The sequence below is a fragment of the Mesoplodon bidens genome, assembly GCF_964165515.1.
Source record: "Mesoplodon bidens genome assembly, chromosome: 15".
Lineage (NCBI taxonomy): Eukaryota > Metazoa > Chordata > Mammalia > Artiodactyla > Ziphiidae > Mesoplodon > Mesoplodon bidens.
In genome coordinates, this window is record NC_138171.1 from 23,738,273 (window position 1) to 23,982,840 (window position 244,568).

Genomic DNA, 244,568 nt, shown 5'->3' on the forward strand with positions numbered 1-244,568 from the left:
TAACTCAAAGAGGGACCCTTCACTTTGTTTCCAACATTTATAAACAATATTGCAGTAAACAATTCCCTTACTGACGATCATTCACAATGATGTTTCCAGTTGCTTACAGACAATGCTTCAATAAACAGCCTTGCACATTCAAAAAAGGAAAAAGAGAGGAAAATCTGGGGCTGTGTCTCGCTTAATGGAAATTGTGCACCAAGAAGCAAATGCGTGATTGAATGTATTAGTACAATTATGCGCATTTGAGGTTAAAAAAGGTGGGGGGGGTGAAGAACATTGATAATTGATGCTCTGCCCCTCACACCCCTCTGGACTCCTTGCCTGCTTATTGACTCACTAAGACCCAAAATCTCTCCCCTGCTTCTCAGTTGTTGCACATCTGTGAGTTTGGAATCTAACCTCCTTGACGTCACCCTACCCAACACAGCTCATAGTTTCCCTGGGCCTAAAAAAAGTCACTGAAGTCCAACCTAGGTTCCAAATTCCACGCTCTAAATAGTACCTCCAAAAAAGTCGTTGGATAACAATTATGGAAAAATGGGTAATCACAGGTACGCTCACACCTTATTCCACTTCCCTTGCTTTCCTTGCCTATATCACTGTCTTTTTTTTTCCTTGCTACTTCATAAGCACTTTTAAGGCCTTTATGCTTTTCAAACATTTACCCTACATGCTGAATCATCACCCTTCCTCTTCCCACTCCTACAATTGTAGGAAGTAAAATAGAGACAGAAACTTGGCTAAAGTAGAAGCTAAAGGTGCCATAAAACCCCAAATGTTGAAATCTTATGAATACATAGAGAGCTGGATCCTACACACTTTGAACTCTCCCCGCCCTAGAGAGCCTGTGTCTTCCCACCAGGGAAGACAGGGATAACACCTCTGACTTTTCAAAGGCCAGATGGAGGAATAAGTTATATTTATATTTCCTATAGAGTTTCCAAATTTTCTTTTTAGCCCTGCATACCACACTCACTTTTGCCTGTCTTCCCTTCCTATTCTACTTCAAATTTTTATCCCTTTTGGAAAAAAAAATAATGACAATATCTATTGAACATTCATTGTTTGCCAGGCACTGTACTAAGCCGTTTACATGAATTATTTCATTTAATATTGACAATAACCTATGAAGAGAGGTCCTATGTATTATCATCATTTTGCAGTTGAAGAAATGGAGGCCCAGAGAAATTAAGTTATTCATCTAAGGTCACATTGCTAAGAATAATTTAAACACAGACAGTTTAACTCCAGGTCTCATGCTTATTAATCCTGAACTCACCAAATTCTCAGTTGAGACTCCTCTAGTTCCCCTGTTCTCAAACTCTCTCCAATCTGGCCAATTCTACAAACTATTCAAGTTGCTATTCAAGAATATTCAATATTGAATATTCAATATTCAAACTATTCCATATTAGTATTATTCTAACATAATACTACTAATAAGCAAAGTGACCCTTTAAAAACATGTCAAATTATCCACTCCTCTGCACAAACGCTTATAATGTTGTCCCCTCTCTAAATGAAAGTAAATTCAAAATCTTTACCTACCAGCCATTCTTGATCCGCCTCTTGTGTTCCCCAGCTCTCTGACCTCAAATTCTGTTCTCTCTGCTTTGCTCACTCCAGTTGCACTAGCATTCTTGCTTTTTCTTGAACACACTAATCTCATGTCTCCCTGGGGTTTTATACTTGCTGTTCCCTCTGCCTGGAAAAATCTACCCCCAGATACCCATAAGACTGAGCACCTCATTTCCTTCTGATCTCTATTCAAGGGTCATTTTATCATAGAGGCTTTCCCTACCACCCTAAATAAAACAGTATCCTGTCTTTTTCTATCTCCCTTAATCTCATTTATTTTTCTTCAAAGCACTTATCACCACCCAGTATATTATATATTTATTTTTCTGTTAATAATCTGTTTCATATCTTTAGAAGTTGAAATTCTTGAGTGCAGGGACTTTGTCTTCTTTATTGCTATATCCCCAGCACATGGAATGCTACCCAGCATAAAACTGGTGCTTAATATTTTGCATGAATGATAATACTAAATAATATTTTTGGAGTGCTTCCATTACACCAGGCATTCTAAATACTTTACATATGTATTTTCTCATTTAATCTTTATAACAATCTTATGAGATTTAACAACCTTTTTAATGTGATGTCCAAAACTTTTCAGTGGCCTATGAACAACTAGCTCTCTGAGAAAAAAAGAAAAGGTTGATTTGTAACATTTGTGATATCTGTAGTATAAATACTCATACTGTGGCTGATTTAAGACTACTAATATGAGATCAACTGGCTCACAAAATTCCTGGACACTTATTACTCATAAGCTGGTATGAGTCTGCTGCAGCACACCACTGCTACTATTCTTAGCAGAGCTTGGAAAACTCTTCACAAATTAGCCCTTATCAATCTTTCCAATGGAATCTCCTCTGACTCTCCAACTTGCCCACACAGCCCACTTTCAAATCATGAAGAATCCCTGTCTGTGTAAGAACATGCCCTGCTTGTTCTATACTTAATTGTCATTGGGCAATGTACTTTATTTCTGAGAAGTTCTTTCATCCTTCCTCACTTTGGCTCTGTACTGATGCATCTTCAAAGCAACACCAACTAATTCAACAAACAGTAGTTATACAACCAGCACATTCCAGGCAGGATGTTAGGAGCTGGGGGGTAGAGATAAAGGAGAAGCAGTTGATATTCCCAGAGTAGCTCACAATCTGGTAGTGAAGGCAAATGCATAAGCAATGAAGTTGCATTACAGTCTAAGAGGAGCAATAGTGAGGGATTGATTGAGTCTAACAAGGGTGGGCAGGATCAAGACCAACTTCCTAAAGGAAATAAAACACAAACATCTTTACAGACAGACATTTTCAAGGCAGGGAGATACAGGCAATTTGAGAGCTCTAGAACAGATTGAGAAAGTGCTGTAGAATACACAGTTAGGCTTCCTGGACCCCTCTTTGCTCCCCAAACCCTCAGTGGGAAACTCTATTCCACTTCATTATAGGAGAATTGCCGATGGGCAAGTGGTAAAAATCAGTGAATAGTCACGAACATGGGGGAAATACAATAATAAGTCAATATCTTGAGAAATGTTTGCCAAAATCTTATACTTGTTGGTTATCAGCAAATCATAGCCAACAAACTAGGTGGCCATGGATCAAAGAATGCCATAGAACTTGATAGACCTGTTCAATCAGTTAGAAACATTGAAAAATATAGCAAAAAGCATTGTTGGTGGGATATGGAGAAAACTACACATAATAAATATATAATTAAAATAAAAATTATGAAATTAAACTATGTGTCAGCCACTGATTTATATGCTTTACTTGTATTAACTCATTTAATTTTGCCCCAGTTTTATAAAGCAGGTTCTATTATTATCCCACAGATATTTCACGGAGAAAACTGAGACTTAAGACAGGTTAAATAACCCACTCAATGTCACAGACATACAGCTGAATGCTGGAGCCAGCCTGTACTGGCTTGCAAGAGCTGATTATTAAATATACACTTGCTAGGTTAAAATAGGCCATAGTGGAAATAGTTACACTAGGAACATTGGCAAACTCTATACATCAGGCTTCTTTTTTAAAAAAGTTTATTTATTTATTTAATTTATTTATTTTTGGCTGCTTTGGGTCTCCATTGCTGCGCGGGGGCTCTCTCTAGTTGTGGCGAGTGGGGCTACTCTTCATTGCAGAGCACGGGCTTCTCACTGCGGTGGCTTCTCTTGCTGTGGAGCACGGGCTCTAGGTGCATGGGCTTCAGTAGTTGTGGCACGTGGTGGGCTCAGTAGTTGTGGCTCACAGGCTCTAGAGCACAGACTCAGTAGTTGTGGTGCACGGGCTTAGTTGCTCCGCAGCATGCGGGATCTTCCCAGTCCAGGGCTTGAACCCATGTCCCCTACATTGGCAGGCAGATTCTTAACCATGGCACCACCAGGGAAGTCCCTCTTTTTCTTTTTTTTCTAAGAGCAAATTTATCAGCACACCATTGGTAGTCTTAGGTACTATTGCAGGCCCTGGGGATATAATAATAAACAAAATAAACAAAAATCTCAGCCTTCATAAAGTTTGAATTACAATGAAATTCTAATTCAAATAGTCTAATGTAATTCAATAGTCTAATGGTGGGCGATAAACAATGAACAAATAAATAAATAAAATATATGGTATGTCAGATGATGACAAGTGCTATGGAGAAAAGTAAAAGGGGTAATAAGTATGGCACGCTATCATTTTATTTTTTATTATTTATTTATTTATTTATTTATTTTTAGCTGCACCGCTCAGCATGCAGGATCCCAGTTCCCCGACCAGGGATGGAACCTGCCACACCCCCTGCATTTGAAGCCTGGAGTCTTAACCACTGGACTGCCAGGGAAGTCCCCACGCTACCATTTTATTTTTTTTAATAAATTTATTTATTTTATTTTGGGCTGTGTTGGGTCTTCATTGCTGCACTCAGGCTTTCTCTAGTTGAGGCGAGCGGGGGCTGCTCTTTGTTGTGGTGCATGGGCTTCTCATTGCGGTGGCTTCTCTTGTTGCGGAGCACGGGCTCTAGGTGTGCCGGCTTCAGTAGTTGTGGCTCGCGGGCTCTAGAGCACAGGCTTAATAGTTGTGGCGCACAGGCTTAGTTGCTCTATGGCCTGTGGGATTTTCCTGGACCAGGGCTCGAACCCGTGTCCCCTGCATTGGCAGGTGGATTCTTAACCACTGTGCCACCAGGGAAGCCACTACCATTTTATTTTATTTTATTTTATTTTATTTTTTAATTTATTTTGGCTGCACCAGGTCTTAGTTGCAGCAAGCGGGATCTTCGTTGTGGCATGTGGGCTTCTTAGTTGCGCCATGCAAACTCTTAACTGCGGCATGCATGTGGGATCCAGTTCCCCCACCAGGGATCAAACCCAGGCCCCCTGCATTGGGAGCGCAGAGTGTTACCCACTGTACCACTAGGAAAGTCCCTCCACGCTACCATTTTAAATAGGATGGTCAGGGAAGGCCTCACTGAGAAGGTAACATCTGATTATGACCTTAAGGAAATAGGAAGGAGCAAGACCTGCATCTGTCTTGGAGGGGAGTGTCAAGGCTCTAAGAAGCACAGACCTACCTTAGGTACTTAAGGGACAGCAAAGAGGCTAGTTAACTGTAACAGACAGAGAAAGGGGGAATCTTCAAAGGAGAGTGTGATAACCGTAATTAGGCATTATTTTCTTTACTGAAAAAGAAGGTCTTGGTAGACATAGCTGGATAAATCATAAACTAATAGCAAAAATATAGCTCATGTTTATTGAATGTTTCCTGTGAGTCAGACACTGTGCTAAGTGCTCCACATACATTATCTTACTTAATCTTCCCCATAATATTTTACTTAATCCTCAGAGCAGTCTGTGAGGCTGGGGAAACAAACTTGACTGCGATTATAAGTAAATTGCACAGAATTTTATAATATGTAGGGGAACAGATGAGAGCCTGTGTCTGTTCCCACCTGCTCTATCACCTACCCTTTCCTATTAGAATTGGTAAGTGAATTTGTTCGATCCACAGGATTAATCTGAGTGAAGATGTTTCAGTGTAATTGTAGGGCCACAGAGGGGTGTTATTAGGCGTATGGGTGTGACTTGGCACATGATTATGAAAACAAAAACCTATAGACCTTAAGAAAGGCATTAAGAATGAACTGGGAAAACAATCAAACAAACAAACAAAGAATGAACTGGGGCTTCCCTGGTGGCGCAGTGGTTGAGAATCTGCCTGCCAATGCAGGGGACACGGGTTCGAGCCCTGGTCTGGGAAGATCCCACATGCCGCGGAGCAACTAGGCCCGTGAGCCACAACTGCTGAGCCTGCGAGTTTGGAGCTTGTGCTCCGCAACAAGAGAGGCTGCGACAGTGAGAGGCGCGCACACCACGATGAAGAGTGGCCCCCGCTTGCCACCACTAGAGAAAGCCCTCGCACAGAAACGAAGACCCAACACAGCCAAAAATAAATAAATTAATAAATTAATTAATTTAAAAAAAGAATTAACTGGAAGGATAATTTTAACTGAGGGTAATGGGAAAAGACACACAAAGAAGGTAGCACTTGAACTGGACCTTGAAGAGTAAATATCAGATGCTTATATATCAGTCAAGGTCATGTAGGGTGGTAGATACCACATGTTATTTGAAGAGAAACAATTTGATATAATGGGTTGTCAACCACAAAACTGAAGAAGTAAAAGGAGAAATCTGAGCTATCATGAAGGTAGTAATTGTAGGAACATCTACAACCCTTAGGGCTGAGGGAACAAAAGAAAGAGGTTGAAATTATTAAAACACATAAACTTCGAGGGTTGCCAAACAGAACTGAAACAGACCTCTGAAGAGGAGGCACAGCTTGGTGGGTGCTTGTGTTTCTGAACTCAGAGGGGCTGGGACCAAAGCCTGTGTGAAGGAGGCACTGGGCAGTCAGTGCTAACTATACTGATTCTGGAAGTGCTGGAAAAACTGCAAACTGATTCAGCTGTTGTAATGGGAGGCAACTGCCACTGCTGGAATTAAGACACTTTGCTGGGATGTAACTGATAGAAATAGGAAGTAAGTAAGAAGGAGGCTTCTATCTATCCTTCCTTCTCTAGCTTTGCGATATCACTCTGGTAGTCTCTATTGGAAGAGCATAACAGAGAGCCAGCATATAAAGGAGAAATATTGTTTGCAGAGTCTCAGCCCCGAAATCATAGAGCAGAAGGGTGAATTTGGAGCTGATACAATAGCTAATAACTGACTCACCTTACCTGGTTTAGAAGGCTTTGCATAGGAAAACCGGACAACCACATGTAAAAGAATCATACTGGACTACTCTCTCACACCATGTACAAAAATAAATTCAAATTTTTTAAATTGTTTATATTTAAAGACTTACATGTAAGACCTGAAACCATGAAACTTCTAGAAGAAAGCAAAGGCAGTGCACTCTCTGACATCGGTCGTAGTAATATTTTTTTGGATATGTCTCCTCAGGCAAGGGAAACAAAAGCAATACAAACAAATGAGACTATATCAAACTAAAAAGCTTTTGCACAGTGAAGGAAACCATCAACAAAATGAAAAGGCCACCTACTGAATGGGAAAAGATATTTGCAAATGATATATCCCATAAGGGGTTAAAAAACGAAGAACTCATACAACTCAACGTCAAAAAAAAAAAAAAAACAAAACCCGATTAAAAACTAGGTAGAGGATCTGAAAAGGCATTTTTTCAAAGAAGACATACAGATGGCCAACAGGCACATGAGAAGATGCTCAACATCATTAATCATCATGGAAATGTAAATCAAAACCACAATGAGATATCACCTCACATCTGTCAGAATGGCTATCATCAAAAAGACAACAGGGCTTCCCTGGTGGCACAGTGGTTGAGAGTCCGCCTGCCGATGCAGGGGACGCGGGTTCGTGCCCTGGTCCGGGAAGATCCCACATGCCGCGGAGCGGCTAGGCCCGTGAGCCATGGCTGCTGAGCCTGCGCGTCCGGAGCCTGTTGCTCCGCAACAGGAGAGGCCACAACAGTGAGAGGCCCGCGTACCGCAAAAAAAAAAAAAAAAAAAAAGACAAGTGGGACTTCCCTGATGACGCAGGGGACACGGGTTCAAGCCCTCGTCCAGGAAGATCCCATATGCCGTGGAGCAACTAAGCCCGTGTGCCAAAACTACTGAGCCTGCGCTCTATAGACCACAAGCCACAACTACTGAGCCCATGCGCCTAGAGCCCGTGCTTGGCAACAAGGGAAGCCACCGCAATGAGAAGCCCCTGCACCGCAACGAAGAGCAGCCCCCGCTCGCTGCAACTAGAGAAAGCCCGCACCCAGCAACAAAGACCCAACTCAGCTGAAAATAAATAAATAAATAAATAAAAAGACAAGTGTTGGCAAAGATGTAGAGAAAAGAGAACACTTGTTCACTGTTGGTGGGAATGTAAATTGGTCCACTACTATGGAAAACAGTGTGGAGATTCCTCAAAAAACTAAAAATAGAACTACCAGATCCAACAATTCCACTCCTGGGTACTTATACAAAGAAAAGAAAAATACTAATTCAAAAAGATACATGCAGACTTCCCTGGTGGCCCAGTGGTTAAGAATCCTCCTGCCAATGCAGGGGACACGGGTTCGAGCCCCGTTCTGGGAAGATCCCACATGCTGTGGAGCAACTAAGCCCACGTGCCACAACTACTGAAGCCCACGCGCCTAGAGCCCGTGTCCCACAACAAGAGAAGCCACCTCAGTGAGAAGCATGCGCACTGCAAGGAGGAGTAGTCCTCGCTCGCCGCAACTAGAGAAAGCCTGTGCACAGCAACAAAGACCCAAGGCAGCCAAAAATAAAAATAAAAATAAGATACATGCACCCCTATGTTCATTGCAGCATTATCTATAATAGCTAAGCTATATGGAAGCAACCAAAGTGCCCATCAACAGATTAATGGAGGGACTTCCCTGGTGGTCCAGTGGCTAAGACTCCACGCTCCCAATGCAGGGGGTCTGGGTTTGATCCCTGGTCGGGGAGCTAGATCCCACACGCATGCCGCGAGTAAGAGATCCCCCATGCTGCAATTAAGACCCGGTGCAAGGGAGACGCAGGAGGGAGGGGATGTGGGAACAGATGTAAATGTATGACTGATTCACTTTGTTGTAAAGCAGAGACTAAAAAAAAAAAAAAAAAAAAAGAAGACCCGGTGCAGCCTAAATAAATAAATATAAAAAAAAGATGGATAAAGAAGATGTGGTATATATATACAATGGAATATTAGCCACAAGAAAGAATGAACTCATATTATTTGCAACAACAAGGATGGACCTAGAAGATATTATGTTAAGTGAAATAATTCAGACAGAGAAAGACAAATCCTGTATGATTTCACTTATATGTGGAATCTAAAAAACAAATGAACAAACATAACAAAGTAGAAACAGAGTCATAGATTCTGAGAACAAACAGGAGGTTGCCAGAGGGGAGGGAGATCAGGGGTGGAGAGGAATAAGTGAAGGAGGTTGAGAGGTACAAACTTACAGTTGCAAAATAAATGTCATGGGTATGAAATATACAGTGTGGGGGATATAGTCAATAATTATGTAATATCTTTGTATGGTAACAAGTAATAACTAGACTTATCATGGTGAACATTTTGAAATTCATTGAAATATTGAATCATTATATTGTGTAACAGGAACTAACATAGTGTTGTAGGTCAGTTATGCATCAACAACAAGCAAGCAAACAAACATAGGAAATGAGAACAGATTTGTGGTTACCAGAGGTGAGGGGTTCCGGGGAAGGGGAATTGGATGAAAGCAGTCAAAAGGTACAAACCTCCAGTTAAAACATAAGTACTGGGGATGTAATGTATAACATGATAAATATAATTAACACTGTTGTGTGTTACATATGAAAGTTGTTAGGAGAGCAAATCCTAGGAGTTCCTCTCACAAGGAAAAAATGTTTTTTATTTCTTTAATTTTGTATCTATATGAGATGATAGGTGTTCACTCTATTGTGGTAATCATTTCATGATGTATGTAAGTCAAATCATTATGTTGTATACCTTAAACTTACACAGTGCTGTATGTCAGTTATATCTCAATACAACTGAAAGAAAAATAAAAAGGTGGCTTTGCATGGTCTGGATCTTCACAAGCTTCTTTGCTATAGCCACATGGCCTCTGGCAGGTCCTTAAAGACACCATACTCCCTGTTGCTACAAGGACTTCTGCAGATTTTATTCTTTGACTAGAATGTTCCACCTATTAAATGCTCTTTCTCACACTAAATATACTTTCATAACACCAGAAACCTCTCTTGTAGCACTTGTCACAGTTGTACATCTTCATTTACTGATACAGTCTTTTGATCAAAGCCTGCCTCCTCCAGCTAGATTGTAAGGTTCAGGAGGACAGGGACCATGACTGTTTTTGCACTCCATTGTTTGTTTTCCCAGTGCCTACTTCAGTGACTGCCACATAAAAGAAATTCAATATACATTTGTTTAAAATTATTTCAATATCCTGAAAATAGTGAAACATGAGATGTGTTCTAGAAAGCAGGGATTTGGGGGGCTTTTATCTCCCTGTAGCATCTTGTTCTAGATTCTGGAGGTCCTTAGAAGACCCCTCTCTTTCTTCTTTCCCTTCCTTCCTTCCTTCCTTCCTTCCCTCTCTTCTTTTTGAAACTGAGGTAAAATTCATATAACACAAAAGAAAATTAACAATTAGCCATGCTAACCTATCCAATTTTTGTCATTTCCTGCATTCACAATGTTGTGTAACCATCGCCACTAGCTAGTTTCAGAACATTTTCATTATCCCAAAAGGAAATCTCATACTCATTAAGTAGTCATTTCCCATTGCTCCCTCCCCCTAACCCCTGGAAACCACTAGTCTGCTTTCTGTCTCTATGGATTTATCTATTCTGAATGTTTCATATACATGGAATTATATGTGACATTTTGTGTCTGGCTTCTTTCATTTAGTATAATGCTTTTGAGGTTCATCTATTTTGTAGCATATATCAGTACTTCATTCTTTTTCCTGCTTGACTAATATTCTATTGTATGGATATACCACTTTCAGTTCATATATTTATCACTTGATGGACATTTGGGTTGTGTTCATTTTTGGCTATCATAAATAGTACTGCTATGAACATTTGTTTACAGATATTTGTTTGAAAATATATTTTCAATTCTTTTGTGTTTATACCTAGGAGTGGAATTGCTGGGTCGTATGGTTAATTCTATACTTAACTTTCTTTTTTTTTAATTTTTAATTTTATTTTTGGCTGTGTTGGGTCTTCGTTGCTCTCCGTGGGCTTTCTCTAGTTGCGGCGAGCAGGGGCTACTCTTCATTGTGGTGCAAGGGCTTCTCATTGCGGTGGCTTCTCTTGTTGCGGAGCACGGGCTCTAGGCGCATGGGCTTCAGTAGTTGTGGTGCATGGGCTCAGTAGTTGTGGCCGCAGGCTCTAGAGCACAGGCTCAGTAGTTGTGGCACATGGGCTTAGTTGCTCCGCGGCATGTGGGATCTTCCCGGACCAGGGCCCAAACCCGTGTCCCCTGCATTTTCAGGCAGATTCTTAACCACTGCACCACCAGGGAAGTCCCCATACTTAACTTTTTGAGGAACCGCCAAACTATTTTCCACAACAGTTTTACCATTTTACATTCCCACTAGCAATGTCTAAGGGTTCCACTTTCTCCATATTCTTACCAAAATCTCTTGCTTCTTTTTTTTTTTTTTTTGCTGTATGTGGGCCTCTCACTGTTGTGGCCTCTCCCATTGCGGACCACAGGCTCTGGACGCGCAGGCTCAGCAGCCATGGCTCATGGGCCCAGCCACTCCACGGCATGTGGGATCCTTCTGGACCGGGGCACGAACCCGTGTCCCCTGCATCGGCAGGTGGACTCTCAACCACTGCGCCACCAGGGAAGCCCTCTTGCTTCTTTTACAACCACTGCACGCAAGTCATGTTCATACTGCACATATTCCAACTCTGATGTTTCATTTCTATCTTGAGTTAGGACCTGGATATTTGGAGATGTTTGTGCAAGTCATGTCTCTTTGGGCCTCCTCCAGAAAATGATTGTTAAGGAACGTTTTTTCCTGCTCCCAAAAAAAAAAAAATTCTTTTTGAGTCTGTTAGAGGCACACTTTCAGAGATGCTGCCTTTCTGGGCTATTCATTTTCATTCACTCGTATCACAGAATCACATGCTTTTCATTCAAAATCACTGTGGGTTGATGCTTCTTTTGTTTTTCATCCATCATTTTCAAGGTATATCTTCATCCTGTGATGCCTTGTCAGCAGGATCTTCCTTTCCATTGCTAAATTTGCTTAAATTCGAAAACTTTTGCGATGTTATGTTTGATTACATTTCTTTTTGCTTCCGTTAGCAGATGTTTTAAAACAATACTCTGCCTCCTAATTTGCAATGTTTTATCCACGTCTCTGGTTGTCGAATCAGAGTATTTTGGAATAAAATAAATTGCTTCCTCTGGTCCTCTAAGCTTGCTTCTGCCATCCCTTCACTTTAAATAAAATTAATATTACCCAATTTGTATGCATTTGTCAAAACTCATATATTGGTAAAATTAAGATTTTTGCATTTCACTGTATGTAAAATTTATCTCATTAAAGAAAGAAAAGAATTGTGAACTACTAAACTCAGTTTAAAATATGCAATGCTGAAGAGTTTAAGGATGATGTGCACTGATGTCTGTAATTTTGAAAAGAATTAAAAAATTAAGCTGGATAGAAGAATGGAAAGAGGGATAGGTAGATAAATAGATACGTGGTAAAGCAAATATTGAAAAATGTTAAGTTTAAAGTAATTGGTAGGCATTCATTTTATTCTCTAAACCTCTCTTGTTTGGTAATTTTCATAGTAAAATGTAAAAAAAAAGCAAACCTCTTTAACTGCTCTGATGACCTATGTCAATCAGCTCTTTGCAGAAAATTCTGTGATCACCTCCACTATAGTCTGATCCCATCAATTTATTTCATCCAATTCAAGTAAACAAACAAAATTTAGAGGAATAAATGGGATAATGTATAAAAATGGTTTATACACTGTGAAGAGCTATATAAACATACTATTATTAGTTCTATGATGGTCAAGGCATTGAGCTCGCATAAAATCTTAATACAAAACACTATCTTGAACATAATTTTGTTCCTTCAAGAGTTCTCTAACTAACCTAGAAACTTTTGAAGGAAAGAGACTGTGTTTTTTATTTATTTGGTACTCACAAATTGTCCACTGAGTGCCAAAATTCAGAGGGTACTAAATAAACAGAGAATGAATCAGTAAATGGCACATTTCACAGATTGAACTCTAAAAGAAGAGGGGAGGGGCAAGATAGGAGTAGGGTCTTAAGAAGTACAAACTATTATGTATAAAATAAATAAGCTACAAGGATATATTGTATAGAACAGGAAATATAACCAACATTTTATAATAACTATAAATGGAGTATAATCTATAAAAATTTTGAATCAATATGTAGAACATGTGGAACTAATATAATATTATCAATCAACTATACCTCAATCCAAAAAAACCCCACAAACCTCTAAAAGAGTATTTTATTTATATATTTTTATTTTTATATTTTAAAAATATTTTCTAATTTTAATTATGCTTTATTATTTGACCTACATGCTATTTATGATTGTATTGATTAATTTTAAATTCTTTTTTTTTAAACCCCACATTTGTTTATTTATTTTTTTGGCTGTGTTGGGTCTTCGTTTCTGTGCAAGGGCTTTCTCTAGTTATGGCAAGCGGGGGCCACTCTTCATCGCGGTGCGTGGGCCTCTCATGTTGCGGAGCACAGGCTCCAGACCCACAGGCTCAGTAGTTGTGGCTCATGGGCCTAGTTGCTCCACGGCATGTGGGATCTTCCCAGACCAGGGCTCGAACCCGTGTCCCCTGCACTAGCAGGCAGATAAAACAGTATTTTAAATTTTAAGTTATATTTTATTGAATTTTTGTCATTTTTATTTTCAATCTAAAATAGTGTTTTGTGGGACTTCCCTGGTGGTGCAGTGGTTAAGAATCCACCTGCCAATGCAGGGGACATGGTTTGATCCCTGGTCCGGGAAGATTCCACATGTCGTGGAATAACTAAGCCCGTGCGCCACAACTACTGAGCCCGCGAGCCACAACTACTGAAGCCCGCACGCCTACAGCCCATGCTCCACAACAAGAGAAGCCACCGCAACAAGAAGTCCACACACCGCAACAAAGAGTAGCCCCTGCTCGCCACAACTAGAGAAAGCCCACGATCAGCAACAAAGACCCAATGCAGCCAAAAATAAATGAATAAATAAATAAACAAATAAATAAATAAATAAAATAGTGTTTTGCAGGAGTTCCCTGGTGGCCTAGTAGTTAGGATTCTGGGCTTTCACTGCCATGGCCCAGGTTCAGTCCCTGGTTGGGAGACTGTGATCCTGCAAGCCACATGGCACAGCCAAAAAATAAATTAAATAGTGTTTATTTATTTATTTTTGGCTGGGTTGCATCTTCGTTGCTACGTTACTTCTCTAGTTGCGGTGAGTGGGGACTACTCTTTTTTTTTTTTTTGCATTACACGGGCCTCTCACTGTTGCAGCCTCTCCCGTTGTGGAGCACAGGCTCCGGACACGCAGGCTCAGCGGCCATGGCTCACAGGCCCAGCCGCTCCGCGGCATCTGTGATCTTCCCAGACCAGGGCACGAACCCGTGTCCCCTGCATCGGCAGGCGGACTCTCAACCACTGTGCCACCAGGGAAGCCCAGGGCTACTCTTTATTATGGTGCACGGGCTTCTCGTTGTGGTGGCTTCTCTTGTTGCGGAGCACAGGCTCTAGGCGCGCGGGCTTCAGTGGTTGCGGCACACGCGCTGGTAGTTGTGGCTTGCAGGCTCTAGAGCACAGGCTCAGTAGTTGTGGCACACGGGCTTAGTTATTCCGCGGCATGTGGCATCTTCCCAGACCAGGGCTCAAACCCGTGTCCCCTGCATTGGCAGGCAGATTCTTAACCACTGAGCCACCAGGGAAGCCTCTTGCACAATGCTTCCGTTCATCGGATGGACAGGGGGACAAATAAGTGGCTGGTGATGTAACCCTGCAACAGCTCATCGTTTAATGACTAACCATTTACAAATTTATGCAAATTCCTTTTGGATATGTCACTACAATGCCACTGACATTATGGCCAGTAGACAGGCAAGTATTTGAAACAAATGCCAAATTCAATCTCTAAGTAGATTTATTAGAAAATCAAGTACAAAATGGGGGTGGGGGAAGGGCATGATTTGATCCACTCAAATCAGGCAAAAGTCATATGGGTGGCAAAATTACCTCCAACAGCATGAAATGGGATTGAGTTTCTCGTTGTTATGGAGACTTAAGGGTTGGCGGGGGAAAGCCCATTGTGCCCTCAGTGGCTCAAGAATTGCTGGAATCTGTCTGGGAAACCATGCTAACACAGTGTTTGGTCCAGATCAGAAACTCTGGCCCATCAGGGACCTTGGTCCGCTAAGATAATATCTGAATTCTCTCGGAATGTTAAACTGAAAAATAGTAAAACCCTTCTAAGTGTCCTTTTTATACAGGTAAGTTTAAAGTCTTAAAACTTTCATATTAAGGTTAAGAATAGTTTGTATGTATCTGTATTTAAATTGTAATGTTTAAGGAAACTTGGCACACTAGAAATTCAAATAAAAAATGTGTGATTGAGTAATTGACTTGAGATTTGTGATTTTAATTGGAAAGGTATGAGACTACATTAGAATACTTTAAGAAGTTTTGAAACTCACTCTATTTGTGATTTTTTTAGATTTAGAAGAATTGTTTACATACTTGGAAAGTTTTAAAATACTCAAAAATAATACATCATGTTAACTTGATAAAAGCATACTAAATTTGAAGAAACTTGTCTAACATAAATGGGACTGAGTTTTTGAAGGGAGTTTAGTCCATTCAATTGGAATTCAACTCAATATTAGCAGAAAAAGTGAAGATGGTTCTAAAATTTTAGTTAGTTAGATTCATAAATAAAACAAACAAATTTTCTAAGTCAGTCTTAAAGACTCAAGGAAAACTGGATAAAAATGCACTTACGGGCTTCCCTGGTGGCGTAGTGGTTGAGAGTCCGCCTGCCGATGCAGGGGACACGGGTTCATGCCCCGGTCCGGGAGGATCCCACATGCTGCGGAGCGGCTGGGCCCGTGAGCCATGGCCGTTGAGCCTGCGCGTCCGGAGCCTGTGCTCTGCAACGGGAGAGGCCACAACAGTGAGAGGCCTGCGTACAGAAAAAAAAAACCCAAAAAAGAAAAAAAACCTTACTATATAAGTTGAATATTAGTTCTTAAAATGCAAGTGTGAAAAATAGCATCCCCTGTCCATAAAAATCATACGTGGACATTAAAAAACTCACATTGGCAAAATATATTTAATTTTCAGCCAAATTCTCTAAGCGTAATATCTGTTACCTCCTTTATCCCTGGCGCTTAGTTATGCTGTGGTCTCCTCTTCATAATTTTTAAGATAGAATGATATTCTTGGTGCTGGTGATGATTTAACCCAATGACCTTCACTGCAAATGACTCGAGAACAAAATGATGAAAGGTAAATGAGTCCATGAGCCAGACAGAGCGAGAGAGGTTTTGCAAAGAGAATGAAAAGCATATTATGTTTTTAATAATTTCTTTTTTTTTTTGGGGGGGGATCTTCCCGGACCGGGGCACGAACCCATGTCCCCTGCATCGGCAGGTGGACTCTCAACCACTGCACCACCAGGGAAGCCCTTTAATATTTTCTTTTAAATATATAAAAATAGTTTTGTTTTAGAGACTGAGTTTTCCAGCAGATGTTTCTTGATTGTGTGCTCACTTGCCAGGTTCACTCTGATATTCCTGGAACAGAAAACAATTTAAGGGATATTCAATACTCAAGTAACTTAGAGTTTAAAACCTTTCTCTTCTCAAATAAGTCTAGAGGTTAAGGTCAAATACTGTCATGTTCCCAAACAAAGAAAAAAATTAAGAAGGGGCCACCACCTATGCTTTAATATTGGCACAATTAACGAGTCACAACACTTAAAGGGAAAAGAGAGGCAAAGGCTAGCTTGTCTTTTCTGTTATATTATGCGTCAATATAATGTGGTGATTTTCACCATTTAAAAAATGAAGGGGGCTTCCCTGGTGGCACAGTGGTTGAGAGTCCGCCTGCCGATGCAGGGGACACGGGTTCGTGCCCCGGTCTGGGAAGATCCCACATGCCGCGGAGCGGCTGGGCCCGTGAGCCATGGCTGCTGAGCCTGCGCGTCCGGAGCCTGTGCTCCGCAAGGGGAGAGGCCACAACAGTGAGAGGCCCACCTACCGCAAAAAAAAAAAAAAAAAAAAAAAATGAAGGGACTTTCCTGGTGGCGCAGTGGTTAAGAGTCTGTGCTCCCAATGCAGGGGGCCCGGGTTTGATCTCTGGCCCGGGAACTACATCCCACATGCATGCCGCAACTAGGGAGCCCACGTGCCTCAACTAAGAAGCCGGCAAGCTGCAACTAAGCAGCCCGCCTGCCGCAACTAAGACCCGATGCAACCAAATAAATAAATATTAAAAAAAATAAAATAAAAAATGAAAAGAAGATCTGAGTTTTCAGGAAAAGAAGTTAAGGGAATATTACTAATTATGCAAAATCTATTAATCCTCTAAAAGAAACACCTGAGTGGGAAGTTAATCCAAAATGGAAAGCCTCTCTATACTTTCCTCTAAATAATTTTGTTTAGAAATAACAGAAGTTAACTGTTTTGAGGACTAAATATTTGCCAGGCATTTTACAGCTATTATCTCATTCAATCCTCACTATACTTCTATTAGGCTTTCATTCATTCATTCATTCATTCATTTATTACGTGTCCACCTGGCTGGGTATGTGGCTAAGCGCTGAGAATTCACTAGTGAGTATTATCGGCCTATGTCAGGATCAAGAAGTTAAGTAATTATACCTATACTCTTCACAGGAGGAAAGGGAGGGTAGGCTCTGAGAGGTTAATTTACTTGTCCAAGGTCACACAGTGCTGAAGCAGTTACAAACTCATTTCAAATCTTTGCCCTCAATCATTAAGCTGTCAACAGACTTCAAGATTTTCTCCCTCAAGATTTTTTGCTTGTAAGTTATCTTTCCAAATTTTTTCAAGCATTTTTATCTTAGAGTTAAAAGTCTTATAGTCAATGTTCTCTCTGCCCTCCGCTCTTTTTCACCGTGTAGACCAAAGAACAAGCGGTGAATGTACACTCTAACTGCCAGGCATCTGGGAGACTTCAGGGGCGAGAAGCCAAGTTCCAGGGGGATGGGGGACATTTTTGAAGAAACAATAGCAACCCCGACACAAGGCCAGACTATAAATTCGAGGGTCACAAAGCTGGTCCACTGCCAAGAGCAGTGTTTTTTCACCTTCTCTTTGCCTTTTTCCACTACTTTCAAAGCTGTTTTGAAGCTCGACAGTCGCCGCAGTGCCTAGTCCACTGGTTCCACAAGGCCGAGAAATCTAATTTTTTATTCTACACCCTTAGCCCCCTACGCCTGTACGTCTCTTTTCGACTTCTCTCTCACATGCTTTTCACTCCATGTTCACCCCGGCGGATAATCTATACATGAGCGTTTTCGTTTTATTCTATCGCCATATGGACTAGGTTGCTTTATGGCGACCTTGACAGACATCTAGGTGGGAGGCTCCCGGGAGGGGGGGAAAGCCGTCAGCGCTGAGGGAGAAACCTCCTGATAGCCGATGGGAGGCGCCATGAGGGGGCGGTGACCACCATGCTCCACTCAACGGTGAGTTTTCTAGAAGATTGACAGAAAGCGTACCAATTGTCTTTGCGCTAGCAACTTGCGCGATCTCGCGAGATGTGAACGCCAATCTGGAGGGGGAGTCAAAAGCACCTCCCTGAGTGGGGGATGGGAATATCCGTGGCGCAATCATTGCGCGAGATTAGGCCACGGTCGCTGGGCCCTATGCCTAGATCTCGCGATATTTCCGCTGCTCCGGACTGAAACTAAGAGAAGCTTCTCGCGAGAGCCCGTGCTGAGGGCTCTGTGAGGCCCCGTGTGTTTGTGTGTGTGTATGTGTGTTGGTGAATGTTAGTACGGGGAAGCCGCGGCCGCCATTTCAGAGAGCTTGCCGACGCTGTCGCAGGGGTGGATCCTCCGCTGCCGAAGCCGCCGTCCTGAACTCCCGCGCGGGCTCCTCTAATCCCATTGTTTCTTTTAGATTCTCTTGGGCCTATCCGCCCTAGGAGCCCGAAATTTGGGCTGGGTGGTACTGCGGCCTGGGCCTAGCGGCTTAACAGTAGCAACAGCGGCGGCAGTAGCAACCCCCCTCTTTCCGAATACGAGCACCGCAGGGGCCCCGAAAGCCCGCACAGGTAAGGAGGCGTCGCGGACCCCCGTATTTGCAGGGCTTTTCTGAGGTGTGGTTCTTTTCTGGGTTGAGGGGCACTCCTTAGCCGATCTTAAGCGACGGGGTTGGGGGGGCAGGTTTTCGAGAAATGGGCTTCATTTCGAAGACCGCGCCCTTCTTTTCCGGTCGGGTGGATTTCAGGGTTTTCGGGTGGCATGGGCTCCAGAGAGGCCTCGGGCAGATGGCGACCGGTCCTTTCGAGGCCTGGGACGACCGCGACCTCCCAACATGGCGCCAGCCGAACGCTGCCTTGGCACCGAACTCCTCCCAACCGAGGGAGTTTCCCTTTGCCCGTAAAATGGCAGCGCGGGGTTTTGCGCGGAAAGAGGCGCTTTCGTTCGATGCTCTCGGGTTGTTTTTTGAGGCATTTCAGGCTTTTTAAAAATCGGATACTTAATCTGCTTTAGCGTGTTCGGTCTTGGGGACATTTCAGGTTTAATTGTCAAGCCTACTAAAGTGCGTTGTCCCACCTTAGTCGTTTTGTGGGGCGTCTCTGAAGTTTTGGAATATGTCCGGTAAGAAGGAAATTTAGCAAAATTTAAAATTGTTTACTCATTGAATTTTTCATTCTTATTCTTTACCTAGGCGTTCAGAGAAAATGGCAGACGATATTGATATTGAAGCAATGCTTGAGGCTCCTTACAAGAAGGTGAGAAAAAACAAGTCGGTGAGGTTTATCTATTCCTTAATTTAGCATTATTCACGAAACTACTGCTGAAATGTAAACTAACCTCCCCGGAGCCCTCTTGATTTATCTTATCAGAGATGCATTAAGTGTAACTTACAAAAGTAAATATATGCTATTGATGTAATAATATTGTGCAGTAGTTTCACTTCAGCGTGATGAATAAATGCCCATCTATCTCTCTTTGTAGACTTGCCTAACGATATCTCACCTCTACTCCCATGAATTCACCTTTGATTCCAGTGTGAACTGTCAATCATAAGGTAGTAATTGAGTGACTTATCGCTGTACCGTGGTCCCCTAGGTAAAATGACTCAACTAAGAATTACCAGCTCCAGTTTGGTATAGCAAAAAGGTGAATGTAGTGGTTTGGGAAAGCAGCAGGGGTCCAAGAATAACACAGCATAACCAGTCTGTGGCAAGCAAATCTTTAAATAAGACAAGTCTTACAAGAAGAAATGGGTGAGATTTAAAAATTTATCCTATACATAAGACTGGTAATAGTCAATATTAAAACAGGCAGGTGATGATCTGCTCAGTTAAAAATTACTAAAATTCTTGGATCCCTGAATAAAAAAAAATTCTTAAAGCAAAAGAGGCACTATCACAACTTGAGTCACTTGATGACTGTTTAACTGTTCTCCATATTGTTTTATTTTTAATTAGTCCCTGTCATAATATTTCACACAAAAAAACTACAAAGGAGTTATTTTGACTAATAATACAGTCTTTGACCCATTTCAGTATCACAGTAAAAGTGTCTTTTCATTCTTTCACCAGTTGGTGGTGAAAATAGCAGTATGCATGCGTTATCACTGATGTCACAAACTGTAAGCTTTGTAAGTTAGCACTTATACTCCTATAACTGATGTGATCAAACTTTAAAATAAACATTGCGCTAAACCTTTTAAAAATAATACATTTGTTTTGGAGTGTATAGCTCGACCATGTGGTACCAATTTGGATGAATTCTTTAAAGCTTTGAATAATGTATGTAGTTTTGTAATGCTTAGACTCTTGAAGCGCTACTTTCTATTTTAATGTTAAGATTCTGTCTTAGTTTAACATGGATGTAATTCCATGTAAACAGGTATGGAAGTAGGACTGGTCGATTATTAATTGACTTTCTTGGGTTCTTGGGAGTCAACATTACTAAAGCAGTGTGAATCCCTGTTTGCTTCAGGGCGAGATGTGTGACAGAGGTGGCATCAAGCTCTTACAGTCCCAACCCTCCAACGGAAATGGGCGAAGATCTCAGGAATGGCATCGGTCACAGGAAATCGATAGTGGCTGGCTGCTAGCATGGCCACATGGGGCTTAGGCAGAAATAGAGCCATGGTACTGACCAAAGGGGCCATAGCACATGGAATAAAACTCAAAACAGGACTTCATTCATGTTTTATAGAAATTCTATTTAACCACTTCAACACTGTAAATCTGGATAACTTACTATCTAACTATGTAAGAAAATAAAATTTAACGTGTTAATGTGCCTTTTTATTTTTGTATCTTGATGACTTAATTTGTAAGCAACAAAGTGGTTAAACACATATCCATCTAAATTTTTTTATAGCCTTCCATGTTAAACTATAAATAAGTAATTAGTTTTAAAAATTGTTTTGTATTTTCTTATTCCTATTCCCTTTACCCTTTGACAACTTGAAATGTTACCACTTCGTCCTCATGATGTTCTTCTATCAACCCTGCTTAGGATGAGAACAAGTTGAGCAGTGCCAACGGCCATGAAGAACGTAGCAAAAAGTAAGTTTTAAGAAGGGACCTGGGTTGGGGGGAGCTATATGTGGTTGAGATTTTAAGTTGTATTCCTGTGGCTAAAGCATCAAACCCAAGGTTCTCTCCTGAAGGGTTTCTTTGCCTTTTTTAGAAAAGTAGGTTCTTTACCTTCTGGGATGAGACACTATTTGAGGATGTAAAACTATGGACTCTCTCCTTAATTTCAGGAATTGGTGTCAGGGACTTTTTGGACACCTTCACCTCCAAGTCCATCCATGACAATCTGGATAAGAGTTCTAGTGTTAGAGCTTGTCTTTTGTCTTAAATTTGTTAACTTCGGCTTAATATTATTTTATCAGTGTTATCAATAAAACTACTATATACACTGAAGATGGTTAGAAAGAAGAAGGTAATAACCAGGCTATGGAGAAGTATTGTTTGCCATAAATTACTAAAGGAGTCAGAGCTGTGAATTATTTATGCTCCTAAAGGTTCTTTTTGTAGTAACGTTACAGCACACTTAAGTACTTCTTAATGTTCCTCTTACATGGCTTTCGTCCTCTTAAGCTTTTTAAACTCTGATAGACTTAATAGTGAGAATGGAGTTTCAAGAAACTATGAATATTTATGTGTGTCATTTAGGTTAAAGAAGTAACCCTTAATAGGAACTCTGATACAGACTAGTACAGAGTATAGTATATAAGAAGTCTAAATAGCTGCACTTTATAAAATTTGATCGTGTTCTTGGAGTTTTCCTTCAGCTCTAAAATCATTGAGTCTTAACATCACATGGTCTGTATTATAAGCATTAAGACATTTTTTTAGCCTTCGTGATGTCATATTCAAACGTTCTGTCATGTTCATGACCCCATAATACATAATGAAAAATGATGTAGAATAAGCCACTTATTTGGTTCTTTTTGGCGCTTCCTTCTAAGAGCTCTAAGTGCTTCATAATATACTACCTCAATATCCTCACAAGTTTGTAAGGTAGGTTAATATAATTTCATAAAATAGATGAGGACATAGACTGGATTGTCCAGGTTTTGCTACACCGATATTCTTACCCCTAGAATATTGTAGTAATGGATCAGAATGATACAATTTGAAGGACATGTCCTGTATTTTTTCTGTTTGGGTGGGAGTCTGTTATAGTTCCTCACTAATCACGTTAAGGGTATTGGGTTGGGTTTAGTCTTCAATTGTTATAATTTGAGGCAGTCAACCAATCTTTGCGTGGTATAATGTCCTTTGATTTTAGACCTTTTACCAAAGTAAGTTTCCTAATTAATCGTTGTGATTTGCAATTCTGTAATCAAAAGAAAACCCAGGAAGGGGTAACCATATAAATTGAAATTATCCAATCTCTAGATACCAGGCCAAGTGGATGGATAAAGATCTCACTCTAAGTGCCAAAAGAATGAGGACCTACACTATAGGGCACATGCCTTCTTTGTTGTACCATTCTTACATGTCATTCCTTGCTACTAATACCATCTTCAGTTTATATTTGTTAATCATCCTACAACTAAGCTCATTAAGACTACAAGTCTTTTACAAGGAAATTTAGCATCAAGCTCTCAATGACTGGTGCTTACTTAGTGGTGTTTATATATATAATGTAAAGGGTCCAATGGGACTAAATAGAAGAACGGACAATTTAATTGGCCATAGGATTCTTTGTTTAAGGGAAGAACCTTTTCAAAATTTCAGCTATCTAGTGTCTTTTTAAATGTACAAATTATTTCTCCGTCAGACTTCTCATTCTCCTCATTCTCAGTTAAAGCTGATTAAATAAATGACTCCCTTGGTCAGTCAGTAACTGTTAAGCCATTTTTTTCTCTGAAGGAAATTAATCTTTCAAATTAATTTGAAAGTTACCTAGAAAAAATTTTTTGTATTTAGGCATAAATTATAAAACAAGCAGAATGTTCTTGTGTATTAGTTTTTAGTATAAATTAGGTCTCTTAACCAAAGGAACGTGCCATGTGCATTTTTCATCCTAAAACTTCATTGTTTTTTAAAAGCCATTGAGTATTGGGATGTAGTTTTAAGGTAGTAAGAAAATGCACATTATGAGAAATTGAGAGTTGACTGACAAGTAAATGTTTTCTTTTAAAAAATAGTAATTCTCAGTACATACACTCAATTGATTTCAGGTAATAGTAAAAGGAACTAAGTTTAATATTAACGCAAATTGGTTGTCTTTTAGCCTTCTTTCTGAAAAGCTGTACCCCTGAGCTTGGCAAGACCTCAAAGTATGCCTTTTTAAGTACCTGAGCTTGCCTTCATGGGAGTATTATTTGTTAGTATAACCAGTTTTGCAAAGTCTCAACCAGCATCCATTCAGTTAAGCTCTTTTGGAATTTCTCAAAAAAGGATAAAAAACAATAAATGACACAGTTGAAATATATTGGCTACTGTGGTGTGGATTATCTATAAATTTTGGAATAAATGACTTTTCTATTTTTTTTCTTATTTTCCAGAGTACTTTGCATTTAAAATTTAGATCTTCTTACATGGAAGAGGTCAAATCCAGTTATAGCAAAACACCTTTACAGCAGAGGCCATATAACCAAAAAGTCCAAAGGCCCAGCCCAGTGGACCATTTACTTCAATGATGTTCAGTACAAAATTCCACTGCCACTAAAGACTTTGGAAAGTCCCTTTTAAGTTGTAACAGGATTTGACTATTAGTGTGGATTTTGATCACCCTTCTTTAGTTAACTTAATAAATGTTCTTTGAAGCTTCATCTTGTTATTGAGAAGTACACTGCTTTCTTGCACCCTTAAATTTTTGTCTGGGCTTTATAAAGAGGATTATATTTCTGAATGTCTTAGTATGTTGCTGTCTTTTTACCTGTCTGGGGTTGCCTTCAGATGTGGGTGGGGACTCATTTATAAAAAGTCCTAGAAAGACCTTAAGTTGAAATTAGCTCTCCAATTTTCGAGTCCTTTCCTTTGGCGCAATTAATTTTGGGCCTAAGAAGAGGTAATTTGGGAGGTTGGCTGCCTCTCTGCAATGGGCCATTTATGAGCAGAGCAAAACTTTATTTATCCTTTTTGTGGGGGATGGAGTCCTTACTTTGTCCCCTAATTGATAATATTTAGGATTTTTTATTACAGCTATCTGAGAGAATTTTTTAGTCTAACAGATAGTTTCAGGTTTTTAGGCAACAAAGTTGGAATGTTACCTGTTGCCCTTCTGGGCATTGCTTTGATGACGTCTGTATAAGTAATGAGTGTAGCCTAATTTTCTGTCATGTGCTACCTAGCATATACATTTCTGACAGTCAGGTGGATTATCTTGAAATTTTAGACAAAGTTTCTGCCTCCTTGGAAAGCTCTACATCTCCTTGTGATTGGAGTGTGGGTTTCAAGATTCCAGAAGGTGGGTGTCTTCATTTTCTATTTTCAATGCACTCTAAGATGACCTGCTTACAGGTTCTCTGAGGCAGACTTCAATTGCTCTTGTGCTAACTTTGCTTTGATAAGGACTAAACAGTTAATTCAATTTCCAAATGATGTAGTTGTCAAAATGTTTCATAATCTTTGAGCCACTACAAAATGACATTTAAGTGGATAAGTTTAATTTGAAATGTCTTTCAATTTATATTGAAATATCTGAAGGCACCTCTAAAATTTGGGTGATGACAGAGGTACGGATTATAAAAATTATGGAATGAGTGGGTGGTATGCTGTTAGGAATACAGAAATGAATAGGAAGATACACGACTGACGGGCTTTTTTACCTTTCAGAGCTTGAGAATTTATAAAGATTTATAAAGGTGTTGATTCTTCCTTTTGGTTGTACCCCACAGGCTTGTATAAACTGGAATAAAAATGGCATATTTTAATATCTGGTGTACCCACTGTAACTTGAAAAAGAAAGTGTCTGAAGTGGTCACATTGAAGTCTAGGAGTGTCAGATTGCATTTTACTGCATTAGTTTTATTGTCCTTTGTCATTTGTAATAATTTTGCCCATAAAAACCGAAATAGTGATGCCTCTATAGCCCTTTGAAAGTATATAATATTCATATGTGCAAATTGGGTCAAAATTGGCTTACTTAAGAGAAATTAGTGTATTTAATGGCAACTTTTTTATATGATCCAACACTAATACTTAAAGTATTCTATTGTAACTTTGATTCTATTACCGTATGTTTTGGATTACAGTTATACTTAGTTGGCCAGATACGATAGACTTTATTTAAAAGTTCACGGGACTTCCCTGGTACTCCAGTGGTTGGGACTCTGTGCTGCCACTGCAGGGGGCATGGGGTTCGATCCCTGGTCAGCGTAAGATATATCGTGCATGCTGTGCAGCATGACCAAAAAAAAAAAAAAAAACATTTAAAAGTTCAGGTTTTTATTTATACCTACCAATAAGTCCTCTCCTTGTTAAAGCCCTAGCTGACTCTCAAGAAAGATCATTATAGTCCCTCTCACTCAAATGATTCATTGTCAACTGGCTGCTGATTTTCAGTAGTAGAAGGTGAAGGTGGGGTGTTGTTTGCCTTACCTAGGAATTATTTTTCCATAAGTGATTATTATGTATCATTGTATGATAGTAAATATAGCAAAATATATCTGACCATAAAAGGAAGTATATTTTTGCAGATTCTTAAATCAGCAAGATAATGGTGAATTTTTTCTTCTCAGGAGGAAAAAAAGCAAGAGCAGAAGTCGTAGTCATGAACGAAAAAGAAGCAAAAGTAAGGAACGGAAGCGAAGTAGAGATAGAGAAAGGAAAAAGAGCAAAAGCCGTGAAAGGAAGCGAAGTAGAAGCAAAGAAAGGAGACGGAGCCGTTCAAGAAGTCGAGATCGCAGATTCAGAGGCCGCTACAGAAGTCCTTAGTATGTAACTATAATTATGATGATATTGGTTTGAGAGATTTTTCTTGGTATCCAGAGAGCAGCGTAACTGGAGTGACTTGAATTGTGGAATTTTATTTTTCAATATGATCAGTTAAAAAGTATTAAATAAGGATTTTGGCATTGAAAAGTCCAGTAGAAATGCAGTGTGTGGACAGATGCATAATGTTTGTTTTACTAGGCATGCAGAACATTTTCTGTTACTCCATCTAAAAATATTACTGTGTGCCAATTCAAACTAAAGCACTAAAATACTTTTTAAACAAAGATTTGATATTATAGTGCCAAATACGTGAAAGCTTAAAGGTTTGTGAGCTATCACAGTATCCTTTACTGAACATAAAGTTTTTAAAGCTCAGATGGATACAAATTGCAAATATGTACAGTCAGTCAAATACATAGTTAACAACCTTGTCTGTGTGGCTGTTTTCAGCTGAAATGACAGACCAGTTGTGAATTTAGTGCATGCTTCTTGATAATGATCGCACATCTTTGTATTTAAGGTGTTTTAATAGTAAGAACGCACTAAAACTGCTTTTGAAGGTTGAATCACTATGGAAATGCTGATGTGGTTAAACATGTTGGAAATGTTTCGTTAATAGTAATTTTTAAAAAGCTAAAATGTATTAATGACTGGAAAGAGCCTTCTTGCAACTCTTTAAGCAGTTCAGTCTAACAGTCCCTAGTGATTTATGATGTTCTTTCCTGTTAGTAAATATACTGTTGTAAACTGTGGGATATGTTAAAATTAACAGCTTTAACGTTAAAACTTGAATGGTTTAAGATTGAATTCAAAGACAACAGTCCTGAATCAGAGCCTTGGCTCTTTAAATTGGTTAAACACTGTAAGAAACATTCTTAAGCTTTAGTTTTCTCATCTTTTAAGAAGGAGGTAACCACTGACAGGCTATTAGAGTCTTGAATGAGAAGAGAATGTAAATGAGAGCACCCACAATACTGCTATTGATGAAATGTTTTGGTGTTATTTGAAGCCAATAAAGTTAGTAACACTTGGAGTTCTGATTCAGGTTTTTCAATAAAAAGGATTCCACTTCTTGTTCTCTAAGGTCCTCTTAGCTGATTATTTTATAAACTTTTTAACAGCTTAAAAAGGACCACAATGTTAAGTCTGAGTGCTTTATTAGAAAATACTTGCTTTTTGTCCAATTTATCAAAATTTACTGCATTCTTTTTTACCAGAATTAACTAAATAGGGGGGAAGGATTACTTTAATAAATTCTGAATATTATTATCTCTGATCAGTGATGAATACTTGAAGTCAGCCTGTGCTTCTGGTCTGACTTAAACTCACTTGGTTCTTATGTTTGGTTTCAGGTGATTTTTAACTACCAAGGCAGTAACTGAAACTTTTATAATTGAAGGGGAAAGAAAATAGCTTATAGACTCTTATTTATCCAGTAAATATATATTCTTAATGATCACTTTTAGTGTGCTTTGCAAAGGACCCATTTAATACAATTTTATTTGGAACTGCTTGGGTGTTATACGTGCATGTAGAGTCCATGAAAACAAATCCAAATGTGGATTGAAGACCACCATATATTTTCATTTTGCTACCCATCTGGTAAAGGATAGCAGGATGAGCACTAAGGGACATCTGATCTGACCTTTTAACTTAGTTTGGTCTTTCAAAATAAAAGGGCCATAAACTACTGGGCCTTTTTAGAATATTCTAGACTACAGAATAAAGCTTTTTAAAAAGTTAACTTTTGTGATCTTTTTCGAAAACACTCCTTTAATATGTCAAGTCCCGAAAAAAAAATTTTCGTGAGGGATTGATGAACTTCCTTCACATCTTTACTATGGACTATTTTGTCAAAAAGAACTGAAGTGTGTGACATGCTACGTATGCTTATATGCAGTCTTGGAGACTTACTGTTAAATGAAAAAGTTGGAGTTTCATGATTATGGAAAGAATTAGTTCCTTTATATTTTAAAAGAAACTCCTCAAGGGAATTCCCTGGTTAGGACTCTGCGCTTTCACTGCCTGGGGCCTGGGTTCGATCCCTGGTTGAGGAACTAAGATCCCACAAGCCACGCGGTGTGGCCTGAAAAAAAAAAAGTTCCTCAAACAAGAAGACATAACTGAATATATGTATATGTATGTATATATGAGCACATGTGTATTCCTTAGGAAGGATCTGCAAAGATGCACACCAAATTGTTAATTATAGTTAGTCCTGGTGTGAGGGAAGTTGAGGATAATTTTCACTTTGGGTCTTTTTTTTTTCCCCCTAAATCTCAGGAATGTATTCATAAATATGTAGTTAAAGAGAACTAGACTGAAAATTGAGCATTTTCAGAATATTAAAAAATTTGAGGCTGTAACCTTTGGTCTTGGCACCTCTCAGTGGTCCAGGATGGATAACTGTAAGAGCAGTTTGCCTGGGATAGAGTTAAGAGAACAAAAAGTCTCTTTATTTCCTCTTCATAATTGAGGTGGAAAACAAGCAGCCTAAACAATGTTAAGCTTGCTGGAGAGCGCATGAACGCGATCTTAGCAAGACCCTAACCCTGTAACTAGTGTAATTTTGTGTTTCCTTTTTAGCTCCGGACCAAAATTTAACAGTGCCATCCGAGGAAAGATTGGGTTGCCTCATAGCATCAAATTAAGGTTTTTAAACATACTTCTGAATTGTTTAAATTGTTTTTCAAGGAACTAATGTGGTGTACTTGTTTGGGTAACTTTTGAAACTTTTTAACTTTGCAGCAGACGACGCTCCCGAAGCAAAAGTCCATTCAGAAAAGACAAGAGCCCAGTGAGGTAACTGTTTTCCCTGTTTCCTTTGTTTTGTACTTTTAGCTTTTATAAAGTTTTTACAACTTATGCTACTGCTAAATTTAATGACATACAGTAATTTGGATCATATTAAATCTTGATTCGTTTTGCAGTTCTAGCATTATTAATTTTTAAAAGACTTAGTTAATTATTTTTAGCTGAGTTGGGTCTTCGTTGCTGCACCTGGGCTTTCTCTAGTCACAGCGAGCGGGGGCTACTCTTCGTTGTGGTGCACGGGCTTCTCATCACGGTGGCCTCTCGTTGCGGAGCACGGCCTCTAGGCGCGAGGGCTTCAGTAGTTGTGGCGCACGGGCTTAGTTGCTCTGTGGCATGTGGGATCTTCCCGGACCAGGGCTCGAACCCATGTCCCCCGCGTTGGCAGGCGGATTCTTAACCACTGCGCCACCAGGGATGTCCAATTCTAGTATTATTAATGTGAATTTCTAAGTTTTCAATAACTTGCATGTGAGAAGAACGGAACAGAAATTACCACTTTAATGTGTAGATGTTACATGTGCTTTTATTTCCCTTTTAGGATAGCTATATATTTTTTTAACATCTTTATTGGAGTATAATTGCTTTAGAATGGTGTGTTAGTTTCTGCTTTATAACAAAGTGAATCAGTTATACATATACATATGTTCCCATATCTCTTCCCTCTTGCGTCTCCCTCCCTCACACCCTCCCTATCCCACCCCTCTAGGTGGTCACAAAGCACCGAGCTGATCTCCCTGTGCCATGCAGCTAGCTATCTATTTTACATTTGGTAGTGTATATATGTCCATGTCACTTTCTCACTTTGTCACAGCTTACCCTTCCCCCTCCCCATATCCTCAAGTCCATTCTCTAGTAGGTCTGTGTCTTTATTCCCGTCTTACCCCTAGGTTCTTCATGACCTTTTTTTTTCCCCTTAGACTCCATATATATGTGTTAGCATACAGTATTTGTTTTTCTCTTTCTGACTTACTTCACTCTGTATGACAGACTCTAGGTCCATCCACCTCACTACAAATAACTCAGTTTCGTTTCTTTTTATGGCTGAGTAATATTCCATTGTATATATGCGCCACATCTTCTTTATCCATTCATCCGATGATGGACACTTAGGTTGCTTCCATCTCCTGGCTATTGTAAATAGAGCTGCATTGAACATGGTGGTACATGACTCTTTTTTTTTTTTTTTTTTAAGTTTATTTATTTATTTATTTAATTAGTTTCTGCTTTATAACAAAGTGAATCAGTCATACATATACATCTGTTCCCACATCCCTTCCCTCATGCATCTCCCTCCCTCCCACCCTCCCCATCCCACCCCTCCAGGCGGTCACAAAGCACCGAGCTGATCTCCCTGTGCTCTGCGGCTGCTTCCCACTATCTATCTACCTTACGTTTGGTAGTGTATACACGTCCATGCCTCTCTTTCGCCTTGTCACAGCCCACCCTTCCCCCTCCCCATATCCTCAAGTCCATTCTCAAGTAGGTCTGCGTCTTCATTCCCGTTTTGCCCCTAGGTTCTTCATGACATTTTTTTTTTTAAATTCCGTATATATGTGTTAGCATACGGTATTTGTCTTTCTCTTTCTGACTTACTTCACTCTGTATGACAGACTCTAGGTCCATCCACCTCACTACAAATAACTCAGTTTCGTTTCTTTTTATGGCTGAGTAATATTCCATTGTATATATGCGCCACATCTTCTTTATCCATTCATCCGATGATGGACACTTAGGTTGCTTCCATCTCCTGGCTATTGTAAATAGAGCTGCATTGAACATGGTGGTACATGACTCTTTTTGAATTATGGTTTTCTCAGGGTATATGCCCAGTAGTGGGATTGCTGGGTCATGGTAGTTCTATTTTTAGTTTTTTAAGGAACCTCCATACTGTTTTCCATAGTGGCTGTATCAATTTACATTCCCACCAGCAGTGCAAGAGTGTTCCCTTTTCTCCACGCCCTCTCGAGCATTTATTGTTTCTAGATTTTTTGATGATGGCCATTCTGACTGGTGTGAGATGATATCTCATTGTAGTTTTGATTTGCATTTCTCTAATGATTAATGATGTTGAGCATTCTTTCATGTGTTTGTTGGCAATCTAAAATTTTTTAATGGTAGCTGTAGAAAACTTTAGACTTGACTCACCTTTGGAGTTAATAAATTTTAAGTTATTGAAATAACTTCTTGTGGGAAAGTAGTTGAAATAGTCATGAGTTTTATCATTTGTCTCCCTTACTTGAGAAAAGTATTTAATTTCCAAAATTGTAACCGAGTTGACTTGTTTTCAAGTAGTAATACTATGTTTTTGAGTGTTTCTGCGAGGTATTTTCCTCTTAAAAAAAGATAAGAGTTATCTATCCAGTCTACCATTTTGGTTCAAGGAACGTTTTGTTAACATGATAACGTTGTTCTTTACTGATGTTCTGGCTTCCCTTAAAAGGTACCTTTTAACTTTTGAGTCTATCTTTGACGTATTCTAATCCTAGGATTTAGTGATAGCCTCAGTGTTCTTAAAGGCGCTCTTTGTAACAGATACTGAGTTTTTGTTTAATATTTAGTTTTCTTTCATGGGAAAACTCCCGTTTAGTTCTCATTCTTTGGATATAGTCAGCTTTGTACCTCTGTTTTATGGTAATAGGTTTAAAATTACTTGCAGATTTCTTAAGGGGATGTAACGTGAGTTTTGTAAAGTTCTTCTGGAGAATGTCCAGAACATGGTTAAGAATGAGCAGGGTTATGCTTACAATTTTAGGGATTTACTTAGAACCTTAATCTTAGTAGAATTATTTATAATAATGTCAGTAGACATTGTTATTTTTCCTTGACATTCATTAAGTTAAATTTATCTGTTGTGCTCTTTTACTTTCCTCACATATTTGGGCACTTATAGTTTCCTCTGTAAATTTAGAAGTGTACACCATTTATTTGTAAGCATGAGTAAATTAAATCCCACTATTGTTATTTGGCTAGATAATCTCTTGCTTTTCATTTTTGACTTGCTAATTGTTACTGTCTCTGTATTCTATAACCATCAAGTATTTTTTTGGGTACTGAATTTGTAGAGTCTTAGTAAGACTGATCTAATTCTGATAGACAGCTGCCTCAGTATTCCATGTATCTATCTCAGTTTGTGAAAAAAATTCTTAGAGTCAAATAGTCTTCATCACTTGGGGTTTTACTCTCAAGTTTGTCATTTGTGATTATGAAACTTAATTTTATTTTATGATTTCCTTTTGGGGAACCATCCTTTCTACTAATTTGGACCAGTCCAACATTAGTATGGACTCAGGGGTTATTACTTGTGACTATCATTAAACTCTCAGGCTTCTGATTGGCCCTTTATTATCCTGGAGAGAATACCATTTGTAAGACTGACAGGCCAGTGGACTTTGGTCCTGATAATGTAAGATACTATCAGAAGAGACATTTAGAAATTATCATCATATTGAAGGCATTGAGTCACATAGAATTATTTTATGGACATTTTATATACATCATAGTTAAAATGGGCTTGCGAGTAGTGACAGATTGGTTTCAGGAAAGTTTATTCTGTTTACTGAAAATGTACATTAAAAGTTATTTTAAAAGAATAAGTTATAAAGTTAATTCTATATTCTTTACCCCTGTTAGGGAGCCTATTGATAATCTGACTCCTGAGGAAAGAGATGCAAGGACCGTTTTCTGCATGCAGCTGGCAGCAAGAATTCGGCCAAGGGATTTGGAAGAGTTTTTCTCCACAGTAGGAAAGGTAATCTAAGCCTATTTTCAGAGCTAATTTAAGTAGAAACTGCAAACAACATTTTAGTAATTGTCAGTGTGACAGATTTTTTTTTTTTTTAATATTTATTTGTTTGGCTGCATCGGGTCTTAATTGCAGCATGCAAACTCTTAGTTGTGGCATGTGGGATCTAGTTCCCTGACCAGGGATCTAACCCAGCCCCCTGCATTGGGAGTGGAGAGTCTTAGCCACTGTATGAAGTCCAGGGAATTTATTTTTGTACCATTTCTTTTTGCCTCACTTGGAAGTTAATAGTGTTGGAATTGATGTATGTTGATAAATGAATTGGGCCTACAAATTTACCAATTAAAAAAAATCTTTTTAATGGCTTGCTTTGCAGTATCATTAATATGCCTCTTGTGTTTTGAAATTATTATACTTACTGTGAATGGTTGCACAAACAGAACCTAAAGTGTGTGTTTTCTTTTTAGGTTCGAGATGTGAGGATGATTTCTGATAGAAATTCAAGACGTTCCAAAGGAATTGCTTATGTGGAATTTGTCGATGTTAGCTCAGTGCCTCTAGCAATAGGATTAACTGGCCAGCGGGTTTTAGGAGTGCCAATCATAGTACAGGCATCACAGGTAACTTTTTTCTTGGTTAAGAATTTGATCATTGGTAGTGTTAGAAACCTGTTGCTTAGTGTTGTGTTGTAATGCCTTGAGCCTTACACAATCACCACTTCCTACCATAAGCCAGATGTTCTCAGGGTAGCTTTTTAAAAAAAAATTTGCCTTGATTTCTTTGATAATTGTGTATTCTTAATAACATCCTGTTCCATTTTAATGTAAGTTTTAAATACCTATTTCATGGAAAAGACTTGAGAACTTGTTCTAGAATTTTACTGATTTGTGATGACTTCTTATTTGGGGATAGAAGCATCTAAGAACATGTTTGCCCCTTCCTATCTTTTAAGTGGAATGGTTTTGACATTTTTAGTAAATTTAATATTTTCACTGTTTTAAAATACATACTTGTGAAAGATTTTATATAATGTTAAGAATAGTTTGAACAGCTAGCTATTCTAGCATTTCTTGAAAGTGAGATGTTTCAGACTAATTTGGAGAATGTTTTTTAAGATAATCCAAATTATGATTTAATTCCTCTTTACTGATGCTCCACAATAAATGAGTGTTGCCTTTGTAAAAATGAAATTAGTGTTAATATTTTAGTTCATTTAGATATGGAAAAATTGGGATATATCACTATTGAGTATATTAATGTGAAAGTATTTTTTTGATTTTTTTCATCAGTACCTTTTTGTACTAAGAAACAAGTTGATTTCTGTGACTACCTGATAACTTAGATTTTTAAAATGGAGAATATAGGATTTAAAGGAATTTTTTTGGCCTTCCCGAGCGGCTTGTGGGATCTTAGTTCCCCCACGAGGGGTTGAACCGGGCCATGGCAGTGGCAAAAGCGCCGAGTTCTAACCACTGGACTGCCAGAGAATTCCTAAGGATTTAAAGAATATTTTTTGAGCAATACAAAATAACAATAGTTATGTTCGTTCCTTTTCAAACCCCTGAAACAAATACTCCTCATAACTCCTGAAAACTCTGGTTACTCATCAAGCTTTTACATCATTTTGTAGTTAGGCACAAAATTTATAACCAGATCTTAAGTGAAATTCCAGTTTCACTGTTAAGCTGTAACTCTGGTCAGATTACTACCTTCTATCTCTAAAAGATGATGGTAGGTCCTACATAGTGTGTTTTAGCAGTATGTAATATTGGGTATTTATCATTTGATAATATGTCACAGTAAGAAAATAATTGTTAGGAAGCAGTCTGGGGGGAATCATTGCTCAATTCATTTCCCGTGATGGAGAACAAACCTAATAGTGTGTACGTTGGCCTGGCAAAGGGCTCAGAAGAATCACATTGATAAATGATATTTTGACTTCATTTAACTTAAACCTCCTATTATGCCCCAGTTAAAATAAAGGAGTTTGTGTTAGAATATAAATTGAGAACTATTTCCTTTGAGAAGTACTTGGTATGGGGAAAAAATGACTGCTGAACTGAATGGTTTACTTGGTTTGATTTATATTGACGTAAGTCCTTTTAAGATGGACAGCCAGTTGGTGTACTGTATGTTGAGTAACAGTGATATTGAGAGCACATGAATGATGAGTGTATTTAACACTTCCAGGAGATAATCTTACATTTCCACATTTGGCATATCTGTTACCAGGATGCTGCTTTAGATTGGCATAATATAGGGCTTTAAAAAAAATTTTTTTTTTTAATTTATTTTTTTTTTGTCTGCATTGGGTCTTTGTTGCTGTGTGCAGGCTTTCTCTAGTTGCAGTGAGCGGAGGCTACTCTTGGTTGTGGTGTGCGGGCTTCTCATTGCGATGGGTTCTCTTGTTGTGGAGCATGGGCTCTAGGTGCTCCGGCTTCAGTAGTTGTGGCACATGGGCTCAGTAGTTATGGTTCGCAGGCTCTAGAGCGCAGGCTCAGTAGTTGTGGTGCACTGGCTTAGTTGCTCCGCGGCATGTGGCATCTTCCCAGACCAGGGCTCAAACCCGTGTCGCCTGCATTGCCAGGCGGGTTCTCAACCACTGTGCCACCAGGGAAGTAATGTAGTGTTGATTGATCACATTTTATATATGAAATACCTTGCATAGTTGCATTATATGAGTTTTGTATATGCTCTTAAAAGTTAATCTAAAATTTTTTTATTGTGGTAAAATGTCATATAGTAAAATCTAAAATTTTTAAGAATTTGGCATTGTAACCATTTAAAGTGTACCGTTCAGTGCCAGTAATTAGTCACATAAGTGGAATAATACAATATTCTTTTTTTTAATATGTATGTATTTTAATTAATTAATTTTTATTTTTTTGACTGCGTTGGGTCTTCGTTGTGGTGCATGGGCTTCTCATTGCGGTAACTTCTCTTGTGGAGCACAGGCTCTAGGCACGCGGGCTTCAGCAGTTGTGGCTTGCGGGCTCTGGACACAGACTTAGTAGTTGTGGTGCACTGGCTTAGCTGCTCCCTGGCATGTGGGATCTTCCTGGACCAGGGCTCGAACCCATGTCCCCTGCATTGGCAGGCGTATTTTTAACCATTGTGCCACCGGGGAAGTCCCCTAATATTCTTTTATGTGTGACTTACACTTAGCATAATATGATATCAGTTGTCATTAAGCAAACCTAAGGTATGAGTGGGATTTACTACTCTGCTCAAAATGGTATTTATTCATTCTTAAATGGATGTGTGTGATGTGCCTTATGTGTTGTCTTAACTAACTTGTAGGCAGAAAAAAACAGAGCTGCAGCAATGGCAAACAATCTACAAAAGGGAAGTGCTGGACCTATGAGGCTCTATGTGGGCTCGTTACACTTTAACATAACTGAAGATATGCTTCGGGGGATCTTTGAGCCTTTTGGAAGGGTAAGTCCCAAGTTTTTTAGTGGATCCGAAATCTTGAAACAAATGTAACTGCACAATAATTTATTTGCTTTGTCATGTTTTTAATGTTAGGATTGGAGTGGTTCTATAAAGTTTTTTTTTTTTTTTTTTTTTTTTTTTTTTTTTGCGGTACTTGGGCCTCTCACTGTTGTGGCCTCTCCCGTTGCAGAGCACAGGCTCTGGACGCCCAGGCTCAGCCTCCATGGCTCACGGGCCTAGCCGCTCCACGGCATGTGGGATCTTCCCGGACCGGGGCACGAACCCGTGTCCCCTGCATTGGCAGGTGGACTCTCAACCACTGCGCCACCAGGGAAGCCCTCTATAAAGTTTTTGAGACAACTTAGATCAAGATAGTTTCCCTGAAGATAGCATTTGAAGACAGAATCTGTCAACCTTTGTAAGGCTACAGTGAAGTGCATAGTATTAGCTTCAATTATTAAAAAATCAACCTGGATGATAAAATGTACTGTGCATTGGAGCAAGAGATTTTTTTCTTGGTTTGTTTCTTGGGATAGTTTTTCTTACTGAAAATTTAAAGGTATATAAGCCTCTCTGTACTTAATATGTAAGGAATTAGACTGTTTATGCCCATTTAGTTCTCATTTTTTTCTTTTTTTATTGAGATAAAATTGACACAGCATTGTCTAAGCTTAAGGTGTACAACATAGTGATTAAACTTACATGCATCATGAAATTATTACAATAGGTTTAGTGAACATCTGTCATCTCATACAGATACAACATTAAAGAAATAGATAACAAATTTTTTTCCCTTGTGATGAGAACGTTTAGGATTTACTCTTGAGCCTTAATTTATGGTATACAGCAGTGTTAATAATACATTACATCCCTAGTACTGATTTATCTTATAACTGGAAGTTTGTACCTTTAGACTACTTTCATCTAACTCTTCGCTCCGCCCTCCACCCCCCACCCCTCACCCCTCTGGTAGCCACAAATCTGATCTTCTTTTCCATGAGCTTGTTTTTGAAGTACAGTTGAATTGCAACACTAACAGTTCCTGGTACACAACATAGTAATTTGATATTTTTATGCATTTTTTTTTCAAACGAATCCCCAGGGTAAGTCTAATTCTCCTCATTTTAGAAAAGATGGTTAGAATAAATGTTACTAGTAGTCTGTGCTCTGGTTTAAAAAATTCATTGTGTGGCCATGAATAAAAATCTTGCTTTCTGTCGTACCTTGTCCACTACTTAATCTTTATGGCTGTTGGATATACATTTCGTTGTTTTTTTTCACTACCCCACTCAACCCCTTCGTTAAACTGTTTTATGTGTCAATAATGATAAAGTTGGGGTGTTGAATTTTGTGAGTGCTTTATATTTATTGGAAATACACACATATTAATGGTGCACAAATCATAATTGTATGAGTTGGTCAGTCATTACAAAATGAATACGTTCCTGAAACAACCAGAACATGAAATATAATATGTGGGTGCTGTATTTTAATTTTTCATGCTTCCTTTGTATGGCCGAGTTTGTTGGGATATTGTGATGTAGTAAATACAGTTCCCTCAGTTAAGGTGAACAATCATTGCTTTGTAGCATATTCACAGTGTTGTGCAACCATCAACCACATCCAGTTGTTTGTTTTAGTTATTCCAACATTTCAGGCAATTTATTGTGTGTGGCATAATTGAGAATTAACATTTGGTGTATTTTAGCAAAGGGGAAGAAAAAAGGTTGATTTCGTTTTTAACATTGTATTCTGCAAAGGATTTCAGATTTTTAGTGGTTTTTGATGCAAAAGACTCCCCAGTGCATAACTTCCTGTTTAGGAAGTTCCTCGGCCTCTGGAAAGAAGATTTTTTGGGCATGAGGGATTGTGATATGTTTTCTATTATGTTTTAGGGGGGGGGAGCCATTTTAAAATCATGTTTCAAGGGGTAAAATACTTTTGCCCCCCCTCTTTCATTTATATAAATAATAATTGTGGTTTTCATTTGTAGATTGAAAGCATCCAGCTTATGATGGATAGTGAAACAGGTCGATCCAAGGGGTACGGATTTATTACGGTAAGCAGTTGACCATGATTAACGTGACTTAAAAGTTTTTGATTTGAGTAAAGTAGTGTTAAGCTTTGTTGGTTATTGATAGTGGGGAAGGAGGTAAGGTTAATATTTTCAAGTGGTTTAACTTATTTTGCTGTTAGTAGCCAATTCTTAGTAGCTAAAGGTGTCCACCAAATGTGAAACTTAAAGCAGTTTGTTATCATTCTGTTTATGGTCGGTTTGCTTAGCCAACTCTTCATGTAATTGAAGTCATTCACTCCTTTAGGACTTCTTCAGTCTCTTTTGTGACACAAGATGTTAGTTGCATAAAGGTCTCTTGGAATTCTCTTACTTTTTATATGGACACGTCGGACAACCATGACCAGGATTGCCTTATTAAAAGTGTTTGTAGCTGACCATTGAAGCCCAGTGCCTGAATAGGGTATGAAGTGGCAGCTTGGAATAATTGTGAATGGAGGTGCCCTTTTAAAAGTAAACTCTTTATATATTAATGTTCATGATGCAATCCAGTTACATGAGAACAGTTTTTCAAATTATTTTTTAACCTTGGAAAGTGCTGGAAACACATTTTTAGTTTAAAATGCAGTTGTTATGACTGCTGCCATTGTACACAAAAAATTTTAAAAATACAGAGATCCCAGATTTTATCAAGAAATTACAATTGTGTCTTATAACCAAATTTAAATAAAATTGAAACCTATTCTGTAGTGATAATACGTTCCACTGTTCAGTGGGATTTTATCTACCTCAGTGTGTGTTGGTGAAAAGAAAAAAGTTATAAAACACTAACATGCTATTTTGTTACTAGTAACATTAGCATGATCTCCCCCCCCCAAAAAAAAAGGTGTTTATGGGATTTTACATGAAACTTAGAAATATTTCATCCTACTATTATCTAAAGTATTTAGTATTCTATATGCTAGATTTAGTGCTTGAATATTTGCTCACTGGCCATATTTTCACTAGAACACTACTAAATGTCATGTAGGGCTTCCCTGGTGGCGCAGTGGTTGGGAGTCCGCCTGCCGATGCAGGGGACGCGGGTTCGTGCCCTGGTCCGGGAGGATCCCACGTGCCGCGGAGCGGCTGGGTCCGTGAGCCATGGCCGCTGGGCCTGCGCGTCCGGAGCCTGTGCTCCGCGATGGGAGGGGCCACAACAGTGAGAGGCCCACGTACAGCAAAAAAAAAAAAAAAAAAAAAAAAATGTCATGTAAACAAGACATTTTGCAGAGCATTTTAATTTTTTAACATAAATCAAGTATGAACTATTTCCTATGATTTACTGATCTGTATGCAAAGCTAGATTATATAGGGACTTTCCTGGTGGTCCAGTGGCTAAGACTCCAAGCTCCCAATGCAGGGGCCCCGGGGTTGGATCCCTGGTCAGGGAACTAGATCCCACATGCCACAGCTAAGGGTTTGCATTACCACAACGAAGCTCCTGCATGTGGCAATGAAGATCCCGCCTACCACAACTAAGGCTTGGTGCAGTCAAATAAATAAATATTTTTTTTAAAGCAAGATTATGTAAATCTACATGGTTCTGTTCTGTGTCTAAATGTTTTTATATTTTGTAACTACTATCTGTAATTGTTCCCATCTCAATAATGGGAAAAAATTACTTTTAAACAATTCAACATTCTGATGAAAGATGAAGCTGTGGAATTAGAATGTAGCCCATTCTTCCATTATATTAAAACCAAATTGTGTGAATTAAAGTTTTTTTGTGTCTGCATCCTGAAATTAAGACTAATGCTTACTTAACTGGCAATAAAACAGTGACCCAGAATTTTGTATTAAAAATTAAGTTTTGTATTAAAAACCTGAGTTGAACTTTTAATTTTCCTGAATAGTGTACTTCTATGAGAGAAAAGAAGCAACATTATTTATTCCAGCATATTAAAAAGGGTTTTGATATTTGAAAAACTACTTTTCACATTTTTTGCTGAGATTCTTTATTCCCAAAGACAGGTGTCATTACTTGATAATGTCTTGCCGTTTAAACCACCACATTAATAAATCTAATATGCGTAAACTTTGGTGGTCTGATAATTTAGGTTATATTACTTATAGCCTGAACTTGTTACTTTATCATCCTTGCAGATGTAATTATTGAATATACTAGCTTTAATAAGTAAGGGTTTCTTTACCTTTCATATATAAGTAATTATTGGACTTTTTATCCCCCTCTCAATTGTATAGTTTTCTGATTCAGAATGTGCCAAGAAAGCTTTGGAACAACTTAATGGATTTGAGCTAGCAGGAAGGCCAATGAAAGTTGGTCATGTTACTGAACGTACTGATGCTTCCAGTGCTAGCTCATTTTTGGACAGTGATGAACTAGAAAGGACTGGAATTGACTTGGGAACAACTGGTCGTCTCCAGTTAATGGCTAGACTCGCAGAGGGTAAGTTTATCCTAGTGCTGTGAATGATTTGTTGATACCGTAATGAGAAAGGTAACCATGTAGACAAATAAATGCAAAATTATTTTTTCTTATTTTGGGGTTGACTGTTATCCTTGGACGGCACATGTGGTTTCATAGGTGAAATTCATTGCCTTAATTATAATGGAATCTACTTTATGACGGTGCTTTTTGAGTACCACAGCATATGTTACAGGATTTCTTTTGCTTTCTATAATAATTAAATCCTCATACTTCAGAATAAATTTAGTTGCAGTGCTTAATACTGTGTCCTGCCTGTACAGTTGGCCTCCCATATCTGTGTGTTCTGCATCTGTGAGTACGGAGGGCAGACTGTATCACGCCACTTTATATGAGGGACTTGAGCATTTGTGGATTTTGATATCCGAGGAGATCCTGGAAATAATCTCACCTGCCCTGCTACCAAAGACCACTGTAATTTGTTTTAATGAAGTGACTTTGGTATTAAGCAACCAGAAAACTAGGATTTTCCCGCTCTTAGCAAAGCAAGGATGTTAAGACCTATTCTTTTACAGGTACGGGCTTGCAGATCCCACCAGCAGCACAGCAGGCTTTGCAAATGAGTGGCTCTCTGGCATTTGGTGCTGTGGCAGGTAGGAATTGAATCTTTTCTATTTGAAATCATTGTTTTTTCACCTAATTCGAAAATTTGCCAAATTTTTGCATTTAAAAGGACTTACTGAGAATTCAATTCATCAAGTACTTTTAACTTACAGATTTCAAGAGTTCATGTAAGGAAGTGGTGATACAGGACATAATTATCCACTCATAATAAACTGTCTCAGGGTATTTTTGAACCCTGCATACCAATTTTTAGTTGAAATTGCTGTTGTTTTTTGGGTTTGTTTTGATTGATTGATTGATTGATTGATTTTTGGCCAGGTCTTAGTTGTGACATACGGGATCTTTTGTTGCAGCTCGTGGGCTCCTCTCTAGTTGTGGCATGCGGGTTTTCTCTCTAGTTGTGGTGCGCAGGTATCAGGGTGTGTGGGCTCTGTAGCTTGCAGCACGTGAGCTCAGTAGTTGAGGCGCGTGGGCTTAGTTGCCACGTGGCATGTGGGATCTTAGTTCGCTGACTAGGGATTGAATCCGCGTCCCCTGCACTGTAAGGCGGATTCTTTTATCATTGGACCACCAGGGAAGTCCCTGTAAGTTGTTAAGTCTTTTAAAATGTATCACTTTTATTGAAGACCAAAAAGTTTATATTGTTTCAAAGGAAAAATGGTTTTTGTAATGTTTTTGGTTGGAAGGCTACCAGAGGCCTTTGAATCAAGCTTTATTTAAAATAATTACAGTATAAAGAGTGCAGAGAAAACTGCTTTCCTAATTAGAACATACTACAGTTGATCCTTGAACAACATGGGTTTGAACTGCAAGGGTTTACTTACACATGGATTTTTTTCAGTTGTAAATACCACACGATTCATGGTTCGTTAAATCCATGAATTTGGAAGGACTAAGGATATGGAGGGTCTACTATAAGTTACATATGGGTTTTCAACTGCTCAGATGGTTGGTGTCCCTAATCCCCCAGTTGTTCAAAGGTCAACTGTATTTTGAGATTTTGAGTTATAGAATGAAGTGCCTGGAGAGGTGAGGAAAAGAGGGAGAGAATTGATAGTTTCTTACAATTATGTAACAATGGGTTTAGTTTATGAATCACATTGTTTTCTTCTCTTTTATGGCTCACGCACTTGAAATTAACCCAAATCTATGAGCTAGGATAGTATTAAATTTTGAGATGTTGAAGCCTTGCTTTTAGAATATCTGAGAAGAACCGTTTGTAGTTTGTACTTTAGATGACAAGAAACACTAACCCAAGAAAATATGGCAATATAAGATCATGGTGCTGCATCTGAATATAAAGTTCTGTGTGGTTGCTTCATGATTTCCTTTTCAATTGAAAAGCCATTAATCAACAGAGAGGATCATTTCTGCATCTGCATTATTCTTTATAGGGGGCGCTTCTGTGTTTTCCTTTTTTTAGTGAATATTCGAAAGTTTGTGAGTACTTTTAGGGTCTTGTTCTTCCTTTCAAACTGTGATATATTTTGAAATCTGATAGGTAGTTCTTTAAAATTACTGACAATCATGTTAGTGTATTCATATGAGAAGAACAGTTATAACTATTAATGCATTTCTGTATTTATGAATCATTTAATGACTCTAGGTTTCTCTAAATTATTGTTTTGACTTTTTTTTTTTTTTTTTTTTTTTTTGCGGTATGTGGGCCTCTCACTGTTGTGGCCTCTCCCGTTGCGGAGCACAGGCTCCGGATGTGCAGGCTCAGCGGCCATGGCTCACGGGCCCAGCCGCTCCGCGGCATATGGGATCCTCCCGGACCGGGGCACGAACCCGTATCCCCTGCATCAGCAGGCGGACTCTCAACCACTGCGCCACCAGGGAGGCCCTATTGTTTTGACTTTTTAAACAAGTATTAGACATTTAATTTCTTTGCAGTGAACACGTAGTCATAGAATGTCACGTACTGTAATTGAAGATACTAAAGGAAAACCCATCATTTCAGAAATATATCCTAGTCTCTGGTTTGACAGTTAACTATTTTACCTGAAAACTGTATCGGTGTATTGTTTCCCATTGTTCAGGTCATTCTTTGAATAATTTAGAAAAATGCTAGAGTGTTTACCATATTCTAGGTATTTCACTAGAGGCTGGTGCCTTTTAGGGATTTAATACAAATACGTATGATTCATTTCTACACAATCTTCTGTTATATCCCGGCTGCTGTATCAAATATGTTGATTTGGTTTGTAAACAATATCTTCGCCTAATTATAGTTTTTCAGTGTTAGACATTATTACTTCCCTAAGCCATTATTTCTCTTACGATGAATGAAGAAGGACTATACTTCCCAGGGCACACTTAACTGGGTAGTTTGTGTTAAGGCTGAAAATTCTAAATGTCCATGTGGATTGCTTAAAATAGCCATTTAGTTAACTATTTGTTATATTCCCCCTTTGTAGTGTTGATAGATGATTTTAAAGTTTGGTTCTGTTTTCTTAAAACTTCCGGTAAATTGCTATTACTACTGAATTAATAATCAGCACTCTATTTTAAGGTACATATTTACATAACTGGGTATTTTTCTCCTGTCATTAAAACCTTACACATTCCTTGTTAAAATTAGATAAATCGCTGAGTGTTGATGTCAATATTAGAGGCCCTTGTTGCCGAAGTTCTTAAAAGTTTTTTGAAACCAAGAGTGGCCTATCACTATATCCACATGTCTTTATTCTGGAAGTTTAATGGGTCTTTTCTAAGATAAGTTAGTTCTTATCTTTGTGAAACCCATGCTTTGTTTCCTAACTTGTTACAAATGACCTGAAGAACCATTTTTGAAATTTTGATTTATATACACTTAATATAGCATGGATTTCTGATACCTATACATATTTTCCCACTTTAGGGAAAAAAGACAAATTGCTTTATAATTTAAAGTTCGTTGACAATGTTCCTATGGTCATATCTTCAAGTTCCTTCAGTATACACCAGTTACATTTCTTCAACTCCCTGGGATGCCAGTTTTGAGCACCTAGGACCCAGGTATTCTTATATCCCCATGTGACTTGGGCTGCAGATCCCTTTTCATTTTTGCCCATGTTTTATGATGGTAATAAAGTATTGCAGTTGAATCACGTGTTATTGAAAATTAGGTTACTGAACCCAAACAATTTCTGTGTTGTATATTTATATAGTTTTTAAACTTCAAGATACCTTTGGATACTGTGACATTTTCTTTACTTTTCACACTTGCTGCTGCTTTCACTTGATGGCAGCTTTCTCTTAATTGGCCTTCTCATGTAGAATTTTAATGATTAAATGAGAAAATATATTGGTAGAAATCACCATTCTGTTTATTTTTAATACAGACTAGAGGTTTAGATTTTTCTGGTACTACATATATTATAGTAAATCTGATTAGATTTCATTCCTGCCTCATTAAATTTCCAGAATAGGCCAGGAAATCAGACCTAATAAAACTACCACCTTCTGGGCTGGACATGACAACTTAAAACTTAAAAGAACTTAAATAATATATACATATGGTTAGAATGGGGTCTTTCACTACTTAATCGATAGATTATTGAAAGTGTTTGATGTGTACTGCTGCAGTATTTACTTTTTCACCATAAACTTCTAAAGTTTAAAATGCTTACTGACACTGATAGAACAATAAATAGTTATATCCCAAGTACTTGGAATTGAATTCTCAAGATCAGGGTTTTCATGCATTTTCTGACCGGTGTGCTTCCCTTTCCCCATTTCCCATTATTCCCATGTGAAGAGTAGTTTAGTGGAATGCCTTTGAGATGTGGAAGAGTTCTAGGAATAGGAATAGAGAGGCATAAGTTTCCTAGGATAGGAGGAAAGAAAAAGGCCCCACAGCCTTGTCAATGAGGAATGGGGAAGGAGGTTTGGCTGCCAGGTTTTACTATAAGTTCACTTTGATAAACCCTGCTACCATAGTCCTCTTTTATTAATGCTTTCCTGACATTTACCCTGTTAGTTGAGGCTCTTCATTGTTCCTGCACTGAGCTGTAGAATTCTCTTTTGTTATAGATTTGCAAACAAGACTTTCCCAACAGACTGAAGGTGAGTTGAGTTTTTTATTTGTTTTTGAAGTGGATGTTAATGTAGCAGGACATAGTTGTGTATATATATTTTATCATAATTACTACTGTAGTTTGTATTTTGGGCCGTTTTGTCCGAATGACATACAGTGTCATTAACAGTAAGCCAGAAGGCCTAATCCAAGTCATTACAATTACATGAATAAAGATGATAAATGTCCATGCTTTTTTTTGCTATAGCTTGCTTAGAATTATTTTCAACTTTGTATGCCTATCTTTGTGTTCTGATTGTACGTTCTATATAGATGTCAGAAGATGAAACTTGTCATTTTGGTAGACAAATCTTTTAGAACATGGAGTCTGTGAACTTAATATAAGGTTAGGAAAAAACTAACTCCAGTGATTTGTGTAAGCAGTACCAAGCAATGAGATTATCCAGAACTAAATTGCATGCAGATTTCAGAGATTGTGAAACAATTTATAAAATAGGCTATTGTTTTCTTAGTTTTCAATTATCAAGTAAATCTCTGCCATTTAATATAGCATTTTGTTGCGGTAATTTGGTATCTTACAGGATATACTTAAAGTCGTTTAGGTAAATGATTCTGTATGAAAAAGGTCTTTCCTTGTTCCTTGATAGTCAGGAATTAAATGTGTATCTTAATTTTTTCAGCAAACGAGACAATTGTACTCAACCTTTTTTTTCCTAACAGATTTTTAAAAGTAGAACTGGTGGATTTTCCTCTTAGTTAATATTTCTATGCTGAATTCATTGTGTTCTGCATTCATCTAGGTTGAGCTGCAATATTTCCATGATACATTTTCTAATATTTTTCAGTATTCATAGCATACAGTGACCTTCTAGTGTTTTTTCCAAGCATACTTCCTTCCATTTGTTTATGATAAAGGTACACAGTGGGCTTCGTTTTTTTATTGTAATATAAGCACACTTGCATCTTTAACTTTCTTCAATAGAATTTGACGTTAGTTATCTTAGCATTTTTATTTTCATACAAAGTTTTATGAAAGACAAATACTTGTTTATTGAAGTAAACTATAAAGAAGCAAAAAGCACTTGTTACTCTATCAGAAACTATCTTTTTATGATGTATTTCATGCACAGCCCTAGTTTTTATTCAGTGGAATGTTTCTTATACTTCCTCAGGTTATTGTTCATTTTAATTACCATAATTTCTAATGCACTGTTTTATCCATAGCTTTGTTTATTATTGTTATGTATTGGAATGAAATTTGGTCAAATATTATGATTACGGTGAGTTCTGTAACAGCTACTGGTAATGTTTTCTAAGTCACGTAAAAGCAATGGAGCAACTGTCTTGGAAAATGCACTTAAAACTTAAAACGAACATTGGTTTAAATTTGCTCCTAAGTATTAGTGTCCAGTAGTTTTTTATTTTTAACAATGACTATTATAGATACATATTAACTCTTTAGTGTTTCTCCTGCTAGAACAGACCCAATCATTTTTATAATATTAATTTGATGTTGTAGTAGGTTTTATAGTCCTAAGATGTTAAATCTTAAATACTTGGGATGGTTTTATGTATATTATTTTTAAAACTTCATCCTTTTATAATGTATATATATTTAAAAGAAAATATGTAACTATATATTCATGGGCAGAAACATAAGAAATAAAACATGGTATAGATTTAGTTGGCATTTTAATATTGTATTTGCATCATCCCCTGCTTCTCAGGGTATAAACTCCAGCAGTCCTGCGAAATCAGTCTTGTTTTTATTTTCTTGTTTGTATTACTGATATTTGTTTAATTGAATGAATTTTCACTACACTTAAAGTTTAACTTCCCTTCTAAAAACAAAAGTCCCAACTTAGGATCAGCTATCTCAAATACTAAGTTGCCTTAGCTTTCTGGCAGCTAAAATGGGGTATTATATACACTGATGTTTGATAGCATTTATTGAATATGGTGAATTAGTGAAGTGACTGACTACCCTAGTTTCACCCTGTGGGTCCAGTGGTTATATTGGGCTTTGTTTTATTCATAGGGATATTCTGATGCATTTTCCATGAAACTGATTTCTCCCTCTTTTTTTTTTTTTTTTTTTTTTAGCTTCAGCATTAGCTGCAGCTGCCTCTGTTCAACCTCTTGCAACACAGTGTTTCCAACTCTCTAACATGTTTAACCCTCAAACGTAAGTAATATACTTCAGTCAAGTTCAAAAGGGTATGCTGTGAAATCTTTAATGTTTAACTTGTCTAAGTTAACATTTAGCATGTTTTCAACATATTTCATAGTTCAAACTGCCACAATTTTGATCCTTTTAGTATAATTATTTTTCTGCACATTATGAATTGTTTCCCTTGAATGTGTTTGTAAGATTGGAATTCATTTGAAAGCTTTGTAGATTTTGTTTTCCATTTATATCTAGTAGTTTTCTGTGAAGTTTGTATCAGTATTTATTTGTATCACCAGTATACTCTTTTCGTAGTCCTATGAAATGGTGATAAACTTGGTATAAGTATCTTTGAAAGATGTCAGTTAACCACTTAAATGTTAAATGATTTTTTAAATAACACACTAAGATTTTTTATACAGATTGGAATATATATGTATCATTTTACAAGTTTGAGTAGTGTCTCATAGATTTAATACTTTGTTACAGAGAAGAAGAAGTTGGATGGGATACAGAGATTAAAGATGATGTGATTGAAGAATGTAATAAACATGGAGGAGTTATTCATATTTATGTTGACAAAAATTCAGCTCAGGTATTTTGATTGTTGCTTTCTTGTGTCTTAATTTTCACACACACTTGGGGCATATTATGATCACTGTTGTTCCTTAGAGCGTACGGTTTTTTGTTTTTTGCTGAGAGAAGCTTTAGCATGCTGACTAAATACACCCCCTACAAAATAAAGACACTTTTAAAATAGTTCAGGTCATCATGTAGCATTATTGTTGCTGGTTAGTGTTCAAAGTTTGCCATGAAATTCTGGCACCTTGATTTCATTCTTCAGCAGCTTTCATATCATAGAAGATACTAACAAGGCCAGTTTTGGGGATGATGAACTATTTTCAATAAATTTCTAGGTTATATATAATAGCTAGTGAAACAATTATGCAGTTATAGAGCAGTCTTTCTATAGGTAACTTGAGTAAACTATTGGAGTCCATGTTGTATATCACAACTTTAACCTTTTTTGTTGTATTTTAGGGCAATGTGTATGTGAAGTGCCCATCAATTGCTGCAGCCATTGCTGCTGTCAATGCATTGCATGGCAGGTGGTTTGCTGGTGAGTTTGACCTTTTTTTCTGAGTGATTGTTTTTAATGGTCTAATCTAAGTGAAGAAGCTAAACGACCATATGTGTTTCTTTCAACAGGTAAAATGATAACAGCAGCGTATGTACCTCTTCCAACTTACCACAACCTCTTTCCTGATTCCATGACAGCAACACAACTACTGGTTCCAAGTAGACGATGAAGGAAAACATAGTCCCTTATGTACATAGCTTTTTTTCTTTCTTGAGAATTCATCTTGAGTTATCTTTTATTTAGATAAAAATAAAGAGGCAAGGGTCTACTGTCATTTGTATACAGTTCCTGTTACCTTGAAAAAATAAAAATGTTAACAGGAATGCAGTGTGCTCATTCTCCCTAACTAGCAAATCCCACTGTATACAAAGCTGTTCTCTTGTTCTGCCTTTTAAATGTACATGTAGAAAATTACATTAAGGATCTATAGGAATAGCTCTAGGGGAACAAATGTGCTTAACATAAAAAGGCAGACAGGGATGTAATGATGTTTTTAATGTTTCAGAAGCCTAACTTTTTACACAGCAGTTACATTTCACTAATGTTGATATTTGGTTAATGGTTTAGCAGAGGTTTCTGGAATACATAGTTTATGGAAATTTAAGACAGCTAAAAGGGCTGTTTGATTAACATCTCATCTTGCCTTCTGATCAACTGGCAAGAAAAGGAGATTTCAAAATTAAATTTCTGGATGGTATCTTTTCAATTAATGTATCTGTAAAAGTTTCTTTGTAAATATTATGTGTTCGGGTGTGTCTAAGATTCCAAACAAAATGATCCCTGCATTTCCTCAGGATGTTTAGTGACAGTCTGGTAAGCAAAGCAGTCTGAGCAAGAAATAGGAAATGCAGAAATAGGTTTTGTCTGGTTGCATATAATCTTTGCTCTTTTTAAGCTCTGTGAGCTCTGAAATATATTTTTGGGTTACTTCAGTGTGTTTGACAAGACAGCTTGATATTTCTATCAAACAAATGACTTTCATATTGCAACAATCTTTGTAAGAACCACTCAAATAAAATTCTCTTAAAAAGGCCACAAGAAATCTTCATTTTTGAAATGTTTTAAAGTCACAGAAACTTGGAAATAGAATATTAGTTTCTTTGACTTTTAGTTGCCTCTTCGGGAAAATTCTTAGTGAAACTGTTGCCCTCAGCCCTCAAGTTGTCCCTCTACATTCCTCTGTATCAGTCTTACTACCGTACTACTTATTTAGGGTATTATATCAAAACTGAGGAATTTACAAAAAAGAAAACCAAACTGATTTGACCAGGCCTGAAACCTGGGCCTCCTTAAGTCTCTCCTACATTTTCTGGACATCTTTGTGGTGGAAAAAAATGCCTCGTTATTTAAAAGCAAATACTGGAGAAAATGGTGTAAGTTCAAACTGGTTTCCCAAATTGATTTAACTGCATTTTTGCGCTTTAACTTTATTTGGTCAGCAACCCTTCATGATTTATACTCTGAACTCTGCTTCAAGTTTTTGTGTCTAGGTTGCATCTTTTGAGTAGGGGATGTTGCTCCTAATTGCTCCTTCCAGTACTGATTTCCTCACCTGCCTGAATTTCTGTTACTACTGTATTGATTTGTTAGGGCTGAATCATAAGTATTACAGATTTATTCAGATATCAAGATAACTCAGTTTGAATTTGGAGGCATCACAGTTTTCTACCAACCCTTTTGAGGAATGTTTGTAATTCCCTTACTTGCTTCAGTTATTTAACCTGAAGAAAAATTTCAAGATTCAAGTTAACTTTATTTTTGAACACCAGGCAGCAGTGTTATTGGGTGGCAGAGACATACATAATGCCAACTTTTTTCTTTCCAAATTATCTCCTAGTAATTAAAAATTTATTCTTGGATCAAATACTATCAGGTTTGTTCTGTCATTCCTTTCTAGGGAACTGGGCCAGCAAAGGTGCCTTCAGGTGTGATTTAATCTCATCTGTTAAGAGGTGGCAAAAATTTGCCCACTACCGAAGAATGAAATTTGGGTTATAGGGCTTCCCTGGTGATGCAGTGGTTAAGAATCCGCCTGCCAATTCAGGGGACACAGGTTCGAGCCCTGGTCCAGGAAGATCCCACATGCAGCAGAGCAACTAAGCCCGTGTGCCACAACTACTGAAGCCTGTGCCCCAAGAGCCTGTGCTCCACCAGAGAAGCTACAACGAGAAGCCCATGCACCCCAAGAAGAGTAGCCCTTGCTCACCGCAACTAGAGAAAGCCCGTGCACAGCAACGAAGACCCAACACAGCCAAAGATAGATAAAAGAAATTTGGGTTGTAAATGATGTCCAAAGCAAATTTGTTAAAGAGTTCAGTCAAATAGAAAATAGCTCAAATGGCTATTCGGAGTGAGATCCTTTAATCAATTCCTGAGACAACATCCAATTTGGTTGTGAATTTTTTAGGTGCTGTGATTTCTGGGAGTGTCCTTGATTGCAGTTAGATCTGAGTGTCTTTATGCCCCCCAAATATTCCAGTGTAGTTTATTAATAACATTAACATCTTAATGATTGAGAAATATTTGAGGGGAACTCAGTTTAGAGCAATATCAAGGAATATGTTGCTTGTACAGGTGAGGGTGAGCTTACCTTAAGCTAATTAATAGAATGGGGGGGTCAGTTGGTAAAGTTTACATCTTCACTGATGGCTGGTTAGAAAATCATCTGGGATTCATGAAGCTGAGGCTATATTCAAGAGGCTATAAAGTTGGTTTGAATTTGTTCTTTTTGTGATCAAGTCATCTGAAGGACAATTTTTGGGTGAACAATGTAATAGCTAACCAGTGACCTTGAGGAAAATCTAGACTTAACATTTTAAAGGCGTAAAACTAATAGCATCAACCTTAAAGGGTTGAATAATAAGGATTTACTAGAATCTGAAAAATCCCAGGCATGCAGAATCATTCTAAACTTTTTTTTTTAAAGTACTTATTTGGCTGCGCTGGGTCTTCCTTGTGGCATGTGGGATCTAGTTCCCTGAGCAGGGATCAAACCCGGGTCCCCTGCATTGGGAGCACCTAGTCTTAGCCACTGGGCCACCAGGGAAGTCCCTCCAACTTTGGACTAACAGAGAAAGGTCTTGTGAAACAAGACACCAAACCTCATTAGCTCACCTGCAAAGATTAACCAAGCTGGGTAACAGGCTGAGAGAAAAAATGCTTCTAACAGAAACTCACAATACTCAGACTTGTTTTATTATAGTACATGGTCTGGGAATGATGGGAGGGGGTGGATGTTGTGGGCAACCACTGCCCTGATTAGCACCGGATGCCCATCCCAATGGCCATGAATGTGCCAAAGGTGCCGCCACTCTGCATCATGGTTTTCCCGATGCCGCCCATCAGCTCCCGACCCCGCATTCCGATCCTGAGAGGAGGAAACCAAGATGGGGCCAATTGGGAACAAAAATACAGGGAGGAACATTAACTGCCCTTTTCCAATTTGTGTTTATAATGGGCACTGCTGAAGTCTGGCAGGATGTTATCTCTTCCCATATGGGTTGTGTAATGCCAAGGAAAAGGGTCCATTAGGGTCTCTAGGTGGATTCTGATGAATGTATCAACTGACTTGTTTCTGGGAGGCAGCAGAAGCAGTATAAAGTACGTGGACAGGGAAACCATTTTTTTGTGCTGGTTTATGACCCAATAAGACATCTGCCTTTTAGACGGTTTCCTAGTGTTAAAACAACGATACGGATGTCAAACCTGGGTTCAAGAACTAAGAATGCAATTTACAGGCTGTGTCAAGTGTAAAATGAGGAGCACAGCATTCACAGCACTGCTGTGATAACAGGGCATTTAGCACCGTGACTGACAGTAAGTGCTCAGTAAATGATAATTTACAATCTGGGAAAATGGGAATAGTCTCTTTTACGTGTGAAAATGACAGGGTGTAGAGTTTATCTGCTTAATTTCTACATCCTGTTCCAGTAAATTTAATCAAGTTTGTTTCGCTACGCGCAATTGGAAATAAATATAACAGGAGGAAGACAGTAAGAATAGCCTTTTATTAAGCACTTAATATGTGCCAGATTGTGTGCTAAGTGTGGTCTGATTTGAGCCTTATAACTCTTATGATGTAGAGGTTACTGACCTCATTTTACACTTGAAACCCAGGCTCCAACTTGCCTAAGGTTACAAAATGAGTAAGGGGCCAGAGAGTGGTTTGAGTCAGAGCTCATATTCTCAACCATTTAGGCTTCCAACCTGTCCTCCCAGACTGAAGGTGGTTAGGAAATCAGTCTCGCTCGTTAGAGGGCAGCGAGGGAATTGTAAAGAAGCGGCAGGCCGAGTGGTATGGGGCGGGAAAGTCCGGTAGTCCCGCCCAGAGATCACGGCCCATGCCCCTCACCTGAGACAGGAAAAGGTGCCGAAGAGCGCCCCGGCGGCCATGCCCACGGCGCAACCCATCACAAAGCCCATCTTCACGCGGTCGAAGCAGCTTGGCTGTGACTGTCCATAGGGGCCCACGGCCACCGGCATCTGCGGGGTTCGAAGGTTTGGGGAGTGCGGGCCTAGCCGCCAGCCCGAGTCGGGCAGGGGGCGTAGGAGGTGGGGTAGGGAGCGGGCCCGGGGGTTCGGGGAAATCCGGGAAGGAAAAGAAGGGTGTAGCCCGGCTCCATCACCTTCTAAGCGTTCGAGTCCCCGCGCCGCGGTGCCCCCACCTTACCTTGCTCGCGGCCTCGGTCGCTCAGCTCTACGTCTCACACGGAACGCGAGGCGGAGCGCACTCGCGGCCAGAGGAACCGCTTCCGGGGCGCGGCGTAGTATTTCCGGGAGCCTGTAGCTGGGGACAGCAGCCATTTCGGGCGCAGGGCTGCCACCGAGATGATGTTACTGAGAACCTCTTGGAGGCTGGTGGCTGCGGCCGCCCCCGCCGCTCCGTGGCCGAGGGCGAAGGCACCCACTCGGGGGCTGCGCCTGTGCGGTACGATCCGCGGCCCGCTCGCTGCCACCTTCCCGGAGGCGAGGATCTTTCCCCTGGGCGCGGGGACGCACCTGCGTATTCAGGAGCCTCCCTCTTCCGCCCGCTACCCAGACCCTCTGATCCTTCCTCTTGGCTTCCCCCCTCACACTTTCTCATGCCGGCCCTCCGACCGGTTGACTTCGCCGCGCGTCCCCCTCCCGCACTTCAGATCCTTCCCTGCAGGCCCTCAGAGCCCTTGATGCTCGGCCTTCGGACCTCTCCTGGCCAAACTTTAGAGATGCCAGTCGTCCAGCCAGTAGCCTTTGAAGGAGATCTTACATACCGTCTCCACATTCCTTCTCAGTGGCTTTGCCCTTTCAGAGGTTTCCTCACTCCCAACGATGCAATTTGAATGTTGTCTTAGCACTCCCCTCCAAGAACCCTGTCTCTCTCCCTTACCTCTTTTTACAGTTGGCTCAAGTTTTCTGATGTTTTGTTTCCTTTTCCACTGAGATTCGACCTCAGCATCCCTTAAATTTATCTCACCTCCATCCAGCTTTTACCTTCTGCTGTCTTGGATGCCCTGTGTGCAGAGTTGCATACTCTCACGTGGCCACTCGGTTCTATTTGTTGTCAGTTGTAGACCATGCTCCCCAGTCTGCTGTTCCCTCAGATGCAGCCACTGCTCCGGAGGCGGAATCAGTGCTGCGACCTCTGTATATGGATGTGCAAGCTACAACTCCTCTGGTAAGGATCGAGGGGCAGCTTTCCCCAAGCTGTTTTTAGGAATTATATTGTAGAAGTGGTAATGCACAGAAATGGCTGAATCCCTGTAGAAGTAAGAGCCATTGAGAACTGTGTGTTGGGAAAAGCAATGAGCCAGGAGTCAGGAGGCTTAAGTTGTAATCCTCTAAAAATGGCTTTACTACTTACTAGCTATTGATCTTGGACACATCACTCAGTGCAGGCACTCTGGTAGTAGTTAAAAGCATAGGCTCTGGAATTAGCTGGATTGCTACTTACTACGTGAATTTGGGCAAGAATTAAATAGGTTAAAAGACATAAAGTAGCCCTTAGAACAGCGCCTGGCGCATGATAAACACTTGAATATTAATGCACGTTTTCATCAACATGTGGGCTCTGTCATGCCCTGTGCTCTCGTAGATCACATTTCTTGGCAGGAGTGGAAACACCTGCAGACACGGCTATCAGGACAGGGCAATGTTTGTAGATTATCTGAGCAGATGGTAGAATAATCTGATTTAAGATGGGTTGGTAGGGGAGTATATTAGGCTAACATTTGGTTAGTACCTGAGGGGATGGAAGAATGTTTGAGGCCTAATCTAGGCAGGGTCTGAAGGGTTGGGAGTGTGCTGAGGCAGGTTGGGCAGGTCTCAGGGGATGGAGTGGGGCCCGAGTTAACTATGGGCTCAAGGAGACTGATCTGTTCTGTTATACTCAGGACCCTCGGGTGCTTGATGCCATGCTCCCTTACCTAGTCAACTACTATGGGAACCCACATTCCCGGACACATGCTTATGGCTGGGAGAGTGAGGCAGCCATGGAACGTGCTCGCCAGGTTAGTACAGAGGACTCTAGGAGGTTCTGATGTCAGAGGGTCAGTGGCCTGTGGGAGGCATTTCTTTTTTTGTAGCTGTGGGTGGAGGTGAAAATGGCTTGGGGCTCTCTCAGGAAGAGATTCAAAGAACAGGCCTTTGGAGTCCGTCTGAAGGCATTTGATTAGTTCCCACATTTCCTAGCTAAATGACCTTTGGCCAGTTATCTGATTTCTCGAAGCCTCAGTTTCCTCACACTGAAAATGGAGATTGGGAAGGGCCTGGGTTCGATCCCTGGTTGGGGAACTAAGATCCTGCAATCCGCCCAACATGGCCAAAAAAAAAAAAGAAAGAAAGAAAAAGAAAATAGAGATTGTAGTAGTTCCTACTTCTTAGGGTTATTGGGTGGATTAAATCAGACAATTCTGGTGAGGTGTTTATATATTTATTTATTTATTTATTTATTTATGGCTGTGTTAGGTCTTCGTTTCTGTGCGAAGGCTTTCTCTAGTTGCGGCGAGCGGGGTCCACTCTTCATCGCAGTGCGCAGGCCTCTCACTGTTGCGGCCTCTCTTGTTGCGGAGCACAGGCTCCAGACGCGCAGGCTCAGTAGTTGTGGCTCACGGGCCTAGTTGCTCCGCGGCATGTGGGATCTTCCCAGACCAGGGCTTGAACCTGTGTCCCCTGCATTGGCAGGCAGATTCTCAACCACTGCACCACCAGAGAAGCCCTGGTGATGTGTTTATTAACATGATGCGTATACATACTAAGAGCTCAATAAGTGCTTTTTCAAAAACACCGAAGTTATTATTTTGTATTGGGCTGGAAAAGAGCCTGGGATCTGGGATGTAGCTGAATATATCCCCTTGTCTGATTCTAGTGGGTACAGAGCTGCTTCTTGAGCAGTTGATAGAATGCAGTGGAACTCTTCTTGCTCCAGACCTTTGTCTTAGTTGTCTCTGCAGCTGCAGTCCTGCCTAGGGAACTGATGCTACTTATTTTTGTTTCTTGGCTTGCAGCAAGTAGCATCTCTGATTGGGGCTGATCCTCGTGAGATTATCTTCACTAGTGGCGCTACTGAATCCAACAACATAGCAATTAAGGTAAGAGAAGGGAACCAAAGGGCATATCTGGGCTTTCCTGACCTGGGAGGTGGTGTCCTGCCATCATCTAGGCTCATATATATTTCCTAGGCACCCACTTTCACTCTATTGTGAAGAAAATACAGACACATACTCTTTCTGATTTGTTGCTTCCTTCAGCCCTTTGCAGTCTACTCTATTTTAAGTCTTTGCTCCTGTTGAACTGAGTTCAGTGAGGTAGTTGGATAGGAAAGGAGGTGGCTCTTGGACCATCAACCATGTGGTGTTTTGGACGGCAGCTACTTCAAAGAGTAAATAATGGTGACTCAACCCTTTTCCCCATCCTTTTGATCTAGTCACAGTGAAGTCCAGAATACACTTGTAATTGGATATATTTCTCTACTTCTTGTTACCAGCTTCACACTTATATCTGTGATTTCAGGGCTGCCTTCCTCTCAGCCTTCCCTTTCTTTCTGATGAGATCTGTTTGCAGCATGTTCCTCCTGTTTTCTTTAGATGTCCCTGTTTTGTACTGGTTGCTGTGGTGCCTTCTGCAGACATTCACTTGATCACCTATTCTGAGATTAGTCACTCTATCCTTAGGACCTACAGATCTTCGGTGCTAACAGAAGTAAAATTCCAGTCTCAGTAGTCACGTCGGTGTTTCACAGAACATAAACACGTCTGACTGGGTCTGGTTGCCAGGGTCACTTGTGTAAATACCAAGGCTCTGATAAATTGTGGGCTGCTGTAGGTTCAACTCTGGCTCCACCCCCTCTCACCACTGTCTCTCACCTGTGTTGCCAGTATGGCTTTTTCTGACCTTGGACTGAGTAAAGGAGGCCTAGACCTGGGCCAGGTTCCAGGGTCATCAGTACTCTGCCTGATCCCTTTAGAAGGAAGGTATCCTTCCTTGGGACTGCAGAGGCCACAGAGCCAGGGGTGTGGTCTCTCCAAAGATGAGGATGGTTTCTGGAATGGGGAGCATTTTCAGAACTTTGAAAATGTTTGCTTTGAAGGTTTCCGCAGATTCCCAAACCTAGAGGCCAAGGATTGCTAGAGTAGTTGCGACAGCTTTCCCCTAGTCTCCTAGACGGGTAGAATAAATATCTGTCTGCTATTAGAGGATTCAGCACTTTGGGTAAGTGAGATAGGAGGTGGGGAGGGAACTTCTAATGTTTTCATTTTTATGTTCCTTGTCCTCAAGAACATACAGGTTTTTTTGTTTTTTGTTTTCGTACAGTTTTTATGAAGTTATAATTTTGGCCTAATTAGCTTCATATTCCGCTTTTAAAGTAGTATTCTTATAAGCTCTGAGAGGGACTGGGTTGCACATTTTATTTATTTTAATTTTTTTAAAGGAATTCATGCATATGTGGTGAGATTTTTTTTTTTTAACTCTATGGAAAGGTTTAAAATAAAGTGTAGGTCTTCCACTTCTTCCTCCCCTATTCTGACCTCAAGTCTGTTTAGTATTGTTCTAGAAAACAAATTATACATACATATGAATTTGCTTTTAATATTTTCACATATTGTAGCATGCCACATTTATTCTTCTGTAACCATTAATAACATATCCTGTTTTTCCATTTCAAACTCCGTAGTTTTTAATATAACTATATTCTTTTTCATGGAGTTGTGTTATTGCAGTTTACTGTTCATTTCTCTGTTGTTGGATGTGTTTAATCTTTCTATGTTTTTAAGGATTGTAAATATAACTAAAGCATATTTTGTCTCTAAAGCTTCATCTATCCTTTGAAATATTTCCCTAAGGCAGGGGTCCCCAACCCCCGGGCCATGGACCGCTACCGGTCTATGAACCAGGCCACACAGCAGGAGGTGAGCAGCAGACAGGCGAGCGAGTGAAGCTTCATCTGCCGCTCCCCATAGCTCGCATTACTGCCTGAACCCCGCCCCCCCCCATCCATGGAAGAACTGTCTTCCATGAAACTGGTCCCTGGTGCCAAAAAGGTTGGGGACCACTGCCCTAAGGTAAATTCCCAAAAGAGGAATCACAGTAAAGAGTGTGAATTCAGCTTTTAATTAATTCATCTTTATAAATGATTTCTGAAGAGATTATAGTGTAAATAATGCCATCAGCAAGGAATGTGTCTATGAGTTTCACTTCTGCACTGCCAGCTTTGGGTATCACCATATTTGCATGTTTTGTATTTAAATAGAAATAAAAGAGAAAGACTTTTCCTGGGATGCAAGGATAGCAATGTTCCCCACTTTCCACCTATGGTACAATAAAAAATATATTTGTTCTTTGTCCTGTGTTCCTGGCACAGGGCTTCTAAAACCTTGCAGTTTCCTGAATGCTAGGAATGTGTTTTGTTATTCATAACAAGCCCCTTTGTACCATACCTGAGTTTCTGGTGATGAAGTGATTCATGGTGGGCCCTTAGATAGTTTCAAGGGACATGCTGGCCACTCCAGAAGGACCAAGAATGTGATTAGAGAGTTGTAACTTTCATCTGGGGAAGAGAGGGGGGCTGGAGATGGAGTCCAGTCATATGGCCAATGATTTAATCAGTTGTGCCTGTGTTATGAAACCCCCATAAAAACTCTGGAAAACAAAACTCAGAGGAGCTTCCAGGTTGACAAACTCATGGTTGTACTGGAAGGTGGCATTCTTAGATTTACAGGGAGAGGGCATGGAAACTCTGTGCCCCTCCCTGCCCCAGAACTTACCCTGTGCATCTCTTCCATTTGGCTGTTCCTGGGTTGTATCCTTTGTGACAAAGCTATGATAGTAATATAGTGTTTTCATTGAGTTCTGTGAATCATAGAGAATTATTGAACCTTAGGGGACTGTGGGAAGCCCTGTATTTGTAGCCAGCTGGGGAAGTATGGGTGGGTGACTTGTGACACCTAGGCCTTACGGCTGGCATCTGAAGTGGAGGCGGTCTTGTGGGACTGAGGCCCTTAATCTGTGGGATTTGTGCTAATTTGGGATAGTTAGTGTCAGAATTAAATTGAATTATAGGACATGCAATTGGTGTCAGAGAATTGATGTTGGAGCATACTGCCTTTGTCCACTTACTCCCTACCACTAGGATGGAAGTCATTGCTGTCTCTCTGAGTATATTCTTCTTCCTTTCACCACTACCAATTTCTAGGGGGTGGCCAGGTTCTACAGATCACGGAAAAAGCACTTGATCACCACACAGACAGAACACAAATGTGTCTTGGACTCCTGCCGTTCACTGGAAGCTGAGGGCTTTCAGGTCACCTACCTCCCAGTGAAGAAGAGTGGGATCATCGACCTGAAGGTAAGAGGGACAAAATAGGAGGAGCCTGGCTTCATCCTATAAATCTATCTCTTCAGCCTCAGCTGGAGCTTGAAGGACTAGATCTAATGGTGAGGGAGGGGTTTAGAGAAATAGGCCTTGCAGTGTGACTCAGAGTATGTTCCCCTTGAGTGTGTACCATCTTCCTTTTCTGTGGAAGATTTGTTTCTCAGCTTTGTTGGTGCTTCCTGGTCTGTGTGAGAGCCAGCATGGGAAAGGTCTGGCCTCCTTCTCCCTGCACTGATGTTTCTCATCCTTCAAAAGAGTAGGGGTCATTTTTGTGAATAATATTTCCCTTTTTGGCACATATCTTTATATGTCAACTTTGGGTCCAAGTATCTTCTCCACCAAATTTTGGATATCAGCATCCCTAGACAAATCCTAATATATAATTTGTGGACAGATCCCTGTGATGTACAAATAGAGATAATTTTACTATTTTTTTTTTTTTTTTAATAGTGTTTATTTTTACTTGTTGACAGTTTGCTTTATTTATTTATTTATTTTTGGCTGTGTTGGGTCTTCGTTTCTGTGCGAGGGCTTTCTCTAGTTGTGGAGAGCGGGGGCCACTCTTCATCGCGGTGCACGTGCCTCTCACTATCGCGGCCTCTCTTGTTGCGGAGCACAGGCTCCAGACGCGCAGGCTCAGTAATTTTGGCTCACGGGCCCAGTTGCTCCGCGGCATGTGGGATCTTCCCAGACCGGGGCACGAACCCGTGTCCCCTGCATCGGCAGGCAGACTCTCAACCACTGCGCCACCAGGGAAGCCCAAATTTTACTATTTTCTTTGCAACCTGGAGGGCTTTTATTTCTTTTTCTTGCCCAGTTGCCCAGGCAAGAACTTCTAGTACAAAGTTGAATAAAAGTGGTGGGAGCAGATACCCTTGTTTTCTTCCTGATCTTAGATGAAAGCTTTCACCATTAAGTAGGATGTTAGTCCCTGCCTTCAAGGAGCTTATATTCTAGTGAAGGGGACAGTTAACATGTAAACAAACACATAAATGAAATAATTATGAATTGGGATATATGCAATAAAGGAAGTAAACAAGAAGCTGAGAGAAACATAACTTTGAGAACCTACATCAGACCAGTGTCAGGGAAAGCATAATAGATGTTGGGAGGTTGATTACTAGTTTCTTTAAGATAAATATTTTAGTTAGGGCTTCCCTGGTGGCGCAGTGGTTGAGAGTCCGCCTGCCGATGCAGGGGACGTGGGTTCGTGCCCTGGTCCGGGAAGATCCCACATGCGGCGGAGCAGCTGGGCCCGTGAGCCATGGCCGCTGAGCCTGCGCGTCTGGAGCCTGTGCTCCGCAATGGGAGAGGCCACAGCAGTGAGAGGCCCGCGTACCACACACACACAAAAATTTAGTTAAATGTGGTCCCTACCTCAGTGTTGAAAATAGTAGCCTTTTTTTTTTACTACTTACTTTGTTCTTTGCTGCTTTTTACCCTGACAACCTTATGTAGGAAAGGCTCCCCCTCTTTTTTTTATTAAACTTTAAATTTTTAAATAATTATAGATTCTCATGCAGTTGTCAGAAGTAATACAGAGAGATCTCATGTACCCTCTGTCAGTTTCCCTTAATGATAACATCTTACAGAAGTATAATATTACAACCAGGATATTGATGTTGATAGAATCTATCCATCTTGCTCTGATTTCCCCAATTTTACTTGTACTCACTTGTGTGTATGTTTAGCTCTATGCAGTTTCATCACGTGTAGTTTCATGTAACTATCACCACAATGATGCTTCATGGTCTTTTTTTTTTTAAGATTAATTAATTAATTAATTAATTAATTAATTTTATTTTTGGCTGCATCAGGCCTTAGTTGTGGTACACAGGATCTTTGTTGAGGCATGCAGGATCTTTCGTTGCGGCGCGCAGGCTGTTCATTGTGGTGCGTGGGCTTCTCTCTAGTTGCGGCCTGCGGGTTTTCTCTTCTGTAGTTGTGGCATGCAGGCTCCAGGGCGCGCGAGCTCAGTAGTTGTGGTGCATGGGCTTAGTTGCCCCACGGCATGTGGGATCTTAGTTCCCTGACCACGATCAAACCCAGATCAGATCCGCCTGCATTGTAAGGTGGATTCTTTACCACTGGACCACCAGGGAAGTCCCATGGTCTTCTTTTAAAACCACTAATTTGATCTCCATTTCTTTAATTTTGTCTTTTCAATAACGTTATGTAAATGGAATAATATAGTACGTAACCTTTTGGGATTGGCTCTTTTAATTTAGCATAAGTCTTTGGCGAGTCATTTAAGTTGTTGCATGTCTCAGTAGTCTGTACCTTTTTATTGCTGAATAGTATTCCATGTAATGGAAGTACACAGTTTCTTTAACCATTTAACTGTTGAAGGACATCTGGGTTGTTTTTAGGTTTTGGCTATTATGAATAAAGCTACCATGAACATTTATGTATCGGTTTTCTGGTGTGAATTTAAGTTTACATTTCCCTGAGGTAATGCCCAAGAGTGCAATTACTGGGTCATATGGTAATTTCATGTTTAGTTTTATAAGAAACAAAAATTACCAAACTGTTTTTCAGTGTGGTTGTACCATTTTAGGTTCCCACCAGTAGTATATGAGTGATCCAGTTTCTTTGCATCCTTGCCAGCATTTTGTTGTGTTGTCACTATTTTAATTTTACCCACTCCGGTAGGTGTGTAGTGAAAGGCCCCTTTTCAAGACTAAGCTTGCATACATTCTGAGTTAGGGAGGACTTTGTTGGTACTATATAGTTTCCTTACTCCTGATATTCTTAGGAACTAGAGGCTGCCATCCAGCCGGATACCAGTCTGGTCTCAGTCATGACAGTGAACAATGAGATTGGAGTGAAGCAGCCCATTGCAGAAATAGGTGAGTATCATGGGTGGACCCTGACGCTTGCCCACCACTGGGATCCATCTGAGGAGAAGGACTGGACTAGGAGCTGTAACACTTTATAGAATGAGGTAAGGAAACTAAGAGAGAGAGAGCTTCAGTTCCTTGTTCAAGGACATATTGTAAATAGCATAGCTAGTATTTGAATCCAGGTGTAGTACCCTTTATGTTGTTTTCATTTTATTGCACTTGGTGCAGAAAACAAAACAAAAAAACTCCACCTTTTTTCTCTTCCTCTTTTACCTTTTTTGTTTTAGAACATCTCTTTACTATGCTCATAGAGCCAGAGGCACTCGCCCTGTAACCTCTTAGGTACATTAGCAAATAGATCTGTTAATCTTTGCTTCTTTTAAATCAAAAGGATCTAAAAGTTAATCCGATACAATGAAAGGCCAGTGTTAATGAGGTAGGAAGAGTCTTAAGAATCAGAATATCGGGGGTGTTTTGAATGGGTGTTTTGCACTTGCTCTTGTTTATTCTAGTCAAGGACACTAGAGCTGAGAATGAGAGAGAGACAGACAGAAAGAGAGAGAAGTGATTTACTATGTGGCTAGTGGCCAATGCCATGTATAATTTTGCCTTAGAACTCATGGTACATTGTGGGACCACTGCCAGGTTACTTCCTAACATTGTGCTCTGGTTCTTCCCCTTTGTTGTTTTCTCAGGGCACATTTGCAGTTCCAGAAAGGTGTATTTCCATACTGATGCAGCCCAGGCTGTTGGAAAAATCCCACTCGACGTCAACGACATGAAAATTGATCTCATGAGCATCAGTGGTCACAAAATCTATGGTCCAAAAGGTACTAGCCCCTCCTAGAGTTCCTGCTCTCTGGACCTCCCGGCAAACTCTTTGACAGGTGTTCCTGGGACTCATTTGGGACTATCACTGCTCTCAGAGGAAATTGTATATTCAGAGTGCCCTGCAGAATGCAAGTGTCATTTAGCAATAGCTAGGAACATGTGCTTATTGGTAGATTCTAGCAGTTACTATATAGCAGGCCATTCTTCACTGGTCTCTTTAGAAAATACTTTCATGTAGATGTTAATTTGGTTGAGGAACAAAGGTTTTGTCATATAAAATTAGCTGGATAAGTCCAGTTATCTTGTCTACCCCATTGTGATTTGCAGATCAATATTCTTTGAGTTCTTCATTCCCTCGTGTCTTGCTTTAGCCTTAGGGGAAGATTGTATGGGCTTTTATGTTTCTTGGTGTTTGTTCCTAGTTTTAGTAGTCTTTGCTCCTATCAATCTCTCAAGGATACTTGTCTGTTTCCTATGGTCCTATTGGCCTAGGAATGTTTTCTAGCTGGAATTCTGCCTCTGCACCCCAATCTTTGGGAAGAGACTATTGTCCTCTATTTTATGGAGGTAGCCATCCAAAATGAACAACTCCTCCTCTGTCTGTTGGGTGAGGGCCTGTGGTGGTTGGTTCTGCCAGTACGCTTGCTGTGTCTGCGGGGTGTGTCATCTGGATGTACGCCTTGTGGAAAAAGGTGTGATAACTCCTGGAAGTATATAAGAGGGGCTTCTTCTGAAGGCTCCCAGAGGTTGTAAAGAGTGTTTTTGTAAGCCCAACAGGTGTTCTATCTTTAACCAAAATTGGCTTATTGGCTTTTTTTGTAGATAAATCTGTTTTGATAAAATTAACTCATATTGAGCAGAAGCTCTGATCAGCACTTAAATGTGTACAGGTATCCCTCACTATCCAAACTCTTGCTTTTTGAACTCAGGATCTAAATAGATTTAGATAATATGGTATCCTTCACTATCCAGATGTAGTATCTGAGCACTGACTCTCTGAACCTGGGAACTGCAGAGATTCAGAAAGTGTAGGATACTTGAATTTGATTTTATTTTAATGGGGAAATGAAATATTTCTTAATAAATGCAGTTTGGCACATAAATTATTTTAAAACTAGGGTGCTTCAAAATAAATTTGGGAACCATTGCCTTACTTGCTATGGTACTTGTAGTCTCTGCCTCAATAGTCAGTAGTTGTTCTGTGAGGGAGAAGGTGACCTTTAGCAAGTGCTCACTCTATTCAAAACCCTTGGCTACTTAGTGAATATCTTTGTACATTCATGCTCATATTTTGGTATGAAATTCCCATAAACAGATTTGCTGAGTCACAAGTTGTATACATTTTTAAGTTTTGATAGATCCTAGGAGACTATGCTAATTTTTACTTCCATTCTGACTTCTCCCCTTTTTTTCCCTCAAGGTTTTAATTTTTTTAAAAATTAAAAATTTTTATTCTATTTAGACAAGGTAATATGGTTCAAAATTCAAAAGCTGCAAAAAAGTACACTGTGGCAAGTCTCTCACCTCTGTCTCTAAGCCATGCAGTTCCCCCTAGGGAGACAGTTTCTTGAGTATTTTTCTAGAACTATTTTATGCATTTATAATCACATATATGGGACTTCCCCGGTGGCACAGTGTTTAGGAATCTGCCTGCCAGTGCAGGGGACACGGGTTTGAGCCCTGGTCTGGGAAGATCCCACATGCTGCGGAGCAACTAAGCCCATGCACTGCAACTACTGAGCCTGCGCTCTAGAGCCCACGAGCCACAGCTGCTGAGCCTGCGTGCCACAACTACTGAAGCCCGCGCCGCCTAGAGCCCGTGCTCCGCAACAAGAGAAAGCCCATGCACGGCAACCAAGACCCAACATGGCCAAAAACAAACAAACAAACAAACAAACAAACAAACAAATTTATAATCACATATATACTTCCCCCCCTTCCCCCCCCCCTTTTTTTTTTTTTTTGGCGGTACATGGGCCTCTCACCGTTGTGGCCTCTCCCGTTGCAGAGCACAGGCTCCGGACGCGCAGGCTCAGCGGCCATGGCTCACGGGCCCAGCCGCTCCGCGGCATGTGGGATCTTCCTGGACCCGGGCACGAACCCATGTCCCCTGCATCGGCAGGCGGACTCTCAACCACTGCACCACCAGGGAAGCCCCCCTTCCCCTTTTTTACTCAAACAGTAGCATACTACACTCATTGCATCTTCCCCTAACAATGCATCTTTAATTTTTTTAAACTGAAGTACAGACATTATTCACATTTCACCAGTGTTCTAACAACGTACCTTGGAGATTTTATAGTGGTAGTACAGAAGGAGCTTCCTAATTCTTTTATACACCTCCTTTGAATTTCAGGCATGGATGTACCATAATTTATTTGCCCATTTTCCTGATTATGGACATCTAAGTTGTTTCCAATTTTTTGCTATTATGAATAATGCTGCGTTGCATGATGTCATTTTATACATGCATAGGGAGCTACTTTAAACCATTTTGGCTATCACTCCTTCTGGTATAAAATAATTTGGATAAATACTATGCTTTTGCTGCTGTTTCTTCTTTTCCCCCAATTTTTTTTTTGAAAAATGTCAAGCTTACAGAAAAGTTGAAAGAATATTTTGACCCCTTTGAAAAGTGATATTTTGTTTCATCTGCATTTTCCTTTTTCTCTTTTTTTGTAATAAACTTTGTTTCCCAGGGGTTGGTGCCATCTACATTCGCCGCCGGCCCCGTGTGCGTGTGGAGGCCCTGCAGAGTGGAGGGGGGCAGGAGCGGGGCATGCGGTCTGGGACAGTCCCCACACCCTTGGTGGTGGGGCTGGGGGCTGCGTGTGAGGTGGCACAGCAAGAGATGGAGGTATGCGGAGAGCAGTTCCCTCCCACAGATTCTTCCCCTGTGCTGGGTCTCCCGTGTTGAGGCTTCTGGGCATGACTGGGTCAGATCTTTGCCAGAAGAGGAGGTTTAAGAAAACCATCTTTGTCCCAGTGCTGCTGGCATCTTATTGAGGGAGGTGTTATGGGCTCCAAAATCCAGGCGCTTCAGTAGTTATCAGCTCATTTATTCTGGGTTATTGAAACCATCTGTCCAGTTATTGAGCACCTCTGTGCTCAGTCTTGGGGATACAGTGGTCTCCTTGAGCAACACAGGGCAAGAGGTGGGTTAGATGCACAGTCACTTCTGGGCACTGGGCAGGGCTCCTCGTCCTGTGTGTTTCTGAGCTGTTAATGGTCACTTATGCTTAGTCCTCCCTTGCCTGCTCCTCAGTATGACCACAAGCGGATCTCGAAGTTAGCAGAACGACTGACACGGAAGATAATGAAGAGCCTTCCAGACGTGGTGATGAATGGGGACCCTGAGCACCATTACCCAGGTACAGACGTGCCCATTCTCTCCCCATCTGGAAGAGCTGGAGACTCTGAGCCTTCTCTCATTCATAGTAATTCACTCTTCCAGGCTGTATCAACCTCTCCTTTGCGTATGTGGAAGGGGAGAGTCTGCTGATGGCACTCAAGGATGTTGCCTTATCCTCAGGGAGGTGAGTTGGACTGGATAGACAGGGACTGTGGCAGGACCAGTTAGTCTGGCTTTAAGTGTTAGGTTAATAAGCTTCCCATTGTGGAGACGACAGGCACAAGAGCTCTTAGTTGAGAGTAAAAGTCATTTTGTAAGCACCTATTTTTAGCTGGCTGGGCACAGGCTAAAGTTTGCCACCCTAGGAGGGCCTCCTGTGGTAGAGTTTTGTGCCTTTTGTGGTCCCAGGAGATGTATGTATCTGTTCTAGTGTTATTCTGGTAGTTCTGTTACAGGCCTCCAGAATTCAAGGATGCTTCAGAGGCCACCAAGGGCTTCGCTGCTGTCCAGGCCTGGACAGATAATGCATCCGGTTGTAGGGGAGTGAGCACCTGGTGCCTGCTGCCTCTTGGTGTGACACCTAGCTCACGTGCTATCATGCTCTGTCATGCTTTGGCAGTGTCCTCCTCAAGGTTATCCTCCACAGGGGCCAGGGCAGCTAGCAGCATCTGGCCCTTTCGCTGTGTCAGATTAGAATGTCTCTTTTGTCTCCATGGTATGACTTCAGGGGTCTGAGGGTGGGAGCAAGACTGGAGGTTTGTGGCCAAAAGCAGATTTATTGCTGAACTGAGCAAGGCTCTGTGTCTTTCTCCTCAGTGCCTGCACCTCTGCATCCCTGGAGCCCTCTTACGTCCTTCGAGCAATTGGCGCTGATGAGGATTTAGCTCACTCTTCTATCAGGTCGGTCATGTGAGCTGCAGCATTTATGAAAGGCATCCTCTTTTGTATTCTTCTTCTCCTGTTAGAGTCTTCCTCAATTTAGTTAAACTTATCCCTTCTTCATTCTTCGTGAAAGTTTCTCTAGCAGTGGTTCGCAGACCTCATCGACTGTCACCTGGGAAGTTTGTGAAAGATGAAGAGGTCTGAGTGCCACACTAGAGATTCTGATTCATTAGGTTTGGAGGAGCAGTAGGAAACTTCTAGAGTGATTCTCAGGTGGCGTACAGACCATGTTCGGAGAAACTCTGCCCCCTAGGGGAGGGACCATGTTCTCTCCATGTCTTTTGTGGAGTAGATCCTCATTGAGCATTTGCTGAATGAATTTACCCTGGTGCCACAGGTCTGATGCAGAGCTCCTCTCTGTGTCTTTTTCAGGTTTGGCATCGGCCGTTTCACTACAGAGGAGGAAGTAGACTACACAGTGGAGAAGTGCCTTTACCATGTGAAGCGTCTTCGAGAAATGAGGTATGCACTATTGTACCAGAGACCCTTTGGAAGAAACTGCTGTGCTGGCTCCTCTCTTATCCTTAGGCTGTGTATTCACACTGCCAGAAACCAAAGTTTGAGAATCCTTGAATTTTAGGATTTAGAGATACCACAAAGCAGGAAAGTGGATCCTCTTGGCTACTTGTTTTTAGAGCATGAAAAGGTGTCTTTAAAAACTAAAGAACTGGGGCTTCCCTGGTGGCGCAGTGGTTGAGAGTCCGCCTGCCGATGCAGGGGACATGGGTTCGTGCCCCGGTCCGGGAGGATCCCACATGCCGCAGAGTGGCTGGGCCCGTGAGCCATGGCCGCTGGGCCTGCACGTCCAGAGCCTGTGCTCCGCAATGGGAGAGGCCACAACGTGAGAGGCCCGTGTACCGCAAAAAAAAAAAAAAACTAAAGAACTGGACTTCCCTGGTGGCGCAGCGGTTAAGAATCCGCCTGCCAATGCAGGGGACGTGGGTTCGAGCCCTGGTCCGGGAAGATCCCACATGCCGCAGGGCAACTAAGCTTGTGTGCCACAACTACTGAGCCTGCGCTCTAGAGCCCATGAGCAACAATGACTGAAGCCCGCGTGCCACAACTACTGAAGCCCATGCACCTAGAGCCTGTGCTCCGCAACAAGAGAAGCCCCTGCTCGCCGCTGCTAGAGAAAGCCCACACGCAGCAAAGAAGACCCCACGCGGCCAAAAAACAAAAAAAACACCTAAAGAACTGAATAAATTCAGATGTTTTTCATTATTTAATTAAATTTTATTTATTTGGCTGCATGGCTTTTAGGATCTTAGTTCCCTGACCAGGGATTGAACCCGTGCCCCCTGCAGTGGAAGTGCGGAGTCTTTTTTTCTTTTTTTTTAAAACAGAGAACAGGAGTATTTATTTATTTATTTCAAAATTTATTTATTTATTTTTGGCTGTGTTGGGTCTTCGTTTTTGTGTGAGGCTTTCTCTAGTTGTGGCAAGCGGGGGCCACTCTTCATCGCGGTACACGGGCCTCTCACTATCGCGGCCTCTCTTGTTGCGGAGCACAGCCTTCAGACGCGCAAGCTCAGTAGTTGTGGCTCGCGGGCCTAGTTGCTCCACGGCATGTGGGATCTTCCCAGACCAGGGCTCGAACTCGTGCCCCCTGCATTAGCAGGCAGATTCTCAACCGCTGCGCCACCAGGGAAGTCCCGAAGTGCAGAGTCTTAACCACTGGACCGCCAGGGAATTCCCCGTTATTTTATTTAATTTATTTATTTAAAATTTTTTAAATTTATTTTTGTTTTTGGCTGTGTTGGGTCTTCGTTGCTGTGTGTGGGCTTTCTCTAGTTGTGGAGAGTGGGGCTCTGTTGTGGTGCGCGGGCTTCTCACTGCGGTGTCTTCTTTTGTTGCAGAGCACAGGCTCTAGGCGCTTAGGCTTCAGTAGTTGTGGCTCGCGGGCTCTAGAGCGCAGGCACAGTAGTTGTTGTGCACGGGCTTGGTTGCTCCGCGGCATGTGGGATCTTCCTGGACCAGGGCCCGAACCCGTGTCCCCTGCATTGGCAGGCGGATTCTTAACCACTGCGCCACCAGGGAAGCCCCCCCATTATTTTATTGATAGTATTAATAGTTGTCATTGCAGCAATATCAATACAAAATTCGTGATTTGTTGACTAAGTTTAGGAAAACTCTCTTTAAGATAGGGATTTTTGGGCTTCCCTGGTGGCGCAGTGGTTGGGGGTCCGCCTGCCGATGCGGGGGACACGGGTTCGTGTCCCGGTCCAGGAGGATCCCACATGCCGCGGAGCAGCTGGGTCCGTGAGCCATGGCCGCTGAGCCTGCGCGTCCGGAGCCTGTGCTTCGCAACGGGTGAGGCCGCAGCAGTGGGAGGCCCACATACAGCAAAAAAAAAAAAAAAAAAAAAAAAGATAGGGATTTTTAAGATAGGGAACTTAATTTGGGTTCTGTGGCTGGACTTCAGGAGGTACATGATAGCCCTGAAATTGTATGCTAAGTGTTTTACAGTTGTGCATTTTCTTTGGAAGACAGTCCATAGTTTTCATAAGATACTCAAAAGGTTAAGAACCATTATTCAGGACTTCCCTGGTGGCACAGTGGTTAAGAATCCGCCTGCCAGTGCAGGAGACACGGGTTCGAGCCCTGGTCTAGGAAGATTGCACATGCCGCAGAGCAACTAAGCCCGTGCGCCACAACTTCTGAGCCTGCGCTCTAGAGCCTGTGCTCCACAACAAGAGAAGCCACCGCAATGAGAAGCCCATGCACCGCAACAAAGAGAAGCCCCCACTTGGTGCAACTAGAGAAAAAGCCCGCACACAGCAACAGATCCAATGCAGCCAAAAAAATTAAAAATAAATAAATAAATTTATTTAAAAAAAAAAAGAACCATTACTCAGAGTTTTCTTTGTAAAGATGCTTATAAAGGTCAAGAGATGCTTTACCAGCCAGCTGCTACCAGGGGTTCCCCTAGTAGCCATAGAGCTCTGCTTCCTTATGGGAGCATCAGGGCCTCTGGACTTTTTCAGATCTCTGTTTTGGCTCAATTTGACTTTGAAGATTCTCTTGGTCTAGTTGGTGAGAATGAGAAAGTTCTGTGACTGTGCATCTGACCCACCTATTGCCCTGTGTTGCTCATGGAGATGCTTCCCTTTGTGAGCTCTCCCAGGCCTTTCTGGGCTCTGGATTTTCCTTTGCAGGGTCTAATTGTATTGCTTAAATATCTGTAGCTTGCTTAGATTCTTCCTTGGCTTGGCTTTCTGGTACTCTCTGGCACACTCAGAGCACATTTCTACTGACTGTGCTGCCAGGAAAGACTTATTCTTCCTATCTGTATGGTTTCAGCATTTTCACCCTATTCCTTCTGATCCTTTAGAAACTGAATTCAACCTGGTCTCATTACCCTCAGCCAGAGTTTTATTTTGTGAGCCTATGATATTAAGTGACCTTCCCTAAAAAGAAGGGACAGGAAGGAGATGGCTAACTTTAAGGAGACTTGGAAAATGTCAAATAGAAAGGTGTGCTGGGGGACTTCCCTGACGGTCCAGTGGTTAAGACTCTGTGCTTCCACTGCAGGGGGAACGGGTTCGATCCCTAGTCGGGGAACTAAGATCCCTGCATGCCATGGGGCATGGCCAAAAATAAATTAAAAAGAAAGAAAGAAAGGCATTCTGGGAATGCATAGTGTAGTGGAGAGAGATAAACCAAGAATAGAATGAAATTGGGTAGAAGAAAGTTAACTGGAGAAATCCAAACCAAAATCCCATGGTCATAACACATTGAAGTAATATCTGGTCTGGGAACATTATCTAAGGCATTCAAGCTGAAGGGGATCAGAGCTTAGCAGAGATATCCAGCAGCAGTTCCCGTATGAGATGGGATGCCCAGGTCTAAGATCCAAAAGATCCTTTTGAATGGAGCCAGGGATGTTGGAAGCATAGTGAACTCTGGGGAGATGAATCTGGTGAGAACTGGATAAGGGTGCTACATATTCAGGTGATTTAGGGCTAAGTTCTCTCTCTGAGAACTAGAGCAAAACCAAGAAACAAGGGGACTTGCCTGGTGGTCCAGTAGTTGAGACTCCGCTCTCCCAATGCAGGGGGCCCCGGTTTGATCCCTGGTCAGGGAACTAGGGTCCCGCATGCCACAACTAAAGATCCTGCACGCAGCAACGAAGATCCCACATGCCACAACTAAGACCCAGTGCAGCCAAATAAATAAATTTAAAAAAACCCTAAACAAACTGAGAAACAAGTGCTGAAAAGTCCATTTGTGTGTGGGGGGGGCGGTGGTTAGTAGAGAGGCTGAAACTCGCTGCTTACACACCTTCCAAAAGTCTTGATTCCCCCAGGGAAACTGTCCATAGCCTCTCATGACTGGGATGAGAGCTTCATGAATATAACCACACTTGACGCTGTTGGCTTGGCCCCATTGGAGCTGAGCCTGGGGTACCTAGTTATTAATGTTGGCAGCTGGGAAGAGGCTAGAGCTGACAAGCACTTACATATAGCTGAGAAAGACTTGATAACCTCTTGTGTTGGGGTCTATCAGGGCAAGGAGGTAGAGGAGAGACGAGCAGATGGAGGCAAGTCAAGGCTTACAGCCCAGGAGCCAGTGCTGGCTGCTTCCTAAGCCTTCACTCATCCAAATACCTCTTCTCTTTGGCAGCCCTCTCTGGGAGATGGTGCAGGATGGCATTGACCTCAAGAGCATCAAGTGGACCCAACACTAGAAGAGTGGGCCTCTGACTTTGTGCTGGCCTGGCTTCTCCTGCCTCATCAACCCATGCACAGCCAGGTACCTTGTTACCCGCAGTAGCTGTTCCATGTTCACACCAGAATTGGTATAGCGCAGTTGACTTCAGCATTGGCCTGCTTCCAAGACAGAAACATGAGAAAACAATCTTTCTCCAGCCTCAGCTCCTTTGGTGGGGAACACTACCCATTTCTCTCCAGGAGTCCTTCTGTGGTCTTATAGTGAGTGGATGTTCTCATCCTGAAACAGGAGGGACATTTGCTATGAATGATATTGCTACTGCTTGGGGAGCCTATACCCTTGGTGGGGGGAGCCCGAGGAACCAGAAGAAGGCTCTTTGTTCAGGGACCCTGATGCTCTGCTTGGACATTTGAGTTGTTGCTTACTGCTGCTCAGAGAGATTGACTCCTTTAGAATCAAGCATAATCATCTACGATTTCATCTTTTTTGTGGCTCCAAAGGCTACCTTTTCATATTGACTATAGACTGAACAGCAAGTTTCTTAGAAGGCTTGTCTCCTTTGTGTTCTTGTCCTTCTTTTCTTTTGACCTAATGGAGCCAGAAATATGTGTATGACTCTACCTATTATTGTACTAATTTATGTTTCTTTTTAAAAAATTGTTAATTTTCAAATTAGAGAAATAAAATCACCTTCCTCTATTTATTCTGTGACTTTATGAGAGGCTCAGGGAGAATTCCAAGCTGTACTTGGGAATCGTGGAGTAAGACTACCACTCCACTTGATTTCCATAGCTGAGTCTGCTTGCCTATCTCTTCAGTCAACAATTAGTTGCATGCCTCTCAGGTGCCTGACATTATTCTGGATAAACTGGTTAACAGGACCAAAAAGGACCCTCATTGAGCTTTCATTCTAGTAGACAGAAAGTAAGAATTAGGGCTTCCCTGGTGGTGCAGTGGTTGAGAGTCCACCTGCTGATGCAGGGGACACGGGTTCGTGCCCCGGTCTGGGAAGATCCCACATGCCGCGGAGCAGCTGGGCCCGTGAGCCACGGCCGCTGAGCCTGTGCATCCAGAGCCTGCGCTCCGCAACAGTGAGAGGCCCACGTACCGCAAAAAAAAAAAAAAAAAAAAAATTCAGAAGAAAGTAAGAATTAAACAAAAAGCCTATTATAGATTGTGATGAGTGCTATGGCAGAAATAGAGTGGAAAGGGGAAGTAATGGAGAAAACCTACCATGCTGGGTGTACTAGGAAAGTTTTGTTGATCAGTTGTTAATTAAGCAAAAACATGATTTCTAGCCATCGAAAGAGCTAGGGATGAGTGAGGAATAAGAAGGAACAGCAAGAGCAAAGGGCCTGAGGCATAAAAAAACATGGTGTGTTTTGAGAAACTGAGAGAAGGCCAAAATAGCCAGAGTAGAGTTTTTCCATTTGTGGGTCTGAAACCACAGGTGGGATGTTACCAGCACTAAAAAGGGTGAGAGAAAACGTGGCCAATGGAGAAAAGGGCACTATTCAAGTTCACGTCCCCTTGCCTATGCCTGACTTGTCACAAATCAAAACTAAATTGGGATCTTTTGGTCGGGACCCCACCAATTTTATTCGGGAATTCAGAGGAACTCAGGGTGGCTTTCGATCTGACCTGACCGGACATCTATGTCGTCTTGATCACCTGTTGTACCCTAGAGGAAAAGTCCCATATTTGGTCCCTAGGGTGGGCTTGGGCAGATGAAGCACATGCCTGCACCCCTGACAATGCCCATCCACCTGGGGCTGTCCCTGACACAAAAGGCATCCCTAGAGGGAAACAGGCCTCTGCCCTGTCCGCGAGGGACCTGAGGTTGCGCTCTAGACTGGGGCATCCCCCGAATAGAGGACCTCTTGAGGCGCCCTCTGTCTGACAGAGGCCTCCTGAGGCCCGGCCCATCACCCCAAGACCAGGAAGGGAAGCGGGTCTCGGGCCAACCCAGAGGGGGAAACTCACTGGTTTTGTGGCGACTCGTTTGAAGTACCTGGAGATGTTGGTGGATCAGGATGGACGGTCGTCAAGGGAGGATGGAAAGGGAAAGGGGATCTCACAGCGTGCCTGGATTCGCCCCAACGAGCTGCTGCTGCCGACTGCACCAGCCGTTGGAAGTGAGGAGTCCCAAGGCTAGGGCCAAAGGACACTGCCACCCCATCGGGCAGGAATGGTCGCTCAGTATGGGACCGGGTTTTAGGTCTTCGGAAGAGTCGCCTCGGCCAGGACGCTTTAATCCCCAGTCTCCAGGGACCTCAGACCACAGGCAGTGTTGAAGAGGCGAAAAGACCGTTTCCAGAACGTACCCCTTAGGTCGACAGCGAGTCGGAGTCCCGTCCCGCAGGCCTTCACCTCCCGCCGAGGAGTAGCCCAGGCCGGGGAACTTCAATTGCCTGGAGTCAGTAGGCTGATCGCTACGTGGTGGAAGACGGATCGGAAAGGGCAGAGAGAGCACCCTACCCGCCACCAAAATGCCGAGGAGTGTGTGGCGATGAGGATGGCAACGCGGGTGGTAAAAGAATTTACTGAGCCAGGGACTTCCCTGGCAGTCCAGTGGTTAGGACTCCGCGCTTCCACTGCAGGGGGCAGGTGTTCGATCCCTGGTGGGGGAACTAAGACCCTGCATGGCGTGGTGCGGCATAAAAAAAAGAAAGAAAAAAAAGGAATTTACTGAGCCAGAAGTGAGGGTGCAAGTAGTTGTGGCACACAGGCTTAGCTGCTCCTCAGCATGTGGGATCTTCCCGGACCAGGGATCGAACCCGTGTCCCCTGCATTGGCGGGCGGATTCTTAACCAATGCCCCACCAGGGAAGTCCTGGATTGAAATTTTTAAATGGGAAAAAAAAGAATCAGATTTTGGTTCTTCTGCCAGGGCATCATCAGTAGAACTGGGCACCATTTTGTGGTCCATTTAATCCTCAATACAATTCTGCGAGGTAGGCAGTATTTCCCTCCTTTCGCAGAGGCTCGAAGAAGTGAAGCAATTGCACGAAGCGCAACGCCAGATACTGTTCGGATTCCAACAAGCAGCTTCACTCCCTTAAGGCGGAGCCACCAAGCAAAAGTCGCCGAGCTCCTCTACCACAAACACGGGCAACTTCCGGGAGCTACCCGAGAACCTCCGCGCGCTTGCGCCGCCCCACCCCGCCCCGTGACGTCAACCATTCCATCCCGCCCTTTCTGGAACGCGGAGCTGCTGAGCGGGCCGGCGGCCATCTTGTGAAGCGGCGATAGAGGTGGTGGCTGCTCTGGGCTCCGGGAAGCCGTTCGGGCTGGGGCTACCGACCGCGGGGCGGAGGCACTCGCGCGGGGGGTAACTCGGGTCTGGGTTCGGGTGCCGCGCAGCTCTCCCCGGTAAGACTCCTGCAGCCCCGGAACGGGCGGGGCTGTGCGGGGCTCGAGCCGCCCCTTGGTGGCCCGGGGCGGGGCCTTCGGAGGCCTCGGAGCCCGCCGCAGCGAGCGCCCTACGCTGAAGGGTCGGGGCATGGCTGCGGGGGGCCTGGGGCGCCGCTTGTGCCTCTCGGTCCTGAGAGGTTGCAAGTAGGACACAAGAGAGGAGGAGCCTGCCTACCGAAGAGGGGACGAGGCCGTAGCGAGGACGCCCCCATGGTCTGAGAGGGAGGAGGCCAGAACTGGGTGGCCCAGCGGCCTGAGAACGAACGGGAACTGCAGTGAAAATACACTACATCCCGAATGAGCAAGATTCTCTGTGCCCCCACGTGGGGCAGAGGTTGTAACTGTGTCCCGAAGTGAGGATGATAATCGTAGTGAGGACACTCCCTCCACCGGAAGTGGAAAGGAGGCCCCGGTGGCCTACCAGAAAAAGGGGACTACAGTCTGGACACACCTGAGGGGAGGGAGCTGTAGTCGGTGCTCTCCCGTGAGTGTAGGAAGGAAGTCGGAATTGGCCGCCTTCTTTGGCTGAAGGTGGAGGCGGTTGCAGTGAAACCCTTCCAAGGCCCAGCGTTGGGGCGGGGCTTACCCTCCGGGGTGTTGTTAATTTGAGAAGCCGGCCCCGGTAGCGTGGGGTGAGTCCGCCTCCCGGGCCTCTTGGTCCCCGAGTAGGGAGGGGGCTGCTAAGAGCATCACCTTTACGCGTCCCTTGGGCTGGGTGATTTTGATGGAGAGTGAACTGAATTTCTTTTGAAGGCTGGAGGTGGTAGTTTGCGGCCACGTGAAGTGGGTGCGAGGGGCTTTGAGAATCTGCAGGTTAATGACGGGGATGGTCACTAGTGCAGGAGGCTTAGCTGCTAGATTGTAAGTGCATGGACTGTATGTGTGCTTCCAATGTGTGATTTATAGTGAAAAATTTGAGCTCCGATGAGGGTTACTCTCGGTTATTCAGCCCTGAACCTGCCGAGAGTTGTATACTGAAAATAGCAGGCTCCGTAAGAGAGGTTTCTGGACCCTAAAACCCTCCTTGACTCCGGATTCCCAGAGATGACCTAATGTAAATTGGGATAGTTGGCAGGAACCATTTTATATTATTTAAGACTAGGGTGATACCAGTCAATATAAACTACTAACAAAAAAATGTGATTGCAGCTGAAGGTTTTGTTGAAGGAGAGACTTGTGACGAGTATTTCTTTTAGAGCTTCTTGCTTGATTGGTTGTAAATGGTATAATTTTTGTAAAATGCAGTACTAGCAACATGAATTGCCTTGGACTTTGTTGTCTAGTTTACATTGTTAATGCATTTCAGAGCCTTTGCAGTTGAAAAAAAAATCCTAGAAGTCTGGACGTATAGACCGTTCCTGTTGGATTTTGTTTTTTAATTATAGAAATATAATACAAGACTGGTTGTATTTGTTTTTGAAATTTGGTAGTTTTGATAGCGTGGAGGATTCTGGATTTAGTGGAAGGAAATTGTGCTCAGGGATTTTCCAAGAGTATTAAAACAATTGGAAAGAACTGTTACAGGTGGTTGAAAAAATTTATGGTAATTAATATTTGAAGAAAATGTTTGGCGTGTTTATATAAAAGTTAAGGATGTGCTTAGTATTATTACTGGAAAAAATGACTTAGGGAATGCATTTTTATCATTTATATGCTTGATTATATATTGATTATTTTGTTTATGGATTGTGATGCATAATTTCAATTTTTCTTATGTTCATATCTGTTAGGTGAAAAATGTGAAGCTTTAGAAACCATTGTGGTAGTTACTTGGAACATACTGTTATGTGCTAATACCAGAAAACTTTAGGCTTCTTTCACTTTCTTTGACATACCAAATGACTTGATTTTTGCATGAGTTTGGGGGTTGTTGGTACAATTTGTAGATGTGAAACTTGATTTTGTGGGCCGGTGTGTTCCAGGTGCTGAAATCCACTGACAACGTTCATGCTGTTTTTATTCCATTTTGTAGATAGTCACTCCATCATTTCAGTTGAATATTTTCTTCTGTAGATGAGGTAGGAAGAACTTCTGTCAGTAACCGTTGCACAAAAGATGTTTTTAGATATCTCTCCCTAAAATGCAGGGACTGTCATCCATTTCTATAATCTTCTGCCTGGCCCATAAGTGCTTGATGAATATTTGTGAATAAGTGAATATTGTTAAGTGTTTTAGGTCAACTAAGAAAAATCACTCAATCTTTAGTTTTATCAGATTTTACTACCACCACACATATACATTTTGGTTTGCATAGAGTTTAGTTCATTAAGTTTAAAGCCTTAAAACCAGTAGTGAGGGTGAATGTGGTTGGCTAGGTTAGAAAAAATATTGTTTCTTTGAAGTTTAAAGCAAGTAAGATAACGAACATTTCTGTTGGCATTTGGGGGGATTGAAAAATAACTTAATATTGTAGTGTTTTTGGCAAGAAAATAAATATCTTATTTAGAAATGTCTTTTGATTTGCTGCCTTTGAGTACTGACTGGATGTTAATGGGAAAGTTGAGTAACATGCTATCAAAGGTTTATATCTCCCTCAGTGTCAGAAGAATTGTTTTATTAAGAATGGTCCCAGAACCTGAAATGTGTTCCATTTGGGGATGGGGACAAAAGTTGATGAAGCTGTGTTTTTTTCCATAATGCATACCATAATGTGATTATGCTGCTTGTAGCATTGTGCCCGTTATGATTGGTTCTCTGTTGCTCATCTCTGTGGTGAACATTTGAAGGGTGATTTTTGTTTCTTTTGAATCTGAAGAACTTAGGTCTGCTGTACCCTGGTTCTTGTTGATCAAAGACTTACTATTGAACAAAGTTAAAATTCACTTTTGGATGTTTATTACCAAATGAAGAGTGGAAATGGTCAAGTTCTGATTTTCGCCTTGGCTTCCTGGTAAAGAGGATTGTTGTCAGACATTTTATCCTGCAATTCCAAGTTTTTGGAATGGCTAGTATTTAAGAAAATCTGTCTTGTCATAATAATATGCTAAACTTTTGTAGTAGCTATTTGTAATTTTGCATATATCTAGAATTTGTAAGAAAGCCACTATGTGGCTTAATTCTCAAGATAAAGTGCAAAATATACTAAAGCTTCTTGTCTTAGATCTTCTGAAATACATCAATGGATTTAATGGCAAATCAAGCCCATTTTCTCTTTCCGTTATGCTCTCTGAATAGGTAAAACATGTATTTTCGGTGTTTTGTTGCTTAGAATTATTTCAGTCTTATCTTTCTAAAACTCACCAAAGTTTAAAGGTGACTGGAGTGAATTTTTCAAGGTCACTGGAGTGACTGGTATCCTATGTTCAGTTGCTAGCTGACATTTAGAACGCAGGAATAAGTAGGTTCCTGGAAAATAGTGATATTTCTGTTAAATTATTGTGCCCCTTTCAAAGTGAGGTGTTGAAAACAAGTATTTGAGTTCTCAATTTCTATTTGAAGGAAGAGCCATAACACCAAGAGTTGTGAAGTTCTGGCTGCTAGCCTGAGCTTTCTGTGTACTTTCCTTTGGCATGGGGTGAGATGTAGCTTCCCTTGTGCTGAAATAGAAAAGATTAACAAATTTATGACTAGATTGATTTTGTACTTTATTATTTTTTTTGCGGTACGCGGGCCTCTCACTGCTGTGGCCGCTCCCGCCGCGGAGCGCAGGCTCCGGACGCGCAGGCCCAGCGGGCCCAGCGGGCATGGCCCATGGGCCCAGCCGCTCCGCGGCCTGCGGGATCCTCCTGGACCGGGGCACGAACCCGTGTCCCCCTCATCGGCAGGCAGACCCTCAACCTCTGCGCCACCAGGGAAGCCCTGATTTTGTACTTTAAATTGAATGAGTTGAACTAGGGATTTGCTGAATTCAGCTGGGCCTTTCAGCTTTTCTCCTTGTTTAGTAATTTCTGGCAACCCTGTAAACATTTTAGGGAGTAGACCTAGAATGTTCTCTTTGGGCTTAACTGGCTGACCCCGAACTTGTTCCTCTCCAGTGGACATATGGTACCTTCTTGGATCTGGAAGGAAAGGGGCTGAGGAACCTGTTTCCCTTACCTTCAGGCCATGCGTCCTGGCCCCACACCAGACCTTTTGAATTGGAATCTTCAGTAGGAGTCATCACAAGTGTTTAACTAAAAAATTACCCTGATTCTGAGGCTCATAGAGCTAAACTTGTACATTTAGAAAAAAATATTGCAATAATTCATGCTCTTCCTTGTTGAGTGTAAACTTTATGTAAAATAAGCTTTTTTCTGTTTTACATTTCCCTTTGTGACCCGTTAGATAAACTACTAGATGTGGCTTGTTTTTAAATGAAGACTTAAAATTCTAGATTTAATTAGGATTGATCGTACAACATTTAAAAGATTAACACAATGCTCTGGGCTTCTGAAGGTGTTGTTTATGACACACAGCATAGCTTTTTGTGGCAAAACAATCTCACTGTTCTTTAGTAATTTGAGTGGTTGTCTAGGTGATGTTTAGCTTGTTCTTTAGAAGAAGTTTGGAGTAACGCTAAAACGTTTGAATATGTGTTTCTGGTGATGAATATTAAGCTCAATGGTGGTATCTTGATCTTGAAAGATAGTTAAAAATAAGCATCATCATTCTAAGTAGGTGTCTATGAGTAATCTTATACCTAACAGTGACAATTTTCTTTTTCTCTTTTGAATATAGTTGTCTAATCATTTGGTCATATAAATTGCTTGTGAGTTGTTCATAACTTCACTAGTTTGGGAGAAATTCCAGTGAAAGACGAGTGACCTGTTTTTACTTTGGAAGGACTCTTAATATGCCGGACTTTTTTTTTTTTTTTTTTTTTTTTTTTTATACAAGTTTCTTGGAACCATTTTGGTGTTAGAAGAAGAAAAAGCACTCTTCCTTAATATATTGAACTCTAGTGGTTTTAACCAGGAGTTAGTCCTTATAGGCCAGACCTTTCACTTCACTTATGTTTTTTTTGTTGTTCGACTGCTATTTTGGTGCAAAGGAAAATATGTTGAAAGAGTAATTGCAGTAATTTCCATGAATATCCTTGAATTGATGACTTAATTTGTCCAGGAACTGTTACTATGTGAACTTATGCTTTTTCATCAAAAATTTGGTGGGAACCTGAGGAAATAGGTCGCCGTTGGACTTGTGTTATGGAATTTTCTGGACTGGTTTAATCATCAAGTGATTAAAGCAGTTACCAGCTGTGAAGCTGATCTTTATGACTGTTTTAGTTTTCGATTGATTCTTTCTTGGGCTAATTTATGACACATTCTTGATGTATGTAAATATATAATGCTTTGAGAGAAAGCAATTTGAAAGCAATACCAAATAATAAACGTGTGGGATTTTGGTACATGTCTTTTTTTTTTTTTTTCCTAATACATTGTAATGATGTACTCCGGTGGTTTCAGACTCACCCTTTAATATACAGTTCAGTGTGGCCTGTGCGTGTTTTGTGTTTCCTGCATTGATTTTTGCCTCCATTTATTCTCTATTGCAGTCTAAAAGTTGGTTTTAATTGGTTGCCCACAGGATTGACTTGGCCTCTACTTCTTGTTAAGAAAATACATCTCTTGTTTTATCAGGTAAGAGATTTTGAATAGAGGGTTTATTTTTATACAAAATAAATCGAAATAGCTTATTAAATAACATGAAAATATGTGTAATAACTAAATTGTGGTTTTTTTGTTTGTAATAAGCTTATTTGAGGGATGGGAGAGGGGTGGACTGGGTGTCTTGAACAGTTGTTGCTTCCTTTGGGAGTCAGTTTTCTATGGATGCATTTCTCCTGCTGAATTCCTGATTATTAGGCAGTAAGTAGCTGTCTTTTTCCCTCAGTAGCATTCTAGACTACAAATATGGGTGCTTGTTATTGGTACGGTTTTTTAATATTCCTTTGCGGAATAGGTATAGAAAATGGGTCATGTTTTAGAGTACAAATTGACTTTAGGTGGAACCTTAGTGATTGGAATCTAACTTCTTGTTAAATAACTAAGGTAGGCTCAAGCAAGATAGGTTGAAATGACTCATCTGTCAAACAGGTACTTTGTAGCAGAATAGCATATCTTACTTCACGTTTTTCAGAACCTAAAAACTTTTCCTGTTTAGATGACTTTATGAATAAATCTTGTGCACTGCTTTGGTTTACTCGGCCCTTTTCTAGATGGTAATCTGGGCAGACTTTCAATATCATGTTTTCACATGTACCTTGTACAGACTTTCACTAAATCTCTTACCTCAGCTGCAGATGGTTTGAAGACTTAATTGTGTATGTCACTTTAGCCCTGTGCTTAATTTTGGGGACCATATCAAATTTCCATTTTATTGTCCTAATGCAAACTAACATCTCTCTCTCTCTTTCTCAAGTTTTGGGGATCTAGATTACCCATGATGTTTCCCCCAGTTAGTGATTAAGTGATTTTTGAAGTTGAACGGAATGCTATCTCGTCTTTGCGTACAGCCAATATTCTAGAGTTAGTAAGGAGTGAGATTTTGATTTAATGAATTGGAACCTTCTTGATGAACTTCTTAAAGACTGCTAAATAGTAAATAAGGGCAAAAGAATCTGTTGGTGTGACGTTTTTAGTATTAATTTTTCTTGTTGATGCTTGCAGACCAAAAATGGAAAGCTTCCCCCTGCCCCTTCCCAAATTTCTAATGTTTTATATGGTCTTATTTTCTGTTTGCCAGTCCATCTTTCTGGATTAAGTTTGAAGGTGGCTTTTATTTTTGTGTATGTGTGTGTGAGAAAAGTATAAAAGCCAAACAATATATTTCTCTTTTGTGTGCAGCAATTGTAATATTGAGATACAGTTGCAGATGTTGTTGCCTTAAATTAGTATTCATGTAATATTTGACATTGAAAAACTGCTTTCATGGAGTTACAGAATTCTTAGTGCTTGGAGCAGGAATCTTTGCTCTTCTAATGTTCTCATTTGAGAAGTGATGAAACCAAAGCTCAAATAATTTATAATTTTCCTAAGATCACAGAGCCAGTTTAATATAGGTTTATATTTAAAAGTTGATTTTAAAAATGGCTTGGACAACACACTTTGTTGTTGACCATATAAATTTCAAATTAATATTTTTTTCAGTCGCAAGAGTTTGTTTTGGATTACTTTATACATGGCTGCCCTTCCATTTACTCTTAGAAACCATATGAATTGAAATACTGAAATTTTATTTAAGTCTGGGAGAAACTTTTCTTTTTTGATTATATCAAAATGGACATTATCTACAGAGATTAATGAGTACCCAGAAATTCCACAGGAGTTATGTTGGGTCACAACCACTGAATAAAGTGCGTACACTAGTTCAAAAATAAAAAATCCCGGGGCTTCCCTGGTGGCGCAGTGGTTGAGAGTCCGCCTGCCGATGCAGGGGACACGGGTTCGTGCCCCGGTCTGGGAAGATCCCACATGCCGCGGAGCGGTTGGGCCCGTGAGCCATGGCCGTTGGGCCTGCGCGTCCGGGGCCTGTGCTCCGCAGCGGGAGGGGCCACAACAGTGAGGGGCCCGCATACAGCAGAAAAAAAGGAAAAAATAAAAAAATAAAATAAAAAATAAAAAATAAAAAATCCCTCTTTTTCATTATCAGCCCTCCCCTGTGGGATAAACAAGACTTTTTATTAAATGGAGGGCTTGAGAATGAATCTTTGGACCTGGGTTTTAATTAAAATAGCCATGGTGAATGGCACTGTAACCAGGTTCTACTTTTTCGATTGATGACTACAGGTAACTAATATTTTGGCTGTTTTACTCAGCATTTCTTCTGGATACTTAGTATGTATTAACCTTATATGTGATACGTAATTCCATATGTCATTTTCTTTAATAAATAAAGCTCTTCCTTTAATAAATAAAGTGGTTTCATCCTAGGATGAAATATGAAATCAGTTCTCATTTGAGACTTGAATCTGCTTTAGTGTTAAGTATTATTTGAAATTCATTATTATTCCCGCTTTGTTTCTGTTGTTTTGAGATTAAGCCATATAAAATGATACCAGTAATTCTACAAAGTTGTCAAAAGTTTATAAGGAAGATGCTGAGCCAGTTTTAAATATTAACTTTGATACGTCCTTTGTATCTTTTCCCCTGTAGATTGTTAAACTTTGTTTCCTGATTTGACTTACACATTTCTTTTAAATCTTATTGAATAATTAGTGGTCTGAATGATGATATAATGGTGATTTTCTTGTCCTGTGGTTGTTTTTTTCCTGAAATTTTTGAGTCTTGGGGCTGAACTTCTAAGTGTTTTCAGAATTAATGCCTTTTGGATGTTGAAATTGGGTTTTACATTGTAAATGGCATATAATATTCAGTTTTTAGAATATCCAAATTTAAAAAACGACATTGCTTGTGATAGTTTGAGGGAATACTTGAGGGCCTAATACGGTAGATGGTCATTCTTGTAGCTGAAAACTTGGTGTGATAAACAGGAGTCTGACCTGGCCGTTGCCTTTTCTCATCTGCAGGTGTGTGTGGTTTCAGCGCAGCATGGCTGTGGTCATCCGTTTGCAAGGTCTCCCAATTGTGGCGGGGACCATGGACATTCGCCACTTCTTCTCTGGATTGACCATCCCTGATGGGGGCGTGCATATTGTAGGGGGTGAACTGGGTGAGGCTTTCATCGTTTTTGCCACTGATGAAGATGCAAGGCTTGGTATGATGCGCACAGGTGGTACAATTAAAGGGTCAAAAGTAACACTATTGTTGAGTAGTAAAACGGAAATGCAGAATATGATTGAACTGAGTCGTAGGCGTTTTGAAACTGCCAACTTAGATCTACCACCAGCAAATGCTAGTAGATCAGGACCTCCACCTAGTTCAGGAATGAGTGGCAGGGTAAACTTGCCTACAACAGTACCCAACTTTAATAATCCCTCACCCAGTGTAGTTACTGCCGCCACTTCTGTTCATGAAAGCAACAAAAACGTACAGACATTTTCCACAGCCAGCATAGGAACGGCTCCTCCAAATATGGGGGCCTCCTTTGGAAGCCCAACGTTTAGCTCAACCATTCCGAGCACAGCCTCTCCAATGAACACAGTCCCACCTCCACCAATTCCTCCAATCCCAGCGATGCCATCTTTGCCGCCAATGCCGTCCATTCCTCCAATACCAGTTCCTCCCCCGGTACCTACATTGCCTCCTGTGCCTCCTGTGCCCCCAATACCCCCAGTCCCTTCTGTGCCACCCATGACCCCACTGCCACCCATGTCAGGCATGCCACCCTTGAATCCGCCACCTGTGGCACCTCTACCTGCTGGAATGAATGGCTCTGGAGCACCTATGAATCTGAACAATAACCTGAACCCTGTGTTTCTGGGTCCATTGAATCCTGTTAACCCTATCCAGATGAACTCTCAAAGCAGTGTGAAACCACTTCCCATCAACCCTGATGATCTGTATGTCAGTGTGCATGGAATGCCCTTTTCTGCAATGGAAAATGATGTCAGAGATTTTTTCCGTGGGCTCCGTGTTGATGCCGTGCATTTGTTGAAAGATCATGTAGGTCGAAATAATGGGAATGGATTGGTTAAGTTTCTCTCCCCTCAAGATACATTTGAAGCTTTGAAGCGAAACAGAATGCTGATGATTCAACGCTATGTGGAAGTTAGTCCTGCCACAGAGAGACAGTGGGTAGCTGCTGGAGGCCATATCACTTTTAAGCAAAGTATAGGACCTTCTGGACAAGCCCATCCCCCTCCTCAGGCACTTCCCAGGTCAAAATCGCCCAGTGGGCAGAAAAGGTCAAGGTCAAGATCACCACACGAGGCTGGTTTTTGTGTTTACTTGAAAGGGCTACCCTTTGAAGCAGAAAACAAACATGTCATTGATTTTTTTAAAAAGTTGGATATTGTGGAAGATAGTATTTATATTGCTTATGGACCCAATGGGAAAGCAACGGGTGAAGGCTTCGTAGAGTTCAGGAATGAGGCTGACTATAAGGCTGCTCTGTGTCGTCATAAACAATACATGGGCAATCGCTTTATTCAAGTTCATCCAATTACCAAGAAAGGTATGCTAGAAAAGATAGATATGATTCGAAAAAGATTGCAGAACTTCAGCTATGACCAGAGGGAAATGATGTTAAATCCGGAGGGGGATGTCACCTCTGCCAAAGTCTGTGCGCATATAACAAATATTCCCTTCAGCATTACCAAGATGGATGTTCTCCAATTCCTAGAAGGAATCCCAGTGGATGAAAATGCTGTACATGTTCTTGTTGATAACAATGGGCAAGGTCTAGGACAGGCATTGGTTCAGTTTAAAAATGAAGATGATGCACGTAAGTCTGAACGCTTACACCGTAAAAAACTTAATGGGAGAGAAGCTTTTGTTCATGTAGTTACTCTAGAAGATATGAGAGAGATTGAGAAAAATCCTCCTGCCCAAGGAAAAAAGGGGTTAAAGATGCCTGTGCCAGGTAATCCCGCAGTTCCAGGAATTCCCAGTGTGGGAATGCCCAGTGCGGGAATGCCCAATGCGGGAATGCCCAGTGCGGGAATGCCCAATGCGGGAATGCCCAATGCAGGAATGCCCGGTGCCGGAATGCCCGGTGTGGGAATGCCCGGTGCGGGAATGCCTAGTGCAGGAGGTGAAGAGCATGGCTTTTTGACTGTAGGATCTAAGGAGGCCAACAATGGGCCTCCATTTAACTTTCCTGGTAATTTTGGTGGGTCAAATGCCTTTGGACCACCACTCCCTCCTCCAGGATTAGGAGGGGCCTTTGGTGATGCTAGGCCTGGAATGCCTTCAGTTGGAAATAGTGGTTTGCCTGGTCTAGGACTGGATGTTCCAGGTTTTGGAGGTGGACCAAATAATTTAAGTGGACCAGGATTTGGAGGGGGCCCTCAGAATTTTGGAAATGGCCCTGGTAGCTTAGGTGGCCCCCCTGGCTTTGGAAGCGGCCCTCCTGGCCTTGGAAGTGCCCCTGGGCATTTGAGTGGGCCTCCAGCCTTTGGCCCTGGCCCTGGCCCAGGCCCAGGCCCAGTCCATGTTGGTGGTCCTCCTGGCTTTGGATCTAGTTCTGGAAAACCAGGACCAACAGTAATCAAAGTACAGAACATGCCCTTCACTGTGTCTATTGATGAGATTTTAGATTTCTTTTATGGCTATCAAGTGATCCCAGGCTCAGTGTGTTTAAAATACAATGAAAAAGGTATGCCCACAGGTGAAGCTATGGTGGCTTTCGAATCTCGGGATGAAGCCACAGCTGCTGTCATTGACTTAAATGACAGGCCTATTGGCTCTAGGAAAGTAAAACTCGTATTAGGGTAGCTGTTCACATCAGTTCTTCATAGGGTAGATATAGTCTTCATAGTGCTGTGATTAATGCATTCAGATTGTTTTTCTAGTGTTTCCAGGTTAGAGCCTGTGGATTGTTTCAATTGCATATAGATTGGTTTCCATAACATAGAGCATTGGTTGACTGTTTACAGAAGACTCACTACCAGGATAAACATTGCTGTATGTTACAGTAAAGCTGTCCGGAGAGAACACAAAAATGATTTTGGCATACTATTAGAGAAACCATTTGTAAAACTCAAATGACCACATAAAGCTTATCCAGGAGTCTAGATTGGTTTTGTTTTATACCATATGGGATGAAGAAAATAGAAATGTCAATAGAGCTCATTGAGGGTGCTCTTGCCAGCTGCTGAAAAATAGAAGCTGACTACTCTTGGAATTTGGTTTAAAGCTGGACAGATTTGCTTTGTTATAGGGTCAAAGCTTTGTCTAAAGTCCTCATTTTCTTTTAAAATTGAATAAAATCTCTGTATACAGATTCACTGTATGTACCTTTATTGCTTCTTGAGGGTTCTTGCTGTATAGACAGTCCTTCTGAAGTTGCTGCTTTATTTGCCTGATTGACTCATTTGTAAATGAGCAGAATTGTTTTGTTGATGTTCTTCTAATATAAAACTCCACACTTGGTTTGTGCTATAACCTTGAACTTTGATTTCTAATGTCAGTCACTCTTAAAACTGTGTGGAATAAGACGTTTGCCACAAAAATAAAATATGGAGTCCTCTACCTACCAGAGCCTTTTTGGTTTGACCGCCAAGTTTTAGTTTAGTCAGTTTAAAAATTGTTCATGTTGTTTGGATGGCATCGAAAACCAGAAATCACTTTTAATGGTCATTGTTTAAGATGCCTCATTTGAAGTCTTGCCCAAGATGGACTAATGTTCTGGCAATTTCCTTCTGTCCCAAATTTATGTGAAATTTTGGCCTGTAACTAAACCAAAAGGGTCCATTCATAAGAAAGCATTATTATATATAGGTCTTTAAAATTGTAGTTGAAATTGTTAGCTTTGTTAGCAGTAGTGTTAACAGAATAAAAGATCCATAAGCTGGTCCATAGATCAATATATATTTAATCCTGTTAATTGGAGGCTTTTTGGTCTAGTTGTTTGATCAGGAGCCTGGTTACAAAAATTCCTTATACAGAGTACAAGTGCAGCTGCCAGAGGGGAGAGAATTGAGGCTCCTTGCCCTTTCATACTCTGGCATTCAGGACTAAGGCAGGAGGACCACGTGGGTTCTGGTTGGTGAGTGTCCTTGTCACGAAAACATTTGCCTTACAACGTCCTGCTCACTGCCACAAAAGGCTCTACTTATGGTTACTTTTCTTCTTAGTTAAAATGCTCTAAAGACGTGTCACATTATATTATAAACATGGAATGGGAGATTGGTGAGATATCATGAAAAACAAATTTTGTCTTTTACATGGGCCTCTGTCTTGGTTTGAAACATCCCCAACATTTCCTACAAATCAATTTACTTACAAAGGGGTCAGCCTTTTAAAAGAAATATTTTCTATTTAAGAAAAATAGTGCCTTTTGGGTGTTGCAATTCAGTGGAACACTGAAATACAGCGTCGTGTAATTTAGAGTTAAGAGTGGCAACAGTTTCATTTGTGTGCTAAGATTTGGAAAGCTTTTTCATCACTACAATCTTAGAGGATTGACAGTACAGGATATTTTGTTTAGGGAAAGGATTATTTAGACTTTCAAAGAAGAAATGGCTGTGTTGTGGGTCTTTTGCTAATTCACGAATACAAATTTGCTTTGACAGATAACTAGATATTGCCTCCTCAACTAAAAAAGCAATATGATGTTTGTATATGCTGTTCAATTTAAGTTTTCTGTTAAGTAATCATTTCTCATTCCAAAGACAGAGTGCAAAAAACTTCAGCGCTGCTTGGGAGTCTTATTTCAACTGCAGATTATTTTCCCCATTGGAAAGCTGACTATTTTCATTTTAGAAAAATGGGTTGTTTGAAGATGAAAGTCTTTTTATCTTTTTTCACAGTTTATTTTGGTTATGTGTTCGTACGTTCTTATTAAATATTTCATATACTTTATTGCAACTCCTTTGTTATTTCTACGTTTTAGATTAATGCTGAAAAGGAAAACTTGATTTCATTGTTCATCAAATTAAATAAATTAAGAAAATAGTGATTTGTGTAGAAACTGGAGAGAATTGTGTTTCATATTTGGTTGAATCACAACAGTGCTTCTCTTGTTGTGAAATGTAATTAAATGCTTTGCCCTCTGGTACTTGATTTTTGTGTATCTGAGACTTATTAACATAGTGCTAACTGCTAAGCATACTGTTCATCTTGTTCTGGGCATTGGAGTTTGACTTTTTAAAAAATTCTTGAAAATATGTTCTGTGCAACTATTCATACCTCTCTTACCTGCACATTTTCTCGTAAGAACTAGGTTTGGGGTGAAAATTTACATTATTTTCTCATTTGCTTTGTATGGTATGAAGGATTTGTAAAGCTTCGCTCAAAGTGGTGTGTATTTGTAAACACTATCATGATATTTTCAATCTTATGTGTAAATTTTATTGCCTGTTTTTGGTGACTCTGACATTAATAGAAGAGAAACTTTTCCATTAGGTTTAAACCTTCCCCCCCCACCCCCATTTTTTTGTTTGCTTTTTTTTTTTTTTAGCTTAAAGGGTTAGAGAAATCTACAAAATGTATTTTATAAATAAGCAAACTTGTAAACTTTTCCTGAACTTTAGTGAAACAGTTGGTAAGCAAAATTTGGAGGTGTGTTCTGTGTTTCCACTGTAGTTTGGATGTATAATTATTAGTGGCTTTTTTTTTTTTAATGCAACACTGTTAAGTGAAATGTAGTTTCTAGCTTTGTGCTCCAAGTTGTCAAAGCATTGTTAGTGGAAATTCCATTAGGAAACTTAATTCAGAATTTCAGAGAGGTAACAGTGTAATTAGGTCAGTCTTAACCCACTGGATGAAAATCTAGGGCTGTGTATGGAAGTAAGCAAACATACATTTTGGGTGGAAATACCTTAGATAAAAATAAGGATGCACGAAAGCCTTAATCAAACTCAAAGTCCCTTTTATTGGATTCCGTCACTGTGTACAGGTGTGGGTCAAGGTTTAAAAATAAATCCACTCAGTTGAAGAACACTTTAAAAATTGTAAAGAAAATGTAAAATTGCTGCTAGTCAAGTCTTCTGGAAAGAATTTCTGGCAGTGATCACTTTTAAAAATTATTTCCCACTCTTGCAAACATTTAAATTGTTTTACTGGCAGTTCTGTAGTAGTCCAAACTTTAGAAACCAAACACAATAAAATAACGCATTGCCAATATGGCCACAACAGTGCCAGCAAATACTGCCTTGGCTTCATTCAGCAGAGATTTTTGTTTATATAGATGAAGTCTTGAATACTGTTCAATAAACTTGTCACGAAATAAAACAGGCTGATGCTTTTAATGCTTTAACTGTACACGAGTACTCTACTGAGCTATACCATCAGGTATTTGGTTTTTTTTAAAAAAACTCCTGAAAATCTTTTGTGCTTTTGGAAAGGTGGCTTTGGTGATCTTGGAGGTAACAATTGTTGCTTATCCTTGTCTGCTAATGCTGAAGTGTGGAAAGAAGAGGATACCTGGAACTGCAGGGAGGAATCTTGACTCTAGGTTAAATCTGTGGTATCCACCTTTTCAGACTTACATGAGTTTTGCTAGCAAATGTGGACTCAGAACTGAAAACCAGATGCTCCTTTTCACAAAAGGAGTTTTAAAGGGGGCTGTGAATTGTTTTTTAAGAACTGATTAGGAAATGGGAAGACAAATTTTCAGAATACACTGTCAGTTGCACATACCTCTAAAGCTTTGTTTTTCTTTTTTGTTTACTTGTTTTTGCATTAGTATGTGAGGTATTTGAGGTGGGGAAGAGGGGAGAGGAATCAAAAATATTGCTGCTGTCTGACATTGATGCTCTGGTTTTGTCCTTTCCACATTGGTTCAACTTCTACTGAAAAAATTAGCAAATAAAAAGTTTCCGTAAACTCCGCAGTCTCTTTAAAAAAAAAAAAATCTGGATTGGACTTGCAGAGAAATTAGTGGGCTGTTCCTTTTAACCAAAACTCTTGAAAAATGTTTGTAACTTTTATCTTTATCATGAAAGTTTTAGCCTGTATTTGAGTTTGAATACCCAACTTGTTTTAGAGAGGTTTAGACTAGACATAATTAATTCCAGGTAGTTGCTGATCTGTTTTTAAAATTACGACAGTTTGTCTAAGCATTTGAAAAATCACAGAGTGAAATCGGCTGCCTAAGGATATCCAGAATGGCGTTTCCCATCTTAAAGGGGTGGACTATGTGCTAATATGTCTCCGTTTCTCGCTCAGGAGCGATCACTCAACTTCTGTAATTCATTGTTGTCTGCTTTCCATTGTTCTACAGCAAGTAATAGTCTATCAGTTTTGTGCATCGCCACCGTTCTCCTTACCCCCCAAAAGTAGAGCTTTTACGGGATATGGTAGAATCCAAACTTACGGCTATCCTTTTTAATTAAAAAAATTGCTTGGTATCAGTTTTGTCTTTTTAGCATAAAATCTTTAGATCACACTGACTTACTGTAAAATGTTCTGGAAAGAGTACTCTTGTGGTGGCACAGTTCTCTGATGCTGTAGTGACTTCTTTGGGAAAACTGTTCAACAAATAAGCAAGCTCATCTCTTATTGGTGCCTGCTCATGTAAATCTTAATTCTTTACTGTGCTATTCCTTGGTGCCTTGAGCTATTTTGTGCCAGAGGATCTCACAATCATCCTAGAATATGGGTCCTTTTCTGGATCAACATAACTAGCAACAAGCAACTAAGGTGGCAACTGCTTTTCTACATATTACTCTACTACTGAAGGGGCAAAAAGCCACCTGATGCAAACATTCCAGCCCCAGGGACAGAGGGCAGCACTCTGAAACTCTGAGGACAGGGAAGTAGTGTAGTGCTCATTAACCATATTCCTTGAATTCTGTCAAGAGTCCCAGGAACCTCTCCCCAGCAAAAATGTTGACCATTAGGTCATAGAGACTAAGCAAACACCAGCTGTAGAGAAGTGGTTAAATAGCACAACAGGGCATTGGAGTTGGCACCCTAGCTGTTCCAGACATCTGGACTCTGATTTCAGTGACTTAATAGTTTCATGTCATTTTTCCTAGTCAGCTGATGGCCTGCCATTTCATGTTGAGAGGAGGAGGAGGTGACTATTTGGGGTAAATAGGGCTATGACTGGCAAGAGAACATAATTAAATATGGACAGAGTTAAAGATGTCGAATAAGCATAACACATCCCAGTATTACAGTATAGCAAGCTATGCTATGTTCAAACAGACTGCCCCTTGGTGTTTGATTCCCTCTCTTTTGATGCTCTCAGTTTTCCCCTTTTACCTGCTTGTATAGTAAGCCTGCTGGTAACCAGCACTATGAGTTTTACTTAGACTGAAGCCCCCTCACTGGTGTCTCTGTAGCCCTAACCTCCTAATTGGGGTGGGGTGTGGGTGTGAGTTCACTCACAGCTCTTGATTAGTGAAATAAGATTTGTCACTTATGCATTTGTGCTACACATCAAATGTAACAACCACATTGTACTGCAAATCACTTGTTAGTCCTCGAAGAGTGGGAAAGTCTTAAGAAGGGTAAAGAAGTTCAGCTACTTAAGGGGTCTTAAATCGTACTAACAGGTGCTGTTGCTAATTTCCTTATTTTTCTTTTGTTCCACACTTCCCCACATGTTGGGTTGCAGTACAGAAAGCGTCATGTCCTTTATATATAACTCCTTTCTGTAGTGTGGGCCCAGTAGGATCCCTTGGCTATAAATCTGGCTTAAGTGGTAGAAAGACAAATGCACCTCTTACTGAAGTAGATAATGCTAATTACCTTTGCATCTGTGACCACTGAATTGACAGGCTGGAATTGGAAACATCTGTTACCTCCAAACTTTTAAGACAATTTCACATGGATATACAGCTTAGCCATAGCTGTAACCCATGCTACTTAAATGTTTTGAGTGGTTTTGTGCACCTAGCACTTAACACATTGTGTTGGAAAAGGAAGTAAAAAAAAAAGCCTGTTTTTCAAGACTTTAAAGTCCTAAATGATACAAGTAAGTGCTCAGTTGTACTTATACATGTTCAGGGTATACTCATGACCCACAGGAGCTAGATAAAGGGTTTCCTGGCCAGCTGCTGAATGGTCAGACAGAAATAAGTGTAATGGAATCCTTAGGTGTAAGCTGAGGGAAGGTGCGATCTCTAACCTGGGTTCTTGGGGATACAATACTGTTAGTTTAGTAAAGTGAAATGATGGTGTGAGGGAGCACAGTAGCAGTATCAAAAATTGTGCCTGTCCTGAAAGCCCTTATGCTGTCCCATAACAGCATAGCTTGAGGTTCTGGCAGCCTAACTGATATGACTGAGCTGAATGGTCTACAGAGCAGGTAGGCAGGCAAGGCAAAGGTTGGTTCTAGGGATGTCCTGGCCTAGGAGAGGGGTAGAACCTTTTATCTTTTTAATAATCTTTTGACTAGCTGCCAGATAACAAATGCTCTAATACGTTCATAAACAACTCAGAATTAAGTGAATTTCCCCCATCAATTTAACCATATGCATAGTTGTCTACCTGAAATTCATTCCTTTGTGGTTTTAGATCAATTTGATACAGAGTTTTAGCTTTTCTGTATGAAATGTCCACCTTTTGGTTCTTGTTCTTCTAGGCCAACACTGTCCAATAGAATTTTCTCCAGTGGAGATGTTCTCATGTGCACTAATATGGTAATTAAATTTGAATAGCTATTGTGGCTAGTGGCTACTGTATTGAACAGCACAACTTTAGGTTCACAGTGCAGCAGCAGATTTTCTCTCCCAGGTCTGATCTTTGGAGATCTTGTTAGGCAGCACTATCCAAAAGAAGTAAGAATCACTTGACGTCATTTAAAATTTTCTAGTAGCCACATTTATAAAAGGTTAAAAGGAACAAGTGAAATTTAAGAATACACTTATTAATACAACATTGTAAAGCAACTACACTCCAATAAAAATTAAAATATATATATTTAACCCAGTAGATCTTAAATGTTACAGTTTCAGCTTATACTCAATATAAGATTATTGAGCTATTTTACATTTTTTTTTGTACTAAGTTTTCAAAATTCAGTGTATATTTTACAGCACATTGTGATTCGAACTAAGCATTATTTCAAGTGCTCAATAGGCTGCATGTGGTTAGGGGCTATCCTTTTGGACAGCACAGATTTAGAATATTAAGTTATTCCCTGCCATTCCTCTCCTAGTTCTGCTGCCTCTTTCAGTTGTTTCTTCACTTTTGGGTATTCACATTTTGTTGCGTTCCTCCCAACCTTTACCCCTCCTGTTGTGTTTGCAGGTTAGTTTTGTTTTGTTTTTGAGAACTTGCCTCAGTTACCTTCTTTATGGGCAACACTGGAGGTTAACTAGGTGACAGTTTTATATTGTAAAATTACTAATCCTGCACTAGAAGCAGCCACAGGACTAGAATCTCTCCCCTCCACTCTGTACCCCATCCACAATGGCAAGTGGGCAAATCATTGTGTGTCTGTAACGTAGCATCTTTATTTTTGAAATCCTCTCTCTTTAATTTCTCAACTTCCCTAACATAATGAATTCTGAAGATCAACCCATCTTAAGATCTCCCATGTATCCCAAGTAAATTTATTCCAGTGAGGGGGCTTGCATTATCAGCAGTAGGTTGGTTTCTTTTCCAGGGGCTCTGGTCTGCTGCTTTTGTTCATTAACTCAACACCTTTTGTGCCATTGGTCACACTGCACACTGGAGATGCACAAGTTCTTGTTGATGCCCTTGCCCTGGAGATGGTAAGGAAGGTGGTCCAGTACTGTTGTCTTAGACACTCTGCAGGCAATAGAGAGGCAGGTGTCTCATTTAAAGAACATAGATTAAATATATAGATTCCACCAGGGCAGGATGAGGGCAAAGGTGGCTGCCAAGTAGGTGTTCTTTGAAAATTTTGGTATAAGTCACATTTTCTACTTTATTTGCTGTATTCGTGCTTATTATTTGAAGTTTATTCCTTTGATTCCTTTGCCTTGGCAGACAAATAGGGAGAATGTGTGGTGGGTGCAGAATTATTTTTGATCTGTGTGCAAGATTAGTGTAGATCATGGGAAGAGGCCACATGAGCCTCACTGCTCTTTTAGTGGCCAAGTGGACTTCAGATTGAACTGGATTACAAGGTGTGAGCTGTTGGTAAAATGGATGGAAATCACATCCTTAGGGAAGCGAGTTGTTGTTCATCCAAGTTACTGTGTGTCCCAGGGCTGGTTATTTCCTTTCTCTGTCTTCAGTAGTAGTAATGGGATTAATTAACAAAATGGGGTTAAATTAGATACTCATTATATTCAGTTTTAAATTTCTGTGATTCTGTGAACCCAGCTATTTCATTTCTTTCTGGAACTCTAGTTAATTTGAACCTTAAACAAAAGAGAGGCCAATGGAACTGAAAGTTTTGGTCTGGCTACTGCTTGTGATAGCGGTTCCATACTTAAAGCTTGAGAATTTCATCAGGAGAGAAAAGAGGGAAGGGTCTTCATTTCCTTTTTTGGAGGCTGTTCCTTTCCTGCCATTTAGGTCCTCTGGAGCAGGTAGACCGAGGCATTCCTCCTGGGTGTCTCGTCAGCCAACAAGTAGATGATGATACCATACAGTAAAAGGATCCGTTTATGAGCACTGAAGAGAGGAGCAGTTAACACATGTAGGGCACTTATACTGGGTCAGGCAAGGGGCACTTTCCATGGCTAGCCCCATTTAATTCTCAAAATAACCCTCTAAAGTTGGCATTATTATTATCCCCACTTTACAGATGGAGAAATCCAGGCAAAGAGAAGCAAAATAACTTGCCCAAAGTCTCATTGATAAGGGGTGGACAGAGATTATTCAATCATCATCTGTCTGCATGACTCCAGAGGCAGAGCCCCTCCTTTCCTCAGTTGTTTCCTTCTCCCTGACTTTTGGGGGAGAGAGATGGGAGGCCAGTGGCAGCACTCTTTTGTCATGGGTCCTGAGCTGGCTGGGGAAGGGGCTCCAGCCTTGTGCCAATGCTCCAAATGCTTATTTTGAAGTAAGAAGGTGGCGGCTTTGTTTAAGCACATTCAAAGTCACGAGGGGAAAAATGTCCACTCAGATACAGTTCTATCTTGGTGGAAGGCCATGTGTTCCTTGGTTTGCTTCCTTTCCCATATCTAATTCTCTCCTCAAGCTAGCTTCCCTTTGGAGAGTTGCACACAGGTTGGATTTGTCCATTTTTGGATAAGTCTTTTGGGGACGTTGGAGTTGGATCAGTGGCTTCCAAACTTTTTTGACCATTGTAGAATACAGCGGGATGGGAAACCCTGGGACCATTTACTGTTATTTTCCCACTTTTCACTTTTTGTGTGAACATGCACATTTTAAGCTTTCTAATATTTCCAAATGCTGCATGGCAGCCAGACTTCGTAGTATTATATGGATCTAAATCAAATTATTGCTTAAGATTTTCGCTTATAAACACAATGTTAGTAGCTCTTAGTCAGATGTATGAATAAAGAATGTAATTTTGTAGGAAGGATTTGCATATTTGATTCCGTTCGTGACCTAAGAGGACTGTCCTTGAGGCTGTTGATTTAAATTTGGGGAATTCCTGAGTTATAGAGGGAGAGGCAGGGCTAGAAATACTTGGTCTGCCTTCATCATGTCCCTTGAGGCAGAGAGGGAAAAGAAGAGTGGTGGTGATGGGCGTAGTTGGTCTTTTTCAATCTTAGAAGAAGTGCGTACTCCATTGGGTGGTGTTCTGCTATTGGGAGCTTATGGAGAATTTCCTGATGGGTTTTCAAGATTTGATCCAGCATCTCTGCTGCTCCAGTGTGCCAGGGTAGGCAGCAGGAGTGAGAGCGTGGCTTTGGTTCGTGAGTGAGTGATCCTGCCGTACAGATGGGTGCTTTGTTCCTCCTCACAGCCTGGAAGTGGGGTGAAGTCTGGTGCCTTGCCTTGTTAGGCTTTTGGGAATGGAGGAAGGCAGTGTAACTCCTGAGCGTGAAGGACTGAAGAGTTTACGCTCAGTTGGCACTGAATTGGATCCAACTAGATCGGGAGGAAAGATCTGTTCTTGGATTTATGAAGGGCCAAGATAGAATCTCCCGAGGCAGGAGAGGGGAAGCCAAAGAAAATGAAGGGTGAGTTACTGCCTGTTGGCAGTGAGATTCCCTATCAACAGTGGTGTGCTAGTAAACTGGCTAGCTGGGCGAAGGGAAGCCCTGATTTTTAGCATTTGCCCAATTTCTGTGGTTTAAAACTTAACAAGGCTACCTGCTTACAAAATTCCTTGACTGTTCTCTCTTGCAAACTGTACAAGCCTGCTCCGGCACTCTGCTGCAAGCCTCCCTCAGGTGTTTTGAATTCCCATTATGTGCTCAGGTCTGTGCTGTGTGACATAGGAGATACGGAAGCAGCGTCTTTTCTGAAGAAGCTTGTTATTTCATTGACAGGAGCTGGAAACATTGACAGGGTACAGTTGTGGTGTGGCTTGAGTATAGCAGTCCAGAATGAGAAGTTGTTGAGTGCTGGAAAGATCATGAAAAGGGGAGCATATGAGAGCTAGGCTTGAAGGATAATAATAGCTAACACTTACTGGTGATAATAGTATCAGACTCTGTACTAAGCATCTTGCATACATTATTTATGTCAATCTTTAGAAATAGATAATATCCCCTACTTAACACCTGAGTAAAAATTTTGCCCAAATTACAGAGATAGGACATCATTCTGGTGGGTGTGTAATAGTATCTCATTGTGGCTAGAAAGGAGTAAAGCCAGTACTTGGAGCCTGGTTACTTCACTGCAGAACTCATACTCTTGCCCACTATATCAGATTGCTATTAAATATAAGAAGGGAGGTTCTTTCAGTAGAGAAGGGTGTTAACTACAGTCCAAAGTCTTAAGACTAGGTGGGAGTCAGAATAAGAGTTCTGGTCCTCATTTTACTTAACGATGTATGTTTCCTTAGCCAAATCACTTCTTCCCTCTCTGCCTTGAATTGAGGAACTTGGATAAGATGATCACTCAGTTCCTTTTAATTTCTGACATTTTGTGAATTTTAAGTTATAAAAATGAGAGTGTGTATCGCTTCTTTAAGGAATACTGGAGAAAGTGCCCTGCCAGGGTACGAGGCTTGGGAAGCACTAAGGTTGGCTGGCGATGGGGGTAAGCAGAGGAAAGCGGTCTACAAGGGCGAGTGGAGGGAATGAGACTCCAAGTGGTAGAAAGCAAAAGCAGGAAAGGTTGGTTCTTAATACTCAGTTGTTTCCATTTGCAGTTTCCCAGATGGAAAGGTGTGGATTGTGGGTGCAAACAGAGATAACAAGCTAGTCTTTTGTATTGAATGTTCCTGGAAAGCTCACTTCTCCCTTGATGGCTTCTGCAGCAGGCCAGGGCTAGATTTGGGTTATTTCTGAGAATCCTTGGATTATCACTCCTTTCTTTTAGCATTAATTCAGCAGTTATTTATAAAGCACCTGCTATGTATGAGTCACTGGAATGAAATAAGACAGATCTGGTGCGTCCCCTATTGAATTTATATAATCTGGTAGGGGAAATAGATAATAAGCAAGTAAGTTACACATTTTGATAGGTTTATGAGAAGCTGGGTTTTGTTGGTTTGGAGTCAGGGAAGATCTCTGACTTCAACATAGAAAAGAGATCGGAAGGGACTGAGAGTGGAAATGGGGAGACCAGAAGGAGACTATTACAGACATCCAGGCAAGATACGCTGACTCAGAAGAGAGTGCACAAAGACCTGGCGAGTATTAGCCAGATCTCTCTTACAAAAATAAATGAAAAAAATTTCTGAGACTCCTTTTATTGAGTCACTTAAATGTAATATTTAATAAACTTTTGTAAAGCTCCAGTCCTATAAAGGATGCTGAAAATCCCATGAGATTAATGACACTAGATGAAAGGTAAATGAGGCTGGTGTAAAGTATGTAGCTGTTAAAGGGATAGGGGACAGAAGAGTGACATGAGCTAGTTTTAATTACAGAAGATTTCCAAACAGGTAGGTTTGGAGGTAAATTTTAAAGGAGATAAATAGGATTTAGGAGATGCTAATAATCCCATGCATTAGATGATTTAAAGGGAATATGACTCAAATGATAGAAAACTGTACATTATAAAGATTTGCTTGTACGAGTCACTAATTCCAATGAGAAAGTAAAAGTCAGATTTGTGAAAAAACAAAACTGTAGTTATCCAGGAAGCTCTGACCTCTCAGAATGAAATCTAGCCCCATGTGCTCCTGAGGCATATGTGGGCCCACAGCATTCTTGTTGGGGTTTTAGTCTGGGCAGAGAAGAAACTGAAAAAAGAATAGGACCAGCTGTGGAGAAAGTGGTAGAAATGGTAACAGACTAGAAAAGAATAGTCTATCAGAAATAGAGGCCTAGCACATGAGGAAGCTCCTGACCCTCTGCATGTATTTGGCCCCCACCAAAAGCATCTCTTCCTGGGGTCTTTCAGAAGCTATGGAGTGAGGGGAAGGGCAGCAGCTCCAGTTGTTGCCTGTCATCTTACCACCACAGTTCATTACTGCTAATGCTCTCATAGTTCACAACTGTTTAATTTTTTTTGGCCATGCTGCGTGGTATGTGGGATCAGGGGTCAAACCTGTGACCCCTGCAGTGGAAGCTCGGAGTCTTAACCAATGGACCACCAGGGAATGCCCACAACAAAGTCTTTATCAGGGATAAACCTGTAGTCCTCCATTTAAATTTTTCCCTGACATTTTATTATGAAAACTTTCAACATACAGAAAAGTTGAAAAAATGATACAGTGAATTCCCATATATCCACCATTCAGATTCTACAGTTTATATTTTCCTATATTTGTTTTACCACATCTACCCATTCAGCAAACCATTTTAATTTTCAGTGCATTTCAAAGAAGTTGCAAGCATCAGCACACTTCACCCATAAGTATTTCAGTATGCCTTATCCTGAGCTGAATATTTGTTTATGGGTTTAGGGTAGGGGTTGATAAAATTTACATGCAGTAGGATGTATATACCTTAAGTGTACCATTGGATGAAAATGACAGATTCACCTGTGACTCACATTCCTACCTAGGTAAAGGACTTTCACATTCTCCCTAGAGTTCTCTTCTGCCTCTTCACAGTTAATACCTCCCCCTCCCCTGGGGGAGAGGGGAAGAACAACCACTGTTCTGAATTTTTCACCATAGATTAGTTTTGCCTGTCATAAAACTTTATAAAGTGTAACTATGCATTTTATGCTTCAGGTTCATCCATGTTGCAGATATTAATAGTTTGTTTCTTCTTTTGCTGAGTAGTTTTCTATTACATATACAAACATATTATGGTTTGTTTATCCATTCTCATATTGATGGACAACTGGGCTGTTTCAGATTTTTGGCTATTACGAATAAAGCTGCCATAAACATTCATGTACAAATCTTTTTGTGAACATAATGTTTTTATTTATTTTGGATAAAAATCTGGAGTGTAATTGCTCTCAGGCTAGATATACGTTTGGTTTTCTAATAAGCTGCCAGACCGTCAAAATGGTACATTTAGTGCCTTCACTAACAACGTATGAGAATTCCACATCCTTGCTAACATTTGGTGTTGTCAGTTTTTTACTTTTAGCCATTGTGATGGGTATGTAGTAGTACCTCATTGTGGTTTTAATTTGTATTTCATTGATAACTAGTGCTATTGATCACTTCCTTTGATTATTTCCAATTCATATGTTTTCCTTTATGAAGTATCAGATCAATTTTTTTGCCCATTTTTTAATTGACTATCATTTAGCATTGAATTCTAGGAGTCCTGCATTTAAATTTTAAAGCTTAGTTGTAGAAGAGTACAACTTCTGCATTACTGCCAGACATTAGTTCAAATGGAAAAGGCATGAAGGTTTGAGTTGAGCAGAAGCACATTTACCATTTATTCAGTAAATGGTTATGAGTACCAGCTAAGCACTAGTATACAGAAATAATACCTAGCCCTAGTTCCAAGGAGCCAAGATTATGAGGGTAGACAGACAAAAGTAAAAATTCTGTTGTAGTGGTTTCACCGTTAAGTCACTAAATATTTACTGAGTACCTACTATAGGATAGGTACTGTTGTAGGTATTGTACATATAGAGATAGGCGAACCAGACATAGTTCCTACTCTAATACAGCTTATTTGTTTTCTGGAGTGTATGTGGGGGAAGACAGTGCAGAGCCCCTGAGATGGGGAATGAGATTGATGTTGAGTGTATGTGGATCAGAAATGAAACCTGGCTGGAACGTACTTGCATGACTAGATGATTAGTTAGGTGATGGTCAGGTCTTGCAGGGCTTTGCAGACCATGGTAAGAACTTTGGATTTTATTTTGAGTGTTTTGGGAAGCCATTCCAGAGTTTTAAGCAGAGAAGCGACATGAGCTGGTTTCTGTTTGGCTAATAAATGCGCTCTGTGTGTGTGTGTGTGTGTCCGTGCACATGCATGTGCTTGTGCACACACACACATACAGAAAAACTGGTGAAGAAACCACTGCAGTCATCCAGCGGAGAGATAAATGCAACCTGGGGAAGGTGGGCAAGACTTCATATAAGAATAATGTCACAGCATAACCATGGATGACAAGGCATTTGCTAGGCAGAAAAGTCAGGTATCAGTGTGTGTTGTGTGTGTTTGAGAAACGAGAAATAGCTTTGGATGACTAGTTGGGTGGATGGTGGAACGGCAGGAGGTAGAACAGTCTAAGAAGGGCTTTGAAAGTTGAATTACAGATGCAGAGTCATCGTATTAGACAATTATTTAGTTCGGTATAGATGGGCCCTCTGGAGTTGTGCCACAAGGTGGCCATGCTAGGGAGTTAGGCTTTGAAACTAAGGGCCATGAGCAGCTATACAGGGCTTCTAATTAGACTAGAGCTTTTCTGGAAGCTGGGTCAGGGATGACTAGGTAAGGCACTGGTAAGGATGAAAAACCAGGGAGGAGGCAAGAAACAGTGGGGCCTGAAGTTAGGTAGAAGTTGTTGAAGTGAAGGTATAGAGACTTTGGGGTTAGAATGAATTGTCATGAGGACATGAGGTGTGGATTAGGGCAAAAAGCTAATGAGTCCCTTTAAAAAATACAAAACAAACAGTATAAAATATTGAAACAATACAGAAGTGTATAAGAGTGTGTAAAATTCTCACCTTTATTCCATTCCTCTGAGGTGTACCTAAAAGTTGCATTTATTTGGTGTGTCTTCCATTTTTTGTGTGTATTTATTTTGTATATGTATTTAAATCTATTGTATATACACATACAATTGAAGTTTAAAATGGGGTTATACTCTTCTTACCGTTTGTTTGCAACTTTATTTTTTCATATGATACCAGTATACTTCTGCCTTAATTGTTTATTTACCCACTACTTGGCATTCCATTGACTAAGTACCGTAATTTACTTAGTCACCACCTAATTGATAGACCTTTAAGTGGTTTCAGGTTTTTTACTGTTCTGAGCAGTGGTGAAATGATCATTCTTCTTTATTTGTCTCTGTACTGTGCAAACACTTGAGAGAATGTGTGAGGTGAGAAGCATGGAGTCAGATTATGATGGGGGAAGTTGTGGTTCTGTTCCCTCAGGAGTATGTATTGTGCTCTGGATCTGTCCTTGGGGAACCTCCAAAGCAGTGATCAGGCTGGTCAGAAGTCTAAAAGTCACATTCTAGTGGCAATATTCAAAAGAACTGGGGCTATTTCTCCAGATTTTACCTTGCAGTTCACTGCTTCCAGGTATCAGATGCTTCTCAGAGGGAGACGGAATAAGGCTTGCTTGTGGAATTTTAGACGGGAAGAAATAGGAATAATGTGTAGAAGTGAGAATTCAACAGACTTGGGTTAGTTTGGGTAGGACTTTATGGAGCAGGACTTTCTGATGATTGGATTATAAGAGTGGTGGGGTTTCCATCATTGGGTGCATTCAAGCAGAGACTGAGGTGCTATGGAGGGGACAGTATGTGAAGCAAGTTGAACTCTAAGAATCATTCCAATTTTGGTTGATAACAGCATTCAAGACAGAGACCATGAGGCACTAAGGTGGGAATAGCACTAACTGGGCCAGGTTGGGAGAGGGATTGACTGACTGAGGGTCAGTTTAGGGGAGGTTGAGGCTGGAGGCGTCCTGGGGTATAGTGCTGGGAAACCTGGAGTGCTGAATGAAGCTGGGTGAGAGATCTGACCTCGTCTGCACTCTTGGTACAGATGGTCTGCAGGCGTATCGGTCAGGGGGGACATAGGGTTAGTGAGGAGTCTGAGGATAACTTATGGTGACTTAGGAGGCGGGGTTTATATGGGAGTCATGGTGATCCACGCAAGAAGATAGTGCTTCTAGCAAAAGGAATGGATGAATTGGAGAACCTTGGTGCTGTTTGATTGCCAGTCAGTTTGGAGATGGGTAAGCTGGGTGCAGAGGCTGGAGATGGCCTTTTGGATTTCATGAAGCAAATATTTATTAGGTGCTTGAGACAGAACAGTGAATAGAACAGACAGATATCCCTTCCCTCATGGAGGTTACATTCTAGTGGGGAAGACAAATTACATAAATATATATAGTATATTAGACAGTGATAAATGCTAAAGAGAAAAAACAGGAAATGGGTATGTGATGTATCAGTGGTAGTAGGGTTGAAATTTTAGAGTGGCCAGAAAAGGAGAACCTTTTCCTTCAAACTGGAGAAGATGATTTTTTTTTTAATTTACTTATTTATTTTGGGCTGCGTTGGGTCTTCGTTGCTGTGCGCGGGCTTTCTCTCTAGTTGCGACGAGCGGGGGCTGCTCTTTGTTGCGGTGCGTGGGCTTCTCACTGCAGTGGCTTCTCTTGTTTCAGGGCACAGGCTCTAGACACACAGGCTTCAGTAGTTGTGGCTCACGGGCTCTGGAGTGCAGGCCCAGTAGTTGTGGCGCACGGGCTTAGTTGCTCCGCGGTATGTGGGATATTCCCAGATCAGGGCTCGAACCCGTGTCCCCTGCATTGGCAGGCAGATTCTTAACCACTGTGCCCCCAGGGAAGCCCAAGAAGATGATTTTGAATAGAGACCTAGAGAGAATGTGAGAGAACAGCAAGCCGTGTGGGTTATATGAGGGAAGAAAATTCTAGGCATTGAGGTAGAAACAAGCATATTTGAGGAATGACAAGCAGACCTGTGTTGCCAGAATGGAGTGAGCAAGAAGGTGTTAGGAGATCAAATTAGAGAGATCTAGATCTTTCAAAACCTTGTAGGCCAATGCAGAGTTTGGATTTTTTCTAAGCAGTGGGAAATCATTATTGGGTTTGGGTAGAGGTATGACATGACCTGTGTTTTAACAGGATCACCCTGGTTGCTGTATTGAGAGTAGCCTGTTGGGGTGAGGATGAGGGAGTAGAGGTGAGGATGGCGTAGGATAAGGGAGACCTGTTAAAAGGGGGTAATGCAATAAGCCTGGTGAGAGATGATGATGGCTTGGGCTAGGTAGTGCAAATAGTGAGGAGTTGGGGCTTCCCTGGTGGCGCAGTGGTTGAGAGTCCGCCTGCCGATGCAGGGGACACGGGTTCATGCCCTGGTCCGGGAAGATCCCACGTGCCACGGAGTGGCTGGGCCCGTGAGCCATGGCCGCTGAGCCTGCGCTCCGCAACGGGAGAGGCCACAACAGTGAGAGGCCCGCGTACCACAAAAAAAAAAAAAAAAAGTGAGGAGTTGGACCTGAACAGCTGATTATAGGCTAGGAGAATCAGTGCGGGGATCATAACTCTGCCTCAAGATGTAGGGCCCCAGGGTTAGTGGGAAATCATTGGAGGAAGAGACTTTGGGGAGCAGAATCTGGATCATGGCTGTATTTGGGGCAATATTGGGCTTGGAACTCGGATTAGGGTCTGGTCTGGGGCCAGTAAAGCCATCAGAGTGAGATTCATTGGTCTGTGAGAAGATCAGGGTTGGAGTCTGGGTCTGGGCAACATTATTAGGATTGGGACCAATTTTGGGCGGAGGACTAGTTTGGGGTCAAAGTTGTTGGTGGAGGCCAGTACACTTTTTCTGCATCTTCCCATCATATTCTTGGACCAGGGTTGGTTGTAACCACCATCTCCCATCCCATTGAGCTTACCCAGGGGGATTGGAGGAGTATGGAAGCTATAGGGCCTTCTCTTCCTTGGGTGTCATGGTGGTAGACACAGGCTCAGCCCTGCCTGGTTGAAGCCAGCTGACTTTACTACAAGTTGGGACCTACAGTCAGGGAAGGGTGAGGAAGGTGCTTGATTCGGGTCTTTTTCCCCCCAGATGGCCCACTGCGTGACCTTGGTTCAGCTGTCCATTTCATGTGACCACCTCATTGACAAGGACATCAGCTCCAAGTCTGACCCACTCTGCGTCCTTTTACAGGATGTGGGAGGGGGCAAATGGGCTGAGGTGAGAAGGACTTTGGGGGATAAAGTTGTGGAGGGAGGCTAGGACTGTTTTGGGTTGGAAGGTGCATGACTGTGATGCTTATTGGCTTCTGCCCACAGCTTGGCCGGACTGAGCGAGTACGGAACTGCTCGAGCCCTGAGTTCTCCAAGACTCTGCAGCTTGAGTACCACTTTGAAACAGTGCAAAAGCTCCGATTTGGCATCTATGACATAGACAACAAGACACCTGAGCTGGGGGATGATGACTTCCTAGGAGGGGCTGAGTGTTCCCTAGGACAGGTATGCAGAGCCAGGGATTAGAATCCTTCAGACACAGGTTAAGTAAGAGCGCTGTCAGATAAACCAGACTGCTTGGAACTTGGAGGTTGGGGTCAAACAGGACCTAGCCTTGTCTGAGACCTTGGTACCCCACCCACCCCTGCTCTGCCCCAGATTGTGTCCAGTCGGATACTAACTCTACCCTTGATGCTGAAGCCTGGAAAACCTGCTGGGCGAGGGACCATCACGGTAAGGAGGAACTCTGCTGAGGTTTGTGAGTGGTTGTGTACTTATATCCATGAGGAATTCATGAGATGATACAGTCTCCTGCTTCTTCCCCTACCTAGGTCTCAGCTCAGGAGCTGAAGGATAGTCGTGTAGTGACCATGGAGGTGGAGGCCAGAAACCTAGATAAGAAGGTGTGTGTGGAAGGAGGCCCTGGGAGTTCAAGAATTAAGTGGACAGGGGTGGTGTGTTGGAAGGGGAAGGGTGGGAAGGTCTTTCATAGTGGTTGTCAGGTGCCTGAGTCTTAACTGCGGTCTCTGTGATATTGACAGGACTTCCTGGGAAAATCGGATCCGTTCTTGGAGTTTTTCCATCAGGGTGATGGGAAATGGCACCTGGCGTACAGATCTGAGGTGTGAGACCCCTGGGATTGGGTATGATGGGTAGGAGAGAATCTCCTGGGGCTTGTGATTACCAGGGTTTGGAGCATAGGGCTAAAGAGTCTGCATACGGCTAGGAAGAATGGCAGCTCCCCACATGCCAACACAGAGCTCACTAGAGGCCTTGCCCTCCACCTTCAGGTCATCAAGAACAACCTGAACCCTACTTGGAAGCGCTTCTCTGTTCCCCTTCAACATTTCTGTGGGGGAGACCCCAGCACACCCATCCAGGTGAGCTTGCCTCCTGAGCGGACTGAGCAGGGGCAGAGAGCCTGGGGAGGGATTTATTCTCACCTGCCACCTGCCTCCTGGTCTTTATATACACACACACACCTTCCCTCCTAGGTGCGATGCTCAGATTATGACAGTGATGGTTCACATGACCTCATTGGTACCTTCCACACCAGCTTGGCCCAGCTGCAAGCAGTCCCAGTGAGTGCTGGCTCAGGGGTCCCAGTGAGTGCTGGCTCAGGGGTTGAGGTGGGCCTAGGGGCTGCAGCTCCAGGGAGAGAGGGGGAGGGCAGGGCAGCTCCAGTCCTGTCTAATGCTCTAGAAGTTTCCTACTCTAATTTTTCTTTCCTTATCAGGCTGAGTTTGAATGCATCCACCTTGAGAAACAGCAGAAAAAGAAAAGCTACAAGAACTCTGGAACTATCTGTGTCAAGATTTGTCAGGTGAGACAATAGCCCATGTGACCCAGTCTCTGACTTCTAAGCTACATGACCCCAACCCCTTCACTCCAGCTATGACCCTGGTTTCATCTACAGGTAGAAACAGAATATTCATTCTTGGACTATGTGATGGGAGGCTGTCAAATCAACTTCACTGTAAGTTGCTTCATCAGGGGCAAGAGAACAGATCTGGGGTGCAAGGTGGCCTTCAGCTCCCCTCCTCCCCTCCTCCCAGGTGGGCGTGGACTTCACGGGCTCCAATGGAGACCCTTCCTCACCTGATTCCCTGCACTACCTGAGCCCAACAGGAGTCAATGAGTACCTGACAGCACTGTGGAGTGTGGGCAGTGTGGTTCAGGACTATGATTCGTAAGTAACTTTGTCTCTTGCCCGTCCCCACTCCCTGCAGATGCTCTAGCCTCGGGCTCATGGTCCTCTCACTGCTTCTTCCCCCATTCACTGTCTTCCCACAGGGACAAGCTGTTCCCAGCATTTGGATTTGGGGCCCAGGTACCCCCTGACTGGCAGGTGAGTGTTTTCTTCCCCTCCCCTACTCCTGTTTTTAGTTTCAGGGTCCTGATTTTGGGGGATGTGGTAAACTTGCTGCTTGGCACCCAGCTTTATGAGGAGTTGCAGGGATGTATCCTTACAGGCATGTATATAACAAATGCTCAGGACTAAATACCTCCTGTATGTTGCTTGGTACATACCATAATGCCCTTTTTCTTAGCACAAAAGTGGTCATGGGGAAAGAACCTCATTTTTTTTCTTGCCCTCAGGTCTCCCATGAATTTGCCTTGAACTTCAACCCTAATAACCCCTACTGTGCAGGTAAGTCCCCAATCCTCCAGCGTAAGGTATATCTGTCCATATCTAGAGAGGCAAGGGAGAATGGGGGTGGGGAGATAGACAGCTGACTCCATTGGCCAGAGGAGTGGATTTTAGAGCTAGGCCTCTGGAGTCAAATCTTCATCTTGCCACTTGCTAATCATATGACTTGGGGCCAGTTGCTTAGCTTCTGTGTGCTTTGGCTTCATAATAAGACTAAATATTATAGGATATTGAATATTTAAGAAGATGCATATAAAGTTTGAAGCAGTAAGCCTGGCACATACTAAGTGTTCTCTAAACTATGATAGCTGTTATATTATTATTATCTTTGCCTAGAAGCTCACAGGGCATCAGTGGAAGCCTTGGTGCCTCCCTGCAGCTCTATTCAGGGTACTTTTTGCTCCACACTCTTTTGTCTAGAGAGGGCCAAACCCAGTGTTTCCCTATCACCCACACAAGAGCAACAAGCTGAAGTGGAAAACTTGACCTGATCTGACCTGGGTTTTTATTTTTGACTTGGGTTCAGACTTAGAGAAAAGTTGCAAGAATAGTTACAGGGATTCAGGTCACTGGGGATCAGGGGTCAGGGCCTGGGTCACAGGGGCTGTTGTTTACCTTCATCCAGATTCCTCAGACATGGACATTTTACCCCATTTGCTGTGTCATTCTCTCTCTCACTCAGATTTTCTCTCTTCCTCCTCTTTCTCTCTATATATATACACTTTTTTTCCAGAAATGTTTGAGAACTGTGGTGAATAATCCCTGCCCCAAGTTTGCCTCCATGGCCCCAACAACTTTGCACTCATCATCATCCGCATGGCCCTTTATCCCTGAATACTTCAGTGTTCCCTAAAATCAAAGACATTCTCTTACATAACCACAGTGCAATTCTCAAAATCAGGAAATTAACATCAATACAATACTATTACCCAATCTATAAAATTTATTCAAAATTTTCCAGTTGTCCTCTCTTTTATAGCAAAAGAAAATCTTGGATCACACGTTTCATTCAGTTGTCTTCCAGAGTTCTTCATGTCTTTCATGATATTGACATTTTTTAAGATTAAAGGCCAGATCATTTGTAGAATGTCCTTCAGTTTGGGTTTACCTGATATCTCCTCATAATTAGATTCAAATTATGCATTTTTGGCGGGAATACCACAGAAGCCATGCTGTGTGTTCAGGAGGCACATGATACTGATTTATCCTCTTACCAGTCATATTAACTTCGATCACTTGGTTAAGGTAGAGTCTACCAGGTTTCTCTACTATACAAGTACTGTTTTTTTCTTTATATGTAATTTTAAAAAATTCTTTTTATGAAGTATAGTTGATTTACAATGTTGTGTTAGTTTCCGGTGTACAGCAAAGTGATTCAGTTTATATATATATATAAATACAGTTTATATACACACACACACACACACACACACACATATATATCTTTCTCATATTCTTTTCCATTATGGTTTATTACAGGATATTGAATATAGTTCCCTGTGTTACACAGTAGGACCTTGTTGTTTATCTATTTTATGTATAGTAATTTGTATCTGCTAATCCCAAACTCCTAATTGATCCCTCCCGTATCCCCTTTCCCCTTTGTTAACCATAAATTTGTTTTCTATGTCTGAGTCTGTTTCTGTTTTGTACACAAGTTCATTTGTATCATATTTTAAAATATTTCACTTTTTATTTATTTATATGGTTGCGCTGGGTCTTAGTTGTGGCAGGTGGGCTCCTTAGTTGCAGCTCATGGGCTCCTTAATTGAGGCCACCAGGCTCCTTAGTTGTGGCATGCGAACTGTTAGTTGCAGCATGCATGTGGGATCTAGTTCCCTGACCAGGGATTGAACCCCGGGCCCCCTGCATTGGGAGCTCAGAGTCTTAACCACTGTGCCACCAGGGAAGTCCCTGTATCATATTTTAGATTCCACATGAGTGGTATTATATGGTATTTGTCTTTCTCTTTCTGACTGACTTCGTGTGATAATCTCTAGGTCCATCCATGTTGATGCAAATGGCAATATTTCACTCCTTTTTATGGCTGAGTAGTATTCCACTGTGTGTGCGTGTGTGTGTGTGTGTATCACGTCTTTTTTTAAATTCTAATTTTTAATCATTTTTAATTTATTTATTTATTTTTATTTTTTGGCGGTGCTGCATGGCATGCAGGATCTTAGTTCCCCGACCAAGGATCAAACCCATGCCCCCTGCAGTGGAAGCACAGAGTCCTAACCACTGGACCACCAGGGAATTTCGTGCATTTCTCTAATAATTAGCAACGTTGAGCATCTTTTCATGTGCCTATTGGCCATCTGTATGTCTTCTTCTTTTTTTTTTAATAAATGTATCTATTTTTATTTTTGGCTGCATTGGGTCTTCATTGCTGCATGTGGGCTTTCTCTAGTTGTGGCAAGCAGGGGCTACTCTTCGTTGTGATGCATGGGCTTCTCATTGCGGTGGCTTCTCTTGTTGTGGAGCACGGGCTCTAGGCATGCAGGCTTCAGTAGTTGTGGCTCGCGGGCTCTAGAGCACAGGCTCAGTAGTTGTGGTGCATGGGCTTAGTTGCTTCATGGCATGTGGGATCTTCCCGGACCAGGGCTTGAACCCGTGTACCCTGCATTGGTAGGTGGATTCTTCTTTTTTTTGTTGTTTTTTTGCGGTACGCAGGCCTCTCACTGTTGTGGCCTCTCTTGCTGCGGAGCACAGGCTCTGGACGCGCAGGCTCAGTGGCCATGACTCACGGGCCCAGCCGCTCCGCGGCATGTGGGATCCTCCCGGACCGGGGCACGAACCCGTGTCCCCTGCATCAGCAGGCGGACTCTCGACCACTGCGCCACCAGGGAAGCCCGGTAGGTGGATTCTTAACCACTGTGCCACCAGGGAAGTCCCTGTATGTCTTCTTTAAAGAAGTGTCTGTTTAGGTCTTTTGCCCATTTTTCGATTGGGTTGTTTTTTTTTTGTTATTGAGTTGTATGAGCTGTTTGTATATTTTAAAGATTAATCCCTTGTTGGTCGCATCATTTCCAAATATTTTCTCGCAGTCTGTAGGTTATCTTTTCGTTTTGTTTATGGTTTCCTTTGCTGTACAGAAGCTTGTACGTTTGATTAGGCCCCATTTGTTTATTTTTGCTTTTATTTCTATTTCCTTGGGAGACTGGCCTAAGAAAACACTGGTACAATTTATGTCAGAGAATGTTTTGCCTATGTTCTCTTTTAGGAGTTTTATGGTGTCATGTCTTATATTTAAGTCTTTAAGCCATTTTGAGTTTATTTTTGTGTATGGTGTGAGGGAGTGTTCTAACTTCATTGGTTTGCACGTGGCCGTCCAGCTTTCCCAACAGCACTTACTTTTCTCCATTGTATATTCTTGCCTCCTTTATCAAAGGTAATTGACCATAGGTGTGTGGGTCTGTTTTTTTTCCTTTTAATTAATAATAAGTATCCTTTGGGAGGGTATTTTGAGGCTGTATAAATATCCAGTCACTCATCAATTTTTACCCTCTAGTTTTAGAATCCATTGATGATCCTTGCCTGAATCAATTATCTCTGATTGTCAAATGATTCTATAATTTCTCCTTCTACGTTTATTAAGAACTTTTCCTTCTCTCCCATTATTTAATATCTCTGTGGATTCTTATGTTATTAAATGGGTTATAATTCATTATTTTATTAAGTGGGTTATAATCTGATGCTCTCAGCACTCCTAGATTTGTTCAGGGGATTCCCCCTTATCTGGGTTTTAATTCAAACTGTGATTTAGGGCATGTGCCTTTCCTCTCTTTGGCCTTAATTTTCTCATCTGTAGGAGAGGGTTAAGAACTGTGGGTTACAGGGGTGACTGAATGAAATGCACCCAGGTTCCTAAATCTCCTTGGCCAGTATAGAGTGATGTCAGGACTGGCTGAATGCTGAGAGGCCCAGTATTTTATGGTATTCTTTGCCTTTCTTCTCTAGGCATCCAGGGCATTGTGGACGCTTACCGCCAGGCCCTGCCCCAAGTTCGGCTCTATGGCCCCACCAACTTTGCACCCATCATCAACCATGTGGCTAGGTTTGCAGCCCAGGCTGCACATCAGAGGACGGCCTCGGTGAGGGTCATGGGAGGTAGTGGGTGGGGAGGGGGGACTTGGTCAGGGGCTCCCTTGAGGGCTGTGTAACAGGTGACTTCTTGTCAGTGTGGGATTATGTGGCTGGGATGTTTAGAGGGTCTGCCTCAGTATATGAATGGACTTGCCCTTAGCAATACTTCGTGCTGTTGCTGCTGACCGATGGTGCTGTGACAGATGTGGAGGCCACACGTGAGGCTGTGGTTCGTGCCTCCTACCTGCCCATGTCAGTGATCATCGTGGGTGTGGGTGGTGCTGACTTCGAGGCCATGGAGCAGCTGGATGCTGATGGTGGACCCCTGCGTGCACGCTCCGGGGAGGCAGCTGCTCGTGACATAGTGCAGTTTGTGCCCTACCGCCGCTTCCAGAATGTGAGTAGGGACAAGCTCGGGGACAGAATAGATCTGGGAGTTTAGCCTTCCACCTCTCCCTGATGTGAGTGGGGATACTTACCCTTTCATCTGAGCCTGGGGCAGGGTTGGGTGTTGGATTTTGTATCCTTTCTGGGGTATGAAATGTAGACCTGGGGAAGGGGTCATGGGTCATCACTGAACTTGCCCCTCTTCTCCTTGGCAGGCCCCTCGAGAGGCACTGGCGCAGACTGTACTTGCAGAAGTACCCACGCAACTCGTCTCCTACTTCAAGGCCCAAGGTTGGGCCCCATTCAAACCACTTCCACCTGCAGCCAAGGGCCCTGCACAGGTCCCTCAGGCCTAGATTCCTTTGGAGGGGTAGACTGTGGCCAGTCCTCAGCCCTGTGTTCCTAAGGTCCCCTAACCCTGAACACACATTCCCTAGTGCTAGCATTTTATGTTTTATACTTTTATGCTAACTTTTATTTATACTTGCTATAGCCACTCTTCATCTCACCTGCTTGTCCCTGGAGCCTCTCATTCAATAAAGATCAGTGAAGACCACACTTTGCTACCACTCTGTGTTTCTGGGTGGAAATCTGCTATTAGCCATGTTTACTTCTCCTCTCTGAGCTTATTTGTTGACCTTAGGGATTGTTGAGTGAAGGATTCATCTGATATAATAGCCCCACTCAAAGAAATTGGGTAATCCTGGCCACATATCTAGAGACACTGACTCTGTTTTTGAAAATGCAAAGGCTGAATGTAAGCCAAACACCTAGCCTGCCCTGCCTCAGAGCAGAGCTGAGCTGTGAACACAGACAAGGTGGAAAGTGCCAGGGGAGGGGTGAGTTTTAAGATGGAGCAGGGGCTATGCTAGACTTCCTGGAGGGATGGAGCAGTGGTGGTTCTAGTCCTAAAAATAGGCTATAAGCCTGAATTTTTTAATAACTAATGTTTTTTCTTACTAGAAAATAAATATGTATATTCATTATAGGAAAAAATAAATATCACCCAAACTCCCATGTCCCAATAAAATATTTGGTGCATATTTTTTAATACTTTATGCATATTTTTAGTGATACATGTTTTTTGTTTTACAAAATTGGGATCATACCATACATACTATTTCAGTATGCTTTAAATGTTTTTAGAATGTGTGCTAGTTAGTACAAAATTATTTCAAATATAAATACTGTATAAAATAGATTATGGAGCAGGGTGTATTTTCTAGGTCTGACAGATTTTTCCCTAAATAGATATTATACTGTTTGCACTTTGTTCTTATTATATTTTGGGTATTTTATCCGTTAGAACTTAACTGCTGACCTCATTTTTTCTAATGCTTATGTATTACTCTGTGTATGAGTGTTCTATAGCTTATTTAGCCAATCCCTAATTTATCAAGATTGGGTCCCTTCTAGTTCTCTTCTGTTATAACAAACAGTGCTGTAAGGAATATCCTTCTACATTTTTCTGTGCATTTACAGGAATGTTTCTGAAGGATTTATTCCTACAAGTGAAAATGCTCAATCAAAAGATAGGAATATTTAACATTTTAATAGATATTGTAAATTGCCTTTTATAACAATTTTTTACCCATTTTGTTAATCTGACAGGCAAAAAAAATCTCATTTTTAGTTTGAATTTATTTATGAAGGCTAGGTATCATTTTATATGTTTATTTGTCGATTGTATTTCTTCTGAACAGCCTTTTTATAGGTTGTCCTTATAGCCCTTATTCTGTTACAGTTATTCAGTTATTAATACATGTTGAAAATATTTCCTCCAAGGCTATTGTCTTTTCAGTTATAGTATTTTTTGGTCTATGTAACTCTTCTGATATGGAAATTAAAAATTCTTATGTATACCAACCTAGCTTGCTTTTTAAGAAATTATCCATATATCATTATTTACTTTTCATGACATTAAACATTCCCTTATATTACCATTTCTATTGTCTCCATATTATTTTTGTAGTGTACTTTATCTTCTTAGATACTATTTTCATTTTTTTCCTTCATAAACAACAGTATGGTGGACATCCTTAAAGTATTAACTTAGATTATATCTAGGTATCCTTTGGATCCATGCTTAGAAGTGGAATTGCAGTGATTAAAAAGTATAGGGCTTCCCTGGTGGCGCAGTGGTTGAGAGTCCGCCTGCCGATGCAGGGGACACGGGTTCGTGCCCCGGTCCGGGAAGATCCCACATGCCCTGGAGCGGCTGGGCCCGTGAGCCATGGCCGCTGAGCCTGCGCGTCCGGAGCCTGTGCTCCGCAACGGGAGAGGCCACAACAGGGAGAGGCCTGCATACCGCAAAAAAAAAAAAAAAGTATAATAAAAAAATGTAAGGCTTGGGGCTTCCCTGGTGGCACAGTGGTTGAGAGTCCGCCTGCCGATGCAGGGGACACGGGTTCGTGCCCTGCAGGGTCTGGGAAGATCCCACATGCCACGGAGCGGCTAGGCCCGTGAGCTATGGCCGCTGAGCCTGCGCATCCAGAGCCTGTGCTCCCCAACGGGAGAGGCCACAACAGTGAGAAGCCCTCGTACCGCCAAAAAAATAAATAAATAAATAAATAAAATTTAAGGCTTTTGGTACTTACTATGAAGTTGCCCTCTAGAAAAGCTGTATTAGTTCATTAGTTAGAAAACCTCAGGCTTTAAGAGTAATAACCCCAAAATTTAAACAGATGGATGCATGTTCCACTCCCCCCACATACTCATGCATTCCACTTTCCAGAGGTGTAACCACTGGTAATAGTCTATATATTCTTCCAAAACATGAACACACTACAAAGGATCCTAACAGTCAAGATGTTGCATGTTTCTTTGTTCACACTTGTTCCCCTTTTCTCCTCTTGGCCTGGGTAGAACTCATTAACCCTTTAATGTCTGTCTCCTCTTTTTCCCTCCAATTCTACTTTTGACCCTTAGAGTGAAGGGTTCTTGGATCAAGTCAATGAATTCTCCCATTTTGTGGAGCATCGTCTCTCCCCTATCAGGCTCCTTGAGGGCAGGGACTGGTAAATACTAGACTACCTGTACTGTGCCTAGCATAGTCGTGCACTCAGGTCCCAGTAAAGACAACCTGGGTAAAGGCGACCAGGCCTGCATCAACTCTGACTCAGATGCTTCCTAGAGGTTCTCAAGTCTCCCTAGTTTTTACCTGAAGGGGTAGTTCCTCCTCCACCTGCACCTAGCAAGAGTTGGGGTGAGAATTGAGGTGCACAAGCATGGCTTCATGCTGACTGGCGCTCTGCAAGAGGGTGGTAGGCTTGGGGTCCTGCTGTGTTTCAGCTCTTCGTTAGCTGTGTGACCTTGAGCAACTTTCCTGACCTGAATGGCTTCCGCCTCTGGTTGTGAAGATTAGTTAGGGTAAGGCATATAACGTCCAGAGTACTGTCTTGTGCACATGGTAAACACTCCATAAACATCATCTACTGCTGCTACTATATTGATCTGGACTTCTCAAAGAGGGCGTTTTGGTAGACCCCCCAACCATGTTTATATACCAAAGGCAACTAGAGCGCCGCACACCCCCCTTCCCACAAGAGACCTCCCAGCACTGATCCAGCTTCTTTCAGCATAGACCTCCACTCTACTCCAACAATCAGCATGTTTAATGGGCCCTCCCTGTGGCACTGTCCCCTGCCTCCCCTGAGGTTTGAATGCCATGGGCTCGGACTCGATACAAGCATGTGAAATGGGGGTGGCCCCAGTTGCTTAGAATCTGGATCTTCACCTTGGGAAAGGCAGCTGGGGGGTCATTCTGGGGAGACAAATGGATCATGCCAAGGCCCGGTCTCCCAAGGACTGCCTTCCTCCCCAATCTTCCTTCACTGTGAGACAAACATACCTCTAGGTGGAAAGTCTGAATCTCAGATTTCTCCACATCGAAGGTGAATTTCCCCAAGAAAACTTCAGTCTTATCATCAACCTGGAGGCCCTAGTAAGTGAAGAATGAGTGGAGGAACAGTGAGGCCCAGGTGGAGGAGGGAGAGAGTGACTCTGTTTAGCACCTACTCTGTGTTCAGCATCTGTATGCATACTCTCATTTATTTTTTGGTGTTAGTATAGTGTGGAATGTGGGCTCAAAGAAATCAAGTTGCAAATTTTAGTTCGGCCACTTGCACTTCATAGGTTGTTGTGTGGATGCAAGGATATATAATCCATGTAAAGTACTCCACACAGAGTAAGCACTCAATAAACCGTAACTAATATTTGAATATGGTTATAATTATTTATAACCTACAGCAGCCTTGAGAGGCAAGTGGTAGTATCTCCATTTTATGGATGAGCGAGCAAAGCCTCAGTAGTCTCAGTTTTCATGACTGCCTTGTGCTCTCTAGGCAAAAATCCCCCACCTCCTTGGCCTCAGCCCCACTTACATAGACTGCGAAGTCACGCGGGGCGCTCTTGGCTCCCCGGGTGTGTGCCACGCTGGGCGGTGGATGCTGCAGAGTGATGTCGCTCAGCTGCACACGACCCGGCAACTGGATCACCACCTGGCCCTGGTCGCCCTCAAAAGCCCAGCAATTCCCAGGGAACACATCTGGCTGCAGGCGGGCGGACAGACGCACAGCCCATCAGAACCACAGGACAGGTTGACCCCATCATGGGCCCCGTCCAGTCCTCCAACCAGTACCTAGCAGGGCCAGATCTCTCCAGTATCACGTTGTCCTCGTTGTCCTCGGCCTCACCCAGAGCCTCACCCCAGACAAGCCAGGCCCCGCCTCCAGGACTTCTGCCCAGCAGGGCCCACCTGGCGCCACGCCCTCAGTTCTGTCAGGTCCCACCCCAGGGGAGCTGCGGGGGTCCTTTTCCCAGAGTCCCGCCCCAGATCCCGTTCCGGGATCTAGGTTCCAGGCCCACCTCCAGGATAACCGTGGGCGGTCGCACATAGTTCCAGAAGCTGAAGCCATTCCAGAAGTAGGCAGTGTTCGCATCCTCGTAGTCGGGGGACGTCTTCTCTAAGTCGATGGAGGCTCCTGGAGCAGGGAGAAGCAACCACTCAGGGGCTCCTAGGCCTGACTGACAGCTGGGGCAGGGTCTGTCTGAGGTCGGTCTCCTGGAGCCGGTCATGTGCATAGTTCTGTCTGTGTCTCTGAGTCTCAGTCTCTCAGTGTCTCTGTGTCTTACCCACAGAGCTCAGCGCATAGTCGGGTTTCCGCACAAAGTCCTCACTCAGCCTCTGGAATACGAGTTTGGCCACTCTCTGAAAAGAGAGAGGGCGGGGCCTGGAGGGGTGGGGCTTGCAGGCAGCTTTTATAGTGGGGCAGAGTTCTCTGGGGATAGACTTTGTGGGCCCCGGGAGAAATTCCGAAGGCGGGGTTTTGGGCTGGGCCTTAAGGCTCAGGACCCAGGGAGTGGAGCTGCAAGGTGGGCCGGGACTGTGCAATGGGCGGAGCCACGGGGCCAGGCTCCTGGGGCCCGAGCTCCTGGACCCGGTTCTGAGAACAGGATGAGTCTGCGGGGCTCACCTCGCTGTTGGCTGCGCGAACGCTGGCCACCTCCTTGTGGAGTTTAACCAGCTCAGCCCGGAGCTGCTGCAGCTGCTGCTCCTGGGAGCGCACGCGCTCGCGGTATTCGCTGCAGGCAGAAGGTTGGCACGGTGCAGTTGGCTCCCCGTCCCCCTGGACACTTCAGCACCTTTGAGGCCCCCAACTCCCCACCCCAGGTGCCCTCTCTCACCTTAGAGTCAGCATCTCCTTAGGTTCCTGTTGGAGGGAGGAGGGAGGGACAAAATACAGTGCTGCTGAGCTCCCACCCACCTCTGTTCCCACCTCAGTGTGGGAGGCCAGACTCAAAAAGCCTTGCTTCTGAGGACTGCCAACCCCTGTCCCCCTGGCCTGTCCTTCCAGGACCTCTCAGAGACACACCCTCAAGCACCTTTGGGCACAATCCCTCAGAAATCTCCTGTTTATATCCAGCCATTCCTTAGGGTTATAGCTTCCAGCACTGCCCCGCTCCCAGCGGCCCAGGGGACTCCACACAACCTCCAGGTTCACAGCCTGCCAACCACCCACCCCCGGACAGTCTCCCCGACTCACATTCTCCAAAGGAGGGGCCAGGTACAGGAGCCCCCACCAGAGTGCTGGAGAAAGAGGGGGCTGGTCTCAGGGGAAGGAAAGGGAGAAGGTTTCCCTGGCATAAAGGGGACAGTGGGGAGACAAGAGGCTTGAAGGGGCTGAGTCTGAGGGGGGACTAGAAGGCTCTGAAGGGGACTGTGAGGAGCTGTGAGCCTCTGAAGAGACTGAGTGGGCTGAAGGGTACAGGAGAGAATGTACCAGGTTTGCCTCCAAAGCAGCCAGGGCTGGGGCCCTAGGGAATTCGCCGCCCTCTCACCTGCCAGAAAGAGGCTCAGCAGTGACACAGCCGTGAGCAGGAAGCGGATGGAACAGACCTCCCTGAAGAACCGGAGGCAGGCTGAGGTCCCGATACCCTAGCGAACCCCACGGACCCCACCCCAGTGTCCTAGACCCAGCTCCTGTGAGCACCGGTGTGAATCGGCTCAAGCCTCAGCCGGGTCTGGCCCTGCTCCCCACACCCTCAAGGAGCAGCTCCTGGGGCTCCCCTTTCCCTTCCTCTGACCTGTACACACTGACCAGCACACCTCCTACCAGGGATAACAACATGCTCAGCATCTGGAAGAGTGGGCCTGAGGAGAAAAGAGGGGGCTCAGAGAAGGGACTAGGCTTAGGGAGGGGGAGAGGTGAGGGGCTCACAGAGCGTGGTGTTCGAGGTTCAAGAAGGGGCTTAGGAAGGGGGCTCAGGGACAGGGGCTCAGGAACAGCGGTGTGGGCTAGGAGAATTAGATGCGGGCAAGGAGAATGAGTTGGATTCTCATTCTTAGGGAAGATGGATCGGGCTCAGAGAAAGGGCTGGAGAATCAGACACGGGCCGGGGGCTCAGAACTGAAAACAGGGCCCCAGAGGTGAGAAGTGGAATTCGGAGAGGGGGGCCAGAGGGTCAGAGGGGATCTGGGCTGGGCTGGCCTGGCCCGTACTCAGGAAGCTCCTGGACACTCGCGGGGGAGGTATCTCCTGCCTCAGATCCAGAGTCGAGAGGTCGAGCTGCTCCTCAGGGACACCGGGAGAGCCAGCCGATTCTGCGGGAGCCCAAGGGGCTCCATTGGGGCCTTGCGCACCGCAGGCCCGCTGTTTCCCCGGCATCTGGCCGCAGGTTCCCCAGCCCAGAAGCAGAGCAGCCTCAGAGGCTTTGGTCTCACTGGAGCCCCATCCCGGGTCTCTCGCAGCACTCTGAGGCCCTGCTCTCAGAAAGCTCAGTCTACCTGTGGTCCCACCTCCCAAACGGTGGCCCCGCCCCCAGCCTTAGGTCTTGATACGGCCCCATTTCCCTGGTAGCCAACTCATGCTAACACCGAGGCCGCTCCTCCTCAGTGGTACCCAATCACAGGACTTGCCCCGCCCCTCCCCAGGACCGTCCACCACACCGGGGCCCTCCCCTTGGGGCATCTTATCTAGTGCCTCCTCTTTTCACCCTACAGGTCCCGCCCCTTAGGAGGCACCCAGATAGTTTTATTCCGCTTCCGCGCCAAGTCCCACCCCTTAGGCCCCACCCACTCCCTCCTCTCACCCGGGTTCGACCCTGCCCGCACCCGAGGCCCCGCCCCTCACTGTTGCCGAGCCACAGGCGGCCGGCCCGTTGTGGCTCCGAGGCCGGCTTCAGCCGAGAGCTTTCAGCCCTTGTGGTTCTTCCGGGCACTCCAGCGCTCAAGGCGGGCTCACCGCAGCTAGAGCCCCGGGCTCTTCTGACCTCGGGCTCCCCGGGCTCCGGCTCAGCTGACCGGTGCCTGCAGCTGTCCCCCGAGATGACGCTCACAGAGCTGTTGCTGTTGTTGCTGTAGAAGTTGGGCGTGTGCTTGTGCGGGAGCGCGGCAGAGCCCGGGCGGCGGCTTCGCCGCATCCTGACCCTGGGCTGCCCCCCTCACGGACGCCAAAGTCACCGCCTGAGCCGCCAAGGCCCTCGGCCCTCCCTCAGCAGGTGCGTGCCGCCGGGACCCCAAGGACTCTGCGTGCAGCCGGCGTGCCCCGCGGCCTGACCCAACCAACCCTCTCCCCTCTATCTGGGCCTGGCTGCTGACTTCATAGAGGAGACCAGGGTCTCCGCCGAACGCTCTGGTGTGGCGTCACAGAGCTAGTCGTGACGTCACTGGGGAGCCCTGGCAGTCTCTCTTATTCTTTCCCAGGTTAAAGCAAGCAATGACATCACAGCACTTCCCAGAACACCCCGTCCAAAGCTACACTCTGTGTAAAAGAATTTCTATCCCCCTTCCTGCTTTGTTTTTCTCCTTAGCACTTATTACTGACATGCTATGTGTTTTCTTTTTCTTTCTTTTTCTTTTTTCTTTCTTTCTTTCTTTCTTTCTTTCTTTCTTTCTTTCTTTCTTTCTTTCTTTCTTTCTTTCTTTCTTTTCTTTCTTTCTTCTTTCTCTCTTTCTTTCTTTCTTCATAACCTGTTACTCCCAGTACAGCAGTAAACTTTATGAAGGCAGGGATTTTTGTTTTGTTCACTACTGTATCCTCCAGCGCCTAGATAGGCCTAGCATGTGGTAGGTGCTCAAATATCTGTGAACGAATAAATGTTAAGGAGCAAGCGATCACCCACAGCACTTCTCAATAAAGTCTTTTTAGTTTCTTAGTCTCTTTTGCTCTACAACCCTTCAGGCCCCTCCTCTCATCCTAGTCATTAGGCCAGAGAACTCTGACCTCAGGGATCTGTGGGTTCCTCTCCCAGACCCATATTCATCAGGGGTCTGTGGGGTGAGAATTCAGTACCCACCAATCTCCATACCCACACTCAGACCATCTGAGTCACCTAGAAGGGAATGAGGAATCACACATGATCACAGCCAAGAGACCAGATGTTCCCAAACTCCTGCTTTGCAATAGGATAGAACCAGTGCAGCTTATAGAAATTCAGGTTCCCAGGCACACCTTGAGATATTACTTTAGCGTTTCTAGAGTGGGCGCAGGAATGTTCATATATATTTTTTTAAGATTTATTTATTATTTATATACTTTATTTATTTTTGGATGTGTCAGGTCTCAGTTGTGGCACGCAGGCTCTTCCTTGCGGTGCACGGGCTCCCCTCTAGTTGTGGCACGAGGGTTTTCTCTTCTCTAGTTGAGGCGCTCGAGCTCAGTAGTTGTGGCACGCGGGCTTAATTGCCCGGAGGCATATGGGATCTTAGTTCCCTGACCAGGCATCGAATCCACATCCCCTGCATTGTAAGGTGGATCCTTTACTACTGGATCACCAGGGAAGTCCCAGAATGTGTATTTAAAAAAAAATTAATTAATAATTAATTAATTAATTTTTGGCTGCGTTGGGTCTTTGTTGCTGCACGCGGGCTTTCTTTTTTCTAGTTGCAGCGAGCAGGGGCTACTCTTCGATGCGGTGCGCAGGCCTCTCATTGCAGTGGCTTCTCTCATTGCGGAGCACGGGCTCTAGGTGTGCGGGCTTCATTAGTTGTGGCACGTGAGCTCAGTAGTTGTGGCGCACGGGCTTAGTTGCTCTGCAGCATGTGGGATCTTCCCAGACCAGGGCTCAAACCCATGTCCCCTGCATTGGCAGGCGGATTCTTAACCACTGCACCACCAGGGAAGCCCAAAATGTGCATTTTTAACCACCACATGTGTGATCCTGATTAGGGACCATACTTTGAAAAGCAGTGCAGTTCATCCTGTGCATATTACACAGCTAGGCAAATAGATCCAGTAAGGAGAAAGGATTTTCCTGAGACCGAAGATTAGAATTCCAAAATCCTGCCCTAGAGTTCAGTACTCACCAGTAAACCCCAAGTGAAGGACCTCTAGCTTTTGGTTAAGAAGTGTTTTGAACACCTGCTATGTACAAGCTAGGAACACACATTCAGTCACTCATTAATTCAATAAATGTGTTGAGTGCCTCCATGCTAATGCTGGGAGCTAGGGGATTCATTTATTAATACATCCATTCGGGCAGTGTTTTGAGGGTTTGCAATGTGCCAGACCCTGAGCTGGGCATTGAGGATAGTGAGGTGACAAGGAACAACATGAGGCCCACGTCCTTGAGTCCTCACAGGCTAGCAGAGACCAGCCTGGAGTCTGGCCCTCTCCCCTTGCCTCCATCCCCACACTGTCGCAGCTCCCACCCTACAAGGAGGCAGGAAGGAGGCTGAAGCTGGTGCAGGCAGGGAGGACTGAGCTGACCACAGGGACCTTACCCCTATCTCTGTGTCTTCCCACTTCCTCCCTACCTGTGACCCCCAGGCCTGCTGATTCTGTGTTTGACTGAAGGGCAGGGATTGCTGAACCTGCTGGGTGAGTCCCTTGAGTCAGAGGCGATTCAGGTGGGTGGGCAGGTGGGCAGGAGGGCAAGCAGGCAGAGGCAGAGCCAGTGGCCCTGGGACAATGGCTCTGACTGTGTGTGTGTGGTGACTGACAGGGCTGCCGGGCATCCATGACCTACAAGTGAGGCTCAGCTTTCGAGGTGAGGTTTGCTCACCCCATCCCTAGGCACCTCTACAGCCTGTCCCCTTTCTCCCCAAGCCCCATGTCTCCAACTCTCTGCTTCCCTCCCTCCCTGTTTTCTTTTTTCTTTTTTTTTTTTTTTTTTTGCAGTACGCGGGCCTCTCACTGTTGTGGCCTCTCCTGTTGCGGAGCACAGGCTCCAGACGCGCAGGCTCAGCGGCCATGGCTCACAGGCCCAGCCGCTCCGTGGCATGTGAGATCTTCCCAGACCAGGCCATGAACCCGTGTCCCCTGCCGACTCTCAACCATTGTGCCACCAGGGAAGCCCTATCCCTCCCTATCTTCTATGTCTCTTTAAGGGTGAGTCCAGGGGGATTAGACCCTGGGCCAAGGGTGAATGGAGGGATGATTTTTTTGTGTGCGTGGGGAGGAGCTGATAAATGACTAGGTTCAATTCTGAGCAGATTTTATCCAGAAAACAAGGAGAATTCACTGTGGTCAAGAAGCAAATATCGGTGAGGTCAGTGGGGTTGGATTCTGGATGGGGAGAAGCTGATCTGTGCCCCATCTGAGTCCATCCTTGGTTTGGGAGGTTTATTCCTGGCTTTGGGAGGTATAGTCTCAGGAGGTGGGGCTGATTTCTGGATAGAGAGGTTAGACTCAGTTTGGGCAAGTCAGAATCAAGACTGGGGGGGATTAGTTCTTGATTGGTAGTTAGCCCCAGATCAGCCCTAGTTTGGGAGGGTTGGTTCCAGGTTTAGGAGATGAGTCCTAGAGTTAGCTCTCAGTTTTTAGGGTTGGCTCCTATTTCAGGCTTGGGAATAGGCTCTGGATTAGGGGTCAGTGTCAGCCCAGCATTGGGTGTCACAGGGCTCCTCCTATTCCCACCTGTTCCATTGGCCACACTATGGGGCTCCACTGGCTGGGGAGTGACTGTCTGTACAGGTGGTCAACTGCAGCCGTGTGTTCAGCCCCAGGTGAGCAGGCCTGGGGAGCCAAGGATGCAAGTAGGGGTAGAGGGTGGCTTGCGACCATTCTCCTGGGTCATTCTTCTGCTTCATGCCACACCCCCAGGTCTCTGGGGATGCTGGTGATATCCCTGCAGCAGCTACAGACTGCAGGGCATTTGGTGCTTCAGGAGGCCCTAGTGGATGAGAATCTGTGCTTGTCCCCGGTGAGTTCCGTCAGCCCCCAGCCTGCCACCCCCAAGCCTGAGAGTCCCTCTAGATAGAGGGCTCCGTTTCTCCGAGGGGAAAACCCAGACCCAGACAGGAGTGGTAACAAGGCCCCTGAGCCAGGCGCCTTTCATTACAGCCCCCAGGCCAAGATTCAGGTTCAGCTCTGAGGGCCAGGGTTGTGTGGCAAGAGGAGAAGCTAAGGAGCTCCGTGCTGCTCCCTGACCCTGTACCAGGCGCAGCTCCTGTGGGAGACGAAGATGAACCTGGCTGGATCTTCCTGGTGTTTCATGGAAGGGCAGTACAGCCTGGTAGAAATGAACCTGGGTTCAAATCTTGAGTCCACCACTTCCCAGCTGAGAACTTGGACAAATTATTCAGCTTCTCTAGGCTGTTTCCTCACTTACCTTATGTGAAGTTGTACAAAATGTCCCGCTTTTCATTCAGTCTGTTGTCATTCGCTGAGCTCTGATTATAAGCCAAGTACAGTGCTGAGCAATGACGATTGAGTGGTGAGCAAAACCAGATAAGGACTTGCCCTCTTAGAGCTCCATATCTGAAGAGAGAGGCAAACATTAAACAAATATTCACACAAATAAATAGATGGGATTGGATAGGATCACCTAGGGAACAAAAAAAAAAAAAAAAAAAAAGGAAAAATCTGGACTTCCTTCCTTGGTGGTCCAATGGTTAAGATTCTGCACTTCCAAGGCAGGGGGCCTGGATTCGACCCCTGGTCCACATGCTGCTCGGTGAGGCCAAAAAAACCCCAAACAAACAAATCTAAGGACCTGGCAAGCTCCAGCATTTAGAGAGAGGGTCAAGGAGGAGGCCTCAGCCAAGGACTTGGTTGTTGGTCACTTTTCTGTCCTCATCTTACTCAACCTTTCAGTATCAGTGGACACAGTTGACCCCACCCTCCTTCTTAAAAGACTCTGGTGTTGATTTCCATACCCTTGGTTTTCCTTCGGCTTCCCTGGCCATTCCTTCTCATCTCTTTTGCTCGCTCTCTATCTTCTTTACCTGTGAATGTTCCAAATGTTCATATGGGTATGTCTTAGGGCTTCATTGTAAGGCTCTCTTCTCTGTCTACATTCTCTATGTCTCCAAAAGAGCAACCAACTTTAATCCAGTTTAATTCCTTGCTTGATTTTCTATAAGGTGCAATTAAACTCTTTCCATTTTCACTTTACTGAAATTATTTTACTACTAAAATTATTCTTTGGCAGGGAACTTTCAATGAAAGATTTGTTCAAATCATATTTCATTTTTTTAAAAAAACAGCATTATTATTTATTTATTAAAATTTTTTTTTTCTCTTTTGGCTGCGTGGCATGCAGGATCTTAGTTCCCCAACCAGGGATTGAACCCATGCCCCCTCCGGTGGAAGCACAGAGTCTTAACCACTGGACCGCCAGGGAAGTCCCTGTATTTCACTTGTCGAGAAGATTTTTTTTTCTTCTGTCAATTTTTAATCAATAGCAAATGTTAATAAGTGCAGTTTTTATTTATTATTTGTTTATTTATATATCTGGCTGAGCTGGGTCTTAGTTGTGGCATGCAGGATCTTCGTTGCCGCGTGTGAGATCTTCATTGTGGCATGCAGGATTTTTTTTTTTTTTTTTTTAGTTGCGGCATGTGGGATCTTTAGTTGTGGCATGAGAGATCTAGTTCCCTGACCAGGGATCGAACCCGGGCCCTCTGTATTGGGAGCACAGAATCTTAACCACTGGACTACCAGGGAAGTCCCAATAAGTGCAGTTTTGTTTTTTTTAAATTGAGGTATAATTGACATTTAAATAGGTGCAGTTTTGACTCTTGTCAGTTTTATTTTGTGTTATTTTATTTCAAATTATTTCTGCCCATAGAAGTCTTGGAGCAAAGAGCGTTAGTAAGTTAAAAAGATAAACTCTGGGAGCAGTATTAGGTGAAAAATCCTTGGAGTCACTTATTTTGTATATTTTTGAAAATTTCCATAATAAAAAGCTAAGACATCATTAGGGGTCAAAAAGGGACCAAAATATCATGTTTCAAAAATCATTTTACTTTACCTGACAAATATTTTTTGAGCATCTATTAGGTGCCAGGCCCTGAGGTTACAGTGGTAATCAAAATGAAGTCCCCGCCATGCCTTACTTTCTTTTTTTTTTTAACGTATTTTAAAAAATAAATTTATTTATTTTTATTTTTGGCTGCATTGGGTCTTCGTTGCTGTGCGCAGGCTTTCTCTAGTTGTGGTGAGCAGGGGCTACTCTTTGTTGCGGTGTGCGGACTTATTGTGGAGCACGGGCTCTAGGCTCGTGGGCTTAGTGGTTGTGGATCACGGGCTCTAGAGTGCATGCTCAGTAGTTGTAGCACATGGACTTAGTTGCTCTGCGGCATGTGGAATCTCCCCGGACAAGGGCTCAAACCCGTGTATCCTGCATTGGCAGGCGGATTCTTAACCATTGCGCCACCAGGGAAGCCCTTCATGTTCATTTCTGATTTTAGGTATTTATATATTGTCGTTTTTATTCTTTGTCAGTCTAGCTAAAGACTCATCAATTTTGTTGATTTTTTCCAAAGAACCAACTTCTGGTTTCATTGATTCTTTTGTTTTTCTATTCTCCAGTTTATTTTTCTCCACTCTAATCTTTATTTACTTCCTTCTGCTAGCTTTGGGTTTAGTTTTCTCTTCTTTTTCTAATTCCTCAGGGTATATAGTTTGGTTATTGACTTGAGATCTTTCTTCTTCCTTTTTTTTAAATAAATTTATTTATTTATTTGTTTTTATTTTTGGCTGTGTTGGGTCTTCGTTGCTGCGCATAGGCTTTCTCTAGTTGAGGCAAGCGGGGGCTACCCTTTGTTGCAGTAGGTGGGCTTCTCTTTGTCGTGGCTTCCCTTGTTGCAGAGCACGGGCTCTAGAGTGCAGGCTCAGTAGTTGTGGTGCGTGGGCTTAGTTGCTCTATGACATGTGGGATTTTCCTGGGCTAGGGATCGAAACCGTGTCCCCTGTATTGGCAGGCAGATTCTTAACCACTGTGCTACCAGGGAAGACCTTCCTTCTTCTTTTTTTTTTTTTTTTTTTTTTTTTTTTGCTATACGCGGGCCTCTCACTGCTGTGGCCTCTCCCGTTGCGGAGCCCAGGCTCCGGACGCGCAGGCCCAGCGGCCATGGCTCACGGGCCCAGCTGCTCCGCAGCATGTGGGATCCTCCCGGACCGGGGCACGAACCCGTATCCCCTGCATCGGCAGGCGGACTCTCAACCACTGCGCCACCAGGGAAGCCCCTCCTTCTTCTTTTTATGTAGGCATTTATAGCTACAAATTTTCCTCTGAGCCCTCTTTGCTGCATATCATAAGTTTTGCTATGTTACATTTTCATTTTCATTCACCTATAAGTATTTTCTAATTTCCTTTGTGATTTCTTCTTTGATGCAGTGTTTAAGAGTGTGTTGTTTAATTTCCACACATTTGTGAACTTTCTAGTTTTCTTTCTATAATTGATCTGTAGTTTCATTCCACTTTGGTCAAAAAAAGATACTTTGTATGATTTCAATCTTTTAAAATGCATTATACTTGTTCTGTCACCTATATGGTCTATCCTGGAGAATGTTCTATGTGCATTTGAGAAGAATGTGTATTCTGCTGTTGTTGGATGCAGTGTTTATATATCTCTGTTAGGTCTAGTTGGTTTATAATGTTGTTCAAGTCCTCTGGTTCCTTAATGATCTTCTGTATAGGTGTTCTATCCACTATTGAAAGTGGTATATTGTAGCCTCCAATCACATTTTTTTTTTTTTCGGTACACAGGCCTCTCACTGTTGTGGCCTCTCCCGTTGCGGAGCACAGGCTCCGGATGCGCAGGCTCAGCGGCCATGGCTCACGGGCCCAGCCGATCCGCGGCATGTGGGATCTTCCCGGACCGGGGCACAAACCCGTGTCCCCTGCATCAGCAGGCAGACTCTCAACCACTGCGCCACCAGGGAAGCCCCACATTTTTTAATTCAATTATTTCCATCTGGCTCCAGTTTTCTTATGTTTGTTGAAATTATCCATTTTAAACTCTGTACTTTTCCCACTAGATCCTTTAGAATTTTTATCACAGTTATTTTAATATCACTGTCTAATAATTCCAACATTTGGGTTATCTGTGGGTCTACTTCTACTGATTATTCTTGTCTTGACCATGGGTCACATTTTTTGCTTTTCCTATTCTTATAATTTTTTATTATGTGCCTGGAGTTTTGTATAAAAGAACAGTAGAAGCTAAAATAAATAATATCTCCAGAGAGTTTTGATGAAGTCTACTTTAACTAATTTTTCTTTTACGTTTATTGTTTTCTGTTACCTGTGTAAGAAAATTTTACTACCTCCAAGCCACAAAGATATTCTCCTATGCTTTTAGGAGAATAAAGATAGTTTCCTAAAAGTTTTATGGTTTTAGATTTGACATTTGGTTCTCTGACTGTTCTCAAGTTAGTCTTTGCATATGGTGTAACATATGGGTCAAAATCCTATTTTTAAAATATGGACACTGAGATAGTCTAGCACCATATGTTGAAAAGATTTCTTTTTCCTGTTGAGTTGCTTTGGCTTTTTAATTGAAAATCAAGAGGCTGTATAAGTTCCTCTGTTGAATTTTTCATTTCAATCATTGCACATTTTTTTTTGCTTTGTTTTTCTTTTTTTAAAATTAATTAATTAATTATTTTTGACTGCGTTGGGTCTTTGTTGCTGCGCGTGGGTTTTCTCTAGTTGTGGTGAGTGGGTGCTACACTTCGTTGCGGTGCGTGGACTTCTCATTGTGGCAGCTTCTCTTATTGATGAGCACCGGCTCTAGGCATGTGGGCTCAGTAGCTGTGGCTCGCAGGCTTTAGAGCGCAGGCTCAGTAGCTGCGGTGCACGAGCTTAGTTGCTCTGCAGCATGTGGGATCTTCCTGGACCAGGGCTCGAACCCCTGTCCCCTGCATTGGCAGGAGGATTCTTTTTTTTTTTTTTAATTTATTTGTTTATTTATGGCTGTGTTGGGTCTTCGTTTCTGTGCGAGGGCTTTCTCTAGTTGTGGCAAGCGGGGGCCAGTCTTCATCGCGGTGCGCGGGCCTCTCACTATCGCGGCCTCTCTTGTTGCGGAGCACAGGCTCCAGACGCGCAGGCTCAGTAGTTGTGGCACACGGGCCCAGTTGCTCCGCGGCATGTGGGATCTTCCCAGACCAGGGCTCGAACCCGTGTCCCCTGCATTGGCAGGCAGATTCTCAACCACTGCGCCACCAGGGAAGCCCCGGCAGGAGGATTCTTAACCATTGCGCCACCACAGAAGTCCCTGCACTTTTTATTTCTGTAAGTTCTATTTTTTTCAAATCCGCTGTGTTATTTTTCACTGTTTATTATTCCCAGTAAGTATTTATCAGGTTTGTCTTTTGTTTCATTTAAGAATAGTAAGCAGAGCTGTTTTTATAATGCCAGATGATTCCAGTAGTCGGTTTGGGGGGGTTTGTTTTCACTCTCTGTTTCTGCTGATACTTCCTCATGGTTGTTTCCTTCTGTGCTTAGTTGCTTTAAACTGTGAGCTATTCATTATAGTTTCCTCAAAAAATTATTTGTGGGACTTCTTTGAGTCCTGGAATAAAGGTACATTCTTCCAGAAAACATATGACTTTCCTTCTGCCCTTGATCACCTTAAACTGAAATTTGATGTTTAGCAACACCCAGGCCCAGTGAAAAAAATTGGCTTGTGGTTATTCTTTTCAGGGACAATTTCCAACTTCCACTACACTCAGCCAGACAACTCTTTGTTGATCACTGGATGTGAGAAAGTGGGGCAGGTTCAGTTATGGTTTACCTTTATCCTGAAGGTGTGATTCCCTGGGGTTCTAGTTTTTAGGGAGGAAAGGTATCTCCCATGAGACTCCTGCTCTGAATGGTATCTGAGCTCTTTATATTGTTTTTACTCACTGTCAGGTCATGAAAAGCTCAGGGTTGCCAGGTTTGGCAAATGCCCTTGTGGCAAAAGTTGCTGAAATGCTCTGTTAACTTCTCTGGATTCCTATCTTCATTCAGGGCTTGGTATGATAATTCTTCATCCTTATTATCTCACCACTGCCTTTAATAAATATTTAAAAATATTTTATCAAGTCATTTTAGTCGGTTTTAGTGAGAGGTAGGTCTATTTCATTCTTTTTTATGGCTGAGTAGTATTCCATTGTATATGTATATCACATCTTCTTTATCCATTCATCTGTTGATGGACATTTAGGTTGCTTCCATGTCTTGGCTATTGTGAATAGTGCTATTGTGAACATTGGGGTACATGTATCCTTTTGAATTAGAGTTTTGTCTGGATATATGCCCAGGAGTGGAATTGCTGGATCATATGGCAACTCTATTTTTAGTTTTTGAGGAACCTCCATACTGTTCTCCATAGTGGCTTCACCAATTTACATTCCCACCAACAGCATAGGAGGGTTCCCTTTTCTCCACACCCTCTCCAGCACCTGTTATTTGTAAATTATTTTAATGATGGCCATTCTGACTGGTGTGAGGTGGTACCTCATTGTAATTTTGATTTGCGTTTCTCTAATAATAGCGATGTTTGAACATTTTTTCATGTGCCTGTTGGCCATCTGTATGTCTTTTTTAGAGAAATGTCTATTTAGGTCTTCTGCCCATTGGGTTGTTTGTTGTTTTTTGTTGTTGAGTTGTATGGTCTGTTTATATATTTTGGAAAGTAAGCCCTTGTTGGTCACATCATTTGCAAATATTTTCTCCCAGTCTGTTGGTTGTCTTTTCATTTTGTTTGTGGTTTCCTTTGCTGTACAAAAGCTTGTAAGTTTGATTAGGTCCCATTTGTTTATTTTTGCTTTTATTTCTATTTCCTTGGGAGACTGACCTAAGAAAACATTGGTACAATTTATGTCAGAGGATGTTTTGCCTATGTTCTCTTCTAGGATTTTTATGGTGTCCTGTCTTATATTTAAGTCTTTAAGCCATTTTGAGTTTATTTTTGTGTATGGTGTAACTTTATTGATTTACAAGGCATGATGATTTTAAATAGGGGAAGGAGAGGGTCAGCTTTGGAGTGATCAGTTCTAGCTATTGTTTGTTTGCTTACTCAATGATATTTGAAGTCCTATTTTATGCCAGGCTCTGTATGAGACCCTGGGGATCCACCCCTGTCATGTTTCTTGCCCTTTTGGGGCTTATGTTCTGGCGAGGGAGACAGACTATGCATCTTAAATGCATGAGAAAAATAATGATGATCTGTAGGTATTGCTAAAGAAGATGTTATAGAAGCTAAGGGGTCAGGGGAGAACCAGCTTACATAAGGTGGTCAGGGAAGACTTCTCTGCAGAGACAGCATTTAAACTGAGACCCAGAGGATGGGAGCAAGCCAGACATTCATGAGAGAATGAGTTGGAAGGGAAGACTGAAGACAGGAAGACTGTCTCAGTTGTCTGGACAAGAGTGGACTGTGTTGATCTAAGAGAGTGAGGAAGGGGGACATTGGCAGGACTTGGTGATTAGATGTTGGAGGAGAAGGCTGACACCAGCTCAGGTACTTAGCTGATGTGAATGGGCACACAGTGGGGATCACTGGGGAGAGATCAGGTTGAGAGGAGGGAAAAGTAAGGAAATCAGGCTGACACAGACTCCAACATGGTGAACCCTGAAGACCTTATGCTAAATGAAAAAAAAGTCAGTCACAAAAGGACAAATGATTCCACTCATATGAGGTACCCAGGGTAGTCAAATTCATAGAGAGAAAGTAGAGTGGTGATTGTCAGGACTGGGAGAGGGAAATGGAAAGTTAGTTAGGGTTTTTTGTTTTTTTCATTTTCTTTTTTTCATTTTTCTTTCTTTTTTTTTAGGCAAGGCTTTCTTGGGGCCCCTGCTGCAGCAGGGGGCAGTGACAACAAATAACAGTTTTCCTTGCCGGCTCGCTTCCCAAAGCGGGGCGAGCTTGTTCCTTATATGGGGTGAGGGTAGGGGTGTGTCTAGGGGTCGGGCCGGAGGGGTGGCTTAGGTGTTTTGCCCACCCCTTAGGTGGTGTGGTGTGCAGGGGGCATGCTCAGTACGCTGCTTTTGCTCACGACCCCCCTGCTTTTGCTCCAGGCTCTTCAAAAGTGCTAGTTGGGCTTTTTGGTCTCTTTGTGTTTAATGGATACAGAGTGTCAGTTTTGCCGTGAAGAAAGTTCTGGAGTGGGCGATAGTGGTGGCTACTGAGCCTTCGCTCTAGAGCCTGTGCTCCGCAACAAGAGAAGCCACCGCAATGAGAAGCCCGCGCACCACAACGAAGAGTAGCCCCCGCTTGCAACAACTAAACAAAGCCGACATGCAGCAACAAAGACCCAAGGCAGCCCCCCCACAAAAAAAATGTGAATGTCATACTGAACTGTACACTTAACAGTGGTTGAGAGATGGTAAATTTTACGTTATGTGTATTTTAACACAATTAAAAAAAAAAGAGAGAGACCAGAAAATAAAAGTCACGTTGGACTTTTGAGTCTGATGTGGCCTGTGGGGCATCCACAGGGGAGAGATGTCCAGGAGGCAGGTGGCCAGATGGATCTGGGGTTGAGGGGGAAGTCAGGGCTGGAGATGGACTTTTTGGTCCGTCCATCCAGTGGCAGCTGTGGGAGCAGGTGATCTCAACTCCAGATTCACCTCCGTAACCCAGTTCTCTGCTTGCAGCCCCAGCAATCCCTCCTGGATGTGCTGGTCTGGATGCTCAGTGGGCGGCGCCATGTGGCCTGGGCCCAGATCCCCGCCCAAGATGTGCTGTTCTCTGTGGTGGAGGAGAAACGAGGCCGGGACTGTGGGAAGATCCAGAGTCTGCTGCTCACAGAGAGGGGTCCCGGGGGCGGGGGTGCTGGGACTAGAATGGGCTGAGGCTCATAGGGCAGCACAGACATTGGGGTGAAGCCATGTGGTGCACAACAAGGGTCCCCAAACTATTTATTTATTGGTTTATAATTTTTGGCGACGCCGTGCTGCATGTGGGATCTTAGTTCCCTGACCAGGGATTGAACCCGTGCCCTCAGCAGTGAAAGTGCGGAGTCCTAACCACTGGACTGCCAGAGAATTCCCTCTAAGCTATTTTTTTAAATTAAGTTTCCGGTCAAAAATTTTTAAATTTTAATTTTGTTCAATTAAAAAAAAAGTTTTAATTAAAACATTTTTTCGCTTTTAAAATTGTTTTAAAGTTATTATTTTTTAAAGTGTACCAAACTCTTTTTAATTATCCAAAGTGCCAAAAGGAGATTGTGCCTTTACCCAGGTGAACTTTGATGTGAGATAAACCCCAAATACTGTCATCTCTGCTCCTGAACTGGCCCTTTTGCTGACTAGGCTCTGACAGATGAGCAGGGTTATGAAAATGGGAGAGTGACTAATTAGTTCCTTATAAGTGCAGCTGATTTGGAGGCAAAAGATTTGTAAACGAGGTGTCCCTGGGAGAGACACCAGCAGGGGTCCCTAGTGGTGAGAAGCTGTGACCACAGGGGTAAGGGACAGGGAATCTAAATGTGTGGGGGATGAGGAGACAGATGGGTGAGGGTGGGGTAGGGGAGAGCAAGCTCAGAGCATAGTTTTGGGGTCTGGGGTCTGGGCTATAGGACGTGGCAGTGTTGGGGCAGGAGGGATAGGGAATGAGAGGGAGTTTAAGGGTGATGGGGCGTCGGCTGGAGGGCATGAAGAGGGTGGGGTACAAGGAGTACTCTTTGTTTTGGGGGTTTTTTTTTGTTTTTTTTTTTTTGCGGTACGCGGGCCTCTCACTGTTGTGGCCTCTCCCGTTGCGGAGCACAGGCTCCGGACGCGCAGGCTCAGCGGCCATGGCTCATGGGCCCAGCCGCTCCGCGGATTGTGGGATCTTCCCGGACCGGGGAACGAACCCGTGTTCCCTGCATCGGCAGGCGGACTCTCAACCACTGCGCCACCAGGGAAGCCCAAGGAGTACTCTTTGGATTAGGGATCTGGTGATGCAGAGAGTAGGGGCCTGCCTTGGAGGAGCAAGATGGTTGGCCTAGCTGGGGTAATAAGAGGTGGTCCTTAACATGCTTCCTCCCCGCAGCAGGCACCTGGGGCAGCCGCTGGCAAGGTCCGTGCCAAGCTGGAGCTCTTCCTGGGGCTGGAGCTGGGCAAGCAAGCCAAGGCCTGCACCTCAGAGCTCCCCCTGGACCTGCTGCCTGAGCCCTTGGCTGGGCTGCCCCTCAGCCTGGACTGGGACCGTGAGTGTGGGGCGTGGGGCAGGCGGGCCCAGTTCTCCATTTGCCCGAGGTGTGGGGCTAGATGCTCAGCTGGGGGTTCGGATCGGAGGGGTCTGGGGTCAGGGACTCCAGGGGTCCATGAGCTAACATGACCCCTTCCTTCTCTCCACCCCAGACTTCAGCTACTTCCAGCTCCGGGCTCACTTGTACCAGGCCCGAGGTGCGCTGGCAGCAGATGACAGTGGACTCTCGGACCCCTTTGCTCGAGTCCTCATCTCTACCCAGTGCCAGACCACACGGGTGAAGGCTGGGCTGGGATGTTGGTGGAGGGGCCCTGGGAGACAAGGCGGGATGGAGACTGAGCTTTTTCCAAAACCCTAAGTCTCTCTTCCTGCCTTGGATTTTCAGGACAGGATATTGGATCAGACTGCCCTGATTTAGGGGGTGGCGTAGAACCAGAGGGTCTTAGGGGTGAGGAGTTCTTCTGACGACTGCTGTTGCCTCCTTCCCTGCATCCCCTCAAGGTCCTGGAGCAGACGCTGAGCCCTCTATAGGATGAACTCGTGGTGTTTGATCAGTTAATCGTGGACGGAAAGAGGGAGCACCTGCAGGAGGAGCCCCCACTAGTGATCATCAATGTCTGTGACCACAATAAGTTTGTGAGTGTGGCCTGGGCTCCACCTGGGTTCCCACCCCCAAGGATCCCCTCTTCTTGTCTTGATGTGCCCTCCCCGGGTTGCTGAGCCTCTTCTACTTTTGTCTTCACTGCCCTGCTCCCCGAAGGGCCCCTCTGTGTTCCTGGGCAGGACACTGGCCGCCCCGAGGGTAAAGCTGTTGGAGGACCCTTACCAGCGTCCTGAGTTGCAGTTCTTCCCCCTGAGGAAGGGGCCCCCGGGCAGCCCGGGAGCTCATCACCACCTTTTGAACTCATTTAACTGGACTACAGTAGCCGACTTGAGGTCAGAGTGCTGTGGTCTAGCTGGCACACACCGTGGATCGCTTCTGCCATTTGTTTAGGTCATCCAGCTCCAGGGATGTGATGATGTCCCCGGGTTACCCCTCCAACTCCCTTACCCCCAGAGAATGCAGGCTGCAGGTCTGTCCTGGGACCGCCTGACTCCAGGTAACACTTGAAGTAGACCTACCCTAGGTTCACCTTGCTAGGCCTCCAACACCAGAGAACCCAAGCCCGGGTTGACCCTCATGCCTCAGACACCCATCCTCCTTCCTGTACATGGCTGTTTCCTGAGACACCCCCCTCCCATCAATCCAGCCTTGCCAGGTTCCTCTGGTTTTATATTTCACCAGCAGTCCTCCATTTCTTTTCCCTGAGCCTAGGCTTTCCCTCCTTTGGCCTGATTCCTCTTTGACCTCTGATCTCTTGTTCCCTTCGGCCCTCAGTACCTAGTGATGTGGAGCCCCAGGACCTGACCTCCCTGGTTGAGCCCCTCTCTGGACACCTATCCCTGCCACCGCACATGCGCCTGGTGCTTAGGGAGTTCCATGTTGAGGTAGCACCAGGCACTTATCCCCCTCCCTTCCCTACACCTGGGTGTCCTTCAGTCAGGTACAGGCCCCTGAATCTCCCACTCCCCAATCCCAGGTACTGTCGGGTCTGAGGGGCCTTGGCCGTGTGCATCTGTTTGAGGTGGAGCAGCCCAGGTTGTGCTGGAGGTGGCCGATCGGCGAGTGGAGTCCGAGGTCCTGACCAGTTACCGTGAGAACCCCAATTTCACTGAGCTCGTCAGGCATCTGACAGTGGTGAGGACATGGGTTGGAGGCCAGAAGTGCTGGGCTGAGAAATGAAAGAGGGCAGTGGGATGGTGAATTCCCGGCTGGTTATGTTACATTAACCCAGGGGTCACCAAACTTTCTATAAAGGGCCAAATATTAAATACTTTAGGCTTTGTGGGCCATACAGTCTCAGTTGCAATTACTCAACTCTGCCATCATAGCATGTAAACATCCATAGGCGACAAGGAAATGAATGAGTATGGCAGTTCCAATAAAACTTTATTTACAAAAACTGGCAGCAGGCCAGATTTGGTTTACAGGCAATAATTGGCTGATCCCTGGATTAATTCATGAACTGGTTGTGCTCTATTGGCTCTATTGATTAAGTGGATTAGCCAAAAGTCATGAATTGTGAGTCCAAAGGAACCTGAGACACCAGGGGCTATGAAGACAAATACATTCTTTGTTTAATTTGTAATTACTGTACTCTAGTATGGGCTTTGGAGTCAACTTCTGGCAATGTCACTCAGGAGCTTGTCAAATCACTTGTCTGATCTGAGCTTTAGTTTTTCTCTTTGTTTGTTTGTTTAAAAAAGGGACGAAAGGGTTGCTATAAGGAGCCAATGAGAGAAAGGATCTCGGTGAAAGGGCTCTGTAAACTGAAGAGTGCTGTGCCGGGGCAAGGTGGGGACTGGGACAAAGCACAGTGGTTCTCGACTGCAAGGGGGAGCACAGCAACAGCAACAACAACAACAAAAACCCCACACTATTTCATGACTCTGTTTCACATGAAGCAGTTTTCAGTTTGAAAACTTCATTGTACTATAAGATGATGAAACTGAAAGCACTTTGCTCACTGAACTTCTAGGGGGTGTTCGTCTCATTTCCCATTTCATAGTGCAAGTTGAGGAAAACACCCCTCTCCCCACTGTGCACCTGAAAAGAATGTGAATGCTTCTGTTGTTGGGTGGAGGGTTCTATATCAGATACCAGTCAGGTCAAGTTGGGTTGATAGTATTATTCAAGCCTTCCTAAAAAAAGCCTCCTTGGGAATTTTATGTCTAGTTGTTCTATCCATTATTGAGAATATGGTATTGAAGTTTCCAACTTTTGTTGAATTGTTTGTTTCTCCCTTTATTTTTTTGTCTTTTTTTACTTGTATTTTCAGTTTTTGTTGTTAGGTGCATATATATTTCTAATTGTTATAGCTTCCTATGAATCGATCTGTTTATCATTATAAAATGTCCTTGTTTGTCTCTAGTTTGTCTCTCTTTTTTGTCTTAAAGACTATTTGTCTGATAATATAGCTACTCCAGTTCTCTATGGTTAGTATTTGCATGGCATATGTTTCCCCATCCTTTTACTTTCAACCTATATGTATCTCACAAAAGAGCATCTCTTAAACAGCATGTAGTTGCATCTTTTTTTTTAATCCAGTTGACAATCTCTGTCTTTGAACTGTTTAATACAGTCACATTTGATGTTATTATTGATATGGTTGGATTTACATTTGCCACTTTGCTATTTGTTTTCTATAAGTCTCATATTTTTCGTTCTTCCTTTACTGCCTTCTTTTGTATTACATAGATATTTGTTAGTATACTGCTTTAATTCCTTAGTTGATATTTACTTAGTAGTTGCTCTAGGGATTACAGTATGCATACTGATTTTTCACAATCTATTTCAGATTAATACTAATTTAGTTCCAGTAAAATAGAAATACTTTTCTCCATTATAGCTCCATTAATTTCTTCCCCCTTTTGTGCTGTAACTGTCACATATACGTAAAATAAAGCCAACAATACAGTATTATAACTGTTGTCCCCGCCCCCTGCTTAGGATCCATTGATAGATATAGAATTTCTGGATTAAAGGGCATACATAGTTTTATGGGTCTAAATCTATATTAGCAAACTGAGCATTGGTCCTTTACATAATGATAATAACAACAACAACCTCATATTTCTGATGGCGCTTTGTAGGTTCCAAAGTACTTTTGTACTGTTATGTCATTTGATACAATAGCCTTTCCAGTCCAGGATTGTGTCCCCTTTTTAGCTGGGAAATGGGTTCAGAAAGCAATGACTCACCAGAGATGACTCAGTGAGGCTGTGAGCTTTGAATGCATATTTAGCTACACTGTTTTCTCATCTATCTCTGCTGCTGCCTTTTCTCCCCCCGCAGTCTGCAGAGACACAGGTCCTCTCTCCCTACCCCCAGGACTTGCCAGAGCAGCCTTATCGCAGCCCCCCTCAGCATCCTGGTGATTGAGCGCTGGGCCTTTGGCCGCACAGTGCTCGTGGGTTCCCACATTGTCCCCCATATGCTGAGATTCACACTCCGGGGTCAGGAGGATCCCCCTGAGGAGGAAGGAGAGGAGGAGACAGGGGACCTGGTGTCCAAGGTACCTCAAGGTAAGGGGCTTTCCCCTTAGGGGCCACCAGACAGACGTCCGTCTTGTTCCTGGCTGAGATGGCTCCAGGGGACCCTCCAGTGGAGCACTGAGTCTGACTTCTACTTACCTGACCTTCTCCTGGTGTCTTTTATCCCCTCTCAGAACAGAGGTCCCGGGATCCCTTCTTGGCTGAAGTGGGGATACCCAGGCAGCTCCTAAAGGTGATGGAGTATGGGGGATGGGTGGAGAAGGGACTGGCGGGGCTTGGGGTGGTGCTAGGTTAGAGGCACTGAGTTCTTGCTCCCTCAGGCTCCTCTGAAGAAGCTCCCTCTGGGAGGCCTCCTGAATCAAGGCCCAGAGCTGGAGGAGGACATCCCAGATCCTGAAGAGCTCGACTGGTGGTCCAAGTACTATGCATCTCTACAGGAGCTCCAGGAGCAGGTGGGAGCAGAACAGGGTTCTGGGGGTTGAGGGGCTGGAGACAGAGGAGGGTAAATGGTAAGAAGAAGGATCTCATCAAACATGGAGCTCTGCAGGTTTTCAGAACTCTTTGTTACAGCCATCTTTTCTCATCTTCACAACAATTTGAGAAGCTGGGGATTATTAACTCCATTATCTAGAGCTGTGTTGTCCAACAGAAATATCGTGTGAGCCACATAATGTAATTTTAACTTTTGTAGTAGCCACATCAAAAAAAGTAAAAGGAAACAGATGAAAATGATTTTAATAATATATTTTATTTAACCTAGTATATCTACAGTATCATTTCAAGAAGTAACCATCATAAACAATTAATAGTGAGATTTTTTTAATTAATAGATTTTATTTATTTATTTATTTATTTATTTATTTGTGGCTGTGTTGGGTCTTTGTTGCTGCGCGTGGGCTTTCTCTAGTTGCGGTGAGCGGGGGCTATTCTTTGTTGCGGTATGAGGGCTTCTCATTGTGGTGGCTTCTCTTGCTGCGCAGCATGGGCTCTAAGCACATGGGCTTCACTAGTTGTGGCTCGCGGGCTCTAGAGCGTGGGCTCAGTAGTTGTGGTGCACAGGCTTAGTTGCTCCGTGGCATGTGGGGTCTTCCCGGACCAGGAATCGAACCCGTGTCCCCTGCATTGGCAGGTGGATTCTTTAACCACTGTGCCACCAGGGAAACTCAATAATGAGATATTTTATAGTCTTATTTTATACTAGTCTGTAAAATCTGGTGTGTAGTTTATACTTCCAGTACATCTCAGTTTGGACCAGATGCATTTCAAGTGCTCAATAGCCACATGTACCTGGTGGTTACATATCAGGACTATATGATAAACTAAGGCTTTGAAAATGCAAGTGGCTTACCCAGCTGGAACTTGAGCTAAAGTTTTCCAACTCCCTATCCTGGAAAAGGGGTAGATTAAGGAGGTAGAGGGTAGGGAAGAATCTTTGACCTGTGCTTTGATTTCAGACCAACTTTGATGAGAACGAAATGGATGATGCTGGGGATTCAGGTAAGAGACTGGCTTTCTTGTTTTTCCTCTTTCTGTCTTCCTCCCTACCCCCACACCAGTATTTCTAACGGGTCATTTCTGCTGTTCCCAGATGGGGGCAATCTCCTTTCTGTGGATGGGGAAGCCCAAGACCAGGGTAAGGCTGAAGTCAAGGCTCTGTGTCCCAGAAAAAAGCAATCGCCACTCTGAAGGTAACTGGGTGTTGGAAGAGGGGATTCTGCTCGGATTCTGGACATCAAGCTGTCACCGAGGCCCTCACCTTTCAGACTTACAACAGCTCCCTGGAAGAAGAGTTTAACCACTTTGAAGATTGGCTGAATGTGTTTCCCCTGTATCGAGGGCAAGGGGGTCAGGATGGAGATGGAGAAGAAGGGTCTGGAAACCTTGTGGGCAAGTTCAAGGTATGTTTGGGGAAGGAATGGGGGACCAGGGAGCACAAGTGGGGATGCAGGAAGACTGTCTTACCAGTGTTTTTTCTGCTCCATACCCCCCCCATCCCACCCAGGGCTCCTACCTCATTTACCCTGAATCAGAGGCAGTGTCCTTCTCTGATCCCCAGATCTCCAGGGGGATCCCACAGAATCGGCCCATCAAGCTTCTAGTCAGAGTATATGTTGTAAAGGTGAGCATCCATTGGCCTGGCATGCCTCTAACTCCGGCAAAGGTAATGTACACAAAACCTACAGACTGAAGGGATCAGAGTCCAGCTTTTTCATTTTTCAGATGGGAAATCTTAGGCACAAACGTAAGAGACTTCACAGGGTTACACATCTTGCTCACAGCAGAACCTGAATTTAGAGCTTAGGTCCCCTAATTCCTCATTTGTAGTTCTAGTCTCATAGAATGGGGAGTATAATTCCAGGAAGAGCACAACTCTGTAAAGCTTTGTGATGGCCTGTCATCAGATACCTTTGTACAGGTCCTCCCATTGCTGCAGTCTTCATACAGTGCTCAACAGGGCCCTGAAGTTGCCTTAAAGGCATCTCAGGGAGTGAGGGGAATGAGTGGGTTGCTACCCCTTCACTCCCGGCAGAGAGCAGATGCTGTACTTCCATCTCGTTTACATATAGGCATTCTGACTAAGATGTAATTTAAAGAAACATTCTGTGGCATGCTTCTACCATAATGTAAGCATCCTAGTGCATACATTAGATAGTAGACATCATCTGGACCTTCTACTTCTAGCAACATTGCAGACCAGATGGTCTGAAATAAATTCTTGATATAATAGATCTAGAAATGCTAGATAAACAATCTTTTAAACAAATGCTAAGCTCATAAGAAAGGGAATTCCCAATGGGCCAAAATGAGGAAACAGCAGGAATCCCTGAACAAGCCCTGAAGTCAGATTCTCTTGAGAGGATTTGTCCATACCTGGACCCCAAGCCTTAGGTTCTAATATCTAATAGCCTATACAAGGTGGGAGACACAACCAAGACCCTTGCATGAAGCAGCACCCAGGAAGGGCTCTACTCTCAGTGAAAGGTGGGCAAAAGGAAGCCCACCCACTGGGAAAGAAGCCTGTAAGGTAAATGGTCTATCTCAGCCTCTGTTCCAATTGGGGGAAATAGAAAAAATGTCTTCCCTGAGGATTTACTATTAGAGTTTTGCCCTCACATTGATTTAAGACTTGAATTTTTATTATCTGCTTAGTCCACAAAACTCAAAGTTGAGAGATTGGCTTAAAGTAGTCCCAAATCAGGCTTCACAGACTTCCCTAGATTTAGATAACCAAATTTGGGTTCACAATCCCAAATTATAAAATATATAAGAAAACAGTCTCAGGTGTGCAGGCTTCTCACTGCGGAGAGGAGTTACAAACCTGGATCCCAGGTCCTCAAGGGCACCCATCCCTGCCCGTGCCCAAGTACGTTCATATGCTGGATCCAACTGAGGCACATTCCTTTTCTGCTGCAGGGATGGCTACAGTGCCTGGTGTGACGCATTTCGGCCTTCGCAGATCCTGGCGGTGCTGTGCCTACCCTGTGGCCTCCCCCGACCTGAATACCGAGCCGGGGCTGTCAAGGTGGGCAGCAAACTCTTTCTGACACCGCCAGAGACCCTGCCCCCAGGTACCAGCCCCTCTCCACAGCCCAGAGGGAGCAAGATGGAAGAACAAAGTACAGGGGGACCCTGGTGCCCAGCCTAGTGTGCCCCACAAAGAGCCCGCCTCCCTCTGCAAGCAGAGGAGGTGAGTTTTGGCTGAGTAAGGATGATAGTGGAGAGAAAATGGTCTTTGTTGCTGAGTGTGAGATCTCCAGGGAGCCCTAGTGAACCCCTCAGAGCCATAGCTAACTGGGGACACAGGGGTCCCATACAACATAAAATATGGATGCAGAATTTAGCTCATGCTTCATATATGGCCAGTGGTCTGTTCTCTAAACAAGGTCTGCACAAAGGCCACAAAGCCTCCAATCCCACTGTCCCCCTGACTGCTGGCTTTTCACTGGCAGAAGTTGTTAAAGCTTTCTGTGCATTGTGGACTTGCCCTCCCAGCCCATGGGTTTGTCCAATGCAGCAGCTGCCTCAGCCTAGAGTGTCTATTGAGGGCAGGGGGAGGAAGGGAGGAGAGTTGGGAACTGTGCGGAACCCAAGCTCACACACCTCTTGTTGCAGGTGGTGGGGACTCCAAGGTGGCAAGTGAGGTCCCTGAGGAGGCTCAGGCATTTCTGGTGCTGTGGCGCTGGCAGGAGACGCCTGGGCTTGGGATCCAGCTGGTACCTGAGCATGTAGAAACACGGCCCCTCTACCATCGCCACAGCCCAGGGCTGCTGCAGTTGAAGGAGGGCTCAGCACCCAACCCCGGAACCCCAGGACTCCCACCTGGTCCTGGACCTGGGCCCCCAGGATGCCCTTTCTCCAAGACCTCCACCTGGGCACTGCCACTTCTGACTTTGGCTCCTGATCCTGGTCCCCAGCATCCCCACTCCAGTCTTGGACTTCCATCCTGGACCCCACACCCACACCCTGGACTCTGGTTCTGAGGGATCCCCACCCCTGGGCCACCAAGGCTCAGACCTGGCACTCCCAACCTGACCTCTACCCCAGATTCCCAGGATCTGGACCTGGGAACACTAGATCTTATTTTTGATCTCAACCTTCCACTGCTGGGGCCTCATCTCTGAACCCTCAGGCTAACCTCAACCCTGGAATTCCCAGTTCAGACTCCACCTTCATCCTCATACCCCAGGATCTGCCCTCTTGACCCCAGCTCTTCTCTCCACCTGGGGCAAGGCACAGCCTCTGGCCACAGGGCCGTTAGGGGGGGTGGGACCCAGCAAGACCCTTTAGCCTCTTCCTGTGCCCCCAGGGATCCTTTCATGTGTGGATTGACATCTTCCCCCAGATGTGCCTGCCCCACCTCCAGTTGACATCAAGCCTCGGCAGCCAATCAGGTAAGAGAGAGTCCTGGTCCGTCCTCCCATGGGGTGGGCACATCTTGGGACAGCCCGCATCTTGGACAAGGGCGCTCTGAAAACCTGTGCAAGGGCCCCCATGAAGCAGGCAGAGCTGATCCAGGCTTCAGGTAGGTGAGCCATTAAATTCCCTTTTATTTTTTCAAAAGCCACTGTGAGTTGGGTGTCTGTCACTTGCAACTGAAACAGTCCAAATACCAGTTAACCCCCTTTTGACCTGAGCTACTCTGAGTGGAGGGTGTGTGCACTTCAGATGTCAGCAATCTGTCACTTTCTACCTCTGGGCTCTGCTTTCCTTGGTGTCACTCTCATGGAGACTTACACAGTCTGGGGTCAGAGTGGCTTTTAACAGTGGAGGTTTACATCTTACTAACCAGACTACTTGAGCAGGTAAAAAAAACCACATCTTTCCCAGTTAGAGCAAAAGTCTCGAGCTGACTCTCATTGGACCAGCTTGGGTCAAATGCTGATTCCTGAACCAATCTTTGTGATCAGGGAGCTGTAATGCATTGACCGGCCAGTCCTGGGTGATGTCGTAGGTGATGTACCCACCTCTGGAGCCAGAGAGGGGTTGGTCCGCTCCACCAGGATCACACAGACTGACAGTAGTGGGGGTGGAGTGGGAGTCACCAACAGAAAATCAGAGTGCTGTCAACAAGTGAGGGGAAATTGATACGGGGCAAAAGAAAACAACAGATATCCAGGAAACCTCATGACAGACAAGGACAGGGCTATTTGGGGTAGGATCAAGAATGTCACAGCCCTTCCTTCTGTCCCCCAGGGGCTGCGTGCTGTCCTCCCCACTTGGTGTCTCTCTGCAGACTGTCTCTCTGCTTGCACAGCACTTTGGCTTGTGGTGGCTCCAGCTCTGCATCTGATGCTTTTTGAGTCAACCCTTCAGGGTCTTGATTCCAAATTTATGGGCGGGAGAAGCCCATTGGCCCAGCTTGGGTCAGCAGACCATTCCTGGTGCCATCTGGGGGGGGGGCTGTCCCTTCAAGGGACCACAGACATCCTGATCACCCGGCTGGGCACACATCAGGTGCTCAATGCATGTCAGTGGCTCTGGCCCAGGTCCTTCCTGCAGCCCCTCCCAGGACCCCTCTCGAGAGTCTGAAAACCCTCCCCCAATACATCCCTCAGCTATGAGCTCAGAGTCATCATCTGGAACACAGAGGATGTAGTTCTGGATGATGCAAACCCACTCACTGGAGAGATGTCGAGTGACATCTATGTGAAAAGGTAGGCCTACAGGCCGAGCGGACACATGGCTGTGCACTGAGGTGAGATTTCGAACAGGGGCTTGGGCCCTGGGCTGAGCCAGAGCCCTGTCCCCTAAGCCCTCGATGGCACCTGGAGCTGGGTGGAGGGACCAGTCTGGTGGTGAGTGGAGGGGCGGGCTAGGTGAGGAGCCGGTTTCTGGGCTTCATCCAGCACGGATGCCCATCCCCTCCGCCTGCATCTTTCCCCTGGCTCCAGCCGGGCGAAGGGGCTGGAGCGAGACAAGCAGGAGACAGACGTTCACTTGAACTCTCTGACAGGGGAGGGGAACTTCAACGGGCGCTTCGTGTTCCACTTTGACTACCTGACCAACGAGCGAGAGGTGAGCGTCCGTTGCCGTTGCCGGCCTGGACCCTTCGCCCTGGAGGAAGCCGAGTTCCGGCAGCCGTCTGTGCTGGTCCTGCAGGTCTGGGACCATGACTGCATCTCCGCCAACGAACGACTTCCTTGCTCCTGCTTAGCTGCCCTCCTCCCTCAACCCCTGGCCCCGATTTCTGCCCTCATTGCCCGGTCCCCTCTCCCCTGGGTTCCCTACTCTACCCCAATCCTCAAGCCTGGATTTCAGACTCTAGGTCTGCTTTCTGGCCTAATTACTGAACGTATTCAGCTCTGAGCACCATAACCTCCATTTCCACCCAAATCTCCCACTCAATCCTCTAATTTGACCTGAGCTCGGGTTACACTGGACTCTGACTCCATGGCCTTTAGGCCCTGCTTTTGGCGGTCTGGTCCCATCCTTGGGCCTTGTATCATCAGGGTCTGACAACCTGCTGACATTTGGGCTGTGGTGTGTGGTCCATAGCTGTGGCCTGACCGCCACATTCTAACATTGGATGCCCCGATTTACAATCCCGCTGTGCTGCCCCTCCCCCAAGATGCTCTCAGCCATCTTGTCACTTTCTACCTCTGGGCTCCGCTTTCCTTGGTGTCACTCTCAGGGAGGGGAGGTTGGTTCAGATAGACCTTGAGCTCCTGCCTAACCCAGAGAGCTCTGGACCTGCAGGATCCCTGGAGCTGCAGCTACCGGACATGGTGCGAGGGGCCTGGGGCCCCGAGCTGTGCTCCGTGTGGCTGGTCCGGGATGGGGCCAGGCCAAGGTGTCATCTGTCTCGCTGCTGCCGCTTGCGGGACTGGTGGCCTGTAGTGAAGCTGCGGGCACCGGAGGCTCAGGCTGGCAAGAAGAAGAGGAAGAAGAGGAGGAAGGGCCGCCAGAAGCCTTAAGAGTTCGCGGACTCGGGAGGCAACGTCTACATCCTCACGGTGGGTGCGGCCAGGCCAGGAACCGGGCCAGGCAGGGGCCAGGCCTGAGCCGGCCTAAGAACTTGGCTTCCTTCACCCCTTTTCCAGGGGAAGGTGGAGGCAGGGTTTGAGCTGCTGACCGTGGAGGAGGCTGAGAAACGTCCAGTGGGAAAGAGGCGCAAGGAGCCGGAACCCTCGGAGAAGCCCAAGGGTGCGGGCGGTGTGGTGCAGGAGGCAGGGCCAGAGCCTGGGGGAGGGGCGAGGGGGCAGCCGGGCGGCTTCCTCATCATTCCGACACCACCTGCTTCCCGCAGCCACCCCAAAAACCTCCTTCAACTGGTTTGGGACCCGCTGAAGACCTCCGTCTCCTTCGTCTGGCGCCGGTGCTGGCGTGTCCTGCTGCTGCTGGCGGCGCTGACCACCGTCTTCCTCCTGCTCGTCTTCTACACCAGGCCTGGCCTGATCAGCCAGGCCACCGTCCGCCCCCTCCACCACCCCTGACTGGCCTTGGACACTCATCCCGTCACGCCAGCTCCTCAACTCCTGCCCCTGGTGTCCTTCCCACCAACAGGAACCATCCTGGCGTTCCCTGCTTTCTCTGTGTAAACCTTACGGGGTATCCACCCTGTCCCCTGAACACATGCTGCAGATAATAAATGACACTGGGGCAGAGAACAGATGTATTCTTGGGTGGCCTCGGGTGCATGAATGCACAGGATGGGAGGCTGCCCACGTGGCCCTGCTGCTGGGAAGAACAGGGCCCCGCGGGGGGTCACAGCCGAGGAGCCCTGGCCACCGAGGTGTCAGGCCCTCGAGCAGCCTGCCTGCTGCACCTGCTCCAGCCGGCGGCTGGGTCCCTCTCACCCCAACTGCTGTGGCTTCTGCTGCTCCATGGCAGCTAAACCCTTGATGTGCTCCGTGAACCTGTACCAACCCTGAGAGGAGGCAGATCACTTAGGACACTTGACTGCAAGTGACAGAAATCCCAACCCAAGCTGGCTTAAGCAAAAAGGGAATTTATTGGCTTACACAGCTGTAATTCCCAGGAGTTGGTTGGCTTCAGGTGCTGTTTGTCTCAGGGTTCAAACAGTGTCACCAGGACTGGTCCTCTGCTTGAGCTTGGCGCTGCAGTCCTCAGGGGAAGCTCATTTGCAGACAGGTCTCTCCTCGGAAGTGCGGGATGGCTGCAGCAACCCCACGTCTCCCCATACTCACGTCCGGAATGAGAGAAAGCTTTCCTAGGCCTGACGGATCCTAGCTTGCTCTGGGTCACTGGGGTGGGGGTGTGGGATGGGATATGCTGATTGGGGCCCTCCCCTGGGGCTTAGGGTGGGAGATCAGCCCTCTTCTCAAATCACACAAGCTGACAGTGGGCAGGGAGGTTCCCAGAGGAAACCCAGGATACCGTTAACAAGGGGGAATGGTTCCCAGGTGACCAAAAACACAAGGCTCACTACAGCTGACAATATCACCCGCAATTCATAAATGAGACAAGGGCCCACCAATAACACGTCCAAGGTCACAGCTCGTAAGTGGCCACATCAGAGCTGGGTCTCACGTCCGGCTGCCTCCAGAAGTTTTGCTGTCATTGCCCTACTCTGCTTTCTGTCCTCCGCTTCTCCCCCCACTACTGTCTTACACTGAAACTCCCTGAGAAATGAATGGCTGAACTGACCAGCTACTAATGTCCCTGGTTCCCTGGGCTGTGCAGTGGTGAGGTCTCAGGGCCAGTTCCCCACACATCTTAAGGGCTGTAATGGGAAGGCCTGACTAGGTCCAGAGCCAGAGTCTGATGCTAGCCCTGCTCCAGAATGGCCACCACTACCTTCCCTCCCCATTTTTCAGTTGTGTCCACCCAGGAAATTGCAAAGGACCTGGCTGTACCCCTCTGGGCACCAGGAGCCAGCAGGCGCTTGGCACGTCGCAGGGTCAATGAGCAGGAGGGGATCAGGTGACTGAGCCCAGGGTGGCAGGGTGGGGCCCCAGCTTTAGCCACCACTGAGGTGGCAATCCCCAGCCTGCAGCCAGGGCCGATTACCAGTGGGGTCGCAAACTCACAAGGCTGGGGGCCAGGATGACTCCACGAAGCTCATCCTGGACAGGTCCATCTAAGCCCTGGGGCTGAACCCAAAAGGCCTGAAGGCCACGGTGGGAGGGACTGATGATGGGGCTGTGGAGTGAACATCAGTCTGGTTTGAATCAAGTCCTATTAAGCAGGGGACGTCCACGTGGGGCTCCCAGAGGCTCCTGGCTCTGATCAGTCAGTCCTGACTGCCTTCAATAAGTGGCTGTGATGAGGGTTGTTCCCACGCTCCAGCCAGACCCAAGAACCACACAGAGACCAGCGAGTACTATCACAATCGATAGATTTACCAACCTGGGGCTGCGACTGACTCTTTGCAGACGGGGTGTGCGGGGTGGGTGGGGTAAGAGGCTGGGAAAATGACCACAAGGCCAAAGAAAAACAGACTTGTTGTGGGGGAAGGGACGGACAACTATGTTGTCTTCCCTAGATCAATTTTCTTCTGGATGGCTCGAGCCGAGTGGTAGATGAGAGAGTCGATGAGTCCGGCCACTGGGGAGAGAGACGAGGGCTGGCACTGGCCCAGGCGGGCTCTTGGCTTGACCTCCGGGCCTTGTCACCTGACTGGCCAGGCCAGCATCGCCCCCCTTGGCCCTTGAAGTGCCCCTCCTCCCTCAACCAAAACCTAGTCGGGGGAGTCAAGCTTTACACTCCCCACCACGCCCTGAACCCCAGAGAGACACCCTCGAGCTTCTAACCTGTGAACATGCCCCCGATGATGGCGCACACGCCTGTCAGGAAGTGTGTGAAGGACCTGGCAGAGGGGCGGGGGAGGGTCAGCAGGCACCCCGCTCCCTGCCGGCCTAGGCCCCTCCCTTTCCCCCGCCCTCACCTGTGCTTCTCCGTCAGCTTCACCATCATGGGCGAGAGCTCGTACAGCACGAAGACTCCAGGAAGCCCCTGATCGCCCATCAGCCCATTGGCGACCTTCTCATGTCTGGTCACAGAGAACTGATTTGTCCTCAGCACCTGGGATGGGAGGAGAGCCTGGGCCAGGGCCGGGTCTATGACCTGGCTCCCAACCCTGCCGCCCCACCCCTGCTCCTACCCCTGGTGTTGCAGTGCCTTGACTGTGTGGGGGAGAAAACGAGGCCCCACGTTGGAAGCAAACACTGCAAGGCCTGGGGACCACCTAGATGCCCTCTCCCAGCCTGACCATCCCAGCTTCCCCTCCAGTCACCAGCTCTTTCCAGTTTCTCAATCCCAGCTACGTTTGGTGGACCCTCTCAATGGGGGTCCAGGGGTGAGAAGCAACTCTCCAAGGCTGTATCACAAGCTTCTGGAGAGGTTGGGCCTGACTTCCTCTCTGCTCAGTCCCTTGCACTCTACCAGTCTGCGGAGATGCTGCTCCACAGGCCACAGCAGAGACGGGAGGAAGGGGCACGGGAAGGTTGACCTTGCTAGCTCCCGCTCAGGGCAGATAACGGGGGACAGTGAGGCAGACAGAGAGTGGGCACGGGAGGAGTGGATGGAGGCACTTTGGGCAAGTAGGAAAAGCGCTTTGAAATCTGACAGCCTGGGGCCTGAGCTCTGGCTGTGAGGGCAAATCACCTACCCTCTCTGAGCCTCAGCTTGTCACCCATCATATGGGGATAAGAGCAGGACTCCGCTTCCCAGCTTGAAGGAACTCAAGTGCCTGGTGCCAAGAGGGTGCCCGGATGTCTGAGCTCCCTCAGACTCACCTCCCCATCTACCTTCATGTACACCGTGGGCACCACCTTCACAAAGTACTGGAACATCATGGAGGCTGCAGGGAGAAGAGGGCACTGGGCGTGGGTGCAGGCAGGGCTTGGGTAGCTGGGGGCTACCTCCCGGGCTGGTACCTTGGGGTGCAGTGACGTTGGTGTGGTCCAGGGGGTTCACAATGCCCGGGTAGTCCTCCCCGAATGACAGGTGCTGGATGTAGTGGGTCATGTTGATCTGCAAAGCAACACCAGCTCCTGGGTCTCAGAGCAACTCGAGGCCCCGACAGGCCCCTCCCTCTCAAAGGCTCTTCAGACAGGAGCAGACAGGGGCACCTGGGTCTGGGGAGTGGGTGTGTGGAGATGGGCCAAGGGCTGGGCCCTGCCTAGGAGAACCTGCTTGAGACAGGCACCCCCACCCCACCTAGGAACTCCTTCCTCAGGGTCTGGGGGCTCCTGGGGCTCCAGAGTTTGAGGCTCTGGCTGCACCCACCCATTAGCCAAGCACAGACTGGACATGGGCCCTGTGTGGCAGGTGCTGGCTTTGCCTGGAGGCACCCCAGATCTCCCAGCTCCGGCTGCTGTCCTGCTCCCGTCTAGATCAAACTTAGCCACTAGAGGGATCTTTTAAAAAAGTGCAAATCTGATTATGTCATAACCCTGCTTAAGGTAAGCCAACAGCCTCCCAACTGCTTGGGAGAAAGTCCAGAAAGTCCCCCGGCCGGCCTGCCAACCCTCCAGCCTCATCCTCACCCAACCACATGGCCCTGTTGTTCCTTAGAAGTGCCCCAACCCTCCTGACCTCACCCCAAGGCTCCCTCTTCCCGGATGCTCTTGTCCAAGCCCATCCCCTGTCTCCAGCCCACGCGGATCTCAGTTCAAAAGTCACCGCCAGTACCCTCGGACCGCACCCCCTGTCAGAACATGGTTTATTTTTCTATATCTGCTCCCCACCCCAGGATGCCTCTACAGAGAATGAAGGCAGCAGCATGCTTCCACCCGCCCTCCACGGTTTCTACCTGGTACGTACATTGTCGAGGCCGAAGCTCTGCAGGTCGTGGACTAGGAGAGAAGGGAGAAGATGTCAGCAGGCAGAGCAGGCTCCCCACACCCTCGCCTGGGCCTCCTCACTCCTCCCTCTGGACTGTGACCCGCCTGGCTCGTCCTCTACCCCTCATTCACTCACCAGTCTGGCCCTGCTTGAGGTCAGCCAGAGGGCCTGCTGCAGGCCTGCGTGAGAGTCCATGCCCTCCACAGGCCCCACTTCCTCCCTCACATACACAGGGAGCCCTTCACGGGCATCACTCCAGGCCTTTGCTCCCACCAAGGCCCTGCCTGCATCTCAGGAAAGAAAACCCACTGACTCAGGTTTAACGAGAGCCGATGGCCAATCACTGAACCGCAGAGTGAGGTGGGACCTGAGAATGTGGTCCAAGCTCTTTCCCTGCCTCCTCTGCCCTCACCCTCAACCCACCAAAGGAAATCCCACAGGCAACCTGCACCCTCTGTTCCAGAACCAGCTCTTCCTGCCCTCTAACCCTGATCCCTCCCTGCTACAAGGCACCCCACCTAAAAGATACATCCCACTGCTTTTTATAGTCACCGGGCAGCCATCCCGTCCATCCACACCTCCGCCCATCCTGGGAGGGCAGGCTGCCCCAGAAATGGGGGCTTGGCCTCCCTGGGAGGGCAGGGCCACTTACTCTCCACAGCATGTACTGCAGCATGGGGGAGGGAAGAAGAGAGAAGGGAGGAAGAGAAAAAAGATTCAGAGCTTCACAACAAGAACTACGAGAATTACGGACCAAGATATGTGGTAGAAGGGAAGACTGGATATTCCTGCCTCAGCAGCAGGGTCTGGACTCAGCTAACAAGCCTCCTCCTGGTCCCCTTCCCAAAGGAGCCCTCCCCTGGCCAGAGAAGAGGGCAAGGGGGCTTGGGGGCAGAAGTATGGTGGCCTAGGAAGAACAAAAGACCTAGAGCCCAGAGTCACTTTCCTAGCTGTGTGACCTTGGGCAAATCACTTGTCCTCTCTGAGCCTTGGTGTTCCCCTCTGCACAGGGCTGTCCTGAGGACCAGGCAGGACCTAAGATGGGAAAGTACTTGGTAAACTTTACAATCTTCCCCTTTTCTCCCCCAATCAACATAATGTCAGAAACTAGCTCCCAGGCCTTCAATTCAGCCTCTGGCCTCAGGCAGCTGTAGTTCTGTGTTTCGAACATCCTTCTAGGATATGGAGTGCCTTTTGCCCTGGGCTCCCTGACTATGACAACAGCCCAGACAGAGAAGCAGAGACGCACCACCTGCAGGCCCTGCGCCCACAGCTCCACGCTGATCGTCTTCCTAATCCCAGTGAGACCACCCTTCCCCGGCCCCCTCCAGATCCACCTGCCTCTCCAACACTCAGATCCTCTCCAACACTCAGCCTCATCCCCGACTGCCTTAAAGACCAGCAGGGCCATCTCCATCAGGCCTGTTACTCCTGCTGTCCTTCGTCACCGGGCAGCTCACACTGCCAGGTCATCTCTCATCCCCTGGACTCTTGTCACCATGTAGCTCTGTACGTCCCCTTAGTATAATCCCGACTCCCATCCCTCCCAGACCCTTCCACGTGCCCTGTTACTCATCAGCAAAACCTCGACATCTTCAATCTCCAAACCTTCCCTCCACCTTGTGCTCTGGCGGCAGCCCAGCTCTCCCCTGAGGGCACTATTTCCCTTGCAGACCCCAAGCAGTGACTGTTTCTCTCCCACACCCGTCCTCCTCCTTGGCCTTAAGAGAGGTCCTCCTTGCTCCTTAATGCCATTTCCAGATCACTGTCCCTTGATCTTCCCTAGAAGTCTCCAGGTCTGCAGCTCCTGGAACACTATACCACCTCCCATCCCCATCTGTTTGCCGGAGATCCACACAGAACTGCCGGCCAGTCCTCCCATGCCGGTTCTCAAGAGTTTTAGCCACTGTCACGCTCTCCCATACGATGGTCCTGTCACAATTCCTGCCAACCTACCCATACCTGTGTAGATCTTCCCTTCCTCCTGTTGCCAAGTTGGGGCTTTCTACCCCTCTAAGGCACTACATTCTGTCTTCCTTTTCCTTCTCAAGGACTTCACTCCAGTAAATGTCTCTCTCATCTCCGGAGCATCGCTTCTGCTCTCTTCAGTAGGTAACTTCCAACAGTATATTAACACACTGCTACATCACACATCTTACAAAACCCCCCTTGACTCCACATTCCCCTCCAGCCACAGCCCACTCTCTCCCTTCCCTTTAGAACAAACCCCACAAGCTCTGCCTCTGCTCACTGGCTCCAACTCCTCTCCCACTCCCTCCTGAACCACTCCGTGGTGCTCCCTGGCACTCCACCCGAACGGCTCTGTTAAGGTCACGATGACCACTGCCACATTATATACCCAATGGTCGTTGTACTTGATGTCCAGAAGCATCTGATATGGTTTTGGAAACACTTTCACCCCCTAGCTTTCAGGATGCCTGGTTCACACTCTCATTTCCTCGGTGTTTCTTAGCAGTCTCCTCTGCTGCTTCCTCCTGATGCCCTGTCCTCTAATGCTGGGGCCCGGCGCTTAGGCTCCTGAGCTCTCCTGTTCTCCATCTACCCTCACCTCCACCCAGAAGGTGATTCATTCAGTCCCATGGTTTTAATACACTGAGGACTCCAACATTTGTATCTCTAGGCCAGACCTCTCCCCTAAACTCCAGACTTGAATGGCCAACTTCTTACTTGACATCTGAGGTGTCTAAAAGGACACCCACATCCCATTGGTCCGAACATGTTGAAAGTGGCTTTATGCCCCACACTCCAACCATCTAAGCCTGTTCCTCTGAGTCATCCCCCATCACTAAATGGTAACTTCATCCTTCTCGCTACTCAAGTAGAAAACTTCGGAGTCATCTTGACTCCTCTTTCCCTCACCTTCGCATCCATCAGCAGCTCCACCTTCAAAATACCCGCAGTCACTTCTCACCACATCTACCACCACTCTGGCCCTGCCCCCATCACCTGGTGCCTGAACCCATCGCCATAACAGCCTCCTGATCGGCCTCTCTGCCTCTGTCCTCCTCCGCCACACCCCCCATCCGGGCCCCCCATCTTCTCCACAGAGCAGAGGGCTGCCTGTCTTTTCAAAGTTAAGTCAGATCACGTGCCTCTTCTTCAGAGCCCCACGACAACCTTCCATCTCATGCAAAGCAGCAGCCCGAGTCCCTGCAGTGCCCTCCTGGGCCCATTACCTCACGTGTCTTACTGCTAACCACGCAGCTCGGCTAACTGTGCTGCGGCCACCCTCACTTCCTCACTGTGCCCTGAGTTCACCAAGCACATTCCTGCCTTAGGGACTTGCATTTGCTATTCTCTCTGCTTGAAACACCTCACCCCGGTCATCCACATGGCCAGTCCCTTCACTTTCTTCAGGTCTTCACTCAAATGTCATCCATCAGAGTCTTCCCCTGACCACCCGATATGGAATGGTACTCACACACTGTCTCACCCAACCTCTCGGCCCCATCATCCTTATCCTGCCTTTTTTGGGTTTGAGTTACTTAATAGCAGCTGATATACCATATATTTTACATACTTGTTTATTGTCTGTTTCTTTACTAGAATGTTCTGAGGGCAGGGACTATTTCTTTCATTAAAAAAAATTTTTTTTGGCTGCGTTGGGTCTTTCTTGCTGCGTGTGGGCTTTCTCTAGTTGTGGTGAGCGGGGGCTACTCTTCATTGCGGTGCACAGCCTTCTCATTGCGGTGGCTTCTCCTGTTGCGGAGCACAGGCTCCAGGCGCACGGGCTTCAGTAGTTGTGGCTCCCGGGCTCTAGAGCGCAGGCTCAGTATTTGTGGCGCGTGGGCTTAGTTGCTCCGCGGCATGTGGGATCTTCCTGGACCAGGGATCAAACCTGTGTCGCCTGCATTGGCAGGTGGATTCTTAACCACTGTGCCACCAGGGAAGTCCCAGGGACTTTGTTTTGATCACTGCTGTATCCTTAGCACCTAGACTAGCACATGGCACACAACAGGTGATTACTAAATATCTAGTGAATGTACGAATGAATAAATGAATGAGAATAAATCTCATTTAGTCATGCTTGTGAACAACCCTGTAAGGTAGGCACTATTTCAGGCCCATTTTATAGAAGAAGAAATTGAGTAGGGCTCAATATGTCCTAAATACGACACAGCGTGGGAGAGGCAGAACCTGGGTTCCAAACCAGCTCTGCTTCCCCCAAAGCCTCACACACAGGTCATCTGATACTGGGGGCTACCATTTAAATAAGTACCTACCACAAGCCAGGCTCTGTGCTATCATCTTTAACCTGCCCAAACAGCATAGGAGATGAGTACTATCATCCCCACTTTAAAAAGGAGGAAACTGAAGCTCAGAAAGTTAAGACAGCCTGTAAGGTCTAAAACTGAAATCTGAAGCCAGGCAGTCTGGCTCCTCGGCCTGTGCTCTTAACTGTTTACCAACTGCTGCCCTGGGTTCAGGGTCTACTCTGGGCCAAAGACAAAAGAGAAGCAGGCAGCCGAAGGGGCACTCAAACTCGCCAGGTGTCCAGGGGCTAAAGCTCCCAGCTGATGTCGGGTCACTTACCGTGCACGTGGGACTGCTGGAAGCTCTTCCCGGGGGCAAAGTGGAAGTTTCCCGCCACCTGTAGGGGAGACGCCCTCTCATTCTCCAGCCGTCTCCTCCCTTCCCTTTGTCCCCTGGATTCACAGTGGAGTGGGGCCCACCACAGCCCAGCTGGCCCTGTGCCGCCTCGGCTCCTCCTGTACCTTGTTGACTTCCAAGAAGCCGTACACCTGGCAGCCTTCATTCTTCTGCTCCTGCATCTTCTGGCTGAAGCCCTCTCGCCGGCACTGCTCAATAGTGTCTGGGTTCTTGAAGGCCCAGCCTCGACGGCGATATGCCTCCCGCACATCCTCACAGGAGTTACAGCACCTGTGGGAGGGGAGGTGCAGGGGGAGAATGTCAAAGAGGCACAGAAACAGTGCCGGCACCTTGGGAAATAAAGCAGTTCTGCCCACTAATGAAGCCTCTGCCAGCCTCATCCCTGACCATCCAGTGTTCTCAAAGTATGTTTCCTCAGCGGCAGCAGGACTGTTAAAAATACATATTCGCATTTTCTTTGGGGTGATGAAAAGTTTTAGACCAGATTGTGGTGACGGCTGCACAATGCTATGAACGTAGTTAATGCCACTGGATTGCACATATGAAAATGGTTACAATGGTAAATTTTATGTCATATATATTTTACCTAAAAAATTTTTTTAAAAAATACATATTCCCAGGCCCTGCCCTAGACCTGGTGAATCAGCCTCTCACGGGTCAGGGCCTGAGAAACAAACCAGCAGTTACCATATATGGAAGGAAGCCTTAATTAATAACCTGGGCTGGGCCCTCCATCCCGCTGCTTTACATACATATTCCTTATGTGACTCTTATGAGAAAGGTGCCATTATGGTCCCCCTTCACAAGAGAGGGTTATGTAGCTTGGCCCAAGGAGGACCCATGGGTAGAACCCAGGCAGCTGGACTCCAGAGACTGCCTGTGAACCAGAGCAAGGACCACTTCAACCTCGTCCCCAGCTCTGCAGCCCCCAGGTAGGGCCTGGCCACAGAGCCTCAGTCGCCTGCACCAGGATCAGGGACCAAGGCATGCAGCCTGTCCTGTCCTGTCTAAATTCTTGGTCTAACCCACAGAGTCCAACAAAGGCTGAGAATGACTGACAAAAAGCACCTGATGGGGGCCCTGCTCCCCACCCCCCACTCCGACCCTGGCTCACTTGATGTCTTCCGTCTCGGCACCATAGCAGCTCTCACAGCGATTAGGGTCCAGGGAATCAGGGTCAAACACCTTCATCTCAACTTTCCCGAGCTCTAAGGGGAGGGCAGAGGCAGGGGCATCAGCTGGGGGCAGGCACAGTGAACTCTATACCCCTAACCCTGGCATGGGCCCTTTGGGTTAATAAACATTATAACAGCTAATATTTACATCATGTATACTATGTGTCAGGCACTAAGCATTTCTACACATATATTATTTCTTTTAACAATGGTAATAGTAGTAAAACAATAACAGTGAATACTAAATATTAGCTGAGTACAGGTCGCTGTACTTTACATATATTGTCTCTTTTCAACCGCACAATGACTGTGAAGGTGGAGGTTATTATCCCCATAGTACTTGAGAAGATGCTGAGGCTCAGAGATGAAAAGTGATTTCGCCCAATGCAACACAGTAAGTGGCAGATTTCAGCTCTAAATCCAAAGTGTAAGCCCTTAACCATGGTGCTTGTCCTCAGACTGCTCTCTCTGCACCTGGCTCCCTGCCTTTAACTACCTCAACATAACGGGCGATTTCAATATTCAATACCCTGATCTCCTGTCCTCCAATAATCTTTCTGTTTTTGTCATCCAACCTCAGCCACGCATTTCCATACTCAGTTATTACCAGTTACCACAAACCTTCCAAAATTCAATTTCAAGTATCCCAATCTTCAATCTTATCCTCATTTTCCCACATCACTCTCTCTGGTACCCAGAATCTACCAATTCTTTGACACCACTGACACTATCACCCCTTCACATCGTCACTTCCCTCCGTGTTTAAATTTTATGGTCCAAATGAGGAATGAACAGTCTCTTCAATAAATGGTGCCGGGAAAACTGGATATTCACATACAAAAGATTGAAATTATATTCCTGTTTTACACCACTCACAAAAATTAACTCCAAGTGGATTAAAGAGTTAAATGTAAGACTTGATACCATAAAACTCCTAGAAGAAAACACAGGGAAAGAACTCCTTGATATTGGTCTTGGCAATGGTTTTTTGGATATGACACCAAAAGCACAGGCAACAAAAGTAAAAGTAAGTGCAACTACATCAAAGTAAATAGCTTCTGCACAGCAAAGAAACAATTAACAAAATGAAAAGACAACCTATGGAATGGGAGAAATATTTGCAAATGATATATCTGATAAGGGGTTGATATCTAAAACATGTAAGGAACTCATATAACTCAATAGCAAAAAAATCAATTTATTCAATTAAAAATGGGCAGAGGACTTGAATAGACATTTTTCAAAAGAAGACATATAGGTGGTCAACAGGAACATGAAAAGGAGCTTAACAACACTAATCATCAGAGAAATGCAAATGAAAACCACAAGGTATCACCTCACACCTGTTAGAATATCTATTATTAGAAAAAACAAAAACAAAAATGAAGTAAGTATTGATGAGAAAGTGGAGAAAAGGGAACCCTTGTGCACTGTTGGTGGGAGTGTAAATTGGTACAGCCGTTACGGAAAACAATATGGAAGTTCCTCAAAAAATTAAAAATAGAACTACCATTTGTTCCAGCACTCCCATTTCTGGGTATATATACAAACAAAAAAGAAAAGAAAAGAAAAGAAATCAGTATCTTGAAGAGATATCTGTAGTCCCATGTTTATTGCACCATTATTCACAACAACCAAGACATGAAAACAACCTAAGTGTCCCTCAGCAGATGAACGGATAAGGAAAAGGTGGTTTGTTTGTGTGTGTGTGTGTGTATGTGTATATGGTGTGTATATATATATATATATGGTGTGTATATATATAATGAATATTACATATATCATATATATTAGAATATTTTATATATATCATATACATATATTGGAATATTATTCAGCCATTAAAAAGAAGGAAATCCTACCATTTGCAACAACATGGATAAAACTTGTGGCCATTATATTAAGGGAAATAAGTCAGATAGAGAAAGACAAATACTGTATGATCTCATTTATATGTAGAATCTAAAAAAAACAAATTCATAGAAACAGAGAGTAGACAGGTGGCTGGCAGGGGCTGGGGGGTAGGGGAAATGGGGAAATGTTGGTCAAAGGGTATAGACTTTCACTTATAAGATGAATAAGTTCTAGGGATCTAATGTACAGCATGGTGACTACAGTTAACAATATTGTACTGTATACTTGAAAGTTGCTGAGAGTACATCTTAAATGTTCTCACCACATACACAAAAAAGGTAACTGTGAGGTAATGGATGTGTTAGCGAACCCTATTGTGGTAATCACCTTACAACAAATATGTATGTTAAATCATCATGTTGTATACCTTAAACTTACACGATGGTATATTTCAATTATATCTCTACAAGGCTGGAAAATAAATTCTCTGGTCCACTGCTGCAATTATTCTCTTGCACATAATCACAAGTCATTTGTTCCTCTCTCCCTTTGTCGTACAAGTCTAGCAAAACTCAAATCCTAGTTGAGTTCAACTCCCTGTGCCTACTTCTTGCCTGTGCCTCCCTTAAGACTGCCTGGCAATCCAACTTCCTTTCAATAATCAGTTCACTATCCCATTCCCCACAATGACTAATTTCTATCTTTTCCCTTTTCCTTGGGCTTCCAAAATCCCTTCCCCTTTCTCCACTCTTAGCTAATGACTTTGCTTTCAATTTCCACTAAAAAAAGAGAAGCAACAGAACCTCACTTAATCTCAACACCAAACCTACCAACCCGCACGCACTCTCTTCCAGCCTCCACCCCACTTCTCCACTCTGTCTCACAGCAAGACTCCTGGAAGGGTCATCTATACTTGATGTCTCCACTTCCTTTTCTACTCTTTGGTTAGATTTTCATCCCCAATAGTATCAAAACTAATCCTTTCGGTCTCCAGTGACCTCCGTGTTGCCAACTGCAATGGTCAGAACAGCCCAACCAAGTCACTCCTGAATTCCTGACCCATAGAAACTGAAAAAAAAAAAAAAAAAAAAGTTTGTTGTGTTAAGTCACTAACTTTTGGGGTTACTTGTTACACAGTACTGGATATATATTCCCCCACCTCTCCCACCTACCCACACAAATCCTCTTCCTCCTTTCTGATTGTCAAGTCATGCATTTCCTCAGACCAAAGCCTTGGAATCAACCTTGACCACACACAAAATCCTACAGACAATTCTATTGGTTTTACTGGTGTTCAACATATATTTGTTGAACAAATAAATGATAAAGCTCACCAATAGAGGAATCCCTAAGGTGTGAAAAATCATAGATTTCAGGAAGGTTTTGTTATGGAGGGAAACTGACTTAATGGAGGCATTGGGAGGACACCCAGAGAGAAGAAAGGAAGCTAAAAGTGAACAGACACTCTGTACTAGGCATTGTACACATATTACTTCATTTGGTCCTACAGTTCCACGTGGTGGGTACAACTGTTTATCACCACTTAATAGCTGAGGCCACAGACGGCAAGAGACGAAGCTACATCCGAACGCAGGCAATCTAACTCAAGAACAGACTCAACCTTAAGCCATCCTTCATTCCAAGAGGAAAGAGCATTCAGGGCTGAAGTCAGTCTATGGGACAGGGAAGCAACACCCACAGAAGCGTGGGTCCACCTAGAGGAGTTCTGCCAAGGCAACAGCACATAGGACCCATCCTCAAACTTCTGTTACTCAGACCACAACAGGCAGGGATTGGGGACCTCTGAGAATGACAGCCCTGAAGAGTACTCTTCTCAATACTAGGCTAGAAAACTGGATTTCAGCCCACTCTGATTCTTAATGGCTGGGGGACCCTAGGCAAGCCACTTGACTTCTCTGGGTCCTAGATATTTCATTTGTCACTGGGCCGGTCACAGCCCACTTGCCAGAAGGTAGTGCTTGGGCTTGTCCAGCTCTGGGATTTGAGATCTGGTCTCTTCCCCCCAGTTACCATGACGTTCCGCCTCTGAGCTCACGGGAAAGCCATCCTTATCTAGCCGTTTTTTGAACAGGTTGTGTTCCACATCCAGCTGCTGCTCCCCAGCCACATCCATGGCATCAATGCTCAGATCTGGAAGCAGGAAATCAGGGTAAGGTACTGGGAACCTAAGGGCAAGGGAATCTGGGTTTTGGAGGGTAATGGGGATGCTGGGCTTGTCTTGGGGCAGCAGTGGATTAGGGGAAGGAGGTTGTCCTGGAGTCCAGAACATAAGGCTGGAGGTGTGAACCTGGAAGCCGACCTGAGAACCCTGGGACTTGCAACTCCCACCCATGGTGAGGTACTCACAGGCACACGGCATGTGTGGAAAAAGCACATTGATGTTGATCTTCAGTTTGTCTCCCCGTGACTTGTCCACGTAGAGTTCAGGATGCACCTGGGGCAGGACGACCTCAGTAAGATTTGGCCCCAAGCCTCTTTTTCCCCATTCCCATCCCTCTAGAACGCCAAGCCCCACCCACGTACTAGGCCCCGCCCCTTACCTCAGTGGTGAGGTAATACTGCAGCTCGGACAGGAACAGTAGCAGCATGAGAAGGCCACTGACAATGGTCACTGCGGGCAGGGAGCGAGGGTCAGGAGGGCCTCTGTTCCTCTTCCTCAGCCCCTGGCAGGCCGGGCAGGTTCCAGGCGCCCCAGCCAACCTCTAGGACACCCCACTCCCCGCCACCCCGACCCCGCCACGGCCTACCCGTGGCGCCCCCGCAGGTCTTGACCCGGAAGTCCTCCAGAGTCTTGGGGTAGGCATCGAACTGCTTCAGCTTCCCCAGCGCCTCCATGGGCACCAGCCGGAAAAAGGACGCCAACCTGCCCTCCCGCCTGCCCGCCCCTGCAGCCTCCCGCTTCCGGCCGAGCTTGAGCCACGCCCCCTCTCTGCACGCAGGCGCAGCAATGCGTACGCTTGGCCCCACCCTTCGCCCGTGTTCTCTCTCAGGCCGCCCCGCCCACCCGTGCTGTTGGCACTACAGTCTAGCGGCTAAGGAGGGCTCCAGCGGTAAGCGAGCGGGGGAAGGCGGGGTGGGGGGTAGGTCTTCTGCGGAACAGGGTCCCCGGAGGAGGACTCCGCCGGGTAGACACAGTAATAGCAGCATTCGCTTGCCTTGCGTCAGGAACTGCGCCTCGAGTTTCACATGAGACTCTTGGAACAACTTGGAAGCTCCTAGAACAGTGGTTTTCAGTCTCCCCGAGCAGCAGCCCCATTATCACCTGGAATTGGTTAGAAATGCAAGTTATCGTACCCCGACACAAACCTGATGAATCAGAAACTCTAGGAATGGCTCCCAGGTGATTCCCTGCAGTTACAGCTTGAGAATCACCTCTGTAAAGTAGGTGTGATTTTTTTTTTTTTTTTTTTTTTTTTTGCGGTACGCGGGCCTGTCACTGTTGTGGCCTCTCCCATTGCGGAGCACAGGCTCCGGACGCGCAGGCTCAGCAGCCATGGCTCACGGGCCCAGCCGCTCCGCGGCATGTGGGATATTTCCGGACCGGGGCACGAACCCATGTCCCCTGCATCGGCAGGCGGACTCTCAACCACTGCGCCACCAGGGAAGCCCAGGTGTGACTTTTATATCCATTTTCTGAAGGAGAAACTGTGGCCTGGAGAAGCTAAGTAACTTGCCCTAGATCACAGGAATTAATGGCAGGGCCTGATTCCAACCCATTTCTTCTGGACCTCAAAGTACTCTGGGAGCCAGGGCCTCTGGGGTTGATTTTACCGAAACAGCCTGAGCACGGCTAGTGGAGGTGCGCGGCTCAAATAATTTCAGTGGCATTAGACCAGAACTTTGATAAGAGGTGGTACAGGGGACTGTGGACAGAGTCCACAGAAGAAAATGACTGACACGTTGGGTCAGGGAAGGCTTCCAGGAAAAGGAGAAGGGACACAAGCTGGGTGCATTCTGGCAATCCGACTCAGGAGAAGCTGAGTCCCTGCTTCTGCCCGCAGGCTGCAGTTTGCTAGGAAGGGGAGAAGGAAAGGACTAATACGTATTAACTGAAAACTGACAACATGCCAACTGCTGTCCATTCTACATCAGAACGACCCTGGGAAGTCGGTGCTATTTTAAATCCCATTTTATAGATGAGGAAGCCAAGAGCTGGATTGACTTTGCCCAAAGTTGCAGGGGTAGTTAATGGGGCAAAGGTGGGGTTCAAGGCCTGGATTTTCTGCCTCCAGAGCCTGGATCTTTTCCACGCATTAGCTACCACCACCAAGTGCAGGAGAAGTCTATTCTCAGTTGGATGCCCAGGGACAATGTTGACAGAAATTGTCCTCTCCTCTCTGCCCTATGTCTCTGTCGATTCTGTGCCTATTCATGTTTAACTTCCAAGCCCTCCTTCCTCAGTGGGGCGCCATGCTAAGTGACTCACTCCTTCAACACATGTTTATCAAGCTCTTCCTATTTCCCAGGTCTCCCCTGTGTTATGGAATACCATGGTGAATGAAACAGATATGGTTTATATCTACTCTTGAGGATCTTTCAGTGGGGGTAGGGAGAGGTAAACAAAACAAACAAACAAAAAATATATATACCACTGAACTGTACACTTAAAAATGGTTAAAGTGGTAAATTTTATGTATATTTTACAATAAAAATATTTTGAAAAAAATAAAGTAATTAATTAATAAACTACCTAAAGGAGAATGTGCCTTGTACTGTGAAGGAAAAAGCAGAGAACTGTAATAGCGACAACAAGGGTGGGAGACTTTCTGCTTTAGGAATTGTAGAATTAGGTAGTCCTTCCCTTTATGGAGTCCTTTTAGTTGGCCATGACACAGAAGTCGCAGGAGACCAAGGTACTGACCAGCTGGAAACTTTGCTCCTCACAATGTCAGGCTTCCCCCTAATGCTTCAGCCCTCTCCCTCAAGGTGGGATCTTTTGGCCTTGGGAGCAGCTGGGGGCTGCACAGGAGTGCCTCACTCTGCACACAGGGCTGCAGGAAGAGGGGGGGTCACTGGTCACCTGTAGCTGTAGCCTACAAGCCTGACCAGAGAAGGGGAAGGTTTCAGGCCCTTTCATTAGTTCATTCTGCCCAGTCACAGCCTTCTTTCACCTTATGTGGGACACTGATAAATGAACTTTTCCTGAATCATTAAAGAAATAGGTATATCTGTAGGTGTTACATGTTCTCCTTCTCTTGGGAAAAATAGAGATCTCAGTGTATCTGGGTTGAAAACAATAGTTTCAGTGTAGAAACCCCACTGCTTCCCCTGAGAAGGAAGAATCATGACGCAGCTCTGTTAGGGGGTCTCAGGGCCTAATTAGGAGAGCTTCTTAGGGACTTCAATAATACAGGGGTCAGGGAAGGAGCCCCCAAATGAACGATATTTAAAATAAGACTGGAAGAAAGGGAAGGAACCAAGGAGGTGAAGTGCTGAGGGTACGAACAGGCGGGAGTAGTGTGTTCCAGATAGAGAAACTGGTCCTGGGGCAAGATGGAACTTGGAAAGTTCTGGGAACAGGAAAAAGCCAGAATGGCTGGAAAATGTGTGAGATGAGTGAGGATTTTGGATTTTATTCTGATGCAGTGGGATGCCATTAAGGATTCAAGTAGGAAATTAATTTAACATCTTTCCAGTTGCCGGGTGAAGAATGGATGAGGGATGGATAGAGCAGAAGCAGAGATACCAGTTAGGAAAGTATTGCAGGCTGTGGAAGGAAAACATTATAAGCCCCTCTTTAGAAAGCAGAAATATAATTCCTTCTATGAAAGGAACCAGTTTTTCTCTGTAAAATACTTTGCTGGCTGGATATGTTTCTTTTTTAAAATTTATTTATTTATTTTTGGCTGCGTTGGGTCTTCATTGCTGCGCGAGGGCTTTTCTCTAGTTGCAGCAAGCGGGGGCTACTCTTCGTTGTAGTGCGTGGGCTTCTCATTGCGGTGGCTTCTCTTGTTGCGGAGCACAGGCTCTAGGCGCGTGGGCTTCAGTAGTTGTGGTGCACAGGCTTAGTTGCTCCGCGGCATGTGGGATCTTCCTGGACCAGGGCTCGACCCTGTGTCCCTGCATTGGCAGGTGGATTCTTAACCACTGTGCCACCAGGGAAGCCCTGGATATGTTAAGCTAAGGCAGTGGTTCTCAAAGTGCAGCCTCTGGACCAGCAGCATCACCTGGGAACTTGTGAGAAATGCCAAAAACTGAATCAGAAACTCTGGGGATGAGGCTCAGCATTCTGTTTTTAATTAAGGCTTCCAGATAATCATGCTCAAGTTTGAGAAGCACTGGATTAAGAAGAGTCTCAGGCAAATACCTTTTATTCACACTATGATACAATCCATTCAAGGAAGAACCTTCTCTCAATGTTTGTAGAATGTCATTTAAGTCATTACATATATCATAAAACAATGATCAGTGAGAAAATTAATTATAATGGTTCTAGTTCCAGCAATATACAGACTTAATCCTGGGAGCCTTCCTGCTGTAAAACATCTTGAAATGCTGAGTAACAAGTATCCCTTTGAATGTATAGCTGAGTGGTGACAAAGGAAGAGAAATTCCCAGGGGTTAAAAGTGAAGGTGTTGAAAAAAAGCAGTAAATTTATGAGCTGGCTTTGTGGCTCTGGGGATGGGACAGGGAGGGGTGGCTAATGGAGCTAGTGTGTCAGTAATCTACAGGGTTGGCTTCCCTCCCCTCCCCTCCCCTCCCCTCCTCCCTCCCTCCCTCTCTCTCTCTCTCTCTTTTCTTTCTTTCTTTCTTCTTTCTCTTTCTTTCTTTCTTTCTCTTTCTTTTTTTTTTTAGCACGTAATAGTTATATTAACATAGATGTTTACAGTTTACAAAGCCCTTTCATGTAAATAATCTTGTTCCTTGGAGAGTAGTATGTGTTAGGACCTGTAATTTTTTTTTTTTTTTTTTTGGCTGTACGCGGGCCTCTCACTGTTGTGGCCTCTCCCGTTGCGGAGCACAGGCTCCAGACGCGCAGGCTCAGCGGCCATGGCTCACGGGCCCAGCCGCTCTGCGGCATGTGGGATCTTCCCGGACTGGGGCACGAACCCGTGTCCCCTGCATCGGCAGGCAGACTCCCAACCACTGCGCCACCAGGGAAGCCCTAGGAGCTATAATTTGGTAAGATGCTACATTAGTTTTAGGAAAGCTTTTGGAAGTGACTTTTTTTTGGAGTCAAGTAGATGGGAAAAAAAATGGTTTCACAAAGTATTTTTTAATCAATGTGGCCTGAACTGCCCCATGACCATATTGTACTTGCCTTATAATCATTGTCAAAATATTGGGCTGGCCAAAAAGTTTTTGGCCAACCCAATAGCTAAGGGTGGGGGTCTTCTTTGGGTATTGGATATTGATGCCTACATAGAGAGGAGATGACAGCCAGATGAGGCCTCAATAAAAAGATGGAGTCCTGACAGAGCTAGACCCATAGGAAAAGGTTAGTCTGGAAGAAAATTATCCACTCGTATAGGAAGAAAAAGAGAATGCTTGAGATTGTCTCAACCTGTGTCCTGGATAGGAACACAAGAGCACAGAAAAATTAAACATTGCTGTGACATCATAATCACAGGCCTGTCCTCACATTTGAGGTTTGGATTTATATTCTCTGCTTAGTCTGAAAGCTCCAAAGTGGAGAAATTAGCATAAAATTGAGGGTACCTGGCAGATGCAAACATGAAACTGCTCTGAGGGAACACACACAATTTAAGCCACATAACATTCTCAAGGATAAAACCCTGCTAAAAATGAGCACCTGGGCTTCCCTGGTGGCACAGTGGTTGGGAGTCCGCCTGCCAGTGCAGGGGACGTGGGTTCATGCCCCGGTCCGGGAGGATCTCACGTGCCACGGAGCGGCTGGGCCCGTGAGCCATGGCCACTGGGCCTGCGCGTCCGGAGCCTGTGCTCTGCGGCGGGAGAGGCTGCAGCGGTGAGAGACCCGCGTACAGAAAAAAAAAAAAAAAAAAAAAAAAAAAGAGCACTTGATCTAATGTTACAAACATATGAGGACACAATCCAGCATGATCAAGATTCACAGACAACATCATCAGCATGATTAGATGCTTATCAACTTGAGATCATAGAACTTTCAGATAAAAACTATAAAGCGGGCTTCCCTGGTGGTGCAGTGGTTAAGAGTCCGCCTGCCGATGCAGGGGACACGGGTTCGTGCCCCGGTCGGGGAGGATCCCACATGCCGCGGAGCGGCTGGGCCCGTAGGACATGGCCGCTGAGCCTGCGCGTCCGGAGCCTGTGCTCCACAGTGGGAGAGGCCACAGCAGTGAGAGGCCCACATACCGTAAAAAAAAAAAAAAAAAAAAAAAAAAAAAAAAAAAAAAAAAAAAACTATAAAGCAATAAGATTAGAGTGATTAAAGATATTTAAGAAACAATAAAGGGCTTCCCTGGTGGCGCAGTGATTGAGAGTCCGCCTGCCGATGCAGGGGACACGGGTTCGTGCCCCGGTCCGGGAAGATCCCACATGCCGTGGAGCAGCTGGGCCCGTGAGCCATGGCTACTGAGCCTGCTCGTCCAGAGCCTGTGCTCCGCAACGGGAGAGGCCACAACAGTGAGAGACCCGTGTACCGCAAAGAAAAAAAAAAAAAGAAACAAAAAAAATGTAAAGAAGAAGGAATACTTGAAAATAAATTTAAAATAAATTTAAATGTAAAATAATTTCTAGAAATGAAAAATATAGTAATTTAAGTTCAAAAATCAGTGAGTTAAGCCACCAATTAGACAGAATTAAAGAGAGAAATATGGAACTGAAAGAGTTGGAAAAATTACCCAGCATGTAGTATAGAAAAATAAGATCATAGATATAAAAGTTTCAGAATGAAGAAATCCAACATATGACTAGTAGGAGTTCTAGTAGGAGCGAGTAGTGAGAATGAGGGAGAGGCAATATTGGAAAGATATGACTGAGAATTAGCCAGAATTGATGAAAGGCATGAATTTTCATATTCAACAAGCCTGAATCTATTCAAATGGAACAAATAAGCATATATTCACACCTAGACACCAGAACACCAAAAACAGAGAAAATGTTAAGATCTGAAAAAAAATGGATAGTGGCTACATGAATGTCATTATATTCATTATATAATGAATATGATGTCATTATATTCATAACTCTAGTGCTGTTAATTATATTGTTCACTACAGTGTCCTTGAAATATTTTATAATAATAGAAGAGAAAAATTAACAATGGTTTGAGAGGCCTGCGTACCGCAAAAAAAAAAAAAAAAAAAGCAACTGTCATGAATGAATCACAGTGAATATATAAAAATCCTTGGGTCCATGATGATACTCAAAGAGAAATAAAAACAATCGTTGGAGAAGACTATTACATCAAACGAGGGCAGGGGGCAAGCATTTATCTTGCCTTCTTGGTAGAAACAGTAGTTCAAGGTAAGCAAAGAGCCTTAGTTAATGAGGGTTTTCAGCTGCTGGGAATCCAAAACAAATCCACTACATTTTTACTTTGGCTGCCCAACAAACACACACAACCTAACAAAATGTAAATATCCCTAGTACAGCTGAGAGCGCATTTACCCGCCTCCTTAAGGGCACTGAGATGCTGGGTGTCTGGCTCAGAACCAGAGTTCAAGAATCCCCAAAGGTGTGGGCAGTGCAGCTACCTATCATGGTCTTGCTCCAGATGCTGGGCCCATATGGCATTATATAAACACTATTTAGAGGAACAAAGTTACCCTCTACGAAAATAGAGTTTAAAAAATTGGAAAGGGGTTAAAAAAAGAATGGGGTGGTGGGACTTATTTGGCTTTCTAGTGGTTAAGACTCCGTGCTTCCACTGCAGGGGGCGTGGGCTTGATCACTAGTTGGGGAACTAAGATCCCTCATGCTGCATGGCGTGGCCAAAAAAAAAGGAATGGGGTAGGAAACTGCTGCCTTCTATTCTTTTTTTGTGTGTGGTATGCGGGCCTCTCACCGTTGCGGCCTCTCCCGTTGCGGAGCACAGGCTCCAGACGTGCAGGCTCAGCGGCCATGGCTCACGGGCCCAGCCGCTCCGCGGCATGTGGGATCCTCCCAGACCGGGGCACGAACCCGTGTCCCCTGCATTGGCAGGCAGACTCCCAACCACTGCGCCACCAGGGAAGCCCTATTCTATTTAATTTTTAACCATGTGCATGCAATTGTTTCATTTTAAATAAATGAATATCTAGGGAGTTCCCTGGCAGTCTAGTGGTTTGGGACTCAGCACTTTCACTGAGAGCCCTGGGTTCGATCCTTGGTCAGGGAACTAAGATCCCTGCAAGCCATGTGGCCTAAAAACAAAGCAAAACAAAAAAAAACTACCCCCCCCAACTTTGGTTGGATAAAAATTTGCTTTTAAGCACATCACAAAGTTTTCTCGTAGACTTTTTTCTCAAGAGGGGCCAAAAGGCTCTTCCTTTCCCCTGTCTGCTTCATGCTTAACAAGCCTGCATACGGAATAGCTGGCATCGCTCTCAGAGATGCACCACACTAGCCTTGGCATGTAGTCTTGCCCTTTTCATTCCTGTCCCCATCATACTTGGTTTCTAAGCCCTCCCTTGCCAGCTGGACCCTGGGCTGAATGCCAAGGTGAAGGTGATCTTACCTACAAAGCCTACATTCAGGAACTCACAACGTGACTTGTGCGGTGGGGTCCCTGATACAAATGGGCTGGCAGGAAGGACCCCACTGGCCTTCAACTCCTTCTCCTCCAGGGAGGCCACAGGACACACCAAAAGGCACTTCTCCCTTCCCTCCCCTCATCCTCCAGCACAGCACCCTGTAGGGCTTAGCAGGTGACTGGGGAGGTGAGAGGTGAAGTGCTATAGTAGGTGTGGTGAGGAGGGTTGAGGAAGTGATGGAGGCCACCAGGGCAGTGGGATGCTGGTGGAGGCTGCGACCACAGCTTCCTATTTTTTTCCGGAGCCTGCTGTCCTAGTCAGCCTGCCACTTGCCCTGTGAGTTGTCCCACGGGACAGGAATGAAGGCTTATTGGTGGGTTTGAGGCTGGTGGGCTGCCTTGATGCTCACCTGTGGATGATGCTTCTGTTCTTTGGTCAGAGCGGTCTCACCTGACCGGGCTAGCTGGTACAACTCCAAGAGCTGCCATTGCTCCCGGGACCCGCAGGTACAGCCCTTGACGCCATGCACCCAGTGTAACCAATTGGCTTGACAAACACTTTGAAAGGGCCCTCAAGCCCTCTCTTCCTCCAAGATGTTCTGTGACACTTTCCCTCATTACAAGTGGCCAGTGAGTCTCTTCCCAGCACCCAGGTCATGCTGTGAGTGTTTCTCTACGTCCAGGGTCTGTCTCCCCTGGAGACGAGCTCCTCCTTTCAGTGCATGTCGTGGAGCTTTGTGACACATAGATTTGATGAGTATTTGCCAGATGAATGCAAAGCTGGGTTAGGAGCAGGGGGCAGCAACCAGTCCATCTGATCTCACCCACAGGGTTTCTCTATTTGCGGTCAGGTGGACAAGCTGAAGAGACAACCCCTTAGGCAGGGAAGAGAGTTATAGCTAAAGGCTCCAGCAGGACTTGCCGAGCATCACGCAACAGCAGAAGGCAAGGGAATTAGCCAGCTCGGATGTGAGCCCACTCTTGGCCAGCAACAAGCCTTAGACTCTTGGTAGGGTTGGAATATGCAGATACAGGAGAGGTAATGACAGGAAACCAAGACAGGAGGTGCAGGAGCAATGTATGGGTTACCAGGCACTGAAAAAAAGCCTTCCCTGATTCACTCACCCAACAAGTGGTAGTAATTAAGGAAGAACTAAACTTGAATACTAATTCTTACCGCTTTCTGCCTCCACACAAATGACCATGAGCTGGGAACAGCGAGCACCCACTCTCAGATGGCCACCTCACAGCCTTTGCTCACGTCTCTCCTCTGACCCCCGACCCATTCAACTTCTTGCCTCCAAGCCCTTCCACCTGTGCCAAGCTTCAGGCCCTATGAAGGCACTTAAAAGAGCTGGGGGCATTAATGACAAAGGACTAAGAAGAAAGAGGTCCTAATGTCCACTCCGTGACAGGCTACTGATGTGAGTCAGGTGAGCAACAGCGGGGCCGGGAGCACAGTCCTTTCTTCCCTGGAGAAGCCTCGCTCCTTGCCTTCGCCTCCATCAGGGTCTAGGCAAACCCTGGTCTCAGGAGAGCAGGGGAGTAAACTGCAGGGCCTCAGAACCTTGAGACCCCTTGTCCTTGTCCTTCCTTCTCCCTTGCCTCCTTTCTCGGTGTGGTGAGTGGAGCGAAGCCTGCACGCCAGGACTGCGCAGAGGGGTCTCATGGCTCGGGGCACACTGGGGGCCCCCGCTCCGTGCCCCCCCCTGCCTCTGCTCACCACTCCCCCGGCTCTTCAGGACTCAGCGTTTTCATATTGCTCAGCTGGTCCCTTCCTCAGCCCCGGGAGCAAGTGCGAGTAGGTGGTTCGTGGGACAGGAGGTAGAAGGTGCAGTAGTGCAGGGGGAACAGCTAAAGGCATCATCTGTCCTAAGATCCAACAACTGAACCAACTCACTGCCCAGGGGACCTGTCCCATGGGCTGAGATGAGGCCTGCATGTGAAGTCTCGGGCTGGAGGATGCCTTGCTGCTTTTGTGGGTGGGGTCTCCCCACCTCCACAGGTACTTCTGGAAGTTCTGCTGCTGGCCCCAAAGCATCTACATAGCCTGCCTGCACCAGCAGGGTGTCTACCTGGTTTGCCTAGCACTCCCCGATGGGCCCTGCAGCTCCTGATGGAGTTAGAGACCACCCTGCTAGTCCCTGTGCGGGAAGCAGATGAGAAAAGGTAATTAGGTTGCAATGTGGTGATTGTCGCTCTAAGGTGCAAAGCATGGAGGCTTGTTGAGAGAGCAGGGTGTCATACCCACCAGACCCAGCGCTCCCTGGGAACAAGAACATTGCCCAGCCTCCGACTCAGCTCTCGCCCCCTTCTGTTCTCAGGACGTTGGGGCCTGTAGCAGCCTCTGTCAAAGCAGGAAAGAAGGCTGGAGGGAGGGGGAGGATTTGTGGATGAAGACCTGCGTGCTCAGCTCTGACCTCCTTTCCCCCAGGTTCTGGAGATCAATCACACCACCCTCTACTGTATCCATGAGAACTGGCTGGCTGCTCAGAGACAGTGCCCATCCACTGGATTCACTGCTCTGGTTATGCCCTGTTGCATGTGACAAAGAGAAGGAAAGGGAGCTCTGGCCGGATGCCTTGGGGCAAGGTTGGGTCCTGCCTGGAAGACCCATATTCTTTCCTTCATGCTTCTCCAATTCAGGTCTCTCTCTTTGGGTTTGGAGCTGATAAGAAGAGCAGTTGGCTCTGTTACTGGTGGGACCCTCCAAACAGCTGATCCTACTATTGGTCAAAGAAAGTGTATTTTAGGAAGTTGGAGCAGAAAATCATCCACAAGCTAAGAATGTGAGAGCAAGATCGTAGTCTACACTTGAAGACTAACCCTGACCAAATATCTGGTGGGGAGGGGAGGCCCTAGCCTGAGGTCTAGAGTGGGGGTGAGGGGCTACTGAGGGTTGGATGGGGAGTGAGGAGCAGATATAGTTTATTACTGAATGAAGACCTTGCTTGGCTGCCTCTACAATGCCTTTCATCTGCTGAAAGCTCTCCCTGCTCCCAGAAGGTGTGTGGGGCTTAAGGCCTTGGCTTACAACCTACAGATAATGGAACTGAGAAGAAACTCCAAGGTAAACAACAGGGTCCCTCTGTCAGGCTCTAAGCTACAGAACTAGAGTTGGGGGACCAAAAGAGGTAAGGAACCCAGAGAAATCTCGTTTGTCCCTGAGAACTCGTAGCATCGAAAAGGCCAGGTAAGGATTCTGAGCCACAGGGATGTGACTAGAGGCAGGGACCAGCTGGCATCTTGGGGGCCCCAGATTTAGCTCTGGGGGGTTTTAAACTGTTTTTTACTAAGCATCTGTGCAGAGTCCCATGCATGGGCTTTGGAACCAAGCTCCAGCAGCTGTGAACAGCCCCCTTCCCACTCTGTGTGGTGTGACGGGACGTAACGGGGCCTGAGCCCCAGGGAAGTAGGTCTGGGGGACCGTGGTGCTGCTCCTAAACTCCCACATTCTTAGCCGGCCTTAGCTCCATCCCCATGCCTAGGTAAGAGGAATCACAGATTACGGTTGGAGGGCTGGAAGAAGGTCATGCCTGCTTCTTTATTTTATTAAAAAATTTTTTATTATCATTTTTTATTTATTTTTTGGCTGTGTTGGGTCTTCGTTGTTGCACGCGGGCTTTGTCTAGTTGTGGTGCGTGGGCTTCTCATTGCGGTGGCTTCTCTTGTTGCGGAGCACGGGCTCTAGGCATGCAGGCTTCAGTAGTTGTGGCTCTTGGGCTCAGTAGTTGTGGCTGACGGGCTCTAGAGCACAGGCTCAGTAGTTGCGGTGCACGGGCTTAGCTGCTCTGCGGCATGTGGGATCTTCCCGGACCAGGGATTGAACCTGTGTCCCCTGCATTGGCAGGCAGATTCTTATCCACTGTGCCACCAGGGAAGCCCTATATATTTTTTTTTTAATTAATTAATTAATTTAGGCTGCCCTGGGTCTTAGTTGCAGCATGCAGGATTTTTTTTTTTTTAGTTGCAGCATGTGGGCTCATAGTTGCAGCATGTGGGCTCATAGTTGCAGCAGACTTCTTAGTTGCGGCATGCATGGGGGATCTAGTTCCCCGACCAGGGATCGAACCTGGGCCCCCAGCATTGGGACTGCAGAGTCTTACCCACTGGACCTCCAGGGAAGTCCCATGCCTGCTTCTTTAAAGAAAACTGTTCTCTCTTAGGCTTTGAGGAAGTTGCCAACAATAGGTCTTAAGCCTGTACACTGCCTAAACCAGGGCCAGGCCGTAAGTGACAAGTCCTGCCACACTCCATCCTCCTTCCTGGCTTGACCTATGGCTGGACTACAGGGGGCCACAGTTGGTTGCAGCTGATATGCCCAGAAAGGGACAACCCGAGGCCTTTCACCCAGTGCAGAAGGGGAATGAAGCCAGATAGAACTTCTGAACTCAAGAGGCTGACTTTAGCCAAAAGCCAACTCAGTGTTTTCGAAGTCCCCAGAACATGTTTTAAGTCAAGAACATATGATGGGTCCTCATTATCCATGAGTTCAAATCTAGATCCCAAGGCCCTCCCTCCTCTCCCTCCCTCCTCATCCCTCAGCGCAACACCCTGCTAAGGCCGACCAGTCTTCTCACCAATATGCTTAGCAACCCTCCCAACTCCTCTCCAGCCACCAAGGGCCAGTTCACGCCTTCCTGCCTCAGCCCCTGGAATTTCTACAGCACTTCTAGGCAGCACACACAACTGTCTCTGACTCATCTGCCTGTTATTGTCAACTGGGCTCAAGCTTCCTGTGGGCAGGGGCTTTGTCTTGTGTATCTTCTGTAGCCCTTCTATCAGAATGCAGGCAGATGACAAATGCATGCCACCTGACAGGAATCTTCAGTGAATTCTTCCTTAATAGATGCCCTTGATGTACGGCTGTTGCCCAGCTACACGGCAGAGACAGCAGCAGAGAACAAATGCAAAGACCCAGGGTTTATTGCTGGAGGGGGAGGTGTCCGAGAGGGTGAAGTGCTGGATAATGAGTTCTAGGCGAGAGGCGGCAGACGCCCCTTGGCCAGGGCAAGGCGCTCTCTGGGTGACTGCAGGCCGGCAGCAAGTGTGATGTGCCTCATTCCCATGTGAGTCAGGGCCTTCCCCCAGCCTTGCAGCTTTCCCTCCCTCTTCCCTGGGAATGCCAGCTGACCTGGGGCTCCCAGGCTGGGTAACAGAGTCAGAATTTTCTTTGGCAAACAGCAGCTGTGTGGAGGGGCCACGACCCGCTCTATGGCCATCTGTCTGTCTGTGTGCTCCCAGGCTGGCCCGTGTCCTGCCCTCGCTGCAGCTGCTACCTGGAGGCGCCTTGAGCAGTGCTGGGGCTGGGGCACAGCAGGACCGGCCCAGGGGATGTCAGGCTTTGAGTCAGGGACTCATCCAACTTTCGGGTCTCGGCCTCCAGGACAGTGGCCTCGGGGGCCTGGGCCACGGCGAGGAGGGAGTGAGAGAGGCTGTGGTGCAGGCCCGCCAGCTCACGGCTCGTCTGCACTGAGCGGGCGATGTAGTCCTGTCTCTGCTTCCGCTCCAGGGCCAGCTGGGCTCGCAGCAGGGCCACCTGGGGGGCAGGAAAACCAAGAGGGTGAGAGCAGTGGAGGGCCTCGAAGCTGCCCCAACCCTTCCTGCTCGGCTCCCGTGGCTCCTGTCAGACCAGCGTTTGAATGAACACCTCACCCACGAATCTCAGGATGAGGCTTTACGGCGTTTGGGGGAAGGGCTGCTGGGAATCAGAAAATCCAGTGATTGTCAACCCTGGCTGCACAGGAGGCTCAGAGAGAGAGCTTAAAAAAAACCAACCAGACTATTCACACGTTTACATGTAATAAAATGCCCAGATTTTAAGTACATTTTGACCAATTTCATAACATACATACCCATATATAACCACTATCTCAATCAAGATACAGAATGCTTTAATCCCTGCAGAAAGCTCCATCGTGCCCCTTTTGGAAGGTTTTAAGAAATCTTCTGACTTAATTAGACAGGTGTGAGGCCTGAGCATCAGTATTTTTTTCAAAGCTCCCCAGGTGGTTCTAACATGCAGCCAGGGTTGAGAATCACTCACTGATTGATCAATTTCTCAAGGTGAGTATACTGAGGGCCCCAGGAGGTGAAGTTATTGGGAGGTCAGGGCACATCCAGGACTAGGGTGGGGCAACAGATGCTCCTAGGGTGCAAAATTTAAGGAGGAGCTCCAGGTCAACAGTGACGCCTGTCTTGCCTCCCCCTAGTCCGGGCCCTGTCTCAGCGATTGCTTTGTATGAGTTTAAGAGAATTCAAAGTAATAGCTTAGGTCTAGCTGTATAGTCAGGCCCTGCCAGTAGTGACTACTGATTTTTGAAACAGGCTCAGAAATCAAAATTCCACAGTTCTAATTACTCCTGGGCCTTGAAAGACAGGGTGAACCTTTAGGGGAGGCCTAAGAGGCAAGAAGGCACTTTATACAGTTTCCCTGAGCTTGACCTGAGCTCTAGGGTATGGATCCTGGCGCTGGTGCCAGGCAACTCTGCCTGGTGTGCTGGGTGCACGTGAGGGCAGAGGAGGCCAGGATGCTTCTGCTTGCTTTAGTCTGTCCTCTTAGAACCTTCATCTGCTCCTCTGCCTTTTCCTTTTCTTTCCTAAGTAGGAGGTCTGGGGCCTGGAGTGTGCTTTCTTCCCCAGTCCCACCCTAAGCACGTGGGAGGTTAAGTCCACTCAGTGTGGGAGGTGGAGTTGAGACGGGGCTCTGCTTGCCTCCCACGAGGACTGAAGTTCTCTAGGCAGGAACTATTTCCCCTCTCCCTGCTGGAGGTGCACGAAGGGCCAAGCACAGAGCAGACACCAAAGCCTTGCTGCCTAAGTGCAAGGGAGGGAAAAGGGGCTTAGAAAACGGATCCTTCCAGAACGTACCTCTTTCTGCAGTTCAGCCACGTGCCTGGCATCTGAGGAGCCCTTCTGTCCTCCTCTTCCATCCTGTGGAAGACAAATGCCGTTCCTGTTGGAACAGGCCTTCCACCAGGGTTTGTGCAGGCCTCCTCACAATCCTGGGGACCAGGGCAAGGGCTATGGGCCAGAAGTGCCTGAACTCAGATTGAACTCTCTGGGGCACCATGGCCCTGGGGCAAGGAGAAGCCCCAGAGGGCCCAAACCAACCCAATGGAGACCTGAGGCCAAATGTCCCAAAGGCTTGTATGGGACTGGCTTCTTTGAGGTACCTCCTCATTTAAAGTTCAGCACACACCTGCTTCGTGCTAGCCCTGGTCCGTGAGCTAAGGATGCAGAGGGGAAGTAAGACAAGGGGCCTGTCCCTTGGGAAGCTTTCCTTGAAGGAAGGGGGATGGAGGGTTAGGAGGTGCTCAGCCACCAGAAACAGTCCCTACTTGCCAGGCCCCAAGGCTGCCTACTGGCGGGCATAACTCAACTAAAAGAGTGCTGGTTTGTGGTGTCTTCCCCCAGATCCTTCTGGCCCCAGGAAATACCCTGGACCCATATCTTGTAAATTCAGTACTGCAAAGGGCAAGGAAGTCTAAGAGGTCAACGAAGCTGCTATCAAGCTCCTAGGAACATCCAGGTCTGGCAAGCACCACCCAACACCTACATGCAGGGAGAGACCAGAAGCCCCATGAGGCCTGCTCCTGGGAGCCTGAAGCACTGGTCTGGGGGGCAGGTGGACTGCGTATCAGTGAAGGCTGGGTTCCTCAGAATGCAGGGCTGACTCCAGCCCCACCCACTGATGTTGGGCCTCCTTCCCGGGTCAGGGACAGTGCTGGGTGGGGCAGAGCCCGGTCGGGAGGGGCCCTACGGACTGGCTGGAGTGGCTCCTCCCCTTGCAAGGGGGGCCTGGGGTACGCACTGCAGAGGGCTGTTTCTAGTGGCTGGGCTTGGGCTCTCCTGGGGCTGCAGTCCATGAAATAGACAAACCTGCTGGGTGGGTGACGGTGCGGTGGCGTCCCCGCTCTCCAGGAGGCCCGCCCGCGATGCTCGCAGGGAATCCCTCTTCAGTTTCCTCCGCTCTCGCTCCACCTGCCAAGATGCGAGTGAGCAGTCAGGGCTGGGCTTGGCTCTGGGTCTGAGCAGAGCCGCCTTCTTTGAGAGGAGGCCGGTGTGAGCGTAAGGGGCCAGCAGCCACGGGAAGCTGAACTGCGCTGAGGAGAGCACTTGCTGGGGCAGCCCTGAGTGCAAAGTGCTGCTGCTGCAGAGGAGGTGGGGCCAGCAAACCTTTTCTGTAGTATTTTAGGTGCTGTGGGCCATTCGATCTGTGTCACAACTACTGCAGTGTCTCCAAACAGCTTTATTTTCAGAAACGGGCAGTGGGCCGAATTTGGCCCCTGGGCTACAGTTTACTAACCCCTGCTCTGGGGGCTGCATGAGAAGTGGAGATGCATGCCCAGCGGACCGGGGAGGCAGCTGAGGACATGAGTCGCCCACCTGCTCCAGGGTGGTCCGCAGCTGGGCATTGTGGTGCTGCAGTCGGCTTCGGTCAACCTCCAGCCGCGCCACCGCTTGCTGCAGGTGTTCAAGCCTCTGCTCCCAGAGCTGCTTTTCCTCCACCTCAGGACTCGGCTCAGTCTTTGCCCCCGAGACCTGAAGGAGAGACCTGTCAGTCTCACCCGGGCAGCCCCTCAGACAGGTGGGGAACAGACAGAAGGCAAAGGACTAACCTGGCAGGTCTGGGCTTCACGGACCCAATTCCCAGGGGAAGGGGACAAGTCCTTGGACAGGTGCTCCCTCCTGGGCCATCTGTTCCCACCAGGCCCCCAGCTCACCTCTCCCAGCTGGGCGCCGGGGTCTCCTCTGGGTCCCCGTTCTGCTCGGCTGGTCAGGCCTGGGTTGTGGAGTCGCTCCTTCTCCAGAGCTTGTCTGCTGAGCTCCAACTCATCCTGGGGTGAGTCACACCATGAGGACCTCATATCAAGACCCAGTCCACCCTCCGTCCTCAATAATTTTCTCATCAGGTTATAGTCTTACTTTTCCTGGCACCTCTGAGCTATTCTAGTGGATAACTTTCATTTTACAGGTGGATAAAACAAAGGAGCAGAGAGGGATCTTCCCAAGGATACGTGGTGGACTAGGACTAAAACCTGTCTCATTTAATTTATTTACTTAATTTTAATTTTTATTTTTTTGGCCATGCCACGTGGCTTGTGGGATCTTAGTTCCCCAAGCAGGGATTGAACCAGGGCCACGGCAGTGAGACCCTAACCACTAGGCCACCAGGGAACTCCCGTTTTAGATCTCCCCTAAGCTAAGCGACAATTGGGAGCACTAGGTGTTGTGGAAAGAGTGTGGACTCAGGAATCACATAGAGCCGGGTATTGTGTCACCACGTATTGGCTATATGACTTGGGTCAAGGTATGAGCTCTCTCCAAACCCCAATTACCTCATTTGTAAAATGACCACAATGAGGACTTCCCTGGTGGTCCAGTGGTTAAGACTCTGCACTCCCAATGCAGGGGGCGTGGGTTTGATCCCTGGTCAGGGCATTAAGATCCCACGTGCTGGGAGGCGCGGACACACACGCACACGCACACACACACACACCCACCACCACCACCACCACCACCACCACCACCACCCCCATGAAGCGTAGATTAAGCCTCGGGGATTAAACCCCTTTAGATAAATGGGAAGACTAGTGCTAGATATTTTCTAGGCACCCTAGGGTTCATAAATGGTAAAGGTCAAGAGGACAGACAGAGATGAGGAACGGAAGGTACACGTGTGGGTGGAGGCTGTCTGGGAGAGAGAAGGAGCTTAGTAGTACGAGGCCAGCCTGCTTAGGTCTAACCCTAGTTCTGCCCTTTACTAGCTGGATGACCTTGGACAGGTTACTTAACCTCTCTTAACTGCCGTTCCTCAACTATAAAATGAAGATAATAACCATTCCTACTTCTCAGGGTTGTTGTAGAAGAAAGTGAGAGTAACAGCTCCTGGCATGTAAAATGCTTAAAGTAAGAAGTGATGCTACTGTATACATGTCCATTGACAGATGAATGGATAAAGAAGAGGCGGTAAATAACAATGGAATGCTACTCAGCCATAAAAAAGAATGAAATAATGCTATTTGCAGCAACATGGATGGACCTAGAGATTATCATACTAAGTGAAGTAAGCCAGACGAAGACAAATATCATATGATATCAGTTATATGTGGAATCTAAAAAAAAAATGAATTTATTTACCAAACAGAAATAGACTCCTGGATGTAGAAAACAAACTTATGGTTGCCAAAGGGAAAAGGGGGAGGAGGGATAAATTAGGAATTTGGGATTAACATACACACACTACTATATATAAAGTAGATAAACAACAAGGACCTACTCCATAGCACAGGAAACTATATTCAACCTCTTGTAATAACCTATAAGGGAAAAGAATCTGAAAAAGAATATATCTCCTTATATATATATAACTGAATCAACTATACTTTGATTTTAAAAAAATGAGGCTACTGTGATGAAGGGCTGTTTCTGAAAGGTGTCCTTGAGTGTTTTGGGAATGGGAGGACCCTGACCTGAGCTTCATTACTGAGTAACTACTGCTCAGTAACTCAAAAGTATGGACAGGAAGTGCCTTCCCACCCACCTACGTATCTGACTTTTTCTGTGCCCGTAAGAACAGAACTGGAAACAGGAAAGGAGTCCCACGTACTGAATGCCTTTTTCCTGTGCACTTTTTTCACATTATCGCTTTTTGGACTCAAAATGGCTCTATGGGGCTGGTACTATCATTCTGTATTTTATCAATGAGGAAACCAAGAGTCCGAGAAGTAAAGGCACTTACTTCAGGTCACACAGCTAATAAACTGCAGAACTGTATTTCAAATCCAAGAACTCGACTCCAAAGCTCATAAACGTAACCCCTTGTCTGCATATTGCCTTTTCACCAGAGCAGAGCTTTTGGGGCTCCCAGAAGGCAAGTCCCTGCAGGATCATGTGTCTGAATTGAGGGAGGGGGTTCTCTAGGGCTCACCTCAGGTCAAGGGACCAGGATATAGTCAACTTGCCAGGAAAAAGGGGCTGGGTTCCTCTTGGCAAAAGAGATAATACTACGTCCAGTAGCCAGCCCAGCTTTCCTGATTGCCCACTCTGCAGACCTTGCGCTCAGTGCAGGGTACAAAGATGACTGAGACGTGGCCGTGACCTGAGGCTAAAGGTTAGACCCTAAGGTCACTTCCTCTGTCACTCAACATCCCACCTAGAGGAGCCCACTCCTCCTGACTGCTGACAACTCCAGAGGCTCTGCCCCTAGCCTCAACCTCACGCTTAACTTCGGATCACGTTAGCAGATCTGCCCGCTGACGTGTGCGCTTGCTTGGCCCCACAGGTACCTCGCTCCGTTTCCAAACTGAACTCCCTATTCCACCCCACTTCCCCAAACCTGCCTTTATCCCAATGAGCAGAAACCTGGGCGCTGCCCTTGATTTCTGTCTTGTCTTTACTCCCTTCACCTCTTGGGCAATCACCTGCTGGAAATCCTGTGAACCTCTAGGCCCACCCACGTGTCTCCATCCACACTTCCTATCTCAGGTCACCACCTGTCTACCGACTCCCATTATAGCCTCCTGGTCAGTCTCCCCAGGTCTACAGTTGCTCCCCCGGCAGCCTGAGCCATCTTTCTGAACTATATATCTGATCGTGTCGCTCCCCTGCCCCAAACCCTTCATCCACTTCGCACTGGTCACCGAGGTCCTTAACATGCTGACAAGCCCTAAATGATGGCCCCCTGCTGTCCTCTCTTCTCTTGCCAGAGCCTCTTCTCTGTCCCAGGCAGCCTGAACTCCTTCACAGATACTCCACGCTCTCCCTCCTCCTTCTTCCTCTCCCTCCCCCAACGTGTGCTTGGCTCTTTCCTTACTGGTCCCTTCAGATCTAATCTTAAACACCACGTCTACCAGGAAAGGTGGGGTGGTCCCTCCGGTATGCTCAGAGCACACGAAACTTCACGTGTCAGGCACCAACCCTAAGTAGGCACTGCATTATAACTGCTTTTCCACTAGACCGTCAGCTCTAGGAGAGCGGGGACTGTGGATGCCACATCTTCCCCCACCGCACTAGCACAGTAACCTGGATTCCACTCTGTTGAGGTGCTCGTGACCTCAGTTTTCTCACACCCTGAGGTGCAGACAGCCCCGGAGCCCAGGCAGACCGGGCTCTGCCCCAGCCCTTCCCACCCACGGGGTGACTCACCTGCAGCCTCTGCTGTTCCGAGTCCCGCTCCAGGACAGAGGCTTGCAGGAACAGGGCTACCTCCTGCAGACTGCTGACGCTGGCCTTGCTCTGGGCCAGGGACAGCGCCAGGTCCTGGGCCTTCTCCCTCCACTCTATCTCCCTGGCCTCCGTCTGCCTCAGGGCCACCTGTAGTCGCTCCAGCTCCCGCTGCAGCCTAGGCCCTGAGGAATCAAGTGTGGAAGACGGCTCCTCCCCTGGGGAGGCTCTGTGGCTGGGAGGCGAGTCCTCCAGACCCTTCCTTGGCTGGGCCTCCCTCAGCTCCAGGATCTCCTCTTCCTTTTGGGCTAGAGTCCACCGTAGCTCCCGTAGGCTCTCACGAAGGCCCCTCGTCTCTTCCTCTTCTCTCTCGTGCCTCGGCTCCTGCTTCTCTTGGGTCGCATCCTCTAGGCCCTGCTGGGCCAGAGGCTTCTCCAGCAGCTGTGCCTGCCTCCTCTGGTGTCTCAGCTCTTCATCCCTCTGGGCAAGTGCCTCCTGGAGCTGCTGCATGGCCTCCTGGTGTCGGAGGTCCTGGTCCTCGATCTCACCTTCCCGCTTCCTCAGGGCCTCCTCCAGCTGCCGGGCTTGTGCCTGGCAGGAGTCCAGGGCAGCCTGCAAGGTGGCCGTGCTGGCCTCCAGGCTGCGGCTCAGCTCCACCTGCCCAAGGAGATGCTGCTCTTTCTCCTGCAGGGCGGCCTGAGCCTTGCCGAGGGCCTCCTGCAGAGCCTCAGCCTGGCCCCAGGCAGCCTCCTCCCGACACTGGGAGGACTGGCCATCTGCCCGTAGGGCCTCCAGCTCCCGGTCCCGTTCCTGGAGCATCACCTCTGCCCGCAGCCAGCTGTCCCGCAGGGTCCTGGCCTCCGCCTCATGCTCCTGGGCCCGCGCGGCGCACTGTTGCTGGAGGGCCAGCAGAGCCTTCTCCTGTTCCCGAGACTCAGCCCTTAGGTCACCCAGCACCTCCTCCAGGGCCTGGACCCGCTGTCCCTCCACTGCCAGCTCTTCCTGGAGCCTCCGCGTGTGTTCCTTGTGGTCCTCCAGCTCAGCCTGGCACTCCTGCAGTGTGGCGTGGGCCTGCTCCAGAGCTTGCTGCAGGGAGCCTGCCTGTTCCTTCACGTTCTCCTCCTGGCCCTGGGCCTGCTGCTGCTGGTGCTGCAGGGCCTCGAGCTCCCGGGCACTCTGGGCCAGGGCCCTCTGGGCCTCGTCCAGCCGACCCTGAAGTGCCTGCTCTTTCAGCTCCCCCTGCTCCCTGGCTTCCTGCAGGTGCTGCTGCAGGACCACTATCTCCTGCTCCCGCTGGGTCAGGAGTAGGCTGGTCTCACCCACCTTCCTGTGTAGGCCCTGGAGCTGCTGCTCCAGCTGGTCCTTGTGCTCCTGAAGCTCCTGGATACACTCCTGCTGGCATTCCAACTCCTTCTCCTTATCACGCAGGATCAGCTTCATGTGCTCCAGGCTCCCTCGCTGAGCTTTACTCTGGCCCTTCCCTTCCTCTGCCCGCTCCTGCATCAGCTGCCTCTGAGAGGCCAGCTCCCGGCCTCGTTCTCTCAAGGACAGCTTGATCTGCTCCAGGTTCTCCTCCAGGATCTTGGTCTGCAGGGTCCTCTGATCTTCCAGGACCTGAATCCTTTCCTTCAGCAGCACCATCTCCTGCTCCCTCCTCTCCAGGTCCTGAGTCAGATGCTCTTTCTGCCTCTGCAGCTCCTTGATCTGGTCTTGCTGGGACATCACCTCCTGGTCCTTCTCCTGGAGCTCTCTTGCCAGGAGGGTGCTCTGGCTCTCCAGCTCCTGGATCTGGCTGCCCTGCACCTGCAGTTCCCGGCTCCTTTCCTCCAGGTCCAGCGTAAGGTGGGTCAGAGCCACCCTCTGCATTTCCCTCTGGCCCTCCAGCTCCTCGATCGCCTTCTGCTGGCATTCCACTTTGTGATGGTTTTCCTCTAGTTCCAGGGCCAGGCGTTCCATTGTAACCAGCTGCTTCTTCAGGTCCCCAATCTGTCCTTTCTGGGACTCAATCACTTGGGTCTTCTTCTCAAGTTCCAGAAGCTGCTGCTCCAAGATGTTGCTCTGCGCCTCCTGGTCCTTCTCAAGCTCCTGGATCTGCTCCCTCTGCAGAGTCAGCTTCTGCTCTTGCTCCTGGATGGCCGCGGGGAGGTGCTCTAGAGCAGACCTACACTCCTCCAGCTCCCGGATCTGTTCTCGCTGCAGATCCAACTCTTGGGTCCTCTTCTTCAGGTCCAGAGACAGCACTTCCAAAGCAGACTTTTGCATTTCCCGTTGCTTCTCCAGCGCCTGGATTTTTCCCTGCAGAGTCTCCACCTCCTCTTCTCTTTCAGATAGGGTCTGAGCCAGGCGAGCCAGATTCTCCTGCAAAGCCTTCCCCTGGGCCACCTTCAGCTTGCCTTGCTCCTGCAGGGCCTGGGCTCGCTCGCGCTCACTCTCCACCTCCTCGTTTTTCAGTTTCAGTGCTGAGCGCACAGTTCTCAGGTCTTCCTCCAGGACCCCGGCAGCGCTTGCCTGAGCCCTGGCTTCTGCCACAGATGCTTGGAGATGTTCCACCTGGGCAGTCAGGTTCTCCTTGGCTGCCTGCAGTAACTCTCGCTCATTCTGGAAAACAAGATGCAAAACCACCTTAAACTATACTTCCCTGAAACTGTCACTCCAACACAGGCCCTTCCTTTCCTTCCTCTGTGGCACCAGCATTGTCAAGGATTTGGGCAAAAGGAACTGGGTGTTCCACTTAGGCTGATACTGTAAGAGAACATCCCTACCACACCCCCGGGCTCTGCTGTGCTCAGAGGGGAAAACCTGGTGCAAATGAGTCATCCCAGACTCTAGCCCTTCAGGGAAAGGGACAAAAATCTCAACCTCAATTCAGAAAAAGTAATTAAAGGCGGATTCACTAGGGCCTCAATAATGGCCCTCAGGGATATGGGGAGAGCCAGAGAAACAGAGACACTGCTGAAGGAAGCTGGGCACTACAGATGGATGGGATATGACCGTGGGCCAGGATGGGCTCGATCCTGGGCCCTGAGGGACTACTCCTGAAGCAACCCCTCCCCCAAACCAGAAACACCTTACCTGGGCTTCTATTCCCTGGAGCTCTGCTTGCCGTAGGCGACTCTGGAAGGATGTCACAGTTTCACGCAGCTCCCTCAGCTCAGATTCTAGGGAGTTCTGTTTTCCTTCCCACTTGGATTTCTCTTTGGGAAGAGAGGTAGTGGAGGAAGAACCATGATTGGAGGAAAAGAGGGATGTAGAGGCAGATGGAAGATGGGGAATAGAATCAAAGGAGGAAAAGGCCAAGAAGGAGAGAATTACATCCAGTTTCATAGAGGCATCACCCGTCTGCCAGCTGCTCCTGTCTGTCTAGGCTCCCTGCTGCTTCCAGACTCGTGTCTGAATCTGCTGCCCAGCTCCAGCAGTGCCTGACAATCATGCCAACACTTCCCATCCCGATCACACAGATTCTCAACCTTGGATTCCAGACAGGGTTGAGCTAGATGATGTTGGAGGTCCTTTCCAGTCCCTAAGTCTATGATTTTGCAGAGGTTCCTAGAGACCAGGGTTGCTCTGCTGGGTACCCTCCATTTCTGCAAAATGCACCGGAACCCAACTGTATGTGTGTGGCTCTCAGGGAGCCGTTTGGGATACTTTTAAGACCCAGACCCACTCCCCACGTTGTCTTCTTCCCTTCTACAGTTGAGCCTTGAGTCGCAAGACCCTCCCCTCTCCTTTCCTTTCCTAGTAGTCACCACCCTTCCTAGCCCTTGGCTGTGGCACAGATAGCTTCTCCCCAGATTCCCCCCTCTTCCTATCTCCCAAACAAGCCCATAATCCTTCTGCTGTCAAAGGTTAATCATTTGAGAACATAGTTTGAGATAACAAAAGAAGTAACACTGATAAATGATGAAAGACATAGAATTTTACAGTGTTCTTATAGACCTGACCTTAGGTTGCCAGTTTTTAAATCTTCACAGAAAAAACAGAAGCTTAGCTAGCAACGTCCCTCAGTTCACCAAATCTGCTCCTCCTAATCCCTTCTTCCAGGACAGCTCTCAAAGGCCAAGCGAAGTACAAAAAATAGTTGACGGGGGTCATCGCCCCTTTGGAGACGCCTCTAGGTAAATCTCACAGCTGTGGGCAAGCAGTAAGGAGTGGCTCCCAGGCCTGATCCCTCCCCTCTGGGCTTCCTGCCTTTCCTCTTTCTTCTCCCCCAAACCCACCCCTGCCTTAAGCTTCTCACCTTCCTGGTTCTGGGAGAGCTGTCTCTGCAGAGCCTGCAACTCTGTGTGGATCTGGTTCTTCTCAGCCTCTGTATCAGTGAGACGCTGTTCCAGCTTCCGGGCCTGATCCTTCAGATCATCCTGGGAAAGAAAGGGTGTGGAACTCAAGTTCCTCATCTTCCAAAAAGCCACCCCAGTTCAGGGCCCGATCCCTCTCTTCCCTCAGCCTCTGTCAGGGTCTGCCATCACGGACCCACTCTCAGATTGCTGGGTTATTTACCTCTGAACTCATGTGCATTTGGCTCCTGGAAGGGATGACAGGCTCTGCTCCAACCGGCTGGAGCCTAGGGTTCCCCTTCTGCCTCGTGTCTTTGAAACAGAACTCCTGCTGAAGTCTTAGCCCGGGGTCACCTCTCCTCTCCCCAAACTCCTACTTCAAAGCTTAGCTCAAAGGTCACTGCTTCCCTCCTTCTGACCCTCCCAACTGTCCCTTCCTCCTATTATTATCATGTACATCTGTTATTGATCCAATAATTTCTATCAGTTCTGCTTTATCTCAGGATGCAGTCTGGTTGCTCACCCCTGTCACAAGCCTTCTTGAGGGCAGAGAGCAGGTCTTTCTCCTTTTTGTATCCCCAGCTCAGAGTGGCTGGCATATAGGTGACACTCAATTTTTACTGACTGATGGGTTCACTGGGAGGTGGAATTTGGGGGACATTTAGTTCAGTCTTAGGCCTAGAATGTTCCTATAAACGGCAACCTCAAATCTCAGTGATCCCCAATTTGTCAGGTTTTTCTTGGAGGTTTGGCACCAAGAACAATTCATGGCTGAGAGGAAAATGGTGCAAAACAGGATCACAGATCTATAGAGTATCACGGTTTACAGGGCTCACTCGAGTCCCTCACTCATTTGTTCCTCACAGCCCTGTGAGGCAGGCACGATTTGCCCTACTTTACTAGTGAAAACAAGGCCCAGGAAGCCAAATGCTTTATTCACAGTTGCCGGGTAGTAAGTGATAGAGGTGGAACTCATCCCAACTTTACATCAGAAATAAAACAGGTCAAAGTGCTTCACAAGTCTTTTTCGGTGTAGGTGAAGAGCCTGAGGAAGAAGAGAGACACATACCCGGGCCCGCTGCGTTTTCCACAGGTCTTGGTGAAGCTTCTGGAGGGCAGACGCCACCGCCTCAGCTGAGAGAGCCGTCTGGAGGGGCCATCTCTTAAAGAGGATCCTAGCTCCATTCTGGTCTGAAAAAATGAGGAAACACCTCCTGACCTGGCTGCACTATGAAAAGAAACAGCCATACCTCCCAGACCTGGCCTTGGCTTTCCCACCCATCCCTCTTCTCCTCAAAGAACCCCTTCTCAGTAGTTTGTTCATCATGCCCTGTCTGCGTACCTACGTGCCAGGTACTGTGATGTGCACTAGAAAATACTATCATTTGTTAGGCATTTAATCAGTGCCAGGAACTGTGTGAACATTTTACTTGTCATCTCATTAACTCCTTAAAAAAATCCCAAGAGGGGGCTTCCCTGGTGGCGCAGTGGTTGAGAGTCCGCTTGCCGATGCAGGGGACATGGGTTGGGGGGACCCCGCATGCCGCAGAGCGGCTGGGCCCGTGGGCCGTGGCTGCTGGGCCTGCGCGTCCGGAGCCTGTGCTCCGCAGCGGGAGAGGCGGCAGCAGTGAGAGGCCCGCGTACCGCAAAAAAAACACACACAAAAAACAAAAAAAAACCCCAAAACCCAAGAGGTAAGTACTTTTTCTAAAAAAATTTATTTATTTTTGGCTGCGTTGGGTCTTCGTTGCTGTGCTCGGGCTTTCTCTAGTTGCGGATGGAGGGGGTTGCTCTTCGTTGCGGTGTGCGGGCTTCGCATTGCGGTGGCTTCTCTTGTTGCGGAGCACGGGCTCTAGGCACATGGGCTTCAGTAGTTGTGGCACATGGGCTCAGTAGTTGTGGTACACGGGCTTAGTTGCTCCGCAGCATGTGGGATCTTCCTGGACCAGGGATCGAACCCGTGTCCCCAGCATTGACAGGCGGATTCTTAACTACTGCGCCACCAGGGAAGTGCCGGTAAGTACTTTTTTTTTTTTTTTTTTTTTTGCGGTACGCGGGCCTCTCACTGTTGTGGCTCTCCTGTTGCGGAGCACAGGCTCCGGACACGCAGGCTCAGTGGCCATGGCTCATGGGCCCAGCCGCTCCACGGCATGTGGGATCTTCCCAGACCAGGGCACGAACCCGTGTCCCCTGCATCGGCAGGCGGACTCTGAACCACTGCGCCACCAGGGAAGCCCCCGGTAAGTACTTTTAACACCCTCATTTTATAGTTGAGAAAATCAAATTCAAAGAGGAGAGGTGACTTGCCCAAGGACACACATCTAGCAAATGGCCGAGCTGGGGTTCAAACTCTGATTGAATTAATCCCAGAGTCTGTGGCCTTGGCCTTGATGAGTATCTAAGGAACTGCATTCCCTTCCCTTCTCCCCTGGGAGCTTTGGCTTTGACCAAAGGACTGAGTTCCTGGGTGGCTGCCTCACCTGGCTCAGGGCCCCAGAGGGAGGAAGCCGAGTCTCCCCCACCACTCAGCTCAAGCCCGCTCTCATAAGGAAACCCCAGGGCCTGCTGCAAGACAGAACAGAGGCTGGCCAGCTGGACCTGGGCCTGGTGCCCAGGCTGCTGTCCCACTGCCAGGGCCTCCAGCTGGCCCTCCGTGCTGTGCAGTCGCAGCTGTAGTTGGGCTGCCTTGGTTTCCTGGGCCCACAAGGAAGCTCGTAGCTGCTGTTCTGTTACTCGAGCTGCCTCTAGCTCCTCCAGCAGCTGTGCTTCCTGGGCCAGAAAGTCAGCCTCCTTTTCCTTCACCTCCTGCTTCAGTAATTCCACCTGCCAGAGAGGAAGTATGGTCACTCTGAGCAGGGAATGGATACCCTCTCCCCAGACCCTCCCAGGCCTGACCCCACTCAATCCCTGTGCAAACCTTGACTGGGGCTGGGAGGATTGCCCTTCCTCTCCAGCAGGAAGGGAGGGCTCCGGAATGAGTGGAACCCTAGGCCTAACCTACATGCCCACCTACGGACTCCTGACACATGGGCCTGGGCTATGCAAATGGGCTTTGGCCCTGGTCCCCATGGCAACTATGCCAGCTCCCTGCTATGATTAGAAATCGGCCTGAAACGCTGACACTGAGCCTAAAAAGACCAGTCACGATAATAATGGCTACCATTTATTGAATGCTTACTATGTTCCTGACACTTTATACATTCCTATAATGATTAAGAATTATCATCCTTGTTTTATGGTTGAATAAAGTGATGTTCGCACAGCCAGGAAGCAGTAGAGCTGGGAGTCACACCCAGGACCGTCTGACAAGCAGACCTGGGTCCTCATCTGCCGCAGTCTACGTCTAGCTCTTACTCCCTCATTATTCTCCTCCCGGTTCCATCCTTCCTCTGTGCACAAGGTCTGGGGTCCTGCTGTGAGCAGACCGAGTCCCTGGAAGCAAGAGGCTGCCGCTGACCCCATCTGGAGTAATACTTGTTCCCCCTGCTGTGTCTTGCCAGGCAGACCAGGCACACTTGGCAGCGGCTGGGCTTGAACCAGGCCTGTGTGAGCTCTGCCCCTCTGGGCACTGTGTTCTGGGCCATCAGGTTCCCCACAGGGTCCGTTCTCAACTCTGGGTCAGGTTCCCAAGCCCCACGCAGCCTGGTCCTGGCTTCCCCCTCCTGCCGGGGCTGCTAAGGTCTCATTGTGACTGAGCAATCACCTGCCGACTCCAGAAGCAGGTTTCCACCAAGGAAGAGGGCTCTTAGTGGGGTGGGAAATACCTGGGCGCTGAGCTCTTTCTGCCCTGCCTGGGCCTCCTGCATGTCCTGGCGCAAGGAGCTCAGCTCTTGCTGTCGAACAGAGTCAGCCTCTTGTAAAACAAGGAGTCTCTGCTCCTTTACCGCCAGCGACAGAGTCAGGCTAAAAAGAGAGGGTTCAGAGGGCTGGGTCATTCTCTCAGGTAATGAAGAACTACCTTCTCATCTGACTGCTCTAACACAGGATTGCTAATTCACAGAAACAGTGATGATAATGATTCCAGTATAACAATAAAAGCCTCCATATACTGAGCACCTACTGAGTGCTCCTAGGTCCTTCATGCATATAATATTTCATTTCAACTTCACAGTTTATTCTTCTCTGGCAAATTCCAGAAATATCTATACAATACCTCAAATTCAACATGTCCAATTCTTCCCATCTCCTCTGCACCTCCCCTCCCACCAGTCACCCCTACTATGTTCCCCAGCTCACTGAATGGCACCTCCATTCACCCTTAGAAGTCTTGACCACATCACAGCATCCTCCCCTCATCCCACCTGAGTCCACTCTAAGACTACAAATAACTGACTCCAACTCCCCTAACATCCCTTAAACCCCTTCCCCCCTCCCCTTCCCTACGACCCTACCTCGGTTCAGCTTTGGTTCTCTTATCTGGACAATTGTACCAGTCTCCTACCTTGTCTTCCTGCCTCTAGTTTCATCAACAAAAGGATTTCTCCCTCCTCAGACTCCAGGTAACATAATCTGCAATACTTTCCTTTGGAGGTTATTTGATTAACATCTTCCCCACAAAACTATAAATTCTACTGAGGCAGAGACTCTATTGTCTTAATATATCCCCAACCCCTGGTATAGCGTCTGGTGCGTGCTACGTGTTCTCTAAATATATGCTAAATGAAGCTTTGGAGACAAGGACCGTGCCCTCTCCACACAGCTACCTGTACAGCCCAGAGCTGGAGACGTGAGAGGTTAGGTGCCCTGAGCAAACTGTCAACCTCACAGTGACCCCTGGACCCAGACAGGCAAAAGCCAACTCCATGGCCTGTCTAGCCTACCTGGCTTTCTCTCTCTCCAGCTCCTTCTGAATTTGGCTACACTCCTGGGCCTCTCTCAGCTTCTCCTGAACCTCCTGGTCCACCAACCTCTGGGAGTCTTCCTTGGAAACCAGCTGAGACTTCAAGTCCTCCACCTGGAAAGTCAAGGGCATGAGGACCAAGGGCAGGAAGGTTGGTGGGAGGATGCTTCTCACCTAGGGCTTTAGGGTCCTTCAAGGTTTAACAGTCACCAGCCCATTTTCAAAGCTCTGGAGGTCCTGCCAACCCTTACATGCTGTTCTTATCCACCTCCCTCTGCCAGTACCACTCAGCCTAGTCCCCTGTCTCCCCAGCCTCACATATACTGTATAGAGGCAGGCACAAATGAAAACCTTGGCTGAATGTAACTCTGTCCAAAGGCCAAGTGATAAGCAAGTGATTGTATTTTTTTTTAAATAAACAACCCGAACATCATCTGATATAGGATTTTGAGAAGGAAAAGCAATCTGGTATAAAAATACTGGATCTATGGGGAGGCTGGATCTGTGGGGCTGCCAAGAAAATATGAGGTCTGTGGTCCCCACTGAGAGAGGTTACTAACTACCCCAGGGATCTGGGAGGCACATGTGCAGCTCTGAGCACCCTTCACTTTTCCACTCAGTACTGGGGCTTCCCCTCCCCCTCCCAGGCTCAGGCAGCCAAGGTTCCCCCGTCCTGCCAGAGGGAGTGGGAGAGCCTGTGCTGGGGAAGGATGCTGGGCTGGGAGAGAGGAGCAGGGACCTGCTTCTGCAGGTCTATCTTATCCCGCAGCAGGCTGCCGCCCTCTTCCTGGAGGGCAGCGAGGCTGTCTCTGTGCTGCTGGGCTGCCTGTTCCAGCGCCCGCTGAGCCTCCTGGAGCTGGGTCTGCAGCATCCCAGTGGTCTCCTGAGAAGGGAGAAGACAGCAGGGAGCAGAAGAAAGCTTCCTTGGTCTTGAAATCCATGTTACAGAAATCCGTGTTGTATAAATACTGGTTTTTTGGTTGGGTTGCCAAAAGCTGAGGCAGGGTCCAGCTATCCACGTTGTTTCCATGATACCCTGTCATCTCAAGTCCTCACCTCCTATTCCCTCTCCTCCCTCACCAAGTGCATTGCTCACCCAGGCTTTCTCGGTCAGGGTCCCTTACCCAGACCACTGCAGCAGCCTCCTGCTGGGTGTCCCTACTTCCACTTCATGCCACCACGCCCACGTGTAAGCAGGCAAACACAAACACACACGAAATTCTCCCCTCAGCAGCTAAAGTATTTTTAAAATTTATATGTAATAACTCATGTCCCACTCTGCTTTTTAAATACCATCCAACATGTTCCCACTGCCCTTAGAACAAAGTCCAAGGTCCTACCACGGCTGACAAAGGGCTCCTGCCCCCAAGCTTATCATGCTGCCTCCTGTATGTCCTGAACTGTCCCAGGCCCTTTCTGCCTGGCCCAGGCCCTTATGATAGCTATTTCCTCTGCCTAAACTGTTCTTCAAACGGCTGGCTTCTTTTCTTTTCCTTTTAATGGTTTTATTGAGATTCAGTTCACATACCCTACAATTGACTCATTGAAAGCACACAATTCAACGGTTTTAGTATAGTCACAGAGTTGTGCAACTATCACCGTGATCATTTTTTTTACCATTTTCATCACCTCCAGAAAGAAATTCTGTACCCTCCCCGTCCCCCATCCTCACTCCCAACTCCTCGTCTACTTTCTGTCTGTGTAGATTTGCCTGTTCTGGATATTTCCTACAAGTGGAATCATACACTGTGTGGCTTCTTGTAACTGGCTTCTGTCACTTAGCGTAATGCTTTCAAGGCTCATCCTTATTGTTCTACGGGTCTGGCTCTTCAACCTTAATGGCTCAGCTCAAATGTCATCTTCTCAGTGAGGCCCTCCATGACCACCTTGTCCAGAGGCCTCCTTTGAATCACTCTCAATGACATCGTCCTATTTATTTCCTTTACAGCCCTTATCACAACCGGTAATTATCTCACTTGTTTTGTGTCTGCTCTGCCACTAGAACTCCGTGACTGTCATGTTCACCGTTGTGCCACACCTTTCTGTTGGTCAAATGTCGGCACCTAGGCAGGGCCCGGTGCAAAGAAGTGCCAAAGAGCAGGTGAATGTGAATGAATAAATCAACGCTGCCTCTTCTTCCTTGCCCAGAACCACCCTCCGTACCTGCTCCTTTAACTTCTGAACCTTCATGTCCTGCCTCAGCCGCTCCAGTTGTTGGCTGGCATCTGCCAGCTCTTTCTGGGTCTGCAGCAGTGTCTCCAGGAGGGACACCCTCTCCTTCTCTGTTTCAAGCTGCATCTGTGGAGGGGCAGGAGGGCGAGGGCATGTTGGGTTAGGGGTCACCATGCTCACCCACTAGGCCACAAGCACACGCCAGCTGCTCTAGGGCTCTTCTAGCAAATGGGGTGGGGGCTGAGGGCGAAGGAAGGTCTGGACCCACTGACTGAGAGCCAGGAAGTACGAAGATTGTTGCTGGTTTGCAAGCTGACAGGATGTGGTAAACGACAGCCCTCCCTCAGGAAGTAGGACATGCTGCCGGCCGTGCAGCTAACAGTACCGATCACTTGCTCATGGGGAGCAGAGTGGGAAGCTACATTCTCTTCTGGAAGCCCCTGCAGCACCACCCTCGGGAGTGGGAAAGGAAGTGGCCCAAGGTAGGGGGATCACAGGGTGGACGTGCAGTCCAGTCCTCCCAGCTGCCCACCTGGCACAGGGCGCTCTCGGCCTCGGCCTGTTCTTCTGCCCTCTGTGTCCGCATGGCCTCCGTTTCTGCCTGCTGTTCCCTCAGCCTCGTTTCCAGCTCCATTTTCTCCCTCTCCAGGCTCTCCAGAGCCTTATCCAGTTCCTGCTGGTGCCAGGAGCGCTCTCTCTCCTGGTCGTACGAAGGAAGCGCCGTTAGAGCCGAGGGGGTGAGGAGGAGGCAGGAGAACCGGGTTAGGGCAAGAAGCCTACTGCTCACCAGCTGCGTGACCTTGGTGCCTCACGTGACAAGCCTGCTTCCTCATCTGCGAGGTGAGGCTAATCATCCTGCCTTGCCCATCTCGCCAAAGTTTATGAGGATCAAATGAGATTTATTAAAAAAAAATCAAATGATATAATACATTGAAAAGTGTTTTCTAAAGCGCAACTGTCCTTCATATAAGCTACAAATATCTGTTATTTTAAAGCAAGCACATCATGGTTGGTGGTTGTAACAGCAAACTGAGGTGGCAGACTCGCTCTCTGCTGTCCCCCCTCCCCTGCTCAGGGTGACAGGATTAGCCTCCCAAAAAGCCAGGCTGAGCCTGTCTCCTATGCGATACAAGAGCGTTAGGATGGGGCATCCCGGTCCTCCCAGAGGTCCATCACTGACCGACACCTTCCCTGATCTCCTAGATGAATCCAGCCCCTCTATTAGGATCTCAGGATGGTGGTGAAGGGCACTGGAGCCAGGCTGCCTAGGTTACAGTCTTTACCCCAGTACTACTAGTGTGACCTCAGTTCATTTCTACCGCATCTCTGTGCCTCAGTTTCCTCATCTATAAAAACGGGGACAGGGAATTCCCTGGCTGTCCAGTGGTTAGAACACTGCGTTTTCACTGCTGAGGGCGCAGGTTTGGTCCCTGGTCCGGGAACTAAGATCCTGCAAGCTGCACAGCGTGGCCTAAATAAATAAATAAATCCTGTGTAAAAAATAATAATAAAATTTAAAGAAAGTTTTTTAAAAATGAGGATAACAACAGGGTCCTCCTAGGGTTGTTCTCACGAGTGAAGTAAGTCGTGTAAAGCACTTTAAGTGGTGCTGAGCACCCAGAAAGCATTCAGTAGCCAATAGCTATCATCATCTTCATCACCTTTCCTCTAAAATGTTTGTAAGTCGTAGTTATCCACATTTAGCGGGAAGGCCTCTAGTGTTTCACCCCTTTCCAATATCGTCTTGTGCACTCTCCCCTCACTCGCTACACTCTGGCTGCACTGGCCGCCTTTCAGGTCCTGAAGGACACCACACACCTCCATTCCTTAAGGCCTTGACTCATGCTTTCCTTCTGCTTGGACTGCTCTTACCACCCCACCGTCACTCATGGCTTAAATGACACTTCCTCATAGATGCCTTCCCAGACCATACGCTCAAAACGGTCCCCCTTTGTTCTTCTTCTCCTATCACCCAGTTCTTTTTCTTCATAGAACTTCCATCATCAGTTACTCATTTATGTATGAATTTATTTAATACCTATCTTCCCCCAAGACTTGAAGCTCCATCAGGAGAACCATGTCTACTTTGCTCTCTGCTGTATCCTCAACGCCCAGCATCATGCCTGGCAGACAGTAAGAACTCAGCATTGCTTGAATGAATCACATTTCAGCTACTGGACTATTAAGATGCCTAAGAACAGTGATCTATAGTACCACAGTTAATAGAACAGCTATGAATATCAAATCATACACTCTGGTTCAAAAAGCCAACTGTAAGAATATGGGAAAGATGAATTTAATAGTAGTTAAGTGTTAAAAAAAAACAAAACAAAACTGAACTATTTGCTCAATATGAGTTAGAAGTGTGTTATGGCTACTAGAAGAGCTAATTCTGTGATGTCCAGGAAGTAACAGTCAAGTGTTGCTGCCTAGTTTGTGGATCAGGATACTCTGCACACTGGTTCATGAGTGATGTGTATCATGTCTAGAGGAAAGCAACCATGTTGGTGAGGTATTTCAAGCAAATCTAAGGCTGATTTGTTTCAGGTAATAGATTTTGGCTCAACTTAAGGAATAACTTTCTAATAACTAGATCTATCTAAAAATAAATGGGCATTCCAATGGATGGAATACAACAGAAGCTAAGCAACCCTTGGAAGGGATATTGTAGAAGTGGACATAGCATAAATGCTAAGAAATGGTTAATCCCTGCTCTACCACTTCTTAGCCAGGTAACCCTGAGTGACTTCTCTAAGTCTCAGTTTCCTCACTAGGTGGTTGTGTAGGCTATCTGAAATAACGTGACTAGCATTCAGCATGGTACCTGGCATGGGAAAGTGCTCAGTAAGTAAGTATCCACTAGCACTGCTATTAAAGGGGATTCAGACACTAGATGGAAGAATGGAGAATATAACCCCTAAGAGTTTTTCTAATTGGTAGGATTCCAGGACAAGGCAGGCACTGTTAAAACTAACAGACTCTCTGGGAATTCCCTGGCGGTCCAGTGGTTAGGACTCTGCCAAGGGCCTGGGTTCAATCCCTGGTCAGGGAACTAGGATCCTGCATGCTGTGTGTCATGGCCAGAAAACAAAAAACTAACAGACTCTCAAGAGTTATGAGGGCTTTCAACCCTTTCAATCAGTAGGGAGATCATAAAGTCAGACAATCAGAAGTCAGGGGATTATCTGACTGAGAAGAAAGGAAAAGACGGAAGAGACTTTCCCATGATTCAGGTGTGGCCATGAGATGGTCAGTCCTTCCACGGATACCAAGTCTACGTCAGGTGGTAACACATCATTCAGAAGTTTTATAGCTTCTTTTACTTGTAGGGTTTTCAGTGGGTGGTATGCCTGATTCTTGCTGGGAAACTGACCTGCCTCTGGACACTGGTCATTCAATAAATATTTTGAAGTACCTACTATAATCTAGGCACGTAATTCTAAAAAGAGGCAAACTTCTGGCTACCATCTTGCCAACAAGTCTGCCTTGTAATAACTATCAAATCACAAATACACACAAAGCACAAGTCAACTTCCATTTCCAGAAATCTGACAAACAAGCTCTCTGAACCCTCCACCTGTAAAAGGGCAAAACAAACTAACAAACAAAAAAAAATGCCAATTTAACTATTAAGTATATATTTTAATGTATCACTGAGCCAGCAGGAAAATAATGAAAATTTCATTGGAGCCAAAATCAAAGCAAGACTTGTGATCTAAAGAGGTAAATGAGCACAGAACAAGCTTTCCACTGGAGGTATTTACTATACCTAATAACCTTGAAATTCATTTTCTGGCTATGTGGGCAAAGAAAACAGAAAACAAAGGGTGGGGAGCCTGACAGGAGACATAAGGCTGGACCTCCAAAGGGCTATCTGGGGTCAGGAAACTATGGCATGTGGGCCAAACCTGGCCACGTGAGCTAAGAGTGGTTTTTATGTTTTTAATGGTTGATAAGAAGTCAAAAGAAGAATAAGACTTTGTGACATGTGAAAATTATATGAAATTCAGTTTCAATGTCCATACATAAAGTTTTATTGGAACACAGCCATGCTCATTTACATACATGTCGTTTACAGCTGCTTTTGCACTAGAGCGGCAGAGAAGAGTGAGTGTGACAGAGACTGTATGGTCTGCAAGGCCCAATGTGGCTCTTCAGAAAAACACCCACCCATCCCTGGGCTACAGTCCTCAGTAAATGGATAAAACTGAGAGAGGGAGAAACGGGGAAGAAAAAGGGAGAGAGAAAAAGTCGGGGAGAGAGAAAACAAAAGACTGTACAGAAGGGAATAGCAAGAAAATTTGTTTTAACCTTCACAAAGGGATATATATATATATATATATATATATATATATATATATATATATATATAACTTGAGAATTCATAACCATAAGCTGGTCTTCATGTGGGTTCAGGGCCTGAATGTGGCCCAAAAACTTTAAACAGAAATTGTACTTTAAGGTGGTCCTGGGATGCTAGTCCTTCAGCTTCCTCAGAGAAGCAAAAGCAAATGAGGAAAATTCCCTTTGCCTCAGGCCTAAAAGGATTCCCACAGAAAAATTTCCAGAGAACATGAGTTCAGAGTCAGGAATCACAAAACACATAGGGGCCAAGGTCATCAGTGAGAGCCAAGGGGAACAACATATAACAGAGATCCAAAAAGATTTTAGGTGTTGGAATTATTAGACAGCGTAAAAGTATGTTTCACATGTTTAAAGAATAAAAGAGGGGACTGCAAATATAAATTAGGGAGAAGACACTAAAAAATGACCAAGAAGATCTGAAAAAATAACCAAACAGAATGTTGAGAAATAAAATATTTAATAAATAAAATTTAAAACTTGGTGAATAGACTATAAAGCAGATTAGACACAGTTGAAAAGGGAAATTAGCGAATAGAAGAGGGATCTGAAAAAACATCACCCAGAATACAGTGTAGAAAAAGTACACACGGAAAATGTAAGACAGAAAGTTAAGATACCTGAAGGTTACACCAAGTTCTAACATACAACTAATTAGAGGCTTCTCAATACCAACAACGGAATAATCAGTGTGCTGACAGAAAATAACGGTTACCTTAGAATTTGTACCTGAATTTTATACCCAGTGAAACTATCTTTCAAGAATAAAAGTGGGAGGGATAAATTAGGAGTTTGGGATTAACATATATACCTACTATATATAAAGTAGATAACAAAGACCTATTATATAGCACAGGGAACTATACTCGATACTTTGTAATAACCTATAAGGGAAAAGAATCTGCAAAAAAAATAGACATAATATATATGTATAACTGAAACACTTTGCTGTACACCTGAAACTAACACAACATTGTAAATCAACTATACTTCAATAAAAAAATAAAATTAAAAAAAGGAAAAAGCTATAAAAAAGAATAAAAGTAAAATAGACATTTTCAGACAATTAACTACCAACATACCCTCACCAAAGGAAATTCTACTTCAGGGAAAACAATTCCAAATAGAAAGCCTGACACACAAGGAGGAATGGTGAGCAAAAAAAACCTCGTAAATTTTTCAGTGTATCTAAACAATTATTGACTGTATAAAATAATCAAAACACATAATGTATGGTGTTAACAACTAGTAATAACTAAACACAATGACTAATACAGTTGATAGGCTGGGAGGAGTGAATGCAGGTAAAATGTTCTCTGGTCCTTGTGTCATTCAGGAAAAGGGTAAATATACTGATTAACTTGAGATTTTATTAAGTACGTATTTTAAAACATTAAAGAACAACTAAAAGAATAAAAAATGGAGTACATATCATCCAAAGTAGTAGAGAGAAAAAAAGAGGTGAGAAAAGAGTATAATTTAATAATCCAATATAACCCTCTAAAAGAAGTTAAGAAAGGTGAACTCCCCTCCCCAAAAGGTGTAAAAAGGCAAGAGAAATAGCATAAGATGGTGGAAATAAATCCAAATATGCCTATAATCACAATAAAAGCAAATGGACTAAATTAAATAATTAAAAGACAAAAGAAACACAGTTCTGAATTGGGCAATAATAGTTCCAAGGCATTCCTCTGCTCCCTTTACACCCTGGGGCCAATTTATCAATCCTAAATCCCAGGATCCACTCTTAAGTCTCTATACATACAGAAACAACAACAACAATAATACCCAACACAAATATAGAGCTTACTGTATACCAGGAACTATTATTAGTGTTTTCCATATATTAACTCATTTACTAGCTAGAAGCTGGATTTTGCACCACGGTGACCAACCAGGCTAGTCCTGTTCAGATTTCACTTTTATAAGCAGGAGTATCTGCTGCTGTCTGTCTCTCCCATCCCCTAGCCACAACCACCACCTACCCATTTCTCCTGGAGCCGGTTCACCTCCTCCTCATGGGCTGACTTCAGCTGCTGCAGGGCAGCCTGCTCCTCTTGCTCAGCCTGGGCCAGCTGTCTGGCTGCCGCATCCCGTGCCTGCTCTGCCCGGCTCCGTTCAGTGTCCAGTTCCAGCTGCAGGCACTTCACTTCCCCTAAGATGCCAGGGACAGGATCTTGTCTCTGAGCCTCTGCCCTCCATCTTTCACCCCTCTCCCCAGACCTCATGAGGAACTCCCATCTCAGAGGCCCTGGGCCTGGCTCTAATAGCTTCCCACTGTCTTCCTAGCTTTCAACATCCCCGTGGAATGAAGTGCGCCCATCCAAGTTGGGTTCTCACCTTGGATTACTTCCTTGGCTTGAGTGACGGTTTGAATCTGGACCTCCAGCTGCCCCTTGGTGACCTCTATCAGAGAATTTTGTTGCTGGGCCTCAAACAGACTGCTCTCCAGTAGCTCCTTGGCCGAGCTGTCGGGTTCAAGAATCGGGAGAGTTCTTACCCATCAAGCCCCTTCCTTAAGAGGAATTGGGTTCTAACTACTGGTCACCGAGAGAATTTGGGGGCAGGGGGGGCAATTACAAATTCATAACTCATTTAGGCCCCATATACTTTGGGCAAGGAACTTAGGTTGGCTCCCCCTTGCCTTGCAAAGCTCTCTCTGCCCTTGGCAGAACCAGGTCTGGACCCTACCTGAGCCCCAGCAGTTGTTCAGAGAGGTCCTGCCGGTCCCGCTCCACAGCCTGCAGCCGCACCTCGAGAGCCGCCTTTTCCCGCGCTAGAGCCTCCTTCTCCTGGACTTCCCGGGCAAGCGCCTCTTCCTGTCGCTTTGCCTCCTGCTGCAGCTGCTCCACCTGAGCTAAGGCTGCCTCCTGCTGGTGATGTGCCTGAGGGAAAGAACTGGTGGGATACAGAGCGAGGCAGGATCCCCCCCAGGGCTGCTATCACCAGATTAGGGCCATGGGCTCCTCAGATTCCGGACCCAGCTCTGTGAGCCTTGAGCACTGCCCACTCACACCAAGTACCACTTATCTATTCCCCCTGATCAACCCACAGAGTCCCCAGCCCAGGAAACATGCTCTCCTTTGAGCAATACCCTGTGCTACGGCTGCAAGAGATCTACCTCTAAGGAGCTTTTAGTCTTAAGGAGAGGTAAGACACACACATAATACCAGGAAGAAAGTGATCAGTGCCCTGAGAAAAAAGGCCCTGAGAAGGGAGATTATGTATAATTACTAGGGCAATGAGAAGCTTGGTAGAGAAGAAAGATGAGCTTTGAGTTGGGGCACTGGTTCAGAAAAAACTCACTGAGCCCCTTGCTATGTGTTACACACTGGACTAAAAGCTGGAGTTACAAAAACAAGTAAGACATAGTCTTGCCTTCAAGGAGCTTTTGGTCTAATGGTGGAGACACATAAACAAAGATAATTATAATATAGTATGAAGGGTGTGGTGGTTGAATAAACACAATGTATTATCAGAAAACACAGGAGAGGCATCTCATTCAAACTGATGGATGTGAAGCAATGGAGAATCAGTGAAGGATTCCTCTAGGAATTCTTTTAAAAAAACTGGAAGACTTACCCCAAACTAGTAACACTGGTCAATTCTAGGAAGTGAGACTTTCCCTTCCTGAATCATTTCTGTAGTGCTTTCATTTTTTACAGTGAGCATGTATGTACAGTGAGCATGTACATTGAGCCTCCTCAACGGGATGGTAGCAGTTTTGTCTTCTCACCTCGCTTAGTTTCTCTTGAATGTCTTCCTTCTCGTCTTGCATGCCCCTGAGATCTGCCTGAAGCTCAGCCCTGGTCTCCTCCGCTTTCTGCAGCTGAGCCTCCAGGTGGGTGTTCTTTTCCCACAGGGCTTCCCTGTTCCTCTCGGCCTCTGTCAGGCCCACCTGCAAAGTGTTTCTCGCCTGCTCTGCTGCTTCCATCCTCCTGCACACAGACTGGTTCTCCTGTTCTAACTACTGGCCAAAAAGGGAAGGACATCAAAGACAAAGGGTTACGGTTTAGAGATGAAGTGCTGAGACAGAAATCCAAGTGAGATATGAATCTGTTCTCCCCAGATGAACACAGGAGTGCTTACGAGAGAGGAGGACTATGCACACATTTGGTCTGGGGTCTTTACTCCAGGTACTAGATGGGTTGATGCTGGGGACAGAGAGAAAAAAGGCAAAATCCTGCTCTTAAAGAATTCAGAATAAGGGAACATACAACATTTCTGGGGCTCAAGGGAATGGAGTAGTGAAGAGACGTGTTAAATTTGTAACCTCTAGAGAAAATTCTGAGACTTGGGTTCTTCAACAGATCCTTTTCTGTGATTGCTGTTATCTCATACAACAGGATTAAAACCCAGTCTTCCTTCCAGAGGACATGGGCCTAGCCCTGATGATTTTACCCTAAAGCCCAAAAGTAGTTCTGCTGTAGATGTGGGAGGGGTCTATTTTTAATGGCTGAGCCCGGGCCTTGTAATCTTTGCTCTCCTTTGCACTATAAATGTTCCTTTTGCTCATTCCAGGACTACATTTGGGAGCTGATCTGTCTTGGACTGATCCATTTAAGAACTGCTCCTTGTTACAGGCATCAGCTTTGTCTGTCTCTCCCTTGCCCTCGGTTGGGGCCCAGCTCTACCCTGTGGGTCAGAGAAACCTTTGCTCACCTGGAGAAGCTGCTGGTTCAGCCCAACTTTATCTAAGGCCAAAGCCTCATTTAAGGCGCTGAGTTTGACAGCTGCGGCCCGAAGATCAGCTACCTCAGCCTTCAGGCTGTTCTCAGAACTCGACAGCTCCACAATAGACTGTTCTGCCTAAAAGCAGAGAGTTAGAGTTTCATTTTCCAGTTTTCCTGCAACAGTGAACAGCTCACATCCCCAACATCTGCTGCTTTCCTTGTACAGAGATCAGTTAACACTTCATTCCTTCCCTTACATTCTGAACAACTTTTCCCTTCATTTATTTATTCACTTACCCATTCATTCGCTGAAGAGTAAGAGAGGAACTCACATTACAGAGGCACAGACATCAGGATGTATAAACAACTACAACGGTGATGACACCATAGCCAATGTAAGCACAAAGTGCTCTGGGAACTCAAAGAAAGCATTAATCCAATTTGAGAGAATCAAAAGTGCTTGGTAGAAGAGTCGACAGTTAAGTTGGGTTTTGAGAGATGAGGAACAGTTTGCGGTTAAAAGGGGAGGAAAGAAGCAGTCCAGGCAAAGGGAAAAGTACATACAAAGTATTAAAATCACGAAAGAACGGGTAAAACTGAGAATGCAATTAGCGCTGTGTGCCAGGAACGAAGGTATGTGAGGCGTTAGGACAGGGATCTGGAGGGAAAAGGAGGCTAGAAACAGTTCGGGGCAGGTGGCAGAGGGCTTTGCATGTGGTACCAAGGAGCTGGGAAGCCAATGAATGGTTTTAGGAAAGAGACTGACATGACCAGATTCACACTTTAGAAAACCATTCTAATTGCAATACAGAGAGTCTGTTTGGAAGGACAGAACCCCAAAGCAGTAACTAGGCATTGAGACAAGAAACAGGAAGGGCCATGACTTGCAGGATGAAGAACGAGGCAGGCTGCGCGCTTTTCTCCTGGAGACCCAACTTTCCAATCCGCCCGCCCCACCCAGCCAGCGAGGGGGAGGGCCACGCACCCTGGCCAGTGCGGCGGTCACTTCTGTTTGCTCTTGTCTCAGCAACTCCCCTTCCAGGCGACTGGACTCCAGGGCTTCCCGAAGGGTGATCACTTCACTGAGTGACTCTGACTGTTTGGCTTCCAGGCCCGCCAGCGTCTCCTGACTAAGATGGGAAACAGAAGGGGGCCAGAGGAAATCTCAGGGAGTGGCCACACCCCAAAAGATAACAGGAATGTAATTGCTTTTGCGATGCAAACGAATGAAGGTGGTCTCTAAAAACTGGTAAGGAGAGGTCTCCAATACACATAACGTGAAAAAAGCAAGGCGCAGAACAGTATACGTGGTGCACTATCTTTTATGCAAGAAATTGGGGGAAATAAGGATATATTCATATATTGCATAAAGCAGCACTAGACATATTAATAAGAAATTAATTTAAATGGTTACAAACAGAAGGAAGGAATATGGGATGAATGAAGCAGAGGGAAGTAGTACTTTCTCTTTGCATACCTTTTAAAATAGTTTTGACTTTTGAATCATATAAATGTTAATAAGTGTATTATCGAGTCACACAAATTAAATTTAAAAACATAAAACTATCTTTGTGGATTGTCTCTCCTTTTCCTTAGTAGAGGGGAGACCACTCCTTGTGCAAGTCACGATCCTTAGAGCAGTCATTCAAGATTCCGTTATTTGTGCCTATTAGGCAGAAGGAGCTAGGGAACAGGTGAGGAGGGGAAGCATCAAAGATGAAGACACAGGGACTTTCCTGGTGGTCCAGTGGTAAAGAATCCACCTTCTAATGCAGGGGATGCAGGTTCGATCCCTGGTCAGGGAACTAAGATCCTACATGCCGTAGGGGAAACTAAACCAGCGCACCACACCTACTGAGCCTGCGTGCCTCAACTAGAGAGCCCGCGTGCCACAAACTAGAGAGCCCACGTGCTCTGGGGCCTGTGCGCCACAACTGGAGGGAGAAAACGCACACACCACAACTAGAGAGAAGCCTGGGCACCACAACAAAAGATCCCGCATGCTGCAATGAAGATCCCGCATGCCGCAACTAAGACATGATGCAGCCAAAATTAAAATAAATAAAAAAACAAAACAAAACAAAAAACCCTCTGCTCATTAAAAGAAAAAAAAAGAAGAAGATACAGCCCCTGCTACCAGGTACTGAAGACCTACCATATGTCAGGCTCTGTGCTGGCATTTTGCAAAACACTGCTTTAATCTCCCCAAAGACCCTTCAAGGGAAATATTATCAGCCCCATTTTACAAATAGTCTGTCCAAGTGGCAGAGCCATAATTTAAACCAAGCTTCTGCCCAGCTCTAAAGTCCTTGCTTTTTCTGTGACATTGTATCGGGGAATTTACAAATGAGCTGGGTCCCTTTACTCTGGAATTCCCTTCCTTGACCAGCTCATTTCCCATTACTTCCTAGGATCAGTCCTACCCTTTGGCCAGCCCAGCCTCCTCTGAACATGCCATGAACGTTCCTGACTCCTTTTCTTTGCTAATCTGTTCCTTTAGCCCTTGTCCCACTCTCTACCAATCAAAATATGTCAAGGCCCAGCTCAACGGCTACCCTCTCATCCATGAAGCTTTCAATAATTAACTGTTACTCCTATTCTCCCAGAGGACCTAGCTTGAAGCTCTTTTTTAGCTCATACTTCATCTGGCCACGGTTTACTTGTCTGACTTCCCCATTACACTGCAAACTGCTTGAGATCAGAGCCTGTGTCTTATTCATTTCTGTACCCCCAACGGGGCCTCGGCCCTCCTGGGTGTTCAGCAATGCTTGGATGAACTTTCTGTTTTCATCCTCCTGCAAAGGATGGAGCAGTAAGCTAATCTGAACCCACTGAACACCAGGCTTCCATTTACTCCACTTTCTAAGAGGGAGCAGGGGCTGGGGGAGGGGGAGGGACTGTCACCACGCACAGGCGCTCCCGTTCACGGATGGCCAGGTGCAGCTCCTCCTGCTGCTCCTCCTTCTCGCCCTGAGCACAGTCGCCCTGCAGCTGAAGCTCCACGTTTGTCCTCCGCAGTCGCCACGCCTCCTGCTCCAGCACCTCCAGCTGCTGCTGCAGCTCCTCCCTGGTCTTCTGCAGGAGCTCTCGCTCCCTGGAAGGAGACCAGACATGAACAGAAACCCTGGAACCTAAAAGCCCTCCTGGAAGCAGACAGCACAGGGTCAAAGAAGAGAGGTTTATGTTTCCTTTAAATATCTCATCTTCCCTTTTGAGCAGGAAACTGTTTTTTTTTATCATCACAAAGACCCAAAACTGAGTGAGCAGGAACCAGCAGAACACAAAGCAAGGCAGCCCTGAACAGCTCTGGGTCTAGGGAAGAACAGGGTCAGCCAACCAAACACATGGGCTGGGCGGGGACTGAGCCTGGGAGGAAGGGGGGGACGAACAGCCCCCGCTCACCTGCTGAGAGAGTCCACCTCCCCCTGCATGTCCACAGTCTGCGCTGCCAGGGTGTCCCGCTCCCCGGTGAGCTGCTGTAGCCGCTGTCTCAGGGCCTCACCCTCTTCCTCCCACCGATGCTGCTGCTGCTGCAAGGAGCTCATAGCTTCCTGGCAGCCTGACAGCTGCTGCCTTAGGTCCTGCGGAGGGAGAGCATCAGAAGTGAGGTGGTGAACAAGAGCGCAGGGCAGAGGAGGGATGTCATAAGCCTGAAAGTAGAGCTGGGCAAGGGGGTTGGGGGCTGGTGCAACAAAGGGAAGCTACGAAAAGAGATGAGACCAGTCGAGGAGACAGAGCATCAGAGATGACTGGGTTCTGTGGCACCCAGAGCGTCAGAGTCCATCATCTTCAAATGTAAAATGGTGGGGGTGGTAAGTGTGGCTGGGACCCTTAGAATTGGGGAACGCTTACCCACACTCCCCTGGGGCTCCACTTTGCACAGTGCTGTGTAAAGACTGCATCAAAGTGGAGCGTGCCAGTGGCACGGACAGTGTGCCTGCTCCCCACGAGCACAACTGGGCAGACACAGAGATTCTAATGGGCACTATGGGGTGTTGACAAAACACCTTGTGACTGGTCAATGTAGCAAAAGGGGCAGTCTGGGCTAGGAGGGTACCTGGGGCCCAAGTCAGTTTAGACACCCATCCCTGTGGCTGAGGAGGAGTGCTGGGGTTCTCACCTGCACAGCCTGGCGTCTCTGAGTCAGCACTGAACGCACCAGAGAAAGAGCCTTGTCTGGCTGCTGGGAATCAAACTGGGAGGAGGAGCCACTAGGGTCCAACTCCAGGGAGCTCTCATGACCAGAGCCTTGGGCCATATTGTCCTCTTCTTCTACCATGGCCTGAAATCCAACATAGCAGGGTCACCATCTTACTGACTAAGGCCTAGAATCCATGTAGAGGACTAACATGTCAGCCTGGACAAACCTGATGTTTTCTCTCTCAGGTCCTCTCCCTGGGGGGTGGGAGGAGGGTATCTTAAGAGCAAAAAAGGTTGGTTCCTTCAACTCCTCAAACCAACTCTTCCCCTTCGGTCACCCAAACCTCGAATGAGCAACAAGACTAGCACCCCTTGAACACTCAAGGAATAAATGAAGGAAGAAGAGGTTGCTGAGGTAGCAAAGGCCAGAATCCAGCCGCTGCCTGAGAACTGCAGCTAGCAGTAAGAAAGAGGGCGTTTCAGCAGGCAGTGCCAACACGTGAAAGCTTAGCTACTCCTTAGGGCTCCAGTCTTCAAATGTACTCAGACAATTCCTCCCCACAAGACCTTAAGTCCAGACTCCTCTAGGCGCACCTGAGAGGACGGGGAGGTCTGGGGAGGGTGAGGCTGGACCGGTTACTGTGAACCGGAGGCTTACCAGTACCTGGGTTATGTCCTTGATCATTTGCTGTAAAGACAGCTTCTCCTCTTGGGCATTCCTACTTAGAGATGCCTCATGTTCCATTAATTCTGCGTGATTTGCCTCCTGGACAGGGAACCAAATAGAGCCTATGAGCCAAACTCTCAGAAGAGAATTTATCATTCCAGGCCCCAAATTAACCAGAGTCTCATTCTGTCTATTCTGTCAATCCCACTTTTCCCCTGACCACGTGTGAATGCTAACACTGTCCCAGGATTCTGAAGACAATGTGATGTGGTGATTAAGAATTCAGATTAAGGGATTAAGAGCTCCAAATTAGACTGCCTAGATAAGAGTTCTTGCTCTATCACTTACTAGCTTGGTAACCTTAGGCAACTCCTTCTTTGAGCTTCCTTCTCTCTAAAATAGGAATAAGGGGGCTTCCCTGGTGGCGCAGTGGTTGAGAGTCTGCCTGCTGATGCAGGGGACACGGGTTCGTGCCTCGGTCTGGAAAGATCCCACATGCCGTGGAGCAACTAAGCCCATGCGCCACAACTACTAGCCCACGCACCTAGACCCTGTGCTCCGCAACAAGAGAAGCCACTGCAATGAGAAGCCTGTGCACCGCAACGAAGAGTAGCCCCCACTTGCTGCAACTAGAGAAAGCCCGTGCGCAGCAATGAAGACCCAACGCAGCCAAAAATTTTTTAGAAAAGGGAAAACTTAAAAAATAAAATAAAATAGGAATAATTAACAGCAACTACTTCATAGATTTGTTTTGAGGCTTGAATGAAAAAACTGCAAGTAAATTACTCGACACAGTGTTTGTCACAAAGCAAATGTTCATTAAATGTGAGCTATCATTGGATGAAGGATGGCTGCTGTCTCTGAACAGCAAATTGGCACTTGAGACTTAAGGCCAGAGGAACCTCTAGCCCCAAGGCCAGCAATAAATTTGAACTCTCAAAATGTCCCCTCCTCCTTCCTACCTTATTGTGCTAGTGAAGGCTTAAAGACGCAGATTTGCAGCTATGGTTTTTTTTGGCCTATACAAAATTTGAACCAACATTTGTCAATTGAGAGATTTTTCTGACCTGAGAAATTCATAAAAATTCATAAAAATCTGAATTTCTGGCTTCTCTCAAAAAGTTAACATATGGGCCACACCAGCCCCCATCCCTACATGGCAATAATTTATTGAAGTTGAATAGTGGATGCCTCCTCCAGATGGGACATATATTCTTCAGGGTCCTGCAGTCCTCACTACTCCTCACTGTTTCCTTACTATTGAGATCAAGTGTTCCCTGTTATACTGAAAACTAAATATGACAGCACTGGAAAATCAGAATTCTTACAGCTGAACCCACTTCATTTATATTACCTGGGCCCTGCGGACATCTGAATTTGCAAATTCCTGAACAAAAAGAAACCAAAAAGGCATAAGCATGTCTAGCTCCCAGCTGATCCTAGCTTGGATGAGAAGACTAGGGATATGTATGTGGATAGGGGTGCAGGATTTGCCTAAAATCAGAGATCTGAAAATTCCTAGAGATGAAAGGAAACGTGCAATCAAGCCAGAGGTTCTAACGTCCAACCTTAGAGAATCCCTTTGATAACATCCCTGGCAGATGTTAAGCCAGTGACACAAACCTCACTCCTTCACAAGACAGACTGTTCAACTACCGAGCGGCTCCAGCTGCTCTACCACCCTGTAACTTCCAGTCCCTGGCAGTGATTGTGCCCCGCTGGCAAACATTAAACAAGCCAACTCTCTTCCCTGGTGTCAGTCCTTCAGTTACGTGAAGGCAGCCATCACGTCTTCCTCAAGCCCGCCTTCTCCAGGCTAACCACATTCATGCTCCTCAGGTGTTTCCCATATGACTAGGTTTTGAAACTCTCCAAACATCCCCCCCTCCTACTTGGCTAGTGTGCCTCTTCATGTGTGTCTCACTCTCTCGGAGGAGGACACACTACATGCATGCACTGCTGTAGTTTCCCTAGGAATATAGTAGGGACAGTAGACAGCTAATGTTTATTAAATGGATAAGTGAATGAGTTAAATAATTTTCAGATTCAACCAAAATTAATTTTTTAGCTTTAGGGGATTTCATCAAGGAACATTTAACTGGTATCCTGCACTCTCTGTCCATAAAGCTCAGGAATTTACAGGCCCACTCCCAACTCTCCCAGAACAAAGGATCACGTACCAGGATCTCCATCGTCTCTCTCAGAGCCTTTACCATCTTTTCATAATCTTCATTTTGCTTCTGAGACTGGGTCAGTAGAGCGGAGAGCTCGGTCACCCTGAAGAGAAGAGCACAGCACAGTTACCTGGGCACCCACTGATGTGGACAGAGCTATGCAGCGCACCCTAACCCAAGCCAGACACCCCCACTGCCACCCCCCCCAGAGTCCCTTGGGTGCCCCCAGCCCCTGCACTCCCTGAATACATGATGCTATAGCCTTGAACTCGGGGAGGGGGAGCCAAAAGCCACTCAGACGCATGCAGGGATTTACCACATCTCAAGACTGGAACACGTGTTTGGGGGCCCGAGAGCTGAAGGAAAGCCCTGGACCAGGCCCTTCCAGACCCCGCTTGATCTTGAAGTCAAGCACCCTGAAGCCAACAAGAACATCAGAATTGCCACATGGGATAGTCCCAAGGTCCCTCAAGCCCAAGGTTCTAACTCCGATAGAGAAAAAGGAGGGGCGAATTGGGAAAGATTATGGTCAACCTCCCTGATACTAACCTCAAAGTTCAGGGAAATCACCAGGCATCTTTATCACCTAACACCATACCCTGGAGCTCAGTACCTGGTGTTATATAAGTAGCTAAATAAATATTTCTTGAATGAAGTTATCAAGGAGCTTAATTTTTTATTTCAAAGTCTTCATAATTTTATTCTGTATCATCTTTAAGAGCTTTAACTCACTGTATGGTCATTCATTTAGTTATTGTTGATTCAACAAATATTTACTAAGTGTCTACTATATCACAGGTGAAGTGCAAAGCACAAGAACACAAAACTTACTAAGACATGGTCTCTGTCCTTGTGCTTCCCAGTGCCTTCACAACCCAAACAAAACAAACTGCAATTTACATACACCACCAATAGGTGGTGACACAACCCTAGCCATGGGGTATAAACTGAACTTTGCCCCAAGATTCAAACGGAGCTCTTTGCTTGTGTCCCTGCCCTTCTTATCATTTTTTAAAAATCTATTTTATTATAATCCAAAAAATAAAAGAGCTTAACCCAAAAAACCCAAAACAGAACTAAATAATCAACGAGATCAATGCTGTAACAAGCATGTCAAAAGACCATAGGGGGGACTTCCCTGGTGGCGCAGTGGTTAAGAATCTGCCTACCAATGCAGGGGGCACGGGTTCGAGCCCAGGTCCAGGAAGATCCCACATGCTGTGGAGCAACTAAGTTTGTGTGCAACTACTGAGCCTGCGTTCTGGAGCCCGTGAGTCACAACCACTGAGCCTGCGAGCCGCAACAACTGAGGCCACATGCCACAACTACTGAAGCCCGCGTGCCTAGAGCCCATGCTCTGCAACGAGAAGACACCACAATGAGAAGCCTGCGCTCCGCAACGAAGAGTAGCCCCGCTCACCGCAACCAGAGAAAGCCTGCATGCAGCAATGAAGACCCAACGCAGCCAAAAATAAATAAATAAAGTAAAAAAACCCACAAAACCTAAATGTGAGAAAAACGTACTTCTTATGTAATCTTTTAAATTCCTGCTTCTGTCTTGAACTCTTTTTTATTCTTTAGTAGATTTGTCAAATTAAATTGAGACTTTCAGGTGATTGTCCCTCACCTTGCCCTTTGTTAGAGTTCCTTTATCTCGTCTCATATTTGTGTTTGTCTTCCTGGGTGGACTGGAGCTGCAACTGAGTTGGATTTCTGATTCCTGATTTCCAGCACAGTGCCTACTGAAAGTGCTCACTAATGGTTTGTTGAATGAATTATTGTGAAATTTAAAAACAAACTCTGCTATCCCCAGAGGAGTGGAGGGAAGATTTGGGCATGGGTCATAAAAGCCAGATTAGCCCTTAGTCTTGTTCTGTGTGATAACAGAGAGTGAAGCTTCAAATAAGTGACTCAGGGACTTCCCTGGTGGTGCAGTGGTTAAGAATCTGCCTGCCAATGCAGGGGACGCAGGTTCGATCCCTGGTCCGGGAAGATCCCACATGCCGTGGAGCAATTAAGCCCATGCACCACAGCTACTGAGCCTGCGCTCTGGAGCCAGCGTGCCACAACTACTGAGCCCACGTGCTACAACTACTGAAGCCCGTGCACCTAGAGCCCGTACTCTGCAACAAGAGAAGCCACCGCAATGAGAAGCCCGTGCACCGCAATGAAGAGTAGCCCCCGCTCGCCGCAACTAGAGAAAGCCCATGTGCAGCAATGAAGACCCAACGCAGCCAAAAATAAATAAATAAATTTATTTATTTTTTTAATGTATATAACAACAACAAAAAAGACCATATGGGGGCACAGTAATGTAACAGGCTATCAAGGTCATAGAATAGGTGACACTTAACTATGCCTTAAAGGATAAGGCAGAGAGAGAAGGGAGAGAGGCATTCCAGGCTAAGGCCAGCATCTACAAAGGCAGGGAACATGGAAGAACTTGGCTGTTCTGGGAATGGCAAATAGTTTGGTGTTGATAGAGGAGAATCACAGCCAGCTCTGTAAGTCAACAGGAGAGAAACTGAGCTGCAAGATAGTCTGAGGGCAGAGGGCAGTGACACGGCCCCAGCTGTGGCACTGGGTTTCAAACTAGACTCCCTCTGGCACATCTCCTTCCCCTCTTGTGGGAGGAATGCTCTTCACATCTCCCCCACCTATCTTGACTCCCTAAAGGAGTCAAGTTTCTCTTAGTGAACCCCTCCCAGGACCCAGGCCATCTCACCGATCCCGAAGCTCAGTCTTCTCCAGATGCCCTTGACTCTTCAGCTGTGTTAATTCCTGACTCCTTTCATGGGCTTCCTTCTCCAGCTCCTGGGTCCTGGCTAGTAGCAGCATCAACTGGGATGGCTCGCTCCCATTCAGTCTCCCAGATCCATCAGATTCCCGAGACTGTGGTGCTCCCACAGTCAGGCGCAGACAACAGGTCAACAGGGAACCTGAAAGCCTCACATGCTCAGCCTTGAGCTCCGTCAGGTCTCTGAGTACAAGCAAAGAAAGAGCAGACTCCAACAGGGACCAGGAACAGGAAAGGGAGCGTGGAGGTCAGGCCCAGGGAAGCCTGAGGAGCAGGTCTGGGAAAAGTTATCTCAATCCAACAATCCAACAATTCCATCCCTCCCCACCAACTCTTCCACCCCTGCCTTTCCCCCACAACCTGATTCCCTTCTATAGCAGCCCACTGTCATGCGAATAGAGTTGGTAGGGGCAAACCTCCTCCCGTCACACCTCCACACTGACCTGTCAGTGGCTGACTTCATTTCCAGGAAGTGGCGACGGAAGGTCACCACCTCCCGCCACAGACTGAGAAGGCGACCATGCTCCCCTTTCAGGTAGCCCTTGAAGAACTGTGTGTTCAGAAACCCAGGTCATATCAAAGGGCAGAGGATGTCTTTTGCCAACACAGGAGTCTTGGATTCCTCCTGACTATTGGGGGGAAGTGGAGGGACTTAAAGGAGATAGCTTATGAATGGGTGTCTATGTTCAGGCGAGGCTGAAGTGTTTAATAAAGTTAGTGGGATTCACGAGGTCAAAGGGCCTAGGATGGTATATGGCCTTCTTTGAGCTAGATTAGAAAAGGATAAACAGTAGCTGCTCAACAAAGGGGAGCTCTGACCATCATCACCACAGACTTATAATGAGTATTAAATGATATAACATATGTAAATCACCTAACATAATGCCTGACACAGAGCAACGGCCCAGGAAACATTAGTTTCCTTTAACTGGGATCTGAAAATGTCTTCCCCATTCAATTTCAGTAGCTACCTCCTTAGCATCTAGATTGCAGACTTCCAGATGAGGGGGGGTCAGTAAACTTTAAGATCCATCTAAAACCTATGCAGGAACAGAGTTGCTTTGAGTGTCATGCTACCTGCCAGCAAAACCTAGACTGGGCAGGTAAGCACAGAACTAAGGTGACAGCCCCAGCAGGGCAGAGCTGCCAGCATGAGAGGTAAGGACGGCCAGAAACTTTAACAACAGCTCAGTTTCCATCCAAGTCCTGAAGTTAACCCCTTCCAGCACTGACCAGGCAGCGCCCAGACTGCAAGTCCTCCTCTCACCATTCCCGCCCACTGTTTCTCTTACCTCCTGCTCCATCTGCCACTGGCTCTCCTTCCTCATTAGCTCATCCCGGGCCCGGCTCCAGTCTACTGTCAATTTTTCCACATCTTCCCGAAGCGCATTATTCACCACGTCAGCTTTTTCCATGTGCAGCCGAAGCTGGGTGTTCACCTCCGCTAGACTCTCACACCTGCACTGGGGAGGGGTAGGAGCAAGTACTAAACAAAGGTCTGAGCCAACCCTTGGACCTCTTGGAGTAAGATGACAACCACTGGAACTTTCCATTGCCAGGAACTGGAGGGCTAAGGCTGAAGTCCTTGGTTCTAATCCATGTTAGCCCTCGAGACAGAGGTTTTCCATCAACCTTCTCTACCCGCCTGCCAACCACCCAGGCCAGAAAGTTGGGGCCCATCACCTCTGTTGCTCCTCCTCCAATCGGGTTAGCAGCTGTTCCAGGTTTGGCTCCTCCACACTTTCCCACCTCTGAGGGACCGGTCCCTTAGCCAGACAAAAGCAAGCTTTCTTTATTTACCTCCAACGAGAACATCCCGCAGACCAATTCCCTGATGCCCCCATCTACTGCAGCCTGCTTATTTTTTTTAAAGTTCATCCGTTTATTTTATCTTTATTTTTGGCCACACCGAGCAGCTTGTGGGATCTTAGCACCCCTCCCAGCCAGGGATAACCCCACCACCACCCCCCAGAAGTGAAAGCGCAGAGTCCTAACCACTGGACTGCCAGGGAATTCCCCAGCTTTCTTTTTATTCTCTCGCCTTTGTTAGTAATATGTCTCTTTTCTCAATCACTGCATTTTGCAAGTAAACCCACTGCATGCCTCTCTCCAAACGTAAACCAGTGACTTCTCCTGAAAGATGGCATTTGGTAGTGAAAAGAATTTTTGACCTAAGAAGCATAAAATACAGCTTTCACTAATGGTCTTGGCTTCTACTACACTAATTTTTGGACCTTGGGAAGTTATAACTTCTCTAAGCCACAAAGTCTTCAGCTCCAAAATGAAGGTGATATCATTCCCCTGAGAAAGTTGCTTTGCAGGTTAAGTGGCATAATTCTATGACAATGCCTAAGGGTGCCTGGCCTACATAGAATGGTACATAGTTAAGTCTCGTCCTTTCCTTCCTGAGAGAACTCTTCCGAGGGTAATGTGAGAAGATGCTGAGAGGGAGCTGGAAGAAAGGCAGATAGGTCTTTGAAAGCAAGTTCTACCCAGCCCACAGCACAAAGAAATCTCTCTGCCACAAATACGTTTTTTTCAGGCCTGCAAAGGCACACATCTCTCCAAGACAGATAAACACTGACACCTCCTGGAGGAAAAATGCATCTCTTCTCTCAGATTCCACACCCCTTCCAATCTGGTAATATTAAGTCTCCTAAAGCTCCTTTTGTCCTTAGAGAGCCCAGGGTTGGAGTCTGATGGGGCAGAAATAGCTAGGTCCTGTGAAGGTATCTGATGAAGCTCTCAGGGGCTGACGAAAGAGAGGCTTCTTCCAAACACCGCCTTATCACACCCCAGCCTCCCTCAGTCGGCAAATGAGGCCTAACTATACTCCCTGAGGGCTCAGGAGGAGCACAGAAGAGCCTCACTCACCCCAGTGGCTTCCAGCCGCTTCTCCAGCTCTTGGCACCAGCTCCGGTACTGCAACACCTGAGGCAAACAGAGCAGGACACGGCAATGGGCACGGCTGGTACCAACAGCCCAAAGCAAAGGTCCCCAGGGGTCATGGGCAAACGCGCTGTGAATGAGGGACTGGGTGATGACAGTGAAGTGAGGCCATAACATCTTACAGTTTCCATTTGGTCATTTAATCATATGTTCTATACAGCTCTTGTATTGGAGAAGGAAGTTCATGGGCTTTGGAACCGGAAAACTTAGGATCAGATCCTAGCTCTAGACTAGGAGAGTAATCCTAGACAACTAACTTAACCCTCATGAAGGTCACCTTTGAAAGGGACATCGCAGATGGCTGGTGGAGAAGTTGTAGATATCAAAACAGAGCTGTTTAGGACATTCCCACCACGTGGCTCCATCTTCTGCAAACCTCATCCCGCTTCAGTCCCCAGCCCCAAGTGTTCTCCTCTTTCCCCTTCCTGAAAGGGCAGCTGCCTCACCTTGGCCTGCAGCTTCCTCACGAGGGTTGCTTGCCTTTGCTGAGCCTCCTGGGAGCTCTTCAGCTTCCGCCAGGAGGCTGCTTGGTTCTCTGCCATCTGCTGCTGTAGTGCCAGCACTTGCTCCTCCAGCATCAGCTGCAGTGACCGGGGCTTCATATTGTTCAACCCAGGGCCCCCTGTCTCCATGGGGGCACCAGACAGAAGTCCACAGGTCCCTATGCAGTCAGAGGCTGTTCGCTCCCAGCAGGCTCTCTAATCATTGCTGTGTCCCTTGGACCTCCTCTTGAGCTGGGGACTAAAGCACACAGTGGAGATGAAAGAACTACTTAGATGACTCAAATTTATTCAGGAAATACTCATTAAGTCCAGTAAAATTGGGTTGGACAAAGTACAGTAACCCTCAGAGCTTTTCAAATACTAAGATGGACCTAATCTCTAAAGGGGGGGGGAAACGTGATGAGCATCATTTCCCAAATTTATTGGACCATGACACAAGCTCACAGGACTAGTGTTTCCTGGCATGACTTTTGTAACTCTGCACTCAACCAAGAGCTCCTAGTTTACCATTGCATCCCTAGTGCCTGGCACAGTGCCTAATAAACATCTGCTGAATGAATCACTGAAGGTGATTTTAGGCTAGCAGGGGAGATGGACACAATTACAATGCAATGTGGTCTGTGCAGTAATAACAGAGACATCACAGGATAGTATGGGAAGATAACAGAAGGACATTTAACCCAACCTGTGGGGCTGTGAACATTGTGAATCATCATCATCATAATTAATACTTGTTAAGTGCTTCTATGGGTCAGTCACTTGAAGTGCTTTACACATACCATGTCATTTTGGCTTCACAAGAATCTTGAAACCTTCCAATGCTTTCCTATCATACTTCAGCATTGGTACTATTTTAACTTTACATATGGATGAGGAAACTGAGGCTTACAAAGGCTAAGCCTTAGTTGAGAAATCAGAAAGGTTAAACAATTTGTCCTAGTTCACAGTTGGCATTTGGTTGACTAGGGATTTGAATACAAGCAATCTGACTCTCTGACAGAGAGTAGCAGGCATTTCAGGCAGGGGAACCAAAAAACAGAGGGAAGAAGGGACCAGCTTCAGCAGGATGGCAAACCCTCCCCATCCACCAGGAGATGGGCCAGAACAGGGCAATGGGGGCAGGTGAGGGAGGCCAGCCTAACCAGTGACTTCAGAGACACCCAGGAGACGGGGAGGCAAGATGATCAAGAGTTTGGGGTGCTAGTCCAAGTTCTGTCTCTAATGGGCTCTAGGACCTCGAGCATGCCACTTCCTCAGGCTCCTCATCCAAAAATGAGGGTGCCCAGCTCCATGACCTCTGAGTTGCTTAGGCCTCTAAAACACACGATAACCTGGGGGCAGAGGAGGGGGGTAGAGTTCTCTCATCTTATCAGCCCTGAGACACCCATCAGCAGGTTTGAGGAGTATCTGTACTTCCAGCTACCTATCAAGAAAGTGGTCTATTAGAGCTGCCTTCTTGGCAGCATCAGTCTCATAATCTGAAGAAAATGGCATATACAGCAAATGCAAATGTAACATTTGCACATACAGTGGGAGTTTCAGGGGCCCCATGCCCCTTTAGTGCACCAAACTGTTGATCTTCTATATCCTGGCTCAAATGCCACTTCCTATCAGGTCCTCCCAGATGTATCCAGGAATAATTTATCTGTTTTATAGCCATATACACAATATATATAAATTTATATTTAATGTATAGAGAGAATGTCTATGTTACATCTTATCATTACTATTTGTCTATCTTCTCCACTAACCTGTGAGTTCCTCAAAGGCAGGAGCTAATTCATTTTGGTCATTAGTAACTTGTCAACAACGCATCATGAAGAAATGCATGTGGGCCTCACTCCTGGCAGATCTAAACCCTTGGCCAGAGGTTACAAATGTAGCCTGCGGGTTCTTTTCAATCATTGTGTGGCCTATACAATGGTTTTTAAGAACTTAAGTTAGGTGCCAACATTTACCATTGGCAAAATACATATAAAAATTCATATTTCTGGCTCCTTTGGATAATCAGCATATCTAGGGACCCCTGACCCACATTCCCACAAGGTGACAACAGGCTGCAGTGCAACAGTGTCTGGTCCCTTTAGATAAGGCATATGCTCTCCAGTTCACCTTAGTCTCAGGCCCCTGCCCTGGCCTAGCCTCTCCCTCACACCGATAGCAGATTTTAGTTGTCATGTCATTGCACTTGTGCTGTTGTTTTTCTTATAACAGAGTTACAGAGGAAAACTCAGCTTACTAATCACCTCCTGGGCAACTGCAGATACCTGGGTTTGCTGAGCTTGTAGTAGACAGTAAGGAAAGGGCATAAAGTAGGAAGAGTAGAGTGGCACCACTAAAGGCGTAGTGGCACCAACACCCCAGGATGCCTCTTCCTAGCTGATCAACTGGGTTAGTACTTCCAGTGTCCTCCCTTTCTGCCCTTCCACCACAGCTGTGAAATGCTGGCTCAATCTCTCTCTTCTGGTTGGAGGCACAAACCTGCTGGGAAATAGCTCTTACTGCCAACACGAGTAACAACAAGAGTAGCTCTGAGATGCTTCAAGGGACCTGAAGAGCCTTTTCTCTCCGAACACTGTGAGGGATGGGCCAGGCTTTTGCAGAGTCTCAGAGGCCCCAAAGGCTCCCTAACCCTCCTCTGAATCCCTACCCCCCAAAGCATTCGGTTAAACCCCATGAAATTGCCAATATCTGCCCTTTTTTTAACCTAATGATAATTTCACGTAATTCAACCTAATATAATAATATTATATATATTTATAATCATATATTTATATATATTATACAAACCTAATATATAAGCAGCCCTCTCATAGTTCCTGGAATTCTCCTGTTAAATCCTCTTTTATTGTATGTATGTATGTATGTATGTATGTATGTATGTATGTATGTATGTGTGTATGTATGTATGTATGTATGTATGTATTAATTAATTATGGCCACGCCTAGTGGCTTGCAACATCTTAGTTTGATCTGCGCCCCCTGCAGTGGAAGCTCAAGAGTCCTAACCACTGGACTGGCAGGGAATTCTCTAAATCCTCTTTTAGAATAAGGCTGTTGTTAATGTGTATACATTATTTTAGAAAATGATAGTAACACTTCAGTAAAAAAATGGAATTATATTAGAATTTTATGATTATTTTACTTTAGCAGATAACTTAAAAATTTTAGAGCTATTTAAAAATTTAGTCCAACCCTCTCATTTTACAGATAAGGAAACTGAGGCTTACAGAGATGAAGTAACTTCATTTTGTTCATATTTTATTGGTACGCCCCACTTACTTCAAAAATGATGTGAAATTGTAGCAAATGTACCACACTAATGTAAGATGTTACTAACAGGGGAAACTGGGTGCAGGGTATATAGGAACTTGCTGTACTATGCAAGCTCTGTAAATCTAAAATTGTTCTAAAAATTAAGTTTATTTAAAAAATGATTTGAATTGTTTTATGATTAACGCCCCCCCTCTGCCAAAAAAAAAAAAAAAACAGGAATAAAAAGATGGAGGGAACAGAGAAAAATTACACCAGGAATTTTTCTGAAATTGAGATTCAGTTCTGAGCTTCCTCAAGACACAGTTCAGCACTTTTCATTAACACACTGTGGGATCAGCCAGAGAATAAATAAACTAGCATAGCTCCAAAAGAAAGGTAGGTTTCAATGGCCCTCAGGAAAGGAAAAGGTCAGTAGCTGGCAAATGGTAACAGACTGAATTGCATTCAATGAGAATAATGGATGTCAGTGTGCTCTGTAAACTGTAAACCACTGAATAGATGTTATCATTACCACAGGAAAAGGAAAAAGATTCACTTCTTTTATACGTTAATTTATCCTGTAAACACTCATGAATTCCCCAGCTTAGCATCAGGTAACTGGCCACAGTGAGGAAGACTGACTTCCTACTTTTGCTAGGAACCAGGCTGGGAAGGGCAGTGACCTCTGAACCTAGAGTGAAGAGTGAGAGAAGAGTGACATAAATTATATATTTTGTCTCCTCTCATCCAAATTCTTCCAAAAGGAGTATTTAAATAAATTAAAAATAGCAGCAACACCACCTAAACTTGAAGTAGAGGTGTAAATGTTACAAGGACTAAGAGGAGAACTGGTATTATTAAACAGAATTTGTCACTTAAAGCAAAAAAGAAAAAACACGTGAGGGCACAGACATTTTATTTCCTGAGCAAAGAAACTGTGTGTGTGTGTATATATATATATATGTGTATATATATATATATATATATTTGTCTGCAGAGATAATTTGTTTCTTATTCCAGAAAAAAAGAAATTAGCACACAGCTCCTTATATAAATCTCATATGTGGGGCCTCTCACTCCGTCCTCCTCCTACCTCTAAGGCCTCTCTCCCCTTAGTCTCCTCTGCTGGCTCCTCCTCACCTCCCCACCATCTCAAGGTTGGAGGCCCCAGTGCTCAGGCTTCAGACCTCTTCTCCACCTACATTCATTTTCTAGATAATCTCATCCAGTTTCATGGCTTAAAACTGTACCTATACACCCATGACTCCCAGTGTTACATCTCCACCCCATCTGGCACATCACACTCCTATACTAAATCCAAACGTTTATTTAACTTCTCCATATAGATGTCTAACAGGCATCCCAAAGTTAACTCATCCAAAAGTGAACTCCTGTTCCTCCAATCTTCCCCATTTCAGTACGTCCTAATTCCATCCTTCTGGTTGCTCAAGCCCAAAAGCCTTACAGTTATACTGACTCCATTCTCCCACAGCCTATAACCAACCCATTAGCAAATCCTGTTGGCTCTACCAGTTCCTATCGCTTCTGACCCACCCCCACCAACATCCTGAGCCAAGCCACTCTTGCCTGATGTGGTGGCTTTAAGGTATGCCCACAAATTCTTTGATACTCCTCCCTTCAAGAGGTGGAGCTTAAACTCTCTCCCCTTGAGCATGATCTGGAATAAAGTTAATGAAGCTGAATAAAGTGGAAATGACTTCCAAGACAAGGTCATAAAAGGCCTCCCCTCTCTCTAGCTCTTGCTCTCTCCCCACTCTCTCTGCTGTGTCCTGAGGACACCCAGGCAGTCCTGTGAAGAGGCCCAGTGGTAAGGAACCACATCTTGGGAGCAGACCAGACATCAGTTTGACTGCGATCTCCTGAGAGATCTTAAGCGAGAAAGAGCCAGCTGAGCTGCTCCCAGATTTCAGACCCACAACTATATGAGATAATAAATGACTGCTGTTTCAAGCTGCTAAGTTTTGGGGTAATTTCGTGCATAGCAATAGATAACTAATACACCTGGACAACTGCAAAAGCTTCCTAGGTGGTAGCAATGCTTCTACCCTTGCTTTCAAAATTTGCTTTTTCTCAGCAGAATAGTCAGAGTGATCCTTTTAAAACAGTGACAGGGACTTCCTGGGTCGTCCATTGGTTAAGACTCCGAGCTTCCACTGTAGGGGGCGTGGGTTCGATCCCTGGTTGGGGAACTAAGATCCCACATCCCACATGGTATGGCATAAATAAATAAATAAAGCAATAAATAAATAAATAAATAAATATTAAAACAGTGACAGATTCGGTCACTTAGAACCCTCCAGTGGCTAATCAAGAGCAAAAACCACAATCACTGTATTGGCTTTCCTGGTCCTAATTATTTGATCCCAGCCTCCAATTGTTTTAATTCCATTTCTTACTCCTCTCCCCTTTGCTCACATCCCTCCAGCCACACAGCCCTCCTTGCTGTACATGCTTGGAACACACCAAGCCACACACTCATCCAGGGCCTCTTCTTCCAGTTATCCTCATGATTGGCTCCCTTGCCACCTTCTCTGTTCAAATGTTCCCTTCTCAGTAAGTTGTTCCCTAACCACCCAATATAAAATACCACCACCCCTCCACACAAACTGGTATTTTTCTTTTCTTTCTTCCTTTTTTTTTTTTTGACCGCACCACGCGGCACGCAGGATCTCTTAGTTCCCCAACCAGGCATTGAACCCGTGCCCCCTGCAGTGGAAGCGGGGAGTCTTAACTACGGGGCTGCCAGAGAAGTCCCTGGTATTTTTCTACTTTCCTTACCATGCTTCATCTGTCCCTATCTGAGTATTATGTGTACTATATCTAACCCAATGTAAATTTCCCAAGTGCAAGAATATTGTTTTGTTGACTGCTGTATTCTCAGCTCCTAAAACAGTGCCTGGTATATAGCAGGTACTCATTAGATATTTGACTAAATGAATGGATATAAGAACATTAGGCAACATGATCCATATCAAAGGTCTTGCAAAATGCTGACAGTTCTATAACCTTCTAATAGGTAAAACAAACAAAAATCCCCAAAAGAAACAGATCATGTAGTTTGTACAGCACTTTACTCTCTCACAATTATTTGCAATCTTCATAAAAAACACTTTGGGAAGAAATTATTGCCTTCATTTTATGGACAAGAAAACTAAGGCTCAAAACACGGAAGGGGTATAACTGGTCAGCGGCAGAGCAACTACTGAACCCCAATCTGCTTCGTAACTCTACGCTCTTCCATTACAAAATGCTGCCCCCTAAATCATGAAATATGAAATCACAGCTCTGGGAGGGACGCTTTCTAAAGGGTGTGAAATGATGAGGTCTAAGTCTTCGGCTCTCTGATGGACAAGGACCAAAGAAAGGTAGAGTGTGACTGAAGGAACAAGGGCTAGCACCAGGTTCTAGTTCCTCGTGAACTCACTCTGTACATTTGGGAACATCAATTCTCCTTTCTAAGCTTTCTCATGTGCATCATAATATTGGCCTCCATAACTCATGGACCTAACGTAAACACCAATTCAACAGACATTTACCAAACCCAAAGGCAATCTAGGAATTATTACATGCTCTGGGGACGGACAGCCTAGAATTCGTATCCCAGCTCCACTCACTTATTAGTTGTGGGACTCTACGCAAATTGATCTAAGAGTGCCTTAGCTTCTGCACGCATAAAATGTGAAGATATAGAACCCACCTTATGGAATTGCTCTGAGGATTAAATGGGTCTGTACAGGTAATGCATTTCGTAGCACCTTTGTGACTGTTCAATAAATATTAGCTATTATTATGATCATCACGTGCTAGACCCTGGGATACAGATGAAAAAGGCAAAGCATAACGCCCCAACAAGTGCACGGATGTAAAAGAGAAGCAGGAAAAGTAACTCGGTGCAATGAGTGCAAAAACCCAGCAGCGAGCTAACTGCGCCTTCAGAAAGAGGTTGGAAAAGGTTTCCGAGGAAGTGCTATTTAAGGTGGGTCCCGAAGAATGAGCGTTCCAGAGTAGGGTGGCGAGTAGGACTGGACTTTCGGACAGATCACATGCAAAGCCCCAAAGGCAGAGGGAGCCGCAAAATTCTGGGAGCCAGGAGCGGGATGCTTAGGAGAGCGCAGCGCCTTATCGGACAACCCCGGGCTCGGAAGATCCCTTTTGACGCGGACTGGAGTGCAGAGTGTTGGCGGCAGCAGCACGCGGACACACCCGCCTAGGACAGGTCCCAGCCCCTCTCTGGGCCTCGGGCTCCTCCCGGGGAACTGGAGGCCGCTGCCCGAACGGAATTCCCTAAGGAGCTCTAAGAGGGCCGGCCTCTGGGCCTCAGACCGTTAACCCGGGCACCTCCCGCCTGCCTTGAGGCCCCACCTCACCATGCTCGGCTCCCGCAGATTCTTCGTTCGGGTGCTCCTCAGCGCCGCAGCGCCTGAAGCAGCAGTTAAGGCCCGGCCGGGGGCGGGGGCCCACCAAGGGGCTGGGGCGCAGGCCCCGCCCCTCAAACTCCCGCCCTTTCGGAGGGCCCCGCCCCTCCGTGCAGCGCGCCTAAGGACGGACTGCGCCACCTAGGGGCCTCCGCCATGTTGAGTACTGGCAGCAGACTTAAAAGTGTGGCCCAGAAGGAAAAAGGGGATAATATTAAGAGATATTAAGATTCCCTCGCCAGAAATGTGGACAGCCAGGCTTTCTGGATTCGAGCAAGGGAAGTTTTAGTAACAGAAAAAAACTGCCCTCAATCATACCCCTTTTGGCTTCGGGATTACACATTGCGCATGTGTATGGTCACCTGGTTCTAGGTGCGCCTGCGCACTGTTCCACCCACAAACCCGAGTACAATTAACAAGGGCGCTTCGTCGGGATACAACTTCATCTTCAGACCCCCGAAGCCCCAAAAGGCTTCAGGCAACACAACACTTACAGCATAGTTACTCAGTGTCATTTGAACACACATGGCTTTGAACAGGGTGTTTTCTTTGACTAAATGTCCTGCATCCGTCCGGAGAACTGCAGTTTGTCCAATTTTATGCGTACACCTGATTTTCTCTAGGGGACTCTAGAGGCGTTTTTTTCCATAGCGTTTTGTGCGTAAATTATCAATGCACTTTCATTCACCTCTCTTCTCCACTCAGTGGGTCTAAAGTTTTAGTTGGGATTAAAAACAAAACAAAACTGGGGAACTTCTTAAAGTGCAGTCTCTCGGATTCCCACACTAGAGAGTCAGTAAACCAGGCGTGGAGCCCGGGACTCTGAATTCAGCCAAATACCTTGGGTGATTCCCGATGCGTTGGGAACATATTTTGAGAAACACTGTATAAGATTGTATATCTGTAGCACCCAGCACAAGGCTTAGTACAAAATAGGAGCTAAGTAAGCGCTGAGTGAATAGATGGATGTATGAATGGATAGCAGGAGTGAAACAGGCAATTCACAGCCAAAGGGAACCTGAAAAGAGAACACTTTGATAAGAGTATCTTTGTATTTTTCTCCTATAAGAACAAAACAAGTTCTTAATAGTTACCTTGAGAAAAAGAGAAAGTAAGTGGGGGTGGGGGGTAGGACAGTGATTCTTAAAGGCAAACTGTGCTGAGAGGGAAGAAGAAACATCCCAGACATTGGACAGACGAAAGGATGCAAAGACTCAGTTCTGTGGGAGTCCACCCCAGGGAAATATTCTCCCAACAGGTTGTGTGCAAGAACGTTCACTACAGTATTTGGAATGTTACACCAACTTCAGGGCATTTGCAACCTCAGGGAGATGGCATACTTTGCCATCTCCTAAACCAGTTTACCCCAAACTCTTGGATTAGCTGACAACTTCCCCTCCTTCAGATCTCAACTTAAATGGTACTTCCTCAGCTAGGTCTTCCCTGATCATGTTATGTAAAGTAATACTCTATCATTTTCTATTGCAGTACTCTTTTCATAGTACTTTTTACTTACTTATTTTGGTTTACCTATTATCTTTCTCCCCCTTGAAAATTTAAACTTCATGAGAATAGGAGGCTATGTCTGACTTATTCTTAGCATTTAACACAGAGCCTGACACAGGGTAGGTGCTAAATAAGCATCCATGAAATGAATGAATGGAGTCAGCCTCAGTGTTACAAAGGTTAATGACATAAAATCCATCAACAAACTACATAATACACTTTAAGACCATGAAGAATAAACAAAGAGGATTAAAATAAACAGTGATCTTTGATTTTTGTAAAAGGGAATTCGTTCATTCATTCCCTTATTCATTTACTCATTCATCCAACAAACATTTATGTAATATTTGTTATGTGCTAGTATTGGATAATAATACAATGTATTAACAGCAAGTTGGAAATTGTATTAAAACATAAAAAAGTAGTACAACTGGGTATTTTGTCTGGGCCAGAGGAGAAAGTGGAGTTAGCTGATGTGTGAGAGTGGGTAGCATCCCCCCTAGAGATTCTATAGGCTTTGAGAGTACATCAGCCTTCAAACATCCTATGAAGTGCCAGGAATGTTTGGGACAAAAAAAAGTGTTCATATACAGCACTTAAATTGCTTGGGACCCAAGAGCCCTGTAGGGAAAGACTTAATCCAGCCACAATTAGAGTCTGGCCGTTTTCAAACCTGTCTGATGAACTAGAGTGGGGAGAAGGCCTCAAAGGAGGCTGGATTGGAGGGAGAGACAACGAATCAGTTGAAAGAAAACCAACCGTGGTCCCCTCCAAGTGAACTGGAGCTCTTTCTTTATGCCCTAAATTCCATCTCTGGGAACATGCTTTTTATCTCAACCCTTTTCCAGGACTGTAAAGTCGATCCTGAACCCCAGGCTTGCTCATTATTTATAGATATTCCCCCTGCCCCATACCAAGAGGCTGCCTGGACTGACTGACTTTCTTTCTTTTTAAACTTACATATGTGGAATTTCAAAGTGATGGACTAAAAACCCATATGTCTATATCTATATATTTTTTTCTAGTAGCCTAAAATCTGTTTTAACGTTCTTAAATCCTTTAGCTATGGTGTCAAGAGAATGGAGGATAGAAAATTTGTGTGGAGATATTTCTGGCTGTGAGTCCCCACCCTTCTCAGGGAAGATGTAACTGCTTCAGCCAAGTGATTGGAAGAGGGGCGTTCCAGGAGGGTATGAGGTACCACATCCCAACCCCATTGCAGTTGGGGAGCATAATGACCGGATCTACCTGCTGCCCAGGAAATCTATCAACAAGAGACAAGCCTGCTAACTGATTTGGTGGCAGACCCAGGAGAGTGCTGCTGTGTTGGGGTTGTCCTGCTCTCCCAGAATTTGTCAGGGAATGTTTTCTGTAGGCTGGATGGGGACTAAGTAAAAGAAGGAGAGCTGCATAGGCCTATCCTGGGTCCTGTTCGGTAGGGCCTCCTAGAGGGGTAAAGGGACTCCAGAAGTGAGAAGACAAATGACCACTGGCAATAGAGATGCCTTTGCTAAGAGGAGTGCAGGAGAGGGCTCCAGCAGGGAATCCCTGAAGAGCCCATAAAAGCCCTCCATGATGCTTTGTTGATGGACAGAAACAGCTATAAACATCTGCCAAACCCAGAAAGCACAAAGCCAGCTACGACACGAATTCAAAGACTTTTCCCGCCCCTTGCTCCATCTTCCTCTCCATGTCAACACTCTGAGTGACTAAGGTGAGCTGAGGATGACAGGGGAAAAATTGAGGGAAAAAAAATAACCCTCAATCATTCCCCTCTTTCTCACTGCAAGCTAACTGCCAGAAGCAGAGCTCGAGGCACCAAAGGAATATGGCATCTCGTAATAGATTGTGAACCACTCGCTGCTTTCCATCAGAGTCCATTTATTTATCATTAAACAAATATTGATTAAGAACCTACTATGTGTCAAATCCTGTGCCAGACACTGGGAGAGACCCAAAGAACAATAACACAGGGACCCTGCCTAGAGCCTCCGTCCACAGACTTAAGTAGAGACAGGTGAGTAATGTATATTTCACATATTTACAGGGTGGTAGATTCTATAAAGAGGGAGTGGCTGGCTTCATAGAGGTGGTGACAATATAACCTAATTATGAAGGATTAAGCTGCTGAGCAGACAAAGGCAGGAAGGGCATTCCAAGCAGTGTTCATGGAACAGTGACGTGCAAAGGCATGGATGTTTGGGGAACGCCGGGGATTTCCTCTGGGCACTCCTCTGGCTGATTCTGCCACTTGGTTGTATCGTATGAGTCTCCTTGGGTTTATAATTAGATAATAATACAATCCCCTCCATCAGCTGGCTATTCCCCCTGTGGCGCTGAGCCTGTCTCAGTGGGCAGGTCTCTTTCCAGTCCTTGCCCCTTCCCCCTGACCAGGTCAAGCTCTAAATACCCACTCACCCAGGCTTGACATTTCTTTGAAGTGGGTGCCATTTGCTCACCACTGTTCAGGGCTTGGGCAGTAAAAAGATGTATAGGGACAGCTCCCATAGGACTGGGTCCTCTCTTTCCTCAAAAAAATGAGCCCTTAGACTTCCCGGGTGGTTCAGTGGTTAAGACTCTGGGCTTCCATTACAGGGGGCACAGGTTTGGTCCCTGGTGGGGGAACTGAGATCCTGCATGCCATGAGGTGTGGCCAAAAAAAAAAAAAAAAAAAAGTTAAGAAAAAGATGAGCCCTTAATTACATTCTAACCTGAGACTCTATCTGCTGCCTCAGGTGACACAGAAACTAAACTCTAAGAATCTGGACAGGAACCAGGTGGAGGAACATGGCAGGAAGAACGTCGGGCTTGGAGGCAGACACACTCACCTGAGTTTGAACTCCTGGATCTGCCTTGTGTTTTGAGCAACCCGCCTCCCCTCTCTGAGCCTCAAATTCCTCCGCTGCAAATGGGGATAATAATACTTACCTATTAGAGTTTTTACGTGCAAAGTGGGAGATAAAGTAGATGAATGGAGGGAGGAGTGGAAGGAGTCCAGCAAGAATCTGAGGTTTCTGAGCTCAAGAATGACAATAAGGTTTCCAGGTCCCTAACTATTAACAGTGATTACGTCTAGGCGGAGAGATTGGGGAGCGGCTTCTTTTAATTTAACACCTTTTGGTATTGTTTCAATTTTATTTTTTTTACAATGAAAATTGAGTTTGTAATTTAAATATATTCAGTATAGACATCGTACTTCAATAAAAAGGTTTTTTTCAAAGCTTATATTGCATAGAAAGTCATCCAGGAGACTGATAGAAGTGGTTGTTTCTGAGAAGGTCTGGAAAACTGGGGGTCTGGAGTGGGAGGGGGACTTCCCGTGTATTCCCTTGTACTGTCTGAACTTTTTTTCATCATGAATTTGTATTACTTTTCTTTCTAATATACATTACTTCTAAAATTTTTTAAAAACATTTTTTAAATATTAAGAAGTTTTAAAATAAAAATACTTCAAGAATACAAGTGAAAATGTGTGGTTGCTTTGTTTGTGCACCACACCTGCAACAGGCAAAAACACACATACACCCACATGCAGTTTCCAGATTATAGTATCTGCAGGGAGTGGGATGCACAGACCTCGCTGGAGCGCCCACATGCTCTGACAAGGTGCAGTTCCCGAGGAGCTCAGCCGGGGGAACCATTGAGAGCTTGGTGGAGAAGATCGCAGAGGAGTGGCAGCTCCTGGGAAGTTTAAAACAACACAAACCGGAATGATGAGGGGGGTGGGGGAGAGGATTAGGCGGCTCTGCTTCTGCTGGGGCTCTCTGGGCTCCCTGGATGGGGATGGCCCATGTCCTGCGGATTATAAAAAGCACAGATGGAGGTTCAGGGGCTGCAGGCCCTCCTCCCAGGCAATCCCTTTCATATAAGGTGATGCCAGGAAAGATCAATCCTTCCTTGCTGTGGGGAAGAGCCCTGGATTCAGAGTCATGAGTTTGGGTTGAGTCCTACCGTGATCATTTCTGGTTGCGTGGCCTTGTGTCAATCACTTAACTCCTCTGAGACTCAATTTCCTCATTTGTGAACAAGGACAATACTAACAATTGACTTTTTTTTTTTTTAAAACCATAATCTATGGAGTACCTACTATATGATAATTACTGAAAGAAAGCTGCTTTACATATGTAAATACATTTAGTTCTTATAAGCAGTCTGTGAAGCAGATAGTTTCATTCTAATTTTACAGGTAAAGAAACAGGTTCAGAGAAGTGATTTTTTTTAAAGATAATAATAGATAACATTTATGTAGAGCTTACTTTGCATAAGACACTGTTCTAAGAACTTACAACAAAAATTTGTAACAACCTTGAGGCAGGTATATTATTATTAGCCTCACTTTATATATGAGGAAACCGAGGCACAGAAAGTTTAAATAATTGGCCTGAGATTACACAGCTGGTAAATTAGGGAGCCAGGACTTAAAGGCAGGTAGTCCAGCTCTTAATCATTATGTTAGACAAATCTCCTGCTTAAAACTCTGCACTAAAATTCCCACTGCACTAAACATAAAATCCAACTTCCTTTCTCTGGTTTCCAAGGCCATTCTCAATGTGGTCCTGGCATGATCTGACCTCATCTATCACCTCCCCCATGCTCACTCTGTTTCAGTCACACCAGCTTCTCCCGGTTTCTCAGATATGCCAAGCACATTCATGCCACAGGGCCTTTGCATTTGCTGTTCCCTCCACCAGGAATGATCTTCTCCCAAGCCTTTGTACAGCTCATTTCCTCACTACATCTAGATCTCTGCTCAAACATCACCCCCTCAAAGAGACATTCCTATCTAAAATAGACATCCCTTTGACCCTGCTTAATTTTTCTTCACAGCACTTAGAATTCTCTGAAATTATACATTTGTTTGCTTGTTTGTCTGTCTTTTTCACCAGAATGTGAGCACAGACTTGGTAGTCCACTGTTAGATACAGTGCTTAAGCCCAGGATGTAACACATGGTAGACACCCAGTGTATAGTTGATGGATAATTAAGTACATAAATGAATGAATACCCAAGGTCACCCAATTGGTTAGTGGCAGAGCCAGGACACAAACCAAGTTGTTTGATCCTGGAACCCATACTCTTAGCCAGCTCTAACCCATGCTGAACTGACTCCGAGAATTAGGAGATTCAGATAGCATAAAGAATGTGAAGCCACTTTGAAAATTGCTAAGTGCTTGAAAAATGCTGCTGCTGCTGCTGCTGATGATGATGATTCAGTTAACTGCTCATCTGTGAAATGGGTATAAAAAATACTCTGGCCTGCCGACTTTAAGAGAATGTTTTGTGGAGTGCCTGTGAGATGGATAGGGAAACATGTAAAAAAGTTAAATGCTCTACACGGTAGAAAGGACTGTAAAGGTTGTTTCCATGCCAGTGGCTTCCCAAGACTCCCATCTTCTACCTCGAGTTTGACATTAATATTGCTGACAGGAGAGGGGGAGGTAGGGGGACATGGGGGGGGGTGGGCGAGGGACTCTCCGTCCCAGTAATTAAACATGTTGGGACTGAAGTGCTGCCAGTGTCAGCATCTGGTTGCAATTACCAGAGGGGACCGAAGTGATTAGTCACCTTTATAGTGAGAGCCAGGGCAGTCCCCTGGGCTCCTCCCTGGAGAGGGCCTTCTAAGCAAGCCCAGAGTCCCCTTCCCCGATTCCCACCCCATTTCTGGAGTTCCCTGGTCCTCAAATAATAGCCCTGCTCAGAGACTCCTCCATGTTCCCAAAGTCCCAGCCCATTGGATGAGACCTTGACTAAAAGCCAAGAATACCATAATTGCCCCCTACCACCCTTTCACTTTTCGTGTTTCTAGAAGCTAGGTTAGGATTCTTTGGTATAAAATGTGTCAGAGCGGGAATTAGGCTTAAAAAGTAATTTAACCTTTCTGAACTTCAGTTTCTTCGTCTGCAAAATCAGGATACTGAGAGTACCTTCATCATAGGGTTCTTGTGAAGATAAATAAGATAAAAATGCAGTGCGATACAAAGGCCAGAGTCTAGTTTACTCCAGTATATGCTCAATAAGTAGCAGCTATTATTATTTTCTGGGTACCAGGCTACTCACTTATTTTTTTTTTATGAATTTGTTTATTTTATTTATTTATTTTTGGCTGCACTGGGTCTTCGTTGCTGTGTGCGGGCTTTCTCTAGTTGCGGCGAGAGGGGGCTAATCTTTGCTGCGGTGCACGGGCTTCTCATTGCGGTGGCTTCTCTTGTTGCAGAGCACGGGTTCTAGGTGCTCAGGCTTCAGTAGTTGTAGAATGCGGGCTCAGTAGTTGCAGCATGCAGGCTCAGTAGTTGTGGCGCACGGGCTTAGTTGCTCTGTGGCACGTGGGGTCTTCCTGGACCAGGACTCGAACCCGTGTCCCCTGCATTGGCAGGCGGATTCTTAACCACTGTGCCATCAGGGAAGCCCAGGCTAATCACTTTTTATAATTTATTTAATTGAATCCCCACAAACACCCTGTGAGGTTGGTACTGTCATGATTCCTGTTCAGAGTTTCAAAGAGGTTTAGAGGCTTCCAAAGATAATATAATATACTAAACCATATAGCAGAACTAGAATTCAAAACCAGGCCTGTTTGTCTCCAAGAGCCCTTACTCTTTATAAAACCATGTTCAAGGGCATCTTGATTGTTTGATTTATTTTTGTTCATTTGTTTGTTTGTTTATTTTGGCCATGCGGCTTGTGGGATTTTAGTTCCCCTGACCAGGGATTGAACCCGGGCCCCTGGCAGTGAGAGCGTGGAGTCCTAACCACTGGACCGCCAGAGAATTCCCGATGTTTTTGATTTATTCATCCCTTCATTTATTCACTCACTCAGGCTTACAAAGTACCTAATTCGTGGCAAGATGAGAGTCCCTCCCTTTCAGGAACTCAGAGTCCAGCAGGGAAGGCACGACATGTCTGCAAGTAACTATACCTTAAAGTAGAAAATGATGGCTTTTGTATATAAGGGCCGGTTAGAGATTCATTCATCCATACGACACACTGAGAACCTGCTATGTGCTGGGCCCTGTGCCCAGCCCTGGGAATAATTGAAAGATAAATATGGTGCCGTCTAGTCATAATCTCATGGGGGAGACAGGTATGTAAATAAATTATTACTGCTATAAGGAATTACGTTATGATTTTTTAAATATGAAAAAAGTACACAGAGTAGAAGCAATGAACTGTGTCGGAGACAGGGGGCCAGAGGCAGAACTGGATAATCTTGGAGCTGCCAAAATGGAAAGGGGCACAGAAAATGTGTGATGGCAAATCAGGGATGTGTATTTTCTGGTGAAGGAGGGAAGGCTTCATGGAGGAGAGGGCACATGAGTTGGCACTTTTCAATGGGCAGCTTTTAGAGAGAGGGAGGGTTGGAACAGAGAGGTCCGGGAGGCCTAGAAGCCAGTTATAAGGGAATTATATTAGGACAGGCCGTGAGGAGGACTGAGACAGTGAGGCGGTGGGGATGGAGAGGATGAAGGAACCCCAGAGATGACTGCTTAAGTGGACAAGTCAAAAGGGAAGCCAAGTGTTGTGAATCTGGGCAACCGGAGGGATAGTAAGGAATTCAATTCTTCCTTAAAACTCCCCCTGAACAGTGTCTGGTGGTGTATTCATCCTTTGAGATGGGGAGGTGGAGCTCTCCTGGGGTTTCTGACCTAGGAGCACCAGATGAAGCTTGAAATGGCCAAGTTATGCAGCTGTGCCCTGAAGATCAGCAAGGATCTGGACGTATCACCATGAAAAGGCTGGTCGAGCACCTGGACAACCGGGCTGTGAGTTTCATCTTCTTTCATTCATCAAATGCTTACTGAGCTTCTACTCTGTGCCAGGTTGTGCTGGGAAACCAATCTGGTGACCTTAGAGTAGGAACAGGTCTCTATCGGGCAGGCTCAAAGAATCTTGGATTAAGAAGGAAGCTTACCTGACTGCTTCTACTGCTGCTATACCTCTCACAGTGTGACAAGTGTTGTAGTGGAACGTTCAAGAAGGGGTAATTGGCTCTGTCTGGGGATCTGGGAAGGCTTCCTGGAGGAGGTGAAACTTTTTTTTTGGCTGCTTTGGGTCTTCGTTGCTGCATGTGGGCTTTCTCAAGTTGTGGCGAGCGGGGCTACTCTTCGTTGCGGTGCGCGGGCTTCTCCTTTTGGTGGCTTCTCCTGTTGCGGAGCACGCGCTCTAGGCGCGTGGGCTTCACTAGTTGTGGCTCGCGGGCTCTAGAGCGCAGGCTCAGTAGCCGTGGCACACGGGCTTAGTTACTCCGCGGCATGTGGGATCTTCCCGGACCAGGGCTCTAACCCCTGCCCCCTGGATTGGCAGGCGGATTCTTAACCAGGGAAGGAGGAGGTAAATTTTCAGCTGAAGCTCTCAGGATGAGGAGGACTTCCTCCCGTTGTGGGAGTGAAAGGAGGGTATTCCAGGTAAAGGGAACAGTTTTCCCCCCTGAGTCCAGCTGGAATTGAGACTCCTTCCAGAACTACCGAAAAAGCACCGTGTGGGAAATCATTTTTCCAGCCTCCCGCAGGGGCCGCTGCTGCCCCAGGCTGGGGCCGCCACCTCTGGACTCAGCCAGTCCCTCCCAACAAAACTGAGTTTGTCTTTGCTGGGGTGGCAGTGAGGTACACTCTGACCTGCCTCCATCTAAGGAGTGGGCTCAGGGCGGCAGCGCCCCCAAAGCCTGAAGTAACAATCTGAGCTCAGTCAACGGCATTTGGGGGGAGGGGTGTAGTGGGTACTGATATTTTTCTGTCTCTGGGTCACCACAAGTTTAATAAAATAACAGAAACTGTGGGTAAACGCTGCCATCTGTACTGCCCACCCCCCAACAACAAATCAGGTCCCAGACTAGACGCAAAGGTTGCTTTAAAAACACCCCAAGGACTTAACTGAAAACCCACACTCCTCATGCTTCTGGGGCTTAAGATCCTTGAGTTCATTCCTCAGCATCTCTCCTCAGGAAGGTGGGGTGGGCTGCCCCGTGACGTGGAGGTAAAGACCCGTGAGTCTGCTCCGTGGGACTGAGAGGCACCCCCCCCCCAAGCCTAGAAGCCCCCCTCGGGGCTGTGTGCCAAGAGCCCCCATGAGCCATGGCCTCTGAGGGCAGCGGTGATTTTTTTCACATAAATATATCGCACTTAAATGAGTTTAGACAGCATGACATCAGAGAGTAATTAAATTGGTTTGGGTTGGAATTCCGTTTCCAATTCCTGAGTTCAGGTTTGTAAAAGATTTTTCTGAGCACCTGCAGGCATGTGTGTGTGTGTGTGTGTGTGTGTGTGTGTAAGTATTTTCACTGGAAAGGATTCAAAACTTAAAAAAAAAAAAAAAAAGAACTGGAGCACACAGGCAGCATTACGCCATTCTTCCTTCTTGGAAAAATCCCTCAGCCTTATACAAGCCTCCTTCAAGCCCTCAGTCAGTTGTGCAGGAGAAAGGGGGCGGTCGGCTTTCTCCTTTCAAGAACGAGTTATTTTCAGCTGCTGACTAGAGACGGTGCACGTCTGGATACGAGAGCATTTCCACTATGGGACTGGATACAGACGCACACCCGGCAGACTTCAAGAGCCTCAGACTGAGGAGAAAGCCTTTCCTTCTGCTGCTACTGCTGCTGCCGCTGCTTTTGAGGGTCCACTCTTTGCATGGTTTTTCCTGCCAAACCAGAGGCACCTCCACTGCTGCCACTGTTCTCTTTGGTGTCATTCAGCGGCTGGCCAGAGGATGAGACTCCCCAAAGTCCTCACTTTCTTGCTTTGGCACCTGGCTTGGCTGGACCTGGAATTCATCTGCACTGTGTTGGGTGCCCCTGACTTGGGCCAGAGACCCCAGGGGGCCAGGCCAGGATTGGCCAAAGCAGAAGCCAAGGAGAGGCCCCTTCTGGCCCAGAACATCTTCAGGCCGGGGGGTCACAGCTACGGTGGGGGGGCCACCAATGCCAGGGCAAAGGGGGGCACCGGGCAGACAGGAGCCCTGACACAGCCCAAGAAGGATGAACCCAAAAAGCTGCCCCCCAGATCGGGTGGCCCTGAACCCAAGCCAGGACACCCTCCCCAGACAAGGCAGGCTGCAACGCGGACTGTGACCCCAAAAGGACAGCTTCCTGGGGGTAAGCCACCACCAAAGGCAGGATCTGTCCCCAGCCCCTTCCTGCTGAAGAAGGCCAGGGAGCCTGGGTCCCCTCGAGAGCCCAAGGAGCCATTCCGCCCGCCCCCCATCACGCCCCACGAATACATGCTCTCGCTGTACAGGACGCTGTCCGAGGCTGACAGAAAGGGAGGCAACAGCAGCGTGAAGTTGGAGGCTGGCCTGGCCAACACCATCACCAGCTTTATTGACAAAGGGCAAGGTGAGGGGGCGGGGGGGCAGGGGCACGGCTCAGAGGGAGGGGCATCTGCATGCATGGAGGGGGCTCTCAGAGCCCCGCCACTGCACTGGTGGGAGGCGGTGTGTGCATCCGGCCTGGGTGGTATCTGGGACTTAACCTCATACACTCCAGGTCCCAGGCTGCTGGCATGTCAGAGCTGGAGGGCACCTGGGGATCACCAAGTGCCATTCCTGCAAGGTGCAGAGGGGGTCACTGAAGCCTGGGAAGGAGATAAGACCTGCCTGTTGGTGGCAGAGTTGGGGGCCAGCCTCTAAGACTCTTGATTACCAGGCCATGCTCTGTGCTTATGTGAATTGGCCAGACTTTCCAGGCTGCAGGGGGTTGTAGGTTTTCTCAGATGGCAGAGAGAGAAATTAACCTCAGATACCCGTGGTTCTCCCACTTTGCCTTCGGGCTGGGGGCCAGAGGCGACAGGATAGGTGACGACAGTAAATGAGGCATCCTGGAGTTCTGGAACAACCTCTAGATATACGAGGTGGGGCAAGGTGGACAACAGACCTAGGGTCTAACTCACCGTGTGACCTTGGGAAAGCCCCTTCTCCCTTTGGGGTCTCAGTTTCCCCATCAGTACAACCCTATGGAGGTTGGATGGGGTGATTTCTGAAAGCCCTTCAGATATGAAAACTTTTTGTCCTGTCCTAAACACACATCATTTTTATCATGAACCCAGGAGACGATCTGCTCCCCTCACTTCTCCCTCTGCCCACCCCACCCCACTGTCTTGGCCTTTCCTCTCAACTTGCTGTGTGATCTCAGCACGTCATTCCCCCTCTTAGGGCCTCAGTTTCTCCCTCAGTGTGAACAGGGAGGTGGACCTGATTGCTGGAGTTGCTGGCAGCTCATACGTTCTGGTTCGGGGAGTCTTGGGACTTGGGCTGGCAGCGTGGGGGAAGGGTCAGAGAGAGGAAGAGCCTCCTCATTAGAGCTGGCCAGTGGGGGAATGACAGAGGGCGGGGGAGGCACAGAGGCAGCAGGTCTGGCAGAGGTTGGGGGAGGTGGCCTGGCCGCCTGCCCAGCCAGAGCAAGCTGTGACCCCTTGGGGAATCATAAAATAAGTCCCTGTGCCCCCAGCTCTGAGGGAGCTTGGAGGGGGGAGATGGGGAGTTTAAAGGCCTAATTAGTCACCTTCTAGAGCAATATTATGAATGTTTCCCAGTGGCAAATTGGTATTTAGGAAGGAGGGCATGCTGATTCGGACATACTACTGAGCTTCTTATACACACACACAGCCTCATATTTATACGTACATGCTGAATCACACACACACGTACACACGTGCACACACACCTTACATATATACAAGGAATCTTCTTACATATATGTAGACACATACACATACATACCCTTCAAATAGTCACACAAGCCCAATCATACATGCATATAACATGTCACTCACATAGGCATTACTTTTCATACTCACATGTGAACTGAACCATACATACACACACACACCAACTGTCATTCACACACACACACACACATTCACGTACCCAGCAGCGCAGGAAACATACACAACAAAATCATTAGACTGGGAAGCCAGGAAAATTGGCTTATAGACCAGCTTTTTTGTTAACTTGCTGTGTGACTTTAGGCAAGTCACTCCCCCTCTCTGTCCCTCATCCGTAAAACAAGAACACTAAGATCTTCTTTAAGGCATGGTATAGTAGAAGCAGCTCAGGATCGGGTGTAAAAAGTTCTAGGCTGGACTTCCAGCTCTGCTTTTTCCCAGATGGGTGACCATGAGCAAGTTACTAACTTCGCTGAGCCTCAGGTTCCTCCCCTGGAAAAACAGGGGTCATTATAATGCCCATTCCACTTATCTTACCAAAGAGAAATCATATCGGATAACAGATGGGAGAGGGACAGGTAGAAGGCAGTTCTAAGGCTGATGGACCTCTGCTATGCATCTCATTGACACAAACACCCAGAATCACTCAAATCAACTACAGCCACATCTACAGATCAACAACCCTACTTGGTTGACCGTGTAGGAAGCTCCCTTATTTTGAAAAAGGATCCCAGTGATTTGGGTCTTGCCCTCTGTCAGAGTGGGGAAGAGGTTAAAGAACGTTCTCTCGAGGGGAGAAGAGCTGTGGTCCTCCCGTGAGGCCTTGAGGTGACCAGCTCCCTTGGTGAGGTTGCCGGGAATGACTTATGGGTGTTCTCTCTAGATGACCGAGGTCCTGCGGTCAGGAAGCAGAGGTACGTGTTTGACATTAGCGCCCTGGAGAAGGATGGGCTACTAGGGGCCGAGCTGCGGATCTTGCGGAAGAAGCCCTCGGACACAGCTAAGCCAGTGGCCCCCGGCAGTGGGCGAGCTGCCCAGCTGAAGCTGTCCAGCTGCCCCAGCGGCCGACAGCCGGCAGCCTTGCTGGATGTGCGTTCCATGCCAGGCCTGGATGGATCTGGCTGGGAGGTGTTCGACATCTGGAAGCTCTTCCGAAACTTTAAGAACTCGGCCCAGCTGTGCCTGGAGCTGGAGGCCTGGGAACGGGGCCGGGCCGTGGACCTCCGTGGCCTGGGCTTTGACCGGGCTGCCCGGCAGGTCCATGAGAAGGCCCTGTTCCTGGTGTTTGGCCGCACCAAGAAACGGGACCTGTTCTTTAATGAGATTAAGGCCCGCTCTGGCCAAGATGATAAGACCGTCTACGAGTACCTGTTCAGCCAGCGGCGAAAGCGGCGGGCCCCACTAGCCACGCGTCAGGGCAAGCGGCCCAGCAAGAACCCCAAGGCCCGCTGCAGTCGGAAGGCGCTGCATGTCAACTTCAAGGACATGGGCTGGGACGACTGGATTATCGCGCCCCTGGAGTACGAGGCCTTCCACTGCGAGGGGCTATGCGAGTTCCCCCTGCGCTCCCACTTGGAGCCCACGAACCATGCAGTCATCCAGACCCTGATGAACTCCATGGACCCTGAGTCCACGCCACCCACCTGCTGTGTGCCCACGCGGCTGAGTCCCATCAGCATCCTCTTCATTGACTCCGCCAACAACGTGGTCTATAAGCAGTATGAGGACATGGTCGTGGAGTCTTGTGGCTGCAGGTAGCAGCACTGGCCTCTGTCTTCCTGGGTGATACATCCCAGGATGCTGGCCACAAGAGCCCCTCCATGCACTCTTGGAATCACAGAGGGGTCTGGAAGCTACAGCCAGAGCATCTACACAGCCTGCGTGAAAGGGGATTTCAACAGCCTTGCTCACTCTCAGAGTGGGAATTGGGCTGAAGGTCTCTTTCTATCCACAAGTCCCCCTGTCTGAGGATTTCTGCCCTTCTGCTGCTCTGACTGGCAGGGACAGGCCCAGGGAGACAGACTCTGAATGGGACTGAGACCCAGGAGGCCTTGTTTTCCAATGAGACTCAGCCCACCACCTCTCCTTACCTGGACCTTCTCGACCTCTGGACTCTCCAGGGAGGGCTCTCCTTGGGAGAGGCACAGGTGCCACCTCCTCCTTGAATTACCATTGTGCTTGGTGACTTTCTGCCCCTGGGGCAGATGGATGCTGATTGGGCAGGGGTGGGAAAGATGGGGAGGGGTTTGGGCAGGGGTGAGGAGTGTGAGGCTCTTAGACTGTTAGATTAAAATGTACATTGATGAGATAAAAAACAAAACCATGCCTAAAACTGTGGCAGATTTCTTATTTACCCCAGGGGACCCAGTGACCCTTCAAAGAATGACTGTCCCAGAGAGGGGAGGCGGGCTGCCTAAAGCAGAATGGGACAGAGAGCACAGGCTGAGCAGGGCCAGTGCTACCTCTAACCCCATTCCTGGTTTTCTTCCAGAGCTCCATCTATTCCACTGAGGCATAGCAACAGAGTTAAGTTTACTTTTTGACATTCCTTAGTCAAGTTTGTTGTCTCCAAAATGGATCCCTTAAATCGGAGGGAAATTGGGGATTTCATTTCCTCTAAAGTCATCCCCACTTCATTCACCAGTGTCTGCTCTGTCCCCTCTCATCCCCATGTCATACTCACAGAATCATCTGGTCACCATTTAAAGGGCCCTCCACCTGTCACTGGGGAACGTGGGCTGCCACGATCTCCTCTTCCCCTATTGGGGCATCTCTTTTCTGTCACTGACCACTGTTCCTCACATGATCTTACCTGTGATCTTATCTTACCTGCTACCCTCCAGTTCGGCACACATTCCACCCCTTCACCCCAGCTCTAGAAACAACTGGAGCTCCTCCCCTTTATGTTATACCATATATAAATACACAATTATACATTAGTAACCTCCCCACTGACCTACTGACCTTAAACGGACCAATGCCAGACACATTCCTGCTTGGGCCTTGGCCCAGATTAAATGCCCACTTCCCTTTTCCACTAGAACCTATGGGAAAGAGCGAGACATGAACTCTTGGGAGGGGAATACAGCCTTCTGGTAGGGAAATTTGGGCACCTGAGTCCTTGTTCCAAGGGCTCAGGACCAGATTCTGCCTGGCTGAAGAAAAGGAGGACCGAAGAGAGCCCAGGCCTCAGCTTCCCACCCAGGGGGCCTCAAAATTTCCCCCATCTCTCTCCAGCTGGGTCTTCGATTCCCAGGGCTCCTAGCCAAAGCTGTTTCAACAGTAAGGATTCTTGCCCAGCTCTGGGCAGATCCTGTGTTTCTTCCCTCTAGGCCTGAAACCTGGGTTGTCAGGACCTGAAGCAAGAGCCCAGGGTGGGGGACAGCATACCTTCGAGCTACCTCCCTGGCTTGGAGGCCATTCCCTGTCCCTGAGCGGCCAGCCTGAGCCTGGAGCCTAGCCGTCCCTGGCCGAGTTTCGTTGTGTTTGGCTGGGGGCAGGCCCACAAGCTCTGGAAGTAAACAAAGGAGCTGCATGGCAGACAGAGTTCTGGTGTATGTGAGAGGAGAGTGAGCTTGGAAGGGAGGTGCCCGGGGAGGCCAAGCAGTGGGCTGTGGACACAGGGAGAGCAGTGTAGAAGCAGGGTGGCTGGAGACCCAAGGGCAGAGAGGCAGGGGACCAAGGGGTCATGGCGGGGGGGCAGGCTCCTACATGCACTGATTTCCTGGGCTGTACGTCCCTAGTTTCTTGGAAAGTCTGACAGATTGGAGCTCTCCCTGCCTTATCCTTATCAGAGAGCTTCAAGGACTCTCAACCACGGTGCTCTTCCTGCTGAGGCCCAGGCATTGAATTGAATGTTGTGGCTCCAGCTTGATACCCTAGGAGCTTCCTCTCCCACCTCCACCTGTCCTAGAACACTCTTTTGCAAGAGAACCACTCAGACTCTGTACCTGACCCCCTTTCCCACCCAGACTACGGGGAACCAATCAGATCATTGTGGGTGGGAACAGCCCTTCCATCCTAACCATCTGATCTGTTCAACTGCCTCCTTGGAAAATTATCCCCACCAGGCACCTACCTCCAGTCCCAATCATAACAGGCTGCCTACTTGTACAGGGCATTCTCGCGCCAAAGGGTTCAAGGCTTATATCGTTCTTTAGAGTTCACAAACACTCTCTCAGCTGTGGTCTCACAGCTCTGCTGGCCTCAAAAGGCAGCCCAGTTTCAAATTTCAAGATTTGTCACTTAGAGTTAGAGGCCTTGGGCAAGTCGCCTAATTCCATGAACCTTGATTTCCTCATTTGTGAAAAAAAAAGTGGGGGGGGGGAAGGGTAAACGATGTACCTATTTCATAAGGTTAACTGTGAGGATAGGAAAGACACTCAGCACAGTAGCTGGCACAGAGGTGGCACTCAACAAATGTTAGTTGTTATCATTATTGTGCCTCAAACTGTCTTGTGAAGCAGGCAGGGCAAGGAATGTTACCCTCTGCTCTCCTATTTTTACAGATGAAAAGCTAACAATCCAGAGAGGTAACTGCAGGGCTCCTGCAGGTCTCTGTATTCTTTGTACCATTCTTGCCACTTTTCTGGACCCCCAATTCCAATGACCCCAGTCTTGGCAAGTAGTAGAATTATCTCCCCGGGGCTTGGCGCCCTGGTCTTAAAGTATCTCTTCGGGGACACAGAATATTGTTAGTTCCTAGGGAGAAATAGCTAAGCATGTAGTTTAGGGCAGGGAAAATGGGAGGTCCATAGCAGAGGAGAGAAGTGAGGCCCCCAAAGCTCTGATGCCATCTCTTGGCCTCTTCCACATCCCCATCTCCAGCCACAAGCTGGAGAATCAGCTGTTCTAGGGCTTGGAACACACAACCTTGGGAAGCCTCTGACTTCACAATTAGTTCTTTTGATCTGAATATAATGTGAGGAAGCAGAGTCAAGCAGAATAGTCATATATGCTTAGGAGTCAAGCAGATCTGGGTTCCAGTTCTAGTTCCACGACTTTCCAGCTGAGTGACTTTGAGCAAGTTACTTAACCCCTCTAGTTTCTCTAACTGTAAAAGAGGGATAATAATATCAAATTTAATGGACCTGGGATGCAGGAAAGGGGATATTCATTCACTCCATCCATCTTTGATCCATCTATTCATTTATTAACCAGTAAATATTTATTGAGGGTCTTCTATGGCCCAATACTGTTCTGAATGTTGGGGTAATAATAAAAACTACAGTGTTTATTGAGGGCTTATTATGTGCCAGGTACTGTTCTTAGCACTTTACATAAGTCTCTTATCTTGCAATGATCATGCCTTCAAGTTCCATGCATGAATGAATGAGAAAATAAAGATCCCAAAGGATACTAAGATGGTAAGGTAGTAGACTGAATCAAAGGAAATGAAATAAAACAGGGGGGAAATTCATCAGAATGCATGAAACCAACCATACAAGTACAAGATATGAAGTGTAATTTCACAACTTCAGATGGGAAAGAGATAGTGTTGTAGGTAGCTGTGAACTCAGTAGAATCAACTGAATATAATGTGGGTGCCTAAGTGCAAATACAAGTGTGGGCTTTATTAATAGACATGTACTGTACAAACCCAAAGAAACTGTGGTTCTGCTCTCTTAGCAGGACTTGGGGAGTGTTGGGATGGAGAGAATAAGGGAGAAGCAGAGTCAAGGGTGAATCCTGTGGCTTTTTTGCTTGAGCAGCTAGGCAGACGGTGTGCCATTCAACAACAATGAAAAGAGAGAACACAGAAGGAGGACAGATTTTGAGAGGAAGATGATGAGGTCAGTTTTGGACACGTCAAGTTTGAAGAACTCTTACGAGATTAGCTTTAACTAAGAAAAACGGCAATTCTTCCATTGAAATGATATAAAGAAGAAAGGATAAATGCACACTATACAAGCAGGTTTGTTAGTTTGGTGGTGGGAACTTGAGTTTCCTTCTGATGGCTTCTAATTTCTTTTTTCTCTGTGAAGCAGGAGGTGAGGCTATCTGTTCAGAGACAGTAAGAAGGGGTCAGTCAAGGAACGTGGAACAGGTTCCTGTTATGTGTTGAATTGTGTCCCTCAAAAGAATATGTTAAAGTCCAACCCCCTTGCCCCTAACCTATGAATATAACCTTGTCTGGAAAAAGGATCTTCACAGATGTAATCAAGTTAAGATAAAGGTCATCAGGGTGGGCCCTAATCCAGTATGAGTGGAGTCCTTATAAGATGAGAAGAGACACAGAGACAGGCACAAAAGGAGAAGTCCATGTGCTGACAGAGGCAGAGACTGGAGTTAAAAAAATCGAGAAACAGCAAGGATTCCTGGCAATGACCAGAAGCTAGGAAGAGACAAGGAAAGATCCTCCTCCCCTAGAGCCTTCAGATAGAGCGTGATCCTTGTCAACACCTTGATTTTGGACTTCTTATCTCCAGAACTGTGAGACAATACATTTCCATTGTTTTATGCCACCTGGCTTGTTTTTTTTGTTGTTGTTGTTGTTATGGAAGTCCTAGGAATCTAATACAGTTATAAACAGTAGTTTTGGAGAAGGGGGTCAGAGTTGAGTGCAATAAAGGTTGGTATCCATATTTGATGGTACCAATATGTTCCTTGCATGATTTTCTCCAATAGTACTCAATAACCTTGATGCAGGCATGGTGTCTCTCCAGGTGGGGGGGCAGGGATAGAAAGACATTTGAGCAAGGGGGTCATATTGCAAGAGATAAGCAGTTAAAGTGACAGACTGTACGACCTGAGCTAGATAGAAGGAGAGAGATGAGAGGGTTGACAGACTACTGTGTAAAGAGAAGAGATAAAAAGCCTGGAGGTCTCAATGGGGGTAGAAATGACAAGTGTGCTAGGAATGAATGGACACTTAAAGAGTAGGATGGTGAGGGAATTCCCTGGCTGTCCAGGGGTTAGGGCTCCGTGCTTCCACTGCAGGGGGCACAGGTTTGATCCCTGGTCGGGGAAATAAGATCCTGCAAGCCGCATGGTGTGGCCAAAAAAAAAAAAAAAAGGATGGTGAGAACCCAGAATGGCATAAATTAAAATTTTCATAATTAAAACAATTCTGGTGATGAGGTTCAGGAATTGGCCATGGGAATGGGTGGCTGGACACTTCATAGAAATGGAATCATACTCATAGTGTATGTAGCCTTTTGTAATTCACTTCTTTCACTTAGCATAATGTTTTCAAGGGTCAGCCATATTGTAGTGTATCAGTAGTTCATTCCTTGTTATTGCTGAGAAATAATATATTTTCTGGATATATCACATTTTATTTATCCATTTCATCAGCTGAAGGATGTTTAGGTTGTTTTTGGCTATTATGGATAATGTTGTGATGAACAAACATATACAATTTTTTGCGTGGGCATATGTTTTAATTTCTCTTAAATATATACCTAGGAATGGAATCACTGGGCCATATAGTAACTCTATGTTTATCATTTTTAGGAACAACCAGACTGTTTTCCAAACATCATACATACAGCAATGTATGAGGGATCCAGTTTTTCCACATCCTTTGTCAGCACTTTGTGTTACATGTCTGCTTGATTATAGCCATCTAGTGGGCATGTGAAGTGGTATCTCATTGTGTGTGTGTGTGTGTGTGTGTATTTCCCTAATGACTAATAATGTTGATCATCTTTTCATTAGCTTCTTGACCATTTGTATATCTTCTTTGGAGAGATGTCTATTCAAATCCTTTGCCCATTTTTGACTGGGTGTTTTTTTTTAATTACTGAGTTGTAGACTTCTTTGAATATTCTGGATACAAGTCCCTTATCAGATATGTGATTTACAAATATTTTCTCCCATTCTATACCTTTTCACTTTCTTGATGGTATCTTTTGCAACATAAAAGTTTAAATTTTTTTTTTTTTTTTTTTTTGCGGTATGCGGGCCTCTCACTGTTGTGGCCTCTCCCGCTGCGGAGCACAGGCTCCGGACGCGCAGGCTCAACAGCCATGGCTCACGGGCCCAGCCGCTCTGCGGCATGTGGGATCCTCCCAGACCGGGGCACGAACCCGTGTCCCCTGCATCGGCAGGCGGACTCTCAACCACTGCGCCACCAGGGAAGCCCAAAAGTTTAAATTTTTATGTAGTCCAATTTATCTATTTTTTCTTCTGTTATTTGTACTTTTGATGTTTTATCTAAGAAGGCTTTGCCTAAAACAAGGTCACAAAGATTTACTCTTATGTTTTCTTCTAAGAGCTTTATAGTTTAGCTCTTATATTTGGATCTGTGATCCATTTTGAGTTAATTGTCCATATGGTGTGAAATAGGACTCCAACTTCATTCTTTTGCATTGTCTTTTAAAATTTTTGTGAATATGTATTATACCTCCACAACTGTAATATGCCTGAGGGCAAGGACCAAGTTCTACTTCTTTGTATTTTCCATAAAACCAATGAGTAAATTTTTTTTTCAGAATAAGGTTTTGAGAGTGATATGGATATTATTCTTTCAATTTTATTTTATTTTATTATTTTTTTTTTTCAGCCGCACTGCACTGCTTGCAAGATCTTAGTTCACTGACCAGGGATCAAACCCGGGCCCCTGGCAGTGGAAGCTCAGAGTCCTAACCATTGGACTACCAGGGAATTCTCTTTTCTTTCAATTTTAAAGGTAATTATATAGATACAGTACAAACTCCAAACAACGCACAAGGATATATAGTGAAAAAAATATGTCTCCTTTCCAGACCTAACCTCCTAGTCTCCCAGCCCTCTTCTTCAGAATCAACTGCCATAACCACTATTACCAGTTTCTTGTGTTTCCTTCCAGTGATTTTCTACAGTTACACTAGCACATACTTAGAATAGGATCCAAAGTCTTTGCCATGGCCAGCAAGCTCCCCCATGATCTGGCCTCTAGGGCCAGGTTGTCAACTTCTTCTCTTACCATACTCTTTCTTATTCATTTGGCTCTAGGCCATGATAACCTCCTTTCTCTTCCTTGGAAACACCAAGCATTCTCTCACGTTGGGACCTTTACACTTGTGTTCTCTCTGCCCAGCATGTTCTTTTCCAAGATATTTACATGGGTCACTCTCTCATTTCATTCACATTTCTTTTTTTTTTTGGCTGCACCACATGGCTTGCAGGATCTTAGTTCCCCAACCAGGGATTGAACCCAGACCCCCGGCAGTGAAAGCACCAAGTCCTAACCACTGGACTGCCAGGGAATGCCCTTGAACCTTCTTCTTGACAATATCATCACCATCTTTGCACTGATGACATCTATTCCATGGCCTGGAAAAACAATCCTTTATTGACTCCAACTATCAA

At 45.4% G+C, this 244,568-nt stretch overlaps 9 protein-coding genes and 1 pseudogene across 30 annotated transcripts; 6 read left to right on the forward strand and 4 right to left on the reverse strand.

The window, feature by feature from the left end:
- Window positions 1–18,644: 18,644 nt before the first annotated feature.
- RBM39 (RNA binding motif protein 39) lies at window positions 18,645–48,981 on the forward strand. 6 transcript variants are annotated; one of them, XM_081255892.1, is made up of 17 exons: window positions 18,645–18,958; window positions 19,579–19,642; window positions 21,390–21,439; window positions 26,077–26,271; window positions 28,859–28,924; window positions 29,021–29,074; window positions 32,717–32,834; window positions 33,296–33,448; window positions 36,129–36,266; window positions 38,257–38,322; window positions 40,522–40,726; window positions 41,281–41,358; window positions 45,347–45,379; window positions 47,454–47,535; window positions 48,007–48,112; window positions 48,559–48,637; window positions 48,727–48,981. In XM_081255892.1, the coding sequence occupies exons 2-17, from the start codon at window positions 19,592–19,594 to the stop codon at window positions 48,825–48,827; spliced, it is 1,575 nt and encodes a 524-aa protein (XP_081112018.1). In that variant the 5' UTR covers window positions 18,645–18,958; window positions 19,579–19,591; the 3' UTR covers window positions 48,828–48,981. The 6 variants fall into 6 exon arrangements, with proteins under 6 accessions (XP_081112018.1, XP_081112017.1, XP_081112019.1 ...); XM_081255891.1 differs by having other exon boundaries at window positions 29,024–29,074; window positions 45,329–45,379; XM_081255893.1 differs by having other exon boundaries at window positions 29,024–29,074.
- Window positions 48,982–51,831: 2,850 nt separating this feature from the next.
- On the reverse strand, window positions 51,832–53,412 carry ROMO1 (reactive oxygen species modulator 1). The gene is made up of 3 exons (XM_081255484.1): window positions 53,328–53,412; window positions 53,010–53,140; window positions 51,832–52,025 (listed from the first exon to the last, which is right to left on the reverse strand). Exons 2-3 carry the CDS (start codon window positions 53,138–53,140, stop codon window positions 51,917–51,919), a joined length of 240 nt encoding a protein of 79 aa, XP_081111610.1. The 5' UTR covers window positions 53,328–53,412; the 3' UTR covers window positions 51,832–51,916.
- Window positions 53,413–53,420: 8 nt separating this feature from the next.
- Window positions 53,421–72,842, forward strand: NFS1 (NFS1 cysteine desulfurase). Its single transcript, XM_081255483.1, has 13 exons — window positions 53,421–53,585; window positions 54,202–54,311; window positions 55,027–55,143; window positions 56,140–56,223; window positions 59,325–59,477; window positions 62,260–62,353; window positions 63,043–63,177; window positions 65,878–66,035; window positions 66,444–66,549; window positions 66,633–66,714; window positions 67,347–67,430; window positions 67,845–67,934; window positions 72,096–72,842. The coding sequence occupies exons 1-13, from the start codon at window positions 53,486–53,488 to the stop codon at window positions 72,157–72,159; spliced, it is 1,377 nt and encodes a 458-aa protein (XP_081111609.1). The 5' UTR covers window positions 53,421–53,485; the 3' UTR covers window positions 72,160–72,842.
- Window positions 72,843–75,330: 2,488 nt separating this feature from the next.
- CPNE1 (copine 1) lies at window positions 75,331–112,771 on the forward strand. Of its 6 annotated transcripts, none has more exons than XM_081256272.1 (17): window positions 75,380–75,396; window positions 81,062–81,114; window positions 105,190–105,318; window positions 105,417–105,596; window positions 105,750–105,824; window positions 105,923–105,994; window positions 106,133–106,213; window positions 106,382–106,471; window positions 106,586–106,672; window positions 106,828–106,914; window positions 107,008–107,067; window positions 107,147–107,280; window positions 107,385–107,439; window positions 107,691–107,742; window positions 111,703–111,836; window positions 111,989–112,225; window positions 112,431–112,771. In XM_081256272.1, the coding sequence occupies exons 3-17, from the start codon at window positions 105,190–105,192 to the stop codon at window positions 112,569–112,571; spliced, it is 1,614 nt and encodes a 537-aa protein (XP_081112398.1). In that variant the 5' UTR covers window positions 75,380–75,396; window positions 81,062–81,114; the 3' UTR covers window positions 112,572–112,771. The 6 variants fall into 6 exon arrangements, with proteins under 6 accessions (XP_081112399.1, XP_081112398.1, XP_081112397.1 ...); XM_081256270.1 differs by lacking the exon at window positions 75,380–75,396 and adding an exon at window positions 75,463–75,514; XM_081256273.1 differs by lacking the exon at window positions 81,062–81,114 and having other exon boundaries at window positions 75,331–75,396.
- RBM12 (RNA binding motif protein 12) lies at window positions 75,338–87,320 on the forward strand. Its single transcript, XM_081256267.1, has 3 exons — window positions 75,338–75,396; window positions 81,062–81,114; window positions 84,003–87,320. The coding sequence occupies exon 3, from the start codon at window positions 84,025–84,027 to the stop codon at window positions 86,809–86,811; it is 2,787 nt and encodes a 928-aa protein (XP_081112393.1). The 5' UTR covers window positions 75,338–75,396; window positions 81,062–81,114; window positions 84,003–84,024; the 3' UTR covers window positions 86,812–87,320.
- Window positions 112,772–115,701: 2,930 nt separating the features above from the next.
- SPAG4 (sperm associated antigen 4) lies at window positions 115,702–120,158 on the reverse strand. Its single transcript, XM_081256278.1, is given in 13 exon segments — window positions 115,702–115,978; window positions 116,066–116,155; window positions 116,598–116,765; window positions 117,082–117,197; window positions 117,349–117,424; window positions 117,690–117,798; window positions 117,901–117,926; window positions 118,260–118,303; window positions 118,555–118,616; window positions 118,801–118,867; window positions 119,216–119,317; window positions 119,828–119,889; window positions 119,891–120,158. Coding segments are annotated over 13 exon segments (1,317 nt in total). The 5' UTR covers window positions 120,136–120,158; the 3' UTR covers window positions 115,702–115,828.
- Window positions 120,159–122,624: 2,466 nt separating this feature from the next.
- Window positions 122,625–146,495, forward strand: LOC308628292 (fer-1-like protein 4; annotated as a pseudogene). Its single transcript, XR_014017918.1, has 26 exons — window positions 122,625–122,703; window positions 123,149–123,204; window positions 123,573–123,661; window positions 123,759–123,858; window positions 132,529–132,681; window positions 133,910–134,063; window positions 134,218–134,342; window positions 134,567–134,701; window positions 134,826–135,015; window positions 135,451–135,553; window positions 135,646–135,803; window positions 137,997–138,190; window positions 138,334–138,392; window positions 138,481–138,612; window positions 139,615–139,657; window positions 139,749–140,058; window positions 140,163–140,279; window positions 141,575–141,729; window positions 142,274–142,433; window positions 142,949–143,052; window positions 144,217–144,315; window positions 144,553–144,800; window positions 145,358–145,614; window positions 145,702–145,804; window positions 145,908–146,209; window positions 146,310–146,495. The product of XR_014017918.1 is annotated as a fer-1-like protein 4 (transcript).
- A 1,447-nt stretch (window positions 146,496–147,942) lies between these two features.
- ERGIC3 (ERGIC and golgi 3) lies at window positions 147,943–160,999 on the reverse strand. Its single transcript, XM_081256266.1, has 13 exons — window positions 160,839–160,999; window positions 160,632–160,702; window positions 160,438–160,525; window positions 160,102–160,221; window positions 156,156–156,249; window positions 155,146–155,311; window positions 154,964–155,021; window positions 150,389–150,420; window positions 149,500–149,596; window positions 149,359–149,423; window positions 148,509–148,645; window positions 148,375–148,430; window positions 147,943–148,168 (listed from the first exon to the last, which is right to left on the reverse strand). Exons 1-13 carry the CDS (start codon window positions 160,924–160,926, stop codon window positions 148,089–148,091), a joined length of 1,152 nt encoding a protein of 383 aa, XP_081112392.1. The 5' UTR covers window positions 160,927–160,999; the 3' UTR covers window positions 147,943–148,088.
- An 11,693-nt stretch (window positions 161,000–172,692) lies between these two features.
- CEP250 (centrosomal protein 250) lies at window positions 172,693–222,192 on the reverse strand. 11 transcript variants are annotated; one of them, XM_081257774.1, is made up of 33 exons: window positions 222,070–222,192; window positions 214,370–214,664; window positions 213,849–213,905; window positions 212,658–212,740; window positions 212,267–212,432; window positions 211,418–211,524; window positions 210,903–211,157; window positions 208,184–208,280; window positions 206,001–206,102; window positions 205,317–205,478; window positions 204,599–204,777; window positions 204,108–204,290; window positions 202,182–202,326; window positions 201,186–201,332; window positions 200,260–200,490; window positions 199,215–199,408; window positions 198,864–198,991; window positions 198,509–198,678; window positions 192,694–192,861; window positions 192,153–192,287; window positions 190,729–190,872; window positions 189,970–190,103; window positions 188,914–189,052; window positions 187,630–187,972; window positions 186,219–186,340; window positions 185,113–185,233; window positions 183,948–184,069; window positions 180,858–183,473; window positions 177,434–177,547; window positions 177,096–177,251; window positions 176,589–176,690; window positions 175,578–175,640; window positions 172,693–174,246 (listed from the first exon to the last, which is right to left on the reverse strand). In XM_081257774.1, the coding sequence occupies exons 2-33, from the start codon at window positions 214,553–214,555 to the stop codon at window positions 173,983–173,985; spliced, it is 7,335 nt and encodes a 2,444-aa protein (XP_081113900.1). In that variant the 5' UTR covers window positions 214,556–214,664; window positions 222,070–222,192; the 3' UTR covers window positions 172,693–173,982. The 11 variants fall into 11 exon arrangements, with proteins under 11 accessions (XP_081113900.1, XP_081113903.1, XP_081113904.1 ...); XM_081257777.1 differs by having other exon boundaries at window positions 222,065–222,150; XM_081257778.1 differs by lacking the exon at window positions 212,658–212,740 and having other exon boundaries at window positions 212,267–212,437.
- An 11,130-nt stretch (window positions 222,193–233,322) lies between these two features.
- GDF5 (growth differentiation factor 5) lies at window positions 233,323–237,032 on the forward strand (the record flags this gene model as incomplete). The annotated part of the gene is made up of 2 exons (XM_081258015.1): window positions 233,323–233,947; window positions 236,158–237,032. The coding sequence occupies 2 exons, from the start codon at window positions 233,323–233,325 to the stop codon at window positions 237,030–237,032; spliced, it is 1,500 nt and encodes a 499-aa protein (XP_081114141.1).
- Window positions 237,033–244,568: the final 7,536 nt, after the last annotated feature.

Excerpts from the sequence above, each read along its gene's own strand:
- ROMO1 (XM_081255484.1), bottom strand. The coding sequence starts at position 53,140 with ATGCCGGTGGCCGTGGGCCCCTATGGACAGTCACAGCCAAGCTGCTTC. Across the intron at positions 52,026-53,009 it reads GGCACCTTTTCCTGTCTCAG|GATCGGAATGCGGGGTCGGG; the intron begins GTGAGGGGCATG and ends TCCTCCTCTCAG.
- CEP250 (XM_081257774.1), bottom strand. The coding sequence starts at position 214,555 with ATGGAGACAGGGGGCCCTGGGTTGAACAATATGAAGCCCCGGTCACTG. Across the intron at positions 199,409-200,259 it reads TTCAAGAGAAACTAAGCGAG|GCACATCACCAGCAGGAGGC; the intron begins GTGAGAAGACAA and ends TCTTTCCCTCAG. Across the intron at positions 177,548-180,857 it reads CGGAACAGCAGAGGCTGCAG|GATGAGTTGGAGCTCAGCAG; the intron begins GTGAGTCACCCC and ends GACTCACCCCAG.
- ERGIC3 (XM_081256266.1), bottom strand. The coding sequence starts at position 160,926 with ATGGAGGCGCTGGGGAAGCTGAAGCAGTTCGATGCCTACCCCAAGACT. Across the intron at positions 160,526-160,631 it reads AGTATTACCTCACCACTGAG|GTGCATCCTGAACTCTACGT; the intron begins GTAAGGGGCGGG and ends GTCCTGCCCCAG. Across the intron at positions 148,169-148,374 it reads CATCGGGGGCATGTTCACAG|TGGCCGGACTCATCGACTCT; the intron begins GTTAGAAGCTCG and ends CTCTCTCCCCAG.
- RBM12 (XM_081256267.1), top strand. The coding sequence starts at position 84,025 with ATGGCTGTGGTCATCCGTTTGCAAGGTCTCCCAATTGTGGCGGGGACC.
- NFS1 (XM_081255483.1), top strand. The coding sequence starts at position 53,486 with ATGATGTTACTGAGAACCTCTTGGAGGCTGGTGGCTGCGGCCGCCCCC. Across the intron at positions 66,036-66,443 it reads TGGCACAGCAAGAGATGGAG|TATGACCACAAGCGGATCTC; the intron begins GTATGCGGAGAG and ends CCTGCTCCTCAG. Across the intron at positions 66,550-66,632 it reads CCCTGAGCACCATTACCCAG|GCTGTATCAACCTCTCCTTT; the intron begins GTACAGACGTGC and ends TCACTCTTCCAG.
- RBM39 (XM_081255890.1), top strand. The coding sequence starts at position 19,592 with ATGGCAGACGATATTGATATTGAAGCAATGCTTGAGGCTCCTTACAAG. Across the intron at positions 21,440-26,076 it reads CATGAAGAACGTAGCAAAAA|GAGGAAAAAAAGCAAGAGCA; the intron begins GTAAGTTTTAAG and ends TTTTCTTCTCAG. Across the intron at positions 48,113-48,558 it reads TTGACAAAAATTCAGCTCAG|GGCAATGTGTATGTGAAGTG; the intron begins GTATTTTGATTG and ends GTTGTATTTTAG.
- CPNE1 (XM_081256273.1), top strand. The coding sequence starts at position 105,190 with ATGGCCCACTGCGTGACCTTGGTTCAGCTGTCCATTTCATGTGACCAC. Across the intron at positions 105,995-106,132 it reads CCAGAAACCTAGATAAGAAG|GACTTCCTGGGAAAATCGGA; the intron begins GTGTGTGTGGAA and ends TGATATTGACAG. Across the intron at positions 106,915-107,007 it reads TCTGTGTCAAGATTTGTCAG|GTAGAAACAGAATATTCATT; the intron begins GTGAGACAATAG and ends TTTCATCTACAG.